Source organism: Halichoeres trimaculatus, unplaced genomic scaffold, assembly GCF_033239565.1.
Source record: "Halichoeres trimaculatus isolate MK-OKI-2021-1 unplaced genomic scaffold, fHalTri1.1 fHalTri1_scaffold_2, whole genome shotgun sequence".
In the NCBI taxonomy this organism is placed as follows: domain Eukaryota; kingdom Metazoa; phylum Chordata; class Actinopteri; order Labriformes; family Labridae; genus Halichoeres; species Halichoeres trimaculatus.
In genome coordinates this window covers 17,086,334-17,350,625 of record NW_027437180.1, presented here as the reverse complement: position 1 = coordinate 17,350,625, position 264,292 = coordinate 17,086,334, and the positions used below count along the sequence as shown (strand labels likewise).

The 264,292-nt window shown below is 39.8% G+C and overlaps 16 protein-coding genes and 2 long non-coding RNA genes across 27 annotated transcripts; 5 read left to right on the top strand and 13 right to left on the bottom strand.

The window, feature by feature from the left end:
* Positions 1-5,840: 5,840 nt before the first annotated feature.
* On the top strand, positions 5,841-9,318 carry LOC141810276 (uncharacterized). Its single transcript, XM_074697676.1, has 3 exons — positions 5,841-6,783; positions 6,876-6,909; positions 7,239-9,318. The coding sequence occupies exons 1-3, from the start codon at positions 6,553-6,555 to the stop codon at positions 7,628-7,630; spliced, it is 657 nt and encodes a 218-aa protein (XP_074553777.1). The 5' UTR covers positions 5,841-6,552; the 3' UTR covers positions 7,631-9,318.
* Positions 9,319-11,687: 2,369 nt separating this feature from the next.
* On the bottom strand, positions 11,688-16,449 carry LOC141785197 (tumor necrosis factor ligand superfamily member 14-like). 4 transcript variants are annotated; one of them, XM_074663376.1, is made up of 8 exons: positions 16,314-16,449; positions 16,094-16,223; positions 15,602-15,819; positions 14,008-14,076; positions 13,861-13,897; positions 13,613-13,684; positions 13,273-13,510; positions 11,688-11,937 (listed from the first exon to the last, which is right to left on the bottom strand). In XM_074663376.1, exons 3-8 carry the CDS (start codon positions 15,797-15,799, stop codon positions 11,730-11,732), a joined length of 822 nt encoding a protein of 273 aa, XP_074519477.1. In that variant the 5' UTR covers positions 15,800-15,819; positions 16,094-16,223; positions 16,314-16,449; the 3' UTR covers positions 11,688-11,729. The 4 variants fall into 4 exon arrangements, with proteins under 4 accessions (XP_074519477.1, XP_074519494.1, XP_074519467.1 ...); XM_074663393.1 differs by having other exon boundaries at positions 16,113-16,223; XM_074663366.1 differs by having other exon boundaries at positions 16,094-16,178; positions 16,314-16,398.
* Positions 16,450-24,018: 7,569 nt separating this feature from the next.
* tmed1b (transmembrane p24 trafficking protein 1b) lies at positions 24,019-32,691 on the top strand. Its single transcript, XM_074693694.1, has 5 exons — positions 24,019-24,293; positions 26,560-26,657; positions 26,766-26,955; positions 31,399-31,566; positions 31,719-32,691. The coding sequence occupies exons 1-5, from the start codon at positions 24,054-24,056 to the stop codon at positions 31,767-31,769; spliced, it is 747 nt and encodes a 248-aa protein (XP_074549795.1). The 5' UTR covers positions 24,019-24,053; the 3' UTR covers positions 31,770-32,691.
* A 914-nt stretch (positions 32,692-33,605) lies between these two features.
* Positions 33,606-57,006, bottom strand: dnm2b (dynamin 2b). 3 transcript variants are annotated; one of them, XM_074685211.1, is made up of 20 exons: positions 56,555-57,006; positions 53,454-53,527; positions 52,872-53,021; positions 52,584-52,787; positions 50,588-50,686; positions 50,237-50,397; positions 49,841-49,983; positions 49,614-49,749; positions 49,260-49,327; positions 47,686-47,824; positions 45,095-45,181; positions 44,903-44,973; positions 43,437-43,491; positions 41,089-41,199; positions 40,768-40,877; positions 40,574-40,685; positions 39,145-39,312; positions 38,834-39,060; positions 38,157-38,387; positions 33,606-37,837 (listed from the first exon to the last, which is right to left on the bottom strand). In XM_074685211.1, exons 1-20 carry the CDS (start codon positions 56,713-56,715, stop codon positions 37,771-37,773), a joined length of 2,574 nt encoding a protein of 857 aa, XP_074541312.1. In that variant the 5' UTR covers positions 56,716-57,006; the 3' UTR covers positions 33,606-37,770. The 3 variants fall into 3 exon arrangements, with proteins under 3 accessions (XP_074541312.1, XP_074541295.1, XP_074541303.1); XM_074685194.1 differs by lacking the exon at positions 47,686-47,824 and adding an exon at positions 48,821-48,959 and having other exon boundaries at positions 33,610-37,840; positions 56,555-57,005; XM_074685202.1 differs by lacking the exon at positions 47,686-47,824 and adding an exon at positions 48,821-48,959 and having other exon boundaries at positions 33,610-37,837; positions 56,555-57,005.
* Positions 57,007-67,538: 10,532 nt separating this feature from the next.
* On the bottom strand, positions 67,539-74,119 carry LOC141810900 (uncharacterized). The gene is made up of 6 exons (XM_074698761.1): positions 73,953-74,119; positions 71,215-71,389; positions 70,398-70,709; positions 70,127-70,186; positions 69,926-70,033; positions 67,539-67,904 (listed from the first exon to the last, which is right to left on the bottom strand). The coding sequence occupies exons 2-6, from the start codon at positions 71,252-71,254 to the stop codon at positions 67,609-67,611; spliced, it is 816 nt and encodes a 271-aa protein (XP_074554862.1). The 5' UTR covers positions 71,255-71,389; positions 73,953-74,119; the 3' UTR covers positions 67,539-67,608.
* Positions 74,120-81,614: 7,495 nt separating this feature from the next.
* On the top strand, positions 81,615-84,211 carry LOC141784428 (E3 SUMO-protein ligase ZBED1-like). Its single transcript, XM_074662268.1, has 3 exons — positions 81,615-83,082; positions 83,218-83,332; positions 83,482-84,211. The coding sequence occupies exons 1-3, from the start codon at positions 81,637-81,639 to the stop codon at positions 83,865-83,867; spliced, it is 1,947 nt and encodes a 648-aa protein (XP_074518369.1). The 5' UTR covers positions 81,615-81,636; the 3' UTR covers positions 83,868-84,211.
* Positions 84,212-86,942: 2,731 nt separating this feature from the next.
* Positions 86,943-94,608, bottom strand: LOC141787109 (uncharacterized). Its single transcript, XM_074665351.1, has 6 exons — positions 94,478-94,608; positions 94,079-94,399; positions 90,469-90,524; positions 90,275-90,389; positions 90,044-90,192; positions 86,943-87,374 (listed from the first exon to the last, which is right to left on the bottom strand). The coding sequence occupies exons 1-6, from the start codon at positions 94,566-94,568 to the stop codon at positions 86,943-86,945; spliced, it is 1,164 nt and encodes a 387-aa protein (XP_074521452.1). The 5' UTR covers positions 94,569-94,608.
* Positions 94,609-111,775: 17,167 nt separating this feature from the next.
* Positions 111,776-115,454, bottom strand: dnajb1b (DnaJ heat shock protein family (Hsp40) member B1b). Its single transcript, XM_074688393.1, has 3 exons — positions 115,038-115,454; positions 112,557-113,182; positions 111,776-112,372 (listed from the first exon to the last, which is right to left on the bottom strand). Exons 1-3 carry the CDS (start codon positions 115,255-115,257, stop codon positions 112,139-112,141), a joined length of 1,080 nt encoding a protein of 359 aa, XP_074544494.1. The 5' UTR covers positions 115,258-115,454; the 3' UTR covers positions 111,776-112,138.
* Positions 115,455-117,449: 1,995 nt separating this feature from the next.
* Positions 117,450-133,735, top strand: tecrb (trans-2,3-enoyl-CoA reductase b). Of its 2 annotated transcripts, XM_074688413.1 has the most exons (12): positions 117,450-117,516; positions 121,411-121,461; positions 128,361-128,412; positions 128,518-128,562; positions 128,687-128,790; positions 129,194-129,309; positions 129,804-129,909; positions 130,026-130,098; positions 130,188-130,231; positions 130,357-130,414; positions 132,355-132,443; positions 132,720-133,735. In XM_074688413.1, exons 1-12 carry the CDS (start codon positions 117,502-117,504, stop codon positions 132,891-132,893), a joined length of 927 nt encoding a protein of 308 aa, XP_074544514.1. In that variant the 5' UTR covers positions 117,450-117,501; the 3' UTR covers positions 132,894-133,735. The 2 variants fall into 2 exon arrangements, with proteins under 2 accessions (XP_074544514.1, XP_074544505.1); XM_074688404.1 differs by lacking the exon at positions 117,450-117,516 and having other exon boundaries at positions 121,181-121,461.
* Positions 133,736-133,791: 56 nt separating this feature from the next.
* ndufb7 (NADH:ubiquinone oxidoreductase subunit B7) lies at positions 133,792-136,622 on the bottom strand. Its single transcript, XM_074688427.1, has 3 exons — positions 136,363-136,622; positions 134,945-135,113; positions 133,792-133,955 (listed from the first exon to the last, which is right to left on the bottom strand). The coding sequence occupies exons 1-3, from the start codon at positions 136,472-136,474 to the stop codon at positions 133,868-133,870; spliced, it is 369 nt and encodes a 122-aa protein (XP_074544528.1). The 5' UTR covers positions 136,475-136,622; the 3' UTR covers positions 133,792-133,867.
* Positions 136,623-138,159: 1,537 nt separating this feature from the next.
* On the bottom strand, positions 138,160-161,612 carry LOC141804968 (transitional endoplasmic reticulum ATPase-like). 2 transcript variants are annotated; one of them, XM_074689636.1, is made up of 18 exons: positions 144,862-148,179; positions 144,441-144,552; positions 144,186-144,358; positions 143,938-144,080; positions 143,506-143,636; positions 142,094-142,225; positions 141,886-141,988; positions 141,560-141,693; positions 141,314-141,449; positions 141,106-141,218; positions 140,304-140,468; positions 140,016-140,138; positions 139,702-139,914; positions 139,410-139,588; positions 139,175-139,304; positions 138,851-139,009; positions 138,375-138,526; positions 138,160-138,291 (listed from the first exon to the last, which is right to left on the bottom strand). In XM_074689636.1, exons 1-18 carry the CDS (start codon positions 144,882-144,884, stop codon positions 138,195-138,197), a joined length of 2,418 nt encoding a protein of 805 aa, XP_074545737.1. In that variant the 5' UTR covers positions 144,885-148,179; the 3' UTR covers positions 138,160-138,194. The 2 variants fall into 2 exon arrangements, 1 of the variants encoding a protein (XP_074545737.1); XR_012599680.1 differs by lacking the exons at positions 138,160-138,291; positions 138,375-138,526; positions 138,851-139,009; ... (10 more) ...; positions 143,506-143,636; positions 143,938-144,080 and adding exons at positions 148,462-148,576; positions 151,076-151,193; positions 151,306-151,348; ... (1 more) ...; positions 159,067-159,304; positions 160,278-161,612 and having other exon boundaries at positions 144,325-144,358; positions 144,441-148,332.
* Positions 161,613-162,102: 490 nt separating this feature from the next.
* prkacab (protein kinase, cAMP-dependent, catalytic, alpha, genome duplicate b) lies at positions 162,103-181,437 on the bottom strand. Its single transcript, XM_074688507.1, has 11 exons — positions 180,809-181,437; positions 179,071-179,132; positions 177,713-177,841; positions 173,901-173,999; positions 171,347-171,429; positions 170,156-170,282; positions 169,225-169,320; positions 168,658-168,780; positions 165,587-165,646; positions 165,371-165,475; positions 162,103-165,287 (listed from the first exon to the last, which is right to left on the bottom strand). Exons 1-11 carry the CDS (start codon positions 180,852-180,854, stop codon positions 165,162-165,164), a joined length of 1,056 nt encoding a protein of 351 aa, XP_074544608.1. The 5' UTR covers positions 180,855-181,437; the 3' UTR covers positions 162,103-165,161.
* A 1,574-nt stretch (positions 181,438-183,011) lies between these two features.
* Positions 183,012-189,335, bottom strand: LOC141807359 (histone chaperone asf1b-B-like). Of its 2 annotated transcripts, none has more exons than XM_074693320.1 (5): positions 189,300-189,335; positions 189,018-189,205; positions 187,270-187,385; positions 187,007-187,183; positions 183,012-184,245 (listed from the first exon to the last, which is right to left on the bottom strand). In XM_074693320.1, the coding sequence occupies exons 2-5, from the start codon at positions 189,124-189,126 to the stop codon at positions 184,048-184,050; spliced, it is 600 nt and encodes a 199-aa protein (XP_074549421.1). In that variant the 5' UTR covers positions 189,127-189,205; positions 189,300-189,335; the 3' UTR covers positions 183,012-184,047. The 2 variants fall into 2 exon arrangements, with proteins under 2 accessions (XP_074549421.1, XP_074549429.1); XM_074693328.1 differs by having other exon boundaries at positions 189,296-189,320.
* Positions 189,336-191,458: 2,123 nt separating this feature from the next.
* Positions 191,459-192,611, bottom strand: LOC141803259 (uncharacterized). Its single transcript, XR_012599551.1, has 3 exons — positions 192,538-192,611; positions 192,152-192,296; positions 191,459-191,619 (listed from the first exon to the last, which is right to left on the bottom strand). It is a non-coding gene; the product is annotated as an uncharacterized LOC141803259 (long non-coding RNA).
* Positions 192,612-195,186: 2,575 nt separating this feature from the next.
* LOC141787060 (complement C3-like) lies at positions 195,187-227,362 on the bottom strand. Its single transcript, XM_074665334.1, has 37 exons — positions 227,268-227,362; positions 226,138-226,333; positions 225,846-226,008; positions 225,584-225,620; positions 221,918-222,000; positions 221,754-221,841; positions 221,488-221,590; positions 219,751-219,871; positions 218,367-218,482; positions 217,995-218,141; positions 216,925-217,024; positions 216,732-216,823; positions 216,435-216,620; positions 216,133-216,288; positions 213,886-214,012; positions 213,214-213,270; positions 212,215-212,335; positions 212,029-212,117; positions 210,535-210,674; positions 208,758-208,970; positions 207,329-207,386; positions 207,147-207,236; positions 206,728-206,931; positions 206,471-206,582; positions 206,214-206,364; positions 206,023-206,130; positions 204,147-204,297; positions 202,246-202,331; positions 199,431-199,508; positions 199,185-199,340; positions 197,570-197,632; positions 197,011-197,092; positions 196,823-196,871; positions 196,507-196,597; positions 196,292-196,372; positions 195,951-196,053; positions 195,187-195,320 (listed from the first exon to the last, which is right to left on the bottom strand). Exons 1-37 carry the CDS (start codon positions 227,360-227,362, stop codon positions 195,187-195,189), a joined length of 4,227 nt encoding a protein of 1,408 aa, XP_074521435.1.
* A 6,012-nt stretch (positions 227,363-233,374) lies between these two features.
* Positions 233,375-236,439, top strand: LOC141802047 (uncharacterized). The gene is made up of 3 exons (XR_012599452.1): positions 233,375-233,555; positions 234,632-234,691; positions 236,422-236,439. It is a non-coding gene; the product is annotated as an uncharacterized LOC141802047 (long non-coding RNA).
* An 842-nt stretch (positions 236,440-237,281) lies between these two features.
* On the bottom strand, positions 237,282-251,345 carry dennd1c (DENN domain containing 1C). Of its 2 annotated transcripts, XM_074685419.1 has the most exons (23): positions 251,208-251,345; positions 250,709-250,773; positions 250,110-250,153; positions 247,084-247,133; positions 245,838-245,957; positions 245,634-245,703; positions 245,453-245,533; positions 245,303-245,368; positions 244,364-244,417; positions 244,099-244,209; positions 243,710-243,810; positions 242,981-243,026; positions 242,753-242,854; positions 242,285-242,410; positions 241,987-242,088; positions 241,690-241,780; positions 241,566-241,606; positions 241,426-241,476; positions 241,278-241,325; positions 241,071-241,178; positions 240,194-240,276; positions 239,883-240,096; positions 237,282-239,805 (listed from the first exon to the last, which is right to left on the bottom strand). In XM_074685419.1, the coding sequence occupies exons 1-23, from the start codon at positions 251,222-251,224 to the stop codon at positions 238,945-238,947; spliced, it is 2,652 nt and encodes an 883-aa protein (XP_074541520.1). In that variant the 5' UTR covers positions 251,225-251,345; the 3' UTR covers positions 237,282-238,944. The 2 variants fall into 2 exon arrangements, with proteins under 2 accessions (XP_074541520.1, XP_074541529.1); XM_074685428.1 differs by lacking the exon at positions 245,303-245,368.
* Positions 251,346-252,355: 1,010 nt separating this feature from the next.
* LOC141802038 (tubulin beta-4B chain-like) lies at positions 252,356-255,377 on the bottom strand. The gene is made up of 5 exons (XM_074685440.1): positions 255,175-255,377; positions 254,182-254,290; positions 253,990-254,100; positions 253,639-253,883; positions 252,356-253,556 (listed from the first exon to the last, which is right to left on the bottom strand). The coding sequence occupies exons 1-5, from the start codon at positions 255,229-255,231 to the stop codon at positions 252,744-252,746; spliced, it is 1,335 nt and encodes a 444-aa protein (XP_074541541.1). The 5' UTR covers positions 255,232-255,377; the 3' UTR covers positions 252,356-252,743.
* Positions 255,378-264,292: the final 8,915 nt, after the last annotated feature.

Here is a 264,292-nt window from a genome sequence, read left to right as displayed (position 1 = left end):
AAGTTGTGTCTGAAGCTTTGATGTATTTTTTATAGAAGATTGTGCACAGGTGATGAGTGATTTTACCTTTGGCGGCTGATCAGGTCATTTTAGTCAGTTCATGACAGGAAGTATTATACAGTCTCCACCTCAGAGGTTAAGTCAAGGACTTGATATGAAGGGGCTTACAAGGTCTGTATGATTGCAGAAAAGTGCATCTGCTAAATTTCAGAAAACAATTTTCTGCAGGGAAATAATCCATATTTACTAAAAAATTTTACTGAAAAAGTTGCCAAACCCGTCCAATTTATCAAACGTGATACAAAAAAATACATCATAAACAAAAAAGATATGGCAATATTTTTGAAGATTTTGTTAAAAGGGTTTAAAAAAAACAACACAGCTAAAAAAAAATGGATTTTCTGTCTTTCTAAGTTTTTAAGGGTTAAACAGCAAGAGTTGTTGTAAATGCTTTGTCTGACAAAAGGCAAAGAACACTGCTGTTTGTGGGTCATATGAACCAGAGTTTTGAGAACTTTTTTTCATTCATCTTTCAGAGCACATCTACACTTCCATTAAGATTAACATTATAAATGAGTCACTGTATGAGTAAGGCACAAACCAAGAGGAGGAAGAAAGTCAGTCAGCACAAAAGATGGTGTGATGTGTCGAACACATCATAACAGGAAGGAAAAATAGCAGAAGTTCTGACAACATGATTATTATTCACAAAACTTTTACCTGGTTCTGGACTCCACTGTACATAAACAAACTGTATGTTAAAATATGGCTTACTCAGATATTGATCTGTTTTCTTTAAATTTGGGGAGACTTTAATGATGAGGTGGCTGAGTTGACATGTCATAAAAGAATGGGGATCAGACAGTTACATTTAAAAAAAAGTGAAGTCACACCCCTGTGACCTCCATCAAACACTGTTTTGTGGAATAATAAATATGTAAGAAAGACTTTCACATCCTATACAGTGAACAAGCATACTGTAGCATCTTGTTTTGACACTGACCTCACAGTTTCATTTGGATGAGATAATTCTCTGCTGCAGTGGGGCAGAAGATGCCCTGTCAGGAGGTTTTCGGCACCTCCTTTCGTTGTTTTTGTTTCTCTCAGTGACATTAATGACAACAGAAAGAGAGTATGTTTAAGAGAAACAAAGAAAGGAAAAAACACATTTTAAAGAGTGAAGTGAAACTAGAGACAGTAACTTCCATGTGAGAAAATCCAGCAGATCACAATTTGCCCATACGTAGTCCTGACCACAGAAAATCCAGCCATGTGTTTGAAGCTTTGTGTGTGGGAGTTTATATAGTTGTGATGTGATGACACTGTTAAACTGCCTCAGGTGACCCATAAAAAATCAACAAGACTGCTCTAAACTTATTTGGTGTTTCATCACTTTCAGTAAGGCGAGTCTGTTTGGGAAGTGATGGCAATCGAGTTACGTTACAACACTTGTGTGAATGATTCTGTCACTTCCTGTGATAATAATGGAAAAAATGAAAACTTCTGAATCCTGTTATCAGCAGGCCAAAGAGCAACTCAAAAGCCCTCTCTCTCTCTCTTACACACACACACACACACACATACATCTTTTTTTTCTTAGTTTAAAGCGTTTTTACTGTGTGTGTGTGTGTGTGTGTGTGTGTGTGTGTGTGTGTGTGTGTGTGTGTGTGTGTGTGTGTGTGTGTGTGTGTGTTTGTGTGTGTGTGTGTGTGTGTGTGTGTGTGTGTGTGTGTGTGTGTGTGTGTGTGCGCGCAATAGCACACACACAAGTTTTGAAGCTAATTTCAAAAAGGGAACAGAAGACATGACTTGTTTTAGGTCCCTGCCCACATGACCTTCTGCTAACTGTAATGCTACATTTCTCATTTTCTAAGTTGCAGAATGACTTCCTCATCTCTATCCCCAGCATAAACAGTCCCCACTTAATTCCCATCATACCCACTGCCGTTTTTCGGTGGTCATTCTTCACGCCATATGAATTACTGACACTTTGTAAATGTCATTGTCAACAAAATTTCATGGAGGTAAAGGTTAGCTTAACAATGGGATCCAACTGAATAATAGTTTGGTGAGGTTTTAAGACCAATAACAACAATGCTCTTGACACCGAGCAAATATCAAAACAAAAAAAGAAAACAAGAAGAAAGGGTCAAACATGAGATCTCCCCAGCTGGAAAAAATTAAAGAGGACATCTCTCTAATAACTGGAGCTTAACAGTATTATAATGCAGAAACACAACAAAATAATAGTATTAATAAAAAGCCTCAGAAAATGAACACTGACTGCATTGTAGCTTGAAAATGCTCTGCATTATAATTACAGGCCAGAGTTGGTGGACTAACATATTATTGGCCATAAGTGATGACAGTGTTTAGATGAAAGTGTTGCATGAAAAAGTATGACATAAAATACACCAAAACAAACTCAAAATGTTTTTGACTTAAAAAATTGCAAAACATATATTAGCTGCTGATTGATGATATGTACAACAAGTAAAGTTACCAGAGGGGCATCTAGGGAAACATTTTTAATGTTATTCACTCTGAATGAAAGAGTCATTCAGAAGATACTTCTGTTAACTCAGACCACTGAAGAGGCACCTAGAAGCCACTTTATCAGATTTGATCTGCTTGAAGGGCATCCAGAGTGCACTCTTTCACATTTGTGCATCTAAAGGTAACCAGAGGGTACTTTTTAACATGTCATCCACAAAAAGGGCAGCCACAAGAACAGCTCTTAGGTGTTTTCCACTGAAGGGCACCATAGATGGCACTTTGGCATGCTTTATCTATTACAGGCTAATCCAAGATGGCACTTTGGCAGAGTTATTGTCTGACAAGAATACACTGATGCAAACAATAAAATGCTGTTTATAATGGAAAAAAGTGGTCACTTAAGGAATTATTTTCACAAATGAGACAAGCTGACAGAGAGTTCAGGGTTAACCTCTCAGCTTTCTGGGTACAACTGTGCCATTGCCTGGTGTTAGTTTTCCATAATCCTTCTTACACTAGAAATGGGATGTTGTCATATCTTTAAAGCATTGATGTTTACATGCAGCAGAGCTTGCTAGAAATTTCAAAAACAGAAGTAAGACAACTTGTTTTTCAATGCTTTTTCACTTTAAAGTGCATCATTTGTTCAGTTATAAATCAAGAGGTAAACCGGGGTAAACCTGTTTATGTGAGACATTCACACAAACCAAATTGTATTAATATAAACAGGTGCTTTTAACCACAATGAACTGAACCTCAGAATTGTGTCTTGTTTTATCAACCCTAACACATTATTATAAATCAAGACAGAGGTTAATACTGTTGCTTCAACTACAGAAGTAAACAATATCATAAGGATTAACTGGATTATCAGTGCCTGAAACTGCTGTGCTGGGGTGAAAGGTGTCAGACAAGGAGACCAATAGTGCTGCAAAAAGTCTACTTCAAATTGCCAACAGCAACAGCAGAGTCTTGAAGAAAAGTACATTTGTGGTAAGCTGAAGACGAGTTAGATGCCATTGAACTGTTTTAATATAAAACTGAATCTTTGTTGGGGAGGATCATTTCCTGTCTTGTGCCTCTCTATGTTTAAACATGAACTTCCCCTTCCCATGAAACCACAAACATTCCCTTGATTTTTCTCTATTACAGACTTTTTGAATCTATCAGCTGAATGTGTTTTTTACTTAGTGTGTAAACATAGATTTCTGTAACAAAATTTTTCGGGTAGGACTGAAAGTTTCATTACTCAATGTAGGAGGGAAAGCCATCATCAGTAAACTATTACATCAGTGCCGATTTATAACTCTTTAACACTGGTTCATTCCTCAAGTGATGATTCTTTCTGTGGAACCACCGAATACCAGAAGGCTCAACCAGACCACACAGAGCTTTAAGTTTGATTTCTTTATGTTCTTCCTTTGTGTCATGTGCTTTAATCTGTCATCAGTTTTAGTCACTGTGTTCCGCCTGTAGCCACACAAGCACCGTCTAACAGTGCAGCCATGCAAGATGCAGACCAGCTCTAGTTATATCATTACAAAGGAAGCCACTCAGTCAGTAGCAAAGGATGCAACCACATACCTAACCACAGTTTGGGCTTTGGCAGGATTGGTGAAATAGATGAAAACGTCAATGGCACCAATGCTATAGTTTTGATTTTAATAAGAATAGAATCAAAGATGCTATGAGGAGGACCTGTTTTAACTGGAGTGTCTTACAACTTTGTGGCCCAGAGTCTCATGGACACTGCCCAAAATTACTTTTGGAGAGGCGTGTGTTTGATTTGGAATTAAATGGAAATCGACAACAAAGAAATTTTCTTTGTTTAAGACAACTTTATACTGGATACAATTCACAGAGGTAAAGTATTTATCGGTACAGTTACATAGTATTATGGTTTGAAACGTGACATCAAGCAAACATAAAAGCTGGCTATAAGTACCGCTATTGGCAGCGACAGTACTCCAACGTATCTGTAGGCTAACGTGACAACAAGTAAACACTGTCAGTTTAGTAGTTTAGCAGCTGTTTATAATTAGTGCAGCTGGCAGTCCGGTGCTCTAAGACAAGTCTGTAATGTCAAACGTTAATGAATACTGGTTAGCTATGTTCTGCCAGTCATCTACCAAGCAGAGCTAACGTAACCTCACTCTTCATTTTATTGATAGACTCTCAAGTTTAAACAGACCACTGCAGAATAACTGCTGACTGTGGGTTGAAATGAACATCATCACAAACAATTTAGTTCCTGTGTTGGCCTTTAGCTCAGGCTGTAACACTCTCCTGTTTTGCTTTATTCTGCTCTTCTTTCCTTTTTCTGTCTTACTGTTAGGCTCCTGTGTCCACCATCACAACAAAATTAATCACAGAAATAGTTTTCACAATGGAAAAAGTGTGGATTATGACCAAGCATATATCTAGAAGGGAGACTTTTTCAGGATCACTTAGAAACTCCTCACGGCCACTTAAAGTTTAATTTGTTTCATCACAGCGAAGCAAGCTAATAGTTTGACCTTCACTCAAAAGAAAGTAAAATAATAATTCGAACTCCAAGCAGGGTGTTATGAGTATCATGTCATTGAGGTACCAACTCTTTTGGTTAGCAGCATAAATATGTCTATGTTTTTTTAAAACCTATAAAACCTTTTTTTTTACATTTTTATTACTTCCGTCTGTAGTGGACAGGAGGGATGCTAATTTGAAGTGAGTTGGATATTCAAATAAAATTGCACAGTTATTAGATTTGGGGTTTTAATAAATATATATTTTTTAAATTCCATTTCAGGCTCTGCACTTTTGGTATATTGTCGACCAGTTGTTACATTTCAGGCTTTATTACTTTTTAAATCACATTTCAGGTTGTTACACATCTGGCTCTAAAATACTTTGTTAATTGCTGCAATGATTAAGACAACCCACTTACTCAAGAAAGCACATAAAGTCCGCCAGCATGACGTGCAAACACCGTTTTCAGTGGAAAAACAGGTCTCCAGACCTTCTTTCTCTTTCAGACACCTTCTCTCTCTATCTCTCTTTTTCTCTCTCTCTCTCACACACACACACACACACATACACACACACACACACACACACACACACACACACACACACACACACACACACACACACACACACACACACACACACACACACACACACACACACACACAAGGGGGTAAAAATGAGGGGAACTTCCCTTGATCTATTTTCCATACTTTATACCCTGCTATGAATGGGTCTAAATGTGATTGGCTGTTAAGAGAAGCACGTGGTTGTTCCAGAATTACACCAGGTATTTAACACCTGGGGCTGGGCTGCAAGGCAGTGCCGATGACGCAGTCTTTTAGCATCATGATAACGAAACACTGTACTCTCCTGACATATCTCACAAAGAAAAATCATCTTGTTTTTCCTCCGTATAAACTTTCACAAAAAAAAAAAAAAAAAAAAAAAAAATTCTCCATGGAGACAAAAATAAATCACGTCGAAGAGACATCTTACTCTTAAATGTGCCACTTATGCCACTCCAGGGATGTACTAAGAAGGTAGGGTCTCTGTTTGACTGTACCGGAATGGGGCAGCGGGTATTCCTCTCCCTTTCGTTTTCCACACACTCACACACTCTCACACACACACACTGCCATGATAGTGAACTTGTGAAACAGCAGACAGAGACGCGGAATGTCTGCGCTTGTGTTTTTTTCTCTCACCTCTTGTTCAGGCTGCGAAAGAAGGGGGCGCGCGTGGGGAGGCGGGAGGCGAGAGGGAAACCCATGACTTCCGTGTTTTTCCTCCGTTTCTGATACTTAGTGCAGGGTCCTTAGGCTATAAAAACTACCATGACTCTCACAGCAGACAGTTGTGACATTTACCTCAAGACCTGGACTAACCTTCTGGCACAACACGAGGACTTTCTGTGGAGATTAACTACCAAGCACCCGGAGCTTAACAACTTTCTCAGCGGACAGTTACACCTTAAGTATTATTTTCACCTTATTAAAAACTGGACGCCGTCGGTTTTCTCTCCCAAGCTTAGACTTTAACTGCCTCATAATGGGACACCAAGTTACACAAATGGACGTGGAGTCACTACAGAAGAGTGGCAGCCGGCGTGGACGCTGCTTGGACACTTTTCTCGTAGTTTCCATCATTTTTCTGTTTGTGGCTGTGACAGCCGTGGCTGCCGGCGGAGTGATATGTGTGATGGGGCTGAAGTCCCAACTAGATTTGCATGCAGCCCCTTACCCAGGAGCCCCAGAGCCCACATCTTATCAAAAATACAAGGTAAATAAATGTCTGATCTTCTTAGATATGAATTGTTTTTCCGTCCAAAATGTAATCCATTAATTTTCTTAATTTTTGTTCTTTCTCTACAGATGGAGAACTTTGCCTATCTAAGAGCTGAAAAAAGTAAGTCTTCTTTCCCTAAAAGTGACATTACACATTCATTTTAAGAGATATTCCCAAAACCAGGCACAAGTGGATGGTAAATTGGCATAATATAGATACTATTACTGTTATATTTTGTCATTTTTATGGGCTAAGTGGATAGCTCAGGTTTTAAACATGTAAGGGCTTTTACACAGATGCCAAAATTTTAAGTGTTTTCATATAACTTTTAACACTCCATCATCAACTAAGACTAAGAGTTGCCTTGAATGTAACACATTTTGGCCTTTGACTTGTTTGTGCATATTGTTAACATCCTCCTGATCCTATGTGTTTGTCTCCCCCTGCAGATAAGCTGGTGACCGGCAACATGGCTCTGGCAGAGTTTGATTACGGTGATGGGACGTCTGTTGGAAGTAACTTTGACTTCAACCCAAAACAGTTTTCGCTTCAACCAAAAAAGGAAGGGACCTACTTTGTTTACACTGACCTCATCTTCACCTGCACCCAAACATGTCCTCAGGGTGTTGTCACAGTGAATGTGGGTGACAAGCTTACCTGTGAAGTGGAGCTCCCAGAGAGGTCTGAACCAAGTGCAACACCTGTGAGCAAGAGGTGCTGGACAGTTACACGGATAGAGTCAGAGAAGCTGCACACTCACATGACGCTGCCAAAGACTGGATTCCACAACTGGCAACTGGAGCTGAAAGGCTCTGGACTCGGGGTGTTCCTTGTGGACTGATGAAGGCACTGTCATGCACCTTTTGTCCTTAGGGTGCTGATCTGCTATTTGAAGCGTGGGATATCCACGGAAGAAAAAACTCCAGTTTGTGACTGCACAAAGCCAGGCTGGCACAAGTCTTCGGTTGCTTGTGCTGATCTCAGAGTTAAGGCCAAGTTTGTTGCAAACCAAGTCCTCAAAGAGGAAGCGGAGTTGCGTTTCTGATAACGCATAATGAAAAGACTGCACTCACACATATCTTTAAGAATGTATGTATATATATTGTACTATACATGATATATTTATATTTATTTTGAAATACAAAATTATTTAAGTATCCATATTTATTATGATTATTTTCCTTAGACATTATGTCAATTGAATGTAGATATCACTACGTTGGTGTGTATGTGCAATATACTGCAGTTTACATGGGATGAAATGTGTCTTGTGTTTTGATAAATTACATAAAATTGAGACTTGCATAAATTATGTAATTATATTTCTGTTTCTGAACCCAGACATGCTCAGCATATTTACAGGCTGTCTCAATTGTTGTTCAGATGTTAATGATGAGGATCACTTATAAAACACAACAGAAGCAAAATGAACTGAAACCTATCATTTAATCACACTATCATAAATATGTGAACTAATAACCATGGAGAAATGTTTAAATCACAAAAATGTGTAAATCCTATGAACAAACTTCATTATTATTGACTAAACTTTACTGTAGTTCACAGTTAATATGGATCCGACGAGTGTCGAGACTACGTTGATGTTAATTATGAAAACTTATGGCGTAAGCAATTGCTACAAACTTTCAAATGGAAAGGATAAAATGTGTGAATGTGAAGGAAAGTTCCCTTGGTTATACAATCTTTAACAGGAACTGGATGAACACCACATCCTGTTTATTTACCATATAGAGCGGTTTAGGAAAGAAACTATATAGGTCAGCATACAAACACATCGCTGCTCTGATGTTACATAAACTCAGGGTGCAGTTGTTAACTGAGCGCAGAGACGTTATGATTTTATAACTGACTTTTAAGCGTGGAGGCACTCATAAGAGGCAGGGAAAGTACGTATGAGACTTGAAGATAATGCTGACTATAGAAAAACTACACTTGGTATTTTAGGTTTACCATTTCCTAAAAGGAAGTCCATATTTTGTCGGACTCGATTTGCTTTCCAAAACCAATGCAGGGATGTTAGTAAAAGCTAGTTTGTGTTGTGTTTTGTTTAATTTATTTATTTATTTATTTATTTTGGTGATTGATTTCCTTCAAAAAGCAAAAACTAACAAAAAAACCGTCTATATTTCAAGAAAAATTTCTCATTTATTCACATTAGTAACATCACATACATGTCCTGTAAGAGAAGTTTTTTGATTTACAAAGTGTCTTATAAGAATTAGTGAAAAGGAACCATACATAAAAGAACTGAAGATGCACACCGTGTCTTTTCTTGGCATATCAATGAATTTTGATGAAACTGCCAATAGTTTATCAGAAAGTGAATTCAAAAAGACTTTTGTGTATAAAATACTTTCAAAAACTGTCCTTAAGATGTAAACATTGTTTCGTGTCTAATTTTTGATTGGCAGAATGGTGTTGTAACAGTTAACCTCTGATGTTGAAAAATGAAGCCTATGTGGAAGAGCTATCCACTTGTCTCCAAATGCCCAAGACACCTCATTAACACTCACATTAAAGTCTCCAGCTTACAGCTGATTAAAAAAACAAAACATCTTTACCGCCAAAGTAATTTGGGTCTTGTGATTTCATCTCTCTTTTTGCACACACTGTACATAGGGTGATTATTTTTTTAACTTGTTTGTCTTGAAGACGTTAAGATTACAAGGGTTGTATAAGAAAGTGTAATTGAGGATGTGCCTGACTCTACTGCCCATCAACACGTTGTTGCTGTTAGCTGTGAGGCTACAGACAACTCCACCTTGACACTGCTTTTCTGGTAAGGTAAGCGTATGCCTAGGGATGGGTACCTTTCACCTTAGAAACGATACAGTACCGATACCCGGTACCTGGTAATCGGTACTGGTACCCAACGGTACCAGTTTTCGATACTTTTCTGTGTTTATGAGATAAAACATATCAATTTGTTTAATAATAAAGTATGAAAAAGTTTTTCAATTTAACACATTTATTCATCAATATGTAACCTTGCAATGCTGTGTTCATGTCCAGCATGGAAAGTTGCCTACTCTTCCACTCCCTCACAGTCACAAGGAGGCATGTAGGTAACTAAACATGGTACCTTTTGATTTTACATGAATTGGTACCCGGTACTTTTGAAAGAATTTGCTCAATACCTATAGAAGTACCTAATTTGGTACCCATCCCTACGTATGCCTTTAAATTTCTCTTTAAAAACAGTAGATGATGCCTAATGTATATTTTAGGTCTATGGTAAACTAAATAAACCATATTTAAAGAATTACATTAAGTTATAACATCCAAATGGACTGCAGCAGTAAAAGATAATAAGATGCTAGACTACAATTTAATAATAAGGCATTTAAGAGCTGAGAAAGGAACAAATCAATAGTTAAATCATCAAATAAATAGAAAAAGGTTTTCAGAACAAATTTTAAAAAAAGTAAAGAAACAAAGTTGACTAAAACTCAGTTAAAAGCCAGACTTGCAAGGTAAGTAACACTCCTGTCACTTCGACAGCGGAAACAGCTTCTTCCGTGCCTATAACAGTCTATGACTTTCTTTTTTCTTATTTTGCTGTCATCATTAATCAGTGAGAATGATCTGTGGCAATATAACTATATAAGGACACAAACCAAAAGAGTTATCAAAAACTTGAAAGTAATCCTTTGACTATTAAGAAATAGCACTGGGAGTAGCTTCATCAGGGATGCCACTTTTTACCTGGGCTGGTAAATCTGGAACAATACAGAATAACTTGTAAATGAATACATTTTCATGTGTGTGTGTACTTTTAATCTTGATCATTACATTAAGTGGTAACTCCAGTCATGATAAGGTGGAAAACAAAAAAAAAACAACATTATAAACCTGGATATGTAAAGGAGAGGAAGCATGTTAATCAGTAAGTCTGACCTGAGTTCAACACAGGAGCACTGATACAATCTACGCTGCAGGCAATGAGCAGCAGTAAGATGTGGTGTTATGCACTGCAAAGTATCCGTGCTCAGTCTGCAGGAGAGATGTCTTCTTTTGGTTTTCACTCAGTTGCACAGATACTTATCAGTGTGTCAGAGCAGGATATGATAAACATATCAACTGCATCTGAGGTCAGTTTCACTCGTCTATCCGTCTTGTGGTGAACTGTTTATCAGTCTGTATACCTGTTTACATGGTGCTCTGCGCTGCCACACATATGACCTTAACACCTTTTCACTCTTTGCTTTGGGTTTCTATTTCTTTTTCACCAATTCTAAAGGAGATTCCTTCATTAGTTGCTGCGCTTTCCCTTCCTCACATCTCTGCACCTCCTCGCAAGTCTCCATTTCTCATTTGCCACAGAAGCAACGTCTGTGAAACTTTCCCCTGGTGCTCAGCAAGAAGAGCTGAGTCAGCCACACCAACCTCAGCACTCCACCATCTCAGAGCAACTTTACTTAACTTAACCACATCCTGCATTCACACACACACACACACACACACACACACACACACACACACACACACACACACACACACACACACACACACACACACACACACACACACACACACACACGACTCATGCAGGTGTTTGTGTTTTGCGAACCTTTAGATCTGCATCTGTGTAACTTGTGCGGTTTGTCTCAAACTGGTTTCATACAGTTTAATGTGTGTTTGCGTGTCCTTTTTTTTTTCTTTTTTGGCAGAAAATAACAAATGGGCTCTGATGTTTCTTAGAAAAAAAGCATTTTATTTGCACATCAAATCTTACAGAATAATATCAATAAGGATTATATAACCCAAATATCAGGTACTTTATACAACACAACCATTTGTTGTTTTTCTTGAAATGATTCAGATACATTCATTAAGAACTGAATAACTTAGAGAACATTTTGACAAACTGAATTCACCAGCGAGTACACTGTAAATATATGAAAAGAGACAGAATCTGTTCATGTGGTGGTGGGGTGTTTCTCTGATATCATAAAGGCCCCCATCAGGTTGTCAGCAGGATCTGGATGCCTCTTTTCTTTACTGTCCAATTTGACGTAAATCTCATCCCCTTGCTGAAGTTCGAAGATCCCTGCCAGGAAACTGTTCCAATAATCCTCCCCAACCGGAGGATTTTTATTTGATGGTCTGTGAGTCAAGCAGCGGGGCCTAAAGAGGTGACAACTCAGAATTACCAAAACTGAAGAAACACAGTATTCATTTCAAGTTAAGACAGAATAAAGCTACAGTGACTTGGCATAAAGCTGAACTAGGCTCAGATAAATCAAGTGAGGTCAAGGTAATGAAAGTAAACTCAAACTGGGTTAAGTTAAATTATGTAAGTTTTGTTTGTTTGTTTGTTCGGATTGATTTGCTTCATTTATTGTTTTATTAAAATCAATTAAGCCCGGATGAATTCATTCAACTTCAGATTAATTTTTATTTTATTTTTTATTTTTTGTGAAATTTGGTAAATTCCCATTTATTGTAATAAAATGAAGACAAAAAGCTAGGAAAGGTAGAGTAAAAAGAAATAAGACATTCAGAAACATGGACAATATGAAGCAATTAAGTTGTAAATTTAAAATGGATACTATTATTATTAACATTATTATGTTTACATAAGAAAACATCATCAGGTTTGACATTAATTTGTGAAAAAAAATAAAAAGTCTGAGTGAGTGTTGAGACTGTCTAAAGGGGGCGCTAATTTCAACACAAAATTAAAGTTTCTGACATTAACTGTAAGTTTACCTGACTTAAGTTCAGTTAGGTTGAGTAAAAATATATTTCAGTTTTTAAAGTGCACTCAGTGGTATATTTAACTTAGTTAAGTTCGGCTGGAGCAAGTACAGCTAAGTTTACTTTTATATTTTATTAAAACTTTTTAATTCTTTTTTAAAAAGTGAAGCTTAGTTTAGATTTTGTTCAGTGAAGTTTTTTTGTTTATCGTTTTATTCAATTTTAGTTCTCTCGTATTTAATTAAATATGGTTTAATTTAACTTGATTTAACTTAGTTTGTCTTTAATTAAGCTTATCTAATTAAGTCTATTTTTTTGTTGTTTTTGTTTCAGTTTAGCATTGTTTGGTTTTGTGATGTTTCATTTGTTCTAGTATGGTTTAGCTCAATTTGTTGATACACATAGAGACAAAAATTGAAAAATAAAGTAAATAAAAAGGAAGGTTAATGTGGGTGTTGAAGTATAAGTAAATGACTAGCATAAAAAACACTTCAACAAAACATGTCATAGGTATTACATACATCAGTTCACCTACACTTTAATGTTGACATATGACTTGTTTCGGAACAACTATAGTCAAACTGCATAATGAATATTAGAGACAGAAATATTTCCCTACTCTTTGGTCCTAAGACAAAAAACTGAAAGAAAAAAAACTGAAAAAAACAAAACAAAACAAAAAACAGAAGAAAGTCAACAAACAGCCTTTAAGCACATGTGCAACAGCAAAGGAAGGAAGGGAGGGGTGACACCCTGTCAAACCTTTTTGATTTCATGAGCCGTATTGGTTTCCCGTACGCTTTGGTGTATTTCCAGACCTCATGCTGGAAAAACGAACATTGCTCTTCAGCATCTAACGACACTTTAGAGTAGAGGTAATAGTAGCCCATCCTCTCCACTAGTAGGCGCCCATCTCTGTAGCCCATGTTCTGCCTGATGCTGTCCGCGCTGTTGTTAATCCAGTGCACCACATTGTCCCTGTCTAAAGTCAAGCTGGATCCTGACATGAAAATGGACAAGAGGACAGAAAATGAGCTCAAATTAAACATTACAGAAGTGGACATTATTTGGTTTCATGATGAACAACATCATCTCATCTCACCCATGAAGTGAGCAAAAGGCCTCTGCTGGATGTCTTCTGTAAGTGGTCCCCCTGTGGAAATCTCATTGAAATCTGTCCAGAAAAGTTTAGATGACAGTTACATTTTTATTTTTAACATTTTGCAAGTGCTTTGATCGTCAAAGATTTCAGTCCTTATCAACCCATATCTTCTTTTAATTTAAGTTTCTAATATTGAAGATCTAAGATTCCTCTTTGTGCAATGTCAGGCTAAATGAACTGTTACTCACTGTTTGTGGAACTGATTCTACCCAGCATTACATTCCCCTGTAACACAGAAAAGAGTTAAAGTCAAAAACTTCGGCAAACACCAGGAAGAGCAACAGTACAGTCTATAACTTGGTACCCGAAAACGTTTTACATGCTCTAATTCTTACTTGTAGACTTGTTGATATGGCACTTGACAGGTTCTGGCACAATGGGTGAGACATACAGAGAGAGAATGCCTGTAAGGAGGGGAAGAAAAAAGCAAAAAGAGAGATTAAAAAAAAAAAATCTGTGTGTTTGGGCGTGTAAGCACAGGAGGTGTCTTGCCTTAAAAAAAAAAAAAAGCAATACTGATGCTCTGTACATAAAGAGGAGTAGAGAAGTGAAATCAATCCATACAATCCACAGCAAAACAAACATACTGCATCTTAAACAAACCAAAGAAAGAGAATATTGAAGCAATATACCCAAAGAATGAACAAAGATGAAGTGAAAACCTGCTGATTTGAATTATAAACATACGGCACCTGTGATTGAATGGAAAGAGAAGTGCCTAATGAAGAAACCCATCCAATTCTGCCCCTATCCCCAGATCATACTCAACCAATAAGATACAGAAACTTACACATGCCCTCCAATGACCCAAGCAAGAAGGTACAAGGACAGGGGGTCAATTATTTACATCACCAAGACAATCATGACACAGATGCTTCGTCAAGCATTTTTACTTGAAGAACTTCATGTGCTCTGTGAGGTTAGGCCCTCAACACCACACTAATATAGATAAGAAAAGAGAGGAGAGTATGAGGAGAAATGTTAAAAAAAAAGGATAGACAGGGCAGAGCCAGGGTGGGAGGCCTTTTTGGGGTACTCCAGGTACCAGCTTTGCTTTATGCTCTACCTCCCCAAACTCTCCAACTTGATGAAGGAAGAGAAGAGATTTAAAAGAAGTAAAAGAGAAGAGTCAGTAGAGATGTTGGAAAAAGGACTGAGAGGGCAGTGACAGGGTAAAAGGCTTGCAAAGACATTGATCAGGGTAAGAATGTGGTGTTAAAATGAAACACAATCAGTTTAACATTCACCAGTTACCATCAGCAAACTAAAGTCACAGCAGTCATTGTCTGTCACGTTCTCTAATTACTTCATTAAAGGTTTGATCTTGGATTAAAACAAATCTTCATCAGAGAAATCAAGAGGGAGAATCTTTGAGCACTTTAGGAAGAAGGTTAAAAGTGTTATCCTTCAGAGGTGATTCAAACAAAATACCAAAATGAAAAGTTTAGGTTTTCTAATCATCAGCAATTTGGTGAGATCAGGAGGAAAGATCTGTGATGAATGAGAAAGTGAACAAAGAAATCAGTATGAAATAAACAGCATTGTGAAACTTAAAAAGTGAAGCTATATTACAGAAGAGGAAGTAAAACTAGAGTAAACAAGTCCATTTAACACTCTTGTCACGACTGACCCTCAACTTAAAAGTCAAATGACAGCCCACACACAAACCTATTCAGCAGTCCGCCAGTATCATGTCTGTGTGTGACGTACAGCAAGAGTGGGAAATTCTCAGTCTGAGGAATTTCCACTCAGCTCCATGTCCCATGGTTTCTCTCTCAACTCTCTTTCTCTCCCTTGCACACACACACACACACACACACACACACACACACACACACACACACACACACACACACACACACACACACACACACACACACACACACACACACACACACACACACACTCATAAAAAAGCATCTGTGATACCTCAATTTTTTTGGTGAGGTTGTGGATTAAACATCCCTGCACAACGAGTCCAAACACGACGAGACCCATCATCAGCAGCAGAAACTTCTGGCCCGCTCTCGCCCACCTCTGTTTCCTCCCCACTGGAATGGAGATGTAGCTTGCCTGGCTGTCTACCACGAACACCTGGGGGGGTGAGCCCACACAGGTCTCTGCCATCCCACCTCTCTGCACTCCACCTGAGACAAGAGGAGGAAAGGTCAAAATGCAATAAGAGAGACAGGTAGGGAGAACAAGACAGAACAGTCAGGTGTGAAACCGATAGATGTGGCTTCAGGACTTTTGTCTGTGCTAACAGCAGGTAAATGCCAGGCAAGCACTTTCTCACAAACAGTGATTTCAACATACCTTAAACACTCTGCACACAAAAGACAGACTGGTTAAACAGGTCCAAAAGTTTAAAGACAAATGCCAAACTCTTACAGTGGGTTTCATGTATTTCAGAAAGGTTACCTTTGATTTAAAGTCACACCTGATGTTCTGTCACAGCTCAGTCACCCAGGAGCAGCTTTTCACACACCTCTCAAAGTCCTTTCGGCTGTAATGGAAAAAAAAAAAATCCTTAAAGTTTTCTTCACTTCTCCTTAAAAAAAGAAAGAAAAAAACAAACGAATAAATAGACAAACAAACAAACTGGCATTTCTCTGAGTAATGTGGTCTTTACATGTCTCACCTGTCAAAAGGAGAATGTCCTCTCTTTCACCCCCTCTGTTTGCTCGCCTCCTGTCAACTCTCAGTAATGTTGCTTTACAATCGAGTAAGCTCATGTAAGGAGGAAATGAAGATGACATGAGGGAGAGCCAGTAAAGACACTAAGAGAGTGAGAGAGACGCATGTGTGTGTGTCAGTGTGTGTGTGAGACACTCCCTTACCACGGCCAAACACTGTTATCCTCCCTCAGCTGAACTTCCTTTTCTCTCTCTCTCATATAACTTAGTGCTTTCAGTTTGGCACCCCAAGTGTGTTTTTACTACAGCTGTTTTCTAGGGACCTTGCACATGTCCAGATGTGCACTGGCACATTTTTAATCCTGCAGTGTGATTGATATAAAACAGTCCAAACAGGGTACAGGTCTCTGAAGAGGCTATGTAACTGTTAATTTGTCTTAACATGTACTTCTGACATCTGCCCACAGTGCTACACTGTCACCCACAGACTGCCACTTGTTTGCTGCAGTGTTACTTTCAGGACCTATGGTTTCAGAGCTTCTTTCAGGTTCACTCGGGTACAGTTTTCAGCAGTATCTACAGTGAGGAGCTTTAAGATGGATTACTAGAAGGGACTGAAGATGACAAACAAGCAGCTAAGCACTGTCTACTGCATTACAGCAATCTACACCAGTCTTCATTTGATTTAATGTACTACAACTTGTTAATGTAAGCCTTTAACTTTCACCACATCATTCTGAACATACTGTGATCTTTGGCCTTTTGACTTCAAAGAGGGGGTATAAGGCTTGGTTAAGCTTTGGCACCCCTGTAGTGGCTTAATATGGTTTACAGTTACAAAAAAATAAAAAATAAAATAATACAAAATAAATAAAAATGAATTAAACAAACAAATAAATAAAAAAACACCCTGTTTTTCTCACACTTGTGTTTAAAAAAAACCTTTTTATGATGAAACATAACTTAAGAAAATAAACAAACAGAAGACAATCATCTTCATCATCAGCATCATCATCATCATCATCATCATATGGAAAACAAACAAACAAAAACTCAAAAAATAAAAAGATAAATAAAAAAACTGAAATAAAATAAAATGAAATGAAATAAATAAATAAATAAATAAATAAAAATCCACCCTGTTTTTCTCACACTGGTGTTTTAGAAAACCCTTTTTTATAATGAAACATAACTTCAGAAAATAAACCAACAGAAGACAATCATCTTCATCTTCATCTTCATCTTCATCTTCATCATCATCATCTGGAAAACAAACAAACAAAAACTCAAAAAATAAAAAAGATGAAAATAAAATAAAATAAAATAAATAAAATTAAATGAAATTAAATGAAATAAACAAATAAAAAAATAAATAAATACAAGTCCACCCTGTTTTTCTCACACTGGTGTTTTAGAAAACCCTTTTTTATAATGAAACACAACTTCAATAAATACAGGAACAGAAGACAATCATCATCATCTTCATCTTCATCATCATCATCATCATCATATGGAAAACAAACAAAAACTCAAAAACTAAAAAAGATGAATAAATAAAATAAAATAAAATAAAAGGTCTGAATAACTCTACATGCAGCTGTATGAAATTTTCTATTCCAGTTTGAATCCCAAATATAACACTTTTGATACCGATGATTTCAGTTTAAGGAGACAGTTGGGATCTGTGAGGTAGCTGGATTGAGAGTAGTCTGACATGGGTCAACATTATGAAAGAAGCCCATGTCTTTGTCCACCTTACCCTGCCCTGTCTAGTTGTTTTCCCTACAACTATCACCAATGGCTTACCTATGATGGTGGATTAATATTGTTGGTGTCATAAAGTCTTTAAATTATTAATTTGTTTGTTGTGGGGGTAGGGGATGGGCTGTGCTAATGTGATGACACACTGCTTTTAGGAAACATTGCCCTCCCATGTTTTACGGTCACTGCTTGGTTTAAAAGTTGCATCACTTCATGTACACTTGCACTCTTCCCCTTTCCCCTCACCCTGTCTTCTGTTTTCACAAACAATGAGCTTTTGCTTCATATGTCTTTGCGTGTGACATCTCAACAGTGTGATTCCACTTAACATAGCCATGGGGAAATCATTGTAGAGGTTTTCAGTCACGTTTTTTGTTTTTGCTTTTACCTACAGTTCTTAACAGTTTTTCTCAGTTGCTTTGGTAAATGTCTCGAACCATCCTCCCCGTCAAAACAGTTCAAACAAGTAGCAGAACACCACGGATTACCTGCAAAAGCCAGTCTCTTTCTCAAAATTCTTGATTTATCTCTCAAAAGTAAATATCTGTGTCATTGAACACGTCAGTGTATCAGTCCTCGTGTCATTGTGTACGGAAAGGACAGTCTTATTGCTTTGTCATGTTGTCATAACTCTCGAAGGATGTTCTGATGTAAACTATGCCTCAAGTTTTGTTGACAGTTTAATTGTAAGTTACATACTAGTATATGTGGAAGATTGATAGCAAGATACTGGACAAAATTCACATTTACGCGTTCACTGTTTGGCTGTAATTTGTTGACTGACTCCATCACTGAGATACAGAAAGAAGAAGAAGGTGCTGCATAGCACAAAGAAAAAAAAACAGAAGTAAAAATGTAAACATAAGACAGTATCTATAGGGAAAACTGCACATTCAGTGCTGTGGGAATTTCAGAGCTGTCTTCCCAAACCACCTGATGTTCCTGTATGCTGGGCCACAAATTCTCATCCACATCACAACAAAGATCTTTTCTGTCAGCAAAAAGTCTGACTGGTTGAAGACACAGTTGTTCTCCTCACTGTTGGCGGCATCTTTCAAACAACCTCAGCCATCATAAGCTGATGCTTGAGAACATGGGCCACAACCGTGATAGATCTGTATTGTCCTTAAAGAAAATTTGTTGCCACTGTCCATACAGAGGAAAGTTCACATACATATCTGCCAGTTGATGGTTCATGAGATTCACCTTTAAGCTATTTCAGAAAATTGGTTGATCATTGGTTGGTCTAACGCTTCACACATTTCCATTTGTTAGAGAAAGTCAGGACTGACCAGTGTGGGATTTACTGATCCAGACGGATTTAGAAAAAAAGTCTAATGGAATTATGTGGAGAGATGCTTGACATGTTGGGATAACTTGTTCAACCTTTTTGCATGTAAAGCCTTGTGCGATGAACTAATGACTAAATGTTGTTAGGTGTTACTATTCAACAGAGACCCATGATAATCCATTTTGATCAACATGACAAAAGCAACTGATAATGTAGAAAACAACAGAGAGTTGTACATAATTATTAGCACGAATGTCTCAAAGCGTTTCCAACTAATTCAAAGAAATGAGAAACTACTTTTTTACCTCTTGAGACCCAGCATTTACATGTGTGGACATTACATTTCTGCCTCTCGGACCCATACTTCATTTTTCAAACTTTGACCTGTTAGCATTATTTAGAGGCACTGCCCACATCATGTTTTGGTGAAATCACAACATTACACCAATTTATTGAAAAAAACAAAACAAAAAAACCCCACTACTAATATAGAACTCAAGACAAATAATCAAACTTGCCATACAAAGGGCAAGTTTAGCTTTTATACTTATTAGGTCTCAAGCTCGGATCTTAAGAGGTTAATGCGCACGAGTGACACAATGGTGTGAAGATTGAAGTAGTTTTGAGAATTTCATTTCTCATCTGAGAAATGAACTAAAGCTGATTAACTGAGTAAAACTGTACTTTGAGTCTTTGAAATTCTTTAATTTCCCTCTTAATTCAATATACAACATTTCTGTATGCTTGAATAAAGATATTGCAGCTTTTTCTCCATTTCTTTGCTGATGAAAAAAAGCAGTGTCATCCAGAAATGACTCAGATAAGTATGTGTCACTAAAAGAGATGATTTACACTTGTTTTCAGTGTGAAACTTAGATATCTTTTAGACAGTCTGTGGTTTTTTTGCTGGAAGGGGGGGATTTCTCATGACAGGCTCTTAATGTCGAAACTGCCCTTGTTTTTAGAAGCCACCCCCACACAGAAACACACACCATCAAACGCTCAAACACTGTGAACAGTTGAGATAAAGTGTCAGGGAGGACAAGCGGAAATGTACAGCTTCGTGTGCTTGTGAAATGCATTTGATGGGAGGAAAAAAAAGGCAACAAGCCAAGACGTGTCATAAACACATGAGAGAACTTTTGCTAAAATGATTACATGAAGTGTTAAATGTAACATTATGTAAGAGTGAATGAAAACTTGAACCTGTATTGTTTCATCACTTTCCTCTTGCATCAACCTGCTCTACATTGACGTAAGTCACAATGTTTTAATTTTTTTTAAAAAACGTCTTTTTTTTTTTTTGCTTTCCTTATTTATGAAGTAATGTGGCTACTGTGTCTCTACATTGGGTTATTTGATTCAATATTAAATTATATAATGCAAAACATTTCTTTATGGTATGACACCATACAGTATAATACAATAGACTTGACATCCCTGTGGGAAATTTGCCTCGTACTACGCTGTGCTCCTGTGGAATAACAAAGCTGAAGTACATTCAAACACCTTGAAACGTATGTATTTATATCTTCAAAATCAGCGAGGGTTATCTGCTGCCTTTAAGTGGGTCAGCAGTCTAAGGTGTCAGCCTGTTTCCATCCTTATGCTGAGTGTGAATGTGCAGAGCTGAGGCCTCCCACGTCCTGATAACATATGTGACCCTTAAATTCTCCTCTTTGATGATACAGATGATGCATGCAGGGTTTCCAACAAACCAGCTCACCCAAGTCAGCTGCACAATTGTCATACGCTCCTTATTTGTCAAGTATGGCAGATGAGAAACTGAAATTCAAGTGTAAAATATGGTTACCAAAATCATTTCACAAATCAGAGGAAATACCTAAAGTTTAAAACTTTAACATGCAATGTACATTGCAGAACGTAATATTTTCATTTACGAAAAAATATTTTTCACTCCTGCTACTGAACCCAACTTGACACCCTGGCTTGTGTTTAGCTTGACGGTTCAATCCGTGGTCTCACAGTCCACATACCAAAGTGTCCAAAGACTCTGAACCCCAAATCGTCAAATACATTGGTAACTGAGTCAGATACTTCATTCTTACTGGTCAAAAGCAGAAAAAAAGGAAATCAAAATGTGGGAAAGCAGTACAGAATTAGCGGCATGAAAAAGATGTTGACCACACTGACAGAAACAGCCCTGAAACAACCGCATCATGTCGCAGATGAGTTCTGGCAGAAGCGTTACAAGACTAGTTGATGAGGAGTAAACACTAAAAAACAAAAGTCCAAGGAGGCAGACCTTAGTGCTGCCGTCATTTTCTAGCGAACATAAAAACAAGCAAATGTTAATACTTTACCCAGACTTTAGATACAACTGTTACATTAAATACTGATCTAATCCAAACTGGGGGAGCGTTGTAAAGGAAACATTGTCATCGGTATACTGTGGAACCTCTTCTTTTTTAGCTTTGGTCAATAAGTATGATCAAGATGTGTTTCGGGGCCATTAAAGTGACAGAAAGTCACATAATAGAACAAATGTCACAGATTGTGTTAATGAGATGAGTCACCACGGCATGCTTGGAAAAAAATAAATCTTTACACTAACAAAGACTGGTGACCCTGTTCATATTGCTCTACTGATTCTTTTCCAAACTAGTTTCTGTATTACAGTGACCTTTGCTGTTACACTACGGCATGTGTTGTTATCTGCTTTGATCAAAGATTAATTCGCCCACAAGATGAAGATCCAGATCTCTTTGTGTTTGCAAATACTTAACTTTCCCATTTTCACTTCACAGCTCATTGGTGTAGTCATTTTTAGTGCAATAGATAGCCTATAAGATAAAAGCACAAAACCAATTGTAATATTTTTGTGAATGTGCAAGAAGTTCTGTTACTAAGACAGATGATAGCTCGTGCTATTAGGTAAACACAAAAATAGTTGTATTTCAAAAATCACATTATAGGTCAATACATTGTCCATTAAGCTGCTAATGGATTAATGGAGGTCAAATAGAAACCAAAACCTTAATTAACCAAAAGTGGAGTTCTTCCCATGTTTAGACCCTAAAGTGATGTTATTTTACCTCTCTTTAATAGGCAACTTGTAAGTCATCTTTACTCTGATATCGAGACATCTTCTAAGGTTATGATGTACGTCACAGTTATTAATTCTGGTAATTCTGGATGCAGGGGCGTAGCTACAATTAGGCAAACACAAGCAGTTGCCTGGGGCCCCAAGATTCCCAGGGGCCCCCAAAGCATCTCTTAAAAACTGATTTAAGAAGTTCTCTTCAATTGAAAGCATTTATTTTTTCTAAATCTTACTTCACATGCTTCAAAATACATCAAAAGGCTTAATCTTTAATGATCGTTTTGGGTACTCCCCCTCCCTACTTATTCAATGGGCTATTCCATGTTACAACACATCTGAAAATTTGATTCAGGAAGAAAGTGGTAAAAAAAACACTTTTTACCCATTTTTTTCTTATTTTCAACCAAGTCGGAAATAAAACAATGTTGCTCTGAGATCTGAGATAAACATATCAGACTTTTGGGATTTTTAAGGACTTTATCTAGCCCAGGAAACAGGATATTTTTTTCAAAATCAAACTTTTTGAGTTGGTGATAACATTATTGTACAAAATCTCTTTTTTGGATACATAACTCACTGGACAGGGGGTCAAATACAAATACATTAACTTTAAAATAATAATACCAAAAAGTATGGTAACTGTAAATATCACCTCTTTCAGTAGATTTTTTTCCCTGGTTTTATGTTGTGCTTAATATTTACATATTTTGTCTTTACCAAATTATTTTTTTCAATATTTACCTATTGTAATGTTTTTCACTTCATACTTTCTTGTTTGTTACTGTTACTCTGTAAATTCCCCACCGTGGGACAAATAAGCTGTCAGTTGACCATAAAAGATTTCAAATCCAGGACAAAGTGGACTGAATTATGTATTCACTTTTTTCAAAATCAAACTAAAGTACAGAACTTGAGGAAATGCATTTAGTTGCGTTATGTTACCATGTACAAGATTAGCACTGTCTCATGTCTTGATTCTCGGAAAGAGACAGTGGACCCAGCGAAGGTCAGTCTAGCTCTGAGGAAGATGAGTTACAAGGACATGGAGGGCCCCATTGACTGGGTTTGCCTTGGGCCCCAAAACGTCTAAATACCCCCCTGTCTGGATGTATAATGTAATTTGTGTCACAAACGTATAAGCTTACAAACACTATTTTTAACTATCAACTTTATAATGTTATTTTATTCTGAGTCAATTGCCCTGTTAACGGAAAACAGCCATCAAAGTTCTGACTCAGTCTCTCTTCATGCTCCCTCTTGCTACACAAATACAAACATGTTCAACCTTTCAAACAGCTGTTATGTAACACTTAAAGACTGTGCTGTAATAACATTTCTTCAACGTGGATGTGGAATTGTAAAATGAAATAATATGTAGCGATTGGAGTTCAATGTAGTTAGATGGGTTAATTCACCTATTTCACCTAACTGCCAAATATATCCTATGTCACTACCGGTCACAACAGCTGCTCATACAGTAGTTGTGCTGATTATGGCGGCCCTGACCTCAGCCCTTCACTGATTGGAGGAACATTGCTACTCTTCCTCCTCTGATTGGCTCGTTGTGTCACACTCGTTCTCGGGCCTTCATCCAACCACAGCGTCGCAAAGTTCTGCTGCGGAAGAGGGATGCAGAGGAGATGGCTGAACTTAGATAGCCCTGTGTCTGTGAATATCCTCACGATGGAGCTTATCCAGAGCAGAGGAGGGCTGCTGGTCCTCGCCTTAGTGTTCGGGTGGTGTTTTGGATCTGTGAGCTGTTTTGGACAGAGCCTAGACAGCGAGTTTACGTTTCTGCTGCCAGCCGGAAGATCAGAGTGTTTCTTTCAAACAGCTTTAAAGAATGGTACGATGGAGGTCGAATATCAGGTAACTGTGTGTATTTAATTGACAAAACGTCTCTGTGTGCTATTTTTTCAAAGCTCAAAGACTCATGACAGCGACACGGAAGCATATTGCAGACGGCTAGCTGACATGCTGGTAACTGTTGACTTATTTGCATAAATTGGTGCTGTATGTGCAAGCTTTGGCCATAAGCTAACAACAGCTCACCAACGTACCTTTTAGCAAACTGATAACAAAACCAAGTGTTTTTTTTCTTGGTTGGGCAAATATCTAATGACAGGAGAAAGCTATGACCTTAATCCATAATGTTAATTCCCCTTGTTATTATTTATTGGGCCAAAGAATCACTACTTCCTGTCTACAAGTAGGGATAGACGGACTACTCAGCATACGTTACCTTAAACATTTCTTTGACAAGGATGTTATTGTAATATTGGTTCATTGTTAGACATTAACATACCAAAAAGACACAGGGTTTTAGAAAAACACACAGCTGAAGTGTATGATCATTGCCAGCAGTGCCACAGCTAGGTGTCACAGAGTAGTGATGTACTGAGTCAAACTGAGAGAGTGATCTATATAGTATCTTTTTTTTTTTTCAATTTTTGCCCCAGTGATACAATATGTACAACATGTAATAATGTTTATTTCAGAACAACAAGATAAAGTCTGCAATAGTACTTTTTCTTTTCACTTTTCCTCAACCTAGACTATATATAGAATGGGTAACAGGCCTTCACATCCACTCATTGTGAGATGTGAAGCCCAAAGACAGGCGGTAGGCGCTGACATGTTGCACTGGTACAGCCAAGGCATGTGCAGAAGCAGCCCTGCTGGTAAAGCAACAGGGCTGACAACACACCCTCTCCATTTACCAAAACACATTTTAACCTACAAATGAAATATCCAAGATCCCTTAGGTTGGTGGAGTCCTTTGCCAAAAAATGCTTGTGTTAGTTTGAAGTTCAGCTGTGCTAGTGTTAAAGTTTATTCTCCTCTACCCTGCTAAGCCGGTTCAGACATATTACACACATTTCATTAGAACTGTTAGCCAGTGATTTTTTTTTAAACCTAATTTCTAATTAACACTTAACTTCTCTGAAAAACAAACACTTGAAGATTAATCAGCATAATATGATCTATAATGAATAAAACTTTGCATGAGAAAGATGTGTCTAATGTGCATTAGCTTTAAAGTTTGAGACACTTTCCATCAGTCAATATGAGGAAAGGTGAGTTCATAACCTTTATATTGACTTTACAACAACTTGTCACCAGGAGGAGCTTGACATTTTTAGACCTCACAGTGAAAGAGCAGTGTTTTCAATGCACAGGCCTTATTCCTGTAAGAGATGCCCTCAAGGGTTACACTGAAGTAGCCTTTTTATATGTTATACAGTAAAGGATTCACATTTATGTCCGAAAGATCCTGGTTGTCTCTTGCCATCCTGCAGTGAGGAGATATCCTGATCCTGGTCTTTGCCTTGTTCAGGGAGCAACAAATTTTGGTACTTCATTTAAGTCATTAAAGATCAAGAAAAGAATCTCAAGTTCTTTATGGCTGTTATCCGCAGGGCATAAACTTTTTGTCAACAGTACATTTATCTTCCATTTTGATTTGCAGCAAAATGTAAAAAAGAACCTGAAACCAAATCAAAGAACCTATGAGGGTTCCTTCATTTAGCTTTCCGTCAAGAAGACAGTTCAAGCCCTGAATATCTTTAATTTGCTTTCAAAGCTATCTCAGAATATGAGCAAATGTTTTCATTGGTGACACGGAAGGATGCAATTTTCTTACTGTAACAAATACTCAAGAGTGCCTTAGAGGCTCAGCTGGTAGTGAATTTCCCCAATGACTAAAAGCTAAAGCATTCGAGGGTCTATGAGTTAACAGTTAACTGAAAAACTTAACGGCTTGTTTTTTATTTTATTATTCTCTAAAGTGTGCATCCCCACATAAATGTAACAAGTGAAACATCACTGCTCACAGTGTGTGTTTGTTTTGTGGGAGAGTCTCAGTCCATGAGATGACAGTGTGCTCTCTTATGGAGTGATCTCTCCTAAAAGTGTTTTGCCTCTGGTTCCCTGTTTGCCCAGCTAACAAGGACACTATAGAAGCAACCGTACCCCCTGCACAGAGTAGTGTTGGTATGTCGCTTCACTTTAACTGTCTGATAGAGGAATGATGTCTGAAAAGGGCTCTTTAAGGCAATACTAAGAAGAACTGCAGGGTATCATGTGTGAGGTTGTTGCTCAGTGTGTGTGTTTGTCTTTGTGTGTTTTCATTCAGGTGATAGCAGGTTCAGGTATGGATGTAGACTTCACCATTGTCACCCCAGAAGAAATTGTGACTGTCTACGAGACACGGCGCTCTGACGGAGTCCATGTGTGAGTGTTTCCTCATTCGGGCCTTGATCTTCAACTATGTTTAATTTTATGGATCCTGCAGTGTTTGACATGTCTGTTTATCTTTGACCTTATTTCCTGTTTTTCCAGGGTGGAGCCAACAGAGGCAGGGGACTATAAGATCTGTTTTGACAACAGCTTTAGTCGCTTCTCGGAGAAAACAGTCTTCTTTGAGATCATCATCGAAGGCCAAGGAGGTGATGTGGGTGGAGATGACGAGTGGGCAGGACTAGATGAGCCTGATGGAAGCCTTTTGGAGTACAAGCTGGAGGACATCCGGGTGAGATGAAAGAGGAAATCATATTCACTTCTCAGGGACTTTCTCATTAAACATTCAGGGCAAAATACACAAGCTGGGTGTGAACTTAGTGGGTCTCATATCTTTTGTAGGACTTAACCCTGACTGTCCTCTTGAAATTAACTTACACCAAGTGCATCAGACTTGACTGGCAACAGTCTTGTCATCTTGTCAAAACCAAATTGCAGCCAAGTAACACAATCTTACCCACTCTCCTCTTGTATGAAGATACCTGTCGAGGTTGGGGATGACAAAGACCCAAAAGGAAAATACAGACTGATGAAAACTTGTGGAATATATTACAGAATATAGAAATATTCTCACTGGGAATTTTAATACGAACCACAATCAAACAAAAGTTATGTATGAGGATACTGGAGAGGTTTATAAGTTAACAGTTAACTGGAAAATGTGGTTCCCATCCATACAAAGCAATAACCTGACACGCCATACGGACAGTTTCACATATCTGTCATGGAAATATTTTACTAGTCCATCTGGGTAGCAGCTCTTCAGACTTGTTTTCAGAGGTGGGACCTTCAAAAAAAATCAGCAGCTGATGTTTGGACGACCGTTTTGATTAACACACTCACCACGGACCAATCCACATCAAGCCACGGTATGATGTAGCTTATGTGTGCCGCTGCTGAGAAACAATAGACGAACAACTATAGGAACATGAGAAACAGTGCAGTCTATGGAATGCACTGTATCATTTACGTTGTCAGTACTGGCCAGTGTTGCTAAATGAGTTGTAAAGTATAGCCATATTGAACATCAGCAATAATTCTTTTATCATGCATTCTTTATTAATTGTTTGTTTTTAATTTTTGCAAATTTACTGGAAAACAAAAAAAACTAAGACATCACAAGTAGATAAATATTTACAGCCTTTGCTCAATACTTTGTTGATGCACCTTCGGCAGCAACTACAGCCTCAAATCTTTTTGAACATCATACCACACACTTGGCACACCTGTCTTTAGGCATTTTGGCCCATTCCTCTTTGCAGCACCTCTCAAGCTCCGTCAGGAGCATCAGTGAACAGCCATTTTCAGATCTCTGCACAGATGTTCGATCTTTATCAAGTCTGAGCCCTGACTGAGCCACTCAAGAACACTCACAGAGTTGTCCTGAAGCCACTCCTTTGATATCTTGGCTGTGTGCTCAAGGTTGTTGTCCTACTGAAAGATGAACTGTTGCCCCAGTCTGATGTCAAAGTGCTCTGGAGCAGGTTTTCATCCAGGATGTCGGATATCTGTACATTGCTGCTTTCATCTTTACCTTAATTTTTACTCATCATCCACTCATTGCCACTCAAAAACATCCCCACAGCATGATGCTGCCGCCGCCATGCTTCACTGTTGGGATGGTATTGTCCAAGTGATGAGCGGTGCCTGGTTTCCTTCAAACATGATGCCTGACATTTGAGTCAAAGAGTTCAATCTCTGTCTCATCAGACCAGAGAGTTTTCTTTCTCATGGTCTTAGAGTCATGTGCCTTTTGGCAAACTCCAGGCGGGCTGCCATGTGCCTTTTACTAAAGACTGGCCACTCTATCAATCAGGCCTGATTGGAGGGTTGCTGCAGAGAGGGTTCTCCTCTCCACAGAGGACCATTGGAGCTCTGACAAAGTGACCATCAAGTTCTTGGTTTCCTCCCTTGCTATGGCTCTTCTCCTCCGTTCGCTCGGTTTAGACTGGCAGCCAGTTCTAGGAAGAGTCCTGATGGTTCTGAACTTCTTTTTATTACAGATAATGGAGGCCAGTGTACTCACTGGGACCTTCCCCAGATTTTTGCCCAAAGACAACCCTGTCTCAGGCATGACTTCATGCTTGATTTGTGCTCTTACATGCACCATCACCTGTGGGACCTTATTTTTTTCAAGTTGTCATTACAGGGTGTTGTGTGTAGAATTTTGTGGAAAAAAAAGGATTTATTCAATTTTTGGAAAGAGACTCTGACATAACAGAATGTAGGAAAAGTGAGGCTGCATGGTGGATTCTTTTGGATGCAGTGAATTTGGTCTTTTTTGTACTTCTGGTTAGATACAGGGTTTAGACGAAGTGTATATCACAAGATAATGTAATCTACACTGTGAACCACATCCCAAGCTCTCATGTAAGTATTGGATTGGATTGACAGCTTCATTAGTATGAAACCCAAAGCCAGGTTTAGGTTTCATACCAGCGCTGCATTTCCGTCTGGCTCAGGAAATAGCTTTTGCAAAGGGAAGTTTATTCAAACATGGTTACTTTTAAAGCAAACCTTAAAATGAGCTCAGTCTGAATAGTGTCAGATCATGGATATTTCTCTTAATGGAGTTTCATTGGTCATCCTATAAACAAGATTATCTGCTATCACATTGTTTTGACTTTTTTGCAGTTATTTTCTGGTTTTATCAGCTTCATCTGACTTTCTGCACTAATACCTGCTCTGCCCTTGGCAGAGAAGTTGCATCCAGGAGTTGTGCACACAGGACTCAAGTCCAGCTGGTGTTCAGGATGTAACTTTTGGTCATTCATAACTTTCAGCCTTAAGTTCGAGTGTTTCTGGCATAAATGTTGTCAAAGACTGTTTTCCGTTGACCTAATTTCTTACAGTCACATATGGTGAGCCACAATCTTACTCAGATTCACGTTTCAGAGTGCCAGAAATCAGACGATCAGCTGTGCAGTAAATAAAAGGAAGAGAGCAGGAGTGATTCAGTGACACAGATAGCCGGCGGGTTTGTTGATCTGAAACAAAATGGAGAAGAAGAGGAAACAGAAGGGTCTAATTCTCGTAATGTTCTGAGAATTAGATTTAGGCTGCACAGCTTTAACCCCACTGTGGCTGAGCGGGACTTCTCCTTTTAGCTGTGCTATCAACAGGGCTGTCAAAATTGTTTACGTAGTGTGATATGAAAGTTAAAATTTCAGATCGTATCAAGATATTCTGATGTGCCATAGAGAAACCTACACGCCACTGAGAAAAGGAAAGGAGAGAAACTGTTTTGATGAGCTTTTTGCCAGGTATTAGTTCAACATGATTTATGGAGAGGGAACTTTTTTCAAAGAGTCTCTTTTGTTGCTCTTCTCTTGATTAATTATTATTACTAGTCCCTCAAAAAATCTTTATGAAACTCCTCAGATGTTGTCCACAAAGAGTTCACTTTAATGATTTGGCTACTCTAATAAAAATATCATTATCACACTTAAATCATGTTTATATCAAAAAGCCAAAGCGAGCAATCAGCTGATCCCACTTCAGCAATAACATGTAGAAAAGGCTTGATGTGTTTCACTCCATCCAAGTGCTTCATGGTTACAAACACAAAGGTGTTCTGCTACACTGCAGGGGTGTGACTCTTAGAGGGTATAATTATGCACTTTTTTTCCCCACTTAGTCCCACATACTGCCATATCCAGCCTCTATAAATAGTTCTTCTGTACATTCAAGTCACTGCAAGGGAGGTAGGTGTCAGACAAGACTATTCATACCATTTTTTTAAGTTCCAAAGTTAGTGACCATTGAGAGATGAGACAGTGTCTGAAAACTGCAACTTCACATATTACAGCTGAGAGACGAGACCAGGTGCCAGATTTGACATGAACAGAAAGTCACAGGAGCTTTACGCAACAGCTAAATAAATAATACTAACTTATTTTTTCTTATTTTGACAGTGTACATCAAATAAGCTGTACAAGAGTCGGCCATGAGCTTTTTTACATCTGTAGTCAGTTCACCAAACAAACAGCCCCACAACATTACACAACTACTATACACCTACAGCAGGTACCTTCACAGTGACTTTAACAGTATAATATTCAAACAATGGACAATAAAATCATTACACTTAAATGATACAGTTATTTAATAGTGCGTAATCACTGTACCAGTCATTCAGGGATGAAACTGATATTACAGGAAACTGAATGCACCGCACCATCACAACATCACAGCATTATGTAAATGAGCTCATGGAACATGATGCGTTCAACTGTGATCAGCACATGATTAAGGTAGTTTAAGCCTTGATGTAATCCTTCACTCAAGAGTCAAATTCCCAGAAGTTGTTGCTCTGGTAAAGAGGACAAACATTACGGAGAATAAGTTGATCTTGGGGCTGAATGCCACAGACAGGATGGGGAAGTGGGAAAGTATTGACGCACTCTTGTCTTTGGTCATTTCAAGGATCTGCTGACAATATGAAAAATATAGAGTAAAGTCAACCACAGTTTTTAACCGACATGTGTCCACATATCCTCCAAAATCCTTCACTTTGAAAATATAAAACAATTTGAGCATGTTTCCAACCATTCAAACTTCTGTGTACTTCTGAGACCATTTTGCAATAGCATTTCCTCTTAGTCCTTCTCTTTTCTCAGCACAAGTCCTAAGTTTGCTTAAAAAATCCCTCAAACTTTCCTCTTGCTCTCCTCAGGAGTCCATGGACTCTCTGCACAGACGCTTGGAGCACAGCAGGCAGATGCAGACGGTGCTGCGAGCTTTTGAGGCACGGGACCGAAACCTTCTTGAAGACAACCTGTGGAGGGTCTCGTTCTGGTCCTGTGCCAGCGTGCTGGTGATGCTGTGTGTGGCCCTCACACAGGTAACACAGCACTGAGTGGAGATTAAAGTGATGAAAGTTCAGGCAGCTCTCATTTCTGAATGCTCATGAAGAAGGCCGAAACTGCTTGATGTTTTCAACGAGTTTGAATCGTTTCACCAAAATCGTGTCTCTGTTTCTTTTTACATTCTCAGGTCTACACTGTCCGTAAACTGTTTGATGATAAGCGGAGGGTCTACACATAAAGACACAAAAGACAACCTGGAAAGGAACACACTCCATCACAAAATGTTTGGCTGGTTACTCGCTCAGATAAAGCTCCATTACCATTTATGTGGTCTGCACACCCTGCCAGCTGTTTGTGAGCAATAACGAACTATTCCCACAACAAGAATTGTGACTGGACGTGTCAAAGGCAGTTAGGGGTGGTTGTGTCATTGTGTCATTTCATACGGTGCCTTTTAATGTCAAATGTCGCCACAAACCAATGAGGAAATTCCATCTAAAGGCACTGTGAACTTTACCTGCTCTTGTGCACCTGCCATTCTTCAGCTCTGACACTGATGGGAGGTTTTAGGATTTTTTTTTAAAGGTGAGATATTTCTTGTTTAAGCTTGGCTGTTTGACAAACCTCAAAAAATATTGTACGGAGAGAATGATTGTCTATTTCACAGGGGATTGCAGTGAGCAGTTGTTGTTGCCTATTCTTCCTGGCGTTCTTGAATCGGCCCTTTACATTTGTGCTTTTCTTTGGTCACAAATTATTCACGGTTGGTGTTTTTGAAGTTACTGATTTCTTTATGTGCCAATTGATTCTACGCTGCGTTAGAAAAAAATAAGGTAAGACAAGTGGGAGATTGTTGAGTATGATTAACACCCATAATGAACTAATGTGCCAGAGTTTGCTCTGTGTAGTACATCCAGGCCAGTCGTTCAGAAATGTGTGAGGATCGATCAGTGTGAACAAACACACCGGCTAAATAAGGGTGTGTACAGCTTTGAGATGATCAAACCTGCTTATTTTAGATACACAAAAGAATGAGATAATTGCTTTTTCTCAGACAGCCACTGAGTGTTTTATTTGTTTTTCTTTATTAAAAAGAGTTTCATTTCATTTTGATAGCACCGGCTGAATAAAAGCAAGTTTTCATGGGTGTCATTAATATTAATAAATTAGTTTTTTACACATAAAAAAACAACCTGTGTGAGTGGTTTTTGAAGAATCTAGACAAGCAGAAAACTGACTAATTCCCCTCTAGAGCTACAATGTGTCAAAACAGGAATATTAAATAATTTTTAACTGTCAGATTCTTGATCACAGAGCTCGTCTGCTGGTGTATCCCTCTAACCTGGCCTTTGGGGACAAAAAGCACCTTTGAGGTAAGATAGTTTTGATCCTTAGTATGAAATGTCAGTCAAAGAAATTTTGTGCACAGTCACTCTTCTCTTTATCAAACTCTTCCCACTGAAAACCAAAACATGTTTAGTCCTTTAACAATCTGTTTTTCTGCTGCTGAAACAACATGGCGGTGTAAGATGACAAACTCTGTGGCATTACACAGATTAATAATATTGCATTCTCAGTCATCAAAAGCTTAATGTTTTTTATTTTAAGGCTGATGATGTTAAACACACTTCAGAATACTGAATTCAGATTGTACAAAGTGCATTATTTAAATACATTAAACATGAGCCATCATGTGTTACCTTAAGGCTCATATGTTTGAAGTTCTGTTAAAGACCTGTGATTTTTTTTTTAAACAGAACTGAATCAGATAGTAACGTAAATCTGACTTCAGTAATTTAGTTTTTGCTTTCTCGGGAATCTGTTTGAATGTAAATCATAGAACAAACACTTCACACCAGACAGATGATGGTAAACATCCCAGCTAACAGAAACAGTATTTATGTGGTCCTTTTGTACCTTGTAGTCTTATATAACTGTTAGTCAGTGCAGTGTTTTTCAGCCGCTGACAGGGAGAAATGAGTCTGAGACCAGCATTTTTTCACACTTTATTTATAACGATGCAGCTCCCCCTAAAGTCTGACCCGGACAACTTTAAAAAATATTTGAAGGAACAGCTCTGAAATGAGGCTGGCAGTAAGGCCGCTGATTGGTAAGTCTCCTGAAAATCATTGATCGTGCTAAAATGGCTGAGTTACTTCAGTGATTTGACAAACACTACAAGAAAGGAGACTGAGATGGCTGTGATGTAAAGGTTTTGTTCCAAACATAAAGAGCCATGCATGTTTTTCACTGTTCAGTGAGGAGAGGAAAAGGACTTAAAGTATCAGCTTTACATGCTCCTTAACTTTAGTAGGAGAAAATTAAAGTGAACTCTAAGGTGTAAGAAGTTTCTGTGGCCCAGAATACAACTGGTTCCACTTGCCAAGTCTGTCCCATATACTCCATAGACTGTCAGCTTGAACAATAGCGGGCCTTACAATGCACACTGTATTTATTACAGTCGAGAAAAAGCTGCTGGTTCACTTCTGGCTCACATAAGGCCTCACTTTATCATAATAACTTGGCACATCTCTGGCCCATAAACTGCATACTGATATCAAATGAAAGAGTTTTTATCCGATACACACCTTATATTTTAGAGCCACAAAGGAAAATAAAAACCTACACGTCATTTTTTGCAGCATGATCAATTTCACTTTCCAAGGTTACCAAAAGCTAAATACACTTTATGCTGGATGTCCAAACACAATCAGACACTCTCTTTGTCTACCCCACATCTTTTTCTCATCTGAACAAACTAAGAGGCAAACAAAAAAGCTACAAACAAAGAAAAAAAACAAGGCTAAACAGAAAATGTATGCATGTACAGGAGAACACCTGACACCTAAGCGTCAGTGCCAGAGTAAGTGTAGATCACCTGGATCACCAGTGGTTTGGGCGTGATGGGACCTGTGGAGGTCGCCTGTGTGAAAACATCATGAAGAGAGGACAAATCATCAGACGTCTCGTCAGTTTCTAATCAAATGAATTAAAAACACCACACAGAGACACAGACGAGTAGGAGGAGATGTGTGGGACAGAAGTGGGATTGCATACCTTTATTAATTCCTGCATGGCAATGAGACACACTATCTGTACTGTGTTGCTACTAGCAACCGCTGTTACTATGGTAACCCACAGCTCCATCATACAGTAAGGATGGGAGGTCAAGCTGGGCTGCACACTGAAAAATGAAACATTTCTGTTCTGCACGGCTGTCTTCCTCTGACTCATGAAAGTCAAGAGGTCTGCGCTCTGTTGTGTCACAGAGTGACAGGAAGTACATGTGGAACATGTTTACTGTGTGTGCACGGAGCAGCAGATCGAGCAACAGATGTGACAGATGAGGACAGGACAACAACACAAAGAGAAGCCGGCTGCTGCTGCTGCTGCATGAGGGAAGGAGGAGAGGAAGGAAAGAGAAAGCAGCAGCCACCGCCACGCTGATTTTCTTCTCCTTTATTCAGTCGAACACCACCAGAAAGACAAATTCTCCTCCTCTATGATCCTTTTTTTCATTATGGCTTTTCAACACAATGACAAAATCACCTTTTTCAGAGACAGTGCTGGGAGCAAACTCAATCAAAATTCTTTTTTTTTTTAATGATCAGTAATACAAAACAGAACCAGTACTGTCTGAAACTTTCTTTCTTGTTTGAAAGCCAAGTGCTGCCACCCAGAAAAAAACAGAATCTGTATCATTTTTTCAACCAAGAGGCAAGCTTCAAAGCTGTAAAGCCAATGCAGAAATGATGAATACGATGACCTTCAGAGTGTCCACCTGATGCTCAGCTACAAAAGAAAAAGAAGTCTTTGGAAGCTCACATTGAAAAGCAGACCATGCCTCTTGACAACTGGTGGGTTATTTTGTAACTTTTCATTACTCATTAAGGCCAAGAGTTTTACAGTTTGTATTTACCCACATCTAGCTGTGTTTATCAGGCAGCTCCGCTATGAGCTGCTTGTTTTGAGACTGAGTGGAAATAAACTGGAGACAGTGTTTCCAACATGGCGGCTGCCCTCTTTGGGCTCTGATCGCTTCTTCAGGAACTAGCAGACATCACTGACATTGTTTCGTAAAACATTCTGTGGCTAAAACATGAAACATTAATTGCTCAGATGAGGAGTTTTTTACAGTGCAGGATATATTTTCATCTTACTTCAAGATATTTTCCCCATTACTACAACACTTAAATGAATAGCGTAGTCACATCATTTGAAAGCATGACACATGCATCCATTATCTTTACCACTTTTCCCTTTCAAGTCACTGATAGCTGAAGCCTATCCCAGCTGTCAAGAGGTGAGGTACAGCCTGGTCTGGTTGCCATCCTACGACAGGGCTCACATGTCACAACAATTGACCATTCACACACACACACACACACACACACACACACACACACACACACACACACACACACACACACACACACACACACACACACACAAACACACACACACACACACACACCTAGAGGAAATTTAGAGCCATCAATCAACCTGACAAGCATGTTTTTTTCCCTTTTGGAGGAACCCAGAGAGAAGTCGTGCATGCAAACGTAAAAAGGCAGCTGGAGAACCAGGAGCCTTCTCACTGTGAGTGCAGGCCAACGTAACACATGGTAAATTACTCAACATCACTTATAAGGTTAATTCTATACATTTTAATACAAATGATATATGTAATGGTAATATTTTTTTACACTTAAAGATACTGTGAGGAGGATCTGTTTACACTGGACTTCCTCGCCACCATCTGGCCTGGGGTCTTACGCACACTGTCGTGAAGACGTGACTTTTACTCGTAGACTGTTTGCTTTGGAATTAAATGGAGATCGTAAAACTTTTGACTGGATACAACACGCCAAGGTAAGGCATTTATCAGTACAGCTACTTGGTGCTACAGTTTAAAACGTGACAACCAGTCAAAGTCGTAAGTTTGTACAGTAGTTATTCGCTGGCTTTATTTAGTGCTACTGATAGCCTAGTGCTCTGAGACATGTCGGTAATGTGTAATGTTAGCTATGCCCTGCCAGTCATCTACCAAGCCCAGCTAACATAACCTTGTTTTTCATTTTATCAATAGACTCTCAAGTTTGAACAGACCACTGCAGAATAACTGCTGACTGTGGGTTGGAATAAACACTATCACAAACAAATCAGCCCGAGTTTTAGCCTTTAGCTCGGACTGTATCACTCTCCCATTTAGCATCCCTACGCTCCTCTGGTCTTTATCTTTCTGACATTTGGGCTCCTGTGTCCACCATTATAACAAAATTAATCCAAGAAATTGTTTTCAGCAGAGAAAAAAACGGATCTCTCTTCTCACTTCTAAAAATTGTTAGCCAGCGTGGTGTTGTCATTGAGACTCAGAATCTCATTTAAAGAGCAGATTACAATCAGGCATATATCTAGAAAGGAGACTTTTGCAAGATCACTCCGAAGTTCCTCACGGCCCCTTTAAGATTAAAACCCTCAAAGTTAAAAAGAAATGTGTATGTTGCGACAATCCAAACATTTCTTAAAACTTCTAAAAGAATTCCTGCAATATTTTTCTATTAAGTAGTTATTGTAAAGACATAAGATTTTCAACATCAATAGAACGATACAAATGTTGTTTTAACTGTGGTGGCAGCAACTTACTCCCACATCCCTTTAAAAAAAGTGATCAAGCAAAATATAGAATCTTTAAATTCCACTAATCTCATTTTGAAAACCTAACCTAGAGAATATCTTGGAAAGTCCATCAACGATGACGGAAATAAGACTTTTTCAAAAAGTGCTGCTTCCTTAATGAGGTGCTTAGTGTGTAAGATTACTGAAAAATTGTTAGCAAGTGTACAGCTCATAGAAAAAAAAGAAATAAGATTTGAGACATTTTTAGAATAATGCAAAAGTTAAAATCATATGTTGTATTAAGACACTTTCATTTGAAATGAAACAAGAAAAATTCAAAATGACTTGTTGGTTTTTAACCCGTAAGTCATCAAATCATCAAATGTATCCCTTTATCATAATACTGAAAGTAGAATATTTCATCATATACTTGTTAAAAAAGCTACCTACACATGAAGTCAAAATTACATACATAATGTTTCTGAAAATGCACAGACAAAAACAGCATCAGATTACCAGTTACAGGACAAAGTTTGTCGTTAAGTGAATACACACGGAAAGAAAAGACATTTTCTGCTCAGGAGAAATACAAAAGTGTAAACCAAGAGAAAGTTCTGTTTCTAGTCAAGCAGGGAGGGCTCTGAAGGACGAATGACAGTGGGTCGGTTGGGAGCAGCCGGTGGTCTTCTGCTGCAGGAATAGAGGGGGGGAGAGGGGAGGGAAGGACGAGAAACATGCAAGGCAAAACATCATCAGAAAGTCATGCAACAGGTATCCCAAACCACCAAAAGCCAGAACATGATGTAAAGTCCACCCCTTCACCAGCAGTCACTTCCCAAAACTTACACCAAAACTAAAGCCACAAAAGCATCAGCTGTTTGAATGTGGTGTGTGTGTGTGTGTGTGTGTGTGTGTGTGTGTGTGTGTGTGTGTGTGTGTGTGTGTGTGTGTGTGTGTGTGTGTGTGTGTGTGTGTGTGTGTTTGTGCAGTGTGTGTGTGATTTTACCTGGGGATCCCTGGCGGCAGAGCAGGAGGCACCCGGGCTGGCCTGGAGGGGATAAGAGGGACGGCACCGGAATTAGGGTCCCCAGGGCCAGGTCTGGATGGGACAGGAGGAGCTCCAAATGCTGGCGAGGGATTGAGAGGAGTTGGGGGACCTGGCGTTGCCCCACGCACCGCTGGGGGTCGGCCTGGAGGAGGTGCTGCAGCTGCGTTAGGCCGAGACCCTGGAGGAGGACTGAAACAGAAACACAGGGTGCTGTTTAAAACTCAAATGGTTTAAATCAAATCATCTTGTGATTTAAGCAGTTTGACCTCAAATATTTTGAATATGGATCATACGTAAAAGTATATTTAAAGAAAAAAAACAAACAAAAAAACAATTTGGAGACAATCTCATAATCGTTCATGCTTGTTGTTCAGTATGCACGTTTTATTGAAATGTCAGATTTGTATTTTTTGTTAGACCTATGAGGATCATACACTCAAACAGTTAAAAGTACAGTTTAAAAAAAAGTAATCTGTCAGCGCCATCTGGTGGTCAAACTCTGTAATGAGGACATCTTTCCAAACTTGATCCTTCCAGATATTTATTTTGTTTTCCTCCTTATTTTTTAAATAATTAGTCTAAATTTGCTCCAGATGAGGATGATATAATCTCATGTGAATCTCTTTGTTACATACCTCGGGTCCTTGGAAATCCAGTTGTCGTCCACAGGTGGAGGCACAGGGGTTGAGATGGTAGAGGTACTGATGTCTCCAATGAGGACCAGAGCCTCTTTCAGAGCGTGATACATCCTCAGCATCTCATCCCTCCTCTGAGCCTGCTCTGCTGACTCCTCCATCATGCTGCCCTGATCCCCCGCTGAGTACAGGTAGGCCAGCAGCTCTGAGTGGATGAAGTCCTTCGCCTGCAGAACGGACAGAGAGAACCAGAGAGTGAAGGCTTCAAGTTAAAGCTTTGGAGGAAGAGAGGATGAAATTAGAAAACTCACACTGTTGATCATGAGGTGCATGATGGTCTTTGGCATGAGGTCTCTGATGGACTTGTTGACGATGCCGATGTACGAGTCCACCAGGTTGCGGATGGTCTCCACCTGTCGCTCCAGCTGAGGGTCCATGGATACAGTGTCGCTGGAATTCAAGGTTTCCTCGTTATCTGGCTAAAGGAGGGGAAACAAAGACAAGCATAAGCAGAAAACAAATTTGGTCAAAGATTTTGTCTTTGAGTGTTGGAGTGGTTTGGAGCTGGGATGGCTTTGATTGAAAGATGCAATGTTGTATCCTCCAAATCACCAATCAGGCTAAAGCAACAAATCAAGACACTAGCCAGGGTTACTTGAGGAGTTTTTCGTCTTTCCGAATGGAATCTTTCCGAATGACTTTTCAGAAAACAATAGTATACATGGAAAGGGATATTCCAATCTCTGGTCTACATGTTCTGTATCAAACAGAATAGTCAATGCGGCATGCACAGAAAAAAGTAAACATCACGAGATTTATCAAAGATAGAGGACGACAGTTTGTTTATCACGGTGTTGCAATACTCTGTATTGCGAGTTTGTCGTCTGTCCTGTCTTGAAATTATGTTCATTTCTTTCAAAGTTTGGATCAAAAACAAACCTTCCGCAGCAGTCCAGTGCTGACGGCTCACCGCCGTTTTTAAAGTTGAGGAACGTCTCTAGGTGCGTCTTACGTCATATCTGGGCATGCGCGGAAAGAACGTACCCTGACAACTTTCCATTTGAGTGGATACATGATACCTCAATCGGTTTAGGGAAAGGAATATTCCACCCCTGTGAAACCGACTAAATGTCCATTCGGATTGGCACTTTTCTTTCGGAATGAGCTGTATACAAAGGTTAAATTCTTTCCGTTTGAGCAAATAAACCGAATGCAAGCGGAATATTGGGGTCCATGTAAAAGTGGCTACTGTTGACTTCTTTTGGCCACTCTTCAAATCCATTCCTTCAAGTCCTAAAACAGCAGGGTGACTGAGACACATCAGTTTTTGTGCTTGTAGGCTCCCATCCATCCACACTCCACGAGTAGATTTGTTCTGAGGTCTGGGGAAAAGTCTTCAATGTAAATCTGGAAACACTGTTACACTCATGTGGACAGCTGAGCTCTGGAAATAACAGCCGATCAACAGTTTATCCTGAGTCTGCTGGCACTGAATTGAAAACGCAGTTGCACCTTTGTGGCTGTGAGACCAAGTAAAAATGTAAAATTGAGTTTAAAAGTGGTTCAGATTCATGTTACCTAGATGTTTGTGAGTTGTTAGATAAATCTTTTGTGGCATTCACATGTGCATTGTGTTTTTTTTAAATATTCTTTGGTGACACAATGAAAGGCTCAAACCCTTTGGTAAATATGATCTGTAAACCACCCACATTGTTTAAAGTGTAAATACACTCCCTGTACCTGATCTTTCTCTGGGTAAACACCCGCTCTGAGGAACGAAGCTTTCCAGCTGTCCACATCCTCCTGAGTATCGCATGCCAGCTCGATCTGACGCAGGTCTTTGTACACGTTCCTGTGGGACACAGAAAAACAACAAATTTAAAACAAAATAAAGCTTAAAATAATTGTTTTTTAGGCGATCATATTAAACACACCTCTGTTCAGTATTGAAGATAGCAAAGACATGTTTGCTGGACATAAAGCCTTTCTCCACATCCCTCAGCTTCAGATTATCAAGAGGCAGCATGTACTTCTTCTCTTTCTCCTGATGGAAAACACACACAGATTGTTTAGCCATCGAACCTCTTTTATTGCACTTTACAAAGACTTTTCACCATTTTTTCTATACGGTTAAATTCAAAACTCAGTAATGACTTTCACAGAGGCTGGGACTTTAAGACTTGAAAGTGCACTTCCTCTCTTCCCCACTGAGAGAAGGAGGTGACACTCCTTACCCTCTGCCCCTGCAGTCTTACCTCCTCGTCTTTGAACCAGGAGAGTGACTCAGCAGTCAGAACGAACCAGTAGTCCTTGGATCCTCCCTTCATGATACTGATGTTGATGGTGAGCCAGCCTCGACGGATCACCTGAGTAGGAAAACTCGCTGGTGAATTTGAAATGTATGAATGCCCAGAATGCAAATATCATACAGGAAACACTACAAAGACATCTACTAAAAACTGATATCAAAACTCAACACAGCAGCCATGCTGGCTCAGGAGGAAGAAGCACACTGCAAACAGAGACAAAAATAACTCATGACAAGCTTCAGTGAAGAGTCACCTTTTCTTCATCTTTCCCTCTGCCAGACTGACGCACAACAGGACAAAGGAAACACACAAACACACACACACACCTGGATGATGAGCTCAGAAATGTAACGTACAACGATGAATGAATGTATGAATGAATGAATGATGGGTGAGTGAGTCAGTCCTGCTGCTGATTTGTCCCCTGGCCTGCTGTGTGGCCAATCAAAACGCTATACATCCATAAAGAAAGCTTCTAAAACGTCATTATTTCCCATACATGTTACAGAGAGTGCCTGAAAACAACAAACTTCATGTCTTTGCAACATCAACTCCATGTATACAGAGGATAACAGATAAATTGTTGACTAGAAAATCATCCGGCGAGTGCAGACCTCCACCAAGCATACTGTGATTGCCACCAACACTTAGTCCTACTTTAATGTTATGCTCCCTTTCAGCAGACTGTCTGCTACAATTTTGTGTTAGTTGCAGGTTTGTACAATAATTTGTTACCTGATAGTGTTGAAAATTATGATGACCCAGTACATATTTCATATTCTGGATCTTAGTATCCAGAATATTGCCAGGATCTGGATCATACTTTTACATCTGTCAGAAATTATGGTGACCTTGTCTTGTATAGTTTTGCAAAAAAATCCAACCATTTATCATTTATATTACTTGTGGAGTTATATACACATATGGTGAAAATGGCCCTGTATCACCATGATAAAGAATCCTCTAAAAAAATCCTGGATCCAGACGGTGATCCAGATCACTTCCAAAATGTAATCACTTCTTTCTTATCCCATTTTGAACATTTACTGAAAATTTCATCGAGATCTGTTAATTATTTTTTTTTGCAGACAGACAGACTGACAGACTGACCTGTGGCGATATCTTCTCAGACTGCATCTTCAAATTTGTCAGACGTACAGTGATGGACAGAATTTTAAGAGCACTTGGCATATTTAAGAGGTTCATTTTTTTGTTGAATTGACCATTAAAACACCCATAAAACCAATGGTATATCCACAAAGTCATTATCTATGGTCATTATGCCCTATATACCCTCGAAATGAGCCATCATAAAGAGATTTAAGTCATTTTCGGTGTAAAGAGAAACATTGGAAGTGATGGACTGGCTCCCTCAAGTCTGGACCTCAACCTCCATCCAGAAAATTTGGTCGAGTTGGAAAATAAACGGGCAGATCTGCTGTACAGTCAATGAAAGCCTTTTGCTTGAGTTGCAGATGGCTTGAGATAACATTACTGTTAATGTTCTTATGAAATATATTGACACTAATCCAGAGACTTGTGCTGTGTAACTGCTGCAAAAGTGGACAAACCAAATATTAAAGTTTAAAGTGGATAAAAATAGAAGGGCTCAGTTCATCTGATATTTTTTGGTGCTCAAAACAATAATCTGCATGTTTCATGATCATGTTTTTGATGCAAAAAAGGTCAATATGTTCAAATCTGTCAGGTGTTCTAATAAATTTGTCCACTACATGTAATAATAATAATAACATAATAAAATTAGAACAATTTTGATTCAACTAAAAGGTATTAGTTTAAAGCTTAGATAAGTAGTTTTTGTGGAGGTGATGACAGAAAAAAAACAGGACAAAAATAGACACCGATGAGCATTTGAGTGAAAAGAACAACAACTAAACAAAAACAAAAAAAAACACCCAGTACTGTTCCTTGTTTCTAGTTTTCAATATATATCCAAGACTAAAATTTCTGACTTCCCACTTTTCACCACTGAGCACAAATCTTGTTCCTTTTGTTGCTCAGCACCTTAGGATGACTGCTGTCTCCCCTATCAGCCCAAACAGGAGGTGACAGCAGAGGGTACAGACAACACTTATAAGACTCTCTCCTCGAGCCGTAAAAAGGAGGAGCGTAGGAGGAGGAAGAGGGGAAATGAAGAGAAAAGACAAGAAGGGTGAGTAAGCAGCAAAGACAGGGAGAATGGGCTGAGACAACAGCAGAAAGTAAAAGAAATGAAAGAGTGGCTGATACTACAGGGGATGGACAGAGTGAGTCTGTTCAGACAGGTGAGTTACCTGGTTGGGCATAACTCTTTTCTTGGTTGCATTAGCAGCTGACCTCTGCTGGGCGCTGCAGGAGAAAGATCAATACATGAAAAATTAGTAAAAGGTACACTACATGTACGAAATGACACAGACACAATGACATGACCTCCAGATACAACTAAACCATCTCTCCGCAAAGTTCTGTTCTTTTTGACTGAAAAGCATCAATTTAACAAGAATGAATAACTGGGACGAGGAAGTGCTTGATGTTTTTGCGTGAAAATGACTAACTTACTTATTGACATGCTGTATACTTCACATAGTTTTCTGAAGTTAATTCCATGTATGATATTAACATGAAATAAATACAAATTTATGCTCAAAACAGAATCACAGCTTTCAAGCATAAATGTTTCTGATGCAACATTTTTTTTTTTCAGTTGAGCCAATTTTAAAGTTTGGGGTTCTTGTGCTGTTAGTTGAACATTAAGTACTGATATTAACCTTAACATAGGTTCTGTCTTTACTTAACTGAACATCCTTCCTGCACTTTGTTCCTAAATCTTCAGCATAAAAATGTTAGGGATGTGTCTGAAGACATTTATATCTCTACAGTCTATCTATAAAATGGAACAGCCCTGGCATTAGATTGTAGTTTACCTGCACTTTAACAATTAAGAATATAGATTATCTTTAAATAATCATTCTTTATTTATATAGCACTAAATTATAACAACTGTTATCTCAAGACACTTTCTAAAAACATGAAGAGGTCCAGACCTGTTAACACTAATAAAATAATATTTTATTAAGAGACCCCATATCAAGACAAGATAAGAAGTCTTATCTCACCTTAATCTAACATGAATACAGCTCTCTGCAGTATTATTCATCCAGAAGTTTAAAACTAACTCCACTGTTTCATCAACATTTGACAGAGAACAATGAATATACATAATACTTAAGGTTGTGTGTTCCCCACATTCAAAGGTAAAACATCCACTATATATTTAAACAAATCTTCATTAACTGTATGACCAAGTAAGGAAGAACTCAAAATAAGGAACCATGAAGCCAACAATCAGAACAAAAATGAACATGAGTCATCTTTTCATTTTGACAGTCCACATCTGTGAAGCAGCCCACCTGAGGCTCTGAAGGCAGCACAGGATGAGAGAGGTTTTAAAAGCAAACTACAGAGCTACTGTTTTCACTGAATCTCTTTACCTCACAGTGTTTTTCATCATCCAGTTCTGGTTCTACCAATTATTTTTGTGATGTTTTATGTCCTTGTTTACCTGACGCTGTAGATTCCCTTTTAGAATGTCATTACACATGTATATATGTGTCAGCTCCTGTTTTACTGAGTCACTTTTTATTGAGTTCTTTAACTTTTATTTCTCATACATGGATGCGTGGATCAGATTTACGGCTCCAACTAAAGCTTCTCATCCAAGCCTCTTTCACAGACCTCTTTAAAATATTCTTTATCTTACTTGGCAAATCCAATGAAGTCCTCATGGTTAGTGTTAATGTAGGAGAGCTCGATGTCAATCAGCAGCAGCACCTGAGAGAGAGAAAGACAGGAAATAACTTCTTTGTTAAGGAGAAACAGCTTAAAAATGAATTAATTTAGGCAGGTGTCTGACACTAACATACAGGAAAAACACAAACACACACAAACACACCTGGTCCTTGGTCTTTCCCTCTCTCTCCCTGACGTATGTGGTGACAATCCTCTCAGTCTCTTCTTTCAGTCGAGGGTATGATCCCAGCTGTGGACACACACACACACACACACACACACACACACACACAAACACACACACACAAACAAACACACACACACACACACACACACACTGCTGCAGGCACCGTGATTGCTGGACACACATGAGGGCTCACATGAACGCAGTTAACACTGTCTATCCTCAGAAACAGTTACACCCAGGTAATGACTTTAAATATCAACACATGTGAGGAAAGACGATGGAGACATAAAGACAGAGGAGACATGCACTAATGAGCTCTGTATCAGCTTGAGATGATCAAAGTAAAGATAATGTTTTGTGTTCAGGTTGTTGGAGCAGTATTTCACTGCTATGTTGAATACTTGGTTCTGGTTGGTCCAGACCCCAAACAACAGAGATTAATTCTCAACAGCTTCAACAAAAACTGTTTGAAACTGGTTGGTGGAAAAACTGAGTGACATGAAAATAACACAAAAGATGTTGTTCACGGCTGAGAAATCTAAAAAAGAAACCCCAGAACTAATGTCCAACCTCTCACCCCTGACACCGCTGGAGAGCTCATTCAGTGACAGGCTTCTTCAACCACAGCATTTCACTGAGAGATATCAGAAGTCTTTTCTTCCAGCTGTGGTCAGAGAATTTATAAAAACTGATATGTACGTTTTTTTTTCTTTTTACTAGAATACACTAAGTTTGTTATTCTAATGCATTCTAGTTGTAATGTTTTTCAATTTCTACTTTCTTGTTTGCTCCTGTAAATGTACCTATTTTGGGAGGAATAAATGAATAGCTTTTCTTATCTTATCTTCTTCATATGAACCAAGTATTCAACACACCTGTGTAATGAGTAATTAATTATCCAGAAAGTCTGTCAATTCTTTCCGTGTCTGGACCAGGTGAAGTTCCCTGTGTTGAGTCAAATTAAACCGCAGGCTCCAGCCCTGGTGGTAATATCAATAAAGCTGTCACTCCCTTTTTGGATAGCACAAGTTTTAAAGGTCCCATGTTATGCAAAAATCCCTTAATTAAGTCTGTTAGTGAAATTTGGGTCTTTGGCTTTCCTCCCAGCCCACAAAATGTGATATTTAATGACAAAACCTGTACTTAGTAGTGCTTGTGAATGTGAAATCCTAACCTAAAACGAGCTGTTTGGATTTGGGGGATTTGCTGACGTCAGCGATTCCCTATTTTGACCAATCAGGAGCAAGTCTGACCTGATTGGTCCACCAGAGCAGCTACCCCGAACCCCCTCCCTGCCCACTCCTCTCCCTGCTGCTGGAGAGCGAGTCATCACTGCTCTGTTTTTGGCTGTAAACAGCCACATAGTTCCATCATGCACAAGCTTCCCATCTCAGAAGAAGACAAGACTAAGTGGCTAGAGTTCATTTATCAAGGAAATGTGCCAGCTACACTCAGTAAAACTGTGCATGTGTGTGCTAGTCACTTCACGGCCGACTGCTTTTCCAACTTTGGACAGTACAACAGAGGGCTAGCAAATAGACTGGTCCTGAATCCAGGCGCATTACTTACCATCCACCAACAAACCTCGGACCCTGGAAATGTGAGTATTTTAAATGCTGTGTGCTGTGGAGCAGATGTAAGAGCTTTTCATCAGTGTTCCCCCTGTCTCTGTGTTAGCTTCAGGATGCTAACTCTAGCTGTGGTTAGCCTGTTGTTTTAGCCTGTAATGTTACGGAAAACAAGCTTTGCTGTTTTCTAACCATTGTGCACTAATGAAGCTCGGTAGTCATGGTTACAAGGCGCCGCTCTCAGTGACGCGGAAGAGCGGGACGGTATCAGCTTTGGCTCATTTACATATGAAGGTCACGCCCACTAAATCAGAGCGTTCTGAACAGAGGGGCTATGAGAGCCTGGAAACAACGCTGCTGTGCTTGATTTATTGGCTTTTTGGACCAAAACATGTTTCTACCATTTCATGAAGACATCAATGATCCATATTAAACTGCAGAAAAGGAGCAGAATATGGGACCTTTAAGATACTTGTGAGTTAAACCAAAAATTAAACAACTCGAACGAAATCTTATCTCAAGCTGTTAAAGAGTCACTTTAAATCAGAGAATGAGGAAAAGGTGAGATTAAAGTCAGAAAAAGATGACAATCGGGGTCTTGTTGGGGTTTTCTTATTGGCGTCAGGGGTGCAGTAAAGGGTGTATCACAGTTAAAAAACACAAATCTTCCTTAACAAGACAGGGTAAAACAGCCACATGTCCCAGCAGGAAAATTTCTGAGCGTGAGTGGGGATCTGATTTCAGGTGTGAGGCATGGTGAGGGTTTTGTGGGGGTAAATGGACAAGTCAGGGTCCAGGATCACCACAGTGGGGAAGGAGGGGTGGGTGTGTGCTAAGCGAAGCCTTAACCAGCGGTGAGGGGAGACAGTCAACAACACTAGACAGGGACAAGTTTGTTAACATAAATAACTTCCCTCCATCACCCTCATCTTGCATTAGCTCTTCTGGTACGATCTCCTCTCTGTGCTTTAAATCTGTCTGCCCGCTGCTCCTCGTTACCTTTTCAGTGCACTTCCTGATCAAGGCGACAAGCTCGGTGACGACCAGGTCGACACATTTCAGACACGGATCTTTCAGCTTAATGACCTGCTTTTTCACTATGGCCTCAAACGCCAGGTCTGGGGTGAACAGGCCTGTCCTGTGGTGAGGCAAGGGATCATGGGAGTTGGAGTTGGAGGTGGAGGAGGAGGAGAAGGAGGAGGTAATGGAGTAGCATGTGATAAGAAAAAAAGGGAGCGGTGGTTGAAAAAGGAGAGTCCAAGTGGGATGGAGGAAGAGTTTGAAAAGGGAAAGGGATGATGAAGATTGAGGAGTATGAGAAAGAAAAAAACAGTCATTGAGTTAGTACTACTTCATGTGCACAGGTAAAACAAGCTGCAGGTTCATGTTAAGAGTCAGATAGTAGCTTCCAGCAGCATGCTAGCTTCCTTGTTGTAAAGAGGACATTTTTACTTCCTCAGTCCAGGCAGAAATATTTTTACAGTTTTTTGAAGCCTGATAATGACAGCTTGTGGCAAAATCCAACTAAGCAACATGAGTTATAAATATTTTACAGCCCCACTGTTGACATGTCTATTCTGATCAATTAAGAGATTATTTCTGTCTGTACTTGGTTTCCAATGCCTCTGAGAAACTGTTAGCATGCTGCTATGCTATACCCGGATGCTGAGTGAGGCTAATGTCCAGAAAAATATTAGTTTGTTATTGTGTCAGTGTTTGCTAAGCACAGTGTCACAGAGCTGCTAACACAACTGAAGACTCCTTTTTCAGCATCATCTTACAAACTGAAACCTGCAGCTTGTTTTGTATTGACCCTTTAGAGAAACAGTAACATGCTGCCTTTTTATGACCACACAGCCTCTCAGAGACAACACTTCAGTGCACTGTGGACAGCAGAAAATATCAACTGCTAATCATTCCAGTAGGTTTAAAGTTCTGCTGTAAAAAACTTTCTCAAAATTCATCTTTATTTTTCAAAACTTCAAATTGAAGTGTCAAAGTCTTAGTTTATCTCAAAACGTGCTTGAGAAAGCCGTTAGGCTCCAAACTGTCTCCTGGCAGCTCCTGGGTCAGCTGGTCTCTGTGATGTGCATGTACAGACGTGGCAGCCAAACAAGAGACCATGCAGCGATACCTTATTAGTGCACTGTCTGACTGTGTTGATGAGCTCCTGAATGACCAGGTCGATGCATTTCAGACACGGCTCTTTCAGCTTTATGATCTGCTTTTTCACTATGGCCTCAAATGCCAGGTCTGGGGTGAACAGGCCTGTCCTGAAGGACATACAGACAAGACACACATGGAGCAGGAGAGGGGACCCGGATGAAGGCAGATACAGAGACACAGAAAGAGGAGGACCAAACAGAGAGTAGTAGAGTCAAAAATGTAACACGTGGAGAAAAAGACGACCTTGAGGGGAACAAGCAGGTTGAAACTAAATAAACACTGGTCGCAGATGTAAGGAAACACAGTGGAGAGAGCAACCAACAGGACAGCTGGCAGACAGGTGAGCACACATAGGGACAGTGGGGGAAAACATGCAACATTTGATGTTTCTAGGTGTGTCCACTTGCCTGACACCATGGATGTTCTTGATGGCATAACTGATCTCTTTCCTCAGCTCTTTTTCATCAAACTCCATCTAAGACACAAAGTAAACAAAATTATATTGCAAAGATTGAAAAAAATAAAATAAAATACAGCCCACTTCTTCTTGTTGCTTCTTGATTTGTGTAAGTTTTTATTTTATTCTTGTGGGTATAACCTTTGTCCAGGAATGTGATCTTTTGGTTTGTGTGCAGTAAATCCCACAATGACAGGTATGAGTCATATCAGTGGCCTCTCAGAGCCTGGTTTTATTTGTAGGTCACACAGAAGCATTTACAGGAAACAGAGACTGTTAAATGAATATAATTAGCTCTGCCCACCTTCACCAGCTCAAACGGAAACCGCTCATGGAAGATTCGGTTGATCTTTGCTCCGCCTGACAAGTTGGAGGTGTCGACCTGGTCTCCAGACCCTTCAATGCACTTCTCAAAGTCCACGCCAAACTGCTGCACCATCCTGCAGAATGAACACATCACACCAACCATTTTTTCCTCAGCTTCTTTAACTGTTTTAGGCTTCATGTCTGTCAGTGTGTTTGCAGACTGACTGGAGCAAGGCCTTTGTTTTGCGTGCAGGATCATCGGGGCGGAAGTTCTTGTACTCCTCCACCTCTTTCTCCAGCGATAAAAGCTGGCTCTGTAGTTTACTGCGTAACCCTGGCAACGTGTCTCGGATGTGGTTGGTGAGTTGCTGGTGAGAAAAAAAAGGGACATGAGGAAACTATTTGAGAGGCCACAGATGTGCTCAATTATTTAGTTATTCAACAAAATAAGATTCAAAGCAGTGAGTCTCCACACCAGAGACAGCATGTGAAGTTAAAAATGAAATATAGCAGAAACTATTTCACATTATCAACAAAATTAGACTTTCACACAGAGCATGTGTCTGTACATGAGTAGTAGGGTTGGGAATACTAGGTATCAGTATGGGGATGATGTCTTACCTGATTGAGGGTCTTCTGCAGGTGTGGCGTGCCCATGCGTTCTGCGATGTGTCTGTATGCAGGATGGGACAGGAAGAACTTCCTTTCAGCAGCTAAAGCAGCTTTGATGTCTTTCTTTCCATCAATGTCCTTCTGGCTACGGTTCACCACTCCGATGTACCCTGAAGAAAAAAGCAGAGAAGATACCCGTGAATTTTAGTCAGCTAATCCACAAATGAATAACTCACTTAGGACAAGATGAGAGGAGACACAACACATTATGACTGAGTTTCAGTGTCAAAGACGAACATTTTCATATTCACTTTCGCTTTCCCAAATGGTGGATTTGTGTCTTTGAGCGTGTGATCTTACCTCTGCGCAGTGGCAGTAGCTTGTTTTCTAGGATATCTCGTGCATCTGTCCCCTCATCCATCAGGTCCAGCTTTGTGATTACACCAATCGTCCGCAGTCCTGACATGAAGGAGTCATCATCATCATCATGGTTTTAACAGATTAACTACATGCTAAAGCCAGCATGCTAACATGTTAAAAAAGAATAGTGCAAACATGCAGATATTTTGCAAGTGCAGTTTTTTAACAATTTCTGTTACTGTGATAAACTGTTTGAGTGTTAAAGCCACTGACTGAAGATAAAAGTGGATGACACCCAACATTTCCTCTCACTGTGAGACATGGGGCTGCTAACATAGAGAAGGTGGGTTTAATGACTTTTAATGATGCCAGTCAAGGGGGTACAATCTGAAATGTTTTGACGTTACTCAGGATGGCTGTCGATGTGGCCACTGTCGATACAGTGGTCACAACAAACTTGTTGGCAGTCCTGTATGGCTCTCAAGGTACGAGGTGGGTTCACCTGTTTGATGCTGATGTGAATTTACACAATTCATTACACAAACAGGACCATTAGTCTTGACATATACGATATGAGACGGCTCATTTAGCTGTAGCATTAGCTACATGCACAGCTGCAAATAAATGTCCATATAACTAATTACACCACGCAAGCGAGGCAGGTAGAGAACATGGGGGAACTTCCTGGAAAACCCCTGTCCAACTAAATTGAATTGTACGCGTACTACGCATTAACAGCAATATACATGGCAAGCAGCAACAGTGTCACTGAGAGAGGATCAAGCAAAAAACACATTTTCAGCAGAAGAAATGAACATTTTGTTACAAGAATATTTACTCAACAAACAGCTGTTATTTACTGCTATCATCACAGATAACAAACAAAGAGAAAGGGAAAGTTTGGCTTAGCAGAAAGCAACGGTTTAGGACTTTGATTGTCTCCCTTATAACATCTGTTATGTGAATAAATTATGTGTCTCCTAAATCTAAACTTGCTGTTTGGCTTGACATTGTCATACTTTTCTAAATGACTAATTCATTCCCTAAATATCTGTTGTCTTTGCATATTTCCTTTTAGTTTTAGACAGTGGCTAAAACACAGGTATGACATCCAACTGCCAAACAGGTGTAGTAACACTGCTGTTGGCACTAATAAAGCACCATTAAATTCATCACTCTGTCAAGGCATTAGTTTGGTGCATGCATACCACAAACTGTTTTTTTCACCATTGGAACAGTTTGTTTTCATTGCTAATTGCTGGACATGCATACGGCCCAGGTTTAAAGCTCAGGTTCAGGTTCAGGTCCAGGTTTAAAGCTAGGAGAGACAGATTGGTTGAAATACGCCAAGAGAATGGGTGCTATCTTTGAAATTTTGTAGAAGATAAAGGGGCTACTGAGTGGTAAACTAATCTTGAGTCTAAGCCAAGGACAAACATCCTGGGGGCTGCAGGGGGAGCTGGCTGGGGCCAAGTGGGTAGAGGATTGAGTAAAGCAGCACAGTGGTACAACCATTCTTTCCTGCTTCCTCTACCTCACTGCCAAATTGGTAGATGCACTTGCACCCAAGCCCTTCAAAGCCAGAAAGTGAACCATCAGGGTTGTGTTGCCATGAAACAGCAAATGGTCAATGTGTGGCCCAGGTGGCTTTAATACTGCAGATATTGCTGCATTAAAAGAAATAAAGTTCAAATATTCAACATGTACAGATTCAAGTTTGCCTAGACACACTTAACCATATTTATTATAAATAAAAAATCTTTCTGTTTCTGTTTAGTAGACCAGATTTAATCATTTCTTTTCTGATCTTATTCAGACATAATCAAGAGCAGGGAGTGTTTCAATAATTTAAGAAGAGTGATTAGTTTGATCCATCAATGAAGCAAAAAGGCTCCCAATGAGAGATACTGTTCTGAACAGACAGTTAAAATGATAAAGGGCTAACATTATCCCACGCCACTAAGTAGTTGAGAAAGGTCTCACAGAGTCCACTCACCTTGGGGGTCGACCTCTTTAGCGATCTTGAGGGCATCAGAGTTGGCGAGGTCAGTGTTGGCGGGGGTGACGGCGAGTACTAGACAACTCTCTTTGGTGATGAACTGCAGCAGCATGTCTCTGATCTGGAACTCGATGTCATGAGGCTGGTCTCCCACAGCGACCTTAGTCATCCCCGGGAGGTCGATCAGTGTCAGGTTCAGCACTGGGAGAGGACAGAAGGGAGAAATTAGAAACACAGGCTCTGTAAAGGTGCAGCTATGATTCTGTGTTTTTATGGGTGTGATACCGTTGGGGGAGTAGACGCGCAAGTTAATAGGGACAGAGGAGATGCCCTTGTTAGATCCTGTGAGCCGGTCAGTCTCTGCTTCAATTTCCTGACGGACCTCATCAAAGTCCACAAACTTGCGGCCCTTACAGTGCAGGAACTCTGCATACTCTGCAGACAGAAAGCAGGAGACGCAGACACAGACAGTTAAAGAGTGATCTAGGGGGGATATTTACGATGAATACAACAATAAATTAGAGACAGAAAAGAGAGGATTGAACAGAAAGGAACAAGGGTCTACATTCATTTCATGTCTGTTAACTGCACAAACATTTTTTTACATGTCCTGAAAGCTTAGCAGAAGATCTTCTTGTGACCAGAGTATCAACGCAAATTTTCCACCCACTTCATATTTAAGTTTTCCTTTTACTTATGAAATAGGTTAGCACAATATGGAAAATGTTGAAGTATCCAATTTCACTGTTAAATATTGGCAGCTTATTTCCCTGTTGTGTTCAGCCTCTCATCAGACCTTATTCTTAAAAAATCTTGAACTAAGAGTGCTACACTTTCTTGTTCTTGGTAAAGTGCTGAGAAACTTGCCTGCTTTACTGTTAACCAGCTGCAAGATGAGAGGACGACGGGTGACGATGCCAGATCCTCTTGGCAAGAAATCCCTGAAAGAGAAACAGGTTGAGTACACACACACACACAAGGATACTGAAAGTAAACAGGATAATAGATATTTGTCACAACCATAGTCAGTATTATAAGATGAATGGCATGACAACTCCTCAAAAGTGAAGCTGAAACTGTCAGAGCTCCCTCAAGTGCGGACTGTAAAGTGATCCCCTCTTCAAAATTAGCATATGGCAGATAAAATACAGCTAAATAAAATAAATAAATAAATGAGATATGGGTAGAAGCCAAGGCTTAAAATGTGTTGATGTGTTGACCCTTTTCTTTTTTTTAGCTTTGTTATTTTATTTTAAAACATGGGATGAGACACTATGACTAACAGCTCAGTTTTTTAATGTGGGCTCCTGCAGCAGTCTTTAGCAGAGGAGGAAGTAAAGTTAAAATTCCCATAACAGTGAGTGTCATCCTCAAACACACAAACTTGTTTTGCTGTGGACTGTACCAACTTGAGTGATCTTTGATCTTTTATGGGTACGTTTAATGTGTTTGATAAGCAAAAGGGCTGTGAGGCAAATGACACAAACCAAATTTTAGCTTCACTTTTTTAATAGTGGGAGAAGATGGTATGTATATAACTATAGAAGGACAGAAGTGGGAACAGGAAAAATCTGTAGTATGTTTTTTTGCAACCGAGATTTTGGGAGGCTTTTGTCAGCCATAAAATAGAAAAAGAGCACAACATGTGTGAATGTGTGTCTGCTTCAAACAAGAGCTCCAAAGCTCTAAAGTTAAATGCTTTGTGTGTACATGTATGCATTATTGATGCAAGGCAGAGATTGTCTTACAGCATATACAAATGCTCTACACACAGAAGTATGTTTCGTTACACACAACACGCTCATCAGGATGGAAACTCCTGTTCAATACAACTGTGATCATGTCCAGGTCACTGACTACATATCTCTCCAGGCCATCAAAAGGTCCTCCTGTCTTTCTGCCTGTCTATCTGCCTGCCTGTCTGTCTGCTTTTATGCATGGTTCCAAACAGCAAACACTGAGCTGAGCTATAGTTTGTAGGTAATTGGATAATTATAGGCTATACAAACAGAGAAAACACACACACATTTTAACCCACACACACACACACTGTGTTTCTGTTGTCCACTGCTGACAGAGCAGACAGGAAGTTACACAACAGCAATTCCTGCCCTCTTTCCTCATCTCTTCCTGTCACTTATGAAAGCAGGACATGAATAATCTGACCGTTAACACGCTGGTTATCAGATTAACATAAAGAAATTTATCCTGGAAACACTTCCTGATTATAGCTCGAGAATTGAATTGATTAGACATTAACTTGACCACCGCTAACGTGAAACAGAGCCAATTATTATTTTTCTCAACTCCATCGGGAAATAAACCCATCCACTGATTAGAAGATTTTGAGAATGTTAAATACTTTAAATTCAACTTTTAAAATTCTAAAAGCTAAAAATATCATTTGATTTTACTTTATTTCAAGCAGCAAAATGCAGATGATGAATCATTTCAAGCTATTTTTGTATTGTCTATTTTGCCATGTTGGACTTAGAGACACCAAAAGCGTTTAAGAGCTTCATGTAGACCCTTCTTTGTTTCCTTGTTTTATGTCGTTACTGTAATCTGTCTGGCCCTAGCTCCATGTGCTAACCCTCAACACAGCAAACACAAGAGCACATTTAAGTGTTTTTTTCCTCTAGAGTTTAAATCATTTGATACTCCCGAAAAAAACTCAAACTGATGAAGGTGGCAATTTTTTTTCTCTTTTCTCCCATTTATCAAAACAATGTCCCCTTTTTTGTGGCGTAGGTTTTCAAATTGAAAAATAAACTGTCCCAACAACAGGAGTGCATCCTCTCCTTACTACTAAATACTCCAGATCCTGTTCAAACTGAATCAAACTAAATGAGTCAACTGATCTAATAAGCCAGTGTGTGATCACTGCTTTCCTGTAATCTAATTAACAAAGAAGAAAACAGCAAAGTTCCCCTCTGCGGGTATCTGGTACCCAGTGTGTGTCATATACACATGACAGTGCAGCTGGTGACATCACTGATGACCCCAGCACAAACACATCAATGCCCCTACTGTCTCCCCTGGCCACTGCTTGGGACTCTGAGACAAAAGGCAGCAGGAAAAAAAGGAGACATGGCTGCCTAATCTACATTCCCAATCTCATGGACAACAAGTGAAATCATTTTGTCATGTATGAGAGGAGAGCGGTCCTTTCTCTGGCACCTTCACTCAAATGTCTTCAGCTGATGAGGCCTCGGTCATTTCTTCTTCCCCTGTTCTTTTCTTCTCAGGAACATGCTCCAAGAAAGCTTACATCTGCCTTTTAGGTCAGTTTGCAGCTATTAGTCATGGAAAGAGCGCTCATTCAAATTCCTTTATACTCATTCATCAACCTCACAACCCAGTAGATCTGTTCGATTGCACTCTTAGTCAAACTGCATTTGATCTTCCATCTCATGGTGCCCTCATTAGACCTGTAAACATCTTGAACCTCACCCTTGTAAGTAAAACATTGACCTGACCTTTGAAATATGAGGTGTGTAGAAATGTATTTACAACTACAAGAAGGCAGCCTCAAGGAGAAACTGCCTTTTGTAAATGTTTGACAGAATGAGCCTGGATGACTAAGTAATTGTGCACAGATTATATTCCCTAAAGGTTTTTTTTGTTGTTGTTGAAGACACCGACTTCAAGTCTGATTTGTCTCATTTTAACATCTTTTCGGTAATTTCTCTTCCTGATTTCAGTGAACCAACAGCTGTTTACCTGCGTGGGACGCGTAAAAGCTGATCGTGAATAGCTTGGCTACAAAATGGAAATATCCGTTGGAAAACTGAACGTTGGAGACTGGGAGGCACCGAAACACACAGCGCGTAACTCAATGCTTAGTTGGCGTCTTTTACGCAAAGGCTCAGCGTCGGTTGTTTTCCACGGAACAGAAAAAGTTGCTTTACCGACAAATAAGTATCAAAATGCCACATAAATCCAATATTACATAAAAGTTGTACAACCTCCCAACGAAATTCTCCAGCACCGAGCTCTTCCCTGCGCTCTGGCCGCCGACGACCGCTATCTGCGGCAGGTCCAAGTTGCAGGTCTGTCCGATGGAGCTGAAGGCGTCCTGGAGCTTGTTGATCAGGGGAATGAGGTCTTCCATTCCCCGGTTCCCCATTGCTGCACCTCGCTCAGCCCAGTGGGCTCTTTCCTGCTCTCCAATCCGGGCAAATAAGAGCCAGAGGGTCGCTCTTTCAGCAGACAGAAAGTTCCCAGTTGGCACAGCGTTGTGTCACAGTCTTTTTGAGTTGTTATCGTACAAAACAAACAGCAGAAAAGATTTACGAGTCTTTTTTGTGGTCAGAGTCTCGGTGGGATTAAAAGCCAGAAGATTGCATGATAGAAGTCGCTACATTAACCCACAAACTTCTGTCATCATCCGGTCAGGCGACACCCAGCCTCCGCCGGAGACTTTAGCTCCGCCCCTCAATTTATTCTCGCCTGTCATTGGTCAGCTGGTACATCTGTCAGCGTGCGCAAACGTCATCATTTTAACGATCCAGTCTTTGGACCTGCACGGTGGAAGCAGACTGGATAGGAGAGATACAAAAAAGTGTTCGTAGCTACTCATTATGAAAGTGAAGAAACTCTTGCTGGTTTCACATCCAACTCGGGTAAACTTGAAGTAAAATTCAAATGCTTCAGCTGTTTCTCCTGTAACAGAGGTGGAGTGTGCTCCCTGGCTTTTATTTATTTTTTTTTTTTTACTTCACTAAGTACAAATTTTATAATGCAGACACAGGCCCAGTTACAAATCAGAATCCTGCCCTGGAAACGACTTAAACATGCAGTTGTTGTGTAAATTTTTCTTGTCCTGAGGCCAAATCTAAAAATACTTGTAGGAAGGAATGTTTTAAAATATTTTTTTAAGAATACCAAAATAAATCTGGAGTAGCTACCCCCTAAAATGCCATTTTCCTCTTGTCCCACCTCCTCCATGACCACATAGAATCTGATTTTTTTTTCATTGATGTAATGTGTAATTGTGGGAACATTCTCTGTTACATTCTCTTTTTGTATCATGTATTTTACGTGTATCTTTTTCTGTGACAATGTTTTATGGGGGTGCAATCCATTTCTTTCTTTCTTTCTTTCTTTCTTTCTTTCTTTCTTTCTTTCTTTCTTTCTTTATTTCTTTCTTTCTTTCTTTTTTACCTTGCAATAAAGAAGGATCCAGACTTTGCTCTACGTTGATTGCAGACAACCTGCGCAAGAGCATGCATTTGAACTTACTTATAAATCTTTATGGATATAATGAAGTTTCATTTTACTGGAGTTGGATTGTGGAGCAGAAGGCTTTGATTTGGTCAATAGTTGTTTTTTTTTTTTTTTTTTTTTTTTTTAATAAACGTCTGATAAATTAAAAACTGTTCAGATCTGTTACATATTTGTAAGTCGTGATCTTACGGTCAAATCGTTCAGAGTAACATCAGGGTTTATTTGTGCTTTTGCCAGTCTGTGCTAAATATACCAATTCAATAAACACGCATATACCTCAAAATAAAGATAAAGTTCGTATTAGTTCGTATTAAAGTTCGTAGAAATGTCAGGTTAAGGGTGAAGTAGATGTAAAGCCTTTATGGGAGGGATTGTCATACTATGTTTTGACCAGAAGAGGGTACTGCAGAACAGTACATGCCAAGGAAGTTGTCTTTAACACAATTGGTGTACTGTGTCCACCCCAAGTCTTCATTGATTGGTAATAACGGTAATAACCTATGGTTCACTGAAAAATGGACATGGACAGTTAGATTGTATCTTTTTTTTAAATAGAGAAGATTAAGCAGTCACAACAGAAACAACAGTGTTTAATTAAAAAAAAAAAAAAACATTATTGTTGTTGTTTTTCAGGGTTGTGCCTGTGAAATCTAAGAAAGACTTCACTTCACCTCAGACAGTTGAGCAAACTGATCATTTGTGATGATTGTGATGAATTATGTTTATTATCATGTATTGTTGCACACATTGAAACCAAATTACACTCACAGGACAATATGTGACAGAAGTCACAAAAAGTCTAGTCTTTCTAATCATTTGACATATGACTGCAGGAACTGAGACAACTCCACCACTGAGCATGGAGACACGAAAGAAGCTGACATCAAGTCAGTTAAATATCAGTCTCTGTATATCAGTGCTGTTTTTAGGGGATCTCCCTTTTAAAGAAGTATTGACTTGTATATATTGAGGCCAACTCTGACTGAGAGCAGAGACAATGGCACTCCACAGTGATGGATCCATATGTATCACCTCTCATTTTGTTATTAATGAGTAGAAATTAGTGTTCGTCTTCACAGGTGTAATGTACTTTGATGACAGGAAAATGATTTGTTTAATTTTCATTGCAATTTTTTTAAAGCCTTTTTTTTTTAAATAAAAAAGATCTTGGTATGAGAAGTGATAGGCAGAAAGGAGTGACAGTTATATTAGTCAGATTCATCAGAATATAGAATTACTGACTTACAGTAAAAATTACCCTAATTGCTCTGTCGGACAACACATCTATAAAAAGGCACTATTCCTTAGTTTCTCAATAATGTTCTTCAATTGATCAGATTGTTTCAGGTTTGAGAGTTTGAGTATAGGTTACTGTGTTTTGCAAAGATAACCTTGCTGTATATTGTCAAGAAATGGCCAAACAATCAAATTTGTCCATTTCAAGAAAAACATGAGGAGTTTATTCTCATTTATTACCGTGCAAAGCTCATGTTAGCCACTTACTACATGCAACAGGTGGTATTAATATTAGGGTCATATCATATCATATCATATCATATCATATCATATCATATCATATCATATCATATCATATCATATCATATCATATCATATCATATCATATCATACTCAGTTGTATCAGATTGTTTGTATCACATCATATTTTGCTGGAGTGTATTGTATTGTCATCATCATCAACATGTTTAAAGATTTTTATCCTGTGTTTCCTCACTGAGAGTCTGCTCTTCTTCTGGAGAATGAGAGGGATGAGCCATGACAGTGGAGTAGTCACAGGTTGAGCTGTCATTTTTAATTGTGTTGCCTGGAGGTGCATCCCTTTCAGTGGCGACAGAGTCCTTGTGGAAAGCGATGCTGGTGTAGAGGGTCTGGTTTGCAGGAAGGTTGACTGTGGCATACACTGAGCGCTCTGACTCTCCAGAGCTCACCTGCTGGTGAAGTATCTCCTCATAGTGAGGCTCTTCATGATTTGCCTGCAGAAGAGAAGAAGAGACGTGTGACAAAGGTAGTTAGTATATATGCAAACTTGTGGGAAAAGGCGCACGCACACATACACACATACACACATACACACACACCTCTATGTTTGGTCCAGTATTTCTGCTTTCCTCTGGTGATTCACGGGCAGCACAACAAACTAGAAAAAACATAATCTCATTAAATGGAAACAACATAACTTGTTTAGAGTCAATGTTGGCGTTGCAGTTACATTACATACTCTGCTGAAGATGGATTGAAGCTTCAGATTAGGATGATACATACATTAGGTTAACGTTTAATGGGGTACAAAGTGATCAAAGACTATTTTACTCATTGATCTGAATGTATTTAGTTTTGTAACAACAGACGTCAGCTCCGCACTTCAACTTTTGATTCACTTTTGAAGCATGGAAGTCTCATACACACCAACTATTAAACGACAATGGGTGCATAAAGAATTACTGTGTTTCATTCTCACCTTGTGTGATGAGGATTTCGTTTTTGATCAGTACAAGTATAATCACCAGAACCAGTGATAACACCAGGCATCCCACAATACCACCGATCAGACCTGCTGGAAGAAAAAAGTAGTACACGACTGAAGAACATGTGCCCTGTATAGTTTTTGATCGATCTGGGTAGTGTATGGGTGTATTTTACGGGATAAATGTAAGCAGAAATTTTAAAAAAAAATCAAATTACTGCTGATTAAAGACTTATCCTTTGGGTGCGTTGTGTGACCATCTCCCAGGGACTGACTGTCTGGGGTGGGATGATTTTGCAGGCTCCCTCTAACGGTTTTGATTTGTTTTTCATCTGAGGAGAGTGAAAAAGTTAAAGCAGTGAATGATAAAAATAAAGGATTTAAAAGCTATATGGACATATATGGTTAATGCAGATTATTTGCCATCTTTCTCTTTTGTCATAGTCGATCTAGTGCCTCCTCTTGTTCATGGAGTGAAGTCTTTAAATATGTTCTCAATGGTATATCAAATTTGAAGAAAACAGTCACATCAATAAGTGTTAATAAGAAGTCACTGCAGAAATCCAGTCATATTATACGTACATATATTCACAACTGTGTTAACTACTTTATTCTGAAAGGTCAGGACATTTCATAGCAACTACGGTATGTTATTTCTTGACTGCAGGTCAGTGTTTTGAACCAAAGACTGTAGTTGAGAATGTAGCTCTCATCACAGACAAAAAATGGATGAAGGTTTGGTAGTTTGGTACCTCTGTAAAGACATTGAGAATAATTAAGGACAAGGTGTTTAGCTTGTTGAGTAGCCGGCTGACTTGTTGCTGTTGCTTGTTGCTATCTGTCTGTCTTCTTCTTTCTGATTTAAGGCATGAAAAAACCCTCCCAAATAACTTTAAAAAAATTACACAAGAGTAAAAATGAGCTCAATAAGTCTTCCTTAAAGCTCAATGGAAGATTTTTTTGTTTGTTTGTTTTTTTTTGTCAATTTGGCGCCTGCTGTGAAAAAAGTGACAACTGTTTCTTATTTGCTGATTTGGTCTACACGTGTGAACGTGTTAACTCAGTTCGGTGTTAAACGTCTGGTCTGACTCATACCCTGTTAAAACTGATACAGGCTGTAAAAATGATCATTTAGGTCAATGATGGTCTAGTTTTCCTTTTTTGGATCATAACAGGTTTCACTGTAAATATCTTCCTCTTTTATTACCGATTAAGTCCTCATATAGTGACTTTGACTTTGGAGTAACATTTGAAAACAAGAATATGTGACATTAAACAAAAGTTACCATCTGAAATGTTGACATGTTTTAATTCAGTCAATGTTAAGTTAATACGCTTGTGATTGTATGGCACTTAAAGGCTCCATGTACTCACCCACAGTGAGGAGGGTTTTGGTGAACTCAGTCTGCTGCCATTCACCATGAGATCCACACCAGTATGTCCCAGAGTCTGCTGTGCTGAGATTACTGATGTACACATAGAAGTAATTTATTCTGCTGTTGTCTCTTATTTTGAACCTGTTGTTTGTCACATCTCTCTGCTGTTCTGTTGTTTGTATCAGTGTCTCACAGCTGGAAGGACTCTGACCCTTGCACAGGAACTTGGTGTTGTTATTATGGGTGACTGGGTACTGGCAGTTGATTATGACAGTATCTCCAGGCTTGTGTGTCACTTTTTTTGATGGTATGTCACTCCAGTCTGAAAGATGCATAAACCCAAACAGAAAAACACACTTCAAAGAAGCTAAATGACTTTTTGTGTTATTTAATTTATTCTTACTTGATGTAAGTTAGTGTTGACATGTGGATTAAATTCAAATTAGAAGAATAAAAAATAAATGCTCACCTACAACCTGCAGAATAATCTCTGTTGAACATACAGTGATGCTGCCTTCTGATCTCCTCACCACGCAGCGGTATTTTCCAGAATCTTCCAGGGTCACATCAGAAATGGTCACAGTGTAGATTCCGAGCTGTTTAAGTGCCAGAGAATATCTGCCCTTTTTAGTCACTTCTGATGTGTACGCTTCTATCAAATCTGAGCAATCAGACTTCTTGTCTTCCTTGCAGAAGTGCTTTATGCTGCTTTCTTCAGCTTCTGGATACTTGCAGTGGATGGTAACAGTTCCTCCAAGATGGGCCGTCAGCTCAAGTGGCCTATTACCACCTGTAGAGAGTTAATATGTAACTTTAAAGTTTGCTGTGAAATTAAGGCATTCATTCCCAGATGATATCGCCCCCACAGTCATTACTCGATTCAGCCAAAAACTCAGCCATTTTTTCTTTTATTTGGTTGATAATAAAATTTTATAACACTTTAAAGCAGGGATATGGTGCTTTTTCTTTATGCTTTATTTATCTATTGCTTTATGCTGTCCCCTGGGTCCACATGATTAGCAGTTTAGAAAAATCCTCATTTTCCCCACACTGGTGGTTTTTTGTTGTTGTTGTTGTTGTTGTTGTTGTTTTTAAAAACCTTTTTAGCCTCTATGCTTTTGCTGCTGTCTCTTTAAGGCCCCACACTCCACAAACCTTCATCCCTCTGATTGGCCAGACCTCTGGAGACCTGTCAGGGGCAGAGCTGTGGGCAGACCTTGGTGTTTGAGGCCAACCCCTCCCAACGTATCATGCGTCACTTAAGAGATCTCTTATGTGCTGACCACATCATCTGAGCGAGTGCTGTGAAGATCTGGCGCTATTTTTCAGAATGGTGCATTTAAACAGTTTGTAGACAGATTCAGAGATTCTTACAACATGTAAATATGTAGGAGTCTAAAAATCTGCACTAATTCAACATGGACTTCCAGCATCATTACTCTATATCAATGTTTAAAGTATGGGAAAGCACAATACTCTTTCTTAGAGCCTTTAAGTCTATATAATAAACATTGACAGGTGTTGTGATAGTGTTGCAGTTTGTAATAATGAAGTTATTTTTAATCTTAGTACAGCTTAGTTATAAATGATACTTATTTATAATCAACTTTGCGCCACATTATTTTTCTTATATTACAAATTTAATTTTATTCCCCCTGCAGCTGGGTGTGAAAGGAAGCAATGATGTGACAAAGCATGACTGCATAGCTATAAGTATCCAGTAACAGAGAACAATAAACTTTGCACAGCTGGTCTCCCTTTCCTTGTATAGTTTGTCTAATGTTTTTTTTTTTTTTAAGTTTTCTTTATTATTATTATTATCATTATTGGGTCTTTTTTTTTAAACTTTTTTTTTCTTTTACATTCGACAAGCTTGTATGTCTCTATAAAAATGAGTTCACTTGATGTTTTATGTTTACTTACATGTGTTGACAGGTCTTCCTTTGTTTGCTGACACATCCAGGAAACTCAGACTGCCTGCCAAAGAAAAACAATAAATATGAAAATACAAACAAGTACACAGACTCATAGACTCAGTACCCTAAACATGAGAACAGGAATAAACAGCAACTCACCTGTAAGAAAGCAGATGATGACTTTCAAAGATGTTGTCATTGTCAAACCAGAATCTCTGGTATAGTTCAGCGTTTGACTTTAACTCTTTAGAGTAAACTTTTTCTTCTATCTGTACTTCTGCATCAATGTGACACTTATTTCAACAACACTCTTTATATAGAAGCTCTCCCTCTGTGCAAATGAGCACACCTACTTCTGCTTTTACAGCACAAAACAGCTAATATTGGCATCTCTCTTCAGGGAAAGTGAAAACAAGAACGTTTTTGAGTAATTCTTCACCAGCTGCTTCTCAGGATCACCTCTTGTGTTCAGATATGACTGTGAATATATTATTTTAGTAAAACTAATCTGCAGTTTTGGTTACAATTTCTGAAGAATTTCTCTGAAATTCCCCTGAGAGTCATTCTTCTTTTGTGGTCATGTGAGTGTTCATTGAAGCATATCCCACCGAGACGATCAGAAACCTGAACTTATGGTAAGAAGCTTATTTTGGAAACCCCAAAACCAACTTAAGAGCTGGTTACTGAAGACAAAAACACAGAAGAGCTGTCTATGAAAGCAGACCTCGCCTGCTCAGTTATGCTGGTTATATCCAAAGGAGTAAAGCTATGAATGTGTTGATATGTAGACGTTAAGTGTCAGAATGTTCTTGGCACTGACAGACCATTGTTTCTGCTCTCAAATAAAGCTAAGATCCCTTTCATCTCCATTCATCACATCTGGTTTTCCAGGGTCTGAGGAACAACAGTTGTGACCCAAAGTTTTCAGACTGGTGCAAATTTTACTTTTCACAAAGTTTGCTGTCTCAATCCTTCTGGTGGCTTTTAACTGCAAAGGTATCCCCTGCCGTGAAAAATGACCTTTGTGAAAAAAAAAAAAAGTGTCATTCTCAAAACTTTAGGCCATGACAGGAAACCAGAAATAGAGACAGGTGCAGCCACAGCTGATAGTTTCACTCTGAACCCAGTGGGGCTGAGTGCAACAAATAAATACCACACTCAAACAGCACATACTCAAAATGCATGTTCAGAGATTCATTGTGTACAAATGAAATGGCAATATTCTATTATAAACACCTAATCATACTTAATTTCAGTACAAACAGAAACCTCTCCTATGCTTTGGTGAATAAATGTCACTCCATATTATATCAACCTCTTCAAAATGGATGAATCCCGTGGAATTACAGTTGACAAAACTTCTATTAAATGTCGACATATGTGTTTTATTGAACATTTCTTTGTCTTCTTGTAACTAGACCAATGTAAATTACGGATTTTTCCTTGACAGGTTTAAACTACAAACTCCCAGCAGTCATCCTCAGAGAGTCATGTGATGTTGTGGCTTGTCTGTCAGTTGATTTATCTCTTACTGGCTGTTGCTGGGTCCTTCTCATGGTGTGATCTGTGGCTGATATGGAAGTGTGTGAGTTGAGCCGTGAAGGTTTGAAACATGATGGAGCTTTTAGAGAGACACTAAAAGTGTTCAAGGAAGAAGAAAAAGAAGAATCTAAAATGTAAATATCTGTGAGAAACAAAGCTAGAGATGGCACAAGATAAGGTGTTAGAGACTGTGAGCTGGACGTCTGTTCAACGGTTGGAAGAATGTGTTTGTATGTATTTCACACTGATGTATGCTGCAGTCAACCAGGTGAAGGTGCAAGGTTAGGTTTCTTTTAATATTTCATCTTTTGAACTCTTTCCCTTTGGTCTTAGTATCTGTGTAATCTTGGTTCTCTGAGTGGAGGGACTATCTCTACTCACAGCAGGGGCGTCGTTACGGGTGGGCCCAACGGTCCCAGGCAGTGGCGATTGCTCTAAGACTGCAAGGGAAGCTCAGCTTCCCCTAAAATGTCCCCAAAAAGTGGTGATATGTTCTGCTGTGTGTACATTTCATTGACAAAGTATGCGCTAGAATTCCTTCATCTTTTGTTCAGAATCAGCTATCTATCACAGGTAACTGGTGCCATCTCCTCCTCATTCATCCCCGCAGCGTCTCAGCGCTTTAACACAGTCGGACACTAAGCGTCTTCTGACATCAGTGGGGAAGCGTAGAGTGGGTTGCTCCACTGTGAAAACTGGACGGTCATTGGATAAACGCTGGGCTTTGTCCCGCCCATCGGATGCTCAGCGTCTCTGGGAGTCTATGAGGCAGTGGGCTGGCCTGGACACTCGGCTTCTGCATGATGATTGGATGATCTGTCTGAGGCCAAATCCCTTTTTGATTGACAGTAAAATAAGCCAGTCATTGATCTTGGAGTGTGACCCTCCACCGGAACATCTTCTGAGTTGTACATTTTCTTGTTGTGGACTGATCCGGAGGCTGTATCGTCCCCCAGCAAGTTTACCTTTCTTAAAAACAACGAGCGTTGTGTTTAAATATTCTCTCTTTTTTCACCAATATGCAGTCAGATGCCCTGTCTTTGTCAAATGGATTGGATTTGGCTTTCTTTTTAGCCTGTTGGGGGGAAAAAAGGAAGAAACAGTTATAAAGCACTAAGCCTCATGTTACTTAGGTGGGACAAGAGAACGATTTTAAGAAAGACAGTTGATTTTTTTTTTTTTTGGTCTTTTATATAACTATGGTTAATGTTGTCACTCTTACAGCCTGCTGGTGCATAAGAGAGTCACTTTTTAGTCAGTATGTAGAGGTAGATCCCTTAAATGCACTAAAATGTTATAAAAAATACATTCAAATAGTAAAAGAGCATAAAGCAACAAGATCTGATTTAAAACCAGTAGTAGTAACAGTATATCAGTCATTTGTTTTTATTAGTTTAAAAAGTGATCTACTAACTTTTCACATTTAAAGCCCAGACAAAATTTGTTTGGCCCACCCAAACTGAAATCCTGGCCCCATCCTTGACTCCCAGTTAGATATTCCAAATGTGTGTGGATGCTGATATGGATATTTCACACCACTACATGGCCAATGGGGGGCAGTAGCTGGCAATAAAAGCCAGCTACTGCCCCTCTAAAGGCCACACTTTTGTTAGCTGGTAACTGATGGACCTCATAAACATATGTGCAGGACTTCATGATCATCACGACCTCTACAGGCTGATGGGTGAACTTCAGTTGGTGGTATCTGATTGTTCCAAAAGAGAAGGACACTTGGGGTGTTTTTAGTACTTTTGGGTGTGCTTTATTTAGGTCATGTCCTCTTTAAATCTAATAAGTTTTTATTTGACCATTTGTTTTATTCCATCTAAAGTTTAAAGAATTTCACCACCTATTTTAAATATTGAGACACAGATTCAGCAGACACTGACAGGATGTTTTACATCTTTTTTGACATTGTTCATTGATTGATTTTTTTTTTTTCATCTGTAGTTAATGGTGAACATATTTTTCAAACAGCTTTACATTGTATGAGAACATTTTAAAGTTATTCACAAACAGTCAGAAAATTAAGCCAGAGCAGTGAGTGTGAAGTTTGCTCTCTGAAACCTCTTCCTTCGCTCATATCAGTTTTTCAGTTCCCATCTCAGTCCCAGCACTGTGTGTGTGTGTGTGTGTGTGTGTGTGTGTGTGTGTGTGTGTGTGTGTGTGTGTGTGTGTGTGTGTGTGTGTGTGTATGTGTGTGAGTTTTTGTTATTACTGATGGTGGTAGGAACAAATTCTACTTCTCTCTAACAGTCACCATGAAACTGAAAGTTCAGTCTTTTAAACATCTTTTAAATATTTATTGAAGTAAAGTTTTACATCAAAGTAAATACATGTTAAAGGATTTTTAAATAAAAAAGTCTAGATGCAAATAAATTAAGAAATGTGAAAACTTTTTGGTGCAATAACCCCTGAATCCAGTCTTTAACTCCATATAGGCACAGATTTCCTGCAGTCAGAAGTTGAAATGTCGATTAATGACCGACGTTGGAATAGACGGTTGATGTTTCATCACGTTTACATTCGATGGTTGAGTATGTAACCTCAGCTGTTTCAGGCATCACAGTGCTGCAGTCAGTGTGCTTGTTGAAGCTCACAGTGGAGTAAAACAGACCATCTTGTTGGACTTGAGGCTCAGGCGGCACAGAGACGTTGGAGTAAATATTTTTTGTGGGGTCTTTGCCGGGGTCAGCTGTGTCTTGATCTTTGTTGGTGGTTGAAGTATCAGTGGGTCCAGACACTGACGCATAGACAGTCTCCTGGACTTTTGCTGTATGGAGAAAGATTACACATGGTTAATAATGAGCCTAACTTTTATTTCAGTTCACATTCTCAACAAATGGGTAGAGATGAATGGAATCAGTAGGAAATTAGATTACCAGTGACAAATACCTGAAAACCCCACTTAACAAAGAAACTGTCCCTTATGGACTATGTTCAAATTGCAGCTATTTTCACTGTCAGGTGTGTGCTCAGGCTGTTTGAAGTGCAGGAGCAAACATATTGAACCTTTGTATGCAAAGAGGCAGTGCTGCTCGGACGATGTGATCATTGACGATCTGTCGCTCAGGTCTGGCTCCAGCTAATCCAGGGTGTTGGGCAAAATTATAAGATGTGACTGGAGATATTGGATGGTACAAAATTTGTTATGATATCTCAGGAGGAATTACTGAGATAATCAAACAAATAATAGTCCCCAACATTGGAAAATAAGTTTTTCAGCTACAGAGAGCTGTGTGTGAATATATGCCATGAGGCCACACAAATACCAAACCCTGAGTATATTATTTGATCTATGCTGAGTTTTCCACCATGTGCTAAGATGAGAGGACATCATGGGAGTTTTGGGAGACAGCTAAGACTTCAGTAGAGGAGCCCATGGGATTCTTTTTACCTTCTTCTTTTTTTTTTATATATATGCTTCAAAATTTACTATACAACAGCTTCCAATTAAAGTGTAATGACTAGAGTTGAATGTTTTTGTTAGCAATGATTATTCTAAGCTAATACTCATGTCTAACTGTTATTGTGTTATTGTTAACACCATTTTATTAGTAATTCTTTCAATGCAGGTAGTGATTCAGTTCAGTGGTTGCACGTGGTTGAAGTATTTAGCATTAAAGTGATACTCTGGGATGGTACAAGTTGGGTCCTATCACAAGGTTTAGGGCAGAAATTACCCCTACAGCAGTGTTTTTGTGCAGCAGAAGCCCAGAGCGCTCGCACCAAACACCCCCCCCTGCTCGTCTGCTCGTATGCCCCGACTGAGTGCAGACTCAGATGGGTCCATATTTTACTTGACCCAAAACACAAATAAACGGACTCCCACCTAAAAAGTCTGATATCGGTCTGCATTCACGCTTTATTTAAAGAATTTTCAGCGTGTTACTTTCACACAAAAACATCGCTAAATAAGGCTCTAGTTGTCATCGTGTCTCTTCGTCCTGGCAGACTACCTGAATTTGTTTATATCTGGCACGCCGCTTGCGCGGACTGATACACTAAGCGGCAAGCGTCTCGTAGCCAGCTGTGGCGCTGCAGCGGAGGTAGCGCCGTTTTACGACACGATGAGAACTAGAGCCTTACTGCTCTACTTACTTACTGCATGCTCGCGTTGTCAAGTGCTTTTGGAATTATTTCCTTCCACAATGAGTAATTACACAACCCTTTATTCATCTTGTGTTTATTATTTTGAAGAATGTTACGTTTTTATTTTCTTGTATTATCCTTATAATAACGATGGGATATGTCATATAAAATGGAATGACTTTACACTTCAAGGATGAGTCTCTCGTCGTCCATTGTTGTCGTCAAACTGAGTGAGGAGATGCTGTGCTGCTCACTTTTGCGACCTTGTTTCACTGGGTGTGATGTCACGTTTACATTTACTTCTTTGATGTCAAAGAAGAATCAAGTTAGATTAGTTTGTACACTGATCTTATTTTGAAAAATAATGGATCTTCATGCCACCCGGCAATTCACTTCCTGTATAGCTCATCATATTTCATACAGCTTGACGCAGACTGTCTCCGGCATCTGGGAAAAATGAACTTCTTGCGGATTCTTCCCGTTGTGCCGTACAGCTTCCACAACTGGACTCACTCAACCGTGCTAATGTGAGCCTATAACAGTGATTTTAATGATATGGATTACATGCGGAAGCCGCACCGGACCCACACAGGATTCAGTGCGAGCCTGGGGTAAGTCTAAATATATTTATGTATTTATATTTTGGTCTCTCCTTAAGTTGTTCATTTGAATCTTGAACTCCTAAATATGAAAACCTGTTACCTGAGGACCCTCTGATGTCTCTTTTACGACGTCTGAAGAATATTAGAAGAGCGGTTGCCAGAGCAAGCACAACCACCCCGAGACCAACTCCAATGTACACCAGCTTCCCTGAAAGAAAAGTATAATTAAGAAATGAAGTATCATTAAGGATGTATCGCTGATTGCTTTTCTTCTTTTCACCACAATCAGAAAGTTGCTTACAAGAAGACGCCTCATTGGACATCGACTCTGGCCTGTCAATGCTTCGGTTCTTTTGTTTCCCTGAAAATGAACAAGACAGAATTATGTAAATTATTTTGTGTAACGTTTTTTCCTTGTCACAACAGCATGTATTTCCTGGAATGATTGTGCAGTGAAAAAAGAGAAGACAGACAGTCTTGTGAAATATTGGTCACATTTCAGAAAAAAAAAAAGAATGGAGCAAAGGTCTTTACTGTTTAGCAAGACACTTCTCAGAGCTGAATCAACTCACCTTCTTTTACTGTGAGGACTACTTTGTTGTACGTATCGATACCAGTTCTCTCTATGCCACACCAGTAAGTTCCTGAGTCGCTCTCTGTCAGGCGAAATATGGTCACATAGAATATGTTTCCTGTATCTCTGATGCTGTATTTCGTTCTTGAGTCCTGCTTCCTCCACTTGCTGCTGATTAAGACATCTTCATCGTTACAGGCTCCTTTGCAGAAATATTTGAAGTTTGAAGATGCGTAGGAATGAGAGCATTTTATCTCTATGTTCTGTCCAGACACTCCAGTTACTTGCAAAGCTGCAGTTTCCCACAAACCTGAACGCAACAGACAGAAATCAACAAATGTCTCATGTATTCACTTTAATAAGATTTTCGTCATGCCAGAAACACCTTACAGTCTACAGAAAACAAACATTACTTGATTTTAAGAATACTATATTCACATCAAAGAAAATGATGTGTTATCTTAGTAAGTAATACTTCGTCAGATGTAACAGGATGTATCAAAGGGAAACCTTAAATCTGTAACTGCATCACTTTCAGGTTGTATTACATCTTTAAAGCCTATTCCATGTGTAAAAATGACAAAAAAAATTAAAGCATTTGAATAGAAACATGGAAACAAGTCACTATTCACATTATTTGGAGTTGTAATAGTGACCAACAAAACTGGGAGAGTAAATCGAAAAAGAGAACCACCTGAAGAAACCTTAAACCACAATGACACAAAAGATTCAGAAAAAAGTGAAACAAAAAAACAAAAACGACAAAAGACACATTTCTCAAAATAAAAAAGAGAGGATGAAAAATTTAAACTTACCTCCCAGAAGAAAGATCACAATAAGAGAAATCTTCCCCATGCTCTGTTTAGGATTCAAAAGTCTTTTATTGGTCAGTATTTTACGACTGCCTTTGATTAGACAGATGTATGACAGCTCTTTATGCGCTGTCACTTCCCCTTTGTTGTTTCACTTCCTCTTCTCAGCCAGCTTCCTCTGTTGGAGAAGATTCATGAACAAGACAAGGCAGAGTCTGGCTGATGAGCAAGAGTCAGAAAAAAAAATCATACAAAACACTTCAAGACAACACAACATGTAGTCAGACTGTTACAAAGCAGACATGTGACACAGGCTTGGCTGGACTAACAAGTTTTCCAAAGTAAATCTGTTGATTAATGTCCATCAGAAGTGTCCTGTGGCTCTCTAACTTGTTACCATGCTGTCACAGTATGACTAAAAGTTTTGCTCATGGCATAGCAATAATAAATTTCATCATGCCTTGTGACTGTGAGTCTGGGGTTACTCAACCAACACTAATAATCGTTATATGATCAACAAACAAAGGGGTGTGTGTATGTGTGTGTGTGTGTGTGTGTGTGTGTGTGTGTGTGTGTGTGTGTGTGTGTGGCAAAAAGTCATTTATTCCTTCATGCTGCACAACAACCTTGTTTTTTATACATAATCATTTCAAATATTTGAACAGATACATGTTATACTGGGGGCTGATGTATCAGACCATGAACCAAAACCTTCAGTCACACAAAGCTGATATTGTTTGGTGTCAGACCGTAAGTATCGCCATACAACACTATTAGGTCATAAAGCAATGAACATAAGGGAACATCAGATGTTGCCGTTTCAGCCTGGCTCGCACCACAGGATTCTCGCCCGAGTTAACCCCGATTCGGTCCTCCCGACAATCGGGGAAGAAATCTGGTGGGGGTCTAAAATCGGCACCGACGTTCGGGCAAGTTTATCTTCCAGTGTGAGCAGTTGACAGATGAATCTTCAGCCCTACGATCGTCTCACAGACTTGTCGGAGCCGCCCCGATAATTTTCAAACATGTTTTATATTTATCTGGATGATTACAACATTCGTTCTCACTGAGGATGACAACAGCCAATTAGAAAGAGCCCCAGAGACCGGACAACAGACAACAAACGCAAGCTCAAAGTGCAACTGAAAGGCTCCGTGTCAGCTGACTGCGCGCTCCACTGGCCCACTCAAGCCAGTTCAGTAATGCATTTAAAAATAACACATAATCACGCCATTTTCATACAGTAGCAAACTGTTGTTTTATCAGTGATCGGTGTGAGATCATGCCATTATTGGCTGATACAGCAACAGTTTCACCTCTGTCTCTCTGCGTGCGCGTAATGGATGAAAGGCACCGCTGCAGACAGCTCCGCTTCTCTCTCCTCCTGTCCCACCAGTGCCCTAAAAACCTCAGATCAAACAACTGAGCACATGTGGTCCATCACTCTCTCTGGTCAAGTAATCTTGCTGAAATCCTGTAGTGTGTGGTGGTCAGTATTTCCAAACTTGTTGTTAGAGAAGATGAAGAGAAGATGATCTCTGAAGATTCTCCTTATGTGTGAGATACAGCCCGATTTCAGAATCTTTTAAGATTTTTTAAATCCTGTAGTGTGAGCCAGGCTTTACAGTTACAGTAAATTTTACTATACAGGTCGTGGTATCTCTTCTTTTCTTTGCAACACCCTAACCCTACACCCTTCTCTGGAACTTACAAAAGAAAATACTTGATAAAAAACTTTCTGTTCATCTGCGTTTGAGTGGCTTAACATTTTTTTGTGAATACAGAGAAAAATTAAGGGGACTCCAGCCATGGCAACTGATTAATTTTCCATTACGATGGTAAGGAAATGGTACAATGGTGAGGAAAAACCTATACTACGTGGGGGACTACGTTTACTGAGCTCTGACAGGGAGAGCAGGACCCAACACATGGCAGAGGAGTCTGTGCCCTGCTCAACTATCTGATTTGCATAAGCACCTGTCCCCCTATATGTGACCCTACCAATTAGCCTACCTGACTTTAAAAAAATAGCGTTAACAAGGTTGACACACAAATGATGTTAAGATGATTTTAATGATATGAAAATTAAGGTTTAAAAACTTTGGTTTAAAGTGTCGCTGTTCTAGCGTCAGTAACACTTTGACAGGAACAGGCTCTTTGCAGAATAAACAAAAATTCATCTGAACATTTTACATTTTAATACATGATCAAGTTAAAACAATAACACTAACAGTCTGCTTATTTGTCACAGTAAGTCTAATTAAACATTAGTCGAGATGATGGGACCTCTGCAGAAATATCTGACATTTCTGTCCTCACATCACCTTTTCACCTGAGAGCTTTACAGATAACACAACCCAACACAAAATGAAGGAAACGATATAGGCCTAACTGTAAAAGCCAAGTCTGCATGATTTTCCTGAAAAACAGAATTTCTGCTTTTACAGGAATAATCCTACATCTCCCACATGTGTGTTTGTTTCTGCCTCAAACCTTCCTTCTCCCTGTATGTTGATGTTTAGGTTGTTTCAGGACGTTTCTGGGCGGAGAGCAGACGTAGTTACGTCAGTCTATCACGGCCCGCCCAGTACGCACGTGACTTTGTGTGTTAGTTAGCGAACGGAGGAAGAAGCTATCCCCAGCGGCTATAATAACGGACAAAGCGCGGAAAAATAAAAGCACAATCAAACAGATAGCTTTTTTCCTAAACAAAGGTGGAGATTGGTTCGACTTTTACTCACTTTCAGGCAGTTGGAGAGCAGCACAGGATGAAGAGCGACGCGAGATGGCTCTCTGCTAACCAGGTTTGTGTCAAATACTCGTGATTAGCCTCTGCTAACATGCTATGTCAGGTGTTTGGCTCTCGAGTCTCTTCCACGAAGAGATGCGATGCTTCGTGGTTGCTGGCATGGCTAGTGGGTGTGTTGGTGTAGCTTCGGTTGGAGGTGGTGGGTGTGTGCTGCCGATCCATGGAGGAGGAGCCCAGTTTAAATGTTGCGTTTACAAACAAGTAACGAAAATTCCTGCAGACCTTACCTTTAAATACTGTTTACTTTGATGCGATTGATTACTTTTGATTCCAACCCTGCCACACACAGACTGTCCTAAAAAGTCTCCTTACAGATTAAAAACACATTATAAAGGCAATTAATGGGATATCTTAATCAATTTTCTTCTATATACTCAATAGTTATGAAAGTATTTTAACCATGCTGCATTTGTGTTTTTCAAGTATCCTGCTGATAAAAGAGGTATTGTTAAATGAAGCCCTAAAAAGTGTCTGCTCCTCAAGAAAAGGCACAAGGGTGTCATGGTTTGTTGAAAGAAAGTGGGATTTAGAGAAACTTCAGATCTAAGAATGGAAGAGCTCTATCGTCAAGTTCATCAGTTCATGCATAGCACAAGTATTTATGGAGTCAGAGACAGTGTTGGATAAAAGGAGGAGTGGACAACTGAGAACATCTGAGTCAAAAATCAATCATGTAAGAAAAGTCTTTAAACTTCTACCATATGTATTTAGTGAAAAACAAGAAACAATGTCTACCCCTCATTTTGTGATAATTTTACATATTTGTCTGCTAATTTGCTTTTCTTTAAGAAATCTATAAAATTGTAAAGAGACCTTATGGACAACCAGTTTTAGTCATTTATTAACATGTTTATAACAATAAGGTAGTAAAGTCTAAAGGGAAACTGGATGAGAGAGTGGTAAATGACAAGCGGTAAAGAGCTGCAGGTCAGACTCAGGCCTGGGCTTTCTGCTTTGAGGACTACCAAGAGCTGAATTTTACATTCACCAGCTCTGTAGCCGTTCCCTGGATTGCAGGACAGGATGGTCCTCCACTTCTTTCCCTCTCTGAGATGTTTGGGGCTCAGCAGCCTCTCAGGCTGCTCTGACATCTGTACTCAGTGGCTGCCTTGTGTTTTTGCCACAGTGTCAGCAGGCAGAGGTGGAATGTACCAAACTCTTTAAACTGATGAGATTTAATATGTTACTTTTGCTGTTGAGAATTACATCTTGTTTTGTGGGGCCCAATCAGAGTCAAGTTTCACAACACAGCTGGTTAGTAGATAATAGTATTACTCAGCTCTGTTGAATACACATCTTTAATCGGTCTATAATTTAAAGGCACTAATACTAACAACGTTTCCTCTCCTTTTATTAATGTTTTAAATGGTAAATAGGCATGTCACACTGCAAACTGAACAGGTACTAGGTTGTGACTTGGGTGAGACAAGACCTACTCCCCTTGTCAGGGCTTCATTCCACCAAAAAAGTCCATACTTCCATGCTTAGTCTGCATGTTTCCAATAAAATTCAACAAGTACGATGTAATGATGGATGAAAAAACAAACAAACAAAGTTTTAATCTATGTTTCTGAGGCAGAATCATTGAATCTGCTCTTTGTCTCCCCCTGGTCCATCTTTATCACTGTTTTTTCCATTAAGATGGTGATACACATGCTCCTCTATCTGACTTGGGTCCAGATGCTGGTACTGGCAGACGTGCCCAGTGACATCCACATCCACATATTCACCATTGCCTGAGGTGACTGCAGAAAGCATTGAGTTGAAGTGGGAGCAGAGGTCTGGTGGAGGTGGTAAAGCTGGAGAATAGGTGCAGTCTGGACAGCTGCAGTAGAGCTGAGGATCAGTCGATACTCTAGGCGTCATTGTCTCATAGTCACAGGACGTCTATGAAGAGAGCAGGAATATTGTAACTCTGAACTGTCTCCTGCAACAGTGATCACACATTTCCGATGTTCTTCAACACAGAAAGAGCTTCTGTTGAACTAAATGTCAAATCTGTTAGAGGGAAATTTGATGCCAATCTTCTCATTAGTTACTGAGATATTGAAGCCACACTGCTAGTCGAAGTATAACATCATGTCATAAACAAACCTCTCTTTTGTGCTGTACGCTGGTTCTTCGCTGTTTGACAGCCAGCAGAAGACACAGTGTAAACATACACACACATAGTATGGCTGCAACACACATCACAGCTGTTAGATACAGCGGTAGGTGGAGCTCTGCGGGAGAGAGAAACATCAGCTTGATTGTTTTTAATTCTATGAGTTTTTAATCATTGTGAACCCAGAATGAAGGCCTGCTTCTGGTACCTTAAGTGTCTCAGAGGGGTATGAGAGGGGTAGCTCTTAACCTTCAGGCCCTTCTTCTTTAAAACAATGTACATTGCTGCCTAGTAGACATACCTGCGCTTTTAACATTTCAGAGAAGGTTTCAACCCTATACAGCCAAAAGTATCATTCATCTATCTCATCAACATGATAAATATGGAGTTAGATCAGTCTCAGTGAGATCCACAAATGTGTGAGTCAATCCACAAATGTGTGAACAGACTTGCAAATGTATGAAACATTTACAGATGCGCGCACAAATCCACAAGTGCACACAAAAGGATTCACAAATAAAAAAAACGGTTTTCATCTGTGAGTCTTGCTGCATTTGTGTGCAGATTTTTGAGACTCCCCTGGTGTGCTCCACAAATGCATTTTTTTAATCAGGGAAAGTGTGTAGCCAATCAGATGTCTCCTCCTCGTCAGCCAATCACAGTTGCGTAGATAGGAGGGTATGTTTCATGTGATCTCTGTTGAAGCATCTGCACACAATGGCATGTACTTCGAGGACTGAGAACGGCTGATGAATCAAATTTGACAGGGTTAAAAAGATAACCCATGCTGTTACTGAAGTTAACAACTTTGTTCACAGATGAAGAGATTAATTCACACTACTCCTGATTACAAAGTATTTTTGAGCTAAACATTGCAGTGGATAGAGGAACAGCCATTATCTGTGGGTTCAGTTAGGGTCTGGGATCCCTAACCTCCCCCTACTTTTTAGGAGGTGTAAAACTTTTTGACCACTCTGATGGTTAGGGTTTGCTCAGCCTCTAGCTGGACGAGCCTTTGGCAGTCACACTGCAACCGTACCTGACCTATGAAGCACCTGCCCCCTCCTCATCTCATCAGTCCATTTCACTTTAAACAAACGTTGATAACATTATATTGTTGCATGTTGCAGTTCAAATATTGTAAAACACTCCTGCTTATGTGCAACTGTAATCATAGAATCCTTAATGCTACAACAATTAATTGTATAATATAAATGATATTCTAGTTTTGCATTAATGGTCATAAATACATTGTTTGCTTTTCATTTCTTGCTAGTTGTGTGTGGTAGGTTCCCCAGTAATGCTTTATGTGTGTTTTAGTGGTTCAGATGAATGATGTTTTGTATATGAGGATGTAAATTAGCTGAAAGATAACTCCAAACATAAATTGGCTTAATTTGTTTTTCAAATTGGACTGTTGGTGATCTCGCATTACTAAATATTTAATGCAGTCTAATCAAAAGTTTTTTTCTTTTTTTTTTTTTTTAAATCATACGGTTCAGTCCCTTTTGGGACTTTGGTGAAAATAAATCAACTTTTGAGCAACACATTTTCAATAAGGGGAAATGTCATGCTTGTTTCTCCTTTTCACTATGCCAGACTAGGATGCCTGTAAAGCATTTCTGCCCTCAGTACAAGTCATCTAGTTCTTTCATTTCCTCACAATAGCGTTCTCAATATCCTCATTTTAGGCCATTCTGAAGATCTTGTTGAAACGCTCTGTTTCGAGAATGACCTCCAGTAACCTCGCAACGTCACAGCCCTCTGTGCTCTGATTGGTCAGTTCGATCAGAGGGGTGGAGGGGGTAGAGCCAGGGGGCGGTTTTTGCAGCATGGCAGTATTTACAAAATGGCCATACTGGATAGGGGAAACCGAGCGAGTTTGCTGTTTGCCGTTCACCGTAAGGCATTTATAGCACTAATAAAATGGTAGAGTGTAGGATACGTCCTTTTGTATTGGACCCCGAGTCAGACCCGGACGGTTCGGCAGCTCAGGAGGAAGAAAATCCACCTCCACACAGATCATCTCAGGACGCTTCAGTGTGGTGAGTCAAACCGGTTCTGTAGTTTATTGGTATAGTTTATACGTGGAAATATAGGCAGACTTCACCAAACTATTTCTATAACAGGGCTCGATCCTGCTCCTTCACTTTTCTCTGTCTGTTTTATCCATCATGCTGAAAGTGTAGTCTAAAGATCGCCTCCACCGTCAGTTCGTCACTAGCATGTTAGCACTCAGTCAAGTTAGCCAGAGCTAGAAGGGAGCTTTATTTATACTCTGCTCTTGGTGGGTGTATCCCTCGGTGGCGGTTGTGTGACTAACTGACTTCACAGAGGAGGAGCAGCTTTATCAGATTACTCCAATAAAAAGAGAGGATCCTATTGTCATCACGAAGGTCGAAATCTCGAAGCCAAATGTCAATGACCTATTTTCAGAGGCATCAAATCTCGTTCTAGGATATTAGAAAAAAATACAATATCTCATTTTTTGAAAATTCAGAGGGTGTAAGGTCTTGTTTCAACTTTATTTTTTGATATGTAAGTATTAAATCAGGGATCAGCATGATATGTCCCCTTTAAGTTAACCACACACAGCTCAGTCAAGTCAATCTAAAAGTAGTATGTGCTTTTGTTTCCAACAAAATAAATGATCACCAAGTGTTTTGAGTTCGGGCTTTACATGCAGTGGGTGACCACATCACAAAAGCTATCAGAGTACTATTCTCAAACTTCTGACTAAAACATTGAACATAGTGGTTATAATAAATTTAATAAGATAAGTTGACCCTGCTGCTTGCCTAAAAGGGTGAAAAGTGACCAAAGACCAGTCAACTGGGTATGAGAAATTCTATATGTGAGCTAGTACTGCTTAACGTTGTCAACATGAACTTAAAAACCACATTAATTATGAAATAATTCAATTTTAAACAAGCAATCACACAAGGAGCAAACTGGGTTCAAAACTATGCACAGTTCCTTTACAAATAGAATTAAATTATAAACATTTGCTTTTGGATTCACGTTGATTTTTGTTTTCTAGCTGTTGTTTTATATTTTTGACATAATTCTACTTGTGATTGTGCTGTTGTTTGTAAAATACTTTTGAGTTTCACTTTCTGCTGGAGCTCCTGTCACAGCAAGCAACACACGTCCCCCGCCGCTCTTCCAGAAAACTCTTCTGCGCACCCGTGTTTTTGTGTTTGGAGAGGAGGGGTAAAAAAGTAACTTGCACATCACGTCAGTTGCAGGTCTGGGGTTTGCAACTGCAAATTTTAAGGATCTAACTGTCTGAAGGGTCAGTTTGAATCATTATACTGGTGTCATTTTATGCATTAAAGGGTTGAATTTAAAATTTTAATAGTAATTTAGAGGAGAAACCAGAGTAAAGAGATGTATATTGTGAATCCCGATGTAGCTTAAAAATATCAATATTAGGTTTTAGGCCATGTCATGCAGCTCTAGCTGTTTGTTTGATTGGTGCTGTTGATTGGTGTCTATCCGTCTCTCTTGTCTTGTGGTCATTGACAATAATCTTAATACTTATGCCAAACAGTTGAGTCAGGTCTATCGTAAAAGTATGGGTTTCCTGAGACTAATCACTTAATGACGTAAATGTGATTCATTATATTGGCTTGAGACAGACAAACATTTCTCTTACTGTCCACATTGAAATCCTTTGGGGAGGCAGCTGGAGGCGGTGATGGAGTTACTGTAAAGAAACAGAAAAACACAAATATAAAACCTATCACAGCTCACTATCATACCAAGTCTCTACTTTCTTTGTTGTTAAAAAGGTAGAAAATAAGCGAGGCTGTGATGTATTTTGGATTCATGTACGCTATAACACTTTTTTTATAGAAAGAGAAAGTTCATAGAGAAGAACTTGTATGGGAAAAAAATCCTTAGTTCTCTTTTAGAGTAAAAGCAGTCAAGTGTTTTAAGAATTACACAGTCCTCATCGACAGTAACTAAAAATGAGACGTCCTGTTAACAATCCATCAGACTGGAATCATTCTCTGTGTAAAAATGTGCCTTACACAGCGTGTTTTGTTTGGAGGAATGAAGCTCTTTACCTCTGGAAACATTCAGTTGTACAACACTGATGTGATCTGGTGAGTTACTAATGTCCACCCCACACCAGTACATCCCACTGTCCTCCCAACTTAGATTGTCCGCCTTGACAATAACAAAGGATCCAGTGGTGTTGTCGATCAGAGAGAATCGTCCTTCCTCAACCCTCTGGTTGGGTTCTTTTGTCCGTAACGTTGGTTTGGCACAGTTGGTGTCAACAACGAGGCAGAAGAACTTTGAACTTCCCTGCTGGCTGACTGGATAATCACATCTGATGTCGATGCTCTGACCTTCAACGCCACCAACTGTAATTCTGACACTGATCAGAGCTGTCAGTCAGAGCAAGAAGGTGTTAAGAGCCAGACTCATGTAACCGAGTATTCTTAAAACTAACAACATGAAGAGTAAAAGTTTAACATACTGTCGGTACCCACCTTGGATTTGTAGTAAAGTGAGAATAACAGTTAATGATGCTCTCCAGTTTGCTCCCATTGCGCCCAGTTTACCTTCAGTCACCCGGCGCTGAGTCTCTCCAGACACACATGAAGGCACACACCTGTACTGAGGGATGTATGGGTGTGTTGATGCTCATGCTTTCATGTCCCTGTGATCAATCATCTTCCTCTTTCAAAAACAAACCAAAACCCTCACATCCCCTGCTCCCTGAAAGTGAAATGTTTCATGCTAAGGTAACTTAAAAACGTGACATTTATTCATGGCTTGTTTCTCCCTTACAATGCATTTAGATATTACTGTCTTTGTAGTTGAAATAAACCGCAGGCTTTATTCTCTTTCTCTGCTGGAGTCGACAGGGTTTGAATTTGTGATTGAAATCCATAAGGCTTTCTGAAACCACTAGTTAGCTGGAAAGAGAATTGAAAGTGTCAGAACATTAAAGGTACCAAATTGAGGATTCCCGTTGTGGGGTTGTTCTTAAGCCCTAAAACACGTAGGAGAGCTCCTGTGTATCAGCAGTTCCATCCATCATTGCTATCTCAGGTGCCGAACACTGTAGAATATCCAACACATGGAAAAGAAAGACTTCATTCTAAATTTCTCACGACATGGAGAGCCCCAAACAGTAAAACATTGAAATTTGCACAGCTGCAGATAATCAGGTGTGTTGCGTTCTAATGAACTGCATTTGTATAGCACTTTTTTTTCTAGTAAGGGAGAATGTGGGTTTGTTGACACACATTTGAATGTCACACTTACTCATTCGTCACTTTAAAATTGTGGTATGTTAGTTTTAGGGGTGTAATGATCTATCAATATATATCGATACATCGATTGGTAAAGCAACGATTCAATCAAATCGATGGAAATTCAAAACATCGATAATCATCGTCATCCAAAATATACGCCCTTATTTTGAAATTCCGACCGAATGTCCGTTTCACAGTTTCCGCCCAATTCTGCCCGCGAACAACGCTAGCGGAGTATGGCAAGCAGCCAGGCTACAGAGGAGGACGAGATTCGCTCCCCTCCAGGATACAAATCAGCCGTGTGGCAACATTTTGGATTTCGCTGGAAAGACGGGTCAACAGACAAAACACGTGCGATATGCAAGCAATGTCGTCACGAGATAAAATACTCAGGAAACACGACAAACTTGGCCGGACATCTTAAAAATAAACACGGTATTGACCCTCAAGCTAACGTTAGCATTGCCGCCGATGTAGCTGCCTGCTCAGCGCCCCTGACTAACTTCTTTCAACAAAAACTTAACAACAACTCCAAACGAGCGATGAATATAACGTCTGCCATTTCATTTTTCATCTGTAAGGACATGAGGCCTTACAGTATTGTCGAAAATGATGGTTTTCGGGAGCTACTCTACACTTTGGAGCCGAAATACACCATCCCATCGAGACAGCACTTCAGTCAAACCTGCATACCGAGGCTGTACGAGCAAGTGAAAGGTGAGGTTCAACGTGAGCTGATAAACGCAGAACGAGTAGCACTGACTACAGATGGATGGACATCATGCACAACACAAGCATTTCTAACTGTGACATGTCATCATATTGATGCTGAGTGGCAAATGAGGAGTTATGTTCTTCAGACACGTATCTTGAACGATGCACATACAGGAGCAAATCTTGGTAAAGTTTTGGACGACGCATGTGAAGAGTGGAATATACGTGACAAAAACCCTGCTCTTGTAACGGATAACGCTAGCAACATGTCCGTCGCAGGAGTTGAGGCAAGTCTTTCTCCACACATCAAATGCTTTGGACATACTATCAACTTGGCAGTACAGAAGGGCCTCAAAAGTGTTGATGCAGCACGTCTTCTAGGAAGAGTGAGACGGGTCGTGGCGTTTTTTCACCGCAGCACGGTGGCAACTGCAGTCTTAAAAGAGAAGCAAAAGCTGCTTGGACTTCCAGAACACAAACTCAAACAAGACGTGATCACACGGTGGAACAGTTCGTTTGATATGTTAGATAGGTTTCTGGAACAACAAGCTGCAGTGTGCGCTTCACTGCTCGACAAAAAACTGAGAAAAGGTGCACACGACGTGCAAACTCTGAACGAAAGTGACATTAGTGCAGCTGAAGACTTGGTGAAACTGCTGGGACCAGTGAAAAGTGCCACTACTATTATGTGTGAAGAGGAGCAGCCCACTTTGTCCATCATTGCACCACTGAAGGCTAAGCTGTTGGAGCATTTCAGTATATCAGAGGAGGACTCCTCTTTACTGAAAGAGCTGAAGCTGACCATGGCTGGGGAGCTTAAACAGCGATATCTTGACGTGAAACAAGTCCTGCACAATGCGTCCGCCTTAGATGCAAGGTTCAAGAAGCTGCCTTTCCTAAGCGAGGAGGAGAGAGATGCAACATATCAGTGTCTCATACATGAGGCTGCAGAGCTTTGGGACAAGAAAGTAAGAATATTTTTTCTATTTTTAGTTAAGTTGTAGAAATGTAAATATAAATGATAAATTTAATTGCACTGTTAAGTTTTGAAATGCTTACCACCTGCTATTGTGTGTGTGTGTTTTTTTATTTTGAATCTACAGAAAGGCAATGACACAGTTGCACAGGTTGAGAACACACCTCCTCACTCATCAGGGGACCAGACTGCTGATGCTCCATCTGACTCGCCGATTGCATCCCAGGCTCAAGCCACTGAAGGTTTGTGTACAGGAGTTTTCCTTTTTGTGAAAAATGTCACTTACTTAATATTTTAGACAAGTAAATCATTAATTGGAGTCAGCTATCAAATGTTTTATGTGCACATGGTAGATTTATTCTCTTAAATTTTGAAATCCTGTCATTTTTAGATTATGTTCCTGTTTCCAAGAAGTCAAAAGCACTTGCAGATCTCTTTGGTGACACCTTCTGCAAGATGGACTCAAGCCAGGCTGTCAGGACTTCCAGAGAGCGAGCAGGTGTTGAAGTTGCTAAGTATAAGGACTCTTCATCTTTGATCTTGGGAGGTAATGTGTTAGAGTGGTGGAAAAGTCACCAGACTGAGCTCCCTCTCCTGGCAAACCTTGCCAAAACATACCTATGCATTCCTGGTACAAGTGTACCTTCTGAGCGTGTTTTCAGCACTGCAGGGGACATTGTCCGTTCAGAACGCAGTGTTTTGTCTCCTGAACATGTTGACCAGTTGGTTTTTTTAAAGAAAAACCTCCCAAAGAGGATGAGTGAGAGACATGATTGACTGTTGTCAAGATCACATGCTATGTTTTGCTTGAAGGCAACATGTTCTCATCAAACACAGGATATGGTTTAAGTATTGCATTTCTTTCTTCTCAGTAATGGTCAACTATAAACCTTGGTTTATTCCTGAGTGTTAATGCCAAAAAAATATTGTTCATAAGACAGTAAAAGTGAGTGACTGTTTACAGAAACTGCTGCTTTTTGTTCACATTTTGTTCTGTTGAATGTAAAAAATGCAGGGTTTAATACCCCTTAATAACCACTGAGCACAGCACCTTTGTAGAAACTTATAAATTGAAGGTGGTGAATGGTGTATTAGTTATCTTTATAACTGCAACTAGCAAGTGACCCTTAATGTTAACTGATGACATGAAAAATGTGGCACATAACAGTGAAACAGGTCTATTTTCTTTTTGTTAAAAAAAATGTTTGTTGAAATGTTTCAGCAATAAAATTGTCAAAGCATCAAAATTGCTTTGTATTTTTTCTTGGTTTAGATGACTTTGATGTAACTGATGGTGTTGAATGTGTCCATAAATATCTTCTAAAATCGATCGAAGGCCACTATATCGCATCGTATCGTATCATATCGTGGCAGACTTTATGATATCGCCAAGTATCGTATCGTTGTCCAGAATATCGATATCGTATCGTATCGTCATGAAACTGGTGATTTACACCCCTAGTTAGTTTAGGGAATTGGGATCAGAGCTCACCTACACAGTCATCTCTGGAGTAAGACAGCTGAACTTGCTCCATACTCATTGTGTGTTAAGATGCATTACGTTATGTAATTTTTTAACTTGTCGGTACAATCTGACTTTGAGATTAACTTCAGTTTTTTTTCTTTTTGTAAAATTTTTTCCCCATTAAAACAACACTGTGACAAAAAAACAAAAAAAAAAAAAAAAAAAAAACCAAACATAATTTATCACAAAATACTGTCAGAGCCCAATATGAAACAATGATCCAAAATGTAATACAAAAAAGTAAATAAAACCCAAAATGTAACAAAAGTGCTAAGCCTGAAATGTAATTAAAAATATAATAAAACCCAAAATGTGATGATGCTGATCCAAAAACATTATGACTTTTTGCCCAAAATGTAACAACTAGTTACATTTCAACATTTCAGGCCCTAACCAAGGGGCAACATCCTGTTTAGAAAACAAAGTATATGTGGAAGTGCTCAAAGTTGCTGTTCATCAAGGATCCCCATGAGGCTCGCTGCAGAAAGACTGGAAAACGCTTTCACATCCAGCCAAAAAAACAGACTTTTATGGCATTAAAATGCATATTTACAGCCTGGTTCCAAAAACAGCTTTGATCTAAAACTTCTAATACCACAGTTTAGAAGATATTAAGATTGTTTGATTGTCCAATCAGAGACACAGCTCAGCTCATGTGACTGACAGGCGCCCTGTAGCTGTTTGAAAGGAATCTCGAAGCCAGCGTCATAATTGGTGATGTTGTGGAGACTACGTCCATGTTTTGTTGTCCATGGCTCTAACACCCACAATGTGTCAGAGTGCCTTTGATAGTCAATAACATCTTTGTTACAATGAGTTAGAAAATGAGAGGGATACACATTTGAAGCCAACACCTTAAGCTTCGATTTTAATGTAGGATTGACTATTGAAAGATGCTTTGAAAATGACTAACAAATGACTAATTTACACTACAGAAAAAACCCCAGTCTCCCCTAACTCAAAGTAACTTTACGTTGAGCTCTTCACACCATATTCACACACTGATGGCAAACTACTGGGTGCAGTTTGGGATTAAGTGTCTTGTTGGAGGAACTTTGGGCATTTGTACAGCAGGACCTGGGATTGAACCCTCAGCCTTTCGAGTGAGAGATAAAGGCCCTATCACTGAGCCATGAGTATAAACTGAAAATCCATCAGTAGATGAACAAAGAGTTAAAATTTATGCAGTTCTTTAACCTCCAAAAATGTTTTAGTTGTTTTGTTTGATTTCAGCCCCTGATAAATACATATTAAAACAACCCGACCAAAATATCAAGATCCAATAATTTTCCTTTATTCAGTAAATTAATAATGACTGGTGACAACATGTATTTTTTAATTGACAGATCAGCTTAGTGAATGTTTGTTTTTGTCAAAGTCAGTGAAGATGTGTTTCCTTCCTATATAGTCTTTTCATCCTCAAGCATTCATCATTTCCACTTCTTGACAAAAGAAAAAAAATGATAAACTCTCCACCCCCATGGTAGACACAACACATTTCAGTTACAAGTCCTTCTGTCTTTACTTACATGGCCACCAGGTGTCGCTACAGACAGACTCTTATGCCTCTGCATGTAACATAGGAGGTACAGACACATATTCTGCCACTGTCGTCATTTAAAGGTAAAACCTGCAGTTCATGATATGTGCCTGCTAACTACACACATGGGTTTTTTTCACTGCTGGAAAACACTTGAACAACAGCAGCAAGAAATGGATGACAGATGATAAGGAGACACGTTAATCAATCAGTCATTTGTGGTTACTGGTTCTAGGTTAAATAACACAAAGAGATTGAGAAAAAGATCTTAACATTGTTTTAATGTGTGGTAAGCCAAAGAGGAAGTTAAAGCGCTTCACTTTTGTTTTAGAATAGCTCAGTTAAGGGCTATCAAACCACAAGTCTCTGGGTGACCATGTTCTATATTAACAACACTGAGTGTTCTTCCTGTTTTAAAAGTGCACCAAATGCTGTTAATAATAGTAATGTATGAGAAGTTATCTCCTGAGGACATTTTTAAGTACACTTTGCAGATCAAAATTCAGCCATAAAAAGCAAACCAAAGTCTGAAAAGTGCCGTTATTAAGTCTTTGAGTTGTTGAGTCAATTTTTTTAAAAGAAAATGTAGTTTGGTGCTTCTGTGCAGCTTAAACACACTCCTTTGTATGTCTTACTGTAGGCTCACAAGCATGGGAATCTGATTCACTCGAAAAACAATAAAACATTTCCCAAGGATGTCTGTGTAAAGGGAACAAACAAGTTTTCTGAGTCCAAAGAGGACGGGTGGTCGGTATCAGTTCAGCTGTCACACCATGCTGAGAGGAACTCAGATTGTTCCTGATAAATCCAAACCAAACCACAGAGATCTGGGCCTTGTTTCTGTGGAGTCACATGCTGAGACTTTACTCGCACAGCCCTCTGTGGGATTCCCCGTCACATCTTTACTTGACATATTTTTATTTGCCTTTTTTTTAACATGCAGACCTTCGTCGGCTTGTTCAGATCTTATTGATGGTAATGGGTTGATGTAGATTCCCGAGCAGGTGTCATCCTCTTCTCTGCCGTTTGTAGCTCTGTGTGCAGCATCTCTAGAGCAGCAGATGTTTTCATAGATATGGAGGGAGTCGCTGTACTCAGGTGCTGTAATCACAGCTGTTGGTGGATCCTTCACTGGTTCATGAGTACAAGAGAGATTATCAGGTGATGTTATCACCCTCTGCATCTCCTCACAAACGTTGTTACGCTCACAGTCCACCTGCTGAGAAGTGATGAAGAAAAGACGTTAATTGATCGTGTTTCAATTTGTACTTTTCATCGTTCAGCTGGTGTGACTTTTATTATGCTTCCATTTACCAGCTGAGTAAAAAAAACACCCACACCTTTAAATTTGTATTGTATTATTTTATTAGATATCATTATAGAATTGACAAATCTGATCTACACTGTCTCTGCTGAGCCTTATGTTCCTCTCTTGTGTCTCTCTCACAAAAGACATTATGACTTTTGAGATTAAGAAGTGCACAGTCAAAAATTGCAACATTTTGGGTGTAACACTGAATTCCACTCCACTCTTTCAGGTCCTGTTTCTGTGATTGCTGGTTCTCTGTAAACAGAGCTGTCAGGACTCCCTGTTAGTTAAAGCTTAGCTGTTTGATTTACTTCTTTGATTGATGTGGCCTTGTCAGTTATCAAAGCTGTGATTTTGAAAGTTGAGAGGATAGAGAGGTTGGTAAATTCACACATAAGGAAATGGTTTGGAGTTCCCTGGTGTAGCTCTGTATGTGAAGGGCATACTTAAGTTACCAATAGCTAGTTTAACAGAGAAGCTCAAATGTTCAAGAACAGGGCAGAGATGTTGCCAGCTGGAAGAGAAGATGCAGTAGATGGTCTGATTGTTCAAAATCCAACTAGAGGTAGGAAATGGAATCCAGGAGATGCCGTACAAGAAACAAAAGCTGCTCTGAGGCACTCAGAGTTCATAAGGAACATGCAGCAAGGCAGGGGAGGCTTTGGGCTTTGTTCAGTTACTTAAGCCGCGCTTCCACCAAGCAGACCAGTTCGCTTTGTCTAGGTATGGTGCGCATTTTGTGGCGTTTCCACTGATTTATCCCAGGACAGATCCCTAAAAACCAAGACGAGCCGGCCTACTTTTTTGGGACCCTTTCGTATGGGTGCCAGACTGAACCGATCCGCTCTCAAAAGGTGGAGCTACGACACTGCAGACTGTTGACTGGTCAAAAGAATCTTCACTTACAGACTTCACTTCTCAATCAACAAAGCTTGATTGCACTTTGCAACAAAGAGCTACATGCCAGTCACAGAGAGGATGCATGTCTTCCATCTATGCTCTTTGTTTACTGTGTCGCGTTTTTCTTCTTTGTTTGATTTATTAGGGGGGTAAGCTTCTATGGCGTCACACTATTGTTTAACAGCTGCCGCTTTCAGCATCCGGCTTACACGCCGCCTACCACGAGAGGGCACAGTTTGCTGTGGAAATGCAAACGGGATCATGCTTAACTGTCCCAAACCGTCCCAAACCAACCCGGACTGCTTGGTGGAAACGTGGCTTTAGTTAGTCCAGTGTTGAATAGAAAAGTGTAGAAAAAGGAAGCTTAGCTGGAAAGGCCTGGGGGCCTTGGAGGATAACCACATTAGATCCTGCTGGAGTAACTTGTGATGTGCTACTATCACCACAGAACCTGATTCAGTGAGTAGTGGGAGACCCCTCATGCCCATGTGTGCGTGGTGGTGTTAAAAAGCTTAGAGGCAGGGACTGAAAGTAGGGGACAACAGGTGAGACATTTCAGGGTGTAACCAAAGGAAAGACTTCACTGGGGGTTGCTCTAGGCTGTGCTTGCTCCTAATGAAACACCAGTGACAGGAGGTGCCCTCTTGGTAACCTCAGGGATGTTCTAGCTCTTGCTGCCCATTTTTCTTCAGGCTTTGGATTTTAGTACTTGAGGCACTGGGTTGCAGGTAACTCATTAGTGAAGGTATTTGTGGCGAGTTCACATTGTTTCTAGAAACAGAAGTGTCTTAAGGCCAGATAAAATTTTTCAGCTAGTTTAATGGGAATATTGCATTTTATTTCCATGAATTGTTTTACACTATCTTTGCTAAAAGCCTTCAATTGAATCCAAAGATGAACTAAAGAATATCTGTTTTAGGGGTGTCCTGATACAAGCTTTTTACTTCCAATATGATACACCAGCCTTGAGTATTATCAGATACCAATATCAATCTGATCAACAAAAGTGAGTCATACTTTTAATTTTAACTTATTTTGCAGCATATATCTGAAAAAAAGCTTTATCAAGTGTTATTATTGAAACTCTGTGATGAGGTTAATCATATAAAACCTCCTAGGTTCTGTGCCACAACTGGAAACTTGTGAATGACGTGGTTTGGACTCAGCTACAATGTCTTTTTTTTTGGACTCTGACAAAAAGTTCCACGTAGCCAACATCAATCTTACTTAATGCTACTATTCTAGCACCTTAGCACTGCTGGATAGAGGTGCTGGAGTATTGGAGATGTTTGTTGTTGCAGGCTGATATGATGAGATACTTGTGTTTTGCTGATATCAGACCAATAATCTAATAATCTAAGGTAACTAGTGGATCGGGACTTTCAGCCTGACCCCAAATCAGTTCCAATGAAAGGAAGCAGAAGCTGCAAATCAACATCTCATGGTCAGGGCTGACCAGAATTGAACTGAAATTAAGGTTGTGAGCACTGTTAGAGGACTCAAGTTCTATTCAATTTCTAAAAAATAGAGAAATAATAATAGAGATGCAGAGGTGAGTGTTTGTGGAATGGCCATCGAAAAAAGGAAAAGAAACTTGATAGTCATCAGATATAAAACATCAGTATCAACGTTGCTATCAGACTGTATGGCTTTGTTCAGCTCTGGTTACTGTCTCATACCTCTCTGTTCTTTGCACTGACAGGGGCTGTGCTGTTGGTGCAAACTTGTGATTGAGGCTTTGAGCGCTTTCTTCGTTTCCACAACCATGCAGCCAGGACCAAGATGGTGAAAACAACAACGACTGGGAGAGTAGTAAACAGCAAAGTGCCTGACCAGAAACAAGAGACACATTCAGATATTTACAAGTCTTTCTTCTGTAACTGGTATGAGCTTGACACTCTTTAACTCACCTGTGCTGTTGCTCTGTCCTCCCTCAGTAGTGACGTTTAGGGCTGTAACATTAAATAGATCATAACTGTAAGTTAATTCAAAGATGTAAGGATTGAAATTTTGTGGCATTTTACCTTACCGTACCTGTTGTAATGCTTGTGGATGCGTTGGCATTTGTTTTGAGTGTTTGCTGCCTTGAAATGAGATCATTTACACTTGTCCATGTAGGAGAAGAGTCAGGTGGACCCGGTGTTGTCTTGTTGGCAACACCTGAACGATGTGAGACAAAAGTTTAAGACCATTTCAGATCATTCAGTAGAGTAAAAGAAAGTTGAATGAAACAACAAAAAAAAACTTAAGATGCATTGTCAATAAAAAATCTTATTCAAGGAAAAACAGTGGGGCAATGTTGCGCTGTTGGCGTAAAATATGACATGTTGAGCGTTTATATTGTCATCCCAATAATATTACCAGGGCCCTGTTCTACGAAGCAAGTTCAGCCTAGTGAGATAGCCTTGGAGCTACCTCGCTGAACTGAGCGCGGTAGCCGGCCGTCTCGCTACACGGTTTTATGACACTGGTTATCAACCTCATAAGTGGATCCAGCTAGGCAATGAGCGCGTGCAGGCATATAAGGCGGAGCCCGCTGCATCTGACCAATCGGGAACATGGAGCAGTCTGGAGCGGAGAGAGAAGGACCGCATACTTCACACAGGAGGAGCAGGAGGTGATCATGAGGAAGTATGACGAGGTGAAACATATAATTAACGTTAAAAGCAACACCGTCGCCGCTGCTAAAACACGGAAGGAGTGCTGGCAGAAAATTGCTGACAGTCTAAATGCGTAAGTGTAGTGCAAAAAAATCTTTTGTGCCATTATCATCCTGAAATAGCACTCTTCACCATGCACTTTTACTGTAACATGCACCATACCTATTTTATTTCTTAGATGAATTTATTCATTTCTTCATTCCTATCGTGTTTACATTTTTTGTGTGATATGTAGCCCACATGAGCCCTACATGAATTCCTGTCACAATTTTAATACGGGCAATAAAATATTGTCATTGAACAGAAGTGTTGGCACTGAAGATCTTATTACGGCAATGAGGGTTCTTCATTTCCTTTAACTACCTGTAGAAAGTGTCATGTACTACCAACCCCTCCCTGGAAAACCGGTACCTTTCATAAAGGTGGTCATCCAAAAAAGAGAGTGGGACAGTGCGGTCCCTGAAAACTCATGCGCGCCGGAGTGCTCCTTGGACAATGCGAGCTCCGATGTCCAAGGCATCCTCTAAGAGCGGAAAAGCCATTTTTTCGTGAGGGCTCATTGGTCAGTGGGCGGGGTTTTTTATGGTCCTCGAGTTCAATCTGGAACCTAACCTGCCCCGGAGCAGGTTAGCCGTTCAGCGTATGTTGCCATGGAGACTCGCCTCGCTGAGGAGTGATCCTGTATCGTAGAACAGGGAATCTGGAACCTATCCTCAAAGCTACCTCACTACGCAGTAATCCTGCTTCGTAGAACAGGGCCCAGCCTGCCTAAACAGGTGTATTTATGTGTGAGTGGCTTTGTGCCCCACGTTGAAGCTCAAAAGCTCAGTCTAGAGCGTGTTCTTACCTGATACATCTAGCTGTATAAAACCAGCTGGCTGAGGCACCAAAGGTGTTTCATGAAGGATAGGATCGGTGGATTTATAGGTCAAAAGTTGACCAATGGGTCACATGTTTTGTTATTTTTTTCTCTTTTTTTTTTTTTTTTTTTTTTTTGGGGGGGGGGGGGGGGTTACCTATGACATAGATTGAACGAATGTATTGACCTGCAGGCTAGAAATAAATGGACAGAATTAACCTTAAAACACATTATCTACTTCTGAATGCCTCCCCTAATTGTAATTCTATACTTTTTGGGCATAGGGCCCTAAAATTACAAAATTCTGAAATAAATAGATAAATTAATAAGAATTAAAGTTCTGAATTTTTAGTTGATATTAGGGCTGGACAATTAATTGGATTTTAATCGTGATTTCAATTTCGCCATCTGACAATCATAAAAACAATATAATCGAAAAAAAAACCCAATTAATTTGCCACACAGTGTAGATGTATGCAAGTTCCTGTGCTTCATAGCTCTTCTGTGTTCCATGTGCAGCCACAGCGAGTGTGTGTGACTTATGTGTATCAATAATACTGTATGTGCCACTTGCTGGTTCTTTAAAGTTGTGTTTAAATCAGTACTGAAGTTTTAGAATAAATGAATTGTGTATATTTATTGTGATTTCAATATCACTTAAAATAATAAGGATTCTTATTTTTACAATAATCGCCCAGCCCTAGTTGATATCTGATCAAATTTTAAGGCAGCATTTACCTTTTGTAAAGAATAATTTAATCATGAATTTTCATATTCAAAATAGTATGATTATATTTTTAGCTGACCAAAACCGCACAAAACCAAATAAAAAATGTTGATGTTTTTATTTCACCCTTTGGTTTGTAAATTAATTTATTTATGTAAAACAAAGACAAGACTTTAAAAAATCATGATGACAATCCGAATAGTTCAACTTTGTAGCAACAGAGACCTGAACAGATAAAGGTGCTGACAAATCAGTAGACACTTATATATCTGTAGTAATGACCTATTGTGCATAGATATAATTTCAGTTACTAAGGTCACATCCGCTGCTGCTCTTTCCATCTTTCCAGGGCTGCTGAGCCCCAGTTGTTTTTTTTAAGCTCCTTGGTCAAATATCTTTTCTGAAATGTTTGGACTCAAACCAGGTGTGTCATTCTACACTGAAATGTAGTTTTATGCCACAGACTTAACTTAACTTAGGCGTATGCAGGGTGAGTTAAGCCACTGGCTCAATTAACCCCACAGACATTTGGGAAAATATTGTGTAGTGAAGCCGCTCAAGCTAATCTTTCTCTAAATACTTCACTAAGTCTTTTACTTTAGACATACGAACATGTATACTACATGTTTCTCAGTCTATTCATTTAACTTTAAAACCATGTTCTTCATAGCCGGCACACAGGAAATTTATCTAAAAAGGTAAAAACGTGTGTTTTATGTAGAAATGAAGGGTGCTTCCCAAATTCATGATCACATGACAAAAAAAAATGTCCACAGTTGCTTAGAAACGGGGTGGGACAACGTACCCAGTGATTCATCTTACCCCACTCTTTATGTTTCACTTTTTCGTTCTACTCAATTTTTTATCATTGAAATGTTTTTTACTGTGCACTTTTGTATTTGCTGCTTGAACAATGTAAACGTCCCCATTGTGGGAGTACTAAAGATGAGTTGTATCGTTTCTTATCTGATCTTATCTTGATGCTTTTAAAGTGGTTTTTGACCTTGCGGATCTGTTGCATCATCTGTAATAGCATGGGACAAATCTTCAATTTTGAAGAGAAATCAACTCACAAGTTGGGGAACACTAAAAAGGTTCCCCAGTCGAGCATTTCTTTTATTTTCTACAGAGAAACACACTAAATTAATTCTGGTAATTCCTCTGAACACAAGAAAGTAACTGATCACTAGAGCTGTCTGAAATTAACCAACACATTGTTAACAGAAACATGCAGAGTGTGTTTGTGACAGGAATATTACATGTATTTGTGCTTTTATGATGTGTGTATTGATTGGATTTGAAAGCTTCTTTTGTTTTATAAAGCAAGCCAATTTCTTTCTGCAAAGGATATATCTCTGGTAAGAATAATGAACAAACACTTCCTCTACTGTGCTCTGGAACAAAACACAGTCGACTCAGAAAATTACATGTAAAAATTGACTCAAGCACGTAAGAAATAACCACCTACCTTCCTTTACAGTAAGGTAAACAGCAATATATGTATCCACTCCAAACCTTTCCACTCCACACCAGTACTTCCCCGAGTCCGTCATCTGGAGTCCACTAAAGGTGACAGTGAAGACCCCGTTCCCCCAGTCCTTCAGAGCTATCCTTTCTGACACCGATCGCCCACCTGGACCCACTGACAGCAGGATATCTTCTTTGCCCCCACAGGGTTTTTTGCAGAGATATTTTTTATTGGTCCGTGCGTTCTGGTGTGAACACTGGAACGAGACTTCTCCCCATTCGACTCCCTCTGCACAAATGTCTGCTTCCACTGCCCACATAGCTGCCAAGTGCATCACCCAACAGTTAAAGCATCTTTGTATTGTTTAATACGACACATGTAAGTCATTTACAAACTTACCATAGAGAAGATAGTAGATTACAGTAATAGACTTCATGTTAGATAAAGTCCCAGCTCTGGTATTATAACCTCTGAAGGCTGAATGAACCATCCAAACACCTGTTTGCTATCAAGCGTTTCACCATTCTCTACAACTGCACGTCATCAGTCTGCACTGTCAGCCCCTTTCCTGTGGTTTTGACTGTCAGAGCGGAAGATGAAGGCTATGAGCAGCCTGCAGGCAGAGGTGAAGTGAATGAAATGGTGTCTCTAATGCACTCCCCCTCACTTTCAGAACCCTTACATTCATGTACAGTTAGAAGTGTTATCAGTGTTGGTGAATTTCATGCAAAACAGGAACTGGGTTACCAACGAAACCAATATCTACAATAACATCAACTGCTCTCTTTATAAGATGACTAAACATAAACATTTCTGTAATAAAAATCAATGCAATGGAACAAAACATTTTTAAAGTCAGCGATAAACTTTCATGAAAACCTTTTTTGAGCTCATTAATTTATTTCTACAATAGATGTATGTCTGTATTACTGCAGTGATACCTAAGAGGCATAGCGGACCATGTCCACACATAGCCGGGTATTTTCAAAAACGAGTATCCCCCCTGTTTGTCTTTAAAAAAATACTTTCATCCACACGCAGCAGGTAAATCTGCCGGCTCCAAGCACGCCAAACCCATAATGGGCATTGTTTTCCTGATGACAGGCGTAAACGTACAACAATATATGCGGTTTCCCAAATACCTGGCTACGTGTGGACACGGCCAACCACTGTTGATTAACAGTGCCGTCTCTTTTGTAACAAGATTTCTCCAGATTGTCCGAAGATTTCTAAAAATGATGTTACTTTGTATGAAGTCATCAAAGTCTTGGTCATTTTACACCCAGGAGAATAATTGATACCTATTTGCTCACAGAGTCTCTCTAAGAGACTCTCATGCTGTGCCTGAAATTGTCTACTTTTGTAAGTACACTTACATGAAGTGCACTGTGTTCACTCTGCACTTACTTGAACAGTGCACAAAATCTTAATGTTGTCCCCAATCAAACATTGCAGTTTTACACTTACCAAAAACCACAATCATATTTCACAACCATAAACAGGTGTTCTGCTTTTTATTGATTACATTCATCAACCATCTTTTGATCTGTTCCCACTCCTTCCTCTGCGTAGCCAACATGGCGACCATTGAGAATGAAAAGTGTCCACTGTTTCACACTCAACTTTTTCACCATTTTGAGTGCACAAGTTGAGAAATCACAGTGAGCTGCATTTTGCTCGCTTTCAGTGTGAACACACTTATGCACTCAAAATAATAGGCACAAGCCTGGAAGAGCGTGGTTAATGCTGCTAGGCGCCACCCTGTTGGCTATGGCTGCCTTTTCCCGCAGCTCTCTCTTCTTTTTCCGTTTCTTGTAATTTTTTCGTAATATTTGAATTTGGAATGGATCGTTACTTTGTATGGCTCATTTGTTGGTCATGGACACCAAACTTTTTGTGGCTTCAGCGATATTTTTACTACTTTTTCTCCTGTGTTTGTCTCAAGATCCTACATGTAACCATGGCTGCATTGTTTACATGTGAACTCAGCTGTTAGCAGCCTGTAGCATGTCAATGCTAACTTGTGTAAGGCCTGATGTCTTCCCACAAGATGAGGAGAAGGAGGTGAGGACGACGTGCTTGTTCTCAGGTGTGAGCTAAGAAATGACGACATCAACCTGTCCTTCCATCCATCGTCCATCCATCAATATCGGAACCTAAGATCTATCTCCAATAAGATGGACGAGCTAGCTGTGCTAACCCAGCAACAGAGGGAATGCCAGAGGGCAGAGTAGCATCATGCTATTCACAGACATGGCTAACAGAGCTAACATCAGACACCAACACCACATTGGAAGAGCTTCACCTGCTGTGAGCAGACAGGATCTAGGAGACAGAGATTGAGCATGACTGAAGAAGCTCAGTCCTGGACCCTGTGGAGGTGGAGGCTGGCTGAACTGGAGAATGATGGACAAGCTGTCACCATCTATTTTCTTATGGACCTTTTTGCACTTTCTATAAACTTAATTACTTTTGTTTTCTTGATTGCTGCTGTGACTTCAGTGTCATTGTACTTGTTACAATGACAATAAAGTTCTAGTCTAATCTATTCTATTCTATTCTATTCTATTCTATTCTATTCTATTCTATTCTATTCTAGAACATGGCATCAGCCTCTCTGGGAAGGTCTTTTTATACCCTGTCACGTAACTGTCGTCCTGTAAACTCTTGGGTCATGTTCCTGTTGATTTTTTTTTTAATTACATATCCTTTTCAGTGATTTATTAACAATGCTCCAACTGATGACAAAGAGCATACATTTATCATATGACAATAAACATTTTCATTATCAACATATATATGCTGTCTGTACATTATTTTCAAGTAAATGTAAGGTTTAAAGTGCTTGCAAGACACCAAGATCAGTTTTTATCAACATATTGCTCGGCATCTTTTACACCAGCCAATTATGAGCCAGTTCTTATGAGATGGGGGACTCTAAAGTAGCAGAGTATTACACTTCTAAACACATTTAACTGAAAAAAACATGGAGCCTTTGTTTCCTTTGAGTGTAGAAAGTAGTACATTAACATGTTTAAAAACAGGTGGGTTACATGACAGACACTGAAAAGAAACAAGCAAACCCACAGATGTGAGTCACACCAACAGTCATCTTTTAAAAAATACACAGTCAGGGAAAAAGGCAGAGGTGCCAAAACAAGCGCACTTAAAAGTGAAACTCAGTGACTTTTCTTCTCTTTTGCAGTCTCCTAACCCCCTCACTGGAAAGTCTGTGATGCAGAGTGATACTTAGTGAAGGAGACCACTCAGCTCAAATTGGTATATTCAGAATAAAAGGAGATTGACAGGCTAAATACAATTTATCGTATTTGTTCGCTAAAGTTGGTGAGATTTCATTAAAACTAGACCATGAAGACCTCATGCCATATCACATAACGTCCTTGAGCTGTTTTTCTTTTCATCTCCTGTGGTGACCCATGCTGCTCCTGATAAAGTGATGGTAGAAGAGAAACAGCTATCAAAGAGACCGACAATGTTTACTGCAAAGCTTTTAATATACGTGTTATAAATTCTCAGGTGAGAAGAAAGAGTTAAGCTGATGAAGTGTAACACTTGTGTGTAGCACCATCTGCAGGTCTTCAACAGCAGAAACAAGGTCTCCAATTTAAATACGGCAAGTACATAAAGGCTTACTGTGCATTATATTGAATCATAAAACCTCCGAAATAATATCACAGTCCTATTCATACGCATGTTCTCCATTACAGCCAGTGTTGGATTTAGTCAAGTTTTAGTCTTTAGGTGGAAAAATACCTTAGTTTTTGACACGTATCAGACTTTTTGTTGTTAATAGTTTCAGTCTTGTTTCGCTGACAAACATTCAAAACATTTAGTCAGAACTTTTGTTTTATCTTGACCTCAAATCAAAATGTTCCTCTTTATAAATTCATAGCCAATCAGAGATTGCTACTGATGTTAAATCAAGTGTTGTAGGGTTTCTAAATAACATTTAGGCATATCCCTGCACTGTAGGCTACAAAAATGGTCATGATAAATCACCTGATAACTCACCTGATTGTATTTATTATTTATATCTTTGTTTCTATGTGTTAAGTCCCACTAAAGAGTGGCACTATGGGGCTAACAACCATCCATAAATGATCCAAAATACTTAAAAACATCTTAAATTGTACAAAAAGGATTTATTAATACAAAACAAGGAATTTAAGTGCACAAAAAAAAAACAAAAAAAACACTCAACAAAATCCCTCAGGAGAGACGCAGGTCAGCAGCCCCGAACTCAAATGCCTCCCTCTTGCTGCTAGCAGCAGTGGGCTTTTGGAGGCTGGGAAAATTAGTGGCCAAATTCTGACCCTACCATCCGAATTTTGCAGCAGAAATCCAGACTCATCAGACCAGGAAACGTTTTTCCAATCTTCTATTGTCCAGTTTTGGTGAGCCTGTGTGAATTGTAGCCTCAGTTTCCTGTACTTAGCTGACAGGAGGGTCACCTGGTGTGGTCTTCTGTTGCTGTAGCCCATCTGCCTCAAGGTTGGACGTGTTGTGTGTTCAGAGATGCTCTTCTGCAGACCTCAGTTGTAGCCAGTGGTTATTTGAGTTACTGTTGCATTTCTATCAGCACCAACCAGTCTGTCCATTCTCCTCTGACCTCTTGCATCAACAAGGCATTTTCACCCACAGAACTGCTGCTCACTGGATATTTTCTCTTTTTGGGGCCATTCTCTGTAAACCCTAGTGATGGTTGTTGGTTAAAATCCCAGTAGATCAGCAGTTTCTGAAATACTCAGACCAGCAACCATGCCACGTTCAAAGTGACTTAAATCACCTTTCTTCCCCATTCTGATGCTCGGTTTGAACTGCAGAAGATCGTCTTGACCATGTCTACATGCCTAAATGCATTGAGTTGCTGCAATGTGGTTGGCTGATAATGAGCAGTTGGACAGGTGTGCCTAATAATGTAGCCGGTGAGTGTATTTAATTGTTAAAGTACAGGAATTATTATTAAAAGGTTTTTACAAATGGAAATGGCACCACCAGCGAAGCAATAAGCTCTTTTGCTATGTCCGCAGGAGACAACAAAATTACCCAATTATCACACCACATAAGCTAAAGGTTACTCACAGGGGGCTTCACTGTAGCCTGGAAAATCAATGTCACTGAAAAACAGTTACTCTATTTACATCAGCACCATGGGAAATTCACCCGCTCTTTAAACAAAACATTCTTTTATTTGTAATTTGAAATGAAGAACAGATACACTTCAAAGAAAACACATAAGCTCTTGTTGGAGAAAAACAATAAGATCATATTATCCTTCTTTGATGCAAATGATCGTTGTTTAAAAAAAGAAATCAAACATTAAACAGAGAATTAACTGTTGCTTGAACAAAATATTGACATCGATGGAGGTATGTGTACTTAGATACAAATACACTCGGCCATTGCTCCTTTATTTTTTTTATTAAAAAAAGTGGAGGGTTGAAAAGATGAAACCCTCCTTAATGCAAACTTTTAGGATCTAATTCCTGAGAAGCATCCTGAGGGCTGCGCTCTGGATCAAAAGACTGCAGCCTCACTGCCGCCTGGGTGGAGGGAACACTTTCTTTTTCTTTGAAATAAACCGCCTGTGAACACATAAAAAGAATTATTCATACCAATGAATTTGCAATTTTGTTGTACTTGTTTCAATGACAAATGAAGTTCTCTTCTATTCTATTCTATCCTATTCTATTCTATGAACCTTTACTTAACAAAGAACTGCTAAACATTTTGATCAAAATGATGAAAGCTGGCAGCTCACCTCGTCTTTTTTCACCTCAGGTTCGATTTGGTCTTCTGAAACAAGCAACATGGACAAAATGTTTTGATTGAATTGTTACAGATAACCTGGTGGAGTTAGAGCAGTGTGTTTTTGGGACTGTGGATTACACTGCGTACATCTCCTCACCTGTGTTGGAACGACAGCTTCCGAAGAATATAAAAGGGATGACGGCACAGACCAGAAGAGCCAGGCTCACAGAAACAATGATGACCACTGTAGTATCTACAGATAACACAGGCAGGCGTGACAGTATGTCAGTGCTTAAAACATGTTTACAAGAACAGGTCCTTGACAGATCAACTTGGTAGTTTCAGCCTTTGAGTTTTCTGATATAAAGACTGCACTTTTCATGGGAATTAATTCTCTGTGTTGTTTTTATCTCATTTTTGGTATTGCCTCTCCCTCTCTCTGTCACATGGCTTTCACAGGACTGCTAATGCACTGAGACGTTCAGCTGAGGGGACACTGAATTAAGCTGAGGATGTGGTTTAGAAAAAGAAAGCATTGTGTTATTCTACTTTGGGAACGATGGAAGTTTGCCCTTTGAAAGTTAAATATAACACCTTGCTTCATTTACACATTCAACATGGATGACTTCATCCTTTCATTACATGACAGCTTTAAAGTACCTGTAAGATTCCTTCTTATACAGTGAGGGAAATAAGTATTGAACGCGTCAACTTTTTTCTTATCAAATTTATTTCCAAAGATGCAATTCAAACAAAATTTCTACCAGACATTGGTATTAACTCAAATAATCCACACATGAAAAGAAATCATAACGTTCAGGTCCGTTAATAATGATTATGTGGAATTAAGTGTGATAACACAGGAAAAAGGTATTGAACACGCTAACTGAGACTCATCTAATACTTAGTGGAGAAGCCTTTGTTTGCAATGACAGCTTCAAGACGCTTCTTGTATATTTTGGATGCTTTGGATCGTTGTCCTGCTGGAAGGTCCAGCCACGTCTCATCGTCATCATCCTGGTGAATGGCAACAGATTCATATCAAGAATTTCCCCAAACATGGCTCCATTCATTGCTCCGTCAATTATATATATATATAATTATATATATATATATAATTGCTCATCAGCAAAACTAAATCCTCTTCCAGCCCGTTAGACGTTTTACCCACATCGCTATTGAAAAAAGTAGCTACCTCCATTGGTCCTCCCCTGCTTCATATTATCAATACTTCCCTTGTGTCTGGCTGCTTTCCCTCCTATTTTAAACAAGCAGTTGTCCAGCCTCTTCTTAAAAAACCGAACCTGGATCCTTCAGTAATGAGCAACTTCAGGCCTATCTCCAAGTTGCCTTTCTTATCAAAGATCCTTGAAAAGGTGGTTGCCAACCAACTAGTCCCTGTGTTACATGGACATAACATCCTTGACAAATTTCAATCAGGTTATCGGCAGATGCACTCCACAGAAACTGCACTTCTTAGAGTGTCCAATGACATCATGATGGCCTCCGACACTGGCAAGTCCACTATTGTAATTCTGCTTGACCTTAGTGCAGCGTTTGATACTGTTGACCATCAAATCTTGCTAAATAGGCTCCGTGACCATGTAGGTATTTCCGGCAGCGCTCTTAACTGGTTTGTCTCCTACCTCAGTGGTAGAAATTTCTCTGTTGCTGCTGGTCCTTATACCTCTGATTCAGTCCCTTTGTCATGTGGTGTGCCTCAAGGATCAGTATTGGGCCCAATTCTGTTTTCTTTGTATATGCTCCCTCTCAGCACTATTATCAATAGGTTTAATAGCATTTCTTATCACGTGTATGCAGACGATGTTCAGTTGTATTATTCTTTTAATCCAGACAGTAATGACAACCTTAACATACTGCATGACTGTCTGTTCGCAATCAATGACTGGTTAAGCAATAATTTCCTTCAACTTAACGCTTCCAAAACTGAGGTCTTGATTGTCGCTCCTGAAGGTACTGCCGGTAAGATTGCTAAGCGTATTGGTTCTTTGGAATCTAATGTCTGCTCTAACCTGAAAAATCTTGGTGTTATTTTTGACCAGGCCATGCTCTTTGATAAACACATTCTGGCCTTGAACCGCACATGTTTTTTCCATCTGAGGAATATCTCAAAACTGAGATCCATTGTTTCTCATAGAGAACTTGAAATGATAATTCATGCCTTTGTGTCATCACGCCTGGACTATTGTAACTCTCTCTTTCTGTGCCTGAACAAATCTTCTATTGATCGTCTCCAGATTATTCAGAATGCTGCTGCAAGGCTTCTGACAAAAAAATCAAAATATTGTCACATTACCCCTGCACTGGCATCCCTACACTGGCTTCCAGTAAGATTCAGGATCCAGTTTAAGGTGCTGGTTTTAACTTTTAGAGCTCTACGGGGTCAGGCTCCTGAGTATTTGTGTGAGCTGCTTCAGGTGTATGTTCCTGGCAGGTCACTCAGGTCTGCAGGTCACAAACTTTTAATTGTTCCCCATACTAGTTTTAAGACCCGGGGAGACCGAGCCTTTGAGTCTGTTGCACCTAGATGGTGGAACGCTCTCCCCTGAGGGATGCTACATCCATTGCCAATTTCAAAAAGCAACTTAAAACCCACCTGTTCAGGCAAGCGTTCCTTGACCATGTTGAATAATTTGCTGATCATGATCTTTTATGAATCTGTGTTTTTCTCTGTGGTTTTCTATTTGTTGTTTGTGGAAACGACTGATGTTTGAATTCTGTGAAGCACTTTGTGAGTTTTCTCTGTGAAAGGTGCTATATAAATAAACATTATTATTATTATTATTATAAACATTATATGAAGTTTGCCAATACCATGAGATGAGAAACAACCTCATGCCATGATGCTTCCACCTCCAAACTTCACTGTTGGTGTAGTGATTTTTGGGTGATGTGCAGTGCCATTTCTCCTACAAACATGGTATGTAGTATGACATCTGACCTGACAACATTCTCCCAGTATTCTACAGGCTTGTCAAGATGCTGTTTAGCAAACTTTAAACCAGCTTCAACATGCCTTTTCTTAAAGAATGGAGTCTTGCAGGCTGAGCGTCCATTGAGGCCGTGGCGGTGGAGTGCATTGCCTATTGTTTTCTCTGTAACAATTGTACCTGCTGCCTCTTTCTGGGGCACTTTCAGGGTGGTCCTTGGCCTTGTTGAGCACTCTTCTGATTATCTTTCTGACTCCCTGGTCAGAAGGTCAGAAATCTTGCAAGGAGCTCCTGTGCATGGCCTGTTGATGGTAAGGTGTTGCTTCTTCCACTTGCGAACAATGGCCCCAACAGTGCTGACTGCAATATTTAGGTGCTTTGATAGAAGTCTGTAACCAGTGTCATTCTGATGCTGAGCAACAATCTTTTTTATAGGACCATCAATTATATCTATCTATCTATCTATCTATCTATCTATCTATCTATCTATCTATCTATATATATATATATATATATATATATATATATATATATATATATATATATATATATATATATATATATATATATATACGCCCATAAGCTTCAAGCATTGTCACACTTCCAAACAGAAATTTTAATTGCAGTAGTTAAATGATCCAAAAATGACTCATAATTGGCTTCTAGGCTTATTGTGTTCATGTTTAAGACTCTGATTTAAATTAAGTTTTTTGTTTGTTTGTTTATTTTTAAGGTGGGCTTACACAACATACAAGTGAGGTTTCCTGATTTAGATCCTGTCCGCACACAACTAAGGCAACTCTTAGCATATTATGCTCAACAGAAACTGATACAAGTTTCCATTAATTCTAAAGAATTTGTACAATAAGTCAGTCAGTGTACAAGGATTCTGGATATTTTGTAAATGTAGGAAATTTGAGGTTGCCCAGGGACCATTATCAGGTCTTGCAGTCAGCATCTCTGGACGCGTAGTTAGGTATAGGGTGAGGTGCAGGTCAGGCTGATAACAGGGCTGCACAGACTTATGGGTGTAGGCTACAGCATTTGTTTGATGCAGAAGCTGAAGAGAGCGTTTACTGTCTGGAACAGGACTTGTTGACAACAGTACTTCCTTTCTGAATCAGAGAGTAAGCTGATCACAGAAAGCGACAACACATAGTTCCTCTGATGTTTTCCTTTTAAAAACACACTGTGACATCTGACAGTTACCAAACTCTGAGACTCTCAGATTTCTGTGTCTGCCACATTAGTCACTGAAAATTATGGATTATGTCAAACAAAAATATCAATTTATTAAGTGCACTAAATTTCAAAATGACTTGAAGAATTATCCCTGGTGTTTGAGCAAATAAAAAGGCTTTCTGACAGTGAAGCACTGACAAATTCAGAGTTTAATCACATTAATTTCAATGACATGGTACAGTTGACCCTGTCTACAGTTGTTAGCTTCTGTGACAACATGTGGGTAGTTTGCTTGTTATCAACAAGTTATTCATACAATCCTACTGACAGATCACATATCATTCATCCATCCATCCATTTTCTATAACGCTCATCCTGTTCAGGGTTGCGGGTGGCTGGAGCCTATCCCAGCTGTCATTGGGCAAGAGGCGTGGTACACCCTGGACTGGTCGCCAGTCAATCGCAGGGCTGACACATAGAGACAGACAACCATACACTCGCACACTTACACCTACGGACAATTTCAAGTGACCAATTAACCTGGTAAGCATATTTTTGGACTGTGGGAGGACACCTAGAGAGAACCCACGCATGCATGGGTAGAACATGCAAACTCCACACAGAAAGGCCCACCGGCTGAGGTGGGGACCTTTTTGCTGTGAGGCTGCAGCGCTAATCGTTGCGCCACCATGCAGCCCAGATCACATATTATTTATAACAAAAAAAAAGGGAGAAAAAAACACTAGAAGAAGGTAGGTATGAAGGGGTAAGTTTCTGACCTTAGTAAATGATGAAATAAACTGATCATTTCTTGCTCGGGGAAGAGTAAAGACTTGCGCTTTCTATCTAAACTAATCATAGTATGAAGCTGTGCTTCATCAGGGCAGCTGTGGCTCAGTGGTAGTTTTCATCTCTCACTTGGAAGGTTTAGGATTCAATACCAGCTCCAGCAATCAAAGACTGAAGTGTCCTTGGGCAAGACACTGAAATAGCTCCTCCTGTTGGTCAGTGGTGTGTGGATGGGTATGAATGTGTTAGATAAAACCAATCGTTCCTACAATAGAAGTCTCCACCATCAGTCTGTGAATATGGTGTGGATGGGTAAAGCACTTTGAGCAGTCAGGAAGACTAGAAAGCACTATATAAGTACTGGTCTGTACTGGTCCGTGGTATATCACATAAAGCTTTGTGTGTTTTGGGGTGTATTATAGTGGGTTACCTTTAAGTTTAGTTGATGCCTGCTGGGTTGTCTTCAGCTCTGATTTAAACAGTGTTGATGCTGCTGGTGAAGGTTCAGTGCTGGAGGGAAATCCATCTTGAGGTGGACTTTCATCTTCTGTCTGGGTGCTGATGGAGGGTGGAGGTCCAGGAGAAACAGCAGTACCTTTGAGGTAACAGGAAGAAGGATGAAAAGGAAAGAAACTGTGTTTAACTTCTGTGGTGGTAAAGTCAGAAAGGGTGAAACTTCATCACAAGATAGAGAGTTCATTATGATGTTTGTAAAAGTTAAATAAAGACCAGTCCATTGTCAGTATGAACCTTCTTGCAGGCTTGCTCTGCGTCAAAGCCAGACACCAGATATTTTTTTTTTTATTACACATCTTTGCTAAGAAGTCGATGAATCAGCTTCTATGTAAAGTGATATTCAAAGTAACTGTGTTTTTACTTTTCCAAGCTGTAAAAAAAGATTGATTTGGAAACATCATGAAGTTACCCCTTTAAGGGAAGAATTGCCTCTCTCAAGAATCAGAGAGAAAGGCTCTGATTGTTGTTTGCATTAATGCATCAAACTGCAGTTCAGTACAGGGCCAGGAGATGGTTGTGCGAACAGATGCTTTCATTTTGTTGTTTTTGTTTTTGGATTTAAACATGTTGGCAAGGATAAAAAAGGAAGTCTTGCCTGACCTATTTTAGGTTTTGCTTGGTACTTTGTTCGATCGGGACTAAGAAAAGAACAGACCTGTGAAACCTCCATGAGTAGTCTGAGTGACCCCATTAATCTGGCTGAGGCCCCTGTGTTCAAGCTCTCCAGCTCACCTCTGTAGGACTAAATGAACAAAAAATGTACATCCAAAGGGAGCTTGGTACCACTATGGAAAGTAGTATGAAATAAGCATTAGGCCCTCCAACAAGGCGCTGAAGTTAAGAGACCTAGAAAACCTTCCCTAGAAGAGGTCCCTGAGATGGTTAGAAAGTCCCTCCATGGCAAAAGTGTCAGAGTTTCAGTTTCAGTTTTCAGATGCGTGAAAAGCTGAGCCTTGGTGTTGTCCTTTTTTCTTGTGCTGTTTGCATTTTTGTTATTCGTGATTTTATTTATACATTTGTTTATTTGTTTGCATATCAACATGACAGCATAGTATTAATAAATCTGCTTCCTGTTGAAAAATATCTGTGTTACAGTGCCTTTGAATGGCACATTTACCTTTAAAAAAATAGATAAATAAATAAATAAATGAAAATTAAATGAAAACTGTGTTTTTCTCAGGTTAACTTGTTGTGGACAGTTATATGCTTGACTGATCAGGGTATTTTCATTCATACAGGATCTCAAGCTATGTAACAGAGAAACAGGCGGCGGGGGGGGGGGGGGGGGGGGGGGGGGGTTAACCAAATACATTTATGTTGCTATAATCGAGGAGCTTTTGTGTATGAATGCGTAATAAAGTGGTTCATATGATAAGTACTTTTGATTACACTTAAGTAACTTTTGTGGGATGTATTAAACTTTTATTTAAGTTATTTTATCCCATCCTATCATTCTATCATTTACTGAGGAAATGAAAATAAAAATAATGCAAAAATGATACAAGCTGTTCATCAGCAGTGTGAAAGAAACAAAAACAAGCTATCCTGCAAACTGGACAAATTATACTGATTACTTTTCACAGCAGATAGGGATTTGATACAGAGAGACTTTTTTATTTTTAAAATGTGACAGAAATATTGAAAGTTTTTAACAAAAAAACTAACTATTAAAACACTATTAAACTTCGTCAGCCAGCAGGGTGTTGTCATGGAGACTATGACTTGCTGTAAATCAGCCTGACTCGGTCTGGAAGCTAAGAAGTAGCATTTTGAAATAACCTATACTGGTGCTCATAATCTCATTTTAAAGTGTGGATTACAGTCAGGCAGAGATCTAGACGGGAGACTTTTTCAAGATCACTTAGAAACTCCTCACAGCCCCTTAAGGTACAACTTGCAGACTGTTTCTTTTATCTATTCTTGAGTGAAATTTCATCAAAAGAACTACATTTAAGTGAATCATTTTAATCCTCTGTCCACTCTGAAAGAGTAAAAATTCCCATTAACCCTGGATCACTGGACTTAAGCATGTAATCAAAACTATTCTCTCATAGTTTCCAACCACACTGATGAAGCAGTACATTATCAATTTGAGTAAAAAATCTACAAGTCACGAGTCACCATTATGAAATACATGCCATTACATTAATATAATTCACTGATAAAGACAATGTTAAAAATGCCTCGTTTCCCTGCAGATTGTGTTTGGTGGTGTTTTCTGGGACATCTTGTCTGCTATGACTTTATTGACACTAAATGACACTAATGGACAACAAAGCTGCTGATACAGGAGTAGACATGGCTCATTACTACAAGTGAAGCCTTTCATAGTGTAAGTTTTTTTTGTGCAGTGTAATTTTATACATTTTCATATATGATTACTGATAATTGGTCTTTTTTTGTGATCAAAAGAATTTAACTGGCACTATTAACAAAACTGTTGTCACATATGTTTTCCAACAAAGCTTAAGCTTGAAATGACATTTTTTGGCTCTTTTTCCTCTTTACCTTAATTCAGCTGTATCAGTTTACTGCACAGTAATTCATGCAGCCCTGTACAGATTAGATCTTCCAATTTTCATTTAACTCATAAATTTATACGTTTACAAATAACAAACCAATACAATTGTTTTTAATTGTAAACATTGTCACCACTCACCTGCAAAGCAGCAAAACATGATGATAAAAAGAGTCTTCATCTTGAACTGAGGCTGAAAACAGAGCTAGGAGAGTGTCTCACAAGATAAAAAAAAAAACCCTGAACTCTTCCTCACATTACACCATTTAAAAAATGCGTCTCTGCCGGCTGTAGACTGTGATGAAAGAAAATGGTAGCAAGAGCTTTCTTCTGTAAATATTGAGTGGGTTTGACTCTGGTCCAAAATGCCTTTTAGCTACAGTTTTTGAAACTGAGAAAATGCAGTGCTCTGTAGCTCTCCATCCCCCCTCTGTATCAACTCTCCTTTGCAGAACCAGTTCATGACTGTGATGCAGCGGGCTACAAACTCATCAGTGTTTGTGCATTTGTTCCAAACTCTTGTCGCTAATGTCAGTGTGAACAGGCTGGAGGGCATTCCACACATCAAGCAGTCTGCTGACTGTGTCACGGGTACAAATCTCAGAGATGTATTATAAAGAAAGATTCAGCAATAAAACGCTTGTTCGTTCTGACTAATTTGTTTTCCGCTAAAAGCTAAGGTTTACCTCAAGTCATCCTGGAAACCTCTGTGCTCTTACTCAGGCTAACTTTCACCTGAGAAGTACTCTGTGTACAATAAACCAAAAATAAAGAAATGAATTAACAAATAAATAAACCCAAGTAAATGAAATGCTTTCATGGAACAAAACCCCTCCTGAGGTGAAGCTGGAATATTTAGCGCTCCCCCAAGTGACTGGCTGCAGTATACACTCACCGGCCACTTTATTAGGCACAGCTGTCCAACGTTGATGGAAATTTCTAATCAGCCATTCGCATGGCAGCAACTCCATGCATTTAGGCATGTAGACATGGTCAAGACGATCTGCTGCAGTTCAAACCAAGCATCAGAATGGGGGAGAAAGGCGATTTAAGTGACTTTGAACATGGCATGATTGTTGGTGCCAGACGGGCTGGTCTGAGTATTTCAGAAACTGCTGATCTACTGGGATTTTAACCAACAACCATCTTTAGGGTTTACAGAGATTGGTCCCAAAAAGAGAAAATATCCAGTGAGCAGCAGTTCTGTGGGCCAAAATGCCTTGTTGATGCTAGAGGTCCGAGGAGAATGGACAGACTGGTTGGAGCTGATGGAAAAAGGCAACAGTAACTCAAATAACCCCTGGTTACAGCCGAGGTCTGCAGAAGAGCATCTCTGAAAACGCACAACACGTCCAACCTTGAGGCAGATGGGCTACATCAGCAGAAGACCACACCGGGTGACCCTCCTGTCAGCTAAGAGCAGGAAACTGAGGCTACAATTCCCACAGGCTCACCAAAACTGGACAATAGAAGATTGGAAAAACGTTGCCTGGTCTGATGATTCTGGATTTCTGCTGCAACGTTCAGATGGTAGGGTCAGAATTTGGCGTCAACAACATGAAAGCATGGATCCATCCTGCCTTGTATCAACGGTTCAGGCTGCTGGTGGTGGTGTAATGGTGTGGGGGATATTTTTTTGGCTCACTTTGGGCCCCTTCGTACCAACTGAGCATGGTTTAAAGTCCACAGCCTACCTGAGTATTGTTGCTGACCATGTCCATCCCTTTATGAGCACAGTGTACCCATCTTCTGATGGCTACTTCCAGCAGGATAACGCTCCATGTCACAAAGCTGGAATCATCTCAGACTGGTTTCTTCAACATGACAATGAGTTCCCTGTACTCAAATGGCCTCCACAGTCCCCAGATCTCAATCCAATAGAGCACCTTTGGGATGTGGTGGACAATGAACCAAACTCTCTGATGAATGTTTCCAGTACCTTGTTGAATCTATGCCACAAAGGATTAAGGCAGTTCTGAAGGCAAAAGGGGGTCCAACCCGGTACTGGCCAGGTGTACCAATCATGAGGCCCTCACCTTAACAGATGAAGCCTGGGTCAAACTAAGGGAAAGAGTCACACTAGTTACCTTTCATCCTGCTTATTTATGTGCATGTATTCGAGTTTGGTTTTTATTCATTTTTTGATGATTGGGACACGGTCTCATGATAAACAGATCTGTTGGCAAATGTGGCTTGTACAGCTTTTCTTTTCCCCAAGGGGCAACATCCGGTTTAGAAAAGACAGGTGATGAGAGCAGGAGACTACGTCCATGTCTTATACAGTCCAGGTAAGAAAAAAATTATTTTAGCTCCTTTTTTCCAGTAAGATGAGATTGAGGCATGCCTTATGTATAAAGAAAATTGTTACAACCTACAAGGTAGATACATGTGAATGTAGTAGGCAGCAGGCACGGCATACGGCCTACTGATTTTACATGTAGTACGTAGTATGACTTTTCTGATGGGTCAGTTTTTCAGTATACTTTGTTTTTGTTTGTTTGTTTGCTTTATAAAAAATGTACAAAACAAGTCACGGAAACAACTTGACATTTCAGTTATCAATATGCAAAGAGTTTGTCAGATGAAGCCTTTTATAGAAATCAATCAGTGGTGGAGAATAGTTATTGTATACCAGGGAGAGATTCTTTGGACTAATGTATTTTTTTGTGTGTTTTTGGTACTTTCGTAATTTCCAGAGGTTAAAAGGGAAGGTCCTGTTTTTATGGTAATTTAAAAAGGCATAGAATTATATTACAGAAGAATTCTTCAAATTTGATTTTTAATACTACACCACAAGTTATGTTAATTATTGAAAATAAATCTATAATGGACTGATGTTTGATTCTTACAGCAGATGGAAAAACTGCTTCCATAAGCCAATGGTGTGAAAAAAGTTAATAGATGGTTAATATTGACTTCAATGAATTTTGTAGGAGTAAAAAGTTAATTGTGAGATGGTTCCTCCTCATTTATGACTAGAGGGGAGAAGATCTAAGTCCAATTCTGTCTCACAGACCGTTTAACACAACTGTTGTTGTACTGTTGTTGTAGTGCTGGCTGAAAGCAGTAGGTGGCAGTAATACACAGCAACATAACCTAGACCTGCAATATACAGAGAAACAAGATGAACAGCAGCTGTGCCGTGCATTGAGGGAAACAGTATGCCAGGTAGAGTAGCCCGCAGCATACTGAGACATTTTCCCAGATCAGTGGGACATTTGGGAATTTTCTGCTTACAACAGACCATTTTTATTCACATTCTACATACTAAATTTTCCCCAAATCAATAGGCAGTTTGGAAAACAGCTTTTGGGAAGACCCTGGTGTTTGAGGCCTGCCCCTTGTTTCACAAAAAAGTTTGAAGATCTTTTATGTGATGACCTCTTCTTTTCAGCTAATCTTGTGAATTTGTGCAATTTTTCGATCAAAGATTTGAGCAGGCCTCAGTCAGATTCAAGGATTTCTGATGCATATGAATATGTTGTGGTTTGAAAATCTGCACACCTTACGTATGAACATCCAGCCTTGTTACTTTATATCCATGTTTTAAATACGGAAAATCATAATACTTCCTCTTAAGTATGAGGTAAAGCAATGATCTCAAATGACAGTTGTGTAAGAGGTATTTATCTTATGAGAGGAAAAAAAAAATTGATGTTTCTTGGGTGTTTCTTCTACTCTCCAGCTTATGTACATTTTTCTGAACATGACAGCTCAAAGTATCCAGTGCTGTTGATTGGAGTACGCTGATAAGGAACTTACTCAACACATAATAAATGATGGAGAAAACTGACGGAAAGAAATAGCAGAAAACGAAACATTTCTTAAGTCCTGTAGCTCTATTTTTAGTGTCTCTTTGACTTAGAGGGAAGTGGCTCCAGTGGAAACAAACCTTGTTATGAAGAACCTGTTCAGTGAAGAACAATGAGGCTGCTCAGTTTTTACAGCACTGTTTAATCTTTTTTTCTGTACAGCTTCAAAACTTTCAAACATATTTTTTTTCCCAAATCAGAAAAGTCTTTACAAGGTAAACCTTCAATATAAACCAACACAGAACAGTGCAATGTTTTTATATCCCAAGAGGACATCTCTTTTGACCAAAATATAATTTCATAAAGTTTACTATTTACAAAAAAAACAGTACAGCCCTGCAGTTACCCATCATATGCATTTTTAAGGGTAGTTGTTTACACAAAGGATGACATCATATAAGCAGGAACATTCATCCTAAGAGGCTGCCATCTCTTTTTCCAGCGTGTAACTCCACATAAACATCCGTGTGATGATAACAGAAAGTAGAAAGCAGAGTGCATGAAGTCCCATTTGAGTCCTCTAAGATCTTGGGAGGACCTGAGCTATGGTGTCCCGGGCGCTCTGACTGAGCCTCTCTGGAAATTTCACCTCGTACTCCACTATCAGGTCCCCTCGTCGATCAGGGCGTTTGGGATAAGGCAGCCCCTCGCCGCTGATGCGTCGCTTCATTCCTGGCTGCACAATATCTGTTGCTGTCACAGTCACTGTTCTGCCCTCCAGCGTGGGCGCATCGATTGAGCAGCCACACAAGGCCTGATGGTACAGAAGGAAAAAAAGAAATGGGGAAAATGTTAATCAGGGGTGTGAGGCACCAGTCAAAGAAATTCAATTCTGCACGTATATTTTCCTAAACACATCTGAGTTTTCCTTATGCTCTTTAACTGGTTTACTCAACCATAAGGACTTAAAAATCAAAAGAAAAATCATCTTAACTTACGTCTCTGAGTGAGATCTTTGCAGTGTAAAGGATGTCAGAGCCATCACGTTTGAAAACAGGATGTGGCTTGTCTTTCAGCACAAAGACCACATCAGCTGGAATGTTTGTAGGTGTTTCGTCGCCCTCTTTTGGAAATGTAATTTTTGTGCCTTCTTTCCACCCCTTCTTAATCTGCACCTCCAGGATTTTGTCCTCTGTCCTTACTGAGCGCCTGTCAGGGTTCAGTCTTTTACGTGAGATCTTCATTTTCTTGGTACATCCTGACAGAACTTCTTCCAGGGTCACCCGCAGATCATGAACAACAGGAGGATCCTGTTGCTTCTTTACAACGCTTTGACCGCCCATCCTCCCCATTCCCCCCATTCCTCCCATTCCCCCCATCCCACCAATGTTAGAGTTGAAGGAGCCAGGGAACCCGCCCATTCCAGCAGTCCCCATCCCAAAGCGGGCAAAAGGGTCGTCAGTGTCCATGTTCTCGTCCATGCCACCGTTTTGGCCTCCAAAGAACTGTCCAAAAGGGTTACGCCCGCCAAAGAACTCTTCGAAGATGGCATGAGGGTCTCCCTGGAAGGTGTAGCTGAAGGTACCAGGGCCACCACCGCCTGAGGGGCCTCCGCCTTTCAGACCTAAGTGAAGGAAAGGTTTGATTAATATGCTGTGTAACAATGAAAAAACACTGCATCTCTGTTCAGTACATTTCTTTATGAAAGGAAAGCCCTTTGACTTTAGTGCAACTCAGAGAAACCTGCATATTAGAGTTAATTTATTTGTTTCAAAACCAATCCCCAGTGGAGCTTTGGAAACAAGAATGACAGGAAATAAGTAAACGCTGTTGACACTTGGCCGACTTAAGGTGTCAAGATTCAGCTTTTTGCAGGTTTAGAGATTAGCTCAGGGCTGATATGATAAGATCACGTGAAGACTGGTTTTGGCTGGTTATTGAAAGAACATGTTCACACCTGACCATGAAAATATAAGTTGGTTCAATGTTAAAGGCTCTTCAGTTCAAGGTGTGGCATGCAGACTTTACACTCTCCATTCTGAGATTTTCTAACACTTGCTCTTAAGCTGTACCACAAAGCCACTCTGTGAGTCAGATCAGCACTCATTATGGACATAAAAGGAGTGGCTCAGAAGCAAGAACAACCACAAAATCATTTTTCATGTTCATTTTGAAAACACTTGCGGCGCAGATTACTGCAGTGTGCTCCTTACATTCATCAAATTACTGAAAAACTGAATCAAAAGCCAAAGATGTTACCTGAACTGCTAAAAAAATGTTCTAACCCCACTTTCAGTTTTTGCAGTGACCTATCTGTTCTTGCTTATAGTTTGGCAAAGAGCAAACTTGAATTAATTTGGACACGAAAAGGATCTGTGTGAACAAAAAATGAATGCAAATTTTTATATCGATAAAATTTTTACATCGATTTATATTGATGTGTAGAATATTCCAATATTCTTCTTTGGTAATCCAAAAAAAGAGTGAAAAATGTCCTCTGCTTTTCTCCTTCCTCTCTTGGTGAGTAGCTTTTATATGAATGACAGACAGGCCTAAAAAACTTCACCTCATTGTGTACACACATCACCATGAAAAATGTGACACAAACCTACGAAATATCGCTGGACTGGATCTTTGATGGTGGTTGGTAGTCCTTTTTTTCTGAAGAACTACTCTCCAGCATTTTTGTCTAAATAATATAAAATATTGAAGGCACACTCTATTTTTTAATTGTTTCAACATAGCTGTATTTATTCCGTTGCAGCAATAAATACTGATGTCAATTTTTTTTTTTTCGTTGAGGTTAATTCCAATCTTGCTGGTTAGTGGGAGGATAAAGTAGGCTCAGTGCTGCTGACCCTCAAGACTGTTGATCCAGATGATGCTGTTACCATGGTAATTCTCCTCCTCATATGTCAAATTTCAAATGTTTCAGGGGTTAATTGGGTCAACACTTTGAAGTCTATTTTATTAAGCACAGCCAAATAAAGGTTAAGTATTTCAGTGGAGTGCTTTAGCCCCACCTGTCATGTTTCCACGCGTCAAAATCAACATGCTCAGTGACACACCATACAAACATCTACACGCAGGCTTATACTGCCCCCTCCCTCCAACACACACAAACACGTCAAATATGCACTTTTCCTGTTCAGCTTTATATCATCCATCTGAAATGAGACAGCTCTACATTAAACATCTGAAATGTAAGTGTTTTAAAATAAACGAGTAAGAACATGTAGTGTGTGTTTTACTCATCATCGCCTATCCTGGCTGAGAAACAAGCCTCATAAGGACAGAGCAGAGAGAAGCGGGCAGCGCCATTACATGCTCAACAATATTAACGTCTGTTCATTCCATTCATGTTCACGTTCATACGTCACATTTTCTAACGGACATGTACGGTCAGAATATGTCCATACAAAGCCCTGGTTTCTCAGTCTGACTCCAAAACGCTCTGCTAACTGATGAAAAGACCTTACCATCTTCACCATAACGATCGTAGATGTCCTTTTTCTTTGGGTCACTCAAAACGTCGTAGGCTTCAGCGATTTCTTTAAACTTGTCCTCGGCCCCTGGTGATTTGTTTTTGTCGGGATGATAGCGCAGAGCCTGCTTGCGATACGCCTTCTTTATGTCGTCCTCCGACGCTCCTCTCTTAATTCCCAAAATGTCGTAGTAGTCTTTACCCATTTTCCTCATCAAGCAGCTCTTTGAGTTGATGTTAAAGCTGTCCGGCTGATGTTAAACGTACATCAAACGTGCTCCGTCGTTCCGTGTGTCTGGTCAGAGATTGACCCCCCTATTTGTCTTTATAAAGAGCACAGAAACTTCCAGAGTTTTCCACAACGAGCCTGAACAATCTCAACTGTGACAGCTCGACTAAGACACGCCCACGTAGACGTCATAGCATGCTGCATTCAGGACCTACCGGAAATTTCCCTGCTCAGATATGCAACATGTCCATGTGTCTTCCAAAAGTCAGTACGGCAAGAAAGAGGAAAAGAGTGGTTGTGATATGTTATTAAAAATCACGCAATTCAGCAACACACACGCACACAAACAGTTCTGCACTATGAGCTAATATTGATCACAAGCAGTCAATTTAATAACACCGCATCAAGAAACCTAATCATGTTCTGTTCACACACACATACACACGCACAAAATACGCACCGTGTCTTGGACATACTCAGTGCTACAAAATAAGAAATACACTGCCCATACCAAATGAACTGCAGATGATTAACTGCTGGCATCTCCTGTTGTTAGACTGGGGTGTGGTCCAGATCAAATCTCTGTCATCCCTTCCCCGGTGTTCCAAGTAGAAACAGAGGACATGGTGCTACTTTCCCCTATCCTTCAGGAGGTTATTGAAAAAAAAAGGGAATTTGAAAAGTCAGTTGAATTATCTAATTTCATTTCATTTTGTGCTTTAAAGGTTTAAATGTCATCTCATTTAAAATAAATGAAAAGCATGGAAATTAACTGTAAACTTTGAATAATAAGCTGCCTTGGGCCTGAAACTCAGTTAAATTTGAACAATTTTCGGACCTGTAGAGGTTGACAAAACAACCAGGCAACAGAAAAAACTGTTCATACAACAAAAGTGCAACTGCTGGTAAAAATGTTCACATTTACTGCTTTGAATGACTGCGTACAGAAGAGTACAAATGAACCGGTTGTATTTGAAAGCAGCATTTCTGATTTGACACATGAACGGGCTTGTTTAAGCTCCTCAGTGTCAATGTAATTCCACTGCAATGTCAATGTATGTGCAGATACAGCTCAACATTTTTTTACTCAATAAAAATACGGAATTGTGGACCTTTTGGTTTATGGTACGTATTTATTTGGATGTTGAACACTTGAACATAACATGGACAGACGCATGGCCAACTCCAACCGTAGGGAAACAATTCCTTGGCATTTAATCTGTATATCCCAAGCGAAAACTGGAATAGACTTTTGAAAAACTTGGTTGTAAAAACCAGTTTTTCTGGGCCACTGCAGGTGTGAAAAGGTCTGAAGAACAGAGTTTCTACCTTTTTCTTCTTCCTCTCTTAAGCTCAGAGCAAAAGTCTTTGAAGACTCTTGAGTATCTGCCTATTTAGATTTTTTTTCTTGACGTCAGTTAATGTTTTTTGTGATTTAATGCACATGCTCACCAACAATTCAAAGAAAGGAAGGTTCCCTTGAAATCAGTCAGCAGTGCTTTTATATTTTCTGTGCATGTCTTTGCAATTCCTCAAGCTGCATATAGGAAAGTTTAGAGAGGGTTTAAAGAGGGGGTAAATGGTGCACAAAAGTCTATAAATGGAACCAATGTTTTCACAATCTTGAAATCAAACTGTAAAAGGACCCCAGACAAACATGATTCAACTATTTTCTTGACAGCGGTTTATGTTGATGAAGACACAGGACAACACTTTTTAAACAGATTGTTGGTGAAATATAACTTTTTAAACCACTTATTTGGGTAAGTTTATGCATTTAAAGGATGATTTAATCATTTATAGCATTTGAAGCTATCTTAGTTTGCTGTGGAAAATTCACAGTACAAAAAAATCCAATACAAGCTCAGAGATGTTTAAACATCTTATTTTTGCAGAAAACACTGTTGGGTTTAAAGGAAGATAGCGCCCTAAAAAACTGATAGGTTGATTCATCGTCGCCAGATGAACGACTGAGCATGCGTACAAACGGACAAAGTCGATAGTCAAGCAATTATCTCAGCACAGCCGCGACCTCTCCGCTTTCTCAAATCTCATTGGCTACGTCTCTGACACTATGGGAGTGATGGCGTGAGTGCCGCTTGTTCTGATTGGTTGTCTACGAATCTAAGATCCGCCTGCCATGGCCCCAACAGCCGGATATTACCCCTCCCATTGGGTGCAGACCTGTCAGTCATCTTGGATATTAAGGAAGGGGTTGACTATTGCCAAGATGAAGCACTACGAGGTGAGTGGTCTTTGAAACTCTAAACCATCAATGAAATGCTTTGCTGAGCCAAAATTTATTTAATAATTCAAAATCAAATATCCCCTGTTATTCCCCTGAGACCTTAATTCACTGGTACTGTTACACTTGAGGCTGTAAACGTGAACCGTCAGGATAGCGTGCTGAAGTCACACCGCCTGTCCGGGGCTGGTTGCTATGACCGGGGATTTGTGGCCTCTCGTCCCCGGGCTATAACGATGTTATGGCTAAGATGGTGCCTGAAGGAGAAGCATCCCCCCTGTTATAACGAAGTACTGTTGCAATGTGCATTGTGAAGGGATACGACAAACGTTCACTGCATCTGGAAGATTATCACAAAACCTCTGATACAGGACAGTACTCTACATTATCGCCATCTCTGGCTGGGAAGGCTCGTGGCCTTTCTTATCTTGTTATTACTCAACAATGCAGGTGAACAGTCAAGTACGCAGTCTCAGCACTGCTAAAGTAACCCCCAAAGTATTGGATGTCTTCAATTGTATTTGACTTAGTTGCCTGACTCCTTTGAGCCCTGAAAGTCTGCACATGTTAGCAAATAGTTTCGTACACTAAAACCCACCAGACAGGATTTGAAGCAGCATGACAGAAACTGACCCAACCTGTGGCTGTGCTGTCTCTGTAGACAAATGTGGCTTTTTCAAGCTTTGTTAAAAAAAATAAATAAAAAAGAACAGATAGAACAATGGAAAACATTGATCGATTATGTATGGGGTCAAATCAAGTTGAATAGCGAAGATAAAATAACTAGAGCACAGATCTACAGGTAAATGATCACAGCAGTTCAAACAGGTGTTCTGTAATTTGGATCATTTTTAGTATTGTTCAGTGTCTCTATAAAGATTCAATATTTATGAATAATTTCACCTGTTTGTCAATTGTTTCAACTGTTAAACCTCTTTGTAAAATAGTTTCTTAAAGGTGAAAAAATAGCAGCTTAGCAAAGATAGCAGTAATCATTTAAAAAGCCCAAAATGCCACAGTTTTAGTCTTTATTACACCATCTAAAAATAGTTGTTTTGTTAAGCTGTGAATTTATGGCTTTATTTCATTTGCACTGGACAGAACTGAGAGGGTTGCATCACTTTCTTTACTGATCAGCCTTACCATCAGTACCTGCTGTGTTTACAGAAAAAAAAAGAAAAAAGAAACATCTGAGAATAAAATTAAAAAAAAAAAAAATAAGACCCTTACCTGAGTAAGCCAGATTGAGAGAAAACTAGGACTATAAAACAGTTTGCTTTAACAATTAAAAGCCATTTCTTCCTTCTTCACTGTCAGAGTAGAGTGTGCTACCCAAACAGACAGTCTCTGCCAAAAAGAGGCTTTATATAGATGTAAGGAGGGAAGTTCAGGGTACCGGATACCCCTGGCACACACAAGACTTAGATGGGGTCATATCCCCAAAGACTTCCCCACAGTGTCATATGTCGTGAATGATTTAAACCCACATGTATGTTTTTCTTGTACAGACAAAGTAACAACTTTGGCCTGAAGTTCTAAATCATGGAAAAACAAAACGCCCATGTTTTATTTTCATTAACACAATACTCTTCAATTTTTGTGACGAATAAGTACTTGACACCAGTATGGTTAAAGACCAGATACAGGCTTTGCTAAAGATAGTTGCTAATGTTGCTAGCTGCGACCCCTCTTGGTGGATAGCAGGATCAAACTAACTTATAAAATAATGTGCTGAAAATAGTCACTGTTGGTTTTTTGTTTTGTTGATTAGTTATTTTAGAATTGAATAATTCTAAGCTTGAACATGTTTCATGTGAAAATAAAAATCAAAAAGCAACTTGTCTATAAGTTATTGTCACCACTCTATAAAAAAGGGGAACTTCAAAAACTTGTAATGTTTCTTTTCTCTATCCAGTACTTGCTTTATGCAGCTGTATGTTTTACCCCACGGGCTATAAGTTTTAACACAATAGATCATACAATTCATTTCATTTGTTTACCAAATCAAGACACTGATAGGTGTCACTGTAAATTTTCAGTACAGACTTTAAAAATATTAAGTGACATTTGGAATAATGCTATTTTAAATGTGCCAGCAAAGACATTCAATCCTGATTTTATGTTGGAATTCAGCATTTATTTTTTTAAGTCACTTGTTTTAAAGCCCTAACTACTACAACTTAAAGCTAGCATTATGATTTTTAAAGATTTTTAGATGAAATGAACTGGAATTAATGTTGACACTTCTTAATGACCTACCAAAGTAATCCACACCACTTGGAAGAAGATAAATTATTTCTATATAGTTTGTTTTGCACCTGTCAATCTTTCTGCAAGGAAGGTGTCAGATGGGGTTCTGCAAAAACAGCTGTTTTGAAAAAATATTTACCATGTCAGAGAGTTAATGTGAGTTGCACAAAAATAATAATTTAAGCTAATTTATTAAAGGAAAAGAAAAAGTGTCAATATTTTTGGGACAATAAATCATTAATTTATTAACTGTTGATGCATTATTCTGCACTCTAGGTGGTATTAGATGCTTTAACCAATCAAATTTAAAACAAAATTAATCTACCGATTAGTAAATCTTTGACTTCTAATCCTCTTACACAGTCTCAGATTTGAACCCTTCAGTCATCGTGTTGATTTATTTTTGTTGGCTTTCTTAACGTGGGGTTTCCATAAATCAGTCATGGTCATAAAAACTTGTTCAAGTCCTTTAGTAAAATATTCTTTAGTCTTTAAACCTTAACGTCTCCACTTGTTACTGTTTGTTTTCACTCAGCATGGAAACCGTAGCCCCATTAGAGCGTGGTGGGCTGGGGGTAGGCTTCCCCAGGGGGGTGGGAGGGAGGGAGTTCCCTAACTAATCCCTCATAGTCTGGAGTATTATCACCCCTTGGTGGCAGCGTACAGCGACTCCCCCCTGCGAGTGACAGAGATATGTTGCCTTTGAGTCGAGTTTCAAAGTACACAGTGTTGTAAAAGACGTGTGTGTGAGACCCTCAACTTGTTCATGCAGGTGTGTGTGAGGGTCAGATCAAAGGGCGGTGATGTGAAACAGATCTGTAGATAGACTGATGTCCATGTAATGTGTGGGGCAATGACATCAGTACACAAAGATAAATGGATGTGAGATCTTTACTGAGAGGGCTGGTTGTGCAGAGTTAGCAGTAGACGTTTATATTTAGCTGGGGAGAGGAAGAGAGGGGTCAGACTAGGAAGCAGGAGGGTTAATGTTTGTCATGTTACCTCACCTCCATCTTCCCACTTAGCCAGGGGTTGAGAGGTGTCAGGGAGTCATCAGGTGTCGGTTTTAAGGGTGGGGTTATGTTTCAAAACCAAGTCAGTGCAGCTCTGAAACATAGCCCCTGCTCCTTAGCCCAGAAGTTTCCTTCATTGGATACGCACAGTTGATATACTGTGTACAGAGTGCACGGCATTCCTGTGTACGCAACTGTGCACACCCATGTTTCATATGTCGGCGCTCCATGGCTCGGCTGGCAGTTAAATAAAGCAGTGAGCAGAAGTGAAGGAATGAAAGAGGGAGGGAGGGTGAGAGAATGACAGAGAGGAGGAAGAGGGAGGGGCAGGGGAGGGAGGTGGGGGGCAGACAGATTTATTTCCACAGCTGAGTGCTGCCTGTCTCCTCAGTGGTTTGACGAGGATTTTGAATAAACTGTACTGAGGTGAAGAAAGAAGTGAAGGGAAGACAGGGAGAAACTGAGCAGGAGGAGGACTGTGGACATGGATGCACTAGCACTTGAGGCCACGGGGGGTAAAAAGCCAGCTAACGGGACAGCGGTGGCAACTGCAGCTGTCCCTATGCTGGCTCCAGCTCCGGTCAAACGTAAACCTGCAAAAAAAGCTAAAAAGGCTGTTGTTTTCTTTGAGGTGGAGATACTGGACGCCAAAACCAAGGACAAGCTCTGCTTCCTGGACAAGGTGAGTCCTGATTCCTTTCCTTTATCTTTTAAGGACAGCTCACAGTTGTGTTTAAGATGAAGTTCATTTTTCTAATCCAGCTTTAATTAACATAAAAAATAAAATAAAATTCTCTTGTGCACATTGAATTATACTTTTGCTGTGTGTCTGCTTCTTACTTAACCCAACAGGGGCAGTGCCTGGTCCTGCATTACAGAGTAATTCTGTATTCCTGCAAGTCTCTGATGTAGTGTTTGCTGTCAGTCAACAAATATAACAATATTGGGCCCATGTACTCGGGGAAAAATGTAACTAATTTAATAATATGCATCAAAGACATAAATACCCATATCATGCATTACAGTACACTTAACAGTAATATTTGATCAATAATTAGTGTTGAAATTTTCTTAAATAAACAAAATAAAGGTCCCTTCATCTGCATCTTCTGTCATGTGTTCTCATGTTGGTCTGACGTGCTGTGGTTTCAGTGTGTGTACGGTCTGCTTAAAGCCCTCATTGTTAACAACACTGGGAGGATGTAGGTTCTTGTAGACAAGGACTGCCACAGGCTCAGTATCCCTCTGTGAGTCATTCAGAGCTTCACTGCAGTTTGCAGACAAACTGACTGTGGAGCTGCATTTGTTTGCTGTCTGTGTGTTAAGCTTTAGCAACAGTTTGTAAAAACCAAGTGTTATGTTGTCTCTAATGGTTGGGCAGATCTTTTGTTTAAGTGTAGCACCAACCACTTTGGCTAATTGTTGACCAAGAAGTCTCTGTACAACGCAGCACCCACTGTCAGTCAGTGTTGAAAAGTCTGCTCATTATACGCGACTTTAGGCTTGTTTTTCTGAAAAGTTGCTCACAAATCTGACCAGTTGTGGGTTTCTGGTTTTGGGGCTTGTTTCTAAAGTGTAGTAACTTATTTGGGCTTGCTTTGCTGCCTGTATGATACTCGCCTGACTCTCTCTCAGCTCTCCACAACAACAAGAAACAAAACAACGACAACACTCACATGTGCATCAACAACTGAAAGTCAGTGAAAGTGACATTTTTTAATTTTGACTCTAAAATGACTCTAGAGTCACTGAACTTTGGACTATTAAAATGCATGTTAACAGCTTAGTTGGACTGAAAGCGGACAGAGCATAGCTCGATCTACCTAGATAATGTTATTGCTATTGGAGTATCGTTGGATTTGGCAGGTCTTGGACAACTTGTCTTTCAGCCAGAAGAGGAAGTAGATGACCATGATAAATAAGGTCACTGTGCTCGCACAGTCTGTGGTTCTAACACAAGAAACAAGCAACATGGCACTTACAGACATAAAAACATAAAGCGCCACAGCGGTACCCATCTCAGCCATTATCATTGGAATGATGCTTCCTCTCTGGGTAAACTGAAATAGTCTGATAAATTCCCAGCTTTGCTTATCAAAAAAGTCACAGCCCTGTTCTCGCCCTGAAGTCCAGTTCTCTTTTCTACATGTATACGCCAACAAGATCAGATCCCCAACTGTGACTTCACCATTGAACTATGACCATAGCTGCATGCACACACTGAGTGGGATACAAGCCGACTAGTCTGTTAGTTATCAAGTCCTTTTCTTCTGCTGAGATGGGTACCAAATTAAGCACTTTTTAGGTACCAAACAAATTCTGTCTGTAGAAACGAGTACCGATTCATGTAAAATCAATCAGTACCATGTTTATGTACCTAAACACAACCTTGCGACTGTGAGGGAGCATAGAGCAGGCATTTTTCATGCTGGATGTGAACACATCATGCAAATATGTATTGAGAAATAAATTGAAAAAAGTGAAATTGAAAAACTTTGGAGTTTTATTGTTTACAAAAGATAAATTTTATTACCACATAAACACACTTCAGTACCAAAAATTGGTTCCGTTGAGTACACATACTTATTGCCAGGTACCTGGCAGCAGTACCATATTGTTTCTAATGCGAAAGGTACTCATCCCTAATCAAACCCCTAACCCCTAATCAAAACCTCTATAATGTCAGTATGTTACACGATTTTGCTCAGTCATTCTTTTAAATACAGTGTCAGCATTTTGTTTGTTGAAAAGATAGTTACTGGTATACCATGATGACTCAAATACCTCTGAGCTACATTTGCCCATTTGTCACTTTTCTTATTCAAGACTTTGGTCCATGATGCTGATAAAGTTCAACTTTAAGGGATAAAAAGTTAAAGGTACACACAAAGTCTTGTAGCCTTCAGGGGTTTGTTAATTCTCAGGCTGTTTAAGGCTGTTTCCTGTCGTGAAATAATGTTGTTGGGGTTGTTTCAAGTCCCAGATTTCAGCCCCCTGCCTGCACAGTTAGAATGAAGCCAGCTGCTGCAGTCTGACAAGGTTTAAACTATCCATTCCTTTGGGCATTACCAGATTAGATTTGTTAAATATTTGTGGTAACAGCTTGAGGAAAGGATATGTTTTATTGTAGTGTCTAGGCCTCTTCTCAGTAAACGCTACGTCTGAACATCAGAGGCAGAAGCTTGAATGTGTTAGGAGTTAATGTTAGTGGGCGGCCTGTCTGTGTCGATCCTCGCCAAGTTTACTGCGGTGTTAGTCCACCAGCCGGACAGACTCGGCTTATCAAAGGCTGCTCCTCAGGATCACAAAGAGTAAAGTGCTATCCTCAGTGGATTATACGCTGTTGTCGGATTAGTAGAGTTTCCATGGCGATAGCGTGTGCCATCTTTACACCTGCTAAAAGGAATGACAGAGAATTAGATTTGTTCAGAAGGGCATGATGAGGGACTGGTGTCTGTGCAGAGCTACACTGACAGACAGCGTTAGAAATAAAACTGTATCATGTCTGGGTCAGGCTTCTAGAAAAGCCCTTACAGAGGGAGGGAGGGGGGAGGGTTGCTGGGGTCACAGAGAGGAGTTTCCTCAGTGATGTCATGTAGCTGAAAATGGCCCGTGGTCCACAAGACGCCGTGAAGGGAAGCCAAGTCTGTTACAGCAGCAGCAGCCCTCCTCACTCAGCTACACGGGGATCATATGATATGTGTGCAGCTTTAAGAGGAAAACTGGATCTGTCATCAAGTGTGTCTCTTCATAAACGAAGCAGACAAAAACCTTTTTGTTTTCTTTCACTGCTGTTTACAATGAGCAGGGATGGATGATGAGTCCAGGAAAAGAGTCATCAGTATCAGTCCTTTTAGATTCGTTGATACAGTCAAGCTCTTTAACCGTAACCCTCAATGTTTAAAGCGGCTCACTCAAAAATATGAACTGTAACTTCTGAATTTCTGTGTCATGAACATAATTCATGGTGAGATATTTCTTTAAAAAATTTTTTTTTCATATTTAGATCCCCTGTGGGGGATTTCTAGAAGTTTGTGAAATGTACCGAAATAAAAGTGAGTGCTCTATGTGACCCAGTAAACCAAACAAGACCCAGTGAAAAGACAGATTGTAGGGAGTAAGGATGCATGGTATTAGATTTTTTTTCCCAATATACAATATGCTGATGTTTTACAACTTATTCAGTCGATTACCAATACTGATGTTTTTTCCGCACACTTAATTGCTGAGATCATTAACTCTCTTTCGTTTTGGAAGTAGTTTACAGTATTATGGTGCATACTCAACACACTTGTTCTGTAATAGTCATTTTTTGTGAAAAACAAGAAAAATACTTAAAACTACATTTTTGTTCATGACATTTTCTTTCAAAGAAGATAATGCAAAATGATACATCCTACAATCATAAAACAGTGCCCACAACCAGGGCACATTTGGTTCATTAGGGTCCTCGGCCTGAGCAGAGGGCACCTTCTAGCAGGGCTAGAAGGTGTAGTTTGTTTTTCGTCCGTTTCTTTTTTCTTATTATTCCATCCGCCCCGAGAACGCAAATTAGACCCCCTAAACATGCTCGAAAACTCACCAAAATTGGCGCACACATCAGGATCGTGTGAAATTTGATACCAAACATGACCCCCCGACATCCCATAATAAGCTCAATAGCGCCACCTAGGCACACGCTAAGAGCCCTAGCTCGGGCTAGGAATGTCGTAGAGAGATGAAACCAACACCAAAACGTTCGTGTCATCGAGACGCAAAAATCATACACTGATACCCCTGACCTATCTCCAACAGGAAGCCGGCAATTTCCCCCCAAAGTAAAATTCCCCACATATTTTCACCCTTTCTGCCAAAATGATCTCCTCCCAAACCAAAAATGGTACATGTTTGAAAATTGCCTCACATGACAGACCAGACCCTGATCTACAAAAGTTCTGAAGGAAATTGTTGTTTCGGGCCCGGTTTTCGAATGGCGAGCCCTCAAAGTCGCCGACCGCTTTTGGCCACTTTAGGATTTCTCCATGTTAGCAGATGAGGAGAACCGATTTCAGGTCAAAACACTCATTCTTCTAGTGCCGCATTTGGGCCTCTAGACAAAAAACTACAACTCATAGAGCTTTAAAAATTACATGGTTGGATTCCTGACAAAATCCCCTACAACCACATGATATTTTTACACAGATTAAGCCAACATTGTGGCCTACAGGACAAGTAGTTCGGCCATTTCTCTTAAATACAAAATCCATTTCTAGCACTTTTCCACTGGTTTAGTGACACATTTGGGCTTCTAGAGAAAAAAGTGTAACTCGTACAGCTTTGAAAATGCCAAAAATGGATTCCTCACAAGCTCTACTATCAAATATGATATTTTTTGACACAGATTGGGGTAAAATTGTGGACTCTGTGAGGATTTCTTTACATTAGATGGCTGATAAACTCTCCCTCCAGCCTCTAGTCACACTCGTGTCACGCTAATTAGAATTCCAAACATGCAGCTGGTGATGTCATTCAGCATAGCAGAGGATACGTTGCCATGGTATCAACTGACTCCCTGACATCCCATAATATTCTCTCAGAACCATTAGGCTCACTTCCAGCCTACACATACCAAAACAGCCGTAACTGGGGCTAGGAATGTCGTAGACAGATGAAACAAACGCCGAAATGTTCGTCCTATTTTGTTGGACACATTGGAGGGAAAACCGACAGGAGCCCGAGGACCCGTCTAACGCTTGCAGCTTTAATTTCATGATTGATATAGTTAGTAAACATAACCCCTGTTCAGAGGAAGCATGTGTGAAGTGCAGCTGTACAACAGTTAAACATAAATCAAATAAAATGGTTTACTCTTCGAGAGTAAATGTGGCTAAATTAGTCAGCTACATGTACTGTACAGACTGCTGCTTTTATTCAAATTAAACTTAAAACAGGAGCCAAATATGCGACTGCTCTATCCGTACTGTGCAAAAAGCGCAAAAAGTATATGCAGCTTCAGTCCCTAATCAGAACTTGGATAAGTGGGTTCTGTCCACACTGCATAATTCTATGAGCTACAAACAATGTGTAACAGGGAGGTGATGTGCAAACAATAAAAAAATTACATAACACATTTGCAGCAGCTTCGGCTCATGGGGCCGAGGTCAGACATTTAATCAAGTAAGCACTAAGCAGCAGCCCGTTATGTTATGGGTTAATTATATCAACATGTTGGCAGATATCTAGGGATGGGTACCCTTCAAAAATGAACCGATACGGTACCGATAAGGTACCTGGCAATCGGTATCGGTGCTCAACGGTACCAATTTCCGATATTTTTTTGTTTTCATGTGGTAAAAAAATATCAATTTAATAAAAGTTAGTAATAATAAAATCTCAAATTTCTTTAATTTTACATATTTATTATTTGGTGGTCAGGAAAATCGCCTACTATTCCAATCCCTCACAGTCACAAGGATGTGTTTTGTTACCTAAACATGGTATCTTTTGATTTTCCATGAATTGGTACCTGGTACTTTTGACAGAATTCAGTACCTATAAAAGTACCTAATTCGATACCCATCACTACACATATCTGATATTTCATTTTCAAGCCAATATCGGCCAATAACTTGCAGATAATATTGTCTATCCCTAATTTTGAGCAGGGTGAAATAAGGATGATAAGATACTTTTGGTACACCTAAAAAAACCTCAGAGCTGAACTCTAAAGTAAAAATGATATGATGATAACTTTTGTTTGAACTTTCTGTGGTACTAAAAACCTTGTGTCCACAGTGACTTAATCATTTTCTTTGAATGTTATTTTGATCACTGGGTTTTATTGATAGATGGAGACCGCCTTTCAGTCAAGTAGACCATCCCCTTATATGGGAATTGTAAGTTTATAACTTCAAAAGTAACAAGCTATAAAAAAAAAAACCCTATGTGCAGACCGTGCTGGTGGAGAAAAGAGCTATTCAGACCAAAATCATATTTTAAACCAGGCTGCGAATCTTTTTATTTTTACTAAAAAGATGGGTTTAGTTGGCTTGGCATGTAAGTGGTTTCTAGTTTTTATGCATCCAGCTTAAAGTGGACTATTGAAGAACCACAGTTTTAACCACGTCTGCATAAGTTTTAGCTGGGAGGTTGCCGCTTGTTTCAGATTAGATATTGGAGCCCAAACGGCTTTACTGTTGTAAAAAAAAACATCAAGTCTCTTCATCAGCTCATGGAAAACAAATGTTGGCCAGGTGGTTCGTGTGTGTGTCTGTTTGTGTTGTTGCTATTGTATTTATACTTGGAGTTGTTGTCCATTGTTGGCAGTCACACACAAGGTCATGTACTGAGATTGTTCCTATGCATATGTGTGTGTGTGTGGGTGTGTGTATCTGTCTGTCTGTATCTGCTGCTTGGGTGTTTGAAACCCCAATACCAGCTGTTAAATAGTCCACATCCATTGAATGTGTGGGTGCAGCCAGGGCTAAATTTATCCCTGATCACCGGGAATGGAAAAAAACAGGGTTAATATCTGTTACTGTGGATGTGTCTGCGCCTGTGTGTATGTGTCCCTTTACTCACTAATTGCCATGTTGTTTGTAGGTCGAGCCAAATGCCACGATTGGGGAGATAAAGTCTATGTTCCACAAGAGCCGTGAGTACCATCCCGGTCATTTATCTGATTTGAGATTCAGCCAGAGATCCAGGTGTAACCTCTTCGTGTCCTGTTATTTGATTCTCATGTTTCTGTTTGTTTCAGATCCTCAGTGGTATCCAGCTAGACAGTCCATCCGCCTTGACCCCAGTAAGAGAGCCAGTGTTCAGTCAGACTTCCTGAAGCCAGCAGAGCACTTCTTCTGCTATCTTTGATCATGATTTAGTCATGACGTAAAAACATGTATGTGTGTGTGTGTACGTGTGTGTTTCAGAGGGGAAGTCTCTGAAAGATGAGGACGTTCTGCAGCATCTTCCTGTGGGAACAACCGCAACCTTCTATTTCAGAGACCTGGGAGCCCAGATCAGCTGGGTGACAGTGAGTACAACATAGAGCAGATCATAGACCAGAACTTAGCGTGCAGGCACAGGGAGACCCAACGCCACCAGTTTGTTTTTTTTTAAAGCTACATCTGCATTTTCAAAATGTTCTGAAACACAATGTTATGATATAACAAACACACAGTTAATATGACAGAAGGAGATGACTCCTGCCTGCTTTACTTATCCACCCCTTTAACAAAGCCAGTCATACCATTTCCAGTTGTAAAGCATGTCTAGCACTGATTACGTCCTGCTAGTAAAAGGCTTTAGTCAAAGTCATTTCCTGAATGTAGCTGAATGTCCTGAAATAATCTAGAAAATGTCAAGAGTTTTTTTGTGTGAAGAGACCTAAGTCTTTAGATGCTCTCTGATTCATCTTGTCTCTTTCCTTTTTTCAGGTCTTCCTGACAGAGTATACCGGCCCTCTGGTCATCTATCTGATGTTCTACTTCAGAGTTCCCTTCATCTACGCACCTAAATACGACTTTACCACCAGTAAACACTGGGTTGTACAGTGAGTATCTCTGACCCTCATGGACTGACATGCCTTCAGGCGTGCATGTTACTTAATGCAACTGTCAGACTACCATAAGGAAATGAACTGATGCCAAATGATGCATAAAAAGCGTCAGCAGTCAGCTGACTGTGACAGATTTGTGATAGACAGCTGCTGGTGGATGTGTGGTTGATCAGGGGATCTAAACATTATTATTTTTGTTGCTTAATGGAGAAATGGGGGACCAACTTGACCATAGCAAGATATATGTGGTGAAATACTGTGTGATAAAAGTTACTGTTTGATTTAAGTTTATTAGAAGCCACCCTGAGAAGCTTGATTAATAAACCGATGTCTCATTGCAACCCTCATATTCTGTTTGTAGCAATGCCGCTGCATTGACAAGAGCGGTGTCGGTCTTCTCACCTCTCTGTGACAAACTGATACCTTAAACCTGTATCCTCAATCAGTCACTGTGATCCAGCCAACATGTATGTTGTTTCTGTTTGCAGCCTTGCCTGCATGTGTCACTCCTTCCACTATGTCAAGAGGCTGCTGGAGACGCTGTTTGTGCATCGCTTTTCTCACGGAACGATGCCGTTACGCAACATCTTTAAGGTAAACTCTCTCACCCCTACTCGTGCTCATCTTTTACACCTGGCTGTGCATTAAAATGTAGTGAATGAAGGTGATTGATGAGGAATGGAGTGAAAGACTGATACTTTCTGTTTCAGAACTGTACCTACTACTGGGGCTTTGCAGCATGGATGGCATATTACATCAACCACCCGCTGTACACACCGCCCAGTGAGTAATCCTACATCCAAATACTCATGTATCTGATGTGAAATGTGTTCTCTGTTTTCATTTCCAGTGTTTACTTTTTTCTCTTCCAGCCTACGGGGAGCAACAAATCCGACTTGCCCTCATCCTGTTTTTGGTAGTTCTTTTCTTTTCTTTTTTATAGACTATTGTCATAAAAGAAACAATCATTGACCCTGAATGTATTTTTGATCTTATTACATGCACCATTTAATCGCCTATGTCGCTTGTTTTTTTTCTTAGTTTTGCCAGATCGGGAACTTTTCCATCCACATTGCTCTCCGTAACCTCCGTCCACCAGGTACGCCCCCCCCCAAATCTCACACTCACTCACTCACACACACACACACACACACACACACACACACACACACACACACACACACACACACACACACACACACACACACACACACACACACACACACACACACACACACACACACAAGTTAAAAATAGTTGTATACTTGAATCTGAAGCTCATGCCTTTAAACCTGGGGTCTGCAACCTTTAATTTCAAAGAAGCCTGTTTGCCTCAGCTCACCTGGATGAAAGTCATTTGGGAGCCACAAAATCTACTTTATCTTTACATTAAGGACGCGGTCACACTGGCCATCCAAATCGTGCCGTGCCTAAGCTGGATTTCCCCCTGCAGCGCTGTTCCCCAGCTGTAGAGTACGGCCGGCGGTCACACTATCCCAACACGAACCAGACTTTAGCGAGTATCACAGATGCGCACAGCCCGCCTACGTCATCGTGAAGCATTTGTTTATATGAAGCGCGATCTCATCAGAGTCAGCACAATGAGACACAGAGAGCACTGCTGCAACTTGAGAGACTTTTTGACTTACATTAAGTCGTTTTCGCCCGACACAGCCCTCTAACACCCCTGCTTTTTTAAAATGATTGTCGAGAGATGCGCTCGCGGTTATTATACGTAATGGATTGCACGCGCTGTCCGCGTGCTTGTGCTCGTGCATGAAGTAAACCTTGCCGAAGCCCACCTCTTCGAAGCGTGCCGAAGCACGGAAGGGAATCGTGCTTGAGCATGGTACAGTTGCGGTCACACTGGCCTTTCCAAACGTGCTTTACGGCTGAAGCGTGCTTAGGCACGGCACGATTGGCCAGTGTGACCGCGTCCTAAGACTAAAAATAGTGTATAATCAGGTGAATAATTATCTAAACAAGAAGTTTCAGTGTTTATAAATTTGTACATGTGATATCTTCGTTTTTTATTTTTGTTTATTATTTAAAAAAAAAAAAATTTGCAAATTTAAGAAAAAAAAAAGAAATTTGTAGTGTCATAGATTTTTTAAATTTTGCAAAATTTGGAAATTGAAAAAAAGATTAAAAACCTTGCAAAATAAAAAATAAATTTAAAAAATGTGCAAAATTTCAAGGAAATTGGTGAAATTATATAAATTTGCAAAAAAAAAAAAAGAAAACCTTAATAATGCAATTTCAAAATTTTGCTTAATTTCCAAAAATTGTTAAATCTTTCTAAAATGGAAAAAAAGAGGGATTTATACAAAAAATAAAAATTTGCAAAATCTTTTAAAAAAGTGGAATTCTTTTTCTTAATTTGCAAAAAATGTCAAAAATTGAAATAAAAAATCCCCCCCCCCCCCCCCCCCAAAAAAAAAAAAAAAAAAAAAATCACAAAAAAATTAGAGCTTTGTTTTAAGAGGTGATGCATTTTTAGTCCAAATTTTATATTATGATTTTACTTAGTGTCTGTGTCGTTATTAAAATATTTAAAGCCCTTTATTGATAATATATAATAATATATATTTATTAATAATATATAAAATATAATAATATTTTTAAAGCTACAAGAAGCCATTGCAAAGGAGTCAAAGAGCCGCATGAGGCTCCAGAGCCACAGGTTTAAGACCCCTGCTTTAAACAAATCAGAATTTTGGTTTAAACCTTCAGCTGTTTAGGTATTGGTCAATCCTGATTTGAGCCGCGTGAATTTCTGAAAAGTGAGCTCAGCTCACACAAAGAAAGAGAATCAGAGTCAAGATGACAGAAACAGTAGTGGGAAAATCTGGCAGAAATTGTGTTGAGAGGATTTTAGGAGGTCATGAGCTAATTGATGGGCACTCTGTTAAGGAGAGGTTTAGTTTGTGATATTCCGTCCAGATTTTACTGATTTCTATCAGACCACACACGATCAAGAACGACAGGATGAATGTGTCTAATTCCCTTTTTTTTTTTTTTACATACTACACTTTCTAGGCTCAAAGACGAGGAAGATCCCCTACCCTACTAAGAACCCCTTCACCTGGATCTTCCTGCTGGTCTCCTGCCCCAACTACACCTATGAGGTAAACGTTTGATTTATAGTTTAAAAACCATGTAGCATTAACATCAGCATTGATCATCAAACGTATCTTCAAACAAAGACACTGATTGAAATGTTGTAATCTAGGACTGGATCTGTGTTGTTATTCTGTCTGATACTTCATGTTTACCCTGTTTCACATGTGGGAAAAGCTGGAGAATCCTTCTGTGAATCAGGGTCAGAAAGTTTTGGGAGCTCAGGTTTTAGCTGCTGCCCTCTTGTGGTGTGTGCATGTGTGACATTTCTTCTGTTCCTGCAGCTGGGCTCCTGGCTTGGTTTCACCCTGATGACCCAGTGTCTGCCGGTGGCTTTCTTCACCATGGTGGGCTTCATCCAGATGACTGTGTGGGCCAAGGGGAAGCACCGCAGCTACCTGAAGGAGTTTCGTGACTACCCCCCTCTCCGCTCGCCCATCCTGCCCTTCGTCCTGTAGTGAAAGATCCAGCCGCTCCCTCACCCATGAAACGCTCCTGCTTTTTAGGAGTCAAGTACACCACCCCCGCTTCCAGTCCCTGCCCTCATTGATATGGCGTCCCTTCCTTTTCCCTCCCTAAAACCCACACTGGAACTGAGTTGACTGACTTAAGCAGCCTGACCCCCCCTCAGATTGTCTGTCCCATCCTGTCTTTGATCCTGTCATGTTCAGCAATACTGTTAAAAAACAACTTAACTTGCTTTTTCACCGCCTACAAACAAACTTGTTGGTTTTTTGTTTTTTTTTATCAGAGCAGTCTCTGCCTTCAGACTCCTGTTGTACGCTTAACAATGTACTGTACATATAAATCACAAGATGTGTAAACCCGGTCTACTGTCATTGAAAACTGTTATTGTGCTGACTGCATATGGTAATATTAAGCAAAACTTCCTCTGTTCAGTTGTTGATATCCATTGATCTAAATCTGGATTCATGACAGCATTTAATTTTGTTGATGTCTGAAGTAATTTATTAAAAAAGGTAAATCAATGTGTTGCCTTGCTCTGAGTTACAGGTGTCATGTATTTGTACTAAAAACTGCGCTATTTTGAGTTGGATCTTATTGTACAAATTACAAGATTCAGGACTAAAGCTATCAGTTGTTGTTTGTATCATTTTTCAAAGTGTCAGTTAATGTCAGACAGAGCACATCTGCAATAATGTAGCTGTCAACGTATTTCATACTACAAACTTTGACCTGAAAAATTTCTTCATTTGCTTGGAAAAGAAGCAACAATGCAAATCTTTGGTGAATACAGGAAAAAAAAAGTATATAAGCAAAAAAAAAAAAAAGGTAAGTGGTAAATTAAAATGTGTCACTCTGGTTTAAAGTCTTGACATTAAAAGGCTAAAGGTATGAGAGCTTAAACAATCGTGTTTATTGTTAATATCAGCATATATACACAGAAGAAGAACATCAGTGAATAAACTGATCATGCAGCTTCAGCCTTCGCCGCGATTCTCTTCTTCCTCAGCTGGAGCCTCCTCTCTCTCTCATACTCCTTCATACGCATCACATAGCTAAAGGAAAGAAAAACACAGATTAAATTAAACTCAGAGCATAAAAATCAGTCTCAGAGAAATACTTTGGTGCTCCAGATGCTCCAGCTTACTGGGTAATTGTTAGAGCTGCACGATTATCGCAATCGCAATGTCAGCAGATGCAATTATATAATCGCGAAAGAGGTGCAATTGGAAAATTATTTTTAAAAAGTGTAAAAAAATGAGCGTGTTTGTGTGAGTGATGTATGTGTATGTGTGTGTGTGTGTGTGTGTGTGTGTGTGTGTGTGTGTGTGTGTGTGTGTGTGTGTGTGTGTGTGTGTGTGTGTGTGTGTGACTGAATAAGAGAGCAATCGTGAGATGACCATCAGTCACTGTTTTAACTGGTCATGTGACTACCTGCCCCCCTGGTACGCCAGTTTAATCAGACAAGATGGAGCACAAAGAAGTAAGTGAGGCGCTCATGGCGAAAAGAAACTCTACCTCTGTTATTTGGTGTTATTTTGGTTACCGGTTGAAAGACACAGCAAAAAGATGTAATTTTCAAAACATGCAAAGCAAAAGTGGCATAAATGTGCTATTTTGAATACAAACAAGACAGTACTATTGTGCTGTACATTGTTGTTTGTATATAGTAAGTTTGGATATTTTGAGAATTATTACACAATTAAAATCCTCAGTAATCCATCTCTGCTTTTTTCTTGATTTTTCTCCACGATAACCAAACAAGTCTGTAGACTCATGACACAACTTTTTTAATTAAATCGCAAGCACAATCGCAATCGCAATATTGTCCACCTAATCGCCAATCGCACATTTTCCCCAAATCGTGCAGCTCTAGTAATTGTATAAATAATATCACTCTTTCATCAAGAGTCAAAAGCTCTAACAACAGACTGGTGCAGATGTCACAAAATCATAACAATTTTGATTATTCAAATTAATCTCTTTCAGAAAAAAAGGTTGATCAAACACGTTCATTAAGTCAGAAAAATACTTCAGCACTTACTCCTGGTGTTGGCAGTAGTCCCAGTCATGTCTCTCTTTCTTGCAGGCTATGACGTTGGGATAGCTGTCTCTCTTGCATTTCATTAGTTTAATAAGGTAGTGAGCACAGTAGTCCCTCTGCTCCAAAGGCACCTGGGCCAGGTTCATCTGCTCCTGAGTCGCAATCATCACTGACAAGAGAAAGACAAATTTTATCTTTAGTGATAAAAGAATCTGCGTTCAATGCTAGAAACTGGTGGAGGATTTGACAAAGTGAGCGTTTAGGTCCAAGTTATTCATACTGAAACACATCTTTATAAGATGCCCCTCCTTTTTTTATACAAGACAGCACTGAATGCTGTTGTCATAATTTAGTACCTTTTAGGTTTGAAATGAAATTGCTCACCCTGCATGAGCGTTTTTTGTTTCAGGACTATAAGTACTGTCAGAATGTGCAAATGTAACGTCTCACTCTTTGCTTTCAACTATGATTAAATTGAAAAGTGACAAAAATTTATTTGCAAAACAAACATATTAAGTTACATCTTTATAAATTAGAACACAGTGGAAATTTTTATTGCCGTAGCTCAAATCAAAAAGAGAAACTCATTTGCTGAATAGATTCAATACACAGAGTGATATATTTTGGCATTTATTTTCTAAATTGTGATAATTATGGCCTACAATCCCACATTTACTTTCTCATTAAATAAGAAAATTGTGAAAAGTTAAATATTGTAAATTAATCCTATTCAGATAATTAACCAGAAACACCTGCAATGTACTTCTGGTCCTTGAAATGGTCCTAATCTGGTTCAGACAGCTACACAATCATACAGAAGACTGCAGACTGACAGTCGCCCAGCAGACTACAAGGAAGGTAAGACACCAAGGGTAACTTTCAAATGTATAAGAATAATATTATTATTAAAAAAATAACCTGGTGGTTGATTTGTGTATTGCTTTTTTTGTGTTTCTTGTTTAGTCCTGATCTTTAAATCTTCATTTTATAGATCAAGTGTCCTTTAGTTTTGAACAGAACTACACTAAACAAGCGTTATTACTAACAAAATTATCATACACCTTTGATAAAATGAAAAGCCCTTTTTAACAGTGCAATGGTTAAAGATAAATGCATTAGTATATGTTGTTATGAATAGGTTTTATGGTTGTAACGCCGTGTTTTAACAGTAATCGTACAATATGTAGAGGTTAGATTGGATACAGTTGATGAAAAGGGGTAGACAGCATCCGTTCACACACTTGAAGACACCAGGTAGCTAAGAAGCTACACATAATTGTTAGGAGCAGAAAGCTAACATGGCTAACGCCAGGCACGCTAAGCTAACAGTCCACTTTATGACATAAACCGAAACGCAGATGTTATGGGCTAACAATGATTATTTATGATTCCCTCGGAGCAGCTAATCGCTTACTGACCTCTCTCTTTTCTGTCTTCAAAACCGAAATTCGGGTCGAACTCAAACTTCTTTCTTGGGTCCGGCTCGGTATCAGTTTCGGTGATGTACCGTTTGACCAGGTGAGCTCCCATGGCGCCGACCTCGTTTGCGAACTTAACGCCAAGTTATATCACGTTGTTTGATGAGTTTTAATGCGTTATTCCTTAAATGTAATGGCTAGCCACCATTCGGTCACCTCCACGAACCTCTTGGTATACTTCCGCCTGTCCCCGGAAGTAAACAGCGGAGTGATATCTCGAGGAAACGCCTCCCCAGCGACAAACGATAAAGGTTCTGCTGGTAGACGTCTACTGTACTTAAATGATAAGCTTAATCAAGTTGGAAGTATGGAAGTGTGTGACACTACGGAAGCCCGTTACCGTAAATAGGTAAATCGGGTGAATTGCCCTAATAGTAATAAATAAGATCTAATACATATATTTTTTATTTGATGCCCTTCCCATTTAAGGGAAAGCTATATTTGTTTTCTCATTGTGTCAAGTTTCTATTTATTTATTTATTTATTTATTTATTTATTTATTTATTTATTTATTTATTTATTATTAACTTATCTTTTTCGTATCTATCTATCTATCTATCTATCTATCTATCTATCTATCTATCTATCTATCTATCTATCTATCTATCTATCTTTTTTTTTTTTTTTTTTTTTTTTTTACCAGCAGGATCAGGCTCTCATACAGTTATGACTTAATAGATGTGTACAAGACTATGGTAAAATGATGTACTGATGTAACTTTTTAAAAATACACTTAAGACTCAATAGTCTGTGAATTTTTATTTATTTTTTTATTTTAAAAGTTGAGTTGTTGTTTGGTTGTTGAATTCTCTCTTATAACTTTGGATTTTCATAACATGGCTACATCAGTTTTTATTAATGTAGACATATTTTTGTTTTCATTTAGTTTCTACCTGGAGCTTTACGTTCAAATAAAAAAAAAATGAATTAAATGAATTAGAAACTTGTCTAAAATGAATAATTAAGATAACTCTAAGACATTTTTGAGAAAGGGGAATTGCTTTTAAAAAAACTAAAATGTGCTGTAAATCATTTTAATTTTTGAAAACCTGAGAGTTATATCGAGATGTAATATTGCATTGTGGCACAGAAGCTGCATACAAGCTCTGGTTCTGTTTATGAAAAAACATGATTAGGTGTAGCTAGGAATAATCTGGTGGGTGTTGTGCAGACAGGCAATTACCCAAAAAGCTATAAGGCACAGGGAGGCATTTTTCACTTGTAGTCTTAGTGCTTTGATCATTTCTTCTAAATTATGCAAACATAATGCATCACCCTTGTTTTTTGAATAAAGAAGCCACTGAAAGAGCAAACATTTTTTACTTTCTACACTTGCATTTAGTATATAAGAAAACATTGTTTCACTTATAGGCTCACAAGTAGATTTATTTATTTATTTATTTATCACATTTTAGATTCATACAAACAAACTCTTCATTATTTCATAGAGCAGACAGATTATGGTGTAAACTTTAAACACTGATGTTTTTGTTTTGTTTGTTATTTTGTCTTTGCCAATGTCTCAAAAAAATTCTTAAGATTTGCAACATGACATAAGTTATCAAGACTTTTATTTCTTGTTTGATTGCTGTTATCTAGCATGTTAAGTGTCTTTAAAAAACAAACAAAACACGATTACGTCCTGTTTCCATTTTGTGTCCTGCCATTTCCAGAACCAAGCTAATTTCTTTTTTCATTCCTCCAAGGAGACTGATCCCACTGATAGAAGAGGAAACTGCTGGACAGCTGCTGCTGACAGTGAAATGTTTTTGTCACTGGTAGAGATCATCATCTCCTTCCTCTCTGAACAGGCCAGGCCCAGAGCCTGGCCCCTGACCTCCAGACCGGGTGCCACTGGCAGAAGGGAACCTATGTTGAGGGGAAGAGAAAAAATCAGCCTTCAAGGTGAAAAGTAAATCATTTTATACTCTCCCCGTATCGTAAAATTGTACCTGAAATTTCCAAAACCTCGGCTCTGCTGCAGAGTTTGAGCAAACATTTCATATTTTCGGATGTCATTGTCGCTGACTGAGCGACGAGCAAAACGCATAGCCTCCTCAAAGTGGTCCTTCCTGATTTCTGGAACTGGATCAAAGTCCTCATCCTGCAGACAATGAAGAAAATTACAACTTAATTTCGGCACAACCTTCATAGTTATGGTTGTTTGTGTGTGTGTGTGTGTGTGTGTGTGTGTGTGTGTGTGTGTGTGTGTGTGTGTGTGTTCCCAGTCCAAAGGCTGAGAGTTACAGAACACACAGCCGCCCTTTAGGGAACATCTTGATCTTCCACCATCTCTGTTAGTACTGAGCACTCACAGCCAGGTACTGTTCGAGTGGTGGAGTTTGTGTATGTTTGTGTTGAGAAGAGTAGAAGCCAGAAAATGAAGGTGTGAATGAGTGTTGGTACAGTGCAGCACAAATAAACTGACCATGGGGATGCCAGGTCTATTCTGCCTCTGACGCTCAGCCTTGATCTCAGCTTCGATTGCCTCACGGATGGCCAGCTTACATGCCCGCTGGCAGATCTCTGTCAGGTCTGCTCCAGAGAAACCGTCAGTGATATTAGAAAGGTACTCCAAGTCCACATCCTACAGAAAAAAAAGATAAAAGGAGAAAATGCAGGTTGGTCATTTAAGGATTCATTTAGGACTAATAGCTTTAAGGTAACATCACTTCTAACTGTCTGTTCTTTCTGCTATGCTTGAGGTAAAAACTAGCCAACAAATAGATCTCCCCGTGTGTGTATTACTGACTCGAGCCACAGGAGACTTGCGTAGGTTGGCGTTGAGGATGGCTGTGCGTGATGGTTTGTCTGGGAGGGGGATGTAAATGAGCTGGTCTAGACGGCCCGGCCGCAGGATGGCAGCATCGATGATGTCAGGTCTGATGTGAGGAATGAAGAAAAATGAACAAACAGGCAGAAATATCAGAGGTTCTTCTTGTTTTTCTCAGACCTTAATTATCATAAGCTGCCCTGCTTATGCACACCTGTTCGTAGCACCTATAATGAAAACATTCTTTTTGTCAGACATGCCATCCATCTCTGTCAGGATCTGGTTGATGACTCTGTCAGCTGCTCCCCCTGCATCTCCTGCTCCGCCTCCCCTTGACTTGGCGATGGAGTCTAACTCGTCGAAGAACAGGATGCAGGGGGCTGCTTGTCTGGCCTGGGGACAGTGAGAGGTCACAGTGAGAAACAAAGGAAACAGATTTGACCCAACACACACCTCTGCTCAGCTTTGACTTTAAAAACAGAAGGGTGACTTGTTTTTGTTTTCACCTTATCAAACACATCTCTGACGTTAGCCTCTGACTCTCCGAACCACATGGTTAACATCTCAGGTCCTTTGATGGACACAAAGTTAGCCTGGCACTCATTGGCAATGGCTTTTGCCAGAAGAGTTTTCCCACAGCCTGGGGGGCCGTAAAACAACACCCCACGTGAAGGAGTCATACCGAACTTCAGGAACTTATCAGGATACTCAACAGGGTACTGGGGGGAGAAACACAAAGTCAGATGGACTGTTTGGGGGGATTCCTGTTATGAAGTAAAACCAGAGTCTGGTGTTGTGAGTGTGTGAGTCTTTCTTTCACCTGGACTAGTTCTTGCAGTTCTCTTTTGACTTCATCTAGTCCTCCAATGTCCTCCCAGCTGACCTGAGGAACCTCTGCCACTGTTTCTCTGAGAGCTGAAGGGTTACTCTGACTCAGAGCCCACTGAGAGAGGACAGGATGGTGTCAAAAACAACATACATCTATCTTTGATCAGAGTATTATACAGTGGGCATGTTTGTGTGTGTGTGTGTGTGTGTGTGTGTGTGTGTGTGTGTGTGTGTGTGTGTGTGTGTGTGTGTGTGTGTGTGTGTGTGTGTGTGTGTTGACCTGGAAGTCGTCCATGGTGACTGCCAGTGAGTTGAGCAGGTCAGCATCAATGGACTCGTCCTCCAGGTCTATGAGGGTCATCTTCTTGCGAATGGCCTGCAAAGCAGCTTCTGAGCAGAGAGCAGCCAAGTCTGCGCCCACATGACCGTGCGTCTCCGTGGCAATCTGAAGTACAGGAAGTAAGTCAGCGACAGAAATGAAACTTTTTGATTTGGAGAGATACTGGTCATAGGTTACAAAAGTGTTAGTCTGTAGCTTTATTTTGGTTTTCATCATCGATTTTTGTGAGACAACACTAAAATATTAAGTTTGGAATTATGTCCCAGCGGTGTTATACAGGTATGAAACAAAAACTCTAAGTTTAGGTCAAAGTTTATTGATTATATCGACCATGTTTACTGAACATGGACTTAGGATTTTAATTATTAAAGACTGGAAAGAACAACAACAATAACAGTTCAACAAAGATTGTTTTATATTCGATACTGAAGACCGTGATAATGATTTGAAATTATCATCATCAGAAGATATTCATTGTATTTATAAATATCAGTCATCTGATAATCCTTCAAAGTGCAGAGGGCACAGGAGTCTAAAATCTAAAGATGTTTGATTTAGACTGTTAAAACATCCAGAGAGCTTGTATCCCCTGGATTGAGAGTTGTGAAAGAAGAAGTTTACTTTTGTGTCTCAAAATTTACTTCAATCAAATGATTTGCCTGAATTAAAGAGTGGATTATCCCTAATAATTTCCCTTAATTTTTTGAATTTGCTGTTGCAGTCCAGACTACAGCTTCCTCACCCTCTCCAGGTCGACATCATCGCCCAGCTTCATGTTTTTAGTGTGTATCTGCAGAATCTCCAATCTACCGGTTGAATCTGGGATCCCAATGTCAATCTCCCGGTCAAACCTGCCTGAAGAGAGACTTCGACATTTTAGAGAGCATGTGTGTGTGTAAGTGTGTGTGAGTGTGTGTTTCAGCTTTAAGTGTTTTTAAAACTGTCCTGACCAAAACGTCTCAGAGCAGAGTCGATGCTGTTTGGTCGGTTTGTGGCTGCCATGACGACCACATGAGCTCTTTGCTTCAGGCCGTCCATCAGAGTCAGGAGTTGGGAGACGATACGTCTTTCCACTTCACCATGGGTCTACACACACACACACACACACACACACACACACACACACACACACACACATAAAGTTACATCGACCTCATTGAGCCGAAGCAGAGATGTCCATTTTTTCTATTGGTTACTTTCTCTCTCTTGGGAGCGATGGCATCCAGTTCATCGATAAAAATGATAGATGGAGCGTTTTTCTCCGCCTCTTCAAATGCCTTCCTGAGGTTGCTCTCTGACTCTCCTGCCAGCTTACTCATGATCTCTGGACCTTTACAGGAGAATTCACAGAATATTGAACACGATATCTCCTACATACATTCCTCAATAAGGAAAACAAGTCAATGAATAAACCAGAGTTTCCATCAGGGTTTGTTGACTTTTAAAGTCTTAGGCTTCATTTGCATGAGCAGAACTGACCAACCTCTTCCTCTACACATACATATTAAAAGAGCAACTTTACCATTTATCAGGAAGAAGAAAGCTCCAGTTTCATTGGCAACAGCTCGGGCCACCAGGGTTTTCCCAGTGCCTGCAGGGCCGTACAGCAGGATACCTCTGGGGGGCTGACCAAGGGAAGAGAAGGAGCAAGTGGAGTCATGAAAAGCATCAACCTAATGTAAGCAGAGTGTTCATAAGTTCAAGAGTTTGTGTGTTTGCATGTATGATACCTTGACTCCTATTGCTTTGAAGAGCCCAGGGTGTCTGAGAGGAAGCTCCACCATTTCTTTGATCTGAGCCAGCTGTTTCCGACAACCTCCAATGTCATCATAGCCAATGTCATTCAGGCTCTCCTCCTCATCCTGTCACAGAGGAGTTTGGAAGAGTCAGACCTGGAGAGATTCATTCTCAGACATGAACCCTAATGAAGGCCTCAAGCCACGTTGGTCTAGAATAAAGACGAATGTAGCTCGAGTTTTGACCTTTTCAGACATGATTGGAGCCGTATTGGTTACATGAAATCAAACCAACTGGCTGAATAACTCCCAAATGTTCACACACATTCTATCACAGATCTGTAGATGCAGTAGTTGTGAAGAAACGTCTCACTTGGTCCTCAATTTGCAGACCCTCATGCAGAGTGGATCCAATCCAAACCTGGTTCCATATAAAACCTGACTAACCTTAGAGCTGAAAACAAGGCCTCCCTTGTTGTAGCTTGTGCTCTGTCACTCTCCTGTTAAGCTTCCCATCACTACAAAATTAATCCAAGAAATCATTTTCAGCAGAGAAAAACACAGATTTCTCTTCTCCCTGCTAAACTTTGGTAGTGGGGTGGTGTTGTCATAGAGACTACGTGACGTAAATTAGTCTAGTCCTGGCCGACCTGACCAGGAAGTCAGGTCGGCCAGGACCGTGTTAAATCAACTTAAGAATCTGTTCTGCTGCGGTCTGCATAACCTGAGAGATATTCATTATGTAATCTTTAAGTTAAATGCCTGCTTCAACTTGAGACACTCCACAGCCCCAGCGGTCAGGTCATTTTGTCATCATCCATCTTTCAACTTTTCTACCTTACAATGGGAGAAGAGAGAGGCATGTTTTCCTTATTAAGGCACAGTCAGTGGTGGATTCTGCTAGCCGTTTGCAAGACATTAGCAAAGCTAGCTAAGCCTCTATATTTCTGGGCAATGACTGTGTTGGTGCCTTTCAGCCAAGTGTTAGACTTTTCTTGTAGCACTTGATAGCAGTATACTGTTTGCACCCATAGTACCTAGCTTTTTGGCTTGTTCTTTCTGTCACATGCTGGTTGAGCTTGGACACTTTGTGTCATTATCACACCTTTATCACTATACTCTCGCTCTCCAACCCTTTTCATTTTAGAACATGTGTACAGCTGCCACCACATGTAGATTATCATGCAGAAAACATGGCGGTGAGTTGGCGTATCAGCTGAGGGCTGAATTTGCCTGCGTTGGCAAATATGTACCTGACTAATCCATTCATATTCCTTTCATGTAAGTAAAAACACAGAGCAACACTTTTGAACTCTTCCAACTGTATATTGGTAAATCAACTTACTAGATAAAGTATATTGTATAAAAACAAGTTAAATTTAAAGTTGGGCTAAGGGCTAACTTGCCTCTCTTTTGATTGGCTCTCCTTCACAGTAGATGACTGTGTCTGGGGCAACGATGCAGTGCGGGTCAGGGTCTGTCTCCACCACCTTGAACTCCACTGCCCTCATGCTGCCCCTCACCAAGAAGATGTCATCTGAAAACACAGGTTAAGAGGATGTACAGCAGTATATTGTCAGCCTAAAAACAGAGGTTTATACCATGCTGAAAGACAATGGATCCCACTGGCAGTATTTAAAGTGAAAAAAAAAGGTCCCTGGACACTACCTTGGGGCACACCATTGTCAATATTTGTTGTTTGCATGTTTTTCCTGATAATGCTAAAAGTTAATCATCTAGAGTTTCCAATCTGTGATGACTGGGTTTTACAGGATCACATATGAAATGATCAGAGCTGTTTGGATGAGGGACGGTCTGAGGAAGAAGTATTACTCTACCTTTATGTACAGGGCGGTAAGCTTCCAGGAAGTACGGTTTGAGGAAAACTTCAAACAGGTTTCCCGTGAGGCCTTCAATGGTGTCATCTATCGGCAGAACATGGATCCTTTTTCCATATTTGATATCAGGACAGGCCTGAATGCTGTAACGAAAACATATTGGTCCTGATGAATGGATTTTTTTTGACAATTTAATGTATTGTTCTCAAACCTCACACACCAAACAATAACACGGATTAGACGCTGACCTGACAACATCACCAAGTCGGACACGGAGGTTATTGCGTGTCACACGGTTCATGCGGATTCGTTCATCTCCACAGGTGTTATCAGTTAGGACTATACACACAGTTTGGCGACGCTTCCTCCCTCTCAACACCACCGTGTCCCCCCGAAAGAGCTGCAGCTCCTCTGTTTTATTCTGGTGGGCACAAACACAAACACAAATCTCAGGGAATGAACAAACGGCACTGGGTTTACACTTTACAAACACACACACAGACCTGTGACAGGCTGACAATGCTGCTGTCTTCATTCAGAGCTTCGTCCACAAGCAGTCTGTTGGGTCTGTGCTTCTGTTTCAGGATGGCAGTGGAGAAATCTTCTCCCTTCGGGCTTCAAACAAGAGAAACATTATAACTCCTAGGCTCTACACTTGTAGCTCTAATTTCCTCATGTGACACTGAGCTGTATTTAGACTCTCTTTGACTCTGCACGTAGCAACTAAATGAGTGTGTAAACAGTGAATCAATATCTGATCCAAACATCATCCAAACATCAACAGTTTTGAATACCTTTAAAATATCTTAAAAGTAGAACAAGCATCTTGAAAACAGTATTAACTCTAATTTTTTTTAATGCAATTTCACAACATATTAAACAGTTTGCTCCTGTACAGTAATCATACACAGCTGTTTAACTCACTCAGCTCCTCCTGCTCCTGGCATGACTGCTCTCCTTTGTCCCGTTAGATATCCTTAAGTTTTCACACTGTTGTCCGCCACTGTGTATCAGTCGTGTTCAGCAGCAGGTCTCATATGGTCTAATTTCTGTTGTGCTCAGAGTCAAACACGTCTCTTCTGATCTTCTCTGGTTTGGTTTTGGTTTCCCAGAAGTCTCCAGTTGAGTCTTAGTCTTTTCTTTTTTCCCTCCTGCTTTGTACCACCATGTTTGTTAGAGCTGCACCCTCAAAGTGAAGGTATAAATGTGCCCCTCTGCTTCTCCGTCTCACTTGTAACCTCATCGTTTGCACACACACATATTATGACACACTGGCGCACACATGCTCTTACCTTGGACGGGGTCCCAGGACAGATATAGCCTGATATTCCTCCCTCCTCTTGGCTCTATCCAGTGAATGCAACCCATGGAAATGGCAAAAACTGACTTTAACGTGTATCAAATAAATGCTATTAAATCTTATTTTTCTAAAAGAACAAACTGATACTCAGACTGTGTTGGACAGATTTTCCCATGAAGAACAGCATGGTCTCTCATTGACTGCCCATTGTGAATGACCCTCATGTTGTGACACAGCTGCTTTAAACACTTGTATGATACCCGCCGTCACACATTCTCCATGTGCACATGTGTGTCTGCCAGGCACATGCCCACACACACACACACACACACACACACACACACACACACACACACACACACACACACACACACACACACACACACACACACACACACACACACACACACACACACACACACGCAGCTGTTGTGCGAACACAAACATGCACATACACAGGTTTTACTTTACACACACATACTCACGATGGACACGGTGTGGTGTTTTAATCAAAATTTTTATTATTAAAAAATGGTCTTTAACAAAAAACGTGAGACAATCAACAAAGGTGCACTATACATTCCCCCCCAGTGAGATTCCGGTCTCAAACACCGTCCTCTTTTTGCCAACAGGTTTAACTCATGAGAATAAAATAAAAAAAACAGAAAATGAACAGTAGCAGAATACAGCACACCTCTAACTGACTGGTAAAACCTGCAAACATGTGGTTAGAGATGTTTTAATAAAAGGAAGAGTGAAAGAGAAACTTTGGGTGAGAGCAGGGGCATGTCCAGACTTTTTATACTGGGGAGGCCGAGTCGGGGAACAGGTTTATGTTGGGGTTGCTCCCCTCTAATCATAAGAACAAACTTTTAAACATGTAAAAGATTTTATATTTTTGTGCACAACTATCCAAAACGTTGCAAGGAATCAAAACTGTGTAGCAACATTTGAATACTGTAATCTTAATTTTTTAGGAAGTCAAAATGTTTAACCGAAATGTCATATTACAGACCTTAAATATGCATCCAAAATCCTGCTCCTAACTACGTCAAAAGTAAACCCATGGTAATGTTTCTCTGGATTTGTATAGACTATTTTACCTTAGCTTCAGGATGCTAACTTTAGCTGCAGTTAGCCTGTTGTTTTAGCCTTCAATGTTACAGTAAACAAACTTCGCTGTTTTCTAAACATTGTGCACTCGAAGCTCGTGGCTCCGCTCTCAGTGACGTGGAAGAGCAGGGCGGTATCAGCAGTGGCTCATTTACATATGAAGACCACGCCCACTAAATCAGAGCGTTCTGAACAGAGGGGCTATGAGAGCCTGGAAACGATGCTACTGTGCTTGATTTATTGGCTTTTCGGACCAAAACATGTTACTACCATTTCATGAAGACATCAATGATCCGTATTAAACTGCAGAAAAGGAGCAGAATATGGGACCTTTAACACCTGGGACTTAAGAGTGGCGATTGGTGAAGACCACAACCCAGCCACCCCATCTGGACCCGCCCCTTGGTGAGAGGTAGCAGAGGCTTGAATGCATAAAGAAACTTGAACATCAGTGTTTGGGAAGACTGAAGTGGACACATTCACAACATCAAATAAACAAATGCTGAAACATTTGACTATGGGTCATTAAATGAAGCATGCAAGACAAGATGCCACACCTGGAATGGGGTGGTTTCAGTGAAAACAGGAATGACATGAGGAGAGTCTGACAGTTTGACTCCTAAGGTCTGACTGGTACAAAAAGTAAAAAAATGCTGGTGGCATCAGATTAGTTGATCGACTCTATCCTGCAGGTGCATCTTTCAGTTTACTGTCCTGGTCACTGTTTTTACATTGTTTGATACTAAAGGTTGGTATATTTATGGACTTATTTTTAACCCATTTACTCACTTATTCTGCATGTGGCTGAGCTCCTCTGTTAATACAGCCTGGGTGGCTGAAGCTCACTGGTCTAAATTCTGCCTTTTGCTCTTTAAAATGCACAGAGGACCAATTCATTATAAAACATTTGGGCTCCTGAAGCTCTTTGCAGTCAAGAAGTGTGAGTAACACCTGAGTTAACTGATGCTAATTTCTGGATAGGATCATTTTTTTGCAGAGTCAGTGTTTCACTGATCAAATTTGGCCATGTAATAAAGCTCAGCACTTAAGACTTTCTTTGTAAAACTGAATCACACCAATCCAGCACCACATTCTCATTTTGCTAATGTGAATTTTCTTCATCTGCTTTGCAACCCAACGAGCTCTGACACACACACACACACACACACACACACACACACACACACACACACACACACACACACACTCACACTCACACTCACACACACAGACACACACACACACACACACACACACACACACACACTCACACTCACACTCACACACACAGACACACACACACACACACACACACACACACACACACACACACACACACAGTGTGTTTGTAAGAACAAAAAGACAGCTACAAAAGAGTAATTCTTCTTCACAGCCTCATTAAATCAAACTTAAAATGGATTCCTCACAAATTAAATGTAGCTTTTTTTTCAAAATGTGCAAAAATGGACCCCAAGAAGAAAAAAGGAATAGCAAAAAGTGCTTGATCTTTGTAATTAAAAAAGAGTGCATGGATTTTTTAAAATTCTGTATCTTGAGGAATGTCTTTGTTTCCTTCCTTCCTCCACAGTACAGACATGTTCAGTAGAAAATCTTCATCATGCAGGAAAGTCAGTCCTATGTTTTTGTGTGTTGTCTCTGACCAGAGCAGCCAGAGGGGTTGGGAGAAGAAATAGTGTGTTTGAGTGTGTTTGAGTGTATTGTTTGACACAAGATATAAAAAACTGATTATGTATTTCATGCATACATTTTTATAAGATTATTGAAGCTAAATGTAGTTACAAATTTCAGGGCCTTTGTCTGTGTTTGGTGTTTATGTTTTAGCACTCGTCATCCTCAAAGTGCGTTCTCTGCAGCACCTTGACATGACGCTCATAGATCTTGAGGGCAGGGCCAAGTCTGATTGAAAGGCCAGTCAAAACATCGTTACGCTGCATGAGGAGGAGAGACTTGCCGTCGATTTCCTAATGAAGAGAGCAGAGCAGTGTGGGGAGGGGGTTCATGTCGATTAAAACTGTTAGATGGTTACAATACTGGCTTCAACCTTTGCTCTAGTGGCCTCTAGTGGTGGTAACGTGGGATCGCAGGCTCACCTGTGTCCTGAAAGCAGCAGCTTGCTCTGGAAATCCTGCTTCAGTAAAATAACTGACGACATCAGACACCGTCCACTCCACTGGGCTCCCAGTGGTCCCTTCAGACTTTATTAAACTAGAAAGATAAAGAAAGAGAGGACAGCTTGGTACACGACCAAGATCACAGGAGCACAAATTCCATAAAACACTGCTGTTTTGTGTTGTTTTCGCTGTAGAGTTTTTCTGGCATTTTCCATGTACCATCACCCACTTTGGAAGAGACGTGGCTCTTACCAAAGCATGTGGAAGCTAATAAACAGTGTAAAGATTGTCTTTTTTAATACAACTTTTCTCTGTTTTTTTTGTTCTGTTTGAAAGTACCAATGATCTACTGATGGCTTCAGACAGCGTTCTCCTCTTTGTGCTCATGTTGTTAGATCTTAGCGCTACTTTTGATACGACTGATCATCTACTGTAGAGATCACACAAACCTAAATGGAATAATACGATTTGAATCTCTAGGGACACACTATGTTTTACCCCACACTCACTTCTTTCCATACTCACACCTGAGAGGTTACACTCAGAACAGTGAGATTGAAAGGAACACAAGCAGTGATCTCTATCAACTGATGCAACTTTTAGTAAGGAACTTAACTGATGTTAGTATACTGCATCAAATTTCAACTTTTTATACTATTTAAGAAAATAATCAAAATTTTGAAGATACATAGAAAAAGCCAAAAGAGGAAGAACTTAACTCATAACTGAGATTAGCAGGAGGGAAATTAATTGGAATGTGCCTTCAACTACTATATTTCCTTACTGGAGAGAATAAGCATGGAATATACAAGTAATTTATTTTATTACACCGGTGCAGCAAGCTCGGTAAGATAAAAATTATATTGCCAAACTGCATTAAGAAAATTTGGTCTTGTGCTAACGTTGGTCACATTTTTTGGTTCTGTCCATTAATAAAAGTGTTGTGGAACAATATTGAGAGGGAAATCAGAACCATATTCAATGACATTCAGTTGAATACTGACTTCATTTTGCTAGGTAAAACAGTGGACAAAATCTAAAATGAAAACGATAAATAGTTGTCAAGAATTCTGTGTATAGCAGCACTGAAAAAATAAGGAAATTGGCTTCAAAAAATGTCCCTTGATTTATAAATGGAGGGAAACAAGTCAACAAATATATAAGATATATACCTTTTTCGTCTTATATCTGCTTAATTTTGGTTTTTTTATGAGGAAACACTCCAGCTGAAAAGTCCTAATAAGTCTTTTAGGACTTACCAGCTGGTTCAGAGCGCTGCAGCTCAGGTACTGACTAGAAGGACTGGGATCAGAAGAAGAGAGGGCATCTCTCCAGTGTTAGCGTCTCTACACTGGTTACCTATTAAATCAATACAAATCAAAATTCTGCTTCTGACTTTCAAAGCTCTTTGGCCATTGCAATTAAAACAACTCTTTGTTCCGTATCATCCGTCTAGGTCACTGTGTTCTCAGCACACAGACCTGCTCATCATACCTAGGGTCTCTAAAAGTAGTATGGGAGGTCGAGTTCTTAGTTATCAGGCTCCTCTTCTTTGGAATCACCTACTGGTTAAAGTCCGGGGGGCAGACACTGTTTCTACTTTTAAGAGCAGACTTCAAACTTTCTTTTTTGATAAAGCTTATAGTTAGAGCTGCTATGGGCTTAGACTGTCAGGGAGAAACTGAAACACAAGGCTCCTGTTCCCCTCTCTCCTCTGTCAGTCAGTCTAACCTCTAAACATTGTGTCCCATTGAAGTTATTAAATGTGGATTTATCTGGGAGTCTCTGAACTTGTCTTATAGGTTCTCCAGGATCATGCTGTTGATGGCCTGCTGCCGTGGACCTGCCAGAGTCCAGCTGCTACAGCTCTGAACAGCCTCATCATCATCATCATCATCATCGTCATCGTCATCATCATCATCATCACTACAGCGTTTGACTACAGACTCTGTCTATCTGTGTCTCTCTGTCTGGATCTCTTTCTCTCTCCTGTGCGCTCTCTGTTTCTCTTTCTGTCTCTTCGTGTGTCTCATTATCTTTTCGCTAACCCCTCTCCAGACAACAAAACATTGTGTTAAAAACAATTTGTCTGAAGAAAAAACAAACTCTATAACTGCTACATTTATGACACGTTGTTTGAGAATCGCTGTAAATATGTGATGAGTCTTACATTAACATTATTGTGTCTCTTGATGAAAAATGGGCTAAAATTGACTTTAAGTGAACTTTCCTCACAAAGAAGTTTTAAAAAACCTTTTGAAACATTGTTTCAACAGAAGTCTTACACAGTACCTACCAATGTACACAATATATATATTAAAAAAAAACCCAATTGTACTGCTTTGAGCACTGGTTGTTTCGGTTGATCTTTGTTTTTTAAAAAAATATGTGCTGCTTTGTTAAGGGGGTCATCAAAATCCATACAAATGACACAATCCCCCTCACTGCTTTAGAGGGGACAGATTTGACAACACACTGGTTAGATATTAAGAGAATAATACAATTTCCAGTGTTTCGAGCTGAAATACAGTTTTGCCTTTGTAACACAGCCTGTAGGTCTGTGCGGTTCCTTCAGTATCTCTGCTGTACTCACCCTCCACCGCTAACTCCTCCGTTCACCCCTCGTTCATCAGACAGTCCAGAGTCTCTTGGGGAGGCTGTGGGTGTGAGCAGGCAGGATGACACGCCGACCTCTGTCTTAGACTCCAGGCCTACACAGGAACAATAACGCTCGATCTGAATACCTGTCATCACCATGACACATCTCCAACCAACATAATAAACACAAAAAAGAACTTGTGACACTCTGTGAAGCAGACTCACAGTTAAAGCCCGGGGAGGTGTGGTTGACTCGGCCATCCTGCATCTGATTGTTTTGTTGAGAAAAGGAAGAGGGTCAAACAAAGACAGAACAGGACATTGGTTGTCTCCTTGCTGTTACTAGAACAATAAAAAAAAAAAAAAAAAAAAAAAAAAAACAAAAGCCAAGTGACCAAACTCTTACTTAACTTATTTTGATAGAGGTGAAGTATCAAGGTACATCAAAAAGAAAAAAAATCTGCTGTGGGAGTAAAGGGGCTGTGAGAGCTATCTGGAAAAGCTTGAGTTTTTCCCGAATAAAGACTCAGTTTCCCATGAGCACTAGCACCTACTGTTGTGATGACAAGACACTCACCAAGGAGTGCATTTGTTTTTAAACAAACACTCCTACTTTTCTTTGTTCAAGACAACATTTTACTGGACTAGATGCAAAGCAGTGAAGTAATGTTTACTAATATACTTGTAGTTACATAGAGCTTTGTTTGTAACATGACAGCAAGCAAACTTTGTAAACTCAGTTTGTACCGTAGGTTTGTACCAGGCTACCCAGCCCTGCTGCAGTGAGCGTAACAAGCTTCACTTTGTAATTTGACTGAGCTCAACATAAAGGTGTGAGAAGCTTTGAAAATTCTCAAATCCTTGATGTAGTGTTGGTGTCAGAACCAAAGACTGCATATAGGGTGGACAGTGTGGCTCCGCCATTTATCTTTGTACGGTCCCATTAAGCTAAAATACCCCCGTCAGAGGCGTAGCCATTGAAGCAGTTGTGCAGCCAAAGTCTGTGCATTAGAGATGACGAGGGATTCTGGGAGATTCTGAGTGGAGCCGAGTGACAAAATCATAATGATAGTTTTTCTTTCGAGAGTCTAATCACTTCTTGACTCTACCTCCCGACATATTTTACAATTGTCGTTAAACGTGACGTAAGCCTCATTTTTAATTAACCTCTTGTAACTAATGAAAACAACTCTTTTCAGAAAAAAACAGGACCTGAATACAAGGCAGCCAAATGATATCTTCAAATCACCACAACAATCGGACGTGAGAAACATTTCTATGAGGTGTATTCATTTTTTTAAGTTTTACTATGGCTCATCTGGAACGACTGGAGAGCCAGATTTTTTTTACCTATACTGCAGCCAGCCACCAGGGGGAGCAGTTGTTGTGGTGACCTTACTTCAAGCCAAGCAAGATGATGTCCATATTTTTTTATGGTCAGAACACAGTGAAACAGGTAGCATATGAGGCTGTCTTGCTGTAATCTGGTTTGGGGTGACTGCTGACCACTTTCCACCATCTCAAGCACTTACAACGAGCATGTGAGCCTCACAGCAATGGAAGAGGGGGACCAAAGATTCTTTGGTCCCCTTTGGCAAAGAAACAACCATGAGTTTAAGGTGTCAACTTGGCCTTGAATTCCTCAGATCTCAGTCAGATCCAGAATCAGTAGGATGTGATGAACGAACAAGTCTGATCCACCAACAGAACTGCAGGATTGAATGTCTTCATGTGAGATCCCACAGCACACCTTCAGAGGTCTTAGAGAGTCTATATCTCACCAGGACAGAGTTGCTTTAGCCTTGATCTGATTAGAGAGCGGTTTCACAGTACTTGGAAGGTCACAGTGTTACGACGGATCAGTGTAGAAGGTGAGCAAAGTGATAATTCAGCTAAAAGTATCAAAAAAGTCTACTGTTAACTACACCGGTTATTATACCATGTTCACACCTATGTGGTCTTCAGCACTCGAAAGACTTTATACAGATTCCCCTCCCTTACTCACATTCATTCATATATCATATTCACACATATCCTGAATTTTTTCTATTCTTTTCTATTCTATTCTATTCTATACAATGAAGGTATAGCTGGCACCAGTGGCGGCTGATGGTCAGTCTAGGAGGGGAAGCTCATTGTTTTCTGGCGTACATCATAAATTTGTTTATTTATTTATTTAAATGTAAATCCTACCCTCTGTGTCAGCTTGCTAGCAGATGGAGCTGCTATGTAAGGCTATGATAGGCTGTAAGTGTGAGTGACAGGTGGAGAAGCTCCACAGCTGTAGCTGTCGCTGCATATTGGTAAAAAGAGAGAGAATCTTTAAACACAACACTCGTCGTTTTTAAGAAAAGTAAACTCGCTGGGGATCGATAAAGCCTCCAGATCAGTCCAGAACAACTAACTGTAAAACTGAGAAGATGCTCCGGTAGAGAGTTATACTTCAAGATCACTGACTGGCTCATTTCACTGTCAATCAAAAAGGGATTCCGCCTCAGACAGATCATCCAATCATCATGCAGAAGCCCAGAGTCCAGGCCAGCCCACTGCCTCATAGACCCCCAGACACGCTCAGCATCCGATGGGCGGGACAAAGCCCAGCGTTTATCCAATGACTGTCCAGTTTCCACAGTGAAACAACCCACTCTAGAGTCTACGCTTCCCCACTGAACTCAGAAGACGCCCAGCGTCCGACTGTGTTAAAGTGCTGAGACGCTGTGGAGATGAATGAGGAGGAGGTCGAGCCAGTTCCCTGTGATAGGTAGCTGATTCTGAACAAAAGATGAAGGAATTCTAGGACATACTTTGTCAATGAAATGTACACACAGCAGAACATATCACCACTTTTTTTAGGGACATTTTAGGGGAAGCTGAGCTTCCCTTGCAGTCTTAGAGCAATCGCCACTGGCTGGGACCTTGAACAGCAGCTTCTCCAAAGGCATAACCTGCAAGATCAATGAGGATTTCAGAGTCTTTTCCTGAGGACACTTTGACTTGTAGCCGGAACCAAACTGCTGACCTTTTACTTAGTGAATGACTTACTGCTAAACCACAGAGGATGGATTCTTTTTTAAAAAAAAGTCCATTTCATAATTGGGATGCACCAATCCCACTCCTGATATTGGGTAATGGGCCAATCCGACCCTCATAGCTGGATTGGAAATTGAAGAGAAAGGGCCGATCCATGGTGCCTGTCCAGGAGACCAGCTGTACTCTTATTTATTTACTAACGCTCTCTGAAACTGGATTGGAATGTGACCTCTGATGGACTTTCATGGTTTTTTGCTGCATTATCATGCTACAGGGTAAGAAGATTTACACTGTATAGTAACTTCTGTACATTCTGAAGCATGTTTTAACCATAATGCTGGTGAGCATTTCAATATTCTAAAGTTTAAATAAATGTTCGCTTCAGTAATTCCATAAAATATTTTTTATCCCATAACCAAAGTCTTATCCCATGGTAGTGCATACAAGTTATTTTCTAACCATAGTATTAAAATGGGATTGGTATTGGTCAATACCCAAACCCCAGGTATTAGGACCAGCAAACTTCCACACAAAGCTTAACCACCAATACTTGTCTTTGTGCCTGGTCTGTCAGTTGAACAAGGAAACATTTAAGCAGAAATACTTTGTAGTCCTCCAGAAAAGCAGTAACCATGATATCACACTTGCTAACTACTTTTTTGCAAGTTTTTCTGTGAGCCTGTTGAAGACATTTGATATAATTCTCTTTTTCTGCAGCTAAAATCTTTACACACAGAGTTTAAAAGTTGAGATGTACCAACACTCTCTGAACAAATAGATGAATAGAGAGGGGTTTGTAGTTTTCTGTTTACTTCATGGACCTTCACTGATAATAAGGACTGAGTCTTCAACAGCAATACCAAACCATCCATAACCTGTGTTTCTCTCACTGTGAAACGTCTATTGAAAAACATTCACATATCTGCATGGATAAAGCATCCTGCTCTCATGGGACTTTGAAAATTGTGTTCTCTTTGTCGAAAGCATTTTGCATTTTCTTTTTATGCAAAAAATGACAAGAAAATGGTTTCTATCCTCAATGCTTCAAATGAATGTTGTATGAAATGCTGATAGAAATGTTCCAGTTCACATTTTTTTGTGATAAACCAAAATGCACTGAATTCAAATTCTGTAGCAAACAACCCTGCACACAATGAGCCATGTGTCTTTCCTGATGGATGTCCTCTAAAAACACATCTAACAGATAAGTTTTTCTTTCTTTTTGAATAATGATCACATTTTACACACATCATGCATGGTGTGCTGTCGGGCTTTGTAGTTACTAATAACAGCTGTATGTAATGTATATCATGTATGCCATGTATGAAAATGTATGATTCTTTTTTTATTGAGTCTAGACAGCTTTTTGCAGCCACAGATGCATAAATCTACGCATACAACGCAGACATCCCCGAGATCAAGAAGCTAACAGGGCTCAGAACACCTTAATACACACAAAAATACACCAACAGACCCTTATCATTTTACAGATATCCACAATATATTAAAAATGTGCTCTCACAAATGTAGAAACTTCATAGGATGGGGAATCTGGATGTAAAAGCAGTTTGTCTAGAAGAAGAGTACTTTGACCTGAAACTGAGTTCAAACATTTACAGCTCACACTGTCAGTCAATTTAATAGTTTGCTTTTAAGTTATTTTCAGGGTCTGTCTTCTTTTCTATCTCTCTGGTTTGGGTCCTTTTATTTAATTTGTATTTAACCACGCTGGGTCCACTGAAATTCAAAATATTTCTTCAAGGGAAACCTGGCCAAGACAGTCAACTACAAAACAGCAAACCAACAACCAAAGTACACAAACGTTCTTTTGTAGATGTTACTGATTATTTCTGTCTTTCAAGTTGTGATCCAATCATGGATTTAAAAAATAATAATCTGCTTGTGCTTGCATACTAACAATCTAGTGCATGTATACTTAAGCGAAAACATTTCTAAATGTGTACTCTGAAGTTACTGATCCCAGGCTTACAGTCACCGACCTTAGCACCCCTCATGTTGTCAGTCATTCAAGATGTAAAGGACCTCATTTAATCTGGGGAAACCACCCCATATAACTGAAGAAATCAACCAGTTTGGTTTATTCCAGTAGTTTCATTGGAAAGGAAGCAGTGGCATTGATGAGAAAAAGGAGGATATCAATTTTTACACACGCCCATGAGGATTAGGGAAGGTGAGTCCATCTACTACCCAACTATTCAGCATCTTTATAAATGGCTCAGAAAGATTTTCAACATGACTGTATTTAGTGATGAAAAAACGATTAAACTCTAAGAGTCTTGAATTGCTCGACGATGGATGTGAGTACCCTGTAATATTGAGGGTAACTAGAAAAATGCATGAATGAAGTATTTTAAATCTCTCTTTTCACTCAGACTTACTGTGGGTTTCAAATGTCTCATAAAATAAAACAGGTGGCAGCCTTTGGTCACCAAGCATCTCTCTTCTGGGGGTACCAACCCAACATGGATTGAAGTATAGCTATCCTCTCTAAATTAAATAGCAGGCTTTGTGCTTTTCTCTGCATTATATCCATAACAAGGGTTCAGATGAACCACCTCTTCATAGCTTCATACTCTACTCCCCCCTTTTTCTCTTTGCACACTGTTTTATGCTTTTAAACGCATATTCATGGATCTGTTGTGAGAAGTAACTTACATCCTCCAGATACCCACTAAAATCTGCTGCTGCTGTCTCTTGTTCTTATCAAATAAGACTGTTTCTGTTACATAGAAAACTAAAAATAACCTTATAATTTTGACTGATGTGAAACTTACATTTTACTGCTTGTTGAGATTTCTGTTTATAACAAAAGTCATTTTTATCAGCTGTCACCAAGTTTTGCTCTGTGAATGTTTCAGTCTTTATGGCAAACATTATTTTTGAGTTCAGGCCTGCTGTTGAGAATAATCTGAAATAGTTTCTGCGTGACATTTTATTATAGATGACAGGGAATAAAGGAAAGAGAGGCTAAAGATCAGGAAAAATCTCATTTGTTTGGGCCTCTGGTTATTGTCATGCTGTGAACGCCACATAATCACACACCAAAAGTGAAGCCAAAACATGGAGCTCCTCCTGGTGAGTGAAGTGTCGATCATAAAGCGTGCCTCTTCCATCACAATGTGGACCCAGACAGTTCAAACACACCTCAAATAAGTTTTTACTGTACTTTACCTCAAATGACAAACAAGCCTCTTTTGAAGCGTTTTGCCACATTAAAGCCTTTATAATACATGCTGTTGTGTGCACGTACCTTAGTATCTGTATGCAGCTGATAAGAAACCATATCTCTCTCCTTCAAGTGAACATTGTCGTGGGATCCCTGTACCGGAGAACACGGCATCCTGCTTGGAGAATCAAGCCCTGACATCCCAGAGAGACCAGCAACTGAACCCAGATAAAAGAAAACACAGAAAATTAAAAACAAAACATCTGATCAATAATACTTACTTTACAACTACATCAAAAATCTCTCCAACTTTTACTTCTACTTCTTCAAATATAAAATTATTTTTCCACTACTGCTAACATAAAAATAATAACAAATACATGGATTTAACTTTTTTCACTGTTTCCTCCTGAAACCAAGAAAAAAACAGAAATCTATGAATGTCAAAACTTTAAAGATAAGTTGAGTCTTAGGGATTTAAAGAACATGTTGCAGAGATTTTTATCATAAGCACTTTTTGTTTGTACCATGGTCTGTCCTATGTGATGGACAAGAGGACGAGTCAGAGTCACTTTTTCATGTACGCATTGCTTGCATCCCCAAATCAAACCTGTGCTACAACATCACGACCAAGTCAAACTACCAGGGCATTCACTTAAAAAAAAGGTAGTTGACTCCAACTGTGACCTTTCTGAGTGTCTACTGACAATTCTAAGCTTGTTTTGATTTATGTTTGTCCAAAGAAAGAGAGCCGCAGTTTCCTTTTCAGGGATGCTCTAATTACAAAGCCAAAAGCATGTTCATGAGAAAGAAAAAAACTATTTCAAGAACTCGTGTAGCCTAATCCGAGTTTCCCAGCTATTTTTAGTCAGTTAACCTTGAGTCAGTCTATGTGAGAATTTTAAACTTATGTAGATGACCCCTAACATTAAAAAAACACTTTGACTGACTCCCAATGGGCCACGCCAATGTTCTCTAATAACCTTGCTGAACATACACTTCATCCGCAATCCATGGCAAAGTTTGCTCTGCTTCAGTTGAATTCCTATCACCCGTGATGCTATGACATCGAGATATGTAAGAATGAATATCCATATATCCATCACAAAGGACATCAAAACTAACAACTTTTCACTGAGTTAGACTTTCATGCAACTCAGCTGAAAACTGCTTTGGGAAAAAAAAGCTTTTCTAGCAAAAACATCTCAGGACCATTAAAAACCACAAATGTACATTTTTAAACTATTTACATTTCTTATCCACATACAATTAGATCCCAAGATGGTGGACATTTGACTGCTGTCTTTTCTTATTTTGTTACATTTTTCTTTTATTCTATTTCATTTTTAGTTTTACTGAATTTTTCCCCAATTTTGTTCTCATTGTACGTCTATAACTACATTACAATGTCTGTGATGCTGCAACAACCAAACTGTCCTGGTATAGTGAATTGTTATGTTCTTGTTTGAAAGGCAGAACTCTTACTGTAAATAACAATTAAAAATAGCTCATGAGATGTAGTCATCAGTGCAAAATGGTATTTACAAACCATAAAATGCTAGGGGACTGATGTCTCATTGGGGCTTGGAAAGAAATTTGCATAATTCTAAAAAAAAAGTTTTTATACATTTAGAGTAAAACAAAATAATGACTTTGCGATTAAGAAAAACAAAAGGACAACGTTTTTATTAATTTGTAATTACACCAGAGGAACAAAAAATGATCGCTTTAACAGAGCTCGCGCATGTATGAGTTGCTCGCGCACACACCTTTGCCCCCGTGCTGCTGTTGGAAGCCCTCGCGCTTTGATCCTGCCTGGACCTCGGCATCTTCTCTGCTTTTCTCAATGAGCTCTGGTTCGGTTGTCATGGCTACCAAGGAAAGTCCACCCTCCTCATCAGAACTCCGGGGATCATCCTTCCTCTCCTCTTCCTCATTATCTTCCCTTTCCTCCTCTTCACTGGCTGTTTCCATTGGCTCATTCTCCTGCAGAGAGGGGGTCTGGGGCTGCAATGACAAACAAAGTATGATTTTGAATCTCTTCATTATGGGAGGGGTTAGGGTTTAGTGCGGTGAGTGGACTCTGTTCTCACCACGCTTGGTACCTGGTTTAAGCTTTGACTCATTCTAGACTTTGGATCTGCTGCGCTTCATCAAGGCGGTGAGAGAAAAAACAGAAATAGTGTTAGCCGCCTACTGTTGCCTTCTGAAGTCTTCCCCCACAGAAGGAGGAAGAGAGGCGGAGGAGAGTTTGCTGTCTGAAAGGATACAAAAGATTTAATGATGCACGAATCGAGGGAACACATAGGAAAGGGAACAAAAACACTTTTGGTCAGATTCATAACAGAAAAAAAAGGGCTCCGTGAACAAAACATGACGCGCTCGGTCCTCCGTCGGCCTGCGCGACACGACAGCGCTCAAGTTTTTAGACAGACACCGCCTACCGCGCGGCAGGCCCAGACACTCCGCACTCTGCCGCGCGCTGCTGAAGTTCCCGCGAGCGAAACGAAACGATTTTGACCCCAAGCAGTAATGTGAAGACAGCATCGGGACCTGCTCGAGCGCGCGCCATGCAGAGACGCTCTTTTATGGTGCGCGCGCTCATCCCAGTGGCCGGAGAAGCCCCCCCGGAGCAGTGTACTCCTGAATGTTAACCCGCACCTTTTGTGCAGGAACAGGACTCCATAGGGAGAGACCCAGATAAACATTTATTTAACGAGGCCACAGAGGACAAACACGACAGCGGCACGGTATTCCCCCAGTGACAGCTAGAAATAAATCATTCCCTCATCGTGCTACTTTTCTTTTAAAACATCGGGGATATTATGAAAACACCACACTTGGCATGGAGACCCCGCGCGCCTTGTGTGGGGTTTAACCCGTGACCATTAATTTATCGGCAAACCCTCAAATATCAGCGCTGATCCGTGCGCTATCTACAGCTGGGACGTGTTGGAAATATTAAGTTATCAGTGCCCACCTTTTTCTCAGTGTGTCTGTCCTGCAGTGCGCTCTTAACAAGTCTGTCAGCGGACGCATTCTTCGGCTCTTCCAGCACCACCCCCCTCAGAGGAAGAGTAATGTTCCCGCAGCGGGTCCTGCGCAGCCGGCCCCTCGCCACCTCTCTCTCCATCACCACTTTGACTTTGCCTCGGGTCAGCTTCTCCTCTGACAGGCGCTCCTGACTGCTCAGATAGCCCAGAATCTCCTTCAGCCCGAGCGGCTTGATGTGGCCTCTGGTGGCGGCTGTAGAGCCCCCTTTGAGGCTCCTTTCGGACAGGCTGCGAACAGAAGCCACCAATCTGTCGCCGAGGTCGGAGTTGGCGTGGTTCCCCGCTGTTCTGATGCCCCCTCCAACGACTCGAAGTTTGGGCTTGAGGGGCACAGTCTGCTTCGGTCTCTGCTGTTGAAGGCTGACGCTTCCAGAGCAAGTTTTGTTTTGGGTGTCAGCCCCGGACAGGCCGGGTACTTTCCCCCCGCGAACTGCATCGGTTTTGCCCGGTGCTGTCCCGTTGGCATCTTCGCCGTCGTGTGCGCTCGCTCCATGACTGAGACTGGGAGACGGGCAGCCCCCCACTCCCTGCTGTCCTAATCCCTTGTCTCTCGATGCACTTGCTTTCTCCTCTTTACAGCCGCTCCCGACATCGCAGCCCGCTGTTGCGCCACAACTGAGGCACCCGTTTCCGCTACTCGGACTGGAGGCAGGCTTGGGCTGCTTTTCCGAGCTGCTGGCTGGTGTTTGAGTGTGGGGCTCTGGGTTGGGCTCCGAGTCCTCCTCTCCCTCCTCCTGGTCGGTGAAGCTGTGCGCACTGTCGCCGTTGTTGTTCAGATGGTCGTGTTTGGTCCGCTCCCTCGCTGCCTCCGCGCCGCCGCTGCTGCTGCCAGCGCCCGTAAACTCACTCTTCTTTCGGCTTTTCCTCTGCACCTTCGCCGCGTTCCGGTAAGATATGGAGCCTTTATAGCTAACTTTGAGCACCGTCTGCTCTTGAATCAGTTTTTCCAGTTCCGTCCGGGTTCGGTCCGGGTCCGAGCCGTGACGTCTCCGAACCATTCGACAAATCCTCTCAAGATCCGGACGAGCTTTCCTCGAGCGGAGAGAGTCGATCGTTTCCAGGATCCACTCTCGATACTTATTGGGCTCTGACATCTTTCTCCTGCTGGTGCGGATGGGCTTTGGCCCGAGTGCGTCTTTTCCCTCCTCTGTTGTTTCAGAAGTGACGCTGTGTCAAAGCTTGGGAGCCGGAGCGCGATCCTCGGCTGGAGAATGAGGACGGAAGCCCGGCTGGTACGCTCGCATTCGCTGGCCACATTGTGCGCTTAAGGTGGACCGAACATGGCGACTAGGTCTCTAGCACAGACGCAATTGGCATTTAAGGTGGAATTGGTCGCTTTTTCAACGCATCCGAGCCATGTTCTTTGTTTGAAGTGTCGTCTTGTTCAACGCGCGGTTTGGGATCTGAACTGAACACAAAGAAAGATGCACATGCAGTGCAGGCAGGAGAGGAGACTGCTGGATTATTTCACTGCTGTGTTTCACGGCGACCCAGACTGAGCCGGCCGGTCAACAGATGGGTGGATGACAGCTCAACTCCGCATCAGGCAGCAGTGATGGATGTCTGACCTCCAGGCGACAACACTGGGACACAGACAACCCAAAACCAAACTCATCTAAAATTCCCGCTTCTCTGAACAGGCAGCTGATTCTTAAAACACACACACACACACACACACACACACACACACACACACACACACACACACACACACACACACACACACACACACACACACACACACCAGCTCAGTAGAATTTTACAAGTAAAACTTTATTGGAATGATACTCATGTTGCAAAATATTACACTTCATGTTTTTCCTGTCACTTCTCCCGTGACCTTAGACGCTTCCTTTTGCAGTGTATGTGACTCACTGTGTGTCTGTGTGTGTGTCTCTGTGTGTGTGTGTCGGGGTTAAGATGGTTTATAATGGGGTCTCATTTCCCTTAAAAGTGCGACAGTATGTACCAGCATTGTGCCTGCATTGAGAGGAAGTCATATAACTGCAAAAAAATTGAGGAGACATAATCATATCATATTATAACTTCAAACATTTTGTCCATGATGATTTCGCCAACTTTAGACTTGACATGGAAGAAATACAGCAAATGTGACGTCTCAATAGGTGGTTAACATCAATGTCATAATCATAAGTTATAATAACTTCCTAAATTAGTCCAGAATGAACCAGCTGAGAACTCAAAGTTTCCTCATTAAAGCTCTTGTCATCGTTTCAACTTGAGCTTGACCGTTGAATGCTTTTCTGGTTTCACTTTTGCAGTGAGAAAAAAAAGTGAAGTCAGAGCTCAGAAAAGCTAACAGAAAGCAGGAATGTAAGGCGGGGCATGGCAAAGAGAGACGATACTCTGGGCCCAGACCTTCACAAAGCCCCAGGTTCGCTACAAAAAATGTTTCTGATAATCTAATGTGTCTTTGTGCAAAGATATCAGTTAAGTCTGTCGCTACTTGAAAAGGAAAGAGCAGTGCTGCTCAGCATGAAGAGAATGAGTCGTTTACCACTTATTTTCACCACTGCATCGCCTTTTCAGGTAACAAGAGGTTTTGTTCCTCTAACGTTTGGATAAATGCCTGTTTTATATCAGCATTTCAGAGTCAAACAGTAAGTAAAGATGAATCCTTCCTGTGTTGATGTCAGAGTAGAAGCAGCATGAACACACAGGGTCAGGGTCTCTTGGCCTGTGCTTGAGTGTCTTGAATGTTTAATGGAAGTGTATTATTAAATCAGTAGCGTGGCCCTCTCAGACCTTCATTGATTCAGCGGTGCTTACATGGTGCATGTTCCTCAATTAATTTATGGTGAAATCAAATTACCTTTCAGCAAACCTGGGGCAATGGAATATTTCTGCACACTGATACTGAGCATAATGCACAGAGTGGGAGGAATGCTGGGTTAATAGGGGCCCACGGGGCCCTCCAGCAAATAACTCCGGCCTCGGACACTGAGTGTCAAAACCTAAAAATGATCTGAAACAGATCACTTAGCTCATACTAAATGTTGGTTGGTCAATTTAAACATCATCCCATACGTCAAATGGTTTCATCACAAAGTTTCACACCATGAATGTGTAATTCTCACACAAGGGCTCTTACATTTCACTGTATCTGAACGGCTCTGGATGAGGGACAAACTATCTGGATCATCAGATACACTAGAGATAAGCAGTGTCCTCAAGAACCAAATATCTTCATAACGGTAATGTTCACATACAGCTGTGAAAAAAGGCATTTAGATGTATGAAACAAAAACAAGTGTCACTTGTAGAATTTTTGATATTCAGAGTTGGGCATTGTGTCAGTACTTTGCCACCGTTTTTCAGGCGCTAGAGGAGGCACTGAACACCTGAAGTGCTACGTGTCACATTATTCAAATGGTCAGCTTGTAAACCATTCAATAAGATCATTTCTGTCTCTCCTTAAGTCTAACTGTACCCATCTTCAGTGGAATGCCATTTATCTTTACATCTTTACATCAACACCACGCAAAAAAGTGAGTGAAAGAAGAACTGTGCATGTAAACACAGAGACAGAAAATAAGTCCCTTTCCCATGGAGTGTGATTTAACTCTGCAGGTGATGAGTGGAAGAGGCTGGGTGTTGTGAGGAACAGACAACAACATGTTTCTATCAAAGACCAAAAAAGCAGCCTGTCCACGTTGCTTTCAGTGCCTGCTCAGTGCGCTCTGCTGACAGGCATCGTGAAGCAGTGTGGGATAGTCTGCCTCGGATGGTCTCCTCAGGGTGGAGCATGTAGATTTAAAATGCCGAATCCATTGAAAAAAGCTCTGAGCAGTGTTAGGAAGCATTTCTGACACCTAATCTCCTGGAAGGGGTTTAATTTTTCCCTTATGTTCCTCTCAGCGTAACTTAATCAAAGCAAACCTTCACTGCCTGGGTGATAAAACATCTATCAAACAATATGTTCAAACCTGAGATACCATTATGTTACTTTGTTCCCGTACAACAATAATAAAACTGAGATATTTACCTTCCTTTTTAACATTCCCGAGTTAGTGAGCATGATATGATCATTACAGCCACACTTTTCTGCTAATGTTTGAAAACTGAAGGCCGTGGATATGCACACAGTCTGGATATGCTTACAATGATATGAAGCTTGGGCAGGTGTTGTGTTCAGGGGAGTTGATGGGGCACAAATTACTTAACTTTCAAATAATTTTAAGCCAAACACAAATGTGTTTCACTATGTATAATCTGTGATATAGAGGTTTCAAATTGTGAGAAAAAAATTGCACATAAAAAGATCCGTAGGTACAGATATGTGAGATTCTTTAAAATGTCTTCTTGTGAATTTGGAAAAGGCAGATCGCTTGTTCAGTTTCAAAACTTTGTGCAGATTGAGAGCTCAGCTTACAAGTCAATGGGCTTTGTGTAGTGCCTAACAGACTGCCTGACATCGCTTTGAAGTGGCCTAAATGATGACTGAAACCATTGAAGAGCAGGGGACGTTTGAGGTTCAAATATGTCGAAGCAACTTGAAATAAGTGGCTGTCCCAAACATCTATAAATCTGACACACACCTTCATCATCAAGGGATCCATAAATAAGACATAACAATAAATTAAATACAACAGAAACGCAACAGAAAAGGCAACACTGCTGGTTATCAGTCTCCTTGCTCGTTTTTCCCTTCTCTATCCCATTTTTTCCTCTGTTTGAAGCTGGTGCTGTGATTGGACAGGAGACAGTACTCTCTCCTTCCGTCTCCCTCTGGACCAGCCTACCTTGGACTCTCCCTACTTCCATCTTTCTTCCTCCCTTGCTCTCTAACTCTAGAACTCTGCAAACTCCTTGGCACATTTCTCGTTGAAGGAGACGCGGATCTCCTCCTCCTCGTAGTCATCGAAGTTGCTGGTGTCGCCTGGTCCTTTGAACTTGGGTACAAAGGGAGCTTCCACCTGCAGAAAGACACTGGTTAATGCTGAACTTTGAAGAAGGTATAAAAGGCACACAAACACCAAGGAAATGCATCTGTACAGACCTTTTTCTGGTAGATGGCAATCCAGTCAGTGGTTGCAAACCACTTGTGTCCCTTGATATCATTGACCCCGTTCTTGAGGTTCCCGTAACGTTTTGTGAGATCCACCTGAGGATGAAAGAGTTCATTTTTGGCACATTTACACTGATGTGAATTCAAAATCAAAAGGAAAAGTTTAGGGAACCTCACGATGGGGCTGACTGGGATATTTGCTTTTACCTGCAACAGGTTCCTCAGGAGGTCCTTCAGGTCTGAGCTGAAGTGAGACGGGAAACGCACCTGAAACAGGAGATAGAGAGAAGACTGAAGCAGCACCAGCGTCTTGATCTGTAAGGGATGTGACCCTGCAAAAGCTTCAAGCTCCTCACCATGAGTGGCAGAAAAAAACACACAATGAATGACCGAACTATTGTGATAACCTTTAAAACACAAGCTTTTAAACCTCTGGAAGCAAAGCATACCTCTTGAATGCTGATTGGTTAACATTGTTGTTAACACCTGCTGCTGAATTTAGACTGTTGATCAAATCAGTCAACCTGAATCTTCACCATTGAAGATGTAAACAAAGGCTGTTTAGGCAGTTTACTGATGATCCCCTAATCTGACATTAATCCAATGGCAGCAGTAATAGACATCAAACGCTACATAGTCCATCTTGATACCGATGGTGCGTTTGCTTTTGTACCTCACATGAAAGTGTGAGAAGGGACAGACTGATAAATCAGTCGGTCGATTAATCAATGTTTTGAAATAATAAGTATCAGCCAATGCCTCATGTTCAGGGGTCTGATTAAAACAAGAAAACAACAAATGCCTTCAGATGCTGCAGGCATCCTTGTCAGCGTGGCTGCTGTTGATCTGCTTCACTTGGATTAACTATTTGGCTTAAAACCAAGTCTGTCGGCAAACATAAATAAGTATGAAAAAAAAAGAGGTTCAGGAAACTTATGGGAAGGTGGTGAAAACAAGAGTTTAAATCTTGTGCCTTTACTTTAACTCTCATTCACTCTGATACAAATGTTTACCTAATTCCCTCTTATCATCGTCTCTACTTGATAATTACTTGGTTTTTCTTTTCACAAGAACAAAAAATCAAATCTAAAACAGTTACTGGTTGATGTTTAAACCCAACAACATAAATATTAGTCATGTTTGAAATGTACGGCATAACTGAATACAAACTGATTGTTATAATTGTTGCACTCACTGAGAAAAAAAAACTAAAGAAGCATAAAACACATTGTGTATCAGCAATGAGCCGACAAGCCGTCTAAATACAAGTATCTGCATCAGCAGCTGAGAGAGTTACATCAGTCATGGCATGACTTCCTGTTGTGAGTTGGTAACTACCGAGTTAAAACTCCAGACAGGAGTTTTAAAGAAATGCTGACCCATGGACTAGACATGTTGGCAAGTTACGCTTATCTACCATTCACACCACCACAGCCCACAGAGAAACAGTTAACTGGAATAAATACAAAATGAACTTAAAGAAAGAAGTGTAAAAAAATTAAGTTTCTAGTAAAACCCAAAACAGAAAACTTAGTTATACTTTAAATATGTTTCCAAATCATGCTGTTCCCAAGAGGGTGTTGAAAGCTAATGTGGTTGTGTAAAGTAGTACTACAGTTTCTTCTAAGTCCACTTGAGCCTGGTTTTAAAAATCACATAGTGACTTTAAGGTTCTCTGTGAAAAAGTCAAACTTGACAGAAGAATCAAACATGTTTACCCCCTAAAACTGGACAGAGTTCCACTTTTTGAGGCTTAATTATCTATTTTTGACCTACAAGGGCTGATTTTTTAATCCCATCCATCAAAGTGAGGTGAATGTGACGATGCATAAATTAGTTTGTGTAAATAGGTGACTGACAGGTGGTTGCACTCCATAGCACAAAGTCATCATCATGTCCAGCCCTTTGACTGAGTCTAGATAAACCACGACTAAGGTTTGGATTGTGTTTTACATCAGTTATCAATGGGCATCAAACTCCTCTTTGTATACCAGTGGATGATAAAGACAATAAATGGAAGTAGTGTGCGTGACATCACCCATTTGTTTCTGACACAAAATTTCAAAGCCTCTTGTAGATGGATACCTTATTGTTAAAGCTAAACTAAACCTAGCTTTGTTAAAGTTTGGATGGGGGAAAGAGGTAGACCTTTTGTCTACAGCGACAGGGTGCCCACCTGGCAGTCAAGTACACTATGCCCTTACACAGGCAAAACTGGAAAGTTTCAAAACTTAAATGAATTATTAAAAAATTACACCGCGTGTGTGCCAACAAAGAAATAAGACCCACACTGTTTCTGAAACCAGGCTGTAAAATTATGCTATTTTGTCTTGGTGTGTATGTGGCTCTTGTTGCTTTTGCAGCCAGACTCAAGTGGATTCTCAAAGAGCTTCAGGTTTTAGCAATTTGCGTAGGCTTCATAAATTTAGACCTCGGACTGCTGCTTGGTGACATTACAGTGACTACCAATTTCCACAATTTGGGGTATTTCAAATATTGAAAAAGCTGTTAGAAACATTAGAAATGTGTCAAAATCAGCCAGAATTCTACAAAACTGTTATCAATCTCAAGTCAAAAACTGTTTTTAAAAGTTAATAATAAGCAACAACATTGTCAGCTTAAACATTAAGCATGTGTAAAAAGTACTGTTAAAGTATTCTAGAAAGCCTTTGAAGATTTATGTTTTAATTAAAAAGCAAAAAAATTGGGGATGTATTTCAGGTTGTGGAACAATCTATAGACATCTATACAGTGCATTAAAAAACATGACACAGGTTGCACAGAGATGTGTTTTCTGTCAGCTCAGCTCGCTTTATATGAACCAACTACCAGACTGTTTCAATGGCTGCAGTTAAAAGTCATATACAGGTCTAAATGTGAATAAGACCACAAGTATAATTCGTTGTAATCAGGGTGATGAGCTGAGAATCAATATTTCCTTTTTCTGAAATAAGAGCCTGAACCTGAATTTTTAATATGTTCAAAGATGGTCTCTATTATGTTGCTTTCTCACACAAAGTCTCAAAGAATGAGTGGATACAGTGGCTGGTTTTCTGCACCAGCAATGACTATTCAGTCTCTAAAAGCTGCTGCTCACAGCTAACTGTAGGCCACTCTTTCAGGAGGTGGGTAGAAAAACAGAAATTTTTAAGACTGCTGTAAAAATTTCAATACAGAATCCAAATGACCTCACCTCATAGGTGACATGAGTCAGGATTTGGGAATGAAACCCAGATGTTACCGACGGATACTGAGGAGAATAAGCGGGTCAGACTTACCTTCCCTGAAACGATCTTTTCATAGATCTGAATGGGCTGATCAGCAAAGAAGGGTGGGTACCCTGCTGCCATCTCATAGACCAGAACGCCCAGCGCCCACCAGTCCACTGCCTTGTTATACCCCTGGTGGGTGAAACAAAGAGGGAAACAGGGAAGTAAGACAACTGTGGAGAGAAGCCTTTGTTTGCCTCTGTTCGCTTCTTCAGGATATTTTTTCTTTTTTTAAAAAAAACTTTGTGAAATACAGTAGCTTTCTTTACAACAACCCAAACTACTGTCTGGCATAGTTGTTTGTCACAGCAGCTGATAATTACTGTTCAGCTTTTATTGTTTTACCTTTTGGGGGAGTTTTTTAAAGCTGTGTTTACTCTCTTTTAAAGAAATATGAAAACCCCAACTAAACATCAACTATAGGCTGGTCGAAGCATAAACATCCCTGAAAGCTTGAATCAATATTTCTGAAACAACAGCATTAGCATACAAAACTAGACTGAGCACTGCTCTTAAATGGTGCTGAATAATAATTTACAGCTTAAAACTAACACAATAAAAACAGCGGGAGCTCACCTTGCTGAGAATAATCTCTGGGGCCAGATATTCAGGTGTGCCACACAGTGTCCAGGTCCGGCCCTTTACACGTTTGGCAAAGCCAAAGTCTGTCACCTGTGTGATGGAAAGAAGGAGATTGAGAGGAGGGACATGTTGAGCAGAATCCACACACAGATCACTGGGGTTAAAGCACATGAAATACATGAGGAAGGATAGACAATGTTATATAGAAGCCAGTGGCGAGTGCTCAGGCAGGACTGGAAATCTTCAACATCTGCAGCTGCTCTATTGACCACTAGAGGGCACCAGACACTGTGTTGTACATGAGACAGAACCTGTCATCATTCTTAAGAGTTAGGAGAACTTTGACAAGCTTCCACATGAATCCATTATGCAGAACTGAGTTTACCACATTTTGACTAAAAATCTATATTCTTACAAAGACCCATGAGGGAAATTAAGTAACAGGTTGAGTGTGGCAGACGGGCTAACTCTTACCTATTGTAACGTATTCATTAATGTACCTAGTTTTACGTTCAAATACAGTTAAACTTGTTTTTTATTGCATGACCACGAGTCTACATTGATTGTAGGAAAATGAAATATTTCTACTGAAAAAGAAAAAAAAATACAAAAGAGTCAGTCAGGGGGCTCAATTCAACTTGAAACTTTTATAACTATCTTTGTTTTGAAACTTCCCTTTAAGGCTGACGTATGCAGCTACATTTTGTTTTATTTTCAAATGATGAGAATATCAAGAAGATGGTTCAGGTTGGGAGCTGTCTTCTTTTTTTCAAACAAGGAACATTTGTATGAATGTCAGCTAGCTTCATATTTAAAGTGTAAACACCAGGTAAACATATCAAAGTGACAAAAAGCTGCGAAATGGTTTCATGAATAAATGCTTCAGACAAAGGGCCATTTATATTAAGCAACAGGGGTTATTTACCTGTATGTAGCCCTGTTGGTCTATAAGCAGGTTTTCAGGTTTAAGGTCTCTGTAGATCAGGTCCAAAGCATGCAGGTACTCAAAAGTCAGGACGATCTGAGCTGCGTAGAACCGAGCATGAGGCTCACTGCAGACAAGTATCAACGAGAGGGAGAAAAAGAAGAGAGACAGAAGTTTGGCTGCATGAAAAGCTGTTTGTAGAAGGCACAAAAAAGCTAAAAGTCAAGCTTAAAAAAGACAGGCCTGAGTAGAAATACTATGTTCCATGTTACAAAGTATAACAGTATAGATAATGTACAATAGACATAAACAGAATGAAGCTGAGATGACAGAAACCGAGTTTGAGGGAATTGAAAAATTGAAAGTTGAATAAAAAAAAGCAGAAAACAGAAGATAAAAGAGATAATCGTCACACAACAAATAAAAAGGATTCCGAATAAAATTGGACTGAAATTAACAGAAAAAAGCTTAATACAGAATTTAAAAAATCATAGTAATAGAATAGACGATAGTAGAAAAGGACTGAACAGAACTGGATGGATTAAAACTCAGTATACTGAATAGAAATAAACAGAATGAAATAAAACAGAACATAAATACAATAAAATGGAAATAACAGAATAGAATTCAGTAGAACAGAATACAGTAGGAATAAACTGACAAGTAAAGACTAGGTTAAACAAGAATAAAGTAACATACAATACAATATAATAGAATAGAATCGCAATCAAAAATAAATTAAAATGCATTTAAACACAATATTTTAGAACAGAACACTAAGTAAACATAGTAAAAATTACTAGACCTGAATGAAATATAATGAATAAGAAATCAAAGTAAAAAAAAACAGCATTTAAAAATACAGCACATTTAAACACAATAAAAATTATTTGTACTAAATGGAACAGGCTGAAATTATACACAGAGCACAAACAAAACTGGAATACAATGAAAAAAAAATTGCATATGAAACTAAAGACTAAAATGGAAAAAAACAGAGAACATAAACACAATAGAATAGAATAGAATAGAATAGAATAGAATAGAATAGAATAGAATAGAATAGAACAGGCCTAAGTGAGGGATACAGAGCTGAACAGAGAGAAATGTGTTTTTTCTTTTAAAATGTGCCAAATGACTCAAAAAAACCCTCTTCACCAAACCTTATCTCTGCTTTAATCAGACACTAACCTAAATCTGCCAATTCTCCGTAGATGCGAGAACATCTCTCCACCTGGTACATACTCCATTACCATGTAGAGGTTAGTGTTGTCCTATAGAGAAAGAAGACAGAGGACCGGTTAGTTACATAGCGCATGTTTACTTACATGTGTACACCAAAGGTCATGATAGGCCCTTTCCACAAATATTCATTTCGTGGGTCATCAACACAAAGCACGCTGATGAAAACTTTACAACCATCAATCAAACCATAAACAAACCGTAACATTACCTATCCAAATCTGGCTGACAGATCATCTGTTCTTTCACACCATTAACAGACCTCTGTTAAACCATCTTTTAAGTATAAAAACATGTTTTATCAGTGGCCTGCTTCACTGATGACACCTGTAGACTCTACTAAATATCTAGTCCATCAACCTAAACAGAGTTAAGAGGTGTTTGTGGTTGGACTCTCCTGCTGGTGTGCAAGGCCCGGCACGTGGGCAGGAATATTCTGTTAATAGGTTTATTGGAGGCATCAAGGGTATTCAATCCCAGGGCATCCTGGGTGCATCTAAACAGCTTAACCTGAATACGGCCTTAATTGCAATATGGCTAGTCTGTGCAGGGACAAACAGCCACTGACAGAGCTGGGTGGAGAAATGATGAAGAAGAGAGAGAAAGTCTTTTCTCTATGTTAGCAGATGGAAAACCACTTGTGTTAAAGTGATAGTGTTGATGAGGATGAGAAATGTACATTTATTCTCTTCTTTTTATTATATCAGGAATTTACTACTTGAAAGTAAGATGGCTGAGGAAATCAGAGTTAGTCTGAAAATAAAAAAAAGGTGTGCAAGGTTGTAGGTTTAGGTATTTGAATTTATTGATACTTAATCCTTAACCAGAATGGGTGGCAACTTTGGGTTTTATTTTGAATGAACAAATAACGACCTGTTCTTGTCTCTCTTTAGCTTCAAGGCGCTGGATTTAGGTCACCAAGGCATAAAACCCAGCCCTAGTTATGAACTCTCTCATTCCAGCAGGACTCATCTGAGCCTTTACATACACTCTTTCTTTGTCTAACAACACACTTGTAGCCTTTATTTGTGTTGATTTTTGCCTTGGTAGAAGCTGTTAAGTAATTATCAAGGTGAATTTGGTCAGATCCTCTGTTCTTCTGTTCACCTGTGCCATAGTACACCTGGATTCGAGGACGAGAGGGACAGTGCTTTTCTGGGTGACTCTGCAGGTTAAGTGAAGTTAAGTTCTTGCATAGTTTGAAGAGTTTTGTCATACCTTGTTTTTGTTGAAAAAGAAATCTAGTAGAGTGGGAACCTCCCCTACCAGACTGTGCAGCTTATCTTAACAAAGCTGTGCACTTAATTTTGGATCTCAGCTTTGTCAGTGGCAGTATTTGGAGCGATACTCCTCCCTTACCTCTAGTAACATCTATTCCATCTGAGTCAGCTCCAAAGTGTTGCCTGAGGTTTGTGATTCTTGGGTGCTAAAAAAAAGTCCATCTCAATAGTGGTGAGGATGTTGTTTTGGAGGCCTTGTTTCTGTCTGAGATTCTGCTTTCACATGGGGAGGTAGTGAAGGAGCGACGCAGTGATGCTTCTTTGAGAACAAGAAATTCAGAGAACAAGAACTAGACCAGGCTCTGTGCTCATGTTTCTTGTTGTTTGAAAGTACTTCAGTGTGTGAGAAATACAGGGTGCCTGGGCTCCATGATAGTCTTCTGTATGGGTGCTTAATCAATAATTAAGACTTTGTCATTTGGAGAACCTGTTTGCTCATCTGTCTGACTCGACGCTTGGTGAGCCTGGTGAGCTGGTATGTGGATATCTTTGTTTTTTTTGGTGACATTCCTTCACAGATTGGGCCAAACATGTTGTTGATGTTGGGGGTTCAATGCCAATGAAACAACCACTTCACGGTGTCCGGCCCGCTTGAGGCAATTCTTGGTCCAAGATTGCTCACATGCTGGAAAACAGCATCAATGAGCTCTCAAAAATGCCCCAGACATGTTTCGACATCTCAAAACTGTGTAGTTTCAGTCATAAAAGTGACATGTTGATGTCTGTCAGGTGGGGGCAGGTGCAGGATTCCTACAGATTGATGACTAAGTTGTGGTGAAATCAGTGAACTCTTTCTCAGACCAATTCAATCTTAACCAGCGATTCTTCAACTGAGAAGGAGACTGTCACTTATTTGGGCCTTACTGCACTTTGATGTAAATGTTGTGGCAGGGGAACAAATAAGTATCAGGGTGTATGACAGTACTAACTAATAGAAAACTGACTTCCAACCAAAAAGGTAAAATCATCAGCGGCTATTTGTCACACTTTCCTGTATACTGAATTGCCTGAGTGTTGTATGACATCTGTTAAATTTCATCTCAACTCTTCTGATTGGGATGTTTGGATTTTTTTTCCAGCAGCCCTTCGTAGATAGAAACTTGAACACTGGTGTGAGAATGGTTGACAATGCAATGAGCTGATCTAACCAGCCACGTGTTGCAAACAAAACAGGCTTGAATACACACAGAAATACTCACAGAAGCATCAAAAACCACCCGTACCTTGAATGAGTACTCTAACCGCACCAGAAAAGGAAAGCTGACTGCCTGAAGAATCCTCTTCTCATTCAGAGTGTGCTCTATCTGCTTGAGCTTCACCACCTTAGGGGAGAAGACAGACAGAATAGAAGACAAACAATATTTACTTTTCCTTTAAGAATAGAAAAAAGTTTGAAAACTGTTTTTATCACACAGTTATTGTCTCAGCTCTCTTTAGGTGATACATAAATATAACGACATGTTGAGACCACCACCCAGTGTAAAGTTTTTGCCACCACTGCTGTAAATTAACAGTATAAAGTTGACCACCAAAACACTTTTTATATTTCTGCGATGGATAATCCACCATAATGTAAAAGCTCTTCAATCAAAATTATATATTAGAATACAGTTATTGTTGTTACCCATGAATTTTCAAATGTACTGTTTCACAAAAAGAAAAAAAAAACACACACATTTTTTGTTTCTGACTGAGAAATTATGTTTATTTATTTGTGTTCCTGAACAGAAAAATGTGTTTCAGTGGTTGTATGCTATTTTCGCTAAATTTATGACTTCTCAGAGAGTTCAGTTTTTAAACTTAGGAATAAAAACAAAAATTAATTCAAAACACCTCAATGGTTGAAAATGGGGATGCAAAGAAAAATCTCTGAATAGAGTAAGAGTCAGACTCAAAGCACTACATGATGCTGGGTGTTTTTTTCATAACTTTGCTGAAGGTAGAGTCTGCAGGATTTTCCTTAAAAAAATAAAACATAAACTGTTACAGAAATAATCTTGCTCACCCATCTCCTACAGGCCTCTATATGTGTCAGTGTCTGCGTCTGCTTAGTACCCCTCCTCTGCCTGTACGTTGATGTTTTGGTTGTTTTGGGACGCTTCTGAGCAGAGAGTAAGTGTGGTTACCTCAGCCAACCCCAGCATGCCCAGTGAACAAGCAACTTTGTGTGTTGTTAATAGTGAGAGGAAGAAGCCATCCTGGGCAGCTACGATAGTGGATGGTGCACGGAGAAAGAAAATCACAACCAAAGTGAAAAAAAATGGCAAACAGATAAAGCTTTTTCCAAATCAAGGGTGAATTTTGGCTCGTTTTCACTCACTTTCTGGTACTTGTAGAGCAAATTAGTATGAAGAGCAACACAAGTTCGCTTTCTGCTAACCAGGTATGTGTAAAACACTTGTGATTAGCTTGTGCTAACATGCCAAGTCAGGTGCACGGCTCTCAAGTCTCTACCACATAGAAACATATGCTACAGGTGGTTGCTGGGTTAGTGTGTTCACACAGGCACGGATCGGAGGCAGTGGGTGTGTGCTGCCGCTGACACTGAGCCAAGGAGGAGGAGACCAGTTTAAATGTTATGTTTACTAAAAAACAAAAAATTTCTGCAGTCCCTTCACTTGGAAAACAATTTGAGGCCCACTTCTCACACCACTCACTACATGAGAAACTAAGAAATAGTTGCATTAAAGGGTTTGGGATTAAATCAATGAAATAATAAAGAGAAATGTCCAAAGTGTAAATGAATTCCCTGTTAATGCAGGTAAGTGAATAACTTACCAGTGTGCTTGCTTTCTTGGTTGGCACCTGCAAAACCTTATTCAAAATTTGGTAATATTTAATCTTTCCCACTGTCTTCTGTTTGTCATTACAGAAACAATTTGCAGATGCTCACTTGTTCACCCTGCCTGCTCCAGCTCACAGCTGCCTGAGTAAAAGGCTCCTTGTGACGTTTGTTCTGCTTGTTTAAATGGCATCATACCCGCAGGTTTTTACTTTCAAATAGTGCTGTTTTTAAAGAAAGCCATTAAAATTTTTATCAGTTTTTTCACAACTGAAGTGAGTTTACATTGAGCACTCGACTGTCACATTATTCTGAAAAAAAGTTTGGATGTTTCATTCTTGAAGTGGTGAAGGGACAGCAATAACAGATTTCTCTCCAAACCTTACCATAAGGAGCCAATTATAAATTAAAAACAATTCTTAATGCAGCTTTAATGTATTCAAATATGCTTGTGTCATTGGTATGAGAAAATTATTTTTTTTAACTTATCAAAGTCACTAGAAAAGACATTCTATACCCAGTTAGCAGGTCGATCCCCTGCATAATGCTGTAAGATATTGTGTATATTAATCATATATTTTAGAACAAAGACATTAATAACACCGTGGTATAATATAAGCTCGGTGTTAGGAACAGCTTTATATTCATTCAAATGCTACCATCTGGCCAAATAACTCAGCTACACTTCCTCTTTCAATTCTCTGCAGAGGCCAGATATACTTCCCTCTGAGACCTGAATACCCTAACCCTAGCTGCTGTCAAAGACGGCTCAGCAATGTAAACAGTTGGCTGATGCAAAACTTTCTTGAGCTCAATAACTCGAAATAATATTATTTGGTCCAGAAACTCCAACCTTTTGTTAAACAGAGGCTTTAGTGACCTATTTGAAAACATGAAGCTCATGGCTAAGTGAGGTGTTAGGGTCCATCCACAATTTTGAAACTCACATCAACAAAACCAGACAGTCATGTTTCATTCTGATGTTTGACAAATAAACTAAAAATCTCTCAGTCAGAACCCCAAATCAATCCTTAACTTGTGATCTCCAAAACTGATTTCTGTAACTTATTTTTTAGCATTAGCAGTAAAACCGAAAAACCTCAAGCCTCCAACAAATTCAGGATGCATCGCCCTTAGTGTCCTTGCATTAGATTCAAGTTAGTTTGTCAAACTGAATTCAAAATTCTGATGATCACTTTCAAAGTTTAAGTAAAGTTTAAAGTTACACATCTGGTGACTCAACGCAAGCCTTTTTCGCAGCCTTACATCCCTGGGTGGGAATCTCATGGCTATCCCAAAGTCGAGGCTAACAAACTAAAAAGGATAGCGCTAAAACCATAAGATAAACTTTTGAATGACCTGTTGATGAGATAAGTGTTGTGGAATCACATCTTTTAGATCACCTCTAAAAACCCAATTTTGAAAACTTGGTTTTATCTTTTTGGTTTCATCCTCTTTCTTTTGTTTAAGTCTTATCATATTTCCTTTTTAAAAAAAATAATCCTCCATCTTCTTAATCACTTTTTATGTTTTATAGTGTGGATTGGATAAACAGAATAGATTTTATAGATTAGAATAGACCCTTAAATCGCTGGAAATCTTGTTCAGTCACAGGCCCCTTTGCCTGCCGTGTCTCACTGAGAACAAGTCTTCTTCCAGCTGGGGCTAGACTTCATGATCATTAACCTGCAAACGTTATTCCTGTAAAGGTTAAAATTGTATATCTAACAAATATACAATAACTGTACTTTTACTGTAATTCACAATATCTATAGACTGTATTGCTACTATAACTCTGTAAAGTTCCCCCTGTGGGATGACTTAAAGGATTTATCTTATCTTATCTTATCTTATCTTATCTTATCTTATCTTATCTTATCTTATCTTATCTTAACTTCTCTTATCTTATCATCTTAATCTTAATGCCTTGTTTATTATTAAGTAAGAACCAGAGACAAGAAATGATGAGAAGGAAATGACCCCATCCCCTGTCACAACCTGCATGACAATCATGGCTATGCCTGACTGGTTAGTTCCTGCTGATCAAAGAGGTTCAAAGGGGAAAAAAGACCCCACCTAAATTTGAGACGTCTCCAAACAGCATACAGAGAAGACCCTTTTCCTCCTCTGTTACCATCTCTGGCATTGTAAGTACAATTCCACATCAGTGACTCTTTCATCCTTAAAAAAAATCCGTGGGATCCTTTCATTTTAACACCCTCCTTGCCACATGACCCCCTGACCCAGACTGACCTTCTGCTTGTTGAGGATCTTCATGGCATAATGCTGTCCCGTTTCTCTGTGCCTCACCAGCATCACACGGCCAAATGAGCCTGTGCCCAAGGTTTTCAACCTCTCAAACTGCTCCAGGCAAGCAGTGTTCTGCACACACAGACAAGAAACATTAGTCGATGTTGGTGTACAATGACCACAGTTCCTTCTTTAGCTGCTTACAACATGCAGTTATGTTTGAGTGTGTCTGGAACTCTTCTATATGGCTTATGATCACATGTTTATAATTTTTTATAAAAATGATATTTCTTTATTACCTGGGTCAAAATGACATCTCACTCTTTTCCTAAATATACTCACCTGTGACCAAAGTAAATCTTTTTAACATGTCATATTTAGGGGTAAGATAGAAAAAAATGCTGAAGGGAAAAAAAAAGATATCTTATCGGTCTTTACCCTCACATTGCTAATGCTTTATAAACAACAGTGGTAGATATGCTATAGTTTAAAGACTATGGAGAATAATCAAATTTGTACCAAATATTTTTGTAATAATAATAGCTGATAGGATTTATACATGCCTGTTTCTGTTTTAAAATGAGAATTACAATCTTAGTCGAACAGTTTGTTGCGATGCTGTGTTTGTGATATGCTTTGCATTCAGTTTGAAAAAACTCCCCACACTTAAAGGTACAGTGCTTTATCTAGGAGTCAGATTCTAGTTTGAATCTCTACCTTTGATCACTCCTAATCACCTCAAGGACAAGAAACAGTTGTGAAGCATGAAGAGTATGACCCTTATTCGTTAAGTTCAAATCATTAAAAAACTCTTTCAATACAAACTACTTTGCACAATCTTAGCTTCATCATCTTTGTTTTCATATCTCTGGATTTTGGATGTCTACTCACTCAACATAAAAATGTGCACAGTTGTTACCAGTTTGTACATTCTGTTCTATACCATGGCAGGGTAAGATAGTGATTTCTGTGGAAGTGGACTCACTCCTTATGTAGATTAAAAAAGCTTATTACTTGTTCACAAAGGCAAATGACTGTCACATAAATTTTTGACCATGGTCATGAAGATGATACTTCATTTCTTACGGGTCTGTTTTGCTAAATGGTGCGGGTTACCACACAATGTACCGTCAATAAAAGTGACAAAATTAGATTACATCAATAACTTTCAAAACAAACAAACATTGTGTATGAGCTTGAACAAATCAAGGGTAAAATGCAGCTTACTGACTATTTTTACAGCATAATAAAAAAACACACATTGAATCCCAGTGTTGGCAGGTAAAACAGAAATAAACAACATAGCAAAATAATGGAACTATGAATGAATGGACAAACACGTGTCCAGACCAGACACTGACCTGCGCTGGGTTCTCCCACTTTTTAAGAAAGTCCTCTTTGGCTTTGGCAAGGAACTCCTTGACTGTAGAGAACAAAATCACAAGACAGGTTTTAGTGTGTGTGTGTGTGTGTGTGTGTGTGTGTGTGTGTGTGTGTGTGTGTGTGTGTGTGTGTGTGTGTGTGTGTGTGTGTGTGTGTGTGTGTGTGTGTGTGCACTCACTCACCGAGCCCTCTGTGAGATCAAAATCACAATTGACACCACTATCTCAACAAGAAGTGACTTGATCATGTGTCAAGGTGTGAACATTTTTCATATCATGGTGTGAATAAAAGCAGGTACATGAGCATCAATAGCCATAATGTGTAGCTTCTTAATTTAGTTCCCCTGGAAACATCTTAAAAGAGCTCCACAATGATTTTGAGCTGTTGACCTGCATGAAATGTGTTTAACAGCCTTGTAACACTGAGTGGTGTCTAACAGTGTTAATGGTAACTATCTTCTTGCGCTGACAAAGTTTACATTACGGGTTTGTTTTAGAATGTACAATGACAATAAATACGTATTCTCTTTTATTTGTATGTCATCTTAATATCCATCAACACTGCAGGTGATATTTTGACTATTTTAAACTGAAATACTGTTTTGTTTTGAGTGTGGAGGGTGAAGGGACCCCACAGGCAGTGAGGGACTGATACCACTGAACTGCACTGTGGCAGCTTTCTACCTTTTGTACCTTTCTCTACTGGACTGAATGCCTGGTTGACCCTTCCCATTGATCATTTCCAATAGAAGGCAGAGAAACATACTACTGGACTTCTGTGCTCTCATCCACTGACTGCACATAACATGCTTTAAACTGGTGGCTGCTAGGTGTAGATGTAATATACTGGCACTCTCAGATCATGAAGCTGAACCATACTTCATACACTCCTTCCAAGTCGATTATATGTTGTTCCAACAGTAGTATAGCAAAGCTTGAACACACACACACACACACACACACACACACACACACACACACACACACACACACACAGACACAGACACACACACACACACACACACACATACAGACACAGACACTTGTTAATGTGTGTGGCAGGTAAAGCTCAGAATGAATTCAGTATGTGATGCACACAGACAAACTGTCCATGCTAGAAATCAGACTCAGACGAGCTCAGCCAAACCTGCAGACATCTGTGGTTTTACTAACCTGAAAAGATTAGATTGGGCTCACCCACACACTGTATCAGTTGCATCTCTGTCCAAAGGACTATAGCAGCAGGCCTGGAGTGTTTGGGAAATAACTACCACAAAGATTACATTGCCAATATTCAGTAGGGGGACTATGCCAAGGTGCTAGCAGTTGCTGCTGGCTGTTCTGCAGCTCATACACAGTTTTGGCATTAGAAACACCTTTCTTCATCCACTATCATTAAAAAAAATCCACAACTGAACAACTGTGGTCTGAGCAGGTGTATATTCTCTTCTATCTGTGTACGCATGATTCCCCTGCTTTAAATGTATCACATTTACGTTTTTGTCACAAGCCAGGCTGTTTGCAGTGAGGGCTTGTCATAGACGTAGGAGTGGATCTTAATGAGCTGAAAAGCGAGAAAAGGCCTCTTATCAACAGTGTATGGCATGTTATGTAAAGCTAACATGGCCTGCTGTATCACATCGTCCATGATCGTTACATGAGGTTGCTACTGAGCAGGTGCTGCCCAGGAGTGATGCAAACTGGCTACGGTACCCACCGCTTTCCATCTCGCTGCCCTTCCTCGCCGTGGGCGCGTTGCCCATTGTGACAACCTGTCAACGGGCGATCCGTGGCTTCTTGGCCGCCCTGCAGCCGGTCTGAGCTCGATTAGGTCTGACCGGTGTATCCTACTTCCAGCTGTACCAGATACCGAGCGGTATTTCTGAGATCCTGAGCTTGGGTAACCTGACAGCTGCTGATGCAGTGCCACTCAAAACGGGGTAAAGAGGTGGGCTCACTCACTGCACGTTCATCAGCAACCGGCGACCGATATCGAGCTTAAACCCACGAAGAGCAATCACTGCGGTGAGTCGGTGGCTGGGGCTTCACTGTCAGGCCGACCTCGGCGCGCTTGGCCTGGACACGGAAGATCCAGTCTTCTCCTGTCCCTCCTTGCAGCCCCCTCCGAGCGAGGCCCCCCGGCTCCCCACCTCTTCCCCAGCCCAAAAGCAGTGATACCGATGGTGGGGGTGCAGTATTCTTAAGCAAAAGCTCTCCACTTTCCGTTCGCGAAGCCAGCTTTAAAAATTTAACATGCGGGGTCTGATAACGACGGTAATTTACTCAAATCAACATTGCTCCCCTGTATCCGCGGAGACGAGCGAGATGACGGAACTACAGCCGAGGGAACGCCCCGCCCACTCGCCAGAACCGGGTTGATTGACAGCTCGCGCTAAACCGTTTATTGGCCACCTCCCAAAGCGCTGTCTCATGGAGCTCTCCGATTGGTCTTTTTCAATCCATCAAACAGGCAGCGCCCCCCCTCCTTCCCCCCGCCCTACAAAACTAAGCGAGAGAAGCGTCACCGATTATTTTCCTCCTGACAACGAACGCGCCCACCTTATCCAGTCTCTGCCAGCCATTGGCTTAGTGCGACTCGACCGTGGGAATCTCGGCGAATGCGAGAATATCTATTGGCTCTGCGCAACGTTTGACAGGAATGCTGCCCCCCCTCCCCACCACTACCTCTATGCCTCCACCTTGGGGAAGAAAAAAAAAAATCAACTCCCCCCCTCCTCTCCCCCCTTACCGCCGCCAAGCGACTGATACACGTTTGGCAAAGTGACGTCAACCGCGAGCTATTTTTAGAAATGTTGGTCAGAATTGAACGCACGCGCGGCGCGGTTTAGCTGGCAAGACTTCTGAACAGATCGCAGACGGACGTGCAGGGAGTGAAGAATATACGTGGCTGGAAATAAATCAAAGAATACAATGGATAATCTTTTTTTTTTACTATCGGTGTTGGATGCAAAATGAGCAAAGCAGATAATATCTGTGAAGCATCTACCTTCACTGTCAGAATCATCCAATAGCTCCTTTGTCAGTCTTCCCTTACACCTGTTTAAATGTGCAACAGACACCCAAGAGCCTCCTTATTACCACGCCACCTAAAAAGCAGAATAGACCTGTAGGTTTATTCCAACTTTAAGCCTTATTGCAGAAATTATGAATTTTAACAGAGAAACACAGACCTGTAATAAACAAGCCTCCTTGTAGCTTATGTAAAAAGGGCCCCAACTCAATTGCTGTCCTGGTTATGAGGACCTACCAATTTACGCTGTCACAAGACAACATGTCATTACATCTGAAGATCTGGAACAAACAAACTATTGGGTTTTCTTTTGAATAGACAATACCCTAAATTATATACTGTCATCTGTAATAATCCTTTAATTTTTGCAGCCTGCAGCTTTTCAAAGAGCAATGCAAACAACACCTTATATAAATTCTAATACTGTATAAATAGGGGATTCTGCATGCCAGTGAATCTTTCTAAACACAGGAGACATGTGAGGAGCAGACTGAGCTAACAGATGGATGGAGGAGTTAGTCTCTTCTACTAAGGAGAGATAAAATGGGTGATAGCAGACAACCCCCCCCCCCTCCCTCCTGTGCTGCAGTTGCCTGGCAACATGAGACTGGAGTGAAAATGGTGGAGTGATACTGCTGAATTTTATGAATGAAATTGGGGGGAAAAAAATGGAAGGAGTCAGAGTGGAGGGAGAAGAGTGGGCCGATGTACACACCCTCACCCACACTTAGTCTCAATGCTGCAGTTCCACCCTCACCGGTAAGGATGTGAATGTGAAGTGAAGTGTGTTTGACAAAACTGTTTTCTTATCACAAATTTAACAAAAAAACCTTTATTAACAAAAAGTTATTACAAATAGTAAAGCAGAAAGAACAAAAAAGTCTTCCTATCTTAACAAAAAACAAGCACTAGGAAACCATTATTTACAGAATCCTCATATCATCTGAACATGCCCAACATATCGATGCTCTTTGCTGCTTTTTGCATATTTGTTAGTAAATACAGACCCATACAATGGAGCATGTTAAACAGCTGGGCCCTGTTAAAGGAGCTCAACTGTAGATCGGGCTAACAGTGAAGCCACTTTCCTTAACAATAATCTGAACAAGTTTTTTTTAAACCCAAGATTTGTGTTCAGATGTAAATCAAGTGCTTCATATTTATATCAAATGAGACAAACCTTCAAAAGTATTAAATGCTTCACAATAGGCGGTAACTGCCTTGACTGACAGAGCCCAACCTTTAACCTTGATCCATGCTTAAAAGGACATTTCAGTTTTTCTGATGTTAGGCTGTGAGGTATTTTTTCAACTGCATATGTATTAGTCATCAGGGATGTCGGTCAGCTCAGTCCCTCTGTTGAGAAAGTGGCTCAATGGCACCAATAGTTTACACACATGGTTTGCATGACATGTTTACTTTATCAAAACACACGGTGTCTGCAGCCACTTTTGTGTCCACTAGATCATCTCAAACACTGAGTGTGTATAAAAATGTCCGAGACAAGAAAAATGCCCAATATAATAGTGACTGGCACATCATCAGTGGGTTTGATGACATTGTACTGAAGGTTTGGTCTGAGTTTGTTAAAATCTGCTTTGTTATGCATTTAAATTGGCCACATCTGTAGCGGATGATATCATAGCTTCAACTGTGGAACTTTGTGTACTTTCTCAGCAAGAGGGCAGAGCTGGCCATTCCCTACGGCAATCCTTAAGACAAAGTTGTTGTGGAGATCTGTGTGTTGAAAGGTCAGACTCACAGGGTTCATATCAGATCCCACCCTTATGAGTATGCTGTAGGAAAATAAAGCCACTGTTTTCTGTAAATGCTCACGTTGGGGGGATATGCTCCTTTACCAATGTGTGTTAGTGATGCATCAAGTAAAGGAGAACTTCTTGTCCATGGTATCAGTCTGTTGATTCTTACATGCAGTCCATGGAGTTGTCAGGCATCAGTCCAAGAGGTGGCATCTTTCCTGGTATACAGGCTGGAGGGAGCATGCCGGTGATGTTGGGGGACGGGTCAACATTCTCACTATCCTCCATCTTGTCTGCTGAGCCTTCCCAGTTGATATGAAAACGTGTGACACGAGGGTTTGAGGCCAAGATATTCCTTTGAAGCTGAGAGACAGAGAGGGAAGTTGGAGAAAAGCTGAAACTTGGTGCAGCAGTTTAAATGCTTGTAGCATTGTTTTGATAGATGAATTCATTGCTGTGTGGTGGGCACTGCATTAAAATAAGCTCATGAAAACAAGGCTTGAAGTCAGAGTATCTGAAGTATGGTTTTGACTCAGGTTTTCTAGTTACTTGATTGTTGAGAGAAAACCCTGATTGTAGCAAAAGAACAGTGAACTTTTCGGAATTCAGAATGGCTATGGTATAATATTGAAGAAGATCAAGGGGTTGTTAAGGGGGCTGTGAGGAGTTTTTAAGTGATCTTGAAAAAGTCCCCCTTCTAGATACAGTGGGGAAAATAAGTATTGAACGCGTCAACTTTTTTCTCATCACATTAATTTCCAGAGATGCAATTCCAACTAAATTTCTACCAGACATTGGCATTAACTCAAATAATCCAAACATGAAAAGAAATCATAACATTCAGGTCCATAAATAATGATTATGTGGAATTAAGAGTAATAACACAGGAAAAAAGCTAGATAATAAATGTGATAAGAAAAAAGTTGATGCGTTCAATACTTATTTTCCCCATTGTATATGCCCGGGCATGATCTACACTTTAAAATGAGACTATCAGTGCCGATAAAGGTTATTTCAAAATTGTTTAGATTCTTCATCGGGTCAATCAGAACCAGATTGATTTACAGCACGTCTAACACCACGCTGCCTGACAAAGCTCAGTAGAGACTGTACTGTAAACGATTTCTGCAATTAAACTTGTAGTGATGGTGGACACAGGAGCCTAGCTGTCGAAAAGAAAAAAGGATAAAACAGCATAACAAAGCCAAACAGGAGAGTGCATGGTGCACAGGCTGAAGGCTAAACCACAGGATAAGCTGTTTGTGATAGTATTTATTCCAACCCACATGCAGCAGTTATTCTGCAGTGGTCTGTTCAAACAAACGAAGAAAATTTGTTTCAATCTGACCTCAATTTAATTGCAGAAAAACCACCATCTTCATGACAGTGTGCGTGAGATACCGGACCAAAAGGGGGTGATGTAGTCCAATTAAAACAGTTCCTCCTCACAGCATCTTTAACAAAACTGTTGCATGAAAAGCTGTAGAAGAGTGCAGCAATTTTACTTCCAAGCTGTGTTAGAGGCAGCATTGTGCAACATTGTGCAACAAGCTGTCCTACAGGATGACATATTCAAATGTGGCCAACAAGTGTGCCCTTCTTTTCCCGCTTTACCATAAACGTGTCAATTCATTGCACACAATCCATTTATTGGAAATAAATCAAAATCCCTTTCTTTATTTCACTAAATGTTCTGTTCATGTTTTTGCATAAATAGCTCTTGAGGTTTTATTTGATGATGAACTGTTCTGTATCAAATTCACCAAAAATGTTTTACTCCAAAAGAAATGGGCAAAACATGACTTTAATGCCCAATTCTTATGATCACAATCTTTGACACTTAAACTTGACATAACTTCAACATTTGTACTTGGCAATGTATGGAGAGAGAGATGACACATGAAATAACAAGAAAACACAACTGTCAACTTCAGAGCTACGGTCTACTACTTCTTAATAGCACAGGGTTATGGTAGAAATATTCAGGTGTTCAATGAACTGATGAAATGTAAAACAAAATGTCACACACTGATGGTGACGAGTCAGAAAACATTAGGTGCAGCATTGATTCATGCAGCCCTGTTGACCTTGTTTTACCTTAACACAATGAAACATATCTTTTTAATTTGATGGGAGCTTAACTTTTTAGTACTTTTACAAGTATTTTTTTTTCTAATCAATGTCAAGCCTTTACTGGTTGATGATACATTTATTATCAATTGTACAACCAGATAAAAGCCCCTCGAACATTCAACCTCCTTTTTTATGAAGTGTCAATGTGAATGAACTATGTGGCTCCTAAGGCTTCTGATCACTTGAGACAGGAGTCACAGGTACACATTTTTTAAACTAATTTACCAAGACTGTCAGCATGGAAACATGCTGTGAGTGATATATGTTTATCCTTTAAGGTCACTTTTGCAGCCCTCCGTGAGGTCTCATGTTGATGGGAGTGTTGGCCCAAACAGAGTAGCTGTCTAGCAGTCTTGTGAAATTGTTTTGTGGGTACCTAGATCTTGTTGAGTGTGTTGCTGGCCATACCAGCCACATTTATAAAGACTGATTTGATAAGGCTGACCACCCTAATTACAGTACTATAACAACAAGGGCTGGGTGATCCGCCCATCCTTTCATATGAAACTAATCTTATATACCTCTGGGAAGGTCTGAGAGCCAGCCATTGTCGCCTTTTGCTCTGAGATCTAAAACTCAGGACACTTTATTGGCTGTTTAAGTTAAAACATGAAGGTTTTAATGTTTCACAGGTATTGTTGTATGATTTTCAATAAAATAAGATTGGAACATTGAAGGTATATGCTGTCAGTTATGAAAAATAAAAAATCGGTCAAGCTTTTTTAAAAATTGGCAATCAGCCAGAAAATTGTCATCAGTGCACCCCTAATCATCAGGTGGGGATCACAAGATATTTATCAAATCTTAACTGTTCAGGATATTTTATTTAATCTTTTTTTAGCCCCCTGTTGACTGTAATTTGTATAAGTGAGCACTAGAGGGCAATAAAAACCAGTGTATATAGATAGAGCCTTTTCTCTGCGAGCTCATGTATTGTGATCTCTGCAGACAATAGTGTGTGAGTGTGTGCACATGCGTGCCTGTGTGTTACCTGGGTGTAATCAGGTTTGAGGGGTGGATTTTCCCGTAGTTCTGGGTCTGTGTATTCATTGTTAACATAGTACCCAATACGGATGAACTCCTGCTTTTGGTAAGTGCAGGTTATAAGGACCACAGTGACTCCAACAGCATCGCTTTCTGGAATCAGCCCTGTGTTCGGTGCATCAGCCTGGGCCAAGAAGACAGATAGTAGGAGTTCAGAGAGAAAAATAAACCTCATTTCTTATAATTAACATGTGGCCATATCTTTCTCACCTGAAACACAAACATGTGTCTGCCAGCCGGCACTGGGCCTACAAGAACAGAATCCAGCACCTGGTCGTATTCTTCACTCTCAGCTGATCCTACATATATTATCTTCCACTCCAGATCTGCAATCACACACACATAACACACAAATGGGATTTAGGGCAGACAAGACAATATTAGTTATTTGGATTAGAATTAAAAAAAGGGGTGTTTATGGACAATGTGTAACACAGAGTTACGCACAGAAGATAACTTTTTGTTTAATAGTTTCTGTAATGGAGCTGGTGACAGGGATAAAATACAACTTTGAAAATCTTACGAACACTGAGAGACTCAATCAACTACACAGTTTAGATTTTAATGTGCATGGAATAACAGGATTATTTATGACTTTTTAGTTTTACCCCAAAGCTACAATGCTAAATATGTTTCTTTACACTTGTTGTTTTTTAGTTTAGCCAATTAGTATCCTATTTTTTATAAATTAATGAAGACCTTTTTAAGGAGATAGACACTATGCCATACCCACACAAAAATACCTGACAGAAGTAGCTGTTACAAAGTCACAGTCATACATTCAGTGGGAAAGAGGCACTTCTGTCTGGTGGTTTGATCTCAAAGTGATGAACTGCTGTGCTATTTTCATTTCTCATTTATTTTCTAATGAATTAACCTAAGAGTGAATTGTTTAGTGGGTGTGTACTTTTGAAAAAGCTGTACCTTTATGTTTTATTCTAGGTTTAATGCAAAATAATTCAGAGGTAAAATCCATTGGACTGTGTAGTTCTTTCCAATTTTCCAAAAAATGATCACAGTATTATTTTATAGATATTTAAAAGGTTTTTTTTTTTGCATGAACTGGGTATTTCTGTCATCTGAACATACCACTTAAGCAATATTTAGCATAAACAGAACTGAACAGCTGGGTACAAAAGTCCAGCAAAGTCCTACACCCTGTGGAGGTGGAGGCTGACTGGAGAAGATGGCCAAGCTCTTATTCTCTCTTATAAACGTTTTTTTTCTGTCTAGTCGACACATATTATTCACACCTTATACTTTATTATTCTTTGTTTTTTTGCTGTGACTCTGAATTTCAATTCAGGGATAACTTAAGCACTTTTTTATTGTATTGTATTGCGACGCATTTTATTTTATTGTGAAGATAAATAACTATACAAATCAAACCAAATCAGGAAAAAGTTCTTAGTTTCTTGACATTGACCAGACCTAAACGTCGAACAGAAATGTGTTGTAACTAAATAAAATCAAACGTAATCTAAAAACACAAAGAAATAGTCTTCTTTGTCGAATTTATAATGTGTTCTATTCCTTCATTTTACTTATACATGTTTGATACCCCCTTCCCAACACATGCCTCTGACTGCTTCCCTGTTGTCTTTTTCTGCAATTCGCGGCAACTCTTCGAGCTTGTCTGTTGCTACGGTAACAAAGCGCTGTGAACCAATCAGTTCCTCTGAAAATCTACCAGGAACCAATCACTGCATCGAGAAGGCGGGGCCCCGATCACAAACGCGCCAGCGCCAAATTTTAAGTACATGTCAGAAGAAATTTACCACTGGCCAAGCAAATCATCATACAAAAGAACTAATCAGGGTTTAAAAATGATTCCGACATATCCAGTAACCCCACAGTTGCCTTAATATTTTTTTAATACAGACAGGACCGGGGAGCAGGCAGGAATTTAACATCTAAAACACTGAACATATATGCAAGACAGTTGACTCAATACCTACCTTCCGGCAAATCCTCCATGCATTCAAACGTTATTTCAAACTGGAACGGGTTCCCAAACGGGCTCGGGTTGTCCAACACAGCAACATTTAACACTTGAACCTTGGCCATTGCGGTATATTTGTATCTTCAGAAGCACCTGGAAAACGGTTCGGCTTTCTGTATTTTGAAGCGAGACCACGAACTCGTCCTTGTGAGAATAGCTTGATTAGTATGCTAGAGTTTCCCTGCAGGACTGTTAGATCACGTCTGTCTCATTTAATGTCCAACAAAAACTCACCAACCTGATCAACCGGCGGCTGAACTACGGGAAGTACGTCATGGAGTCTTCTTTGGCGTATTTATCTCCAGCAGGCCACACGGTGCTCCTAGTGCGCTGCTGCCCTCCAGTGTTCAATAGGTCGAATATCCACGGTCACCGCGTTTACTTGAGCCATAAGCTGTATGTTTCTTTCCAAAGTTTGTTTCATACAGATTTTAAATGGATGTAACGCAACAGCATTATCCTGCAACTTATCTGCTAATGTTTAGTATCCTTTATATTAATGGGGCTTTTAGGACCTTCAAAGTGATCTTGAAAAAAATTCATGAAAGAAAATTTCAAGCATGATTTTGTTTTTATTGATGGAACGAATTTATTACTTAAAAAATAAATAGATAAATAAAATTATATATATATATATATATATATATATATATATATATATATATATATATATATATATATATATATATATATATATATATATATATATATACATATATATATATATATATATATATATACATATATACATATATATATATATATATATATATATATATATATATATATATATATATATATATATATATATATATATATATATATATAATAAGCCGTGAATTTTTTTTATCCAAAAAAAAAAAAAAAAAAGTCAAGAAAGGTTCTTGTGGTCAGGTCGGGCAAGACCGCATTGATCAGAGAATAGAGCAGAAGAAATTTTATGCGACAATGATGGAGCACTGTTTAAAGGCCAAAACATAGGATAAGCTGTTTGTGATAGTGTTCATTCCAAACCACATGCAGCAGTTATTTTCAAACCTGAAAAACAAAGAGTGAGGTTACATTAACTCTGTTTGGTAGATGAGCACTGTTTGGACATAATCCTCTAACATTGCACATTATGGACAGATCTCAGAGCACTGTGCTGTGAGTAGTGCTAAATATAGATGGCTACTAAACTATGGTACACTGACACAGTTTGCTCAACAGTTTGCTTGTACTGCCAGCAGCACTTTAAAAAGTCAGGTACTAAACTACAGTTAAACGTTTGCTTGTTGTCACATTTCAAACAGTGCCAAGTCACTGATGATGAATACCTTACTTGGTCATGTTGTATCCTATAAAAAGTTGTCTTGAACAATAAAACAAAGTGTTTTAAAAAAAGATCTGATCTCCGTTTATTCTCAAAACAAACACATGCCTTAAGAATCATGTTTTCAATACAGAGTGTGTTTGACTCCAGGCCAAAAGGTTTTCAAAAATCTTAACAAATTAGATCCTCACAGCCTCTTTAATGCATCAAAAACACTCTTGTTTGGGGATTAACTTTTTTTTCAGAAACATGCCATATTTTTTGTTAATTAAAGTGATTTATAGTGTAATTTTTAAAGAGATGGCTGTCGAAGGTGATTTTTTTACTTTAACTATGGAACCATAAGTCTGCCCTGGTAAACACGTCATGTAGGAATTTAAGTGTTATTTCAAACAAATGTATATTGTATTCTGTAACTGTTGAGTGACTCTTTATGAATAAGAACAACAATTAAAAACTTTTTCAGCTTCAACTCCTCTGACATCTCAGAGGTCTGAATATGTAGTCCCTTTATAATCACATGGGTCTCATCTGTTTTGTGGGCTATTGTCTGTTCTGTTGAAATACTGAATCAGCATTTTAATATAATAACCAAAATGGTAACTGAAGATTTGGTCCCATTAAGTTTTGTGAAAGATGAAAGCTTTAGAAAGCTATGGTATTTGTCAGTCCGGAGTATAAGCCAGCGCCACAGTGAACAACATCTTCAAGAATAGAAACGATATATGCAGATATACTTTAATTACGGTCCTGAAGGTCCATGTCCAATGAACCCTATTTTTGTTTACGGTTCAAATAAAAATAACAATTATCTGCAAGCATTTGAGTATTTGTTCATTAATGCAGCAGTCACTGAAAATTCCCAACCCTAGTGTCTGGCATCAGTAATTAAAAGACTGAAATACATCTCTGACAAAGCAATCCTTTAATAAATCAGTGTTTCCTCAATCCATTTAACAGTGAGAGTCACACATTCTGCATGCTGGCTATGCAACAGATTCTGTTATTGTGTGATCAACATAATGTACATTTCTACATATGCATCCAGTAACACATTGCAAATATAGATAAACAGAGGAAAGAAGAATCATCTTATTGTCTAAAGATTCATTACTATTGACACTTGAATGCTTTGTACTGTCGTTCCAGCTTCTGCAAGTCCAAACAGGTGCGTCTATTTTTCTCAGTTTCACAATCTTCAGGCCATTCCTCGAACCATGTGTTCTCCCCGAGTACATACTGGTACCTGCAGACAGTGGGACACAATCAGGAATATTGTGGCTACAAAAAAATAAGGGTAAAAAAAAATAATCTTTTCAAAACTGCATTTACAATATTTTTTCTTAGTCTACTGTAACCAGTGTTATCTTTATGAACATAACTTTCATCAAGGCGTTTTCTTTGACTATGGCACAGTCTACAGGTGCAGAGTTAAGTTGCTAAAAGGAGATAAGTTAAGATTGGTTTAGTAAGTAAATTACAACAATAACGAGACAGAAAAATTGTTTCAAACTCAAACACTTGTGAAAGAAACACTTTTTAACACATACACATCAAAAGATGACAGAGAGGTAAAAGCTCACACAGTGATAGTATTACAAAAGGTCAATACATACCTGTATTTCACTCTTAGTTAAACCATTTAAACCTGCACACACACACACACACACACACACACACACACACACACACACACACACACACACACACACACACACACACACACGCACACACACACAAACACACACACACTTGGACATGCTGTAGGAGAAACTTACAGTCGATTTTGTGGAAGTAATTGAATGTCCTTAGATGCTCCCATGATCAGATAGTCTTTTCCTGGTCTTAGATCAAAAGCTTCTTTGCAGTGTTCAGAACTGACAAATATCCGCCGTCCCCCCAGAGGATCCACGTCAACACTTCCTGCAGTTCAAATGTAAAGTAAGAGCAGAGACAACAGGAGGTTAGTTAAATGTAAAATTATTATGTCTCTGATGTTCACTAAGCCCTCTTTGTGGCAACAGAGCCAGAAAAATGCTACCATACAATGTAGCATTGTAGCAAAATGGAGCCAGATGCGTTGTGTTGAAAAGGAAAGCACTTTTCTGTCTGCCCTCAAACAACTAATAGAGCATGTATAAAAACAACAACAGTTGATTCCTACCTGTAGCGATGACTTGTTTTATCCATGCTGTAAAGTGACCTGGGGATATTCTTCTTAAATATCCTCCTATAAACCCTCGGAGACGATCCACAGTGATTCTGTATGCTGAAATGAGACACATTTCAGATTGTCAGCCTTCTTGTTAGCTTTTTTTCTTTTCCCAATGTCTCACTCAGCCACAAACAAATTAGGCTTTTCTTAAACCCTGTCCAGCACCCTCTGACAAGGCGCTCCCATGTTGTTTGTGTACTTTTGTGGCTAGTTTCCCACATAAAATAAACCCCAAACCATTCTGTGGGTGCTGAATGTGTGCTTGAAAAATACAGCAGATCTGAGTGGAAGAAGTTGTTCTTGTGACTTTGAGTTGTCCATGGACTTTTAACTGTGTTCAAGAGAATCATGAAAGATATTTAAATACAAAAACAAAACAGAAAAAACAAACAAAACAAAAAACAATGTATCAAGAGAAACTGAGATGAAATTAAGCCAGAGGGTGTGCTTTGACTTCAATGTCTTCATGAAACACACTTCAGTCAGAATTAGTGATAAAAATCCTTCTATTTGACTTCCTTAGACAAAGAATTGGAATTAAGTGATCTGTGAGCATCAGCATGTGAAGCACCAGTGAGGGTAGTACTTAAGTAAAAGATGCAGAATGTTGTTGTGTTAATATTAATAAACATACTTTATATGAATATAAATGTGAATAAAATGATTTATCTTGTGGTATCCACCCATCCTGTTCATCTGTTACATGACAGCTGCACAACTTTACCAAGCATCCTGGCAGCACAAAAGGTACTTTTACTTTGAAACCAGCAATAAACAGACTTTGCAGGCCATAATGAACAAATAATCTATAGTTTTTGCATGCTGTAATGCAAAACAGGGCCAGTAGAAGAGTCAGATTTTATTAACCTCTCACTTATACAAGGCTCCTACATGTGATGTTGTGCCACTGTAACTGTGTTACTTTGTTCTGCGGCTTTAAAAACATCATCAATGTTTTAATGTTTCTACAAACAATCAATTTTACTTGAAAATGTAAATTACACACAGAGAGCTTTGCTTTATCATTTTTAGTAATAGGATAGTGCTCTTAAACCTATTTTAAACTTAAACCTTGCTAAAAGCTTAGACTGACTTTCATGTCAGAAGACTTTCTTCTCTTTAATTTTACTTCGTAACACTCTGTCAGTTCTTTTGCAAGAAGTGTTTTGTTTCTCAGAAACTCAGTGCTGTTTGCTGCTTGCTCTTTGCCACTTGGTGAGTACAACTATAAATTGGCCTACTGATGCATCTCTTTTGTACCCTCTTTAACATGATATCATACAAGAAAAAATGACACATTTTCCATAAAAGCCTTGAACTGAAAAACATCAGCTCAATGTGATTTATACTACGGTTTTACTTTTTCCCCCAAAACTTTGAGTTTTTTTTCTCAACTTGAAGCATACTACTTATTGTGAATTTCCCCACAGTGAAAACAGTTCTTAAAAGAACTTCAATGATACAGCAACTCAGGGTCACTATATGCAACACATTTTTTGACTCATAATAAAAAGTTTTGTGTGTGTTCCTAATCAACCTGCTGCCTTAAGAATACGTTTACATGTAGGAGGATCTTCACGCTTTGCCAGTAAAAAACAAATTAACAGTGTTATCTTCATTGGCAAGTTCAACAAACCTTTTTTTTAAAGCTCAAAACCCCCATCATTGTGTGTAAGCTGGAATAAATAAATAAAGATCATAAAATCAGGAAAACAGGGCTAGCACAGAAATTTCAAACTTTTAATGTCCAAAATAAACAGTAATTTGCAGAAACAAAATTGTTTCAGCCAACTTGGATGGAAACAAACAGGGAACAGAGATGAAATCTTGGAGTTTGATGAGCTTTAACGGAATCTGAATGTGGACAAAATAGTTATATGGTTGCATAGTTGTAGTTAAACTGGCTTATTACTGCGTAACCAGGGTAATGTGTCACCAGCACAGACACAAGGTTATTAACCTGCTCAGAAGACCAATGATGCTAGTTCTACTAGCATTAACCACACAAAGAGACAAAGAGGCGTTAAAACGACAAGAAAATTTGTCACCTTGAGAAATTCCTGGTTAATATATACAAGTTCAGCCATCTAACTTATTAGGAAAAACCTTTTAAGGTTTTCTGTCTTAAGGGAGTTCCTTAAAAGCTAAGAAGCTCAGTATGAGGGGAGGGTTTGTTTCATGAAAAGGCTGTTTTATTCACGTTTACAAACTCACACTCTTACCATAATCAATTCCAGTTACGGTTCTGCGTTCCTCATTGCTGAGTGCTTTACTCCTCTGCATGCTACAGTCATCCAACACTATACAGGGAAACAAAGTAAATGAACAAGTGATAACTCATGAGTTAATACTCATCACCAAGCAGGATGGATGATCGCTTACTAATAAAACTAATGAATGGCTTTTTTCCTAACAGTCAGACCAGAATGACCCCCACATTAAATACATTTTAAAATTCCTTTTGCATTGTGATATCTTAAAATCGTAGCATTAATAAAGTAAAACCTTTAACTTGAGATAAACATCAAGTGATCATACTGATTTCTGGTCTTTTTCAATCAAATACATTTTAAAGCAGCATTTGGATAACCAACAAGGTCAAAGAAATGTTTTCTTTAGAGCGTTAAGGTCCTGTTTACCTGCTGGACAGGTACATTCACCATTGGTACAGTGCCTTGGGAGCGCTCCGTTTTTCCTCTCAGGGTGGTAAAACTTCACACAAGATGGCTCCCCTGCAGGAAATGAGATATTTGAAATATGAGATTTATGTAGACTGATTGTACAACTATCAACTCTCACCAGTAAATGCAAACATTAAGAAAAAGTGTTTTTCTGACTGCTCTGTTACCAACCCTAGCCTCACCCAAATCAGAAAATAGTTTCTAGATTAAAAAAAGAAAACAAGAAACAGAAACACTGCAAAGGGTTTCATCAGTTTCTGAGGTCGATGGAAATTAAACCACTTAAAGGACCACTGAAGACATCCTGACAGGAAGCAAAGGTCAACCAGACAGCAGGTAGAAACATGTGGAAACAGGTGCCAGGCCTCGCTCATAACCTTTTAAACAATTTGGATCTTTTACAGACAAACTCAGGAGAACATTACAGAAGCTCAGCATTAAGATGTGTTCAGTTCCTTCTGTCCTCCTATCTTCTCAGTGTGAATAGTCAATGCTCTTCTTCCCAAACCCTCTCAACAACTTCTGGACAATTTCCAGTACAAAGTGAACTATTATGCAACAGTTTCCTGCCGTGTGAGGTACTTGTGTGAAATTTCAATTCGTGACAATTTTTAGATTTGAAAGCTCTTCCAGTGTTCAGAGTCCATCAATGAAAGACATGTACGATTCTCTGAGACTCACTTTTGTTGTGTTCATAGATAAAAACAGCAGCTGGTTGTAGGACTTGAAGTTTCGTACTTTCATGGATTCTGAACTCGATCACCTTTGGTTGTCTGTGAGAAAGCTGAGACAGAAAAAACTTGTTTTAGAGAGGCTGAGACAAAAGGACAGCCTTCTCTGCATGATTACACTTTTCTGTCTGATGTACCTAGTAGTGTTTGCTTGAAGTGTTTAATGCTATAAATTAATACATTTATTATTATTATAATTATACACTACTACTAGTAAAACCAATAATAATAATAATAATAATAATTCAAATGTTGAGTTCATGAAGATGGACAGAGAGATGACACTTTTACCTGGGGTAAGTGAATGATGATGGAGTCTGACAGGATGGTCTTCTCATAATCTTCTACAGAGAAGGATTGTGATCGTGAAAGCTACACATATGCACATATGCACACACACACACACAAGCACACACAAACAAAGTTCAGAAGTCAGTAAACACAATTCCTGCTCGCCTGGGGTTCAGATAAACCGTGGCTTTGTGTGTTTGGACATGAGTTCTTACTGAGCTCAGGTCAGAAGCGTTAACAGTGAAGCCCCTCAGCAGCCCAACCTCCAGGACTGCGTTGGTGAACGCATCATCCTTATTCATATACCTACACAGGAAATGGACAGAGTAATGACCATAATCTCATGAACAAAACAGGGCTCAGTACAATAAAGCCCTTTATCACATATTGAATGAATAATCTTTTACACGTCTTATAAATATCAAAAGTTTAAAAATAACAAGAGCAGTTAAACAAGAGACTGTCAAAAGTGCAGTGAAACAATGTGAAACAATGCTGCACCTGTTCCCATGACATCTTCATCATACTTACAGAGCCTCTATTCTCAGCCTATAGATCTTGTCACTTGCACCAGTTATCTCTGCTGAAATCATATTCAATAGAAAAGGATTTAGTGCTCTTAGTTTTTCTCATAAAAGATAGAACATGTACTGATAAACCAAAAAAAAAAAAAGAAAGAAACATTTACAATCCTCACAAAATAGGACAGAAATAAATACCTGGCAGCAGCTCCACTGATAGTTTTAAGTTCTCACAGTCCGTCTCCTTTTCTCCAGGTTGTGTGTAATAATGTGACACCACCTGTCATGGTAAGGAAAAAAACATCTCTTAGAAGGGGGACACCATCAGAAATCTGAAAGGAGACTTCAAAATTAGTTTTAAGTGAAGTTTTGTTGATTTGTAGAAGTTAAAATCAATATAAATGCTTAAAGAAATACATTTATAGACAAATTTACTTCTTTTGTAGCACTGTAATAAGTTAGTCGACCTTTTTGTCTGTGTGTTTTTCATGGTTCAAAAGATTTATTTTGCCTTCCCGTATTTTGACACGGATATAAAGTAATAATTGTGGCTGTCCGTACTAAACAAGCTCAGGTTTATTCTAAAAATAGAACGAGATCCACGTGTTGAAATGAGGAGGTCAAAGCATAAGGATCATGGATCATGGCAGGCTAGAGGGACAGGCCTCAAACCAAGGTCTGCCAATTGCTCTGACCTCACCAGGCTTACAGGGTACATAACAGAAATGCAAACTTAATGAAAACTTAATAAACTTACGGTGAGAGCTGCTTCACCTGTTCCTTCGGCAGTTACTCCAATATCCATGTTAATACCATTCATCTGCACCAACAAAAAAATGGACAACACAAATGTATTTATGCAGACAAGGGTGTTCAGACATGAAGGAAGAAAACATCATACTGTAGAAACAACTGCTGAATATTTTTTTAAATCCCAGGTATTAACTTTGAGGCAATAAACATTCATGGACCACCTCTACGTACAATTAGATGGAAACACAGCTAAGACAACATAATAATGACTTTGGGATTCCCAAACAAATAAATATTTTCTACATTTGACCAAAGCAACATCACCAGTGTAACACATATCAAACTGATCCAGTCACATATTTGAACATGTCAGAACAACCGGCCTCTGACACTTTCCAGTGTTGCCTTTTTCACAGAAGGACCTGCTTTGTTAGCCTTCAGAAGGACTGAAGTATGGAGCAATTACTGGAGCATGAAAATTTGCAACTGTGTAAAATGATCCACTGATGCATACAAAGATCCATAACTGCACACGTACATCCACAGATATATGAGAGAAAAATATGAGAGGGGGTCCACAAATATGTGAACTGACAAACAAATGCTTACATGTATCAACAAATACATAAACAGATCTGAAACTACAGTGTGGCAGAAAAGTACTTGGTCAACCACTGAGTTTGCAAGTCCTCCAACTTCGAAGGATGAGAGAGGTCTGTAATTTTTATCAAAGGTACACTTCAACCATGAGAGAAAAAATGCTAAAAAAATAAAATCCAGGGTTAGGAATTTATTTGTAAATTATGGTGGAAAAAAATTCAAAGTAGGAGAACTTGCAAAGTCAGTGGGTGACTAACGAGGGTTACGTATGTAACCGTGGTTCTATGAACCCGGGAAGGATGAAATAGAAATACTTTTTGTCTCACCGTATGTGAAACATTTGCAAGAATAAACAAATTCACAAATGTGTGCATGGATCTGTAAATGTATACTCTGATCTACAAAACTTTACACCAAGAATAACACATATTTGTGGATGAACAGTACTGGTTCACACCCTCTCATTTCCTTTTTTCTTTAGTTTTTGTCACTTTCTAAATGTAAATTAATACCAGAGACATCAAAAACAATGCAAGAAACTGTAGAATTATGTAGTTAATAATTAAGTGTCAGACAAACCAGAATATGCTTGATATGTAAGATTCCACCTTTTGCTTTAAAGGCAGCTTTGCACATTTGGGGCATTCTCTCGATCAGTGTTTGTTTAAAAAAAATTCAAAACTTTTCGTGAGTTCAGTGTGTGTTTAAAAAAATACTTATGGCGCTAATAAATACTATTTCTGTGCCAGCTTCATATGTCATGCCTCATTTGAAAGTGTTAAATCTGTGCGTCAAAGTTTTAATGTGCAAACCATACACAACTCTGAAGGAGGAAATGACAATCTGAACATGAAGAGACTTTTCTGCTCTGCGTGACAAAAAGGCTAACCATTACAAGTTCATCAGCCCTACTGTGTGTGTGTGTGTGTGTGTGTGTGTGTGTGTGTGTGTGTGTGTGTGTGTGTGTGTGTGTGTGTGTGTGTGTGTGTGTGTGTGTGTGTGAGAGAGAGAATTCTCACTTGTGAGGTTCTTGTTATAGCTGGGTGTCTGCTGTTGAAGAAGAGTTTTTGAGTTCTTGACCTGCTCGGTGACCAGATGTCCACACTCAAATCGTACTCCTTCTCCTTCACTGTGGTCCAGTACTCAGCTACAGCCTGGTACACCAGTAAGGTAGCCTGAAGATGGAGTAAGAATAAATCTGACTGCAGAACTCGATAAACAAAACAAGCCAAATATTTAAAAGATGTATGAGAACAGAGACTTACATCTTCTGATCCATATTGTCCATTTTGCCGCTGCTGTTGGTTTAACCATTTCACAACTGGTCTGGCTTCTTCAAAGGCCTTCAGAGGGGACAGGAAAAGAGTTTAGATCCCTGTAGTTAATGGTTCATTCCATTTTTTTTATATTAATGCCTAAATCTGAATCTAAATGAGTCATACACCTTTATGAACCAATGTCATCACTCAAAAGGCCCTAAGTGTCATGTGGAATCAATAAAGAAGATAATCAATAAATTTACCTGATCAACATGGTGATACACTTTCCAAACTAACACTGGAAAATATTTTATCAAATGATAGATTATGTCCTACCGGTGCTCATCTGCCAACTCCACAGCAAGCACAACCTCACTCTTCATTTTACTGACAGTTTGATACATGCGGCAACCTCTGGTCTAAAAATATGAGACAATGTGGAAGTGCTAAAATCTGCTGTTTCTTGAGTGTTTGCTTGAGGCTGGCTCCGGAAGTACCAGAAGTCACAAACACACCAAGCCAAAAAAAGTTGTTTTCAAAGCAGAAATTAACCTATTTACAGCCTGGTTCAAAAAACGTCTCCTGTCTGAGTCACTAATTTTACTACCAGCACCCGCTGTACGGGGGGGTGAATTTTTTTCTAACTCGGCCGTTCAGAGGATTTTAAGATCGCGAGCTAGCCCAATAAGAGGCACAGCTGAGGGTCACGTGACCAACAGGCGCCCTATGGCTGTACACAAAGCCCTTGCCACAAACAATATGGCCGCGATAGCCGATGTGCTTCATTTTAAGTTTCAGAAACAGACGGGTGACGCTGGTGAGACTACGTCCATGTTTTATACAGTCTATGGTTTGAACATCATCACAAACAGCTTAACCTGTGTTTTAGCCCATGCCCTATCACTTTCAATCTATATGTGCTGTAAATGGATTTATCGTGTAGGACACTGAGAAGAAGGATTAAGAAAAGACAGATTTTTCCGCTGATCCTCTCATCTTAGTTTATGGATTTTGAACAGAAAAATATATAAAAGTAAGACTTTTTCAAGCTTCTTTATAAAGTCCTCAAACCCACAAACTCAAATCTCTGTTTGATCCTCTGACCTTTATAGACAGTGTTCGCATGGAGTCAACGCTCCTGTGATACGACACAGACACAGTGGGCTCAGCTGCTGATGTGTCTTACTGATGTGTTACAGGTGGACTGATAAATCACTACAACAACAGCAGTGTGATGAAAATCCAAGTACTAAATTGCAGTTGATAACTGATTAATTACCATCTGAATACAAGTAGCTCGCAGTGGCTTCAGTCCAGTCCCTCTCTTCATGACTCCTATACTTTGACTTAAAAGAAAGATCTAACATTCTTCAGCGACACAATGCCAAATCACATTTTGAGCATTTCTCTCTAGGAGAAGCCTGCTTGAAGTATGGTGGCCCTGAAGGACAATGGCAATAAATATTTCAAAAGCGCAAAATAAATTTCAGAAGCACTGATACATTCAACAAACCACAAATATATATTTTTAAAAAAACAAATACATTTCACAAAATGCATATAAAAATCCCAGGACATAAATTAAAAGTTGCAAATCACAAAATAAATTTCAGCCATTGGACGAACCCATAGAGTGGTAAGTGCGACAGATAAACTTGCAACATACCCGCAAGAGGGTCCCGCATGGATTCAGCTCCCAGAGGAGTCTCATTGCAGTCTCCCTTTCGACACGGAGACCGTGCTCCTGCTTGAGCGTGAGCCACATTGTTGGTACTCAAATAGTTGTCCAGCTCCTGGTAGCTCTGATATTGCCCTCCGGATAACATTCAATGAGGAATACCCAACCCCTCTCTGTAGCCCATGGATCTTGAAGCGGGACTTCAGGGTTCGTGGTGATAACATGAGTCTGGTTCTGTCCGAGGTTTCTGCCCATTAAAGGGAAGTTTTTCCTTGCCATTGTAACTTGCTAAATGCTGCAAAGTCCTGTACTCATGGTGGATTAAGATAAGATAAGATAAGACCCCTTATCTTGTCTTGATGATGGGTTTCTGCTAATAAAATTTTATTAACATTTACAGGTCTAGACCTGTAAATGTTTTTGTAAAGTGTCTTGAGATAACGTTTGTTATGATTTGGCGCTATACAAATAAAGATTGCTTAATTGATTGATTGATTGATTGATTGATTGATTGATTGATATGTGCATATCATGGTAAATGAAAAGCATTTCTACAATCACACTGTATGTATGTCCCTCGTTGAAGTACTGCCTTATCAAATCAAGCCCCACCTACATCCTGGTAGAGGCGTGAAACTTTGCGCTGGCTCTGCTACAGCCGGTATTCAATGTAAACAGGAAATGATAGCTGACTGATGTGATTGACATGCTTAGATTGAGCCAATCAGAGACACGTAGCATGGCCCTACCCTTTCCAGTTTCATGAAATTTATTTTGTGATTGGTTACTTTTGATTTGAATTGATTTTTATTGGCATTCTGTGAAATGTATTTGCCTTTTTTAAAACATATATTTTTGTTCTATGAAATCTATTTACATTGTGTAAAATGTATTTATCTTTTTTGAAATATATTTGTGGTTTGTGAAACCTATTGGTGCTTCTGAAATGTATTTTGTGCTTTTGAAATATTTACTCCTGTTGCCCTTCAGGGCCACCATACTGCAGTCCTCACTTGTCATCCATTGGTACATTGTGACAAAAAGAAATACCACTATGATGACTCTGAACTGCAATAACTCTGTGATATTTCTCATATTATGTAGCTGTCATAGAAACCTAGGGGTTAAGAGGTTGGTACTCACATTTGCCTTCACCAGGGCAAGTAGAGCATAAGCTGTCGTCTCCAGGGTTCTGGTGTGTCCCTCTGGAGTAGGCCAGTGGGTCAAATCTGAGTGAAAAAACACATTTCTAAAAAACTTAAACAGCAATGCAATCTGATATATATATATATATATATATATATATATATATATATATATATATATATATATATATATATATATATATATATATATATATATATATATATATACATATATATATATATATATATATATATATATATATATATATATATATATATATATATATATATATATATATATATATACATATATGTGTGTGTATATACAACATTTTCAAGTGTTGGATCTTAAGATGGTTTTAGGTAGAGTTTCAAAATGCAAGAAAAAAATGGAGTGAGACAAAAAAAACAGAGTTAGCAACCTATAACGACAACTACAGTGAAAAATGCTGTTCATTAGCTGATCAAAAATTTAACATCTCAGCCTTTGAATTAAAAAAGTAAAAAGACAAAAATATGAAGTCAGTGTCATTTTCAGGTATTCACACTGTCATGACCTCCTGATGATAAGGCAAAAAAAGGTTTTCTCTTATCGAATGTGGTCAGATTGTTGGGCTGCATAAGCAAGGCCTCTCATAATGCGCCATCACTGCTGGGGTTGAAACAGTGAGATAGTCGTTTTGATTTTATTCAATCATCCTGAGGGTTATGGAGCAAAAAGATCCTGTGGTAGACCAAAACAAAAATACCAGTGCTGAGCTAGAGGAGCCAGTCCTCTGTCCTGATGTGGGACGATACTTGACTCAAAGTAGGGTAACTGCTAGTGCCAACTGCAGCCAGACAACCATCAGACGGCATCTCAGGAAGAAGAGCTTTCAGAACAACAACATTTTCAAAGGCCTCGTCTCAACATCACAAAACTTTCCAGGACAGCACCAAACATGGGACATTGAAAGGTGGTGGTTCTATTCTCAAATGAGGAAAAAATGAACCCTGATGGTCCTGATGGCTTCCAATGTTACTGACATGACAAGGAAACGTTTTCTACGTGGAGGGGGCACCATCCTGATTTGGGATGGTTTTTCCTTTAGTGGAACGATGGAGCTTCAGGTTGTGAAAGGGTGTCAAACGGCAGCTGACTATGAGGAGATGTTGCAGGAGGCATCTTTCATGACTGAGGGCCCTGGTCTGTGAGGTAACAACTGGGTTTGTTGACAGGACAAAGCTGCAGTTCACAATGCCTGCTTGAAAAAGGACTGCTTCCAGAGAAATAAGCTCACTCTTTTGGACCATCCTCTGGGTCCCCTTGATCTAAATCATATTGAGGGCATTTGGGGGGGGGGGGGGGGGGGGGGGGGGGGTGGACATCAGTTCCAGGTTGTGGATGTCCTCTGTGATGCCGTCTTCACCACTTGGAGCAAAGGTTCTCCTAGTCTCCGGGAAACACTCGCATGGGGAAATGCCTGAAGTGACTTTTGAACAGCTGATGAACAGCCTATTTCAGTTTAATTTCTGTTTTCAATAAATTGCTTACTCTTTTTTTTGCCCCACTCCCATTTCTTGCATCTTGAAACTCTACTTAGAACCTTCTTAAGATTCAACAGTACAAAATGTAAATTTGTACAGTTTGCAAAAAAAAAAGAAAAAAAAAAAGAAAAATTTGCAAATGCACTTTCTATGTTTTCTGTGGAGAAATTTACAAAGGCTTACAATAATTTTCTCATAAAAAAGAAGTATCACTTTGATACCCATATTAAATTGACAGTGAATGTTTTCAAGTTTAATCAAACTCAAAATCAAAGTAATAACAATCAAAGCCACTCCATCACCAAACACTCCCAATTTAAACTTTATGAGACAATAGAAATAATAAGATAGAAATAAAGATACAAAAAAAACCTTTGGAGGCGAACTTGTAGAGTATCTTCTTGTTTAGTCGGTTGTCATTGGCCAGAGCATATGAAGCCATCGCAACAGTGTGAGGGTTGGTGAGGCTGGGTAGGCTCATCTCCAGGTAAGCTATTGATTGACTTGTCCCATAGAACAGACCCTTTACGTAAGGAAAGACAGCTGATGAGTAGTGATAAACACTTTTTAACTCAGTGTCAGCAGCAAAAGGAGGATAAGACTAGCTTCTCTTTTTGCATTCCTAGCTGTTAACAGTCACTGACTCAGCTAGTGTAAACTAATCCGTTAACGGATCTTTACCCAGTTTAGTCTCTAGTCTCTAAGGCTGTTTTGATCTCATGTGTCCAAATCACAAAACAATAAACCCAAAGCAGTGGGCTCATCAGGTCAGATCCAACCATCACTGCTGGCCCCTTCAGCAGGAGCTGCTATAGATGAATTAAAGAACAAACATTCAAGCTCCTTTAAAGGTCCCATATTATGCAAAAATCACTTCACTAAGTCTTTTTTTAAATTTTTGGGTCTTTGGCTTTCCTCCCAGCCCACAAAATGTGATACTCCACCAGAGCAGATACCCCTGAAACCCCCTCCCCGCTGCTGGAGAGGAATCTCCCCAGCAGTGGGGAGAGGAGTTGGCGGGGAGGGGCTGTAAAGAGCCACTTAGTTCCATGCACAAACTTCCCATCTCAGAAGAAGACAAGATTTAGTGCCAGCTAAACTCAGTAAAAATGTGCATGTGTGTGCTAGTCACTTCACGGCCGACTGCTTTTCCAACTTTGGACAGTACAACAGAGGGCTAGTGAATAGACTGGTCCTGAATCCAGGTGCATTACCAACCCGCCAACAAACCTCGGACCCTGGAAATGTGAGTATTTTAAATGCTGTGTGCTGTGGAGCAGATGAAAGAGTTTTTCCTCAGTGTCCCCTGTCTCTGTGTTAGCTTCAGGATGCTTACTTTAGCTGCGGTTAGCCTGTTGTTTTAGCCTGTAATGTTACGGAAAACAAGCTTTGCTGTTTTCTAATCATTGTGCACTAACGAAGCCCGGTAGTCATGGTCACATGACGCAGCTCTCAGTGACGCTGAAGAGCAGGGCAGTATCAGCAGTGGCTCATTTACATATGAAGGTCACGCCCACTAAATTAGACCGTTCTGAACGGAGGGGCTATGAGAGCCTGGAAACAATGCTGCTGTGCTTGATTTATTGGTTTTTTGGACCAAAACATGTTACTACCATTTCATGAAGACATCAATGATCCATATTAAACTGCAGAAAGGGAGCATAATATGGGACCTTAAAGAAACTACATTAGAGTCCATTTTGGGAGTTCTTATGGGCACAGCAAAGCATTTCTTACTAAGCATTCCCAGAAGATCAGGGTGAACAGAGCCCAGCACCATATCAGGGTGCCTCATGGATGTGTTCTCATGTTCATGCTCAGCTCACATGTACTGTTCCTTTTATTCACAAACTGGTGTATCTATATCTCCACATGCTGCTTTTATAGACTTCATTCAAACTGATTTGGATGTTCAGTTAAAAAGTCCACGACTGTGAACTCAGTACAGTCTCATTGCACCTTCCCCTGAAGGTTTGGAAAACTAGGCAACTGGACTGTGTAGAGTTTAGGAAGTTGTTTCACCTCTCATCCAAGAAGTTTCATCTGGTCATTTTTTTTTTTTTTTTTTTGCAATCAACCACACAATGGCTGCAAGGTCAGGTCAAATAAGCATTATTTCTTGATCCCATTTTTAGGTGAGAAAATGTGAATGTTTAAATTTATTGATAGCTTATTCTAAATTGTACAATGCAATCAATGTCTCTGTCCAGGTTAGAGTGTAGAGATGATAATAAAGTGAGACACTCACAATGGCATCATCATCTGTAAAGTGAAGACACAAACTGAGTGACTCCTGCATGGCGATGAGGCAGAAGGCCGTCACGGAGACATCTGAATCTTTGTACTCCATATCACTCTGCACACAAAAGAAAAGATGGAAAAGATGTCTGTTTTATTAATTTTTTTAACCAGTTGTCTGGCTTGTTGTTTTTATATTACTGAACATTCACACATTTTCTTGACACATACTGTAAAATCGTCGGTAGGTGCCTGTTCGATGAGATAAGACACAGCATCACAAATGACTTTCCTCTCTATATGCACCAGATTGGAGGCCATGGTAAACAACTTGACAACACTGGCTGTCAGCCTTGGAGGGGAGATGAATTGTTTTATCCAATCCACATTCAACATTTCTGAAGTTAAAGGATTCATAAGGAAGATGTGTAAAGATATCTATGAATGTTTGGTCTCACCATCTGTTCTTGTTGATGTTGTTGTTAATGACACTAATGAAACGGTAAGGTAGACGTAATCTTGTTCTGAAAGCGCCATCATCTGCCTGGAAGGTTATCGTGTGAGTGTAGCCTGGACACAGACAAAGCACAAAAACATTTATACTGAACTGGTGAAGCTTTTTCCACTGAATTTTGTTTTCAATCCTAAAAAAAAAACATTTGGAATTCACAGTTTATAAGCACGTATTTCACCTGCTTTAATAGATTCAGGCTACCTGATTTGATGTATTCCAAGGCTTTGCTACGTTTCTCTAAGCCCACAGCTTCCCACTGGTTGGTTTTATCCAAATATGTGGCCGCAATAATGGGCAGGGTCATGGTTAAAACTGAACTTGAGTCTCTCTGGGGCGGTTTGATCAAAGAACCCATTGAGTTCCCACTAATGTAGTGCTCCAGTTGAGCTTCTTTTCTCTGCCTCACTGTTAGGAGAAACAAACAAACACACACACACACACACACACACACACACACACACACACACACACACACACACACACACACACACACACACACACACACACACACACACACACACACACACACACACAGGAGAGTTACTCAGAGTAGAATATAAAACAAACAATTCATTGAAAAGGAAATGTTTCAAGTCATTGCATTTATCCCCTGATCTTACTTGTCACAGAGATTTCAGTCCTTGTGGGTGTTTTTGGAACAATATATTTGCGGGGAATCTTACTGTTGACGGTTTCATATTGAATCCCACCTAAAAAGGGAGAGAGAAGAAAGGAAAGTAAGGAAATTAGCATTTCAAAACATGTTGAACTGTGGCTGCTTTATCAGTAAATTCAACTGTACCTTTTCTTGCAGGGTCAAGGGTTATACTTGCTAGAGATTTGACCAAAATACCATGAGGCTGTGAGAAAAAGGCAGAGTCAGGGGTTAAAATTAAATACTCAGTTCTGATTGGTCAAATCTCAACAACAGTGCTACATAATGGCAAAGAGATGAGCTGATCACACAGGTAGCACCCTGATGACTCTCTTTTTTAACTCCCACAGGGTGAGCAGGGTGAGATGAGACAAAACTCAAGATGCAGGTTAAATTTAAACACAAGAACAAACATTCACACAGAAAAACTTGACCAAACATTTCTCGACAGAGTACTGCTCCTGAGGGCCCATGGGTGAATGTTTTTAGGAGCCTAGAAGTCGAGGTTTTGATAGAGAAAGGATCTGACAGAGCAGAGCAGGGCGAATAAATTGTGTACAAGATTTGTGAGATACGTCACCCAAGGCTCAGCATTGTCTTCGTTTGTATCTGTTTCTCTTCAGCTAAAAATCTGATTGTGTTCAAGAACAAGAAGCTACTTTCAATGCACGATCCTCCATTTGTTAACTATCCATCTGGAACTATGGTAAAAAGAAAAACTGTAGGTGGGTGTCGAATCAACCATATCAATCCATCAGTGGGTTTATTGCTTTAAAATGTTGAATATGTCACACACTTTTCTTATGAATATGCCAACACGGTTTCAGTCGGCATTCTGAACTGCCTTTGCAAATGTGATAGTATGAGTTGATCAAAGCTTTGAAACACGCCAGTGAGCCAAACAGCAAAAATGAGGAGAAATCGAATGGTATGCAAGACGTTTTAAACTCAAACTGGCATCGCCCAGTAACTTTGTCACTGCTGACATGATGCCTGAAGGCACTGACAGTTTAAACCCGCAGCACACACCTTAGTTAACTAAGGACGCGGTCACACTGGCCATCCAAAATGTGCCGTGCTTAAGCACGATTGCCCCCCTGCAGCGCCGATTCCCAGCTGAAGAGTACGGCCAGCGGTCACACTACCCCAATAAGAACCAGACTTTAGCGGGTATCAGACACGCGCACAGCCCGCCTACGTCATCGTGAAGCATCTGTTTACATGAAGCGCGATCTCATCAGAGTCAGCACAATGAGACACAGAGAGGTGATCATACGTAATGGATCGCACGCGCTGTCCGCGTGCTTGTGCTCGTGCTTGAAGTAAACTGTGCCGAAGCCCACCTCTTCGAAGCGTGCCGAAGCACGGAAGGGAATTGTGCTTGAGCACGGTACATTTGCGGTCACACTGGTCATTCCAAACGTGCTTTACGGCTGAAGCGTGCTTAGGCACGGCACGATTGGCCAGTGTGACCGCGTCCTAAGTCAGCCTGACACTGGACTAACTGACACATTTAGTCCCACACCTTGGTAAAAAAGTAGTCTCTGAACGTAATCAGTGCACTTCTTTCTCTTACCAACACCAGCAGTTTCTTCCTGACTCCATCACTCAGATATCCATCTTTCACTGCTGCTTTCACCTCAATCTCGAACTCTCCATGCGTTGTTGGATATAAGATGAACGGTACAGATCGTGTAGCACTGGCCTCAACCCTGACCACCTGACGATACTTCCCTCGCATCGAAGCTGCGCTGCAGAAATGTTGGCTCTCAATCAGGTCCACACGCACCTTGAAACAGATGGTGATGAGAGAGAGAAGGAAAGGTACAAACGTGAACGCATTTACAAATTTCAGGTCAATGAGCAAGAAATTCACAATGTTTTACTTAGGAGTTTCATTTTGAAAAACAACAAAGCATTTTCAAGATGTATTTCAATTAGAGTATTAGAATTTTCTCTTATGATGGTTCTTATTTTCTGCATTGACTTAAAAGGGAGATTAAATACACTAAGAATTAAAGCAGCGTGCTGTACTTTTTTAAAATAAAAACTCTTGTTATCTTTCTCATACTGGCTAAGATGATGGCATCACACATGGCACAATTAAACCATAACGAGAAAAAGAGAGGCCCTAAACAAGAAAAAATAAAAAATAAAACCTGCCAGTGTCAAACTTTGGCAATGACCCTGTCAGAACCACAATAATCAAAGTACAGTCAGAGTTAAGTCTTTGAGCACCAGAACTAGGGATGCACCAAACCAGCTTTTCTGGTTCTGATACCAACACCAGTGGTAAATATTGATGGTCCCGAGTAAGTATATACGCCATTTCCAAATGAACCACCTGATGTTTCAAAATAAGCAGGTAGACAATTTGGTTGATCTTGAAAACATGGTGAAACAGCCAACTTTTGTGGGACAAACCACAAAAGAGCAAGCCCTTAAAGCGAGCTACCATGTTTCTGAACTTGTTGCTGGAGCTAAAATTGTTGCCCACCGTAACAGAGTAACACTGGTCAGCAAAGCTATTGATAAGGGTGTGCTCAGCTCTGACGTGGTAGAGGAAGTCAGGATACCAGCTCTGTGTTCATCTAAACAGGTCCAGGTTTTGCAGTGCATGTGTGTAAGAGGCTATGTTGTTATTAGGTTACAGAGTGTTAATTTTTAATACTCTTGATTGGTGGTGTGCCATGGAAATTTTTCAATGTTAAAAATGTGCCATGGCTCCAAAAAGGTTAAAAAACACTGCTCAAAGTTTTGGCTCTTGTGTCAACCGCCTCAAAATGTTTGTATTTACTTATTGCACGAAGTCTGACGCTGTTACCACAGTTATCAGGACAGAGGTGAACTTAGAACAAATATTTCCCAACATGGAGGGATTTCTCTTTTACAGTGACTGAAAATCCAAAGGTTGGGTGCACTAAAGGATGATCTCTTGTCATGAGCAAAGTTAAGAGTTGAAGACTGAGTGAGTTTTACTCAGAAATGGACTGTCACTTTCTCTTCCACCACAGAGGTGAGCTTCCAGCAGGTTTGCTCTGTTGTTACTGTCACACAACAGATTCTTAAACCTGTTCATTAAGTAAAGCTATAAATAAAATCTCATAATTTTTTTAACAATGTTTATTCATGTTATATAGTGTATCCATTTTTGGAGGCCAAATCTATCAACAGGGGGTAAGTATCTTACTAATGTGAATTGTGCTCAGGCAATGTAACATTTTGCATATGTCAATAACACCTTTCCTTCACCTCTTAACGGCCACTTCTCCATCCAAGCAAACCACTCTTGATGTTTCACAGAGAGCCATCCAAACAGGGCTGTCAACCTTATTTTCTGTTGCAAAACTTACATCAAAGGGGTCTGGGCTGTAGTTGTGGAGGACAGCCTTAATTTCGAGTTGCTTGCCCTGGACAGCAGAGTACGGCAGTTTGAGATCAATGAAGAATTGCTTTGTCGCAGTCAACTCCAACGGGTCGGACACACAGATCCCTTCAAAACAGGAGGACAAAATATCAGAAAACACATAAAAAATTAGAGGCCACATGTAGACCAACGCTTTTTGATTTGTGAATGTAAACAGCTTAATCCTGAAAGAGCCCAATATGTGATTGAACCTAAAAACTGCAGTGGGTTAATATTTTTTCGTACCACATATACTCTGAGTTTCATGCCTTCAGCTCTTCAGCAAGCCAGATTAAAGGTTCTTACAGTCTTTCCCTTGACTCAGAAACAAGAGCCAACATCTGGTTTGGAAAAATGAAGGCTATGTGGAAGTGCTAAGAGCTGCTGCTCATCGAGAATCCATCTGAGGTTGACTGCAAAAAGACCAGAAGTCACATAAACATACACATCCAGCACCCCACCCCCCAAAAAATAGATGAAGATGACTGAAGGTGATTTTGAGTTTGAGCCTGCCCAAGTTTATTTTCTGACTATTTATACATTTTACTCATTTTTTTCTTATGACATTCAAAAGCACATTTACAGTCTAGTTCCAAAGATGGCTTGGGTCTGCCCATAGACTGGATATAGAGTGGACAGCATGGCTCCGTCATTTATCATTGTACGGGTTTGAAGCCAAAATTCCTCCGTCACAGGCGCCACCAATGTAGCAGTTGTGCAGCCAGAGTCTGCGCAGTAGAGACGATGAGACAGGTATATCCCACAAACTACCTGCATGTTTTACACAGTCTATGCTCAAAAACCATAAATTAATATTTCCTGTAAAATACAATACCTTCTGGACTCCTTTGAGACCTCTTGCATGTGGTCTGACTAGTCTACACGCCCTCGCCGGAGTGGAAAAGGGACATATCACTTACATGTCTTAAATGAAGCAAATGATAACTAATGCTGTTGCAGGACCAAGGGCTTTTTGAAAGAGTGTTGTTATTAATTCCCAAAGAAAAAAATGAAATAAAAAAAACATAAACAAAACAATCAGATTACAGAATGCACACACACAATATCTATCTATCTATCTATCTATCTATCTATCTATCTATCTATCTATCTATCTATCTATCTATCTATCTATATGTATATCTATATATCTATATCTATATATATCTCTATCTATCTATCTATCTATCTATCTATCTATCTATCTATCTATCTATCTATCTATCTATCTATCTATATATATATATATATATATATATATATATATATATATATATATATATATATATATATGTACGTATTTATGTAGGTACACGTGAAGCCAACCACAAAACAGCCAACTGAGACCCCAGAAAGTAGCCGGCTTGGAGAAAACCTGTTAAATGAGCAGTAATGTCAGGAAAAAGACAGAAAAGACAAGTCAAAAAATAAAAGTGCTTACCATGAGTTTGTGACAGGCTAATTCCAGTCACCTGCCAGGTTGTAATTGAGTCAGGTAAAGGGAAACGTCTCTGGAATGATGTGGTGCCACTGAACAAAACAACATTTGTTTTATTATTTCTGTATAAAAGTGATCAAGATCTTTCAGAGTTAGACCGATTTATTTTGTTTGTTTTTGTTGACTCACCAGTCTCTACCATTGATTGGACAGTTTGGTAGAGTGACACTGCTCCACAGCCAACTCTCATGAAAAGCAGTACGACGAAAGATGTCCTCACTGTCTACATAGGAGTAATCCTCCAGCTCATCTGAGTGGCATTGCAAAAGTCCCCATGTTAAATGCAATCTTGCTTTTAATATGAGAATAATGAGATTTAGTTTTTCCCTATATTTGGTGTAGAAGTCACAGGTTTAAGTCCCAGTACAGATGAAGTGAGAGCTGGCCTGGTTGCTAAAAAGGTGTCAGTTCACCTCCTGGACCACCACCCTGTCACTGTTACAGCTCTCTGTGATTCTTCATGTTCACATGGGTAAGTTCCTGGGTTTATAATTTAGGGACTTAACACATGCAGAGCCGATGCTCATGTATTTCCACAAAACACTGAACTGGACACTAAAGCAGCTCATGGCTGGGGCTAAAGGACTGAGAGACGAATGCTTCGACAGACTAAAACCTAAAGCCTTGTTTTTCGTAAAAAGCCGACAATAATACATATTAAGTTTTCACTTTAAAAATATTTTCACTAAGAGTTTTCATATTTTTTTAACAATGTGCACTTTTTATGACACAGTTTTGCACTCCCCCCTGCTAAGTGCAGTTCTCATGATGTCTTGACGCTCCACAACACTGCTCAAGGAATAAGACTGGTTTCAAGAACCAACCTGTTTTTTATTGAGAGGACAGCGACAGATACATCAATGTTAGCTTGGACTGATATATGTATCATTTCTTTTGGAATATTCTGCTATCAGGCTCTAATTTCATAGACCAGGCGCGAGTGCAGGCACCTGCCCCTGGCGCGCCATCACACCCATCTCTGCACAGACGGTCTACCAAATTGTCAAATTGGCAGCGCACGGCGGTGCACCGCACGAAATTAACACTGCGCGGGGTGCGCCAGGCTTGCGCCCCCTGCACTGCGCCATGAAATTAGAGCCCATTGTGTAATTTATATATAGTTCTTACCTGAGCTTATCGAAGTGCTGGCTCGTTTCCACCTGCTGTGGCCAGCACACTTTGGATCTGTAAATGCCAAACATACAAGTTCTTAGATGTAACCCAGTGGGAATAAGGCCTGTCACTGGCAGGGTTGTCTTCTGAAAAGTGATTCAGCCCTGTAGAGATCAGTAAGGTGACCCTGGGTTACAGAGAAATCACACTAGGAGACACGAATCAAGTTTCCCTAATCTCAGTTTTGACCAAGGGGCAACATGGGGTTAGTAAAAATGAAGCCTATGCAGAAATGCTAAATGTTGCTGTTTGTCGCTTGAGGCTGGCTGCAGAAAGACTGGAAGTCACGTACACATCCAGCCATAAAAACTGACTTTTACAGAATTAAAAAACATACTTACAGCCTGGTTCAAAAAAATTCTCACTATCAACACACTGTACAGGGAGTTTTTTTTTTTCTAACACAGTGGTTAAGAAGTTATTAGGATTGTTTGATTTTCCAATCAGAGACCCAGCTCAGCTCACGTGACTGTCAGGGGCCCACAAGCTGTTAGAAAGGAAGTTAAAAGCCTGGGTAATAGTCAATATGGCGGCATCCTCAGATTGGCTTCATTTCACAGTTTCAGGAACATACAGAACAGAGTATGAGAAAAGGGAAAAGAATCACTGAGGAGGATGAAGGAGTACCTAGTCTGTGGGGAGTCCCGGTTGTGCTGGACTCAAACAATAACCCAGCATCGTAGAACACACCCATGCTGTCTGCTCCTCCTCCTGGTGTGCAGCCTGTGTCATACTTTTCTACAATGTCCCACAGCTTCAAAACAAACAAAAACATAAACAACAACACCACCACCACCAACAACAACAACAACAACAACAACCTTTTTTATCTTATCATTTGGTGTTTCAATTTGCTCTTGGCTCTTGTTGGGTTTTCCTCGCTGTTCAGCACTTTGGCTCAAACTCTGTTTGTATTTAAAGTGCTGTATAAATAAAGCTGATTGATTGACTGATTGAACAAAAAAATACATGAAAATTAATAAGAATGATGTTTTAGTAAGCAAGTTAAATCAAATCAGAGGTAAGTAAGTGAGAAGTTGCATGGCGACTGGGCAAGTCTTTTAATGTGTGTTTGAACTAAAAAAATAAATAAATAAAGAAGTTATATTCTAAGGTATTTTTCTCACAGAGTTTGTCTTTTGCCGAATGTAGGAATACAGACTTGAATATGGCTGACTAACTTGTCATGTCCTTAGTTCTGCTGGTATTATAGTGTGAGTTTTGACATGGAGCCTTTTCTCTTCTTATATCATTAGTATGAACAAAACTGATGAAAATGGTGTAAGAAATATTTACAATACAATAGTTGATCTTTAAAAAGAATTGAATTTAAGATGCTATGAGGAGAACTTGTTTTTATTAGGCTGCCTCGCCACCTTTTAGCCTGGAGTCTCTGCACACTGACGTAAATTACTTTCAGCGAGGTGTGTGTTTGTTTTTGAATTAAATGGAGATCGGATAAAAATAAATTTTCTTTGTTTAAGACAATATTTTACTGGATACAATGCGATGAGGTAAGGTATTAATCAGTACAGTTACGTAGCCATATGGTTTGAAATGTGGTATCAAGCAGGCGTAGTAGCCTGGCTATAAACAGTGCTATCGGCAGCCTGGTGCTCAGACAAATCTGTAGGCTAATGTGACAACAAGTAAACACTGTCAATTTTAAATTAGTTTAGTAGCTGTCTATATTAAGTGCAGCTGGCAGCTCGGTGCTCTAAGACATGTCCTTAATGTGTAACGTTATTGAATCCTGGTTATGTCCTGCCAGTCATCTACCAAGCAGAGCTAACGTAACCTCACTCTTCATTTTATTGATAGACTCTCAAGTTTGAACAGACCACTGCAGAATAACTGCTGACTTTGGGTTGGAATGGACATTATCATTAATAATTTAGCACCTGTGTTAGCCTTCGTCAGCTAGCATAGTGTTGTCATAAAGACTTAGACATGCTGTAAATCAATCTGGAAGCTACAAAGTAGCATTTTGAAATAACCTGTAACCTGTAGTGCTGATAATCTCATTTAGAGTGTGGATAACAATCAGGTATATATCTAGAAGGGAGACTTTTGAAAGATCCCTTAGAAACTCCTCTCAGCCCCTCTTAAAAGCAACCACAAATAACATTTCTTGACAAGTTTCTTGAAAAAATTGGCTATTTAAAAAAGCCTTAATCAAGTGAACTTTGCATTTGCAGCCATTTTCACCCCTCTCACTTAACCTCTCACTTTCTGCTGGGATTGTCTCAGAAGGAGAGTTTACAGGATTGTTTTTTTATATCAGGTCTGGGGAAGTATTCTGACATGCAACGAGACATAAACTTGAATGAAAAATAATAACTAAACAAAGCATCTGTTAAGGCATGCCATGGAGTCAAGCTTAGCTCACATAACATGCGCCGCTTTTTACCCCAACCCTTTTGTCTGACAGCTCAGCTTCAACACATACAGTTGTCGAATAGCCAAATCCTTTAGCCTGCCTGCTTTTTATAATATGATCTTATAAGTGTCATATGTACTGTCATGGATACCTGCTTTGCCTCAGGTAGAAGAGCAGGGCACCCACATTACAGAGTAATACCTTAAATTCTTTTAACTATTTGTTCTTTTTGTCCTTCCTGACAAATATAAGTTGGGAATTTTCCCTATATATTTTTTTAATTGTATCTAAAGGTGCCACAGTGAGGGTGAAAGGACAAAATATTGGCAAGTCACCTTTTGTTAAAATACACATTACTTTTTATACAAAAATCAAAAGTGTCTGGATTATTTTTCAGCAATTAAAGGGAAATAAAAAAATGGCATTAACCCACAAAATTGGAAGTCATATAAACTCTACACAATAAAATGAAAAAAGGAAAAATAAAGATGTACCTTTTTCTGGGTGAGGTGGTTTTTGTTGTTAAAGGTGTAGAGGCTTTTGTCACGTGCAACAAGTGCCACTGTGGCCCCTGGGTCTCCTGTTACCCTCAAACCAACCGTACTGCCCGGTCTCTGCAAGGAATATGAACTTGTTTCTTCCAGCTCTAACTTAAGGAAGAAGAAGAAGAAAAGGTAGATTTGTTTTTCTTTCAGCATTAGAATAAAACGTTACCTGTTTGTGTTGTTGTATTAAACTCTGTCGTTTTGTGCCTGGGTTTCTTGATATTTTGCAACATTAGTGTTGTAAATCTCACCGAGCCCATGCAGGAATCCTCTACATCCACCCACACAGAGTCCGATACCACATCACCATTGTCTGTGTGACAGTAGGCTATAATACGAAAAGATGGCACCATTTCTTTGGTGACAGAAACTGCCATGGATCTCAACATGTATCCAGAGAGTCGGCCGAAACTTATAAGCTGACCTCTGCTCAGGATCTGGAGGCACAGATTCATACTTCAGGACTTCAGGTACTGCACACTGATGGAAGCAACACAAGCCTAATGATATGTGATTGAATATGTACACAGACATAAAACATCTCTCACCAGGTATGTGATGTCGTTCCGTGAAGTTTCTTGGAAGGCAAGAAGAGATATTTTTAGGCTTTCCCCTACCTGAGCTTTCCGGGCAATCACATCTGTAGTGAGCACATTACCCAGTTAGAATCTGTTATTCAAAGAAGTCTTGTCCACCATAGTAAGGCTTCAGTCACAACCATCTCCACGTCATGTTCCTTACCCATGTACATTAAACTGTCGCTTTTAGTTTTATATGGAAGAGCTACCATTGTTTGTGTGGCTTGTCTCCTTCTTGGAATGTGATGATCATTTGTCCGTGCCTATAATTAAATGCACAGAAGAATAAAATTCAGTGTAAAGGTCTAAAAGCTACGGAAGTGTATTGCATTCACCTGAAGAAAAAAAAAATCAACTCAGGTTTTTCAGAGTAATTTATTCTTCAGTTTGTTTTTTTTGTGGTAATTAACTTTTTTTTTCTAATTAATATTTTTGATTGGTTTGTTTTTTTGTTATAATTATTATTTTGGTTTGTTTTTTCTTAAAATTATTGCTGTTTTTATGAGTAATTTTTTTGGTGGAAATTGATTTTGTTTTTCTGATTAATATTTTTTATATTTTTTAATTGGTTTGTTTTTTGTTATAATAATTTCTGTTTTTATGAGTCATTTTTTGGTGGTAATTAGTTTTGTGTTTCTGATTAATATTTTTTATTGGTTTGTTTTTTGTTATAATCATTTTTTTTTCATGAGTAATTTTTTTTTCTATTTTCAGATTACTTTTTTCCTGTTTTTCGCAGTATTTTTTTCCTGAGGTATCGAGATACTTGTTATGTTTTCAACTTTATCCTTATATTTTATACAGGCCTATTGTTCAATGTAATACTTAAGGAATAGACGAAGATGTGGCATTAAAGAAATGCATTGCTTCTACATTGGAAAGCCGGTAAAAAGTTAAGGATTAATTGGTAAATTAATCAGAAAAACAAAATTAATTACCAAAAAAAAAAAAAAACTTCATAAAAACAGAAATAATTATAACAAAAAACTAACCAATATAATAATTATAATAAAAACAAACCAATAAAAAATATTAATCAGAAAAACAAAATTAATTACCACAAAAAACAAACCAATGAATAAATTACTCTGAAAAACCTGAGTTTTTTTTTTTTTTCTTCAAGTGAATGCAATACGCTTCGGTAAAAAAGTACATTCCAACCAAAGTGAGCTTAGCACTGCCTTTTTAAAGTGTACAAGAAACAATTCAAGTCTGAAAATAACGTATACCTACTGTTATGGTCAATGGCCCTGTAATTGACAGTGTGGTGCGGAAAAGCCCCACTATGCCATTAGCATCTGTCCTTCCTCTCATGTCTCCTGAGTCAAGCTCCACCTCAACACCCCTAGCAGGAGTGCCATCATGATTCATAACCTCCACCTGTCAGCAGTAACACAAACAGTGGTACTATTACAAAGAGAGAATCAAAGAAAACTACATTGGTAATAAATAAACTTTTGCTGTCTACAGCTAGTAGTAGTTAATCAACAAAAAAGGAACAATTTTCGATAGGCACTGAAGCGTTGTTTATGATGGCCTTTTTCATTTTTCTAAGAACAGATAAGTTCTAGTAGCATATCGCATAAATGTGAATAGGTATACTACCGTTACATAGAAGACTTGTCTTGGTTGGTAATATTTAGGTGTTTTCTTGAAGTTAATGGTGTAAGGTGAAACTTCGATCTTCAAACCATTCAACTCTGTCTCCACCATTTCACCACCTGTTTGGAAGACATACAATTTATTAGCAAGCGTTAAACAGGTCTATATTTCCCCTTTCATACTAACAATTCCGTCTTTAATATCAAGTATCAATTCACATAAAATCAAACGGTACATCTTTGTGACTGTGAGGGAATAGAAGAGTAGGGCAATTTCCATGCTGGACATGAACACAGCATTGCAAGTTTATATACTGACCATTAAATATGCTACATCAAAAATCTTTGAGATTTTGTTATTAAACTAATTGATATTTATTACAACATGAACACACTCAAAAAGTACCAAAAATTAGTGCCGTCTACAGCGCCACGGTCTTGCTTCAGTATGTCAAATCCCACTGGAAACAGCGCACTGAGCCGCGCCGCGCCACGCCACTCAATCCGGAGGGGGAGGGCTGGTCCTCGGAGAGTCACAGGCTCATCAGAATGACTTTTCCGCATTGGACACAGACAGTCTCTTACCTGACATGCCTTAATTAACAGTTATTTCAGTCTAGTATGACTGGGGCGGTACACCTGTCCAAGGATCACGCAGGTGTTTTAAGGCGAGCTCAGGGAGGACGGAACCCTCCCGCGGGGCTGAAGGGCAAAAGCTCGCTAGATCTTGATTCTCAGTATGAATATGGACCGTGAAAGCGGGGGCTCGAGGTTCCTTCTGACTTTTTGGGTTTTAAGCAGGTGTCAGGAAAGTTACCAAAAGGTCTCAGTAAGGAATTCAAGACAGCTGGGCTTCACAGACTGTGTAACTATTCTTCAATCAAAACATTCTTTGATAGCAGCAGCTACGTTTGTGTCACAGGTAGTGCTCATGTTTGAAAATAGCACTAAAAGCAGAATAACTTCCTGTTCAAATGATAAACGGTGCCTTCGTCCAGTCAAGTACTCCTTCACATCCTCCCTCTCATCCAATCAGCGATGACTGATAAGTTGCAGTTGTGTTGTTTTCAGTTTTTTGCTGCCGTGTTCAGGTAGTTTGCATTTGTGTTTTTTATTTTGAAGTTGTATCTTTTAATTTGCTGTTGTGTTTACCTATTTGCAGTTGTGGTTTGCACTTCAGGTCCACCGTAGTATCGGCACCCTATTGTTTCAAATGTGAAGGCTACCCATCCCTTATTGACACACAGAGACGGGTGACTTCTCTCTTTCTTCTCTCTCTCTCTCTCTCTCTCTCTCTCTCTCTCTCTCTCTCTCTCTCTCTCTCTCACACACACACACACACACACACACACACACACACACACACACACACATTGCTTATCTCTTACCATTTTCTGCTTGCACAGTGACAGTAACGTATATCAGCTGCCCCACCAGGTCGAGGATGTTGAGGAAGGTTTGTGTGATATGCTCTCTCCTCAGTGTGGCCTCTCCCTCACCATTCTTAATCTGTGTGAAAAGTCATTTAATCACATCTTGAAGGAAAAGTGGACTAAAAAAAAAGTTGATAGATTCTAAAATAAATGTCTCCTATTGTGTCTCTTTTCCACATTGCAGTTTCTTTCTTCTACATAATAAATACTTTTTGGACTAGTCTCATAACAGAAATGAAGTGGGGGGATAAGTGTTGCGGAAGAGTCACTGGGTTGTTTTACGTCACTGAAAGCACCATTCCTGGAGCGAGAGCGTGCTTACTTTTAGGGCGTCATTGTACTCACAAAAAAAAAAAAAACTATATGAACTTTGACTACAGTGCTTGGGCTGGCTGCTTTCCTCAACACCATTACCTGGCCTGCCTCTGGACTCTGAAACCCAGGTGAGCTTATCCCCTGTGGGATGTCTCGTTCTTGAAACCAGTCCTTGGCCCTTGTCTTTCCTTGTTTCCTCACTGTACATGCCAGGGTTGACTCTCAGGTTTATGCTCTCCCTTAGACCCTCTCTGATCCGTAACAATTGCTCGATTTGCGGCAGTCTTTGACTGCATTTGTTTTTTAAGGGCTGTGGATTTGTAACTTAGCATAATGTGTGTATTGGCAACAATGTGTGCGGTTGTTACTTTGGTTGCCTTGTCTCGTGATTGCCATTTAGGTTGTGTATTTTTTGTAGTATGATTATTGAGGCTGATAATTGATGGTTAATTGAGGCTGCCTTGTTGAGTGGTTCTTGCTGTTGATGTGTGTGGTTTCTGTTTTGCTTATGTTGTTTTTGTTTGTTGCGGCTGTGTGATTGCTGTTTTGGTTGTGTGGTTGTTGGTGTGGTCATACCATTTTGACATGTTGGTTGTGTCTTGTGTTTTTGTGTTTGTGGTCGTTGCATTCAATGAATTCATGCATTTTACTGTTGTATATAGAAATGTGGGCCCTTGCTTTCTTTGCAGCTCATGGGGATCTGCCCAAATGAATAAATAAGGTCACTTTTTGCAGAATGCAGAGTTATGAAATAATACATGTTTTCGTAGTTATGACGTACTATTGAAACATGACATCAGTCAAACTTTGTAAATTCATTTTTAGGGTCTGTAAGAGTACAGACAGTGAGCAAAACATCTGTTTAGTGTTACTCACAGCCTAGGGCTCTGAGATGTGTCTATACCGTGTAACATTACAGAATCTTGGTTATATCCTACAAGAGCTCATCTACCAACTCCAACCTCGCCAAGCAGAGCCAACGTAACCTCACTCTTCATTTTATTGATGGATTTTCAAGTTTGAACAGACCACTGCAGAATAACTGCTGACTGTGGGTTGAAATGAACATTATCACAGTGTAGCCCTCCCTCCTGAGAGTGATGCACCTGTTATTAAGAGGTATCTCTCCTAATACTATTCTAAAAGAACTCCAAACTATACCTTTATTTTGCAGCACATTTATCACAGTGGGACTTGTATAGCTCACTGTAGCATGTTTGCTCTTGCCACCTCTATACATTGTACCTTATTTCAGTCTTCACTATCTGCAGTTGACATTACCTCCAAATTATTTGTATACATGTTGTATGTTTGTATTGATCACAGCTAACAGATAAGATAGAATGTATATCTCTGAGACCTCCAGCCTTTACTCACCATCACTTTTTGAAGAGAACTGCTGAAACTTTTCTTTCGACCTTCGTGTATAACCCCAAATACTGCATAGGCTGTTCCTTCAACCGCTTCATCAAACAGATACCTAGGGGGAGAATAGAAAGACACATTGAAGACAATGATAAAAAAAAATAAGGGAGCTATATTGTGGGACCAAAAATATGCATGCAGTAGCTCCAAGAGCTCAGCAAACAGCCAAATATGAAACATCCCCAGTCACCTCCTGTCCAGATCCTTCAGATACTCACCTAGCTTTAATGTGGATGGTGAGCTCCTGATCATCCACGTGGAAGAAGTGGGAACTAGGTATAAGTTTGACCTCAAAATTCGGGAGCACTAAAAATTAAAAGTGTCCATCAGAAAAGTAAAAGTCAAATGTTTAAAATAAAACTGCAGATAATGAATGACCCACCATATTCTTTGACCTCAAACGCTGCAGAGAAACTTTGGTGTGGGTTGTGATGGAACTTAGCCACAAGCTTCCACAGTCCATGACTGCACATAAAAAAACACATGAGTACATGCTTATATCACCCAGGCCCCGGGACTCTGCCAGGTTTTAGCAAGATGTACATTTTCTCATACATATTGCCAACATGCTGTGAAAGAAACATTTCTATTTGTTGTCGAGGCTTCAAACTTGTCACTCCTCACAGATTATTTGCATGCTGTTATTTGTGAAGTGCAGGTGGATGCTGGTGAGGTAGGGTTTAGGGTTTGAGCGCAGCACCAATGCCACCACTGTAGTGCATTTGTTTAGTGACTGTGGGAACAATGCATGGTGCATGTGTAAACAGTGCAGCTCACATTGACCTGCTGGCATCGCTCCACTTGTGATAATTTCTCCCTAGCCCATCAATCAATCCATGATACTACCACGCCATAACTGAATGTGTGTGACTAACTGGTTGTTAGTTCAACACCACAATGTATCGGTTCATCGATGTATCACCACACTCAAAACTGTATTTAACAAAAAAAAGTAAAACATGCTTAATGCTATGTGAGCCCATAAAAGCCTATTCTGAACATTTAATTTTACACCAAATTTTCAAGAATCAATATGAATGTTCCCATTTAGTATACATAGTGTAATGAAGTGTAATTTCAGGTTTGAGATACTTATTGTGTATATCTTTATACTTATAGACATTCAGTTCCAGTAAAATAATTTATTTAGATTTCTTTAACTGGGTAAATATAGTATACAAGTGTCTAAATAGTACGTGATCAGTTTTCAAAAGTTACAACTATAGCTGCGTTTCCACCAAGCAGACTGGATCGGTTCATCTCAGCACGGCGTGCATTTTGTGGCGTTTCCACAGACTTATCTCAGGTCTGATCCCCAAATAACTGAGACAAGCCATCCTACTTTTTGGGACCCTTTCGTATGGGTGGGTGCCAGAGTGAACCGATCCGCTCACAGAAGGTGGAGCAACACACTACAGACCGTTGATTGGTCGAAAGAATCGTCACTTACCGTGCGACAGCATCTGCTTTTCTCTGGCGTCACACAGACTTCTCAGAAACAAAGCTTGATTGCACTTTGTATCAAAGAGCTACATGAAAATCACAGAGAGGACGAAACGCTGCATGTCTTCCAGCTATGCTCTTTGTTTACTGTGTTGCGTTTCTCTTCTTCGTTGGATTTATTAGCGGGGTAAACTGTGTCATGCTGCTACAGTGTCACGCTATTGTGTAACAGCTGCAGCTTTCGGCATCCGGCTTACAGGCCGCCTTCAATGAGAGAGCACAGTTTGCTGTGGAAACGCAAACGGGATCAGGCTTAACTGTATCAAACTGTGCCAAACCATGCTGAACCGAACCGGACTGCTTTGTGGAAACGCGGCTTATGAAGACCAATTACACTTTAAAAAATGACATAAACTATTGCTGGAGATGACTCAGTCTTTCATTTCCATACATCATCAGCTACCTGGATAATGCTGAAATGCTGCAACTGAATTCTTTCTCTGGGCCTTGGATCTGTGATTTGAGATTTTTTTCCTTTCTTTCTTTCTTTCTTTCTTTCTTTCTTTCTTTCTTTCTTTCTTTCTTTCTTTCTTTCTTTCTTTCTTTCTTTCTTTCTTTCTTTCTTTCTTCCCCACCCTGGGCTGTTGCCCACATTGTTTGTGGCAAAAAATGTCCCTGAGAAAAAAAAAAACCAGTGTGGCAGCACTTCACTGCCATAAACACCTGTAAGCATTATACACCTGATAGGTCTCATCATGAAATTACCGAAAAACTATTATGTTAAACCTTCAATCAATCAATCAATCAATCCATCAATCAATCAATCAATAGAATTCTCATGGGTAAATGTTCATTATAACTATCAAAAGTATTGAAAACCATGAGGTACCATTCATGTAGCACTCCAAACAAGCGCCTAATATATAAAGAAGCCCTATCACAGTGATCAATGGTTTATTTTACAGCTTTCACCATTTTCTGCATGCCTTCCTCCAGTCTCTAATACCCCAATTTTTCTGTCTGCCTTCAGTTTTTTAATCAATAAATCACAAATGCCCACAAATATTTTATTAAAAAATATAACTAAATAGATTCTTCAGTTTTACAAGTACACGTTGGCATATCTTTCAGTAACACCTGCAAAGACTTTTGACATTTTTTTCACTCACAATGTTTAATATTAAAACAAACAATTTAAAAGTAGAAGAATCAACTGTGTTCATCAGGGTTTCCCCACTACAAACTGTAGATAAATGACAATTAGCTTAGTTTGGCCAGTAACAAGTTTCTCATTTGATATCAATCTGTCCTTCTGTTCATCCAACAGTCTGTCTGTTTGAACATTTTTATTTTACTCACCTGGCAGTTGCACTCAAATAGTATGTGTCTGAAAAAATATTTGAAAATCGAGACACTTGGCGATTCTTTAAAATGTTTCCCTCTGGGTCCTGAAAATAAATAAATAAAACAACAATAAATTCAGGTTAGTTGTATCATTTTATATATTTATCATTCAACTCTTTTGCACAAAGAAGGATTTTGGCCACAGTATGAAAGAAAGAAAGAAAGAAAGAAAGAAAGAAAGAAAGAAAGAAAGAAAGAAAGAAAGAAAGAAAGAAAGAAAGAAAGAAAGAAAAAGAAATATTAAGACCTTCATATTAAAGCCAAAACATTATAATGTTGAGGTCATACATGTAAAAATACGGTGGTCATGTTGAGTCGTAATTGGATGCATAAATATCTTTGATATCTATGAATGCCAAGGGGAGAGGAGGATTGTAGAGTGAAATTGAATTTAACAGCTACAGATGAACAATTACATACTGCGTCCACAAGCTTTTTTAAAATTATTTTTATTACAATTTTTCTGAGAAAAAGTCAGAATTTTGACCTTAATCACACAATTCTGGTAAAAAAAAAAAAAATCAGACATTTCTTTTTATTACAGTGGCCCTAATCCTCTTCCATAGAAATCAGTATTTTAGGCAGAGACTTTTTTTTGTTTTGTTTTTTTGTACCAGGCTGTAAATATGTCATTAGCCTACCCAGTGTATATTTACCCCTGTATTAGTGTTACTCCTGTGTGTTCATGCTCTCTAGCCTTTACTCCTGGTGTTTGACGGGCTGTTCTGTGTACCTTTGGATTGGATTTTTTCCAGATTGTACTTTTGGATTTATTTGCCTCTGTGGACTGACCTGACCCCCTGAACTGTTTCTCGGTAAAGAACTTTGCCTGGTATTCTATGTCCTGGACTTTCCTCTGCGCCTGAGCCCCTGTTTTTGGCTCGGATTTGTCACAATTACAACTTAATTCATGCACCATTATGACTTTATTCTCTAAATGATATAACCATAATCTTGTTGAATTATGACTTCAGTTTTGTAACACTGAGACTATTTTCAAGTTACTTTATGACTTTATTTTGTTGTCTTATTATTTAACCACACTGTAGCACCTCCGGAGTTGCCCTTTAAATGTTAAATGGCACAAAGAAAGATTGCAATCAATCAATAATTGATTGTCTCAAACATCTTATGTGTATATTCAAAATATCTTACCATTATCTCAATAGTTAAAGCAGACACAATATCTCTTTCTGCTGACAACATCCCAGGTGTCAGTGCAAATATCCTGTAACGAACTGAAAGTGATGGGGAGCAAGAAGTTAATAATGCTGCAAAAGTTAAGGAAGTGCTTTAATTTGTTAGTGCATCTATTTTTTTCCCTGTAGTTCACAGTAAAGATGATCATTGAAAAATTATTCTACAAGTGAAACTAATTTGACTTTCTTATATCTAAACCCAATATGATAAGAAATATTCTCAGAGGAGTTAGTGTCTTTCAGCAGAGTTATCATTGAATGCACCTGCACTGTTGGGGGTGTACAGAGTCTTATCAGTCTGGATGAAAATGTAACCAGACTGGAAGGACAATAAGACAATTTTCTCCAGCCGGCGGTTGGGGAACTGAGCCTGAAGGTACACATACTGCTTCATGTTTGGATCCCTGCTGAAGCCTCCAGGAGGGATCTGAAGCCAGCGTAAAGACACATAGAAAGAAAAGTGCAGAAGGGGATAATTACTGTGAGTTTATGTTTGTGGTCACTGTAGGTAATAAAGCTGATTGCCAACAACATATTATAACAATACTTCATCTACCGTCACTTTTCCAAACTGCTGAAAGTTATTTCGCCTAGTGAGGGTCACGGTAGTTGACGCCAGAACTTCAGTTTTGTTTTGATAGTTCATCACTTTGATTTCCACATTAATGTCACCTCCTGTGCAGTACTGACACTCCACAAAGATGTTTTCTGCTGTTCCCACACGCAACAGGTTGGGAGCAGACAACACCTGCCTGCAGAAAACCAGAACACAAGAGATGTAGAAAGCAAAAAAGACAGCAAACCTCAGGAACACTGACGGATAAGAGGGTGAAATGAAAAAAATGTGTTGACAATTGAAGTGCTCTTTTCTTAACAGATGATAATATTAGATTTTAGGTTGACCATGAAAACACAAGCCTGCTGAGATGGACTTTCTCACATAATTAGTGATTTATTGTTTATCTCCGCTGGGATCCAACACCAGATCAAATAAACTTGCTCTGTGTTTATGTTGATTTAACAAGGTGCAACACTTGGGACAATTTACCTGCATCATTTTAAAGAGTAGATTGCCTTTAAATGATTAAAAGACAGAAAGAAATAAAAGCTAAAGTCACACTTTTACTTTCAATCTATTCCCTTACACTGTACTCTTAACTCTTCTACTGATACAAGCTACTATACTATAACCTTAGGGTGTTTGGGTCATTATTTGATATGACTAATTCATTCAAAAATCACTTCGATATAGTTAAAATTTTATGGTTGCTGTGTGCCAGATTTGGCTAATTGTGCATCTATGAAACACTGCTAGTATATCTGAGCCACCTTTGATGCTTTCAGTCATTCAGACTCTTCAATAGAGCAAATATCAGAACTCGAGTTACAGTTTGACATACTAACTTGCATTTACCTAAACACTAGCATGGAGCACTAACAGAGAGAGTGATATAAACATAGAACAACTATACAGTTATTGCACAGCTGAGAAGGTATTTAATTTCTGTATCCAATCATGTAACTGGTAACCAGAGTTGCAATCTTGATTTCTGAATGAATGAATTGATGAATGAACTCTGTAAAAAACTGCCAACCTTATTGTTATGCCTCTCACTTCTGGCATCATCAGCTTTTCATCTAAGAGCAGATATTACATCTTCATGCCAATTATGAAGATCCACTTACCGTGGAGTTCCTTCAGAAAGAGAAACCTGACAGGAAAAAGCCAGCAAGGCCAACAGCCAGAGCTGGATCCTGCATGCCGTCCTGCCCGACCCCATTTTTACTATCCCTGTAAATTCAGTACCCTCCTCGTGTTCAGTGACCTCCCTCCTGCAGCGTTTACACTTCTCCCCTCCACTGTCCTCTTTGTCCCTTTCTATCTCAAACAAACTGGACTATTCAGTCAAACCAGATGTACAAATTACAAAGAGACATTCAATGGTCACCAACAGCTGTAGATAAAAAAAAGTGCTTTTGCATTTTTTTTGCTCAGTTTTCTTTCCAACAAAAAAGTATTGAAATCAACTATTTGGGCTGTGTCTTAAAGGTCTCATATTATGCAAAAATCACTTTATTAAGTCTTTTAGTAAAGATTTTGGGTCTTTGGCTTTCCTCCCAGCCCACACAATGAGATATTTAAAGACAAAACCTGTACTTAGTAGTGCTTGTGAATGTAAAATCCTGACCTAAAACGAGCTGCTTGGAATTTGGGGATTTCCTGACGTCAGCGATTCCCTTTTTTGACCAATCAGGGGCAAGTGTGACCTGATTGGGCCACCGGAGCAGATGTCAGCCTCTAATCACTTCTCCAGCTGTGAATCAACTTTTTTTTGTTTTTATTACTTAAATTAATGATCTACAAGCTTTTGTCACTTAAGGCCCAGCCAAAATTTGTCTGGCCAACACTCAAAACTGAAATCCTGTCTCCATCCCTGCCACAGTTACTTTAGTTTTCCAAAACATCTCTCTAATTAACAAACAACACCTGTAACAACCTTATTTTAAATAGTTGTAACCACCCTTTACAAATGTTAACAAAACAATTGGTCTGATGTTGAATTACATTTGGTTGCTCGACTCATTTTTCGGTAACATTAGAAATCTTATCGATATCGCAGATTCTTTTTTTTTTTCACCATCTTCATACAACAAATACAGCATCAAAACAAGAAACTGAAAAAAGGTTTTTCTTTTTTATTTTTATTTTTATACAAGTTATTTCATTTTTTCCCATTATTCATTTATTTATTTTTGTTTAGGTTTTTTGGGGAATGGTAATTTTAGAGGGAAACTTTTGTTTTTTTTTGTAATTTTTTTTTCTTAAGGGAGGGGAGGAGGAGGAGGAGCGATATCATTTTTTAAATCTTATATCTTTACATCTTTATCATATCTTTGCTGGAACTCCTGGTTTGACACTTTCAGCTGCTCCAGTTCTTCTTGGAGAAGCCTGCTCCTTTTTTGTTCCTCCTGAAGCTCAGCTGTGAGGTTTTGTTGGACGGTTTTCTGGTCCTCTCCATACTCCTTGCTGGATTCTTGAGTACTGAGCTGTGTTTTCAGCTCCTGCAGCTCATTCCAGTACACCATCTCTTTCAGGAAAGCGCTGTGCTGTAGAGCAGCAATCTCCTCGCTCATCTTTTGACGAAGTAGGTCCTGTTCAGTTCTTAGTGCCAGGATAACCTGCTGGTCTCTTGTGGCTCTTTCAGCTTGAGCCTGGCTTTGCTGCTGGAGCTCTTGTTGAAGGGTCTCCACCTGCAGTTTGGCACTGCGGATGCCGGTGTCGTACCGAATGTTGAGTTTCTGGTTTGAGGCTGTCACCCTCTGGAGCTCTTCCTGTAGGGCACTGATTTTGTTGGATGCCTCTTTAAGCTCTGTGTCGAACTTCTCAGTGTTTACCAAGTGAGCCACCTGCAGCTCCTCATGATCGGCATGAAGATGTTTCTTTTTTTTCTGCCGAGTGGTGTCCCTCACTTTCAGGGCGATCCTGTGCCTGGACAGCGTCTCCTGAGAGCTGTACTTCTGCAGCGTCTCCAGCTCTCTCTTGGTCTCCTTCCCTCTGTTAATAAACATCTCTTTGAGGGCTTTCTGTCTGGCCAGTTTTTCTTTGGTCTCCTCCAAGTCCTGGCTGAGCCGAAGTTGTTGGTCTTCCACCAGACATCGACGGGACTGCTCCATCTCCAGCATTTCTGTGAGATCTCTCACTTCCCTGCGGAGTCTTTCCACCTCCATGCCCTGACGGTGGGCGTTCCTGTTGATTCTGACTCGATTCATTGATCGTTGCATCTTTTCTTTGACTTTGTAATAGTCTCGAAAAAAGTTTGAAGCTGAAGTTTGTCTCTCCCTCTGTAGCTCTACTAGATGAAAGGTTTACAATGGTCTGACTGCCTTGAGAGTGCCCTATATTTATAGAAAAATATGGGAACCTTATGACACCATAACTACAAACCTGTGATTCAGATGAAAACTTGTACACAAATGTACACAAAGACACATTAATGAAACAAACACAAGTGTAAAAAAATAAATTCTCTCAAAATTAAGTCACAGTTTAAATTATCAATGGACTTCATATTTAGTTTGTCCCTGTTTGTGTAACTGAGTCAATTCTGGTGATGCCCAAATTGCCATCAAAAATTTGCCTCCTCACTCAACTAAAGCTGCGTTTCCACCAAGCTGTCCAGGTCGGTTCAGTACGGTTTGGGACAGTTTGGTACAGTTAAGCCTGTTCCCGTTTGCGTTTCTACAGCAGACTGTGCCCTCTCGTGGTAGGCGGCGTGTAAGCCGGATGCCGAAAGCCCCAGCTGTTAAACAATAGCACGACGCTGTAGCAGCTTACCCCGCTATTAATTCCAACAAAGAAGAAAAACACCACACAGTAAACAAAGAGCATGGATGGAAGACATGCAGCATTTCGTCCTCTCTGTGATTTTCATGTAACTCTCTGTTACAAAGTGCAATCAAGCTTTGTTTCAGAGAAGTCTGTGTGCTGCCAGGAGAAATGCAGCCGCTGTCGGGGTGCGTGACGATTCTTTTGACCAATCAACGGTCTGCAGTGTGTTGCACCACCTCCCGAGAGCAGATCAGTTCAGTCTGGCACCCATACGAAAGGGTCCCAAGAAGGTTGGCTCGTCTCGATTTTTAGGGATCTGTCCAGGGATGAGTCAGTGGAAACGCCGCAAAAAGTGAGCTGTACCGGTCGGAACCGGTCTGCTTGGTGAAAACGCGGCTTAAAGCACATTCTCCCTCTCCATTTTCCTCAACTTCCTGCCCATTTTATCAACTCAGGATACTACCGACCAACCAGTAGTGTCATGGTCCCTGCTGGGACCAACATTTTTGGACTCCAGCCTAGGGATGGGTATCAAATCAGGTACTCATTAAGGTACCAGCCGAATTATGTCTGCAGCACCGAGAACGTATTAATGTAAAATCAAACGGTACCATGTTAGGGTACCTAAACACCTCCTTGTGACTGTGAGGGAGTAGAAGAGTAGGTGATTTTCCATGATGTACATGAACACAGAATTGGAAGTTTATATATTGAGAAATAAATTTGTTAAATATAAATAAAAATGCATTTCATTATTAAACACATTAATATTTATTACCACATTAACACAAAAATTGATACTATTGAGTAAAATGTCAGCCACTATGACAGCCCCTTATCTCTTCTCCAGCTGTGAATCAACTTTTTAGGTCCTGAAAGATTTTTTTCTGGTTTTGAACATGTTGGCTGGTTCAACATCAGGTTCTGCAACCAGAAAACCCCGAAAGGACAGCTCATCTGTTCAAAAATGCACCTGTGGAGTAAAATAGACAGGATGGAGGTGTCACACACTGGTGTGTAAGAATCCCAAAGATGGTGGTCACCACATTGTAAATGTCAACCCCAGCTAAGAGGTGGCGCCGAAGCCTCCTGGCACTCAGCTACCATCCCTAAACCCCTGATGATACATTTTTATATAATTTTGTCTTGAAGACAGGTAAATACACTGTCATTTGGAACCTTGACTTTTCAGTCAGAGGGTAATGAGTATCAATTCAACAAAAATAAGTCAGCTGAGTAAAACTTATTACAGCTCCCTGCTCCATGATTCACCTGGGCTTACATCTCTGCCATAAGGACAGCAAGTATGACATCCATCAGCAGGCGAGTTCAGCCGCTCAAAGCTTTGTGTTTGGCTTTAACAAGTGCTATAAGGCCAATGAAAATATAGATGTGAATGATTTCGATTTGTAACTTCTTTCACACATGCATTTTTTTCAGCCACTCTGTACTGTCCCGTAATCCCGTGATTAATATTAGAGTTGACTCCCACCCCGCAGGGATCTCACGGGAATCCCGAAAAAAAAATGTAGGCCTCAAGAGAACACATAGGTTATATCAAAGTCACCTGGTTCTTAGCAGAGTTTTGGTACTTGTTAGTTTCTAGTCCATTTATAATTACTTGGGCTCCCATTCAATTAAAGTTTTGTCATCCATCTGCTTATTTTAAAAGAGGTCTTCATTTGTCACTCTAGCATTCGCAGGAAATACCTTTGAATACTGACTTAGATTATGTGGCTACATAACCTTGTCCCATGTCATTTTTGCAAGATTCTCCTCTGGAAAAGCTCTTTCTCAAAGGCTGAGAGAAAGCGCTCCATGGCGATCGTGGGGATTCCAAAGTAAATGTAGTCATTGTTGGCAGCTGAAATAAAGTTGTTGAATTCCTGACTGCGTAATAGCCACATTTTTAGTTATTGTGATGCTTATCAAAGCACTATTAAATGAATTATCAAACGTTTGATCATGTTTCACATTACATTGCAGAATTAATGTTAGCATACTTTTGCGTTACCTTAACTTAGCTGAAGCAGCCGAATAGATAGGAGTCTATCAGCCTCTCATCTGATAACCAGTAGCCCCTAAACAAACGCAGTCAGGTATACAAACTAACATGAAGAGTGTCTTACTGGAGGCTACAGCGACAACCAGTGGCTGGAAGCCGTTTGTGGCAGCTCTTGTTGGTTGAAATCAAGAGGAATACAGTATCAATGAACTTTGTTATCACGAGAAAATGAACTTTGTTATATCGAGATAACAAAAAATAATAATACGTTATCACAATACCAATGTTTTTCATATCGAAATAACAAAATAATAAGTTGTTACAAGTCAAGATAACAGTACAAAAAAAAGATAAATTCCTGGCCGTTCTCTCCGTACTAATGGAATGTAAATACCATGTTATTCCTTAGGAGAAACCGAAACTGTGCTCCCAGTCAGACTTTCAGGCTCCTCTGGTCAACCTCATTGCAGTGGACAGGATATAGCTCACACTTGAGCTCTCTTCACCCCACAATGTATAGTCATTGTAGCTTAAGCATTAGTACTGCTCAGCTAAAATGCTTCTGATTATAACATCATGTTCAAGGAAATAGAGTAGATAGTCTTTAAACTTACCCTATACATAAAAGAAATTACATTATGAAAGTGTAAGTATTAGACTTTGTAGCATACTAATTGCAGCATTACTGTTTGTGCTTATTTTTGTGCATTGTATACACCTGTTACATTGTTTTTCACAAGCAGCATTTGAAAACATTGTCTTGGTAGTGTGCTCTCTTTATAGACCAGATTCAGTCATTTTTCCATATTTTAAAACACAGTGACTTGCTTTTGCACTTTAGCAAATAAGGGGGGATAGGATGCCACACTGTGACCCTAGAGGGAATAAGCAGTAGCCGATAGACAGTGGATGCACAGTTTTTCTGTAAATATATTGATTTTTTTCTTCAAATATTTATGATAGCTTAACCAGAAATTATTCGAAGAGTAAACTCGTATCCTGTTTTTAAATTTCTGCTACAAAAATAGGCAGCTTAACTTTCCTCCATTAGAAAGTTTTTTTTTTCTTTTTAATTGCTTTTGGCCTGTCCTTGATATAAAGGAGCAGGGACATTGGGTCTGTGTTCCCGCTGTTAGTCATGAGCAACATTTTTTTGATTTGTAATAGTGAAAGTAGGTCGAGCCAGGGTGCCAGTGGTCAGGCTGTTAAACAATAAGGTCCTCTTAACACACTCAAGGCCTTTTAATCGTAATGATTAACCTGACGCTGCATAGTGTCAGTGAGTGGTTATGTATTGACCAATTAATATAGATACCTTAGTACAAGTAGTTAAATTACTGACTGTGTCATTTTTAAAAAGATAATTATTTGTATCATACGCCATGCAAGGAGAAAATGGGAAGAGAGCACGCGACATAAAAACAAGGGAGACATGAGAAGCTATCTGATTGGCGTTGGTGGGGCGCGTGATCAGGTTCATTTGCATATGGACAGGCAGGTGAGCGTGCGAGACTGTCGCGTCAGTTATGCCGCGTGCACACAAACTGCCTTCAAACGAAGTTTAGCAGTTTCCCGGAGCGTCTTGATGAACGAAAGTCACAGCGAGGCACGTTTCAGCTGTACCCTCGTCAGCCGGCAGGTATCGAAACCTCACCTGTACTCTGAATTCAAAACAGTAGGCATTGCTGCGGTGAATTCGTTGAGGTAATGCCACCAGGAGCTGCTCAGTTTCTGTACCTCTCATCGGTTTCAGCTGTTCGCTCACAGTCGCGGTAGACTCACCTGAGCAGAAAGGGAACTTACCGGTTCAACAGGTAGAGCAGCACCCGCAGCATTCCGCCACCCAGAAAAGAACATCCGCCTGTGGCAATGTTCACCTTCGGTGGGTGTGTCTGTGCCGTTTGTGCAGAGAGGATTTGGGAGCAAACTGCTTTTTTCAGGGTCTAAATGGAGCATGCCTTACTTTGTCGCGGATAATGAGCAGCAGCTTTATCGTGGATGAATATTTATCGTAAGTAAATCGTGATTATTATTTTTTTGTATATTTTACTTTTTATCTCCTACCTTATCGGCTGTTGTAGTGTCGCCTTTAATCCCAGTGATAAAGGTCAGCCTATAAAGTGTTTAGGGCTTGGATTTACTACACTACAGGTGTAATCAGTTTTAACCATATCAGGCAATGAAGGTGTTGATTTCTACACTCGCAGCATAATAAAAACCATCTGTTCGTGTGATGTATGGCTTTCATACTGCTCTACTATCCAATGCAAAGGCTGTGAGCAGGACCCGTGGGAAACATAGGGTTTAGTTGCCATGTGTATTAACTTTCAACTCAGCACTACATGCTATCACGTTTGACCTGACCATTTAATGTTTCTTGTGTGATTAAGTCAAAAGGCAAATCAAGCTCTTTGGTTTTATTTGCAGGAGAAAAAAAATAACACAATGAGTTGATTAACTTTCCAGAGTACTAGTGTTGTCCTGGCTAACTCATTTCAGGGAGTCCTCCCAAACATTTAAGTTTCCTCTCAGTCAGCGTAAAGAGCTGATAAGATCAAGGTATTTGGCATTCTTGGAGATCTAAGAAGCACATTTGCTTGTCAGCCTTCTGGACGCTCAGGTTATCCCACGTCTGTTTGCAGATAGTTAAACAGTCTGAAGTTTTCTGTGCAGATACCTGAGATCATGGTCTCTTTCACCTCTCTTTTTTCTCAGGTGCTTCACTGACCAGATGTAAACTAACGGGCCTCATCCTTTCTCAAATTTCTCAGGAGGGTGAGTTATGTCTGTGTTCTGATTCATATTTTAAGCTTTTTCTGTTTTATTTTATTTTATTTTATTTTTTTTAAATACAGATCACATGCCATCATAGCTTTTTTATTTTTCTTATTGCATTTCCAACAGCATCATTTTGGTTTCCCAGTATCTGATGCCTCATGAAATGGTACAAACAATCAATGACCAGTGGTGTTGTTTCCCCCAGTGCCACTGCTAGCACAGCAGTGGGAATACTGAGTCCCACCATCACATCCCTGTAACATTCATATTAAGACATTACAGAGCCACAAATATTGCACCTTGAGCAGGCATTATGAAAAGGATAGTAGTTCATGTTTGTTTCATGGATGTGTGGTTATCATTGGGCAGGGTAGACAGGGTACACCCAGGACAGGCCACCAGTCCAACACGTGGCTCGTGTATAAAGACCATAGACAGTAAAGAGAACATGAAAACCCTTCTCAGGCAAGAAATAAATGGACAAATGAATTACAGAAATGTATTTCGGTTCACTTACAACACTTGAAACACTTTACTAAGTCGAAGTGAAATTTTCGAATTTCCCAGAAAAACCGAAAGGGTGTAGTTTGAAGCTAAAGCTTATCTGATCTCCTATCCTCAAACTGTCAAACTGTAAAAAATAATGTTAATTATCACACACTTTATTCTGGTGCATTTAAGGCACTCAAGGTCACTTTGCAAAGAGCAATTTAAAAAAAGAAATGTTTTAATACGAAAAATAAAACTGGCAAGACATGGTGCAGAATAACTAAATAAAATCAACAAGATAAAATGTAGTGCAGCGAAAAGGTGGGCTCAGAGTGAATGTAACAGATTTAAAAGATGTGTTTCAGTCAGAATTTAAAGATGGAGAGAGCTAACCACAGCATCACCTTTTTTTCATAACTATTTGTTTTATTTGGAACAACCTGCCTCACACATGTTTTGCTTCCTGATGGTAAAGTTTCAGACTTTGGCAGTTTCAGCTGAAACTTGACACATATGCTTGGAACATTTAGCAGAGTTTTAGCCAAAACTTTGCTTAATTCCCTCATAAAGAAAGAAAAAATTGCGACTCAACCCTCACCTTCAGAGTGTAAAAAAAAGCAAACTATGGTATAATCCACAATAGGCATTAGATAAAAGCAAAGTTATTAAAAAAAATCCTTTAAAAGAAAACTCACTATATTAAGATTTTACACATCACTTACTGTGAATGACTCAAATTTAAGAGGTACATTATCCTTCGTGGAACAATTTCTCTGCACCGCAATAATTATTACTTTAGTTACAGAAGGGTTCACCATGTCTCTTAAATGTTAGTCTTTAGGCATCTGCTGGGGAATGTTGCTTTGAAAAAAAGATGCCACCCTAAAACAGCGTTAAAGCTCAAATTCTGAACTCAACCTGGTCTAATCAGGTCTGGGATTAAGATGTTACTTTTGTAATCCAACCACCTGTAGATTAGAAAAAGACCCAGTTTTGTTCAAAAGCTTGAGGCTCAACATACCTGGTTTACCTATTTATCTCACTTCCTGGTACACTTCTGATAACAAACCCTCTGTTACCTTCATTTGATGAGTTAGACCTTGGACGAACAAAAAGGGGTCTCTTCTGAGGATTTTGGAGTGCACAAAGGGACCAGGGGGGAAATAGATCAGAGAAATAGTCTTTTGTTTGGCTTCACGGTGCTTTGTAACACATTTATTTCTTTTTTCCTTCCCCAGCTGTCTTATCACCATGACAACACAGGGGTTAATCCCACCTACATCACCAGTGTTTGTGTCCACCGTGCTGTCCCTGCTCAGCCTGGCTCTGCTGCTGCTGCTGTGTGTTATCAGGAAAAAGAGACAAATGGAGGGAACGTACAGGCCGAGTGCAGAGGAGAAGAAACAGACGACAGGAGCCGGACCGGAGAAACCCAGCCTGCCTCTGCCGCTGCCCAAAGAGGAACGCCTTATTTAAGGATGCTATGAAATGGATTGAAATCACTTTCGCTTCCTGACACTTTGCAAACCTGAGGATCAATACCTGGTATTATCATATGTTACATGGATAGTTATTTGTGATTGCACCTGAGATCTTCGGACACACTTCACACTGCTGGTGCTGCATGTTTTCATTTTTGGGTGACAACATGGACACTAATGGGACTGCCAGCTGTATCGTCCGTCTCACCGCATGGAAAGAGGACGTGTATGAATGATGTTTCTGATGAGCTGAAGCGACCTGCTTGTTGTTTGTACGATGGTTTGTCTATTTCTACTGTAAACTGTATGAGTATTTATGATGCATTTCTATTTCACTCACTCCAGCTATGAAGGATTTTGATCAGAGCACCACTGTGACGCACTTTACATCATGAATTGAGCAGGTCTAGGTTCAAAATATAAAGCAGTATGTATTCCACATAACCAGACCTGTGCATTAAACTGGAATGTGCACCCATATGCACGCTCTGTCTTTTTTCTTAAGGCATGAAGGCACATCATCAGCGGAGCAAGACTGTTCAAAAAATGAAGTTTATTTCAGTTATAGGAATTCAGACTTAACAACAATGTATGGATCATCCACAAAATGTGTCAGTTTATTGTAGTTGAGAGAAAATCTCTCACACTTCATCAAAGAGCAAAAAAGCATCCACAAATTAAAGAAAACAGTTGTCCCTTTAATGTGCTTGATATTGTTGACAGGTCCCTTCATAAATACCACTGAATCACATTAAACACCTCAGTGAGGCACACAGGGTGATGTGCTCATGCTTAAAAGTTAACACACACTTCCTCTTTTCTGGAAACAGTTGCACTGTTGCTCCAGCTTCTTCAATATTGCTTATAGCTACATGTTTTTTGGCTTCAGAGCTTGTTGGAAAAACACACATAATTTACGATATTTAAAAGTCTGAAGGTCAAAGAACTGTTCTCTACAGCCTTTTCTCACACACTTCACTACTTATGTGGTGTAAAGTAATGAGTCAATACCCAACACAATTTATAACCTTTCTTACTGATAACTCTTTGGCATTAGATTTCCATTGGTTAAAGTCCCATGACGACACTAAATGATTTTCGGGAGCAAAAGGTGAAGCTGGATAAAACCAGAACACACATCACGTCAAGCTATAAGGGGATAAGTCATAATTTACGAACATTTAAATACTCTTTAAATAAGAAAGATGAATAACTTATGTGACTATTGCATCCTAAAACCATATTTTCCAATTGTTTGTAACATGATTAATCCACTCAGCAAATCCTTTTGCCTTTTGCCATTCAATGATAAATAAACTTTCACTCAAGCTTGATAACACTCTGAATATCACAAAGAAGCATTGAGAGCCAGCTGTCAGTAGAACAGGTGTGGCACTATGGCTAAAAACAGACCTACAGAACATGTATCTCCAAAATTGCCGATCCCTAGAAATCATCTGAAACCATGAAAAAATAGCAGCAATGTTACAGTTTTGTCGTTTGCCTGACTCTAGTTTAAAGGTGTGTCAAACTGCTGAGTTGTGGAGATGGCTGAGAGCAGAGATGTCAACATAGATGTTCCTGCATCAGTCCTATTCACTTCATCACTACCCAACTGTTTTATAATCAATAAGCAGGCCATATATTTGACCTTACTGTTGACTGAAATGTCCAGTTTCACATCACTTCTTACTTCAAATAGGCTGATGAGAACCAGAGGGACTATTTTCACTAGCTGTATAAATATTTTTTAAATAATAAAGTTGTCTTTGAAAAAATGTTTCATATCAGGTTGTTTATCTCTTTAGTTGATAACTGAGAAGAAAAAAAAATGCTCACACTTTCAGGTGAGCAAATCCTCTCTGCATTTCAGCGGGGTCCTGCTCACATTGTTGGTATTCCATTTCGCATAACTTTCAGCTTACTATTTACTTTACCTTACTTCATTTGCTCCATGGAGGATCCTCCATTAATGAGAAATGAGTTTTAGTAATATCTATTTGAAAACCTCCCTGACTTGATTTGGCATAAAAAATCTATAGCATCATAAAAATATATATTTTTTTAAATCAAAGCGTTCACATATCTGTGAGCTTACTAAAGATGTCCTGAGTTGAAACATTTGATGATGATGATGCACAACCTAATGAGTTTTACACCTTTGCATCAATAACCTTGATGCAAAATTCTTCATTCAGCTGTGAGAAAGTCTGGAGATGTGTAAATAGTCACTTAAAAAACAAACAAACAGAAAAAACCTGCAAGGTTTAGTTTGGTTGTCTAACCTTCAAACCTCTTCTTCAGCTCAGACACTTTGATTGGTGGTCGCTCCTCTTCCTCCTCTGAGACGTTCTTCTCTGATATATTTGAGTCACATGACTGGTGAGTTTGTGCATTGTTCCTGCTCTGAAACCTGTCCCATACTCTCCCCGGTCCATCCAGATCCTTGGCCCTGGACTTCAGCTGAAAGTTTGGGCTGTGCCCCTGAGACTGGAAGCGTGCTACAGCAGAAAGCACTTTGGGAGGAGTGGAGGTCTGTCTGATCACTTGCTTCTCTTTCTCTTCTTTGATGTTGTCCTGAGCTGCTGGAGGTACGGGGTCAGAAGGACAGGGATTAAGATTTGGTAGCTTCTTGTCCTGGTGTTCTTTCTCCTCCTCTTCTTTTGTTACATCTTGATGCATTTCACTTGTTTCCTCTTTTGTCACCTCACCTTCAGCCACCTCCTCAATCTGATTTTGCTCCTCTTTCAACTCACCTGCATCTTGATTCTCAGCTGTTACTTTCACTTTGTCTTCATCCAAACTCTCTTTCTTTTCTTGACAATCTACCATTCTCTCTTCCACTGACTCCACCTCCTGAATGTCTTTTCTACCTTCTGTTTCCTCCTCTTGTTTCCCATTTATTGTTGCATTAACATTTTGCTGTTCTTGTCTGCTTTCTTGCTCTCTTAATTCACATGCCACCAGGAGCCTCTCTGTCCCTTCCTCTTCCGACATGCTGGTATCCAGCGCTGACCAATTTGATTCCTCAATTAGATCTGATGGCTCCTCTGCAATTTCCTGATTCCAGCTGTGCAGACTGCCACTGCCACTGATGGACAGAGAAAGACTCTCCTGGCTGGGGTTGGCTGGAAAACCAAGCTTGAAGACAAAAGCAGCAGTTTTAGGACCAGAAAACACATAATCTGTGTCAGTGTGTCAATATTTCTTCTTCTTACCTTTGTGATGTAGTCCTGGTTGTCAGATCCAAACAGATCAAGGCTTCGAGTGCCGTACAGCAGGCCACGCTCATGAAAGCTGCGGGAACTGAGCGTATCAAAGATTTCCCCCAGCAGATCCATCTCCTCGGCATCACACAGTAAGGAGTCTTGTTCCTCATCTTCCTCCCCCTGGAGCTCAGAGCCGGGTTCAGGCACAGGTCCAGACACAGCTCTGATGAGCAGAGGTTTAAAAGAAGAGTTATCCAAAAGAAGATAAGAAAAAAACATAATGTGTGTGCTTGTCCTGTCTGTCCGTTTTTTGCTCTCACCCGCCCCATGTCTCTCCAGAATCCTTTGTGTGCTCCTCGTCTCTGGCTGCCCTGTGTTTGTGGACAGGTCGACGAGGACGTGACTGACATGCGGCAACATGGAGCAACAAAGCAAAGCAGCAACACAACATACCCCAATAGAAGTGACACATGGGGATGGATAACAAGGAAGCAAAACAGTGGTGCAAATAGGTGCGTAATGGCACAAAAAGCAGAACGTGCAGAATACGTACATTAAGGATTTTTGGATGATATTCATTTTAATATTTAAAGGTAGAGTCTGCAGGATTTCCTTTAAAAAAAAAAGTCAACTTTTCCAGGAATAAATCTGCTCGATTGTCTCCTACGGGCATCTATGCATCGGTGACTGTGTCAGTGTCTGCCTCAACCCCCTCCTCGAAAAAGCTACCCTGAGTGGCTGAGATAGTGGACGTAACACAGAGAAAGAAAAACACAACAAGTGAAAAGTGAGTGAAACAGGTGAAGCTTTTTCCTAAATGAGGGTGAAGCTTGGCTCAACTTTCACTTGCTTTTGGGCACTTGGTGAGAAGCACCGAATGAAGAGTGGAGCGAGTTAGCTTTCTGCTAACCAGGTATGTGCCAAATACTTGTGATTAGCTTGTGCTAACATGCCAAGTCAGGTGCACAACTCTCCAGTCTCTCCCACAGATAAACATGATGCGACAGGTGGTTGCTATGTTAGTGAGTGTGTTCACATGGTCACGGTTGGAGGCAGTGGGTGTGCACTGCTGCTGACACTGATCCAAGGAGGAGGAGCTCAGTTTGAATGTTGTGTTTTACTAACAAGTAAAGAAAATTCCTGCAGACACTACCTTTAAGCATGTTTATAAAAGATGTAACATAATGTCGACCTCACCATCCCAAAGTGCTGTGTGATTGGCAGGCGATTCTGCAAACAGTCTGATTGAGCACGACGGTGTGACACTGATCCTCCTCTCTGTAGGGTGCGTTCATCATCGTGGGCCTGTAGCACACAAACATTCACAACAGAAGTTAATGCTACAATAGAAATAAAGTAATATTTCTATAAATAGAAGCTCACACTGACATAATACTGACGCACCTTATGCATGAGCAAGTTTTTCAAACCAGACTTGGCGAGACCTTTGGCCTAAGAGAAATGTATTTGATTAAGGGGGTGCATATTTTGATATTACAGACTCGACTCACTGACTTACCTATCACATATAAAAACTTGGCTGTGCCTTTACCTTTATGTTTGCTTTGGACCTCATGTTCAGGATGAGTGCTCCTCCACCCTTCTGTTAAAAGCACAAACAACACCTGTTGATTTTTTTTCAGGAAGGTGAAAACAGACTTGAAGAACATTTCAAGGACTCGATAAATTTACCTTTAAATTGCCAACCAAATGTTGATATGACTTGCCTCTCACTTTAAAAGAAAAGGGATACAGAAGTATGAGATTCAAAGAAAGGTGAATATTGCAAAATGAGATGAATAACACATCTGCACACCTGCATCTGTCACACATTTCTGTATCTCCTCCTCAAAGAGATCATCTGGTTCCTTTCCCTTGTTCAGAGCCACCAAACGACTATCAATAAACTGGAGAAAAAAAACATAGTGTAGTTATTTGCTTTTATAATGCAAAATAGAAATGAAACAATTAAAAAAAAGTTTTCCTAAGTGTATATGCGTTTTAGCTCTGCTTCTGGAAATTTTCCATTTTATTACAAGTCCTCATTTGGCTTGTCCTCTCATTTGTGGTAAATTGAAAATATGTCCACTAGGGGGCACTAAGTGACTCGTACCTGTTTGAAGAGCTGTAAATGAACGGCACTCTGCAGGAACAGCCTCATGCTGGAGGATTTATGATCTAGAAACAGCTCCTCACTGAAATCCATTTCACCCTCCTGCAAAGAAACAGACAGATTTCTCTACTCTCCTGATCTGGCATCTCCTCGCTGTTAGCTGAGCAGTTTACCAGTGGAGCAGGATTTGACTGCTGAGCCAAACAGGCGCTCTTTGTAGATGAGCTCATGTTTGATTCTTCACCTAGATTCTTTTCAGGTGTTATATTTTAGAGTGTTTCCTGAAGAAGTGGTTCACCTGGTTACACTGCAGTGCATCCTTGTAGCCTCCAAACAACAGAGCCTGAGCGTTGAGGAAGGCCTTGGAGACCCCACAGCCAGGAGTCACCGCCTGACGCTTTAAACACACCTTCAAGCTGGACATCTGGAGATGTAATTCAACACACATTTTAACTGAGATACAGCATCCAGAACAGGGCAACTGCTGTAGCTTCTGAAATATGAGACCCTGACTTAGTTTATACCCATTTTAATAGAAATTATAATATCAAGAATTTATTTATGGGTGTAAGGATCAGAGGAACCAATTTTTGCACGAGTCCTTCTCTTATGTGTTTTACTCAGTGTGACAGGGAAACATTGTGAGGTGAGGTCAGAAGCTGGCTGATAATGTGCAGCGCTCTTGTACAGAGGGAAATAAATATGGTGTCTGTTTGTGTGTTTTATATACAAACAAACATAAACAAACATGCAGAGTATTGATTACCACATCTGAAGGTATCTTCTTCAGGTCATCAAAGGGGGTTTCCAGAGTGTTTGTGTCCACATTCAGAATGACAACTTCCTCCAGCCCACGGCTTCTCACCCTCTGACACACAGAGTTAGCGTCACATAGTAAATTTTATAAAATAAAACTATAAAATGAACAGTTTGGTTTGTTATGACAGTATTTGCATGATTTGTGTTCAAGTATAGTAAGAATTGCATTCTTTACCTCAGCAAGACTAGTGTGGACCCCTATTAGATAAGGCATGGGTGCACTGCAAAAAGTAAAGCAATCACACATGAATAAACTGAAGAAAGAGAACAGACAGGAGGGAATATGTGGGCTGAAAGGTAGCATGAGGGTGAGCAGATTGGTCTTGGTGGTAGAAAGCTAGTGGACTTGGCCAGACAGTAGGTTGGTAGTTTGGCAGTTAGGCTGGGGGGCACATATAGTGCTTAAGAAATTTATTGGACCATCACCCTGTGTTAGATGTTTTCCACTGCTGCCCTGAATTTATTGTATGTTGCCAGGATATGCAAGATCTTTGTTTAAAGCTACATCTTTAATGCCAACATTTAATCATTGTTAGCAATGATTTTCAAATGCACTCTTTACCAAAAAAAGTGGAAAAAATATTTCCAGATTTCAGTAATTAACTTATATTCCTGAACAGAAGAATGTGTTTTAGGGGTTTTATGTTATTCTTGATTAATTTGTGACTTCTCAGGAAATTCCAGTGTGCTTCCTTAAATTTGGGAATAATAACTTGAATACATTTAGAAATTTCTATTGTATTATTATTGTTTATGTTCAAAATGGTGAAATGTAGGAAATTCACTTCTGAGAAAGAAAGAGTCCAAATTTAAAAAAAAAACAGCTGGTAGACATAGGACTGGTAGTCTGGAAGATATAGGTTGATAGGTAAGTAGGTGGTTGGACAAATAAATAAATTCTCACCAGCAGTAGTCCAGTAGATGAGGAGGTAGGACAGGAATGAAGATGTGTTGCCAGCACATGGGGTACAACACAGCATTGAGAGCATGCACACAAGATGTCAGCTACACAAAACACAGAATAAAGAAGGACAGTTTTAGACGCAGCACGCAGGACACACGAGCCTGCGCTGTGGTCGACCATACAGTGGCCACTGTGCGACTTCAACACCACACAGTGAGCTTATTTGGTATTTGCAGTCAGCAGAAGCTGAAGTGTTTTCTGTTGGGTTAATGGGTAGAAGCTGCAGTTTCAGTATTACTACAGCTTAAGGTACTTTTTCAATAAATGATGTGTTACTGTAGCGAATAGTACAAAAAAGTGGGAAGTGAAGATCAAATCGAGGGTTTTACCGTGCTGAGTTTGCTGGCAAAGATGAGTATGCGTCTCTCAAACAGCATACTGGCATAGAGTTGGAGCAGGTTTCCCACGTCTACAGCAACTATCAGCTCAGTCAGGTTCCTCTGCAAACACACGCACATGCACATGCAAATGCAAATGCACACACACACAAAACACACATCAATCTGAATAGTCATTAATGTGCTTTCAAACTCCTATGCCAGCAGCAGAACACCAAATACCATCCCTGTGATTACGTGAGTTGTTTGTACTCACATTTTCAGGGATGGAGGGGAGACTCCTTGGGTCTGGAGCAATGAAGTAAGGGATCTGATCAAAACAAATAAAATGCAGAATTAAAGAAAACTCTTTGGGTGTTTCATTGAGGTACTTTTCTCATAGCTGATATGCACATTGTGCAGACATTCATAAATTTTTCACATTAGATTTTCATTCCAAAATTCTGCGTCTGTTAGCAGTATCAACCCATAATTTATACCATAATTCTTGATATTACTTTATTCTATCATGTTTAATTTTTGTTACCGTGGTAGTTTTCAGTACAGACACCCACTGAACATAGAGTGGGTAGCAACTTTCATCGCTGCTCACTTGAATTCTCTTTTAGTATAACTCTGTTACTCATGAACTCATTTTATACTTTAGTTCTTTTTTTGTTCGTTTCTAACTTTTGATGGCCCATAAATGTGGAGATTTTATTCCACTGTATCATGTTGGGCTGCTCATTATGTATTAAAGTAGATTTAATGCTAACCAGACTTCTCAAAACACAACTCTGCACTCAGACTCAAACATCAGAATGAGAATTTCCACTTCTCACTTATCAAAAGCAATCACCTCTCTTTGACCCCTATAAGGCCACTTGTCTATAATTTGGAATGAATCTCTTTAAATACAAACCTTCAAACAATAAAACTAACAGTGGAACAGAGACAGAGACATTACATTGAGACAAAATATTTGTTACGGAGTCAGAGCATTAGAAGATTGATTATGTGTTAAAGAGCAGTTTCATGTTAGGGCAAATCAAAGTGAACATTGCTGTAAATGATTTATTAGAAGGCTGTGTATGGAGGTTTTAGTCTGCACACATTAGATTTAGCCTTCAAGCAGCAGAAGCAATGTTTCCAGCAGGAGTTAGTCTGTTTCTGCCCAGCCATTATTTCAGGCCACACGACCTCCCGCTGGACTCACCCCCTCTTGTCGCTCTGAGAGTCCAACAGGATGGGACACCTCTGTGCTGAGCATAAGTTGCTCTCCCTCAGAGACAAACACAACATGCTAACCACAAACAGACAGTGTCAAGTGAGACTCTTGGTTCTTCTCAGCTAATCAGAGATTTACCATCTGCAGAGTGACAGATCCCGCTGCCAGGGGTATGGGCTGCTTGTAGAGCGCAGCAAGGAGTGCTTTCATCTCATTGGTCTGTTTAGAAGACAAACATCACAATGCAAATATTACAAATGTAATTATGTGTCACATAGAAAGAGTAATGAAGCAGATTCACACAATGATACAAACTCACCTGTCCTTTAGTGAGGTAATCAGCCAAGTTATTAAGAAGTTTGTAAAACACCTCAAACCAGGGAAGATAGCTGTAACCAAATATATTTGAAGTGTTTCTCGTCAGAATGTGCAAGGCGTGTCTCAATTTTGCATGAAAATAACATGCAAAGTGGAGTTTTAATTCACTCCTCTCACACATTTACACACCTGTATACAAACTCACCTGAGTATGCAAAGGCAGGTGTTGGTACTGTTGGTAAGACGACAGAAGCCAAATCGTTGGCATCCTTCCAGGTTGGTCAAAACAAAAGTAAAGTGCTGCACGGCCACTCCATCCCTCACTCTGTACAGATGAATGTTAAAGACATGAGCACATTAAACAACAGGCTGAGAACGACTGTTACCATCATGGATTTACTCAATGATTACTGTGCCCACATAACCTCAACTCATAACATACCATCAAACCAGAAAGCAAATGCTGAGTCTGTATTTTTAAATATGTCGTAATTTTGGTAAAATTGGTTGCTTTTCAGAGCAAATGAGCCTCAAATCATTAATTCATCTGGCCAAAAGGAGCAAGAGTTAAACCTGATGAGCCAGGCAAGACTCAGCAAAGACAACAGGCAACTGTTTTATGGAGAAAGACAGTTTTTTGGGGGGGCTCTGTCAGGATAAAGGATGGGTAATGATAAGATTTTATTGACACCAAAGCCCTTTTCAATTCCACTTATGGATCTGATTCTTTATTGATTCCCCCTGTGAATATCCTCTACACAAAAAGTAGGCTTTACAGGTTTTCTGTCAGCAGCATTTTATTGACTTTATAATAAGATAAATATGAAATTGGTCAATGGATGAGGCTACCTCTGGATACAAACAAAAAATAAAGTAAAAAACTGCACATCATGTGATGTAGTATTGTTTTATTGACTAAACTGAGCCATGTCTCAAAGTGGTTACATAAACACTTTGAGTTGTTAGGAACCTTGCCATAGTTATACCTAACCGTTACAGTGGAATTTCCCATGCACGTTAGCATCAAGCTAGTGCTACGTTTACTAACTCATTTTGGTACATTAGGAGATGTATGACATGTTAAATGTGTTGAAAATGAATCTCTTGTGAGAGAATAATGTACATTCAGAGTGTTCTTGGGAAACTTATCTGCTAAACTAAGATATCTGGGGCAGAATAGTCCAAGTAGGCGTAGTGTGAAGAGCGCACAGTTCGGCCCTGCTCAGCAGACATTGCAGAGGCTCATGGCTCGTTTTCCCAGTCAAATTCAAAACAAGAGTAAACTACACCAATAAAAATGAAAGGGCATGCTTGTACATGGTTAGCACAATACTCTTTATGAATCTGACCCTGTGACAGTGCAAATAGAGGGTGGAAATGATGTACACTTCTTGGTACTATTAGCAACCATAGTTCTCTGATAGGGACATCCATCCTGAATCTGTACTCACCTTTGAATGTCATACGGGAAGCAGAACCTGGGTAAAGTTTGGCGCGACTCCTAGAGTTACACAGAAATATATCAGCACAATTACAGTATAAAGGAAAAAATCACGGAATGATTAAAAAATAAAGGTCCCATATTATGCAAAATTCACTTTAGACTAGTTTTGTAACAGCAGTATGCATCCCCAGCCTGTCTGCAAACACCCCCGAAATTAGAAAATTCTTTTGTCTCCTTCTCTTGCTTGCTCAAGACAAAGCTTGCTTTCAGGACATGTGTGCTCAAACACGCGGAGTTGAGAGGTCGAAATCTACCCTGTATGACGTCATGATCCCCAAAAAAGTAACTCCCCAGCCCCGCCCCTTGTACTTCCCCTTCTGTGTAGCGCGTTTTTCACCTTGGCTGGTAGTGGCGAAGGTACGAGCTGAGCACGGCGGTTGCTCTGTTGGCTGCACAGACAAGCAAAGAAGTCTTTTTTTTTTAACTCCATCATCTGAGGTTTTGAAGACGCAGTGGATTAATTTTATTTTTGATGGAGTTGCACCCACAACAACTCATAAAATGTTGTATGTGTGTGCTCACCATTTCACTTCGTGCTGCTTTCTCAACGAGGGCCAGTACAAAGCAGGATTCACCAAGAACCTGAAGCTGAAGCATGGATCTGTACCAACTGTCCGTGACCCAGCTACATACGTGGGAGCTGTAAGTTTTACTAATTCATGTCGCTTTACTATATGCTCTACCTAGCGCGATAGCCTGATGAATGTGGTTTAAGCATGGCAGCTAACGGAAGTAACGGTTTGTAACTTAGTTTCCTTACACTACGTTTACACACATGAGAAAATAATACCAGGGGGCATTAAAGAGAAGATATACGGACATATATTTCACGTGAAGCTAGCTTCATATACATAATGTAATGTTTTGTTTGGACTGATGTGAGTACTTGTCGCGGTAGCCCCTGGCGGAGCTAATGTTGTGCTACAGGGTAGCTAACGCACTCTCAGCTGTCATTATGGACGCTATGACCACAGTCACCACTAATGTGTGTGTTACTGCTGCAGTTTAGCTTGCTTGATAGATGTCCCTCATGGTACTGTCTCGAAAAACTTACAGTTCAGGCTGAGCGCGGTTCTTTCTGCTCGGTATGGTCGTATAGCTCTGGTTAGCACCAAGCTGCTAACGTTAATTTTATTTACCTGATGGTAACTGCAGTAGTTACTAACCACTCAGAAACGTCCTGCTGCAGCCGTAGAGTTTGGGTTAGGGTTAGGGTTCAGGCGTCTCTCCTTCTGGGTCAGACTCTGGATCAAACTGGTATGACTGAACCACGGCGCTTCAGTGAGCCATGTCTATGCACTCTGTGTAAACAGTGCAGCATCTTTACGGGAGCAATAGGCACACCCTCGTCCAAAGAAGTTGTGAAGGAGGCGCGGTCAATGCAGCTCATTATCATTTAGAGCCACGCCCACAGAAACAGCTTGCTCTCAGGAGCGCTCAGGAGAGGGGATTTACAGAGTGGCTGAAGTCCAGGAAATAACTGTTTATTGAGGCAAAAACCTTTAAATTGACTGTCCTGGGACCTCTGAGACCTATTTGAACTTGTTGAAAAGTTGCATAATATGGGACCTTTAAAGTCTACACTGTAAGCTTTTCCTCTTTGGTCAAATATCAGTACATTTTGGCAGCTTAATATGCAGCTTAATCAAACAACTTTGAAATCATTTTCGTAAGAGTATAAGAAGACAATTCAATCCTCAATTTAGCAAGGACTGTTCAAAAACAAATTATAATGCTCTCTTTTTATATGGCTATGTACTTAAAGCTAATGAGTGAATCTCATTTGCATTTGCAACACTGTTAAGGCAGTAATATACAATTTTGAGCGTCCAAAAATCATTTAACAAGTAGTGACTTAACAGGGCTTGTAAATCATAATGGAGTGACACCAATGAACTGTTCAAAATGTAAAACTGTGTCACAATGAGGTGGTCTATTTGTCTACTTCGGTTGCAAGATTTCACCTTTCTGCTTTTGCCACTGCTGGTGCTGGCTCTTCCTACAGGGGTTTGAGATATTACCACATTATTCCTCAGCTTCTGAATAAAAGACTTGGGTTGGCAGAACAAAATGATTTCAGAAAGTACAGACCACAGGCTTCTACAAACTAACAAAAGTAATGATGTTGCTGAAAGGTAAGGGGACACAAACACTGATCTCCCATTTCGTGATCAGCCTTCCTAATATTATGTAGACCCTCCTCTCATGCTTTATTAGAATTCAAAATAATTCAAAAATGTAAAAGAGCCAAAAATATTATTCAAAAATGTAATAAACCATAAAATGTAATGTCTGACCCAAAATATAACAAAAGTGCTGAGCCCAGAATGTCATAAAAATGTAATAACTGACCCAAAACTAAGCAACTTTTTGCCCAAAATGTAACAACTTGTTAAAAATTGGGTTTTATAACATTTTTAGTGAGATTTCTCAGCACTTTTGTTACATTATCAATCAGTTATTATATTCCAGGCTTTATTATATTGTGTTAAAAATTACATTTTGGGTCGTTGCTACATTCTGGGCTTGTTGTTGTTTAGGCTTTGCTCCATTAAGACATGAGCATCACCAGACTTTGGAAAGTGTGCTGTGGTATCTGGTGCCAAGCTGCTGGTATCTCTATTGACCTGCTAAGCTCGTCAAAGCTTCATTAGGTCATGATTTTGTGAATACAAGTCAACACCATAAAATACATTTTTAAATGTGCTATTGTGAGCACTTTTCTCAACAGACCGGTGGTTTAATTGGGTTGCACTAAGTGATCTGACCTTTCTACAGATGTTTTGCTCTCGTAGCCCATCACTAAGCTCACAGCCCCCACCCCCCTTTACTGACAGGGAAACTGTCATTGGCTTGAACTATCTGTGGCCATACTTTTGTGACATAGTGTGATTGGACTAAAGCCAGTGCAAAAGCAGTGAAGCTAGGGTGGGTATCACAAATATGTACAGTTGAAGCAGATAGCGTGAGTACCTCATCGTTGAAGTCCTCTGGAAACTGAAACAGCACACCAGGATCTATAACAACAACGAAAATATAATGTACTGATACCAATACTAATCCACTCTTGCCAACATATTTTTGCAACCCAGAAAAAAAAGTTTCGGGGCACAAATTCACTGAAAAAGAGCAAATTAAATAATGACTAAATCAAGTTAAAAGTCAGCATTTCTAAACCTTCAGGTTAAACTCTGATTCTTGATATATTAGATTTCTATTACATGCTCCCATCTGGTGAGGCAAACATTGTGGTTGACTGGTCACATGACAGGAAGTGTGTGCAATTTTCACATAAGCAGGAACATCTCCACTTGTTACATATCATTCAGTTCAAACATTTGTCACTGAGTCTGTGTTGTAGATGCCAGTATCAGTTGATTTTTAGCTGTCTGATAAGTTGACTGTGGTACAGAGAGACTTAAACAAAAACAGAAAAAGAGTGACAGGAAGAATGTGAGGAACGGTTTTATCCAACTTCTCTATTGTCGACATAGCTCTGTACACATTTGAATGCTTCTGTACAGACAACACATGGTCAAAAAGGCACCTAAGGGAGGAGACAGAGGACTCACCTTTGTCTCTGGCCACGGGGCAAGTGGCTTCAAAGAACCAGTAGAAGGTTTGCTCAGGGTTTTGTCTGACAGGAAAAAGAGTCACAGCACTGATGTAACATATTATCAGGGGTAGTATATGTGAGTGAAACAACACATTGATGCTCAGATAGTGAGGGGATCTGACTTGCATTCATCATAAAACTAATGATTTAAACTAAAATAGAATAAGTCCCATAGCGTTTCAAGAACAGATATCTCTAAAGAGCAAAATCAAATGAAAAAAACTTGAGTAGAGTAGATTTGTAGTTATAATTCATTGAAATGTAAACAAAATCATCATCTTTGAAAAGAATACATCTATCATGGGGTGTATAGAAACATATAAATGGCAATAGAAATGCTGCAGGAAACTTCCTGTGCAGTTGTGAGAGGAAGTAATAAAACCACAAGAACAGAGTGACGGGCAGAGAGATGAAGATAGAAGGCTAGAAAAAAATACCATACTAGTTTAACTTACTTCAGTCTGGAGCCCATACTGTCTAGATGTGTGTGTGTCCATGTGTTTGTCCAGAAGGGAAGAGGCCTTCAGAGGGGTCTGTTTTCAAAAAGCCCTTCCTCTGCTCTTCCAGTGATGTAAATGAAGGCAGACGACAGCAGCAGCCGCAGTCTGCACAATCAGCGACAGAGTGACAGAACACTTCCTGATATCTGAGTGTATGTGATCTGTGTGTGTGTGTGTGTGTGTGTGTGTGTGTATGTGATCTGTGTGTGTGTGTGTGTGTGTGTGTGTGTGTGTCTGTGTGTGTGTGTGTGTGTGTGTGTGTGTGTGTGTGTGTGTGTGTGTGTGTGTGTGTGTATACCCATGACATGTGTTCAAAGGCCATCTTATTGATCTCTCGGGCTTCATCATCACTTCTCAAAAGTTTCAGTTCTCTTTGTCTTTTAAAAGTCATCTCATGCAAAAGACGCAGGAGTTATAGAGACACAAAAAGAAAAATAACCTGTTGAGAAAATTTTTGGATATTTGAAAAAAAAAAAAAAAAAAAAAAAAAAAAAATATATATATATATATATATATATATATATATATATATATATATATATATATATATATATATATATATACTTAAGACAGACATAAACATAGACATAGATATAAAGATATTCTTTTTTGGAGAGTGAACACACATTGATACTCACCCCTAGGAGACACATACAGTTTATGTGAACAGCTGCTTTAAAAGTTGTGTCTGTCTTTTCTTCAAAGCACCTTTACATTTTCCTTTAAGTAACCTTTTGAAACTGTCACAGAGCTGTTGGTGTAACAGGTGTCACTGTAGAAAAGAGGCAAGACTGTTTCTGCAGTCATCTCACAGGCTCTCGTAACTCACATTTCACACTGCCCCCCTGTGGTATTTGTGGAAAATTGCTGCCTGCACATGCCGCGCTGGTCTCCATTTTGGTTATCCTGTGACATCATCAGTAACAATCTGAATATGGTATCAACACAATCACTAGTCTCTTCCTCTCATGCTCATGGGAAGCTTATTTTACTCCAGGCACTGCTAATCAAGAAGTCTTACTCTCTAGATATGTTTAAACTCCTACTGTGAAAACGTTTAAAGTAATTATTGGTATGTTTCAAACATACAATTAACACGAGAGAATATTTCAACAATAAATTTATTTGTATTAATGGCAAATATGACAAGTGATGACATTCACATGAGTTGAGCATTTTTATTGGTCCAAGTATGAAACATAATGTTTAACATAAACAGAGAACTACCGACAAAAACCACAAGCACACTTGTGTTAGCTACCTCATCATGTGGTGTGAAAAGAGGGGAAAATGTAGTGTTGTGGGTCCTTCTCTGACTGGAGGAAAAGGGAAATGGAGGCAGGGTAATGAAACAGAACACAGGTAGAGAAAAAGGGGAGGAGGAGGAGGACAGTGTAACATAAAAAGGAAAAACAGAGCAGGGGGTGAATAAGTGGATGGTTTAATGCAGTTATGACTCGTGAAGACGAGGAGTGATGAGTGGTTTCAGCCTTAGGCTGTCTCATCCTCCCCCTCCTCCTCAAACTCTCCCTCCTCAGCCGTGGCGTCCTGGTACTGCTGGTACTCGGAGACCAGGTCGTTCATGTTGCTCTCGGCCTCAGTGAACTCCATCTCATCCATCCCCTCGCCAGTGTACCAGTGAAGGAAGGCCTTACGGCGGAACATGGCGGTGAACTGCTCAGAGATGCGCTTAAACAGCTCCTGGATGGCCGTGCTGTTTCCAATAAAGGTGGCAGCCATCTTGAGCCCACGTGGAGGGATGTCACACACGGCTGTCTTCACATTGTTAGGGATCCACTCCACAAAGTAGCTGCTGTTCTTGTTCTGCACATTCAGCATCTGCTCATCCACCTCCTTCATGGACATGCGGCCACGGAAGACGGCAGCCACGGTCAGGTAGCGGCCGTGGCGGGGGTCGCAGGCAGCCATCATGTTTTTGGCATCGAACATTTGCTGGGTGAGCTCGGGCACGGAGAGGGCTCTGTACTGCTGGCTGCCTCTGCTGGTGAGAGGGGCGAAGCCGGGCATGAAGAAGTGCAGACGAGGGAAGGGCACCATGTTGACAGCCAGTTTGCGGAGGTCAGCATTGAGCTGGCCGGGGAAACGCAGGCAAGTTGTCACCCCGCTCATGGTGGCGGAGACCAGGTGGTTGAGGTCTCCATAAGTGGGTGTGGTGAGTTTGAGGGTGCGGAAGCAGATGTCATACAGGGCCTCGTTGTCGATGCAGTAAGTCTCGTCTGTGTTCTCTACCAGCTGGTGAACCGACAGGGTGGCGTTGTACGGCTCTACCACTGTGTCTGACACCTGAAGGCACAAAACGCTAACGTTAATGAAAGAAAAAAGCAATAATCGAGGAAAATAAGTCAGCACAAAATACATGCTGTACCTTAGGAGATGGCACCACACTGAATGTGTTCATGATACGGTCAGGGTACTCCTCGCGAATCTTACTGATGAGCAGAGTTCCCATGCCAGAGCCGGTACCCCCGCCCAGAGAGTGTGTCAGCTGAAAACCCTGCAGGCAGTCGCAGCTCTCAGCCTCTTTCCTCACTACATCCAGGACTGAGTCCACCAGCTCTGCACCCTCTGTGTAGTGACCTTTGGCCCAGTTGTTACCAGCTCCACTCTGGCCTGAAAGGGAGGTGTGAATCAAACTTAACATAAACATCCTTTTTATGCAGAGTTGATGGTTCTAGTCTTAATTTTTGATTTACTGTTAAATAAACCGATCACGTACCAAAGACGAAGTTGTCAGGTCTGAAGATCTGTCCAAAGGGGCCGGAGCGCACAGAGTCCATTGTGCCTGGCTCCAAATCCACAAGGATGGCCCTTGGCACATACTTCCCCCCTAAACACATTTGCAATTGTCTTAACATCACAGCAGACAGGACTAATACATCTATAAACCTTCACTGATGCTGCATCATACCTGAAGCCTCATTATAGTAGACATTGATTCTGTCCAGCTGCAGGTCGCTGTCTCCATGATAGGTTCCAGTGGGGTCGATGCCGTGCTCATCGCTGATCACCTCCCAGAACTGCAGACAGGTTGGTGGATTAAAATAGTCAAAATTCAAATTACAGCTTGCATCTTCCAATATGTAGACATTTCAATTTGCTGCATTTATGGTACACTGTACAAGCTGCTCTGCAGGTTGTGGGCATCTTAAACAAGTGTCAGGTGGCGTTTATTTATTGGAGTCTCTCAAATGAGAGATTTCAAGGTCGGTCCAGTTAGAATTGTTAACTTGTCTGAAATTGACAAGCAATAAAAGGCATCAAGACATGACAGCTATAATCATTATTCTATGAAATATGCAGCTGATTTATCAGAAAATAAAAAGATTACCTCCTTTTATCAAAAATGTATTAATATTCAAGGCCATGAGCCTAAAATCAACTTCTTGTTTGCAGATAACTTTATGAAATGGGTGGATCTTAACCAACGCCCATTGACTGAAGAGGTGATGATGGCTTCAATAACACCATATCTGTTTGTGAGTGGGTGCGTGTGTGGTGTTGCAGCATGTCTGCCTGCCGGCGTTCCAGTGCATTCGGTGTCTGAGCCACACCCCTCTCTCTTCTGGGTGGATGCGCACACACATGCGCGCGCACACTCAAACACGAGCGTGCGATTATCTGTGCGTGAATTTGGCATCAGCGACAGCAGCAGCAGGGATGTCTCGGCTTGCCACCGCCCATCCTAAGCGATGCTATTGTACCCTGTCACAGTCTTACACAACACTCTCCATTCCACTGTGTTGACCTATTTACAGTTTCCCGTGCTCTGCGTGGCTTAACAGCCGACACGTTGGCACAAACACGGTTAGAAATATATTAAATTCACGCACATAAAACCCACAGTTCACAGGTACATTACTTGAAACGTAGGCGGCTGTCTGTGTGAGGTGTCCTATCATACCTTTGCTCCGATCTGGTTCCCGCACTGGCCGGCCTGGAGATGCACTATCTCACGCATGTTGTCTCTGTGGTGTGAGGATCAGGAAAAGAAAGAGAAACGGGGGAATTCAACGACGGACTCGGGTTCTGCAGCGGTACGGTCTTGGCCCTCCCGGTTCAGTCGGCAGTCTGGCTGAATGGCGGTAGAGGTGTAGTCTCTCTCCCTCCCTTCAAACCACGGCTGCGCTGTTCATCCCGGTGCTGCAGCATGACGTCATCTCCATGGCAACGGGAACCAGGCACAGCCGGAAAAATGGCCTGCCAGGACTGGTTTTCTGGTAAACCGGTTGTATCAGCATTCGCTGGTGTATATGCGGGACATGTTCAGTTGCATTAATATTACTTGTGGCTTAGTCATAGCCGCAGGGTTAACCGTCTAGTGTGGGCGGAATCCAAACACAATCACACATCAGTGTTTCAAGCTAAATCACGTTTGGCTGCTGGATGTGTTCTTATAGTCCTTATGGATACAACTGTTGCATCTGTGACACTGTTACCCTGAGCAATGGGATATCTAAGTTTCATTTTTCTGGCATTTTTATCTTTGCTTTTTCCTTCTTTTAATTAATCTGAAGTATCATCATTGATACTTCACATGTTGTGACTATTAACACTTTGAAGCCTCATAAAGGATGATTCCACTTGCTCAATGCTCCCAACAGAAGTGTTTCTGGTTAAATCTCAGGATGCATGTAAACTTCTGGTTACCGTATTGCTGTGCTGTCATATGTTACATTGAATGCATGTCATCCAAACATCCAAAACTGTTCATTTTTGTTATTGTTGTTGTGTTGTTTGTGTTAATGTTTCTGTTGATGATTTTAATTGTACTGTAATATGTTATGCGCATATTGTTTGTTTATGTCAGCTTCATGCCAACACTAGATTTTCAAAATAGTTTCATACATTAGGAGATGTATGCCTTGTTGAATGTATCGGATAGGAATCTCTAAGTGAGATAGTATTGTGTCTGCCCTAACTCTTACTTCTTTTTACATTTTACTTTTATAAAAGTACAACTTATAAAGTAAGACACGATTAAACTTACTTTAAAGTAGGATTTACCTGACGCAGGATGGACTCATAAATAACAAAAGCAAGGCTTCCAGCTCAGGCTAGCTAGTGTAAGCAAATTACCTTTAAAGTTGCACAGAAACTAAGACAGATACAATTTGAAGCCTCAAAACAATTTTCTACATGGTGTTGTACTAGATACCTGAACAATTCTCTGCACAGTATATAAAGACAGAAGACATGTTTCTACATCCTTCCACGATGCAAACACAAAGCCACAATACTCACTGTAACAATGGCTTTTTGCTTTAATAAATTAATCTGGAGCCAAACTAGCAACATTAACTGCTGGTAAAGCAAATATAATGATGACAATGCTCACTGAGACTGAGTCTCAACAACTTTAAAAGTCTGGATCCATTTCGTTGTTCAAATTGACCTAGGAGTCCACCTCATTTTCCCAATAAAACTTTGTTTCTGATAGCATTTAACAAAGTCACAAACAAGAAAACACAAATATTTTTGATTTTACTTTAGATTTTTTTTTCAGGGAGCTAAAACTTGAGATTCCTGGTGAATGGCTGACCAGTATGCAGCTAAGATGGTAAAAACACAAGAAATAAACGAAATTAGATGCTGACAAAAATTAAAGATAAAATATCATTAGGCATTTGCACATTACCAGAACCATTCAATGGTCAAAAAATAATAAAAATAAATGGCCCAAATTCTGGTCATATGTTGTGTCAAGCTGTAGCGCAGCCAACTGCCACTGGCTTAGGGCTGTAGCTAGTGTGAGTCACACTGAGCAATTTTGCAGTGTTTACGAACAGACTCTACCATGTTTAGCAATGTTTAATATAAAGCAAATCACTTCAGGGTGAGACAGGAACCCTCTGTGTTCCATGGTCCATCTGTTAACACAGAGATGGCTGTGGGGTTAGACAGAAAAAACAATGCCAACCATTTTGCCTGACTGAGGGGAGCGGCCTTGAATGCTTGTTGCCACGGAGGATTAAGAAGACAGGCTGATCATAGGCAGGTTGTGACAGGAACTGAAGAAAACACGGTCTCTGCCAACTGAAAGCAGTGTGAGAATATCTTTGATAGGTTTGGTTGCTGAACTGAGGCAGCTGAGATATGTTGGCTTTTTATGGTCCAAGAAAAACATGGCAGTGTTCACTGAAAACTATGCTAGATAACATGGGTAATACAACAAACCTTTTGATTTACACAACAAACAACTTTTACCAACTGCATTAAGTAATCCAATTAAGTCCATGTGCCGCATGCCATAAAAGTAAAAACTACCTGTATAAATGTCTGGTTTCCGTGCTGTAGCTGGGAGAAAGTCACAGGGTACACCAGTAACTCCTTCGCAGAGAGATTCTGCGAAAGAGCTCCCACCCCTCTGACTAATGGGATATTAAATGAGGTCAGTGCTGAAGACTGAGAGAAGTCAGAGCACATGCTCTCTGTGTCCTCAGTGAATCTGCGCTTGTACAACTAAATGAAATATGTCCGTCATGAGGAAGCATTTAGTTACTTTGTTTGTGCTGTTGCCCACAGCGACGGGAAGTCAGGGAAGGAAAAAACACAAAGACTGCAAGAGAGCAAAGGAGGGAGAGGAAGCTGAGGGATCATGGTCAGCACATAAAACGACATTCCACAACCTCTCCATTGAAGGTGTCATAGTTTTTCCAGGAAACAACAAAGAGGAGTTCGAAGGTGAATGAGAAGAAGCAGAGCTGAGAAGTAATCTCATTTTAAGAGGACTCTGAAAAAACCTGGATCCATTTGATTCAGATTCTTTTACATTTAGTTATTTTCCTGTCCTCAGATGACCTTTAGTCACATCAATGACTTCTGGTGGTGACTGCTAGTCACCACTCGGTAATGATCCCAAAACTAGAATGCTTGTAAGATTTGGGTGGAGGGATGAAATTTTACTTAACACACTACTCAAGAGACATAGAAAGACATAGTTCTAAGTAACTATGCAGAATTATGGGCATGTTTCAGATATGCAGGGGCATATCTTCAGTTTTACCTGCATCTGTTTTCAAGTTGTCAGGGAGTTTGGCTGTGCCATTGTTTCCAATGTGACAACAGCCAATGTTAGGCTTCAGGAGACAGTTTGGTATCACTTTATGTTTGTTCATCTTAGTTTTACTCTGTCAAGATTGTTCCTCCGTCACATTAATGGCTATAAGACTATTCTGTACTACAGGACTTGATTCCAGGACGCTGGTAATGGTGCAACAGACCACATTTTGATGACTTCTCAACTATGGTGTTGATGTTTATTGGTCTCCTGTAACTCTGAGTGTAAGATCTAGCTTTTTGACTTTTGGATCTGGTTGTGTTATCAAAATAATTTTTCTCATATTTTTGCCAGGCACCATGATATTACATGTGGATAATTCTATAGAGCACACTGCCAGAAAGGGCTGCATGAATTAGGTTTTTAAGACATACATGTCTTAAAAACCTAATGATGGTATATACCATCATGGGCAGATTAATGCACAGGCTCACCTAGGCTGCAGTCCAGGGGCCCCATGTGTGCAGGGGCCCCTAGACTCAAGGGGCTTGATTTGTATCCTATGTGATCCCTGCCTGATTGTCTCTCAGCTCCTCAAAATGACAAGAAACATTTACATATATTTTTTTAGTTAAATTATTTTCAATAATTTCTGTTTTATTAATTATTTTTTAATCAAATATTTTTTTAATCTTAAAGCATGAAATATACAATGGGCCTATGACTACCTTAATCCCCCTCTGCATACCATAGTAACATATTTTCAACTGAGATATAGGTAAGAAAACATTGTTTAAGTCAATATAGCAGTTGTTCTGTGTTTACCCCCCTGCTCATTTAAGTTGAGCAGAGCCAATACAGAAACACTGGGTTATTTGGAGATGGTTTTCTTATAAGTTGTCAGGTAACTGATGGAATATGAAATGTATTTTGTTGAGAATGGGGAAAACAAGTTGCAGGAGAAAGTTTTATCATGACAAATCTCTCTTCACCCTTTACAACATCCCCCAAAAGTGCAGAGTGAAGGGTGAGTAAAACTACACGATGCAGCCAGAATGTGTTGTCTCCACAGTCTTCTGCACTGAAACAGTCCTTACTGAAGGCTGTGTTTATGCTGTGCCTGTGATGACTGACGGGTGAACATCTGCTGTAGCCTGAATGATCTTCATCATGAAAAACAATCTGAAGATGCAAAACTTCTGCAAATGAGAAAAAAAGTGCAGCAAAAAGACAAAACAACTACACCGACACCATACATGTCCAAATACTGCATTTCAAACACACAAAAAATGACGTGCTTCAGCTCTTTGGAGGTTGCTAGGTGACGCAGCTTCATCATTGCATCAGTATTTCCACTGTTTTACTTGCTCTGACCTTTGCATGCACTTTTAAAGATCCATAATTGTGTATTTGTTGCTAGTTTTCCTGGTGAAGATTGTTTATGCTACAACAGATCGTTTGCTCTTGTTAGCCACCATAAGTAAAAGCTGGGGTGTGACCCACCTTATTGCTAAAGACATATGAGCTGTTACAGTTTAAAACTACATGGCTTCAAACATACAATAGTAACCCTGGGGTACCAGTTATCTCATGGTAATAACTTTAAAAGAAAAGAAAAAAATCCATAGACTCAAACAGAGCGAGCCTCATAGAGCTTCTGACTAAAGTGTCTTACTTTCTGCTGATCACCTACAGGACCTGTGAGTGTAAAATTAAACTAATGTAAGACAGTGAGATCAAAGTGCTTGCCTTCACTCTGGATGTTTTGAACAAGAAGCTCACTGTGACTGGTTACTACAACCACTAAAAACAGGAGTAAAGCTGTCAGAGTGAAGCAACTCAACACGTGCCAGAGGTTTGCAGTGTAAGGCCACAGATGGATAATTAAGGCTTCTTTCAACTTGTGCTTAAAAGATTCAGTGCATTTCATCTACAACACATAGAGAAACCCTTTATTGTGAAGCACAGTAATTCACTCAAGTGATAGAAGCTTTGGTTTCATCTTTCCATCTGCGATCCTAGACTTTATCTGGCCATTGGTGAGTGCAGTGTTGAGTGTAGTGATGAAAGGAAATGTAGATGCCAGGCCTAAAGCTAATGTATTCAGCATGTAAAGCCCATTTCTTCAACATCTCCATCCAGTAAAAGAGAACCTAGTTCTTGACTTGGCTGTGGCTCAGTGGTAGAGTCAGTCATCTTCAGATTAGAAGGTCGGGGTTTGATCCCAGGTCCTGCTGTACACATGCCAAGGTGTTCTTGGGCAAAAACACTGAATTCGATGCTGTGCCATTAGTGTGTGAGTAGGCTCAGTAATACTGATGGTGTTTCACATTGCGAGGATAAAGGGTTAAATTACTGTATACTAATTCCTGCATCATTTTCTAAAACAGAACTTCTTTTTTTGCCCAGTTTGACAGGTATGTTTGTCACTGTGCTCTAACAATGTGACATTGTACTGATACGGATTTGTTTTTGATCACTGCACTACACTGCTCCTCCAGCTCATGTTCATTCATTCAGTTCTTGAAATGAGGACATGTTCAGCTGACAGTCTGAACAGCTGTACAACATGCAGAACAGCTTTCATGGACATACAACTGCCTGGTTAAAAGCCAGTTTATCACCAGCCTAAGAGCTTTCTGGCACCGAGCCTGTAGTTATGACCACTGTAGTAACTGCTGCACACCACAGGGAGGAGACAGAGATCTTTTCTTCAGCTGGTTCAACACTTCACTTTCTTACCATTCTATCTTTCCCCTCTTTTAATATTTCTTTCTTTCTTTCTTTTTTCTTCAAATTGGTCCATTTCCTTGGTTATATTCAATGTGTGGCATTTTATGAGCTGTTAAATTTCAAGGATGGATATTCACACAGCTCAACAAAGGAGACTCTTGGGCTTGAATGCATTTTTCTAGGTAGTGAAGAGTAAATAATTCATATAATGCATGATTTTTTATACTCCCTGAGTTTCAGTTTTTTTCTGTTCATTATGCTAATTTACCTTCTTCAAGTTCCCCTGTGGGTAACTCACAATGAGCAATAATCAGGAGCAGATATTATTAAAAAAGAAAAAAAAAACTCTTGGGGCTGATTCCATTATGAGCAGCGAGGGAAACTAAAAGCACTGCTCAGTAGAGTCCTATCTGATCTGTCATTTACATTTTTCCATTACACCAAGAGCTGTCTTTATTCAGGATGACATTAAGTTTTAAAAGGGATACGCATGCCTGAGGAGGTCAGTGGGGGAATTGAAGACTCACATATAAGACAAATACGCACAAATTCACACACTTGGCATTCTGCAGCTGACACATTCAAAGAATGTGAAGTGTGTAGAGTTTATTGCACCCCCTAAAGAACATAGCCTAAAGTTGTGTATTCAAATCAAACCTAGAACTCCACGTTACGTTTCCCCTGTGGAGTCACAGTTGCCTTATGATCTCCCTCAGTCACTCTGCCCTCAACATGAGTGCATCTTCATCCGCCCAATACGTCCTCCAATTTTCTTCCAGTATGCTTGGTTAAGATGTCAGTCTTGAAAAGCACACATACACACACTTTCACATGCTCTAAATGGTTCCTTCTGCTCATAAATTTCACAGTTATTTAGATATGCTCTGCTGAGGTGAACACTCGTCCAGTGGTTTGTCATTTTATGCGAGAGCAGCCAGATGGATTCCCCTCATTATTGAGAGTCATAAAACTAGCAGGCTGGAGGAAACACAAGATCAGTGAAGAGGGTGCTCAGCACTTTAAAAGGACACACATGAGATGAATTACACACAAGCACACTCACACTCACACTCACCCACACACACACACACACACACACACACACACACACACACACACACACACACAAAGGCTGAGGAAAATGTAGAGATAAACACTTTCTAGCAAAAAAACAGGGAAGGGCGATCTCTGGAGACTCTGGGAAGGACACCTTGATTCACTTCCTCGTGCAGCCTATAACTGCTGATGAACATGAAATCATATGATGGGATTTTTGTTGCCTTGGTGTTTATGTGGTGAGCATATTTATACCCTGTAAAACAGCACTGCTGAAGGTGAATAAAAGTTAAATGTTACTTGAATTACAGAAGTCAAATACTGCAGGAACTTCACATATCCTGCTTATCAGAGTGACTCAGAAGTAGATGTAAAAATGGGAATCAATCCAGGCTATTTTCCATCTATGCTCATTAACAGATCAGGCAAACACAAAGCATGCCAACACGTGATTGAGTGAGCAGTGTGTCATTATTTGCATGTGGGATATGGATGTCTCAAGATTTACTCATCCTCGCCTTTGCATATTCAGCCCTCCAGTTTGTCAGCCAAGAAATAAAATCCTCTATTCGCAACTCCCTTTCATCTGTTTTCTGGTTATCCATTCTTGCAATTATAATGTTACATCTTCATTAAGCAGGCGCTTTGGTGTTTTCTAATCCGTGACTTGCATCTGTGAGTTGGCACAAAGCAGCAATGATCTAGACAAGAGGAGAAAACTAAAGCAGGTGCCAACAAAGTGCTTCAAGTCAGTGCACAGAGGTTAAAAACAGGTTGTAAAAAAACATTCTTAAAAATATATTTGGACCTATTTATGATTTTGAATCTGAACAGACTAATCCGATTAAAGACTAATCTAATGAGGTTTGTTGAAGATGGCTGGTGCTGCTGCTTTCTGGATTATCAGCCAAGGTTTGGATATGCTTGCAGAAAAGTTTTCCAGTGAGGAGTTGAAGTTGTGTGACATGATGAGAGGCCGAACCAAGAGCTGTGCAGCGTACTCGTACAGGTAGACCAGACAAACCAGACAAGCAGGTCAGCTGCACATTCCAGGTTAGCTGGTCATCAGTCACAACATTCAGGTTCTGGGTGCACTTTTTGGGCATTAGTTAGTCAAAGCTTTATATTGATCTTTGGTTGTTAAGAAGAACTGGCTTTAATGATGAGTTGGCTTTGTCTTTAAAAGGGGAACTTATTGAGGTGTTCTTTAAGATCAGGCTGATCACCTGGTAAGAATGATAATATGAGTAGGCTATCTGCCCCTATGGTATGAGACAGTAAGGGGAGGGACTGATTTTACTGGGTGGAATGGTTAATACTGCTGAAGAAGGGGACTTACCAAAGTGCCATCAATGTGGGTCAGTGGGTAGATTTTCTCTGCAATACTAAATAAAAAGTAAGACTTAAAGCTAAAAAGCATCGTCCAGCACATTAACCAAGGACTCATTTATTTTCCATTAATGGCATGCCTGGTCCAAAAAGTTCAAATGCCATCTAAATGTCAAGCTGTTGGCTTGTAAGTTAAAGGTCATATAAATCCTGGATACCTGATTAGTTATAATCTTTTGCCCTATCTACTTTGCTCAACACACATAAAGACAGTGGGCAGTGAAAACCCAGAAAGGGCTCTGGCTTCTCTATGATCAAGTCAATCAATGACTTGTCAGAAACCGTGAGCTAACATTAGCACAGAAACAGTATTTGTCTACTTTAAGATACGCATTTCTTTTATCTTTATGGGACAGAAATTTGTTATCTTCTTATAGCATCAGGCTAGGAAGTCACAGTATGTGAATATTGCTAACATTAGAAGTTATCAAGCATTAAAAGGATAGTGGAACTGCACCAGAACACATTGTCACCCTTGTTAGTGGACATCAGATTTAGAGGTGTCCCAGTCCGATATTGATATCAGATATCGGTCCAATATCAGCAAAAAAACAAATATCGGTATCGTATCGGAATGCATCTAAAATCTCCGATATAAGCAGTCCATTTCAGACCCCGCTTCTGCTGTTTTTATTTGATTTATTTAGGTTATTTTCTGGGTCTATTAATTTATTCTTTATTTTATTCAATTACGAGTATATTCTTATGTTTAATGTTAAAATTTATGTTACCCATTGGTTAATGATAAATGGGTCAGTTTTTCCTCATACCTACTGTTACTGACTATTGTTCTTTGTTAGAATAATATCACTTAATCAAGCCTTTTCTAACATGACAGACATAC

What these genes read in the sequence shown, in the direction of transcription:
- LOC141810276 (XM_074697676.1), top strand. Translation starts at nt 6,553, where the DNA reads ATGGGACACCAAGTTACACAAATGGACGTGGAGTCACTACAGAAGAGT. An exon ending in CATCTTATCAAAAATACAAG is followed by an intron (nt 6,784 to 6,875) that starts GTAAATAAATGT and finishes CTTTCTCTACAG; the next exon opens with ATGGAGAACTTTGCCTATCT. An exon ending in CTATCTAAGAGCTGAAAAAA is followed by an intron (nt 6,910 to 7,238) that starts GTAAGTCTTCTT and finishes CTCCCCCTGCAG; the next exon opens with ATAAGCTGGTGACCGGCAAC.
- LOC141802038 (XM_074685440.1), bottom strand. Translation starts at nt 255,231, where the DNA reads ATGCGTGAGATAGTGCATCTCCAGGCCGGCCAGTGCGGGAACCAGATC. An exon ending in CTACTATAATGAGGCTTCAG is followed by an intron (nt 254,101 to 254,181) that starts GTATGATGCAGC and finishes AAATGTGTTTAG; the next exon opens with GGGGGAAGTATGTGCCAAGG. An exon ending in GTGTGGTGCCATCTCCTAAG is followed by an intron (nt 253,557 to 253,638) that starts GTACAGCATGTA and finishes TTGTGCCTTCAG; the next exon opens with GTGTCAGACACAGTGGTAGA.
- dnm2b (XM_074685194.1), bottom strand. Translation starts at nt 56,715, where the DNA reads ATGGGGAACCGGGGAATGGAAGACCTCATTCCCCTGATCAACAAGCTC. An exon ending in GCTGGTTAACAGTAAAGCAG is followed by an intron (nt 53,022 to 53,453) that starts GCAAGTTTCTCA and finishes TTCTGTCTGCAG; the next exon opens with AGTATGCAGAGTTCCTGCAC. An exon ending in TAAAGAGGTCGACCCCCAAG is followed by an intron (nt 50,687 to 52,583) that starts GTGAGTGGACTC and finishes CCTTCATGTCAG; the next exon opens with GACTGCGGACGATTGGTGTA.
- LOC141810900 (XM_074698761.1), bottom strand. Translation starts at nt 71,254, where the DNA reads ATGGGGAAGATTTCTCTTATTGTGATCTTTCTTCTGGGAG. An exon ending in GTCCAATGAGGCGTCTTCTT is followed by an intron (nt 70,034 to 70,126) that starts GTAAGCAACTTT and finishes CTTTTCTTTCAG; the next exon opens with GGAAGCTGGTGTACATTGGA. An exon ending in AGACATCAGAGGGTCCTCAG is followed by an intron (nt 67,905 to 69,925) that starts GTAACAGGTTTT and finishes TTCTCCATACAG; the next exon opens with CAAAAGTCCAGGAGACTGTC.
- dennd1c (XM_074685419.1), bottom strand. An exon ending in CCCCGTGGCCAGAGACAAAG is followed by an intron (nt 250,154 to 250,708) that starts GTGAGTCCTCTG and finishes TTGTTGTTATAG; the next exon opens with ATCCTGGTGTGCTGTTTCAG. An exon ending in GAAATGTGTGACAGATGCAG is followed by an intron (nt 241,607 to 241,689) that starts GTGTGCAGATGT and finishes TTTCTTTTAAAG; the next exon opens with TGAGAGGCAAGTCATATCAA.
- LOC141807359 (XM_074693320.1), bottom strand. Translation starts at nt 189,126, where the DNA reads ATGGCCAAGGTTCAAGTGTTAAATGTTGCTGTGTTGGACAACCCGAGC. An exon ending in CATGGAGGATTTGCCGGAAG is followed by an intron (nt 187,386 to 189,017) that starts GTAGGTATTGAG and finishes GTGTGATTGCAG; the next exon opens with ATCTGGAGTGGAAGATAATA. An exon ending in GACACATGTTTGTGTTTCAG is followed by an intron (nt 187,184 to 187,269) that starts GTGAGAAAGATA and finishes TTCTTGGCCCAG; the next exon opens with GCTGATGCACCGAACACAGG.
- LOC141787060 (XM_074665334.1), bottom strand. Translation starts at nt 227,362, where the DNA reads ATGGGGTCGGGCAGGACGGCATGCAGGATCCAGCTCTGGCTGTTGGCC. An exon ending in CGGGACTCCCCACAGACTAG is followed by an intron (nt 213,271 to 213,885) that starts GTACTCCTTCAT and finishes TGGCATTTACAG; the next exon opens with ATCCAAAGTGTGCTGGCCAC. An exon ending in TATCTATGAACACAACAAAA is followed by an intron (nt 195,321 to 195,950) that starts GTGAGTCTCAGA and finishes CATTTCCTGCAG; the next exon opens with GGGAGCCATCTTGTGTGAAG.
- dnajb1b (XM_074688393.1), bottom strand. Translation starts at nt 115,257, where the DNA reads ATGAGGAAAATGGGTAAAGACTACTACGACATTTTGGGAATTAAGAGA. An exon ending in CGATCGTTATGGTGAAGATG is followed by an intron (nt 113,183 to 115,037) that starts GTAAGGTCTTTT and finishes TCCTTCACTTAG; the next exon opens with GTCTGAAAGGCGGAGGCCCC. An exon ending in CAAAGATCTCACTCAGAGAC is followed by an intron (nt 112,373 to 112,556) that starts GTAAGTTAAGAT and finishes CTGTACCATCAG; the next exon opens with GCCTTGTGTGGCTGCTCAAT.
- LOC141785197 (XM_074663376.1), bottom strand. Translation starts at nt 15,799, where the DNA reads ATGGCAGAGACCTGTGTGGGCTCACCCCCCCAGGTGTTCGTGGTAGAC. An exon ending in CCATATCAACAAGTCTACAA is followed by an intron (nt 13,898 to 14,007) that starts GTAAGAATTAGA and finishes TCTGTGTTACAG; the next exon opens with GGGAATGTAATGCTGGGTAG. An exon ending in GCCTTTTGCTCACTTCATGG is followed by an intron (nt 13,511 to 13,612) that starts GTGAGATGAGAT and finishes TTTTCATGTCAG; the next exon opens with GATCCAGCTTGACTTTAGAC.
- tmed1b (XM_074693694.1), top strand. Translation starts at nt 24,054, where the DNA reads ATGCAGAGGAGATGGCTGAACTTAGATAGCCCTGTGTCTGTGAATATC. An exon ending in ACAAGCTGGAGGACATCCGG is followed by an intron (nt 26,956 to 31,398) that starts GTGAGATGAAAG and finishes TGCTCTCCTCAG; the next exon opens with GAGTCCATGGACTCTCTGCA. An exon ending in TGTGTGTGGCCCTCACACAG is followed by an intron (nt 31,567 to 31,718) that starts GTAACACAGCAC and finishes TTACATTCTCAG; the next exon opens with GTCTACACTGTCCGTAAACT.
- LOC141804968 (XM_074689636.1), bottom strand. Translation starts at nt 144,884, where the DNA reads ATGCCAGGAGCAGGAGGAGCTGA. An exon ending in TCACCATGGACGACTTCCAG is followed by an intron (nt 140,139 to 140,303) that starts GTCAACACACAC and finishes GTCCTCTCTCAG; the next exon opens with TGGGCTCTGAGTCAGAGTAA. An exon ending in GCAAGTCTCCTGTGGCTCGA is followed by an intron (nt 139,010 to 139,174) that starts GTCAGTAATACA and finishes TTTTTTCTGTAG; the next exon opens with GATGTGGACTTGGAGTACCT.
- tecrb (XM_074688404.1), top strand. Translation starts at nt 121,264, where the DNA reads ATGGATGCACTAGCACTTGAGGCCACGGGGGGTAAAAAGCCAGCTAAC. An exon ending in CCCAGATCAGCTGGGTGACA is followed by an intron (nt 128,791 to 129,193) that starts GTGAGTACAACA and finishes TCCTTTTTTCAG; the next exon opens with GTCTTCCTGACAGAGTATAC. An exon ending in GCCCCAACTACACCTATGAG is followed by an intron (nt 132,444 to 132,719) that starts GTAAACGTTTGA and finishes CTGTTCCTGCAG; the next exon opens with CTGGGCTCCTGGCTTGGTTT.
- ndufb7 (XM_074688427.1), bottom strand. Translation starts at nt 136,474, where the DNA reads ATGGGAGCTCACCTGGTCAAACGGTACATCACCGAAACTGATACCGAG. An exon ending in TGAAGACAGAAAAGAGAGAG is followed by an intron (nt 135,114 to 136,362) that starts GTCAGTAAGCGA and finishes TTCTCTTGTCAG; the next exon opens with TGATGATTGCGACTCAGGAG. An exon ending in GACTACTGCCAACACCAGGA is followed by an intron (nt 133,956 to 134,944) that starts GTAAGTGCTGAA and finishes TCTTTCCTTTAG; the next exon opens with CTATGTGATGCGTATGAAGG.
- LOC141787109 (XM_074665351.1), bottom strand. Translation starts at nt 94,568, where the DNA reads ATGGTTCATTCAGCCTTCAGAGGTTATAATACCAGAGCTGGGACTTTA. An exon ending in AATCTACTATCTTCTCTATG is followed by an intron (nt 94,400 to 94,477) that starts GTAAGTTTGTAA and finishes TGCACTTGGCAG; the next exon opens with CTATGTGGGCAGTGGAAGCA. An exon ending in CTTCTCCTACATGGACAAGT is followed by an intron (nt 90,390 to 90,468) that starts GTAAATGATCTC and finishes CAGGTACGGTAA; the next exon opens with GGTAAAATGCCACAAAATTT.
- LOC141784428 (XM_074662268.1), top strand. Translation starts at nt 81,637, where the DNA reads ATGGCAAGCAGCCAGGCTACAGAGGAGGACGAGATTCGCTCCCCTCCA. An exon ending in CAGAGCTTTGGGACAAGAAA is followed by an intron (nt 83,083 to 83,217) that starts GTAAGAATATTT and finishes TTGAATCTACAG; the next exon opens with AAAGGCAATGACACAGTTGC. An exon ending in CCAGGCTCAAGCCACTGAAG is followed by an intron (nt 83,333 to 83,481) that starts GTTTGTGTACAG and finishes TGTCATTTTTAG; the next exon opens with ATTATGTTCCTGTTTCCAAG.
- prkacab (XM_074688507.1), bottom strand. Translation starts at nt 180,854, where the DNA reads ATGGGCAACGCGCCCACGGCGAGGAAGGGCAGCGAGATGGAAAGCG. An exon ending in GGGCAGCGAGATGGAAAGCG is followed by an intron (nt 179,133 to 180,808) that starts GTGGGTACCGTA and finishes TGTTCTCTACAG; the next exon opens with TCAAGGAGTTCCTTGCCAAA. An exon ending in AAAAGATCGTTTCAGGGAAG is followed by an intron (nt 165,647 to 168,657) that starts GTAAGTCTGACC and finishes CTCCTGTTTCAG; the next exon opens with GTGCGTTTCCCGTCTCACTT.